Source organism: Ciconia boyciana, chromosome 14, assembly GCF_034638445.1.
Source record: "Ciconia boyciana chromosome 14, ASM3463844v1, whole genome shotgun sequence".
Lineage (NCBI taxonomy): Eukaryota > Metazoa > Chordata > Aves > Ciconiiformes > Ciconiidae > Ciconia > Ciconia boyciana.
The window spans coordinates 13,211,450-13,459,881 of NC_132947.1; the positions used below are offsets into that span (position 1 = coordinate 13,211,450).

The window sequence follows — 248,432 nt, forward strand, 5'->3', positions numbered from 1 at the left end:
TCCCCCAAAACAGGGAATGTATCCTGCAGAGGCTTCAGAATGTATCCTGCAGAAGCTTCAGCATGAGCTGCTTCAGCTCAGATTAGTCAGATGCAACTTACCTGGTCCCATTAATTGCTATTCACCTCTCAGTCAGGTATCTCCAAAATGCACTTGATGCTTTTTTGCTCAACTACAATTTTTTTTTTTTTTTTTCCAAAAATTGTGGCTAGGAAAGGATCCTGTGGATCCGCCTCCCCACTCACCCCTCTGCACTACTTTGGCTAGTCACCATTTGACTTCATGCTCACAGTCAGCATGACAGCATCCCTGTTTCCAAATTCGTCTATACCTGAACTTGTTGGAAGCTGTACAGCATCCCATTTTCTTGAAAATGGGCTTATTATAAAAATAAGCAAAGGATGACCCCGTAAGAAAGGCCCTGTTTTTTAAAACAGTGAAAATGAAAGTTGTTCTTGGTTCCACTGATGAAATCAGTGTGAGCCTGCTCTGATATATTCCCTGTCTGTAAAACGAATATAACATTTGCCACTATCACAGGGAGGTCTGATGACATGCTCATTAGAGTTCCTAGAGCAATTAGAGTTTGGGTGAGAGACTACTATAAGAAAACAAAGAGACATCTCAAGTGGATATGTTTCTGCTGTGCCTCAGAGCAGTTGAAGCAGAGCAACACCCACAGGGGATTCAGACTTGAGCAGCGGGGGGGGAAGGCAACGAGAGAATGCTGCTTTATAAAAAACAACCAACCAAAAAAAAAAAAAAGGGCAGAAAGCAAGTTAGGTCTCTGCTGTTAAAGGGAATGAAAATCCCCTCACCTTTATGATAACAATATGTGCCTTGATATTAGCCCTGGGAATGCCAGTGAAACTAAGGCCATCATTTTCTTATTTTCCAAAACGTTCACATAATTAACACGCTCTCTCTTCCCTCTCACTCTGAAAGAAACACTGGGGTTTCAGGCAGAAACATTTTGTCTAAGGCACTGAAGAGAAGGCACTGCAAGGCAGGTGTCAGTCAACCTTGCTCAGTGTGATTCAAATCCACCCTGGCTTTTTTGCTGCATTAGGCATGGTTTTCACCAGGATCCTTTGCCGCGGTGCTCTATCTGCTGGGGAGAGCTGCGTGTCAGCGGTCCTTTCTAATTGGCCTCGTAACAGAGGCAGAGTGCTCTTACCATAGCATCTCCGCTACCACATGACTATCGAGAACACATGCCTGATTTGATTTTAAATACAAAGCACGTTCCCTTTAATTGAAACTTTGTGCATGAAAAGTTTATTAAGTTAGACAGCGATGCCGCAGAGAAGCAGTGGTAGAAATTGCCCTCAGGCTGATCCTTCCTAGCCTGCCATTAGGTGCTGTTACACTTAATTGTTGGTGAAGGCAACTTAGTGCTTGATCACATTACTTTCACGTTAAACCCTTCCTTTGACACAGGTTCTTTGTTAGAGGCACATCCTTCAAATATACTTGCACAGACAGAAGTATCTTAAAACCAACAGGAGCTTTACAAGTAGAGGAAGTTACCAATGTTGTTACGAGGTCTGCAACTCAGAGGACTGCAAGATTAAAGCCAGGAAAATTCAAACAGTTGTTAATATAATAAGCATATTTTGTATTTTTTTCACAACTTTCACTCTACAGTCTTTAGAAAGACCTCTTCCCTATGCCTAAAAGACTTGGACTAATGACTGACCAAGAGCATCAAGTTCAACGATGAAAGCATCCTTAAAAATTGTAAATTGTTCAGGGACTTTCTAGTGGACGCTGAAAAAGCCATGATTACACAAACACTAATTAAAAAGAATGATATGCTGGCCAAAAAAATGTTCCTGTTTAAAAGATGATTAAAAAAGCAATACTAAAAAGTTAAAAAACAAACTGATAAAAGGAGGCTAATGGGATAAGCAGAATATCAACAGACAATAACTAAGCAATGTATTAAAAAAACCACCAAAACGCCTATATGCAAGCATACATTCATTGCTAAATGCAGACACTAAAACTATACATGAAGATGCTGAAAAGACAAGAATGTTTCACAGATACTCCTCATCCATATTTGAAAAAAGGACACCAATGTATATATGCACTCCCTACATGCTGTAGCTAGATTAGAGAGTTTAACAAAGAGTTGTGCCTCTACTTGGTTTGATCAGGTGACTTATCATCAAGCAACTAAGTTGCCTGCATTATCTTCATCTGTCTGCCAAAGGAAAAAAAAAAGAAAAAAGAAAGAAAAAAGTATTAAATCAACAGGTCAAGATAACAGAGACAACAGAGTTTTAAAGGAACTAGTGGACTGTTAACTTTTTAATACATCATGGCAAACAACCTCGTAAATGCCAAAAGTTGCGGAATTGCCAACATAATTTCAATTTGAAAAGAGTTAGCGATGACTCCAGAGAACTGTGGACCAGCTAGCCTAGTCTTAATAATTGGCAAAATAATAAAAGATTTATTCATGAACTATCAACAAAGAATTGCAGACTAGAACTACAATAGCGGTGTTTCATGGAAAATCAGTTTAAACAAACCACACTTATCTTTTTTGGCAGAATTACAAGTCTGATTGATAGAGGCAGCTGTGATAATAAAGTGGACTTGGACTTCTCCAAGATTTCTGACTCAACTGTACCTAAATTCTTACTTAAAGCCCCATATGCTAGTCACCAAATGGATTAAATAAGCGGTTCACTGACGGTTCTCAAACTGTAGCCATTAACGGAGAGCTACCAGGGAGCACAGCAGTTGCACTGAGATTGGTTTTCAGTCCAGCCCTGTTCAGTATTCTGTAAAAGATCAAGGTGGTAATGAAACTTACTGTCAATAAAGTTAACAGATTATGAAGACTGGAGTAGTGGAAAGTTCTGTTTCTTTGAAGGCTGGCATCAGTAGTGACAAGACAGCTATCATTAAAACAAAGTACGAGTTATTCAGGGCAAAACACTTCTGAAGAAACTTACTGCTCACACAGGCTCACCTCCACACACAGGCATTCAGCCTGCATCCAGGTATTCTTGCAATTAAATCCTATGCCTCTCAGTCCTCGGTTGTGAGTCTCTCTCCAGCCAGGGCAGAGCTGTTGGCACTTCACAGGACTGCCTGGCGTTTTCCAGCAACACTCCCAGTAAATAAGGGCAAAGTGAATTAACACCCGAGAGAAGAATCCCAGCAGACTATCCTAAACTATGAATTATCCTGCTTTTGAGAATTAATGCATTCACTGCTTGCTTATTTAATGCATGCTTGTACAATCCTATGTCCCCTCCCACAGTCTCTGAATAGTATCGGTAATTAGCAAGATGGAAGTAACGCAAAATAAGATTTATTGACAGTCCCTGAAGTTTTAATATTTGGTTAAAATCCACATCTCACAAGTTGAATGAAGCGTCAACAAGGTTGAAAGAGGCATGGATGTGAACAAGTGACTTATGACTGCAACATGGGTAATTAGATTCTGCTTCAAGTTCACATTTTAGCTTTTTGCTTAACATTTTTCCTACGCAACCAAACCAGGCTGAGTGGCCTGAGTCTCCACAGGAGGCAGGTTATAGTCTGGTTGGTATGTCCTGCCAGGTCCTTCGTTTAAACATTTTCTGATCCAATGTAGACAGGAATTAAATACAGCTGCTCTTCTGGTGAGCCTTAGACTCATAAATGAATGTTTAAATGGTCTAATGGAGGACCATATTTAAGATATACCAGGTTAGATGTCCCCACGGCTTTGTGTAGCAGCATGCAGACACTAGCCCCTGGCAGAAAGACAGCCAGCTCAGTTAGGAGTGTGCTGACGCTGCTTTTATACTGCTCCTCCTCCTAGAAAATGGTCTGAGATACTAGTGTAAACTGTAACCTAGATGTACAAGATCAACTTTTTATTCCAATGCACTGAGCACAAGACCAGGAATCTAGTTTCCTTGGCCTATTAAAAAAAAATTAGTTTAGACGTTATGCCACTGCGGCTTTTTGTGATCATTTAAGAATATAACTTAGTATTTCCAAATTTCTGCCCTCAATATTTCCCTCTAGAAAGTAAGAATAATTGCTTTCCTTTTACACAAATCTCATCACTACTGTTGCTGCAACACTTGAAAGACATACGATTGCTCTGCACCGGTGCTGTTCTAGACATACTTTAAGCTGAATAAACTTCCTTGGATTTCATTGCAAGTAAGAAACACTATTGCTCTGCTAACTTCTCGTGCTGTATTCAGTCACAACAATTCACAGCGCTGCTGTAAACAGCAGGTTTTGGTCTTGTATTCCCATAGCAGAACAAAGCAATGGCGTGCACGCTGGCAGCGACCGCAGTCACAAGTTACCAGCGCGTCCACTCTCACTGTAGGGCTCACGCTGGGAGCTGCCCTCACCACATTTACACCAAGTGGGCTATCTCTCCTTGCCTGTTTTATATCACAGGGCTTGGACCAGTCATCCAGCCTTCTTCCTTTTCCTCAAAGTAAAGTCCTTCTAGGTATCAGCCTCACCTCTAATTATAGGCAGTCAAAATTGGAAGTAGCCTTGAGGGGCACTGGAAGGAAACTGCGGGATGTTAGGGAGCTGGGACCAGCAGATGTGCTGTGCTTGAGGCCCACATCTGGGTGGGCATGCTCTGCAAAGGGAAGCAAAGAGCTTCCAGAGTTGGGCTGAACTGCTGCCAGAGGCTGAGGGGAGTTTTCAACAGAAGTGGCTTGCAGATACAGGTTTGAAAGTGATATCTATCAAGAAAAGCCCACTCTAAGACTTCAGACTTGCATGTGCTGATTTACCTTGGACAGAGTAGTGATAAATAAGAAGCAGGTAAATTCATCCGTTTGCTGCACATGGAAAGATTTATACTTTATAATAAGCAATTATTAGAAATAGATAAAATCTGCTGAGGAGGGGCCTCTCTGACAGCATACTGCCTTTCCTCCAAATACCTGTGTGTTGACAGCTTTTATAGCTGATCCTAAAGTCTATGTAGATAAGGCTAACATCTGCTGTAACACAGCACCCAATCCTTTTTGAGCAAGCTATTTAGTTTGCTAACATACTGCAAGGAGTTGCACCAGCAATTTTACTACACAGTTCCTTGGATTATGGGATTTTTATTTTTTTTTTTAGTGCAAAGGCAAAACTGCAAAAGAGTCGGTTTGCAGTTCCACAACTCCTCGTGCAAAGCTTTACATGGCACCATCTTAGCCAAACACAACCCATTTTCCGAAACACGCTCACCTTTTTGACTGATGCAGCTTTGGATTTCCTTATGCCTACACTCTTATGAAGGAGAGGGCAGGTAGGTAAGATGAATTCAAGGAGAAGGAACTGCTGAAACCGTCACTAAGGTCCCCATAAATATTCCCCACGGACCTCATTACACATTTGAGCAAACATTACCTTCACTCACACAGCTAAATTTCCTGTTTGCTTGGCTGATCAATTCCTCATCAAATTTTAATGTGGGGTTCAGGCCGTCTGTGGCGTTTTAATTAGCCCTAAGATTGCACAGCGTTGGAGGCAAAGCTAAGAACCATCGAAGTCCCCTCCACCTAGATGTAAAGGTGGAAGGGGGTTGGGTAAGAGGAGGAAATGAAGAGGCCAAGAATTAGCTCTTGTTACTAGGTTAAGTCTGCTCTCTAGTGGTCACATCACACAGCAAATACAGCCTACAAAAAGCCTACGGAAAACGATATCTTAAACCATAGATGAATTCCTCTCCATCAAATATGAGAAAAAAATATGTAATATATATCATGCTTACCCCTGCTGCTGCAACTTCCAGCATTTCTTTCCCCGTAAAGAGTCGTGTTTTCTTCCCCCCACTCCAGAATTTTGTGTTCTTTTATCGGTGCTCTCAGTTTTGGCACGAGAGGAGAGTGCAATGAACTGCGGCTATTTAAAATCAAACACACTTTGCTCCAATCAGCATGAACGGTTTTGAATGATGGAGAACATACAACCTATACACCCTACTGTCCATAACCGTGAACCACAAATGGCCGCCTTCTGTCCAAGGCATTGTCCCGGAGTATTTTGATCTGCAGTCAGTTGCTGGCAAGCCCGAGAAGTTCTGTGCATTTTGCTCTCATTACATGTAAAGCTTTTCATTTAACTGAGTTTAGCCTGCGTCCTTCTCTCATTTAACTGAGTTTAGCCTGCATCCTTCTCTTTGGCAACAAAGACAGTCACATAATTTTGAATTGCAATACAAGCAGGATAAAGAAACCTAGTATTCCAGCAATATTGCTCCCACCCTCTTAATTCAAAGAAGATATACCAAAGCAACGCTGAAACGTAAACCTTATATCAGCCAGTGGTCTTTCAATCAAGCAGCGCTGCCGTGTTTCACAACTTCCTGAAAAGAACCTGTACCCATTCCCCAAAAAAGCACACGTACAGTGCACCAGGGTTGTGCAAGAGCAGAGCAGTTTTCCCCACAGTACAATTAACAGTTCTAGCGACAGATGCTGCTCTATGGCAATAACCTGCTTCGTCCCAAACCCAGGGACTGGGGCACTTCCAGTCTCAAGTTTGGGTAGCTTGATACTAACAGAATTATCTAGCCAAAGTCCTCTGAAATCTGCCTGATTTTCATCCAGGCTGAAAAAGTTTAAGTTATATTAAAATGCATACAGTTTTATTGGGCGGGGGGGGGGCTTGAAAACTGAAAATGAAACAAATTCCTTATTTCCTTTTGCAGCTTGGGAGTGGTTATTTTAAATATTAGTCTGCATACTGCAAAAGCAATGTATGTATTTAAAACAGCTGCTCATTTCACACAAACAGTAAACTATACCCAATTATGATTTGCTTAAAATCACAAGTTCTTCGAGATTATGTGAATAATATCAGCATCTGCAAGTGCACCGATTTACCACAGAGAGATTGTAGCATATAAAGCTGCTAGTGCTGTAAGAAATAGCCCGTCAGTATCGATTACAGAATAGATATGAAAGTTACCCAGCAAGTGTATGTTTTCAGGCTCAAAGTATGGATTTTAGTTGCATATATCCCTTAATAAATGGCAAGATGTTTGGCTTTATTCAGACAGACAGAAGATTTGCACTACTACATGGAAAAGAGCAGAATAAATAGTTAACCTGAGTCTAACTTCCCTGCTTGAAACCTAGATGCACTTAATTTAGCAAGTACAAAATAATTAGTATTATTAAAATATCACTTAGCAAGTACAGGCAGACTGCTAGTATTTAAAAAGCACATTAGCTGGTTATCATAATCACCATGTCTTACAAGGCCTGGACCAGCTAAAACCCTTTTTGCCTACACCAGGAACTACATGTTAAGAGTCTGCAAAACACACCTCTTTTTCCAGGTGGTGCTGGGGTCTAAACATGAGCAGATTTTTATCCCAAACTTTTGTACAAAACCTCATCAGTTTGGAAAAAAGCAGACTCAAAGGGTAAATATCACTTTATATATGGTTAGAAAAAGTTTGAGGAAGAAACACTGAACCAGAATTCATTTACAAGACAAATAGGTATTTTTATAAGCAAATGCAACAGGAAGGGTTTTCTGCCCCAGTTCTAATTCTTTGCAATGTTTCTGAGACCCTTATTGGTTACAGATTATGTCGAGCACCTTTGTCTTGTTTCTCTTCCAGCTTTCACAGATAACATTCCTCTGTATTTATTTGCATTTTGTTCCTTGCAAATAAAAAGCAGCTATCCCCGGGCTTTAGCCACTTTGTTTAAAAACAAAAAAACCAAAACAACCCACATGCAGTAAATCAATACAACTGTATTAGTTCCAATACTCACGAGTAACCAAGTAAGGTGAATTCCACCGAGTCTACCAATAAACTTCTATCCTCACATCAGCAAGAGTCTTTCATCTCAAAGCATTCTACAAGCCAGACCACGTCTCAGAATCTTTCAAAACCTGCACTTTGCAGGCAAAGGCATTCCTCTCCCACAGCCCTCAGAGAGCAGGATTTGGCCCTTTTATTTGATGCTTTGTTCACACCTCAAATGCCACCATGGCTGCTGTACATCAACACTCAGTAACAGTGTAAGACAAGGATGTTCAAATACGGAATCCCATCGACACTGGAAAGGCAGAATGGTTTGGGGTTTTTTAGTTGGTGGATAAGGGGCAATACCCCATCTTTTGGAAATAATCCCATGGGATGCTTAATGGCTTTTGTCCTATGCCTTTTGCCAGCTATGTGATCAGAAGCAATATGCCACCGATGTCAGGATTTTTAATAGTCATAAATGCAATACAGACAGCATTAGCTGCCGCTATGCTCTATCACTGCAAATACTTAACACCGAGAAGTCATTCCTTTCTCCTGCTCAGACCTCAGGTGCTGACAGAACAACTGAGGTTAGGTTCAGCCCCACAAACCCAGAACAACCATCAGGATAAAGTAGGTGTCCTTTACTGTAAGCAGCTTTCATTTCCAAAGGGTTTCCACTGTCAGGAGTTCTCCCCAAATCAATGTTATCAATCCCACTTTTAATTTTACAAACTTCAAAGGGTTAAGACAGCAAGCACATTTATTGACTAGTGCTTCTTGGTGGGTTCAGTAAAGCATGACTGATTAGAGCCCAGTTCTAAAGAGCCCAGCTTTGTGAGGCTGGAATAAATGGGAGTCTGTCAATAACTCAGATCCAGGCATATTGACATAGTTTACAGCCTCAATAGGCAATTAACACTTTACAGTGGATATTACCCAGTGGCCTCCCCATGTTTTACTGCACATTTTCTGCCGTCAGCTGCAATATTGAAGGTTTGGAATAAAAATGATATTGGACAGACAGCACCTTTGTTCAGCTGCACAGAAATTTCTTTAACATCTGGGAGAGATCACAGTTTCATTCCTCTTTATTCACTTTCTCACACCCCTTGTCTCACTTTCTCTGTCATTTACAGTTTCTAGCCTGCATTGGTGAACTCAAGAAACTCTCTTAACTAAGTAATTAAATCTGTTACATGCCAAAACTCTCTAGGGAAACCCTGAAAGAGTGACAACCCCAGCCTTTTCTCCTACCATGGGAGAGCCTGAGTAAGTTCACAAATTAATGCCTCTTTGGCAGACAAATTATACTGACAAATAACCAAAATTCAGCCAGGAGCATTTAAAGCAGAAATAGCTGAAAAAAGTTACATTCAGCTCACAGTCATCTCTTGTAACCAAGTCCAAGCCCATATCCCACACTGATCAAGACAGAATTGCAATACAGCTTCCTACCAGTTGCACATTCACAGAAAAAGGAGGAAAAAATCCACAAGAAGGTGGATTCTTTCTTAGTTTTCAATCTGTTTAGCCCAGTGAAATACGCTGGCTTAGCATTTTGACACCACTGTCATAGTTGTTTAGTTCAGTCCTTTTGCGCCAGCAGCATCAAAGGACAAAGTCCTGAAAAGCAACTGAGGATCCCATCCCGAGTTCACCAGGGCTGGCAGGCAGAGACATCTGCCCCGGCAGGAGATAGCCGGAGAGGCCAAACAAGAAAGCAGAACCAAAGCAGTTTTACAACAACATTTTGCATGACCAACCCATAAAGAGCTCTTTCCCTTTGTTAGCAATGAAGAAGACCTTACTTACCCCAGAACAAAACGTTTGAGAGAAAACCTTAACGACCCCACAGCGCCCTACTTACAAGCCAGAAGCGAGAGCTGGGAGAGGAAACAGCCATTTACAAAATGGATTCAGCTGCTTCTTGTTGCCCTGTTCCGAGAGGAAGCTGCAAAGCAGCCTGCCAGGAGCAGGCCCTGGACCAGGAGCTCCACCTGGCAGAAATGAGGCATTGGGCAGGAGGGGGTGAGAAAGGGGGTGCTGGGGGGGTCACCCCCTGCAGCTCTCACTGCCCACGAGTCAGGGAGAGGTTCAGAACAGGCAACACCAGCTGCAACTTCGAGCATGTTTCGTGGCTTTGCTGTGTTATTCGGATGGAGATGCAACGCTATTCAACGTGAAGTCTTTCTGCTTTGAATATGAGAATAGCCCTCAAGTTGCTCCTGTGGCCGGCGGTGTTTCTGTGCGTGTTGTCAGGTAGTTAGCTGCCTTTTCCCAGGTGTGCTCATCCACGATGAGATTGCAGGATTCTTTAAGGCTTACGCATGGAGGTGAGAATGAAGAGGAGTTTATTCTTTAAGGCTACAGAAAGTCACAGGCTCTGAATGAAAGAGAAAATGCCTCATCATTGATTCATACAAAGGCTCAAGTGAAATTACACAAAGATGTAACACAAGCCATAGAATTCCCACAGGCACCATTTTCAGCAAGAAAAGGAAATAATTTTCTCTATCTATGTCTTGCAGAGGATTCTCTCTCTTGCCTTCTTTTTTTCTTTTAAGGGAGGAAAACTCTGTAGATCATAGATTACGTGACTGTGAGGGGTGATAGGGAATTGATCTTCATTTATCCTCTGTCCAGTAGCAAAAGACACCAGTGGAATTTTCCAAGAACAGGCAAGATACAAACCCAGTCCTCAATTGCCAATATTTCACTTACCTGAAAAATATGGAAGACTTGTAAACTATTTTAAAATAAGTCATGCATTTTGCTCCTCACTTTTCTGACTAGTGAAATATTACATTGATTTTAACTTGTTTTGGATGGACTGAATTTATCGAATAATTGAAATTGATATCCTGTATTTACATGCATCAGATAGATTGGCAAATGGATTTGCCATCAAAAGCTCCCATTTACTTTTAGACTGGAGAATTTGGAATTATAACCTGTTTAATGGAAACCTCAGACCTCGGACAAGAATAATTAAAGGCAAAGTCACGAGGTTTAAGAGGAGGAATGATACAATTTTCAAGGGTGCCTGAAGTGCCGTGGAGCCTTTAGTCCTGTATCGAAGGCTTCCTACACACTCAGAATCTGCCAGTGATACTTAAATCCAGTGTTGCCCAGCTAAGGCTGGACAAGCTAGGTCCTGAGCCAGGACTAAGCTACAGCCGTGCTAATGAGGTACAGCGTTACACCCATGCACGTCTGCTGTTCCTGGGAGCCGATACCTCTCTATGCCGCTGGTATATTTTGCGTGGCTGTTCCAGCTCACTCCGCAATAGCCCAGGGTCTGAACAGGCTCTGCAATGAATATGTTCAGGTATCAAAAATGTATATCTCACTTTTGAGAACAAACAAACAAAACCCATTGGGCTTGAGTTCTGGAGCCTGTAGTTCTGAAGATTTTACTCCAGGGGTTATTTCAGTGAAGATTTTTTTCTTTTTACCAGAGTAGAAAACCAGATTCATAGACCACTGGTAGAAGGGGAACTTTTTGCGGCCTCGTTAAAGTCACATGTCTCCTGATCGCAATCCCCAGTTTCCTGAAAGAAAACAGATTAAAGAATAGGAGCAGGATTCAGAGATGACGGCTGGATATATGTAATGGCAGGCTTTCCCCTTTGAACTTCTCTTGAGGAATAGAAATAGAAATAGCATAGTAGCTTTCTTCCCTCTCCCTGCCCCTCCATGTATGTGGAACAGAGTAGGTTAGGGACATCGTCTAAGAAATACAAATTAACATGATATCCTCCTTGCTGAGAGAAGTCAGCGGGAACTGTTTCCTCCAGCAAAAAAAGTAAATCTTAAGTCACTTTTCCAAAGGAGGGAAAGATAAATAAGCAGTGTCCCAAAAATGAAACCAACCATTTCTGTCTGCCATTTCTATAAGCTCAAAAGAAAAAGCATCCCTGGCAGACTGTTTGGAGAGATGCAGCTGCAAGTTTGCTAAAGGAGACAACGTACAACCTGTTCCTGAGTTGCTACTTGAAGAAAGCAATCAATTCATTTTACTGATGTACCAAAAAATGAAATACATACATAAGAACAATGTGAGCCATACACAAACAACACTCTTTTTCCCAAGCAGGCACAGTCCTGGAAGTCTTGATTCTGGACTTGAAATTGCAAAAGCACCAAGAGGCAAAGGGCTTGCCAGGAAATAAGATACTGTTCAGCCTAAGTATAGACAGGCAGCTCTGACCTTAAAGAATCAGGGTAGTTAGTGCATATACTTAAAAAAAAAAAAAAAAAGGATACCTAAACATTAACAAAATCGATCCCCAAATGTTGCTGGTTTTTTGCACTGAGCTTATTTCTTCTGTGGTCCCTTTTTCTGGAAACAGGTGATGTCCCCATCCTGTTTTGCCAAGGCAGCCAGCCCGGTCTGGCAGCCTGAGCCATGACCCTTGTGTGGTATTCTGCTGGGCAAGTACATCTGGCAGCTCTTCTGATCTAAGAAGTCCTGTGGTTTCCTTTGTGATGTGGCAAAGCACACGGCCCCCAGTACATCTGTATAATTAATGTGAGGGGAAAATATGAGCAACAACAGGAAAAAAAAAAAAAAAGAGCCCTCAAAGAACAGAAGCTGTTCAGGGTCAGCAGAAGGTCTGATAGCAAAAAGGTGCAGCACAGAGCCATGGGATGGGTTTGCCTCCATACATTGGGGTATTTAGGAGATGAGGAGAGCTCTGATTGCGCCATGTGCCACTGAACAAGTTTTCCCTCTCTTGGAACATCTGTTTTACCAGTTTCTGATAGTTTGCAAGTCCTGCAGGGCAGGGACACTCTCTGTGTTTACATATAAGGTCTCAGCTGGGCCCAATAGCAATATAGAAACAAGAATAAAATAATCATCTGCCTATTGCAACCAACAGGAGTTACCACATTTGCAAGGCTTTTTAACACTATTTGTTGTGTTTTGCCATACTGGGTTTTTTGAACATTTTACTTAGGTAAGTGGCAGGCTGGGATAATGGGGACAAGTGTCCTGTAAAGGACAGCAAGAGGTTCAGCTGCAGCAAGGGCCGTGGCTCTTGAAGAGCAGAGCTGGCAAGCTGCCTTCCTTGCCACATGAAGCACCAAAAGCAAAACTACAGTGATGCTGAGCAAAGAGCACCCGCTCCAAGTGAGGACCCCAGGAGGGAGCGACGACAGCAGGGGACAGGAACTCCAAAAGCCAGTGGGTCATTTCTGAGCCCTGTTCCACTCAGATCTTGGTTCTTTGCAACTGCACTGTTTGAAAAAAGGAGAAACAAAAATAAGTCTTTTTCTCTTAAAGGAGAAAGGGAAATCCTGAAATTCAAAGGAAAGTTCTAATGTGATTTATAGTATTTATAAAAGCCTGTTATCAGGGAAGTGTTGTATTAATTTCTTCCCCCCTATACACACTGAAGGTCATAGGTAGGATATGAATTTCCATGTTTTGTATTATGAACACTCTCCTGTTCAGAACTCCCTTGTGCCACCCTCCTTCGTGGGGATTTCATTTGTGTTTATAAAAGCCTGTCATTCCATTGCATTAATGGATACTTAACATGCTACCAAATATTTTTTGGTAAGCCTTTATTTTAGATTTCCCATGATTATGAATTCATTTTATATTGGAAATAATAGCCCCACTTCTAATGAATTCATCTGGTATTAGCATGCCTCTCGCAAGTGTGTCCATAGGTGCTCAAGTGCAATTTAGCATTAGTTAAATGAGAGTTAATGGACACTAAAAGTGCCACTTATTTTCTAAGTGATCCATTAACACACACACAAAAAAAAGGAAGACAAAAGCCAGCCAGCAGATTCCTTTTTTAAGGTGACTCAGAGATCTGTTCTCCACGTGTAAGATTTGTTTTGATACCAAGGGTGGCTTTTAAAGCACTGGCTGAGTGGATGCATATCGCAGGTGTCAAGAGTGCAAGAAGCTGATGTGAAAAAGGGGAGGAGAGGGTGAAAATTTGTACTGAAGACACAGGGGAAAGGAGACAAGCCCAGGACAGCAGGAAATTATTGCCTGATGCCAGACAGGCAAAGATGATGTGGCCGCTGTTAAGCTAGCAGTTCTGAATGGGTAGTAAACACCAGCAGTTCGTCGGTGACTACTTAGAAAAGGGTCTTATATGAGTTAAGCTAGATTTTACTTTAAGTCCTATTATCATTGGTCAACTGAGATAGTAATAAACCCACTAAGCCTATCTATGTTTTAGTTTCATCTTTCATAAAACTGTCATTAGCAATTTGAAATATCTCAGTATCAAATCAAGATAGTTTTAAGGTTGTTAATAAAACATAATAACTTCAACTAGGTGAGGAAGAAGAAAGGATGCTTTTCCCTAGTATTCAAATTCAGAAAGTGAAGAACACTGAGCCTTGTGAATTGTTTTAACAAGAAATAAATCACTGAAACAAATTTGACCATGGGACACAAGCTTCTTCACTTAGTATTCCATAACTTTGCTTCAGAAGGTGAGACACAAGAAACCCAAATATAGAAGTTCTGCAGCAAGGAAGCTTCAGGTGCTACAGAACTTGCTTTAGTGAGCAACACTGTCAGCTCAACTTAAGGATTGTCCCAGAAAGAAGCATATGCCAAGTACTCATGCAAAATGGCATACATACTTACACTACACATACTAATAAGCCTCTTACAAAAATTACTACACTTACAATTTTTTTTTTTTTTTTTGAAATTAGATGCTAGCATTTTTCCCCCCCAAACTGCAGTTCATCATGTTGAATGCTCTAAAGTTCAAGGAGTTTGTTCACCCCTTAGTAATACAGGCATCCTCCAAGGTCTCAGTCCTGCACCAGGGCTTATAAACTGCAGCACTCATTAAAGCACTAGGAGATGCTAAAGTAAGACTGGAACCCATTTTATGAATTTTGCCTTAAAACCAGAGATGCTCTGCAGCATTATTCCATTTGGATGTGAAAGGCAAACATAGATGCAGACTGACATTATTTCCAAGCAGGGGGAAAAAAACCCCAACATATATATATATATATATCTGGGAAAGGGGATCAGCAAGGGGTGTCGTGGCCAGCCAGGGGGAGCAGAGAGCAGAGGGGACGTGGCTCTCAGCAGGTCGTGGGGAGCAGATGGAAGGGAGATGCAAAGACAGCAGAGAGCTGTGTGAACCAGAGCAAGCCAGAGGCAACGTGGGCCACATATTTTGCTGCCTACTTAATCCTTCCCTCAGCTGGCACCAGCCTCCAAAATGCCTTACTGCAGCTCTGTTCCTCTCTGATGTAGGTAAGCATACAGCTCAACGGAGCGTGCTAAAACAGCTTCATAAACAACCTGAAAAGCAAATAACTGAAAGCATTTTACTTTTAAAAATCTACTTTCATCAGTTTGAGGTAATTAGTTCTGGGAGATGATGATAGAGCGGTGAAAGTTGCTGCAAGTGACAGCAGTGAAACTCCTGACACAGATATGGTACAGATTGCACCACCAAATAACACTTCCCATGTTTCAGAAATCACGTTGTCAACAATGTTTCCAGGCCCTGAAATTAGCTGAAGTAATCAGGAGCTGCTGGCAGTAAGCAGCAGGCAGCTCGTTGGATTGCTTTTCTTCTTCACTGCAAGAATCTCTGATCATAGCTTAAAAAAACCCCCACACGTGTAATAGCTTTCAATTGAGTTTCCCTCTGTCTGTGTCCAAGGGACAGCCTCCCAAAAATGACAGAAAAATCAAGGTCCCTGGGCCTTCTGCAACACTTCCCCAGCACCTTCTCAGCCTCAGAGAGAAGCACAGCCGAGTGGCCATGAATTCGCCCCAGGCTGGCTTTGTTCTAGGCAGAACAGGTCCTCTATTTTTTGGTGTTTTGTCAGAAGTAACAGAAAGGTTAATGCTATAGGAAAATATTTAAATTGGTGGGATTTTTCCCCAAAACATTTTCTCAGATCTTTGTTGCGTAATGGTAGATTAGAAATTAGGCATGTCATTTCTGTCCGAAATGGGCTCATTCTGACTTGGTTCAGGTGGCAGCTCTGAGAACTGGATCCTAGTCAGTTATGACATACCAGAAAAGCAGACTCTTCTGCAAAGATCTCTGAGATATTCACTCGTTGGGGTCAGCTCACCTATCTTGTATACCTGTGTTACCAGGCACCAATCTTCTAGGTATCCCTTTACACCCAAAAAGTAGCATTTGGAGGAATTTCCCCTGTACTGCTCAGCCTTGTACAACTGCACAACAACATGACAGAAGCTGTTGGAGACCGCTACAAGCAGCTGAAATTTCAGTCACCATTAGCAAGTCTTATCTTTGCTTAAATCCTGAATCGCTAACGGTTTAACCCAGCAGTGGGCTTATCTACAAGGCTGATAGAAAGGCAAATGCATCCTTTCTGCTTCTGTGCCCCAGAGAGTGCAGCGCTTCCAGTAGGCAAATGGTTGCTGCCAGCACGCACACAAACCTGCCTTCCCGTTGAAGCTCTAACCACGTAGTGCCGTAGAAGTCCTGCATGAATACCCAAACTGTTGGGTCACTTCCCCAAGCCCAGAGTTTTGACCCTGTAGTATTTCAGAGCAGATTGTTCAAAAGGACTATAGCTGTTTCGAGCATTTTGTTCCCAGGCAGACACAGTACAGGACCCATATGCCAGGAGAGCAGCCTCCATGCAGGACGGGTCAGTCTAGGACACCAGAGGACAAGTCAGGGACCTTGGGCTCCCCGAGCGGCTGAGGGAAGGCTGCCTCTCCACGTGTCTCTGCAGACTCTGGAGAGTTGCTCAAAGCCAACTCCTGACTTCTGCAGAAGGCAGCACAGGATGAAGCCTCTTCTGTTTTACTGTGAAGGTCAGAGGTGCCCTGATGAACAGGAATTTTCCTCCCTCCCTGGCCCTGCACCTGGTTTTCTCCATTTGCCAATTATCAAATGAAGCATGGCCATAAATCATCATCACTTCAGAGGCAAGTCCTCCTGAAATCACAACATCCTAATTCAATGGGAGACTCGCATGTTCTAGGGTTAAACTGCTGCACGCACGCACAAGGGCACATCTTGTTCTCTTTCCTTCTGTTTCCCACCACTTTCGATGTTCTTGCCTGTTTTGCATTATCTTCAGATGACATCTCCAAGGCAGTTACTAGGGATTTTTTTGTTTGTGGGGTTTTTTTACATTCCTTAAAACCCTTGAGGAAGTACCTAAACAGGATTTTCAGATTAACTCCCACACACCATTTCCAAGCCTCTCTTCTTCCTTGAGTGAAGTTAGAAATGGAAAAGACAGTTTAGCACGGTAGACAGGTCAGTGGATAAAAGCCCAGGAGTGACGAGCCACAGCACTAGGGTTGTTAACTAGCATAATGCAAGTATTGAAACTGGTTTAGCCTCCATGGTCTTTACCTTCTGCCCACAAACCTCACTTCAGTTCACTGATTCTGGCTGTATTTAGTCAATGTTAAGTACAATGTACAAGGAGATGGGTCTTTGGTTGAGAAAAACATAATTCTTATTTTGAAGAAGTTAGAATAATCTCAAGCAATCACACACATAGTGAAGTCAACCTATGCTCAGTCTTGGGAGGGAAAAATCATTAGCTATGTAGTCAGTCTGAAATGCCAGGACAACAAAGAATGACACTTGTCAGTCTTATAAAAATTCAGGAAATAAAACTAGGTTTGAAGGAAAGCTTGTTCTCCTAGGTTTTTGTAGCAAGTCTGTAGAGAGGAAATCCTTGGAGGAAAATCTCTAAACCCTGACCCTTATCTAAACCCAACTTTTGAATAGCTAAAGTGTAAAGGTGCTTTTTAATAGTGTAAAGGTGCTTTTTTATTATATTTTGAGTTTCAGAAGAGACAATACAAAAGGTATTTTTGGATAGTCAGTAGAAGAGGTGGAGAAAATCAGTATGAATATGCAAGTATTCAGAGATCGTGAGAGATAAAGTCTACAAATGAACGTCAAACTCTTATTTCACAGCTTGAATTTGCCTTTGTATTTTGACCCTATCAGGATACAGTGAATCATGTTTTCAACCTTGTCTTGGTAACTAAGAAAGAAGAAAAAGATTACTTTTTTGTTTTAAGAAACACAAAGGTTTGCATGCAAGTGGAAGTGAAGGGAAAAAAAAGGCCCCAAAAATACCGATACTCACTTTGTCTTGATGTTACTGAAAAAGAAAAGAAAAAAGCACAGGTTGATGATATAGGGATCACAGCCATTGACTTAACATGTGGCTGCAAATATGAAAGAAATTAGACCATACAAGAAGAGAACTGAGTTCATCAAGTCATTTATAACAGCATGGGCAGAGCAAGAGCGAGTCTAACATCCTCACGAAGAGATGATAATTCAACAGAAATCTTACTTCCAAAGGCCATAATTACAGCCGAGCAGTTTAATGTTGCACCAGGTCTTGATTTAGCCTCCAGGTTTGGTCTTTTGTCCCTGCCCACAGGCTTTGTCTACACAGTTGGCACATGTGGAGGTGTCTCATGTCCTTCTTCTAAGGGTAACAGAAAAATATAGTGGAGCCTCCAGTTCTATTTTTTTTCTTTTTGATGGTGACAGAAGAGCTGCCTTTGAAATTTGTCCCTTTTGTCTTCTTTTTCATATAGCTTGTTTGTGGTTCAATTATTATGACATTCTCCCTGGGGATAGTGATGCTTGGGGAATCTGGTAATACTTAACAAAAAAAAAAAAAAAAAGGATCCTGTCTGCCAAGCAGAAAGTAATTAAGGATCCTGGAATGCACAGAGGGCAATAAAGTTATTGAAGGAACAGTATTCATTAAGCAAGATAAAGCACAGCAGGGCACGCGTTCCTGGCCCTATCTGCTGTGCCCTACACAACATCAGGTATTCAAGGGCTAACACGGCAGTGCTACACGTAGGACAGTGTAAGCAAGGCTGCAAGCCGGGAGCCAGAGGAACAGAGCACTAATGAGTGGAAAGCCCAAACTGCAATATCTCACTGCTCTTCTAAATCAGCCCTTATTTAAATTAAAGTTCAGCAGTCGGCTGAACAAATCATTCCTAACAACATTCTTAGCCTAAACTTGCTCCTCAACATTATTCTAGTACAGTATTTTGCATGTATGAATTCTAGATTGGTTGAAGAATGGCCCTCAGTAAACATTTGTTGCTCTGTGTTAGAGATCTGTTAAATTCTGACTGGCTGATTCAATATTGCCTCCACTTCTGAACAGGTACCTGTACAAAACAGAGCAACAAAACAGAAATAAAATACTCAACTCCAAACTCTGTATTTACAAGTTCAGTTTCTTCAAGCGTACATATAGAAATTCTTTAGTTGGTGCCTTCAGGCAAGCTGTAGTAACACAAACTCTTCAGAAACTCTAGGAAACATTTACTCTATAACATGACAGCTCTAATTCTGGGACATGCCGTATCCCACCCCGGAAGCTGCTGCATTTCATTGCTGAATGAAAAGATCTCGGGCGCATGGTAAAGACTTTCAGAATCAACTGTTTGTATCCAAAACTTTCTCTTACATAACTATGGTTGTCGCTCCAGTATTTAGTTTTCTTACGTTGCCGCAACATAGGAAGTTGTTATTATTCCCACTTTACAGAGACAAAAAAATTTGTCTTGTTCAAAGTCACACAGAAAGTACGTGGTAGGAATGGGAAGCGAAGCCAAGTTTCCCAGCCCACGTCATACCCTAAAATTCCTGACCTCCTTCATCATGACCTAAGAAATTCGGGGATTTTTTTTCCTTTGTTTCTTTTTCTTCCTGTCCTCAGAATGTATCTAGGTTTTATTTTAAACCTTTTCCGTTCAACCCTTAAGGCTAGAAACATGATTTGAACCACAAAGACACATGACCCAGGACCTAACGCTATCTGATAATGTCTCTCAATTCTTGCCAACTGGTTGCAATGCCGTGTTTGTATTCCATGACAATCTAAAATGCTTAGACAACAGGTAATACGCACATAACCAAAAACCCTAGATTAAATTAAAACTATTTAAACATTTGAATAGTTCCACCAAGGCCAATTCAAATATGCAGCACATGTGATACTGTCAGTTTTTAATTATATTCCACAATAACATACCCTAGTTCGCTATTTCTCAAATACATATACTTTAACAGACCATTCACAGGAGCCACTAAGAACACATTTAAAGATAATGACTATTTTGCTGATACAATTAACTACACGATATCAAGGCTTCATTTAGCGAGACACAAAAAGTGTAGCTAGACACTGATCTCAAAGGATACTTGCTCCCGAAGGGTGCAAGGCAGCTTCCAAACACCTCCCATCCAAGCAGCCCTGTCACCGGGCAGCCCCGCACCACCTGCTTCACAGTTTGCCCAACCAGATCCAGCCTGGCCCTGTGCCGTGCAGCTGAAGCCCGGCGTACTCGTGCCAACAGCCGCATCCTCGCAAAATGGCAACGGCACTGGGACTGCGGAGCTGGGCACGCTGACAAAATGCAGGCGGCTTGATTTACATTCATTTGCAGCCTGCTTCAGGGAAAGCCAGGGAGAGGAGGAGCCCGTGGGTGCTGGAGCTGGACCTGGGACGAGACCCATGATGGTTGGGCAATGGGGGTGCAAAGCACAGCCCCACGGCCCCCGTGTTACGCTTGCACTCAATGGTCGGGTGGCACAGTAGATCAGGGAGGAAAGCTTCACGCAATACGGCAACTCACAAATACATAGATCCTCACTGTCTGGCTCAGAGCCCTTTTACCGCTGAAGCTAAAGGGAGTGCATGCCATTAGCATTCCTCAGTATGGCCCAAAATCTCAGTTGTGCGACGTGGGAGCTACTGCCCAGTTGCACGGCTTCCCATTGTCAAGACCGTAGCTACCTGCTTTCTGCAGCTATCCTCTTTCTTCACCCAACCAACCTTAGCAAAGCAATTTGCATTTGGACTTTTTCTACAGGTGGAGATTCAGAGAGCTCCTGCTTTTTCAGAACTGCTTTTCCCTCTTCCCTTGATTCTAACTCTTCTACTCCTGTCTCCTGACTGCCCATCACACTCTGCAGCCCCAAACTTTGCAAGATGTTTCCTGAATTTATATTAATTTTACCCTTCAGTTTTTGTGTGCACAAGAAGTAACTTGAACTCCTCAACTCCTTCTGACAACGCTGCCTTGGGTCAGGCCTCGGGCTGTCTCACCTGAGGTGGGAAGTGGCATTTTTCCACCTATAAATCAAGGATTTCCCGTTTAAAGGACCACTCTGAGTGGCACAACCAATGTAGCTTACCACATGGCAGAGAGATGGAAGTATGAGGAGACGGAGGGAGAAACCCAGTGTTTGGAAGAGTGGCACCTTTGTCTGAGTATATAAATAAAGAAAGAGTTTATCATAATTTATTTATAAAAACTATTTCTAATCTAATTCTTTGCATATTATCTAGGGGCAAGAGAGATGAGACTAAAAAATAGTTCTTAATCAGGAGTTGCCACATGGAGTGGTTTTGATTAATATGCAAAACATAGATTATAAATAGATTTATAAATAAATGATCAACTACGGCGGCTGCTTTATTTATCTATGGACTTGCAGAAGATTTGAAGGCTGAATTCTGATTAAATGAGAATCGCCACTAATGGTGGACTGGCTGGCTCAAAGGGACTGGTAAAGGAAAGTGAGAATATATTTGCATAGCACCTTTGATTCAGAAGAACTCCCAAGTGCTTTGCAGAATTAATATTATATTTTAGGGGTCACTTCATCCATTACTGAAATACAGCCTCTGAGGAGGATGAAAGATAACTTTCTGCATCTATTTCACCTTTCGTCGAAGATCTCAAAGCACTTTGCACACTAATTAAGCCTCCTATTGTATCCATGCAATCCAGTCCTCCTGCAGATTACTAAACCAATGTAACCTAAAGTACTAGGAATAAAACCAAGGAAAATTCATCAACTGTTCCTTTGTATAACTTCATTTCACTTCCAGATCATCAGGTTGAGGTCAGCTGGTACCTCAAAAGGATGTCCTCGCCTGAATGACAGTACAAACCCCAAATAACTGTGTTTGGACAACTTAGAAGTTAGACCCATTGTGTCCAATATCAGACCAGCCCAAACGTCTCATCTAAGAGCACTGTAGCATCCCATTGTAATCAAAGCCTCAGCCCCAAAGTTTGCAGCTCTGACCTAAGAGCCTGCATTTCTTTTCACTGACCCGTCCTGCCATGGAGACGCTCTGGGAGACTGAAGTTCAACACGACACTGGAGGCCAACTCTAAAGACACGACAGTTTGCAGATGCAACAGTTTGCCCATTCCCATCTGTACCAACTCTCTTCACCTGGGCCAGACTTGCCTATATCCATATATCCACTGAAAATGCCTGCGAATTCAGCCTTTTCCATTTACCTTGCCTTTTAAAAATAACAAAGTCAAAGCAGTTTTTTTTCATGTGGCAAAGCTGTCCTGCCAAGTCAGTTTTCACAGCTGAACACTTCCCAAGGTGCCAGTTCTGCAATTCAGGGCCTGGATGTGGTCCCCCGAGCATGATGGATAGCTTTAAAATGAAGGCACTGCGAGAAGTACCAGCTGTCCAGGTGCACATTGGATCAGCATGGCTGAACCACCCCTCCTCCTCCCCTGCCTCCCTCTGAGGAAGGAGCAAGAGCTCATCCTGTGCAGGGGGAAGGCTTTGACAGCAGGAGAGAGGCGTGAGCCCAGCAGACATGAGCAGGGGCACAGCCACACGTAGGTCACACCTCACCCAGATGTGAGCCTGCTTTTACTACGTCCAAAATAATTTGCTGTTACATGGCAGGTTTGGATGACTCCTTTTCCATCCCCTTTTTTTGACCACCTCATTTCTGACTTCTTCATCCCAACAACCAGTAGCTAAAAGAAGAGGCAGAACAATTGCAAAATTAACTTATTTTCTCTGAATAAACCAAGCCAACATCAAGCTCACCCCCCCACACACACACTTCCTCCCAGTGCTCATTCCAGGTTTCCAGCTGTCCCTAGAAAGGGATTTCATTCTAAACCACCCTGTTAATTAACAGTTTCTCTTTTGAGTCCAGGCTATGAAGACCATGTTCAAATGCTCCTTGCACCACAGCGTTGGAGCACGCTCACACTGCATGGGGCCAGCAAGCAGCAGGAGCCAGCTTCAGCCATGGGCTCCTCTGTAGTGCTTGTTATTTGAGGACTAGAGGTCTGGGATGAAATTCAGCCATGCCACACAAGAAGGGCACCAGCATGGCTCCTTGCACATTGCACAGATGCAACCTAAGAGTTCTTCAAAGGAGAAGATATATCTCTATACAAATTTTCTTGTCTTACAGTGCTTTTTGAGACAGCACAGGACATATTCCAGGCGTTCAGGGGAAGCTGATTCTATAAGTGAGATAGCTCAAACTCCATTTAGTAGAAACCATATGCCAATACAGTCCCACTTCCTCTCTCCACCCAGCAGATTAGCAATGTGGACAGTCTATTGACTAAACAGAGCAAATTTTACCACAGCAATAATAGTCTGTCCGGAGAGAATATTACCACTCACTGCCCAATTAGAAGAATGTTGAATGCACGGAAATGCCTTTTGAATAAACACTTGATAACCCTCAATAAAACTGTAAGAGAGAGTTACTGCAGATTTACTACCCAGGAAAGGAAAGCTCTTCACCGTGCAGCCAAGAGCTTATTGCTTCTTATTTAATGCTGATAAATGCAAGAGCTTCACGGTCCCACAGCAACCTGGGTTAAAGCAGCTTAGCAGGAAAATAAAATAGGTACCTTATGATCTGCCCACAGAGAGATGGCAGAGAACCACAAATTTGCCACAGTGACTGCAAGTTGCATGTGCTTGCTCCTAACTGTGTGGCATTTAGTAAGGGGTCCATCCCTCCTTTGGTAAGCCAGCTCCCCCGAGCAGCGGCACACCCACCCCTGGTACGCTGCAGGTCCATACCCCAGCTTGCTGCTCAGTAACTGCCGGTGTGCTCGGGCCCTGCAGTTGCAGCGGTGAGCTTGGGTGGGATTGCTGCCCTTTGGCTTCTGTACATCCCGGCTGTTCTGCAGCAAGCACAGCTGTGACAGACATCTGCAGCGGTGAGAGGACCTCTCTTCTGCTGCCTCACACGGAGAAAGGGAGCGCCGTGAAAAGAGCCAGGTGATCAGCCTTACTGCCTCTACCATGATGATCCTTAGACAGCATTTGGGTTTTCTGAAAAAGCGTGATAGGCGAGGAGGAAGGAACGGGTTGGCTCTATTTACACGAATCCAGGTTTCCCATTAAGGCTGCCCAGCCACCTCGGGCAGCAGCCCTTCCTGCATGAGCACAATGGGGATATTTACAACCCCAGGGAGGATACCACAGCACATTTGTTCCGCAAATGAACATTGACATAAAGGTCTTGCCCTTGCTGATGAGCATTGATGTGTTGTTTTCTGTATTCACAGTTCTTGGTGATAGGGAAGTATTTACAGGGTAATTTTGTTTTCCTCCTTAAGAAGTCTAGTGGGGAACAGTCCAGTGCTTAAAAAATAAAGACCCAAGAAAAATCCTTACTAATTCCCTTATCATCTTTATTCACTTGGACATGTTTCCTCCCTGGCAACCCCGTAGCTGGTGCCTTACCTTCTCAGGAACGCCCAAGGTGCTGGGGATCACAAACCCCTGCGAGCCAAGCAGCCGTGCCACCGCTGTACAGCCAGGCATGGCAGCAGATGTATTCCGGTGCTACACTTCCCGTTCTTCCTTTCCAAGAAAGGATCAGTGAATAGGCCCAGCCCAGGGTAGTCTCCAAGGTCCAGACACTTGTGTATAACGGAGCTTAACTGTCCTTTTCAGCTAATGGCAGCTCTTCCCATTGCATGGCTAATAATGGCTGATGTTTGTTTTATTTTAGCAGCGGCTGCTGCAATCTTGTATTGAGCGAGCCAGCAAACTGGACTTTGGAGACCTTTCCTACTCACGCTATTAATGCTACAACAAGCAATCTTCAGGGTAATGGAGGAGAGCAATCAAAGAAAATTTGACTCTAGGCTCCCACTATTATTTCCTGTCAAAAAAATAATATTAAATGTGATCTACAACTGTAGTAATTAAAGGGATAATGTCCTACTTTATATATTATTGGACCCCTCACACAAGTGGAGTTATCTACCTACAGCTGTTCCAACCACTTTCTGAATGCACAAATGTGATAAATATCACTGAAAGATGAAAAAGCTTAAGCCATTTAAAATGACACTGCACTATTCCTATAGGACAAAAGGTGTATTATTGCTCAAACGAGGGTGCATCAGCACCTTGAAATCTTTCCTCGTTTAAGCCTTAATCACTTTGCATAGCAGAGATGGAACCCTAATGGTTTTCTGTGTGGGGAAACTGAGGCAAAGCTGAGGGAAAGAAAAAGGGTTTTGTCAGGACGGTACAGCGGGTTAGTGACATGCTAGGACAGAAGCAACTTCCCTGAATGAAGACAGATGCAGATTTAGGAAGCTAACGCCCAGGCAGCTTTCAACTGTTGGGATGCAAAGAAGAGAAAAGATCGTTCTAATCCAAAACGTCCCTTAAAGAATAAAAAGCAACACTCAGTTGGTACTGAGGACACTGATGCTGGATTGTCCAAATTTCCTGGTGATTTCTTTCTTCTTCTAGAACAATGGGATGAACCTTGCTTCTTTCTGACATCAATATTAGTGGTACGCTGATCAGCATTGGAGCTAGTAAACCTCCACTCCCTTAGCAATCGACATTTTGGAAAACACTTTCAAAATATGGGTCCAAGTATGTGTAAGAAATGAGAATACTTACATGTAGCCACTTGCACATTCCTAGCAGGCTTCTGCAGTTGTTCACACTAATTTAGTAAGAAAGGAGTATATAAATTAGATACCGAGCTGGTGTGTAATCAGTCTGTGCATGCGATTAAACAACAGTATATCCTTTTACACCACCTCCTGAATCAGTAAATAAAAACCAGTAACAGACTAGTCTCTCTCTGATATCAGATAAATTGTCTTAGATTTGAAAACAGGAACTGTCAAGACGCAGAACTGACAGAAAAGCAAAGACTGTCAGAGAAGGATTTTCTGATACTGACGTTTAAGCTGGAATTGGTTATGAAGGAGGAATAAAAACTATACAAGATACAACCCCCCTATTTTCATAAACAAAAAATCCAAACCCGAAATGCTTCCTGTGCAATGTGCAATTCTTCCCGTGCAATTAGTAATGTAAAGTTACTGCCACCAATTTTAAATCTTTTTCATGAATGCTGAATGTAGTTCATATCTTTTCTTTCACTTCATCAAGTGCAATGAAGTGAATGCTGTAAAACCATCCTGGCTATCGGCCTTTTTTTCCCCATGCAGAATGATATCCAAATGTTTCAATTTTTTTTAATGCTCCATTTCTCTTAATGGCAAATGAGGTTTCAAAATGTAGAGGAAATTTTGAAAATATATCGGTGAAACAACAAATGGGAAAATAAAGGGAGAGAGAAAAATGAAGTGATACCTGCACCACATTATTTAAGTTGTAGGGGAAAATATTGGGAACACAAAGAGAGAAAGCTTTTAAATGCTTACAGTAGTGACTTCTGCTGTTTTGCAGAATTCTCCCTAGAAGAGCAAGGGAAAAAAAATATTAACAGAGATTTAGCATAATTTTGGCTGATAGAAATGCAAACATCTTTATTGCAACTTAAAAAAGTCTAATTTAAAATGTTTAAAATCCAAAATTTGTTAGGATCTACATTTTAAAATTATTTCTGCAGCAAAGTTTGTTTCAGTTTGACTGGAGCCCCAGAAGTTGCAGTGGACTCTTATTCAGCCCTGCACTGCAACACTCTGTCATTTTGCTATCTGTTTATTGACGCTTCTTGCATTTATCATGCTCTCTCAAATGACATCAGATCTCTACCATGTTCAATCATTTCTTTATCCATGTTGCAAAGGATGCAATTTACACTGAGCAAGTTTTTATTTCTCTTATTCACTGAGCAATATTTTTATTTACATTGAGCAAGTATTTTATTTTATTAGCAGAGAACAAGCAAACAAGTACAAGCTCTGCACTCAAGGCAATATTGTTCCTCCAAGGAAACAATAACACTTGTGTGGTTTTTTTTCTTTTTTCCCCCAGAAAAGTTGCATTAGATGCTGCTATATTTGGAAGTACACAGATATTCGCTATTACTGCCAGTCAATGAATACTACAGCTACACAGGGCAAGATATTTTTTAGTGTGAATGTTGAGTAAATGAATTACTCAAACCAGGGACTATCCATGCTTGCCTGAAGTAGCAGGGAAACATTCTAATAAGGCAGGGTCCTCCAGCACAGCTCCTGATCCTGTGCATGATACCTTTGTGAAAAGTGTGCTGCATATGGGAAAGAGGCAGAAAACACCAGTGCAATAAAGACATCCTTGAAAGGAAATGCTGAAGAAAAGCTGACATTGAAGGTGGTCCTTCTCCCTTGAAGAAGCGGAAGACAGACTCCCAGCAAAGTCCTGTCAGCCGTCACCATCCCACTGATGTGCGATGGCCATTAGTTGTGCATCCTGCAAACCTACACCGAGGGAGCTGTTTACACACGTACCATCGGCTCACTAGGAAAAAAAGGCATAACACATGAATCTTCCTCTTACCGGCAAGATCGTCCTGTGAATTTTGACTTTGTTGACTTAATGTCCAATTTGTTGTCCTAAATTTTTATTCATACAGAATTTCTGGTGTGTCTGGGAAGACCAAACCAAGCTCAAGATTTTATAACTCAAATATTTCTCTTTTTGATGTTTCTTTATTGCTTATATTACCATGATCACAATGGTAAGGCAGCTTATTCAACATTTCTATCAAACAAATCAAAACACTTTACAAAGCATCTCAAGGAATAAAGTCTAAGTCTGGGGTGTGCAGCCTCCAGATCTCTGTATGAAGTTACCAGAGTTGAGAGCAATCACAGAAATTGCCACAATGCTTTCTAGAAAGTAGGTTAACATGTAACCTCTATTTCAGGAGTGCATATCTACCCCAGTGCTTACTGAACTCACATGTTTATACAGTGTCTTGGACAAGAGTCAGGGGGTCCGTTCTCTGCAGGACAGACAATTTCAACTGCTCAGAGAGACGGAACAAGGGGAAAAAGCAATAACTATTCTCAATTTACAGCAGTGAGGAAGAGATTCAGTCTTATGTGCAGGTCATTCAGGAAGTCGGTGGCAAAGCTGGGAATGGACTGCCAATTCACAGGTTACAGTGCAAGTGTTAATTGCAAATCTCTGGTTTAGGATCATGTACAGATTTAATTTGATGAGCCAAATTCTGATAGTTTGTTCTTCATTACTGTAGTTCCTGCTCTAAATTACTGGGTGCTAAGACACTCAAGGTAAAACAATATAACAGCAATCATGGGTCGTTGTAAGGTCCCATCTCACAAAGACTATCGAAATTTCAGCCCCACTGCTTCTAGGACTAGGAAGAAATTGCATCTTTAGGAGTCATTTTGAGCTGACACAGTGCACTGAGGTGGCTTTTTCCCTTCGCAGCTTGTGTACAGCAGTTCAGCTCTTTCTGTTTTCCCTACCAGCTGCTCTGCGAACACTACCCCTGTCAGTGGGAAGTTACAAAAAAAATGAATGAAGACTGATGATTAACGAAGAAAGAGGGTGAATATTAATCATGGAGTCAACATTTGATGGGAACATTGATGGAATAGTGGTCCCACTGGAAGTTGTTAGGAGTTGTTTTTTATGCCCCAGGGCAGTAGTTTTAAACCAGGACTCATGATGGAAGAGAGGTTGCTTGTAATGTTTTAAACAGGCCATTGTGGAAAACATACCTTCTCCCTCCCCTCTCCCTGCCCCAACTCCATCCTTTGTTGTACTAAGTTGAGAGCATAGCCCAGGTCTATTGTGCACCCTACATTCCCCCAAAACACCCAAAACTAAAGATCAAACCTTTAAACAGAAGCAAAACAGGAACAGGACATCTCCATTTTTCCTTGCTGATCTGCAAGCGAGCCCTCACCACCCAAGGCCACTCGTGTTAAGTCAAGAAATACTAGTGTTGCTAGTTCTGAGCAACTTTTCCGTTGTTCATATTACACCATATACACTCATATAACACCAGGAGAAGAAGGAGAGTCTGGGACAACACGCTTCCATAGCTAGATAATTCAGGTTTTAATTTTGGCATGTTGCAACCTGACCCAAACCTCTTTGAAGGCAATAGGAGTCACAGCCACATTAGGGAGCAGTGTAGTAAAGCCCTCCTAACCTTGGCTGGAATTTCCTGTATCTCGCAAATTAACAAGTGTACTTGCAATCAATACTGTATATGAAGTGCACAGCTGATACTCTTTTTCTTTGGTATTACACAAAATCATTCATTATACCAGATCATTCATTTTTCTGCTGAAAAAACCTTGCAGATGCCACCTTCAGGCAAGTTTCATCCACATACTAGACTCAACCACTAGAATCCTGAAAGTAACAGACATATGAAATACTGTAAAGGTACTGCAGATTTACTGCACACATCAATTTGAATTGGACAGTCATAGAAAGGACTTGCGAAGTCACTTGAATATGGCTGCAGTCCGACACCGAAGTTAATCTGAGTTGGATGCACACCAACATCGAGCTCTTCCAACAGTCCCGTCATGCACAAGGGGCTTTTGCATATATTTTACAATTTCTACTGCAGTTGTTTCAAAGGGGGTTTATTTGGAGGAGAGGGGGAGATGGCAAAGAAAGAAGGAGTGTATTCAGAGCTGGTATCAATAATGTTGAGGTCAACAGACTTACGATGTTTCTCAGCGACAGCTCTTCAGTTTTCCTATGGTGCTCCCTAATCTAAGCTCTACCAGTCCTCCCAAAGGATGCAGAATCACAGCACATGGCTCTTTCATGAACCTCTACAAATTAATCCATGCCATAGCTCTTGTTGGGAGGACATAACATCCCTGCTTGGCCGCACATCAGCAGTTGTGTATACAGCAAGGTTATTTTTCTAAATAAAGGTCTGGTTTAAAAAATATAAATAGATTTCATAGTTGCAGCAAAAGTTTAAGCAGACAAATGTAGAAGCACAAGGGGTTATGCATGCATTTTTCTGTAGATTTAGGCCAAGGTCTCCCACCATTCAGCAATAATCGATTTCCCAAAAATAAAGTGTGATCCCTCATGGGATGCAGCTTGGCTACCTCTCCACCCATTTGGCCCACAATAGGAAGGTAAAAAGCAAAACTGTTCTTTTAGTTTCAGTTATAGTGAAGACAGAAGTGGGCCGCAGTGCAACAAGTTACAAAGAATCCCGAAGTCACAAAAAACAAAGTCTCCCAAGTGCGCTGATGCCATAAGAAGCTGAACAGCAGAAGTCGTTTAGTCCTCAGTGTTGCATTTTATCCAGAACATTGGGCCTTTAACAGCCCAGAAACCTTCAGGTGTATTTTCGTAGTTAGTTAATGCTGTTCCACAGGCGGGTGATTTGCAGACATGCAGGTTATTTGCTTGGGAGCAGCCTGTGCGTGGACTCTGCTCCATTTTTTGCCTTTCAGTTCCCAGAGCATCACTGACAAAGGGACAGGATGGTCTGCTTGCTTTCACAGCAGCTGCTTGTAGGAAGTGAGCAGTACATGAAGCAGCAGACACAGAGGGGATGGCTCAGGCAGCCTTTATTCCAGCACTCTTGCAAAACTAGGTGCTACCTCGCAAAGGGTACAATGCACTGCAGCTCCCCTAAATAAATAACTTTTTAATGCATCTGTCATTTCAGATGTCAGACCAGAGACAAGGTCAAGCTTGGAGAGAAATCAGCCTGCTCCATCCTTGACCCATCATTCATCACTGCATTTGTCCACAGTCAAACAGCCCAGCTGGTTAACAGGGAAAATACCTTATCTGAGCTCTAAAAGAGTCCCATTTCTGCTATAGAGAACTTTATTAATAATACTCTCCGGAAAGCAGCGGTAGTTCTGATGGACAGCTTTGCAGGGACATTTTTCAATAGAGAAGCTTAAAATCCTATATCTATGCACCCGATCTGCAGGCTGGAGGAGACGAGAGGTTAATTTTGCAGACAGCAAATGGTGACTGTTTGTAAGTTATTAGAGATTCAATGTTATGGGGATAGGAGCCTTGCCTTCACCTTTCCTCATGTATCATGCTGCATGTCATGATAGTCATGCTAGCACTGCCGCACTTCATGCAGGACCCCCCTCAAATCACTGGGCAATAATTAGCATTGGCGACTCTTCGTTCTTAGCACTGCTTTCACAGGATTAGGCATGGTTCTTAAAATACACACCTCCTGAATTCATGCTAATTCACAAGAACTTCAGCTATCTTTACAGGAAAAGGTTCCTAGTTCCTAAGGAAAAAAAACTTTAGAAGGTGAAGCTTTGTCCCTAAGGCAAATAACTATGTGCTTTAAGTCAGTGTTATAAATTGCTGGCATTTCTCTGAGGGTGTGGGATATTGAGGGGCAAGGGGGGAAGGAAGGAATGAGAGAAGAGAAGAACAAAGGAAAAAAGAGTATTTGGTTTTAGTACTTGAAAAACGTAATAGCTCCTGAACAAAGGAACAGCAACAACAATAATAACAAGAAAAAGGAGGCAGAGCAACTCCCCATTTGATGCAGAGCACTACGGTGCTTTTTGTTCTTTGACTTAACACCCCTTAGGCAGAGCCACTCAGCTACAGGAAGAATTGCATCTGGCCCATTGAAGGGGCGACACATTGTTTTCTCTCTTGCAGATATCTGGGGGTTTTCCCTCTCTCTCCACTAAAATCAAGTTAAAGGCAGAGCATCTCTTTCGCTCCCTTAAATGTAGGATAGCCAGTGAAATGTTAGGAAGTGTTGGCCCATCACGCTCACTGGTTAGGCCGTTGCAGCTACTCCGTGATGGCTGCAGCGTGCTCGCTACCTTACTAAACCTTGTAATATTAGTAAATGCAGGACATGGGACCCTTACAGATTTGGTACGGACCCAGACTGACTTCTCAGTTTGAATCCTCTCTGCTGAGACATCTACACCTGCAACATTTTGAGAACTGATAATTTTTAGACCCGCAGACTACAGTTAAGTTTATGGGCTCAGACACACAAGCAAGTTCCCAGTCTAAAAAGTTTCCAAATCCCGCCTAAGCCATGGTAAATGTCCATGTATGAGCACTTAAACCATGACAGCGCAAGAATTTTCTACTTAGTGCAGCTTTCCTTCATTGCAAGCTGAATTTAGTTGTAATATTAACAGATGTAGCCCCGACGAGTGCAGCAGACACAACCCAGCGCTCACGGAACAAAGCACGCTGAGCTGATGTCTGTGTTAATGCTTTCTGTCAGGGGAAAGTAACATGTTAAAGCCATGAATGAAGGTCAGAACAGAGGAGAGGTAAACATTAAGATTACACACACCATGTTACCTCTGACCTTGTTCCTGGCCACGAGGAGAGTCTACCGTGACCCCATTGTCTTTTTGGTCCTTCTGCAACTTGTGATCAGCTGCTGTGTTTCACAGGCACTGTACTGCTATGCACCAGCGGTGAAAGCCGGCTACGGGAAAATTAGTTCCTTAGCTCATCATAGTCTTTTCTCAAAGATTTTACATTCATTTATGCATATCAATTGTATTATCCCAGTATTCCAAGAGCCACTGTATTTCAAGAGACAGCATGACCACGTCTTATAACTACTTAAGCACTCAAATGGTACAAGGAGGTTGCCAAAATCGGCAGTGCTTTCTGCTCTGCCTACTTAAGGAAAAAAAGTCTTAGGCTTGCCAATGTAACATAGTTAGTGAAATTATGGCTGAGATTTTCAGAGACACACACTAGATGCAAAACTCCTTGTGCATGGTGTTGCCCGAGGTGTGTCTGTGTGCCAGTCACCTTTGAAATCCAAGGCTACACACAAAGTACCGCCTCAGTTTAAGGAACGAGTCTCTCTTGCCCTCCAGCATTTGTTACCCCAAATCTTTTAGCATTCCTCAGCTAAGATCACATCATTGCTCTCCCTGTGCCGACTCAGCGGCTCCATTAGCACTCGTTTGTTTGCTCTGAAATGCATTCCTCTGCTTTGTTTCTTCAGACCTAACATTTTTATTTTTTGCCTCTTTTCTCCCTCCACAGGGTGACAGCTATTTTATCACCTACAACAAGAAATGCTGAGCCTGTTGTGCAGGCAAAACATTTGCAAAGGGGCAGGGGGTACACAGAAAGCAGTAGGAAATTGATAAGGGCTGTAAAGTAGCTTTATAAAAATGCCGACAAGCCTGTTCAGGGCACAGAGCACCTGCACCTCTGCCCCCGGCAGCGCTTCCTTCAGATGCTCCTATTGTTTTCATTACTATTTGTGACTCGATCATTAATAAATTACTATTTTTTTTCCTGTTGGCTCCAGCCACCAAGGGAGCCAGCAGGTGCACCACTTTTACAATTAGCCCTTTGTAATGCATGGTTGGCAAGAAAAGTTGTCCACAAGCTGCAGAGTTTACCAACTGGATTTCTGCTTGATGGCCACAGCACTTGGAGCAATTAGAGGAGAATTTGCAGGAAAGCACCTTAATGCATCTGCTCATGTGGCCAAAAACTTTGGCAGAGGGGCTAAATCCCAAACTCTGAGTCCTGCTCATGAAACTGGGTGATACAAGCAGAGGGAGAAGGTGCAGGGCAATCCGCAGGGCCATGAGAGCAAGCTATGTCTTAAAAGCATCATTTCTACCACGTATTATGCTATCCTGCTTTGGTTATCCTGCACTACACCTTTCAGATTAAACAGAAGCCTAACTGAAGTGGGACTGATAAAACTGGGCTGATTTTGGTTTGAGAATGGGCAACAAAATCAGAAAGTTGCTTATCTCTATTTTTCAGTAAATTCAGGTCCACTCACAGGCAGGGCTTTGACTTTCCACAGCAGTGCCGTTATCTGCATTCGTATTGGTAAAATTATGGGTATACTGAATTCCCTTTCTAATACGATATGACTTTCTTAAATACCATCATACCTGCATTATCCTACAGAGGGATGCAGTGTTTGAACAGGAGTTAAGGGGCACAGGCTGTGGCTTGGTGTTGGGTGGGTCAGGTCAGAGACTGTCAGCATCTGGAGCAGAGATGCTTTCATCTCCATTGTGTATTTTTTCCCCCTATAGGAAAAAAAAAAAACCATAAAAGAAAATGCAGAAAGCATAATGATTTGGTAATGCCTAAACAAGGTGAACAAAAAGTGAAAAATTAAAGGAAGAGTATCTTACCACAGATTTCACATCTGGCATACAGTCAGCAAAGCAGAGAAGTTGCATGCCTGTTTGTGACAGTTTTCCTTCAGTCTCTATGAACTCGGGTGTTTCACGCAGTTCTGGTGAAAATGCATGTTGGCATCTCTGAGATAAACCCAGCTGAAACACACAGGTTCTAGAGGAAGAGAAAAGGAAAAAATTAAAGATGACAGGTTATATTGAAAACCACAAAAAACAGAGCTTGCACAGAGCAGACCTGGCTCCATCGACTCTGCTGTCCTGCCTTTGATAGCAGCTACTGCAGGATGCTCTGGAGGAGGATGAACAAGGCCTGCAGCAGGCAAGCCTAGTATAGTCTGCCCCTTCCACTGCTACAGGTCGGGCTCACATCTAGAGACTGATTCAAGCTTTGATTCACAAGATTAAAAATCCTCTCCAAAATTTCTTTCCATGAAAGGCAAAACTTAACGTTATATTAATGGCTTTCAAACAAGCATCTAAGCTCCTTCTGTCTTGCTAATTTGAACTGGACAAGAAAACAACCTTCAAAAAATTTTTAAAAAGCAAACCTATTTTTTTTTTCTCACTTTACATGAAGGCAAAACCAGAAACCTTTCAGAAGAATGTCTTAAGAGATCTGCAGGTCACCATGGATTCATCTCAGCAGCTACCTGAGACAAGAAAGACCTCTCTGCAATTGATTTGAAGCAGAAGTCCAAATCTCTGGCGAGGATCCTATTCACTACATCATCGGGTCATTCATTGTGACCCAACAAGCATTTACTTCTAAAAAGAGTAGAATAACTCTAACAGGAGAGACTGCAGAGTCATGTCAACAGCCTTCATAGCAAGTTTAATGGATGGAGACAACATAAGAGCACTTTGGGAGAGGAATCCCATCTGTGCTTAATCAGCAAACCCATGTCACCTAGTTCACATTTGGTGCAGCTCCTGTTACCTTCCTGAGAAAAAAGCACACGGAGGTGAAAAAAAGCAAACCTTCACATGATCCAGGAGACTTCCAAGAAACAGAGTTTAAGGTAGGACCAGTTAGGAAAGCGTTTTAATAGGAAATCCAATTAACACTTGACTCAAAGCCACAGAATGAGGAATTTCTAACATGGAGTCAAACTGATGCTTTCTGCATAGCTGAGACATGCACACTCTGACAGTGCTACATGCATCATGGTCATGGCCTGTGATATTATTCCAATTTTCCTGTTCCCTAGAAACTCCAGGACAAATCACCAACGAAAGACAAATTTTCTTCCTGCAGGTTTTGGTCTGAGGTCCATGGGACCAAGCTGGCAGTCGACCACCTGCACTAAGGCTCTGCTGCACACAGCTAGGCTCCCTCCACTAAAATGATAACAGTCTGAAATTATTTGCAAAATTCTTTACTTTAAGAAGTTACTTATTTTTAACAACATAGAACCTCATTCAAAATAAAATATGAAAGCTCAAAGCAAATTCTCCTGGCCAGATTTTTGTTATACATGCTCTAAAATAAATAAATAAATAAATAAATAAAAAATTCAAAAGCATTTTTGAAACCAGGGAGAGGAAAACCACAGCGTAGTTAGATACAATTAAATAGGTTACATAAATAAAGGACACAACTGTTAAAAAAAAAACCAACCTGAAAACTTAGAAACTGAAGTATAATGGAATAGTAGTATGAGAAGATGGAGTACAGTTAGAGTACAGTTTAATCTCAGCTTCAAAATCAGTCCTTAATTTAGCCAAAATAGGTCATCTAGCCCTGATCCTGGGAAATTTGATATCTACATGGGTTTGTTGAAGTACACAATTCAAAAAACTAAGAAGAAAATACATCCCCCCATTGCACCTCAAATACGCCGTTTTCCCTATTTAGAAAACACCGATGTTTTCCTTTTTTTCTTCTTCACTTTCAGATGTAACAAGGCCTCCTTTGTATGTTTGCTTTGCCTCGCTGTGAGCATTAGCCGAGCCCCAGAAACGCCTGGTTTGTTAAAGGTGACGTACCAGACGCAAGGGGTGCGTCTCCCCTCTCTAACCCCTGCCCCAGCACAGCAGCGCCCAGCTCGCTGGTGGCAGCAACTCTAATACGTCTTGTTGAGGCCACATATTGTTAAGCCATTAGACTTCTCCTGCAACCAACACACAGAGCCCCTTGGCTCCTTCCTTTTACTTGACCTGAACTATAGGTTCTGCTAGCAGTAAACTCAATCACTGTCCTTTCCAAGTCTGCTATTAAACCTTGGCTCTAACCAGCCAAGAAATTAATCTCTGGTGCCCGACCTCTCTCAGCCCAGCGTGCTCTACAGCAGCTATACACAACCTTTGATCCCCATCTGCATGGCTTCATCCATAAACAAAAGTACCTTGTGGAGTCCAGTGAGCCCAGCCGGTCCCTCACTAACATTGTCTGGAAAAAAAACAGAGCACGAAGCCTTTCAGCTTGGAAGTTTCACATTCTGCTGCCAAATCGTACCCTTGGATTAAAAAAAAACCCAAATTAAACCAGAACCTCATTCTGCAGTCTGCATTTTCTAGGGTCCACATATATATGCACATTGTAATGGGTGAAAAGCGCTGCTTTCTCCAGTTGCCAGATCCCGTTATTGAGTGAGACAATGCCACACATCCCTCTTCTCTGCATATCTGGAATGCATGTCACTCAGGCAGTATTGCTTGTTCCTAGAGAGGGACTAAATCATTACACGTTTGTTAATCCATCATTCATCCTGACAGTCACTGGTGCATGTTGACAGCTACGGGCAGAGGACAGCCACTAAACCCAGGCGAGCTTTACATTCAAATTCTATCTAAAGCACGAGCATTTCAGGCAGGTTAGGTCTGTCCCCAGTAATTTTATTTTACTGATAGTTATAAGGATTGCTGCAATATAAACTGCTCTCTAGAGTGCCGAGGAAGGAATGAGACCTCACTGCACCAAGCACAGTACCAAACAGATAGGAAGAGCATCCATCGTGAAAGAGATGCCCGTATAAATAAGTGGGGCACAAAGGAAGTATTTTTCCCAATTTTACAGGTGAAGATTCAAGGCTGAAAGCAATAAATCAATTTTCTTGAAGGCATGCAGGATATTTACAGGAGAAATAAGAACTGAGCCTCAAATCTTAATCTACTGCCCAATGCCTTTTCTGCCTGGAGAGCCGATGAAGTCCAAGAGAAACCAACCTCTCTGCCCCGCCATAGGGTGGAGCAAAACTGGCTACGTCCTTCTGAAAAACCCTACATTCTTGTGGGCAGAAATTCACCTGTGATAAGCACTAAACTTGAACACAAATGCAGGCTGGTTTAGCACAGCTAACCAGTCACTTTGGGATTGAAACAAGCTAATATTTTTTTCTAAATGCAAACAATAGAAGATCTCCCTCTGTTTTATAACGCTGTCTTTTCTTCTCCATATAAGCTGTTCAGCAGTCACCAATTTACTACTTTGCAATTTTAACAATGATCAGTTTATCTTTTATAATTTTCAGAAGTTCTCTAGAGACTTTTCCCCTCTCACCAGGCATGAACACACAAACACTTGACTTGGCATTTGCCATGAGTAAGGAGACAAAAGCCCCCACTATGGGGGGGAAGAAAAAGTGTTGGGAACCTTGTAAAACATATCTCCTTGGAGAGTCCCACCCCATCTGCTTCTCTCCCCCCGGATTTTCTGCCTCCTAAGTTGTGCTGGAGACTGAATCAACTGCATATATGGTTGTGCTCTGACCCAGAGGGTGCAGGGGTATAGCAGCAGAAACAATAACCAAGTTTTCCTTTTTTTCAAGTCCAGTATCAGTTGTGCATACAAGGCAAAATTAACAATCCTCCTTCTCTCTTTATACTGAAAAATACCAGACGACGAACTCACTGCCTTTTCTCATTGCCCCATCACTGCACAGCAGAGGCTCTCGCAGTGGGGCTGCAGGTCTCCAGCAAAGTCTCAATTGTAGAAACCAGCTCCCAACCTCAAGGGCAGTTGCAAGCCCAGAAGGGAAAACACATATGAGATCACCAGCAAAACTATTTGGGTAGTGCTGCTATTGAGCCCTTGGTTAATTCCTTTTAGAGGTCTTTGTTCAACCGGTCTCCCTTCTTGCAGATCCCAACCAGAAGCACGAGGAGGCATGATCCTTTCCATCATAGAATTGCTGTCCACAACTATTCCTACTCAATAAGCTTTGTCACAGACTCGAGACTATTTTTGGAAGTTTTAAAAATATCTAAGGGGCACCTTTCCTTTTTATTCAGACACAGCATCTTTTTATGTTTAATAGAGAGATTTAAAAAAAAATTATTTCTGCTTAGCATCAACATGCCTTTCTGTTAAAAATAAAACAGCTGAGCTAGCAAGAAGACTTGGGCAGGAGGAAATTCTATTTATAGAAACTTTTACAACAGTTATCACAAGATGATAAGGATTCACTACGAACCACAGACTCCACTGAGGGGTAGCGTGGTGATGAACCAGTCACAGAAGGAGTCAACACAGCAGCGCAGAAGGGACAAAGAGCTCCTAGGGTCATGCATGGATGGGGACACCAATGGGTTTCCTGCAATATGGAGGAGGACACCCTGAAGGAACACACTCAGGAGCACTGCATGCTCTTCTCCAAAGACAGCAAGCCCAGGATCTGCAACAGGCAGTGTAAATACCTGCTGTCCCGAGCCACACCGCCTCTCTTTTGTATTTTAAGCGACAACCAAACAGAGGAGTATCTGCATTGTTTTGCTTGCTGGTGTGGCTGTGACGCGCTAGAATAGTCAAGGTGCAGGAGGGGGACCTTTGGAGTGCTGTGCAGAAAAGTCATCCGCTGTTTCTGTCTATCAGACTGAGCCTTCCTCATTCTGCACTCAAAAATAAAGAATAATCAGCATTTCTGAGTTATCAACAGTGAAACTGATGGGGAAAAAAAGGGAAAGACACCTTTTCCTCTCCATTATAGGACTGCCAAAAATTACAGCCTCAGAGCCATGAACAATAGGAAGGTAGGAGCAGATCTGATTTGAAACAATGGAGCAAATATGATAATAACAGAAGTGAAATAATGACAGGGATGTCAGAGGAGGAGTGAGTCAGACCAACAGGCTTCTCTTCCAAGCCCTGCCACCAGCTTGCTACGTGACCTTGCACAAGTCACTTTATCTGTTTGTGCTGCAAATTTCTCATCTGCAAACCTGTATTTACCTTGCTTGGAAAATGCCCAGGTTTATAGATATAAAACACTGAACATGAGCCAAGTATTGCTGCCACCTTGCTACTCCTGGCTCAATGTAAACATCTCTCTCAAAGAATAATCAACTATCTCTGATAGTCAATGATCAGAAACTCTTCTGGAAGAGACTGGGTCAAATCCTGACTACATAGAGATCCACTTGACTTTAGTGGAAGGGGGATTTTTTACCTTTTGTATCCAAAAAGAAAGCATTTTCATGTCTTGCTGCAGCTGAAATAACATATTTTGAGCTTTCAGAGGAACATAATAGACTTGATGCACTAAACCGATCATTTCTGAAATTTCACCTTAATTCTCAAGTGTCTGTGTGTTCCCGGAGGACCTCACATTACAGACAAGGATGTTACAAAAAGCAGATGGTTTAAGGCATGCCATCCTTTGACAATCAGATAACATACATGTAAGTCTTTTCCTTTTCAGAAAATTCCCTGACAATGAGACAAGCTTACAGGGGCTTATTTGGAAGTAAAGTTGATTTTAAAGTAAAGCTGATCTACATTTTTGTTTCCATACTGTGGCAATAGAGAGAGATGTGAAAAAGAGAAGCAGAGAGGAAGGGGGAGTTAACCAGAGACAAGCATCCAATATAGATTGTCACAGGAATTACTTTCTCGTTTCTGGATTCTTTACAAAGCTTCTCTTCATTGGACTCTTATCACTTGGCAGTTCACCACTGAAGATAGTCAAGGGCGTCTTCTAATGGTCTGTTTTCTCCTCAGGTTTTTGATGACACCTATGTAAGTAAGCCCAAGGAAACTACAGAACCATCTCTTCAAATTCGCTATCAAAACATCCTACCAATAACAACAGAAAATATGTGCATGTGAGGTTGGATTCAAAGCCCATCTCCTTGGCAGGGAAGGCAACGTTTCATCAGTGTGTACTTTACACTGCTTAGAGGGGTCCAGCAATTTTCTGTGTCACAGGTGACCAAAAAAAACCCAACCCACCTTGCCTCACACGTCTCAGAAGGCTGAGCCACCCTCTCACACCCTGAGAGGTCACAGCTCCCAGGCAGGCAGACGTGACCTGTGTGCGCCGCTGCCCGCCAGCGCTGCCTGCTCAGGAGCTTTCTGCGCACTGCGCTACTGCTCTCTACAGAGTTCTCAAAATTGTCCTCCTATATTTCTCTGAAAAATGAACATTCCTTTAAAATATGGTGCCTCTTCTCATGGTACACTGCAATGTGACTCAATGGCACCAGAGCCACAACTCATATTTCCACAGAGTGCCAGCATCTCAGCACCAAAGTGCTCCTGGCGCCGGGCTATCATTTGCACTGTAATTAAATTGAATCCACTCCTTGGCTTGGCTTTATCCCTGAACAATACCAGAGTTTGAGTAATACATTCTCAGGGCACTAATACATCACCCGGGCGAACCCTGTCCATGATGTATTGGCGCAATACATCAGAGTGCACTCCCGCTATAAGGATCTATGGGCATCATACATCATCAAGGTGAGGCTGAGTGGTGATGTATGGCTCAGAAGATGGTACCGTGCAGCAGTGGACTAGGCCAGGACCAAGAGGATAAAGGTTGGCATCACTGTTATCTGATTTCCCAGTGTTATAATGCTGGCACTGAATCAGCCTTCCTGAACCAGCGTCTAACTTTAGCCCCTTATTTATTTATCCCAAGGCATTGTATCACTGAAAGTGCCTCTCCTTGGATGCATCAGTCTCACAAAGGTCCCAGGGGAGGGCTGGTATACAATTAGCGGGAGTATATTCTCAGCTTGATGTGAAGGGTTTTAGCCCATTAACACTAATGGCAGCTGCAGCGCCGAAGCTCTGTATATCACAGGAGACATGTACACATGCACATGCTAAGCTTTGCACGCATCCTACCCGCCCAAGAGGCACCTGCACAGTATTGGGAATAAAACATTTGCAATGCTCAGAAAATTCACTGAAGCAAACAGTAACTTCATTGTTTTCAAATGTTCACCCTCAAAAAAGAAAAAACACGAAATCAAAGCATAAACCTATCCAGTATGTGGAGGCAATTTCCCTGATGAAAGTGGCAGCCTAGAAGTGTGGATCATGACACCATCGTGAAGAAAAGCCACGCATCCCCTTTGCCACCCATAAGACGTGAGCTCTGTAGGGAGCCTTACTGCAAAGCAGCGGTGCTGTAGGACTTGGGGGAACGATCAGTGTGGAGAAACAGGCTAATATCGCTTTCGACAGCTGAGGGAGAGAGGAGGCAAAGAGAAGTATTTGCTGCCTGAGAGTCTTTCCCTTCACCCCTCCCTTTTGCAAATAACAAAGTAAAATTAAAGTATATAGCAATGTAAGGCTCAGTGGAGACACTTGGGGATGTTTGCTCAGGAGGAGACTGACAGAGAATATCCCTAAATGAGCACAAAGGCCAGTTCCTAGGATGCACGCCGTGCATCACTGGAGCCTGCACCTGGGCACTCTGATCCGGCGTTTGGGACAGCAATGTCCTGGGGAGCAAAGGTGCTAAAACCAATCTCTGTGCTCCTTATGGAGTCACTCGGGGTCTCCCATAAAGCAGACTTATTACTCCTGTGAAAGAAATAACAGGTATAATAAAATACATATATGCCGGGCAACACCTCTGCCCAGCCCAGCCAGCCCTGAGGGGCAGCAAGGAGCACCGGGGAGGGCTCCAGGCCAAGTCAGAGCGCGCCCTTCTACCCCTCCAGCTCCTCAGGCAGGATCTGACCTGCAGCACAAACCACCACCACCACCTCTTGAGACTGTCATAAGGAGACCGTCCTCCTTACGGCACGCAGGGAGGAGGCTGGCACTGCCAGTGCTGCCGCAATCTGGGGAAGAGCCAGACAGCCCTGCCCTGTGCACCCAGCTGCCCTGGTCGATGGCATGTGAACCCAAGCTCTGTGGCTTTATTAAGAGGTCAAACCTGGCTGTCCTTAAAAATATAAGCACAGCAATTTCCCTCCAGATGTATCCCCAAACCAAGCAACCAAGATGATAGTTTTCTTAATTAAAAAAAAAAAAAAAATCCTAAGGCATCGATTGAAATAATTTCTCAGACTCTCAATCTAGTCTTTGAAAACAACCTGGAAATGACATTCTCATTAATTACACACCATGTACCTGGAAAATGACAGCACTGCCAAGCTGACAGCAACAAGAAAACAGAAAACAGCTTGGCCAGGTGGATACCAAGCACGCTGTCGTGAAAAAAATACTTGTCTTCATACAGGTGAGGATGGCCAGAGCCCAGTGAGGAGCAGGAGCAACGCTGATGTTAACAGACCATTTCTGCAGTGGAGCCACAGCGAGCAATGGGTAAAGGCACCCTCCCATCACACCTGGCCGACACACAGAGAGAAATTCTAGCCATATTTCCCCTTGTAAAGCCAAGACAAGTTCAGCCTGGACAACTCATTTATCTTTGCTTACTCTTTGAGCTGCTATCAGTGCAGCGTGATTGATTACTGGAGCTGGGAGGCTTCCCCGTCACGACACAGACTAAGAGCAGTCAGAGGTCTTCCCCTTGCTGACTCCTGTGCAAGTCAATAGGAAGCAGATATAAACTGTAAGCACCGAAATAAGTGGGAAAAATGTTTGGTGCGTGCTTCCGCAATTACAGAAGACTTTGCATATTCATATAATGGAGAACACGAAGAGCAGCAAATCCTCTTTAAAACAGGAAAGAAACTGGCTAGGGTAAGTGCTGGAGGGGGAAAACAGGGTAGTAATTTACATGCTAATGTAGGACTTGGAAAACCTGGGTTTACTGGTCTGCAATGAACCCATAAACTTCTACACACCACTGGTGAAACTGGAGAACTGCACTTACCCCAAAACCCAGGAACCACTTACGAGAACTTTAGGAGTCAGGTTAAATCTCGTTGGAACTGGAAAACGTGCTCACTTCATTGAAACTAACTGTGAAGGGCAGGAAAACTCACCATCACCTGAAACAACAACGTGTGTGAACCAGCTTGGAATATGAGCTACCCAGTGGATGGAGCTGGCGAGGCGCTGCTCAAGCACAGGCTACGTCTGCCCGCAAAGAGGAGGAATGAGAAAGAGCGGACGAGAGCAGATAGCCAGCGAGCGGCTAACAAAGCTGGTTGCACAACTGCCGAGCCTGGAGTTCGTGCTGTGCTGGCTGGAAGAGTCAGTGAAAACAAGCAACGAATCTGTTTCTGGTTGTTCAGTTCTCCTGTGTACAAGCAAACAAGACCCTCATGTGTCCTTTAGGAACAACAATAAAAGTTGCATTAAGAAACAAAAGCAACTTGAGAACAGTTTCTCCTGTTCCCTGGAATAATTTATAAACTCTTTTTTTTTTCCTGCTTTCAGAACAGCTCAGAGCAATACCTTACTTAAACCAGATCCATCTTTACCTGAAAGCACAATCCATCGGCAACCTTTGGCTTGCCGAGCCCTGAAAGCATCATCATCGCAGGGAGGGCAGAGCCGGGCTCCTGCCGGCAGAGCCGCTGCTGCTGCGCATGGCAGAGGCCACGAACAGGAGCAAGGGTGCCGATGGATTCGGGCACTCACAAAAACGCATGAACGCAGCACCCGCGCCAGCTGGGACGTGCACGGGTGCAGCAGGCCGGTGCAGAAGCTGACACAAGGAGCTGGCTGCACTTAGTGGCTCCGCTGGTTTTTCTTGGCAGAGATCTGTTGACTTCTGGAATAAGAGAGAATAACCTGGTTTCGTTCAGGAGTTGTTTGGTTTAAGAACGTGCACCTCCGCAGGTCGGAGCTGTGCAGACGGACTGTTTTTGTGAGAGAGCGAGTGAAAAGAGAGCAGAGTTACAGAAAGAAAGTTTATTTTAAAGTATTTCCTACCATCTGGTCAGATTATACTTTTAAAAGTTCAATTATCTTCTGATAAACTTACCAGCCAAATTAGGAAACTAAATACAATTATTAAAGCATAAGAGAACAATTTCAGATTTGCTTCAAGTGCCAATCCAAATTTAACAAGCCCACAGATCCTGACGAATAATTCCAGAAAGATCCTTCAGCTTCATTTCAAACTAGAAGAACAGATGACTGCCTGGGATATGATTTACATTTATTCTCATGTTTTTAATCAAAACTTACACAGTCCTTTTAGCTGGCCAAAACCAGAACTAGGATTTTATAAAAATGTATTCAATTTCTCCACGGAATTGGTGGATTTGAGAGCTCTGTGCTGAGCTATTGAAGTGCTGCACAAACCCTACCTCCAGTGCACAACACAAAGTCTGAAAACCTGGGAAAAAATTCCATGTACCCCAGCATTTTGCAGAGTGATCTTTTATCCAGATGCTCTCCCATCAGCTAGATTAATCTCCTCAAGAACTTTTTTAGGAAAAAAAAAAAATTTTAAAGAAAACTTCTCCTAAACTCTTGGCCAAGAGTTCTGAGTCCTGTGAATTTACACAGCAACCTGCAGCGTTAGCATTCCCCCCACGGATCCGCACCCTGCCATGCGCCCAACGCCCGTCACGTATCACAGAGTGATACTCCTAAACGATCACTAGTGTAACTGATTTCCAACAGTAACAACATATTCATCAGAAGGGACGGGACTCAAAGCTAAAATTATCAAGAGTGAAAACATCAGGAGGCAACAACACCCCCAGTGAAACTCTATGTAAGAGGTGTTTTACCTTATACGTTCTTACATTTTACCTGTTCCTCTATGCAACGTGGGCTCCTGGACAGCACGTGTCAGTGGTGTTAATTAGGAGCAGAGCAATTGCTGACCACCAGTCAAGAAACACTAGTATCTTACCCAGGAGCTGTTCACAAGCTCGGCTTATGGGTTATTAATGCCATTATGTTTAAAGGGCAAAGCCCAGAAGGTGTGAGCATAGCACCGTTGGCTCTGACGACGCTAATGGGGTATACCCAAAACAGCAGAGAGGGCCATACGGCTTTAAGCTGCCTGCATTTATAAATTCTTGAGTCCCATATTCCAAGAAAAGGCAAAACCTTTAAACCTGACAACTCCTGTCCAGCAAGCTACAGAAAAAAAGGTATTTAGAGGAGAATGTGAACTCCAGTTCCTGATGGAAAAACACGCTCCTTTTGCAGTGATTTTGTTGTTGTATTTTTGTACAGGGGTTAAAAAAAGGTTTGATTTTGCAGTTTAGCATGTTGAGGCCTCTCAGTGCTCGCTGTCGGAGGGTGCCGATTACCCAGATTCATTCATCAAAGTGTCACTTTTCTGACAGCCATTAATAAATATACTGCCAGAGCCCCTCACACCTGGCAGCCATGGCACACTGCAACACGCCGCTAACCTAATTTGCTAATTGCTGCTTTCCCCATTAATTTTAGTCCTGTCTTGTTTGGTGTTGACATGGAGGGAAAAAGAAATAAGAGTGGGAAAAAAGCAGGCAAGAAAGAAAGTTATTTTATGATTTCTGTTTATTTGTTCATTTATTCCTCACCCTCCATCACCATTTACTTGGGCATATCAACTTCTGTTAACCTCCTATTTACTTTTGTCCTTTCTGCCAGAGGACTGTGGGCAACCCTAAGTTTGGTGCTGCTGTGTGAAGGGTTAATAATGCTCACACAGTGTTTTTATCCAAACGTGAGCCCAGACTTTCGTGCCACCAGTTCTGCTGGATCCTCCCTGATCCCCCAAAGCCACCCCCACCCAGCCAGTGGCTGCACCCCACCGAGGCCAGGGGTCCTCTGCCTCCCCAGACTTGGGTCTTGGCTTTGCCAGCACTTCACACCTGCCAAAATCCCTGTTCTGTTAATTCAGTTCCTGGCCACTCTCGAACAGAGATCACTCAGTTCCATTAATCATGTGACTTTCTGATAAATATCCTCTTTAAGGCCCAAGCACAGACCAAGTCCTTTGTGACTAAGCTGGACTGAAACGTAGGTCTCCAGCCGAGGTCAATTAAGACGAGGAGTACCAGGCCCATCAAACCTTCAGGCAATGATGAATTGGTGTTGCAGTGCTAGTAAAAGTCTCCCTGCAGGACACTCACCAAGCTGTTGTACTTGGACCACACATTGGGGTCCATATGCTCCAAAGCTTTTCTTTGCCTGATTAGGTCTAGCAATGACTTCCTTCACCCACTGCTCCAGCTGTGGTGGTAGGCTCTGCCTCCTCTTCTCAGGAACACGGCACTAGCGCCCAGGAGCACTGAGGCTCTTTGGGCTCCAGGTAGATGCTTGGCCACAAATGTCTGCCTAAGGAAGCAGAGACACCTGGGTTCTGCAAAGGTTTCCAGATCAATCATCCTTTTCTCTAATTAATGCAAGAAAGGGGCACATCTATCCCAAAAGTAAGACCTGTGTGCATCCTCCTGTCTCCTCAGCGTGCCAGCTTGGGTCCTTCTTTCAAATACCAGCTGCTAGTGCAAGATTCCCGGTCCCTTTGGGTAAGCAGAGCCTCCCACTGCCGAGGCATTCAGACCCCAACCATGCAACGTTTGTGATGAGAGAAACAATCCTCTCTTCGTCCAAGAGCTTTGCCTTTGAGCAGACAGCCAAGACGGCTTCCACTGTCAGCCTCTGCCGAATATAAGAATTTCTGATTTTTCATTAAGACGTGGAAGACAAGAACATGGATGCCAAAGGCAGCCAAATTCCACCTTTACTAGGGACTTGCAGTCTGTCATCCACACACTGAATATCCCAGCCTCAGGAATAATTCAAACACTGGGGACACATTTTAGAAGCGGTTGCAATGAGTTGCTACTAGATATTAGCAAGAAAAGTTTTGCTGCTTCTGAACTTGCAAAACAAATATTTTTCCTTAAAAGAAGCAGAGGGTACAAATAGATTAAAATTGGATCATGTCACCAGAAGGGTCAAAATCAGGAATAATCTAGGTTGTTTCAAAGTGATGAGTATGTAGGAAAACTGCTTCTTTGAATCAGCATTCGTATGACTGCTGCTAGGGGACCAGCTCAGGTCTGGAAGCAGGATTCAACTGAACCTGCTAATTCAGGACATTGGACATTGTTTTTTCCACCTTGGAAACATGTGTGCGTCCATTTAGCTATTCTGACAGTTAAAATTGTGCTGATATTTAGTTTTGCAGTGGCACAGCACTCCTCCCAGCTGGTAGAAGTGTAACCCACAGCTCTCCTTAACCAACTGGTGGGATCTTTTTGTATTTCACCTTTACCCAGAAAAGTTGGGCTGGTTCGTATTCACCTTGAAAGGTCCACCGCAGCGTTGGACTGCTGCTCCACAAGGCCCCAGCTCCCAGGGAGCCCAACGAGACCTGCCACAGGCAGGGCCTTCAACTTCCAAGGGCCTTAGAAGTAAAATATACTATCCTGTTCCAAGTGAAGTTAAAAGGGCCCAGTAAAGAGTAACAGCATTTCAGCTTTTAGCCAAAAGCTTCAATTCATGGTCCTTTAAAGTTAAATTTACTGCCTCCATTTAGCAATGTCCCTGTAAAAATCCCTCCTGGCACAGAAAAACCTCTGTGCAGTTCAGCAGTGCTACAGCAAACAAAGTATTTTATCCTAGGGATCTAGCTATGCATCTATCTGCCTTTATTCAGGTCTTGCTATCTTTTTATTCTCTTCGGTGCTCAACAGCTCCAAGCAATAAGGCAGCACAGGTTATCACGCTCCCCGGTCCTCAAGCCCAGCATCTTCTGCTACTTGCTGAAGAGCCGATCACAAGGAGGAAAACCACCAACACGTCATTTACCCCTGCAACAGGGAAGGATACAGCTTTATACAACTCCACTGGCTCTTTCTCCCAGTGCAGACAGATCAAGAAAAACTAGACAGGGCAGAGCATGAGTAAAATGATCAATGCTCTACCCACTAGTATGATAACTCCTATTTTTCAGAAGTCGAGGTTACCTCAGGGCTTTAACCACTCTGCAGTATCACCCTGCCCTTTAAAGATCCAGTTCATTTTCTTGCACAAGCCTCGACGTGCCCTGACCCATGGCCACTGAGTTTGCTATACATGTTTTCTGCGTGCAGGCAGGACGTTGAAGCCAGGAAGCCTTTCCCAGGGAAAGTTTTGTCAGAGCAGGTACCTTTGCTGTAAAAAGTTTTGTTTGAGAGCATTTTCTGACAAAAGAGAAAATAAAGGAAAACATTTTGTTGAAAAATACCAGGTCGGTTGGAGAGGAAGCCCTTTCATCTTCCATTCTCTGGGTTGGTTTTATTACGCTGCAAAGCCATTTTACTGAATTAGTATCATAATCATGGCAATATAATGGGGGTATCAAACACTGCAGCAGGAGCCAGATCCCTCAGCTGGTACAAACCATCATGGCTCCATTAACTTCGGTGGAGCCAATTTATATCAGCTGAGGATCTGCCCTTTGGTTTTTACTACAGGAAAGCCAGACTACAAATGGGAGAAACCTATATTAAAAACAAATATCTTCAATCACAGCAGCAGGAATGCAAAGAAATATTGGCTGAGTCAACTTTTATAGCAATGTTTTCTTTCTCTCCTGAGTGCTCAATTTTGAACACTCCCCTATAAAATTTTCCAAGCCTGGAGCAACTTTCCTCCTTCCTCCGGTTAAAACCCACCTCACCTGATGGAGGCAACAGGGCTCTGGAGACGCTCGACTTCTTTGCTCACCTCAGGGAGCTGGCAGCATCCCGACATTGAGACAGCTCAAGCCTGCAGCCAGCCAAAGGGACAGTTGTGAAAATGGAGATCAGGCCACAAACATCTGCTCTTCCTGGGAAGCGTGACCCTTCCCACGTGGAGAAGGCTGCTCCACCAGCCCCCTTTGGAAGGCCACCAGGTCCCCTGAATGAAAGCGCACTGAAAAGTTCAGGGCCCCTCAGCAGCCTTGCAGTAAGCACCTTTTGTTCAAAGCCCAGAGCTGTTAATTAAAGACTGGTGATTAATGATTAAGCTCCACGTGGTTCCTATCTCAGGCTTAAAAAGTCCTAGGGATGCTGACTTCGCTGAAGGCTTCAGTGTGAGGTTCTGGGATGTGAGTAGCTATTTATAGAGAAGTCCATCAGAGCTCTGAAAGGAAGTGCTCCTTCCACACAATTAAGAGGAAAAAAATACCATTTCCAAAAAGTATAAAGGTCAAATATTCAGATTAGGTAAACAAGCTCTCTGCCTGTATAAGCTGCAGCCAGAAACGAGAGACTATTTCTGTGTGTGCTTTCCCCAACCGGGTGCATTCAGCTTTGGGACTCAGGTTTCTATAGCAAATATTCTCTCTTAGGGAGTTCAGAATTCATTGTCCATAAAGCTCGCGGATCCTCACGCCATACTGTGTTCATGAATAATGAACACAAAGGGCTTCCACATGCAGGATCTGACTAACTGATCAGGGCGGTGTTTACTCAGTGCCAGAGGTTGCTTTTAAAGGGCTTTCCAGTTGCATTTGCTGTGCAGTACACACTTAACATATACATCTTACCAGTTCAGAAAAGCTGTCCCACCTGGAAAAGCATTTTAAGAATAACACAGAAGGACCCTTTGGTAGTACCAGGCTGGTTTAAGCAGCTCCTCAGTCCCTGAAGCTGGTGCAAGGTGCTTGTCTTTCCTGAATGCTGTAAAATTCATGCTACTCTACAAGTTTCTTTGATATCCTGAAAAAGTTTAAAACAAAGCGAGGGCTGTCCAGGCATATTGCAGAATTGGTCCACTCTGTAGCCAGCTGGATGCATCAATCCTTCCTGAATTATGGTCTGAAAGCTTCAGTGTAGGATCTGGACCTCCCAGCTTCAAACTCGCATATCAGACAATGCCAGAAAAGTAACGTGTGGCTTCTGCCATCCACTGTGAGCAAAACACGGCAGGGCAGCACACAGCCGTGTTCAGACCTGGCCCAGCCACTCGGCACAAGGGAAGGCAGGCTCCAAACTGAGCCTGCCTGAGCGACACAGGCTGGTAAAATTAAAATCAACGGGATCTTTTTTGAGATCTGCACTACTATGGCTGAATGCTGTTTGAACTTTTGAAAACTGTTTGAAGTTTTAATTGTATTAAGACATTGGAAATACAAATATTTTGCTCAGGTCCCCAGATTTGGACATTGCTGACCAATTACAGACCAGGCGCCTCTCCTGATTATAAGCTCTCTGTCTGACCACATTCAATTAGAGAAGGTTGATTTATCCTCTGAATATTAGGGGATAGCCTCTCTTCTTATAAAAATGTATATACACATGTTTTGACAGCTCCACATTTGCTTCAGTCCAGCATCTGATTTACAGCAGTCCACAAAACCATAGAAACAATGGGTGGAAGGGCCCGTTGGAGTTCTCAGATCCTACCTCCTGCTCAGAAGGGGACTATTGCCAGTGCTAGGCCAGGTCAGCCATGGCTGTGGTTCTGCAAACACTCTTTGTCCTGTGCTATATCCATACAAGCAGTTATTTCTTAATCAAAGGCAGTCATGTTGCTCAAGTATGATTTGCCCTTCAGAAACTCATGCTGATTTTTCCGATTGTCATCTTGTCCTTTCAAGCCCGTATTTGAAAATGGGCTGCAAGAAGACATGCTTCATGCCCAGTAGACTGACTGGGCTAACGGTTGCCTGGGTCCTGCTCATTGCCTTTCTAGCAGACTGGAGTAACGTCAGCCTTTTTACAGTTATCAGGGACCTCCCCCAGATCACCGCGATGTTTCATAGACAGCAGCCTCACAATCAGACTGGCTGACTTTTTCATCCCCTTCAGGTGAATTCCATCTGACCCCATAAATTCAAATACATCCAACTTCTCTGAGAAGTCCCTAAATAGTTGTTCCTCCACTGCTGGCTGCCCCTTTCCTTCCCATGTTGATTTTGACAAGAACATCATGTACCTTTTCTTTGGTTCACAACGCTGCTGTAATACATACCCCCGCTGAAACACTATTTTCAAAATTTAAGTTGAAACAAATGAACATCCCCTTAGATAAACGTTGCCAAGTCTGAGTCCCACTGCCACTGTTTTACATTTTCAGGGTTTCCTGTGGAACAAAAATTTTTAATTGTGGTTTTTGGGGGTTCCCCCTCCCTGTCCTTCAATCATACTTGTGGGATGCAAGTTAGACATGTTTATGTTGAAAACTTTGGTAGGAGTTCTCAGAGCCTAATTATTCCCTATCAAAGTATAATAAATCCTATATAGGCTATATATCCTATATATCCTATAGCCTATATATCCTATAGGCTTCAAGAGATTGTAGATTATTATTATCCCTTTTTGACCTTGACAGTTAGCCCAAAAAATTTGGTACTTGCACGTTTTTTCTAGTGTAAAGGAAAAGTAACTGAAGGTGGAGTCAATGAGCAGATCCTGTTTGTTTACAAAGGACATAAAAAGTCCCATTCTTCCTTCCATGGCATACATTGTGAGAAAGGATTGCTCTACAGAACTGCTCACACCATCGCCTTTCTGACCAGCACTCAGCCCAAAAATCTCTCTCTAGGTTTTCTTGAAATTATTTTCACAATGTATTTTGCACTGCTGTCTCTCAGGTTTCATGGTCTTTCTACAAATGTGTTTTACAAAACACTCCAAAGCTTTAGCATATATTGCACATGTGCCTGTTTCATACACAGAAACATGTTTGGGTTTTGGCTGGTGGCTGCTATCACTTAAGCTATGTGGTTTCAAAAATGTCTTCTTACAACTATCCTAGTAAAGGAGTGGCACTTCTACTTAGCCCATAATGTTACACGACTGGAATTCATTATATGGTTTTCTCTGCTTTGTTTTAGCCTGTGAAAGAATGCATTTGCTACACAGTGCCCCAGGCAGTTCATCAGCAACAGGGCTCAAGCCCAGCATGACAGACATTACGGAATCATGGAATATTCAGAGATTATATTAAAGTTACAAACACTATGTGTATATCCTTGAGTGATAGTCCTCCTGGCTCCATGAGTAAAATATAAAGTGCTTCCTGCAAAAAAATGAAGCCATTAGTGGGTAATTAATGCAAGCCTTGAATGCTAAAGTGGTATGAGTAATACGTCTTTTGAAGTTTGGCCGCAAGAGGAGGGGGGGAAAATCTTATGTATCAATTTGACCCGACTCAAAGCTTTAACCAACCAAAGGTCCAAAATGACGTAAAACAAAGGTCCTAGCCTGGAGGAAATGGTCACTTGTGTTTAAGATCTCATAGGCACAAAACTAAGCAGAGGAGCATTCCCTCTCCCTTCCCAGTCTATCAGGGCATATGCAGACCCCAAGGTCCTTGCTGTTTTATGGAAAACAGTAGAATGAAAATACAGTTAAGTTGCTTGTTTTTAAAGGTAGATTTTCCTTCAAGTGCTCCTGTTCCCAACAAATAGCTCCCTACTGCCTGACAACAGGGTGATCCACACCCCTCCATTCTATGGGCCCGCTAAAAACAGGACATCAGCTTTTGTCTATGAAAGGACGGTAGATTTCAGGAGCTTGAGGAAAAAGACCTGGCTCAAAACTACAGTTTTACCTAAATAGGGTGTCTTTAAGTAAGGTCAAAAAGTGCCAAAAGAAAGGTAAAATCACATCTTGAAGAGCAAGTTTCTAATACTTAGAGCTAGAAGACTATCTGCCATTAGTGGTGAGAAGATTCAGAGCTCTTCATAATCCACAAAGCCAGAGAAAGCAAGCATGGGTTACACCACAGCTTTCAAACTGGATATAAAAAAAGGATAAAACTTCAATAGACATAATCTCATGGTCTGTTATTCTGAAGTAAATCCAGCAACTCTTTGGAAATCAGGAGTGGGTTACTCCTGGTTTAACTGAAAGAGAAGTTTTGCCTGATGCTCTTAATAGTTGCAGCAGAACACAAACATCTGGGTCCAATTCCCCACTGATCAGAGCCCTTAGTTACCACAACTGTAAAATACCTATTTCACAAGGAAATTAGAAAGCCAGCATGAAATGCTTTTTTGTGCTGACAAACGCCATTACAATGAAGTATCACCTAGACTCAAGTCTAGCCAATTCCCTTTGTTTCCAATTTTCACACGCACCAAAGACTTATCCTCACTTAAGCAAAACAAGTCGGTAACGTGACAATGGAAGATAAATGTATAATGCATGAACACCAGAGGAAAAGAGTTAGAATGCGATTGCAATACAGTGATAGGTCCATTCCAGAGTGGAATAATTAGCCCTTTAATTAAACTTATCTTGCTGCTAGACAAGAGCAATGCTCAGCAACACCTGGCCTGGAATGTTCCCGTCTCTGCAGGCAGCAGATGGAGTGCACAGACATGATCCACCTCCCTCCTACCAGGTCCACAGTTGCCTGTGCCAGTAATTAAGGTCTGGGACAATATCTGAATTATTGTGAACATCGCCAGACATTTCCTTATCTGATTCGCCCTCAGTAGGTAAAGCTGGACTTTTCTTTTTGCTGATTTTTGCCTCGTCCTTCCCCCCTTTTCTGCCACCCTAATGTTACACTCCTCATCTCATTCCTGTCCAGGGCAACACAGAAATAAACTCAGATTTTGCAAGTATTTCTTAGGGACTTCGACAGGGCTTTGCTGAAACAAATTCATCCAGGTGACAGCCAGTATAGGCCTGAAAGTGTTAGCCTCCAAGTTAACTGCTTCTTTGACCCCTTTTTGGTGCCCTGACAGGGAATTAATTTAGATGTCAGGCCTTAGGGATCCTTTTCACATCCCTCCTGAAATCATTACAATATAATGACAGCACAGGGGCAGGTTAAAAGCCTAGCTGCTCCTGTAACCCTCCTCCGACAGCAGCCTGCTTGGGAAAAACAAAATGTAGGAACAAGTCAAGTACACTTAGCAATGCAAAGTATGTAACTATATTCAGTATCTAGTGACTGTATTTTTTCCATGAATTAGGCTATTTGAACCTAGGTAAACTTTACACATCCTGTTATCCCATAGCAAGTAGCTCCCTAGTGTAACTATGTATCATATGAAAAAGTAACTTCTTTTGTTTATATTAAATCTGCGACCTGATAAATTATTTTGACGTTCTTGTGAGAAACAATTATCTTGTGAGAAACACAGCGATCAACTGTTCCCTACTTACTTTCTCCTCACAGCTCAGGCTTTTATGCACCTCTAACGCAGCAGGGTTTCCTTTTCCAAGCAGAAGAATCCAAAGTTAACATCTCTATACAGAGTGACTAACAATATCATACATTTAATCACCTTTATTGCCCTTTGTTATTCTAAACATGCACTGGAGGTAGGAGGACAAACACTTCACAGACTGTTCAGACTGCATTCAGACTATGGGCACACCAACGATACCTACAGTGAGTTGGTAGGTGAGACGGTTCTATGGCAATGACTCCCAGATCTCTTTCCCCGAGTAGTAATATCTTGCTCAAAGCCCATTAGTGAGCATACAAAGTTAGGATTGATTTTCCCCATCTCCTTTCCTTTGCATTTAACAACATGAAATTTTATCCATTTCATCACCCACTCAATATCAAGAGATTTCCCAAATCTTTGTCCAATGTAATGTAATAGTTAATCTTAGTTCTTTCCATCTTAAGCATTTCACTGAGAGACAGCAGGACTAACCACTGACAAAACAGCTTTCACAAAACAAAACTCTTACCTGGCCAGAAACAGAAAGTCACATTTTAACTTAAAGCCCTCCTTTAATGATTGAATTAAGAGGTGTTGGCCTTGTGTTCACTGTGCTGTAGAGCATACTGAATTGTGGCAACATGTGAATTTTAACTTTAAATCACTTGAATTCTAGGCTATGGCTTACCTTGAACAAGGTAAAACCAATCCACTTTTCTCCCCTTAAAACATGCAACTTGGAAAGGTTTCCTAGTTTGCTTGCAGTGAAAATTTGCATGAAACCATCCAGCAGTTTCAGTTTTGATAGGTAACGTTCTTTATCCGAACCATTTAGTCAAGAACACAATCAGGAGCCAAATAAAAAAGATACATCCAATACTCATGGAATAATAGTTTTTCCTGTCCCGTGTGTCTACAGCATCCATAGTGCTGGGGCTTAGCAAGAAGGAGACAAGTTTAAATGGCACAAGGAAAGCAGCATCTGTGATTTCTATAGTGCCATCGGCACACAGAGGACTCTTAAAATCTTGAAAAGTCAAAGTCTACTGTCCTTAAAATTTGGATTGCAAAGCCAATGAAAAAAAAATAATAATATTCTATAGGATAAAGAAGCTGGGAAAGATAAGGCTTACACTAAGGCATCAGACTTTGTTGAATAATAATAAAACTAGATTCATTAACATGTTCACAAATAAGCATGCCAGATTTCTGGGGTGACATTAATCATGGCTTGCAATTATTCACTTGAAAAATCAGCATGAGAAAATGAAGCATGATGTTTCATCCATTTTAGTACACATTCTTTGTGTGAAAATTCATACCAGAATTTAGTGATAATTATTCTCTTGTAAGGAAAGGTTCTCTCATCCCATGGAGCAACACAGATTTGGAGTCCATTAACACTAACCAAAAGAGAAAAATAATTTTCTCAGGTGAGATGGTCCAATTCCCAGAAAAAACAACTGACAAAAAACACCTACCAAAAAAATAAGTGCATTTTAATAAATTAGAATATTTTTTACTAAACAGAAAAATGAGGATGAGTTTGTAACTGATTCTTTGCAAGGAGCATTTGACTTGGACTAATTTATATTTTTCAGCTGTGAGAGTATCATTGAACATAAGCAAGAGCATAATGGCCAATGAAGTGACCTCTAAGTTAGTTAGTTTTGTCTGTCCATTTGTTATAATATCTTGCTGTGTTACATCCATAATTTAAAAGAAGGAAAAGACAGTTAAGGTAAAAGTAGAGAAGAGATCTGTTGAGATTATCACATTTATTTTTCCGCAGAGACGAGAAGTGAGACTTTATCGTATATTGCATCTAGACAAGAATTGCAGATATAAGGGGGTGGAAGGAGGTAATGAAGCAAGAAGTTAAGGTAAGTTACCGAGCACTATATTAGGCCCTAGTTTCTAACAGACTGCAAAAGCAATAACACAGGAGGAATCTACAACAGCCCTAACGGGAGTAGCATCTAGATCTCAACGGATCTCTTTGGATGAGCAGAGGAGAAATACAGCTTGTGTCTCTGCATAGAAATGCTAAAATATTTGGATTGTGTTTGTTTGTTTGTTTGTTTGTTTTAAAGGATGAAGATGGCAAAGAAGCCCCATGGACCAGAGGGGTGGATTTAGGTGGTATTCTCCTCTACCTTGCAGCTCAGCTCCTTTCCAATTTGCACAGAGCAAACTGATTTGTAGGCAGCCCCGAAGATGGCTGATGCACACAAACTGGGCAGCTGGAGGGATAACTGGCCTCATTTGCATATGCAAAATGGAATCAGAGTTGATTCTTACTAAAATCTGACTTGAGATGTACGTTAAATTCCATTATAATTTTAGGCAGTACCTTAACAGAATCCTTTTAAAGGTGTGTGTCCAGATGAACATAAGCAGACTGAGTCAAATTCTGTGCATCCCACACTGGTGTGGAGGTGGGACTGGAGCATCCCCCACTCTGTTACAGGAGGCTGGAACTATTTGTAGCATCCCATCTCCTTAGCTGCAGTTGATTTTTGTATTAAACTAAATTTACTGATTTGTTACTGGGATAGAGACAGGTGCATTTTAGATAACATTTGTGCACAAGCAACTGCTAGTATTTGCACCCCAAAGCCCATGACCCCCAACATTTTCAATTCTCCAGCAACCTTCACATCTGCAAATGCAGTGTAGCTGGGATCAGAAGCTATTTTTTAAAAGAGAAACATATTTTTTAAAGAGTTAGCCAAAGGCAACTTTATTCACAAATAGGGGGGGAAAACTCAAAATCTAAATCTTTCTTCCAAATATTTTTAACAGTTTGCTTGAACCATGACTCCTGGCAGTAGCGCATGACTTTCCTACTGACCAATGTTCCTCAGGACACAAAGGGAGAGCTAGATCTGTACTCTACGAGTATTACGTCCAAATACCAGTCGTGGTTCTGGGAAGTCAAGAGGAAAAAGCTAAGACTGATCACTAAACAATAAGGAGACCATGGGGTACAGGTGAGAAGATGGTTCTGTCTGACAATAGGACACAGCTCCTACAAGAGGCTTTGCCAGAACACCGTCATTACTGTTACATGGCAGGACCCCACACCCTCCCGAAGAGATGTTGTGTGAGAAGTAAAGGGAACATCTCAGTGCCTGAGCACAGCTGCTCAAAAAGCAGCAGAGGGCCAGCAGCAGCAGCAAAGATACCCCCAGTTGTAGAGAAGTTACAACAGATCTATTCCCAGTTCAGACTTAGCCTCCAATCCTAGTCTCCTTGCAGTGATTTACAAGAACAGCCATGCAAAAAAACACAACAGAAAAGGAGAAAAAGCATACGGGACTAAACATAGAGCTGGTGCAAATATAAGCACAACAGCTTTGATTCTGCAAAGGGTTGCTCATTGACACCAACAACGGGTTTGCCCCTCTCCCTGAAGGTGAAACGGGGGATTGCTCCCTCTATGTGCCATGTCTTGCTACCTGGGCTTTAGCTGTGAGGGCTCTTTGTCTCCTGCAGCTTTCAGCAGGACCCAGCAGCCCAAAGAGACATTCGGCCTATAGCATCCACAATCTGGGCACAATTAGAAACACAAATTGACCATTACGTCCTTTATTAATCTACTCCAATTTTTATGCTGTGAAAACACCTAATTCCACTGCTTTGGCTACTGGCCCCTAACATAACAAGTTACATGGGACTTGTCTCATCAAAATATCATCATGTCTAAATAGAGGATCTGTCTGAACCACAGTGAAAATGAGTAATGATCACAATTATGGGCTGTATAACAGTCCAATAAAATCTAATTAAAATGATCCACATCCCATCTGCCAACAGCACATAAGCAACACCAGCCATGGCAGGGTGGGCAGGGGACGAAAGTAAATAACACTGTCTCAGTTTTTAAAATATCAAATATTTCACAGTGGAAAAGCTATTTATATTTTATAACTAGCTCCAAACTGTGTTATCATCTGTGATGACTGGAGATTCCTCACCCTTAACTTAGGAGAAGTTTTGGGGGCTGCTCCATGGGAGAAAATCCCAGGAAGAAGTTCCCTCAAAGCAAACTTTTCAGAAGAGCCTGTGCAGTTTGAGTCCCTAAGCCTATTTTCAAGCTGATTTAAGAACTGAGTATCCTGGGTTCCAATGACTTTTAATGACATAAGCACATTTGTACAAAAAAAAAGACTTTTGGGCATCATTCCATTGGTTGTTCCTTTCTCAGGACAGCAGCCAAATAAAAATATCATCATGTGGTCTCACTTCCCATGCTTAGGGCATCTCCAAACTTGGACGCTTCTTGAGCTTTCTACAGTCAGCAACAAATACAGTTCAAGTTACTTTCTATCACCCTTTCTGTGACCTATTCTCATTTTTGAGATGGTGAAGCTAATAATTTGCTGTCTGATAACACTGAATGTGAGGTTATCGACAAATTACCAAGAAGCAAAATAGTATCTCACTCTACCTGAAAACAGGAGACATTTGGAATAACGCCATGTTCCCCTCATCTCACTGACCATTTAAGGGAATGAAAAATCAAAGGCAAGATACAAAAGATTAGGAAAAAAGGTGCTGAAGTCTGGTTTGAAGGAAGAGAAAAGAAACAGGTGGTGATGGAAACTAGAATATGTTTTCTCACCTGAAGGTGCCATGAAGTGTACTGCAAAGCCATGCCTGGAAAGAAACTAAGAGGAGAGTAAAGACAGAGCAAGATGAAGACCAGGAAGAGTGCACACATCAGTGTGCTTGAGATGGCTTTACAAATGTTAAAAATTACACTCAAGGCAACAGTCAGTGTCTGAACAGTTTTCTATATTGAAGAGAAGTGAAGTAAAGCTAGAGACAGCCCATCCTAAACTCCAGGCACCACAAGCACATGCTAAGTTGCAGCATGTTTGTCTGGCTGTATATAGCATGAGCTTTGTTACAAGAAACCAACTCTGATTTCAGAGGGAGAGTTCAGCTTTGGATCCAACTTCTAGCTGGAAGCAACCCAGCAAAAGACCCAGGGAACAGCAGCACGTGCACTACTTGAACAGGACATTCACCAATGCACTCTTTAAATTCCCTTTGTGTTCTACAGCTGATAGATGGGTGAAAGGATGAAAACTTCTCAATCATTTCTCCATAACGTGGCTAGTCCTTATGGTTGGATCTCCAGTGTTTTGGCCTTACACGAGATACGGTTCCTGATGGTTTGAGCTACATCCTTGCCCTGTTGCTGGTACCAGCTTCCATCCAAGCATTGCTCACTTGAAATTAAAGCAGTCTGAGCAGTCCTTTCTGCACTTACAAAAAAGGATGCAAAAGAACAGATGTGATCCTCCCTCCCAGTTTAGAAGCTGTGGGACCATTTCTCATAGTTCAGTGGGAACTCAGCCTTCACCCCATCTCTGGTGTTTTCCTTCAGAAGAAGTGCTCCTCATTACTCGTAAAATCTTCTTAAACATATCTTGCTATCTCAGCCTGTTAGCATCTAATTCTTGAACTGCATCCTTGCAAAGCTCCCTGACTCTGCACCTCCCAGGCTGTATCCCTCTTGATGGGCACACATGCCTTCCCCATCCTCTGTTCTTCCTTCACATCAACAAAAAGTGTGGTCTAGCTGCCAAGTCCAAAATACTGATTTTTAATAGAAGTTAAGAATGTTACCTTCTGAAATTTCATCTAGTGATCAACATTTTTATATAACTTTCTGAACATTTCTATGCCAAGGTACCAAAGCCATCCAAAATTTAAGTTTCCTGAACAGGAAGGGACCCACAATGAAAATTAATTTTCTTCTAGCAGAATACACCTGAGAGAGTGTCTATTTTGACATCTTCTGTGATTAGTCGCCATCCATCCACAAGATGATTGTCACAGTTTCAGTCTCAGCTGCCCCAGTACTGCAGACTTTTAATATCTCACTGTTTGTTTATCATATGGCTACGGCCCATTTTCGTACCGTTGGGCCAAGCTAAAGCAGTGCAATTTTGCCATTAAAGGAAGCAGAAGGCTTCACAACTTTGCTTTGACTGTGGTTGCTCAAATCACTCTAACCTTTGACTGAGGAAGAAGTTCAGGAATGCAGAGACACCACAACAGTCTCCAGCATAAGTGTTATGATAAAATGAAAGAGGCAAAATACATATTATACACATCACCTCTGGGAAACAGTAATCACAAAAGTTATTAAACATTCTGTCAAAGGCTCTGCAGACTCCTTTTCTCCTGCCCAGTTTTGTTAGCAATAAAGGCAGGTTGCTAATATTTGTCACTTTCAAACTCATAATTTGCTACTCGAAAGGCAGCGAAGATACATTATATTTTCATAAAAGACTATGAAGTTGTCCAATTTTCTGGAGCTGCAGGAGGACTGAAACCCTGTGCTGTGGCGTAGGTCCTTTCATACATTATGGATATGGTGATTTTACAGTTCAAAGCAACAGTTCTCACCTTTCCCATTGCCTGGCATCATTGGATGATGCTGTAGGAGATGCAGCAGCTTTCGAGATTGACAAACACACACCCTTTATGAGGCCAAGGGACCAATGACAGTCTGGTCGAGGCACCCCAAGTGCTGTCGCTGTATTTAGGGCAGGACCCTCTTGTCCAAGAGTCACTTCTAGTATTTCGGTGGTCTAAAAAAGTATGTTGGAAATCACTGGGATCCGTGTTTTCACTGCTAATTCTGAGTGAGTAACCTACAAGAGAAACGGGTAAATTTTAGAAATCCGCTTGGTATAAATACCCAGCAAGGACATACAGGACTTTGACTTCCAAGGCCACAGCATCCAACTTCGAAGCAAGTTGTTCCACCAGTTATCATACCTGACAGATTAACATCACATCTTTGGATTCCCCCCGTTATAACAGGCTCTAATTAGGCTTTGGTAAGGCTATTCCTACGGGCTTGCTTTTGTGGATTCTCTGGAGTCTAGTAAGGTGCGGTACTCATTAATAGTTTTTTTCTGTAGCTAGAATCCTTTAATACTGGCCACCCTACTTTAATAAAACTTGTAGAAACTTAATCTCTTTCAGACCTACACACAGTATATGCTTAAAACAAGCTAAAAAGAATTGCCAGTTTGCCTGCCTATAATCAAGGTTCAGCCTTTTCCAGTTCTCAAAATGAAATCTTGCCTCTGCACATTCTCTGAAGCCAGCTTTGCCTGACACATTACAGCAGAGAACAGCATTTCATTTTTTCCAAGTTTAATATAGACATAGAGCACTGTTTCTTACTATACAGTTAACTCCTATTGGCTTGGGAAAGGTTTACTTAAATTCTTCTAGGGAAATTAGAGCCCTTAGACACAGAGCTTGCATATCCATATACATGCCAAGAGACATGCCAAGCCTCATCACATCCAGCAAAAGAACTCCCATTTGAAAATTAAAGACAGGTTCCAAAAGCTCTCTCTTCCTGAAGCATAGATTTTGCTACATAGTTAATTTTGCAAGATTTGAAATTTTACTCCATACATCCTCCTTTTTCTAATACATTGAAAATGTCCATTGACAACATTTTTGATGCTCCTTTTCATTTTAAGTTGAATTTATTCCCTGTACTCTTCCCTCCCCCAAAATCTTCAGATTATCTCCAAAACTATACTTCATACACTGGAGAAACATAAAATAATTTGAGATCTTCAGTCTGCTCAAGATAAATATTTAATTAGAACCAAGTTCACTGTAAATGAGCCCAACTATAGACAATAAAAAGAAGCAAACAGCGTATGTGTAGAGTGGGTCACATACCATATATGCGTGAGGGGAGGGAAAGAGGAAGGGGCTATATTTGCAAAACAAGAATCTGCATTTCCAAAGGAGGATGAAGGTCCCCACATTGCCGTATAAAAAGGGCAATGCGTTATGTATCCCTCTACGGGCAAAACTATGGGGGAGCTACCAATGTTTGAAAAAGACTGGAAAGGCTGAGCAGGCAAGGGAGAAGAGAGGTTTATTAAATCAAATGAGATTCAGTCCTAACGTAGCTCACTGCTACAGATCCTGAATCCAATATCCTACATGAGACAGATAATGATATAGTCAGTGGGAGGTCCTTCCAAAGGGGGGGAAAAATACAGCTATATTTTTATTTTATTCTTTTTTTTATCCGTTTCTATCTTGAACCTTTGCAGAAGGGAGGGGAAGTTTGTCTCGTTTCTACTTTTTCCCTGCTTAGAAAAAAGAAAACCAATTTCATTGCATACACATACAAGAGACCAAAGCCAGAAATTCACAAGAAAGTGGCATTCAATCAAGAATTTGAGAATTAGGCTAGGAAGAGTTGGAGATGAAGTGTTCTGGGTTGTGGAGGCTTCTGAATTAATTTGCTGAAACTCGGTATTCAAGCGAAAAGGGCCAACTTCCCAGCTTCTGTAAATGAAACCAAAATAACTGAAGTCAAATTAATTCCACCGATTTACCCCAAAATCCCCTGGCTTATTTCTGGCCCATTCACAACCAGCATTACTGAGTACATCCACTCTGAGCACATACCTTTAAGCAGGAATTACAAATTCCCATTTTGTAAGATTCCCAGTAGCAGAGAGCTGATATTCCTCAGTTCCTAATGAGCAGTGTTAATATTACATAGGAGACTTTTAATAGACATTAAAACAGGGTCTCTCCAATACAGACCCACAGGTACAGCTTCCATCCTCGCTCATTGTGCATAAAGGAAAGGAAAAGTCCGATGGCACGGCTCTGATCGTCAGCGTGAGCTCAGCAACAGAAAGACTCAGTCACCTTGTAGCACAGATCCAGTAGCACAGTAAATATTAACATACGGTATAAATTACATAGCTATTTCCTTGATTTACCCAAGCATGCTAACGTTATGAACTGATACAAGAACAAAGCAGATACATCTAATTCCTGATGCTACTAATCCCAGATGCATTATACAAAAAGACTATAACAGATATACCGTAACCCACAGAAGCCAGCAGAAATCTTCTGAATACCAAAAGTCCAGTAAACAAGTGTTATCTAGCAGGTTATCAGGTAAACCAACCAAAATGCAAGGCTTATATACAAGTTATTCTGTGAGTATCTGAATGCAGGATGGGGCCCATTTAATTCCAAAAAAATGACCCTTTCAGAGATGTTTCACAGAAGTATTCCAGGTGAAGACAGTAAGATTTCTGTAAACTCTGCTAAATGTTTTTCCCTACCCTGCAAACAAGGGGTAAATACTTAGAAAGTACTTTTAGGGTTAGATTTTAGCTTTAGACTTCAGACAGATAAAAGCTCTCTGGCCAGCATAAGCAAGAGGAGCTCTTGAACCTTTTCAAAGGGAAAAAACAAGCCAGAAGTGCCAGGCTACTTTTGCTGACTTTTACAGAGAAGCTGAGGCTTTTCAACCTGCCCCTCTTCATCCTTTCCCCAGTCCCACAGAGATCCTGACTCCGCGGTTAGCTCCGGAGCCCCCCACTACATTGTGCAACTCGTGGTTTAAAACTACTGATGAACTTGCAGAATTTCTGAAACAACCAGAGGAGGAACAAACAGCCGGGTTTTGCTGCGTGGGACCGCAGCTGGGTTGTCATGTCACTCCCTCTTGTGAGCTGACCAAAATGATCTTTTAACTTATGTAATGAGTTATTTCTCTATATGGTTCTGCAAATTAACTAAACCAATGATTTAACAAGTAATTTGCAGGATGTGTGAATATATAAGCATATATTAGGTGCTAAATCTCACAACACCACAGAGAAATTACTCATTTTTAAAAACCCTGTAAGATAAACTATATAACTGTAAAGAAGATTGTCCATATTATATGGCCTGTAGCCAGATGTGATCTGAGACCCCTCATATTGCATTATCGCAGGCTTGTTTTTAATATAACATACTCAATGTTTCCACTAATGTCTGTTTACGTTTTGTGTTCCCAAAAAGCTCTATTAGGATTGCTGTTGTGGTAGGTTATATCAGCACAAACATGTCTGTCCAATGTCACATCAATACTAACAGGACTTTTAATGCTGGCTGCTGTTTTATGGGAATTTTCGGACATTTGGGTATGGAGTATAAATATTTACATGTGACGTGTGTTTGTGAATACGTGTACGTACACAGGACCAGCCAGACCCAGTTAATCAGCCAGTTTGAAAACTTCATTGCTTTCAGATGAAAAAGAAAATTATATTAACATATCAATAGCATATACATGCTGAGAGTGTGATTACCCTTTACATCTTCAGGATATCCAAGCACCCAGACAGGCCCAGCTACATTAACACCCTATCTGAAATATTCTGTCTCGGTATCTCTCATTTCTCTTTTACTCTTTCTTCAGACTTTCTTCCCTCTTATCTGCCTTTCCTCTTTACCCTTTTCCATCCATCTAATTTCTCTTCCATTTCCCTTCTTCATCCGTCTTTCTCCCCTCCCTTTTGTCATTCATCATTCCCTTGTCCTTTTTTTCCCCCTTCCCCCTTTTTCCCCCCTCTTCCTCTCCTGTTCTCCTTCTCCCACCCCCGTTCCTCGCTGCCTGTTTTGCTTGAAGTTTCCACCTTGTGGGTGCGTACTGCTGACTTCACATTTGCTGTGGTGTGAACTTCACATCTGTGAATGGATGACAGGAAAGATTAATAACCCCGCGTTCCCCTTCTCCTTGACTGTGGGCCTATCTAATGAATAAATATATAAATAAATAACAGAGCTTAAAATCACCTAAATAGAGACCCAGAGCCTGGGAGAAAACAATATTTTGCTGAATCTAGTCTTTAAAAAAAAAACCAACAGCAACAAAAAAACCCCACAACCTCTAATGATCTCTAGTTTACATACTCGGCAATTTTTTTCCTAAATACTTTATGGGAAAAAAGAAAAGTTAGAAGCAAAGGAATGAGTCCTTTCTCCAGAGCCAATTAAAGGAAGAGTGATTTAAAAGTAATAATACAGAAGATACAAGAAACGTGGGAAAAAAATTTAGATGCCCCGCAAAAAGCAGAGCTGTCAGATGGTGGTCTCAGCATGAGATCCCTGTCAGTAACAACTCGCACACGGCCGTGTAGAAATTACACTGCAGAGCCATAACACTAAAACAAGGAAGGTATTGCTGGCTAATTCTGGCTTTTCCATGCAAGTGAAAATCTCTGCCTTTGGCTCCAGACCTGATTACACCATCCACAGCAACTTATCCAAATAGGTGCTTCCCATCACAATTTAGGTTTGACTACTTTTTGGCCAATTCCTCATTTGTAAGTTGATCATTTGACTTAATTAAGTCTTAAGTGAAAGCAGAGACAAATAGAGCAAGGAGCTCTACATACAATGCATCTTCAGCATCTTTGGAGAAGGAGGAGGGGAGCTTTGCACCTAACTCATTCTCACTTTAATCCCTTACCTCACTCTCGGTCTAAAGAAGATCTTAACAAGATCTTTTATTTTTGAGGGAAGAGGAGACCCATCAATGGATAGCTATAGGAGGAGACATTTCACCTAGCGAGGCACAGTCTGCCTAGCCTGCGGCTGTAGGTCAGATCTGATGGAGGTCATGACTGCAGCAAGCCTTGGGATCTCAAGTCATTACCCTCAGGAAATCACATGTAAAGCCCCATTACAAGTACTACAGTTTGATCCAAAGGCTTTCAGCAAAAATTGATGCACAAAAACAGGGGAAAGGGGGGGATAAATAATTAAATCAGGAACTCGGCTCCACTTTCTGCTCTTGGGCAAAGGTGTCACCAGCTGTGCTGAGACCTTTGCACAAGCACAAACAGAGGAGTGATCCCTCACTCACTCACATGCTTTATTGCATGTTTGTTAAACGCTAGACAATCTGTCCAAGAGAAAACGTCACGTATCTTCATCACCTGCTGCCTCCAGCCCCAGTGCAGGCCAGGAATGAGCATCTCTTGGCCATAGTTTTTTCCAGAGTAACTTTTTCAGAGCTGTAGGGGAAGGAGACCAGAGATAGGAATCACCATGTTTATATGCAGCCTCAAGAAACAAAAAACCATAGTACAAAAATCCTAACACAGCTCATTTAACCTCTGCTGCTTTTCCAGTCGTGGCCACCTTCACTGCTTTAGAGGAAGAACTCCTTCTACGTTTTCATCCAGCTGGGACAGAGATCTCCAAATCACCCAGTTAAGGCTGCCCTCCGCTGCCACCCCTGGAAGTGACAGCGGCCGAACATGGAGCTGCGTGGACCCAAAGACAAGGTGACAGTAGAGAGAGCTGAAACACGCCATTTCCGATGTCCACTTGTCCCCCAACGCCCGTTTGCTCTGCTGGGGTCTGAGGACAGGACCACAAACCACGCATTCTGCATTCGCAGAGCATGTCCTTCCTGACCCAGAGAGTCCCTTGCAAACCAGGACTAAGATTACCCTTTATTTGACTCCCCATCCTCTGCCACCATCACCTTACCTGCTTTTTGCTGAGCCTCGGCAGCAGCCTCTCCCAGCCCCAGGCGGCAGCAGGTTTCACCAGGCAGCTGCACTCCTTCGCAGAAGCATTTCCTTCTGCTGCTTTCATTTTAACTTTCAGCGATGCTGCCCGCAATGCTGCCCTGAGTAAGGGAAAAAGAAAGCAGCAGGGTGAACTCACTCCTCTCTTGCCCTTCAAAACCTTAAGTTCCCCCCATCCCTCCACCGCGGCAGCTCAGCGTGGAGAAGACTTCTAACCTGCGGGGGTCAAATGGTCTCCTACAGCACGCAAATCCCCAGTTTCCCTGATCTTTCTTTGAAACACCTGAAGCTAAACGTGGCAGCAAGGGCCTGGCCTCAACGACCTTGTTTGGGAAGGCGTGGGGATGCCTGCATGGCAAAACCTGGTTGCTCTTTCTAAGGCCATCTATGCATCTAACTGGGTTATTACAATAGAAGAAGACCTTTTAAATCTTCTTTGAAAAATACCTTCTTAAAAAAAAAATCAGCAAATATAAACAACAAATTATATTTGTAACAAATATAAGCTACTATAAATTGTTTTATTAGGTTAAGGAGGTCTGCAGCTGTGTGTAACATCTGGCCTTTAAAAAATGAAACAAAGAAAAATGGACAGAAAGCACATCCTTGCTAACTCTTGTACATGCGAGTCATTTTACTCATGCAAATTTACCAGATAAGGCCCATAAAATGATGTGGAAAACCCTAGAAAAAAGATAGATATCCTGTTATCTTTTCATAAATATGTATGTCACACACACACGTGCACATTTTTTTAAATGGTAGTTTTAAAATGACTGTTATTAATGAAGAAAAATATTGGGCTTAAACCTGCAGTTTTTATTTAGCAAAACAGCTACTATAATGTACCACAGGATCAGGCCCAGTGCAGTCAATTTTACAATTCTTTTCTTGCATTCCAATTTTAAAATAAAGCAATTTTTCTGCCTGGAAATTTTGCAATATACATGAATAATATACTGCTCTAAAATGATAGTGACCTTCAGGTTTTAAATTTGAAAAGAATTCTAGATGGAAGAAATAAATGCAGTGTAAATAACCACTGGGTAATTAAATTTATTTTTAAATAGCATCAAAGTTCAGAAGAAAGAGAATAACAAAGAATATCTCATATAGACATGCACAAAGGCTGTGTCTGCATAATTAGTTATCTAGCAGTAACCAAAGTCTTTTTTATATGGATTGATTATTTTTGAGATTGCATCTTGCAAATCTGAACTAGAAATGCTTTTTGTGCAGCGTTCAAACATGAAGATGCCTTTGGTAACACTACAGGCTGAGGATCCCAAATAGATATTTAATTTAGATTGAACAGGACACTTATGCCATGGTAAATAAATCAGTTTATTAATGAAAGTCTTTTCATTGATGTTTAATGGCTATCATATCTATGGAATTGCTGTTAATCCAAAATAAATGTGTTTAATAATCAATTGATATTTGTTTATAATGCAATAATTGTCTTATTAAATCAGAATTAAATGCCTATTAGGAAATGTTAACTTAAAGCTTCACTAAGACTTCTGATTAAGGGTATAATTAATAATTCTCTTACTTCTTGAAAAGGAGTAACAAATTAATTGTCAAAATATTGTAATATATGTTGTGAAACCCCATAAATGAGAACTTTGAATTGTTAAGTACAATGAAGAGATAACTGTTCCTGAAAGGAGATTAAAAATTCTACATTATAATTATTATATTTAGTAGGATTTATTTTACTGGGTTTTAATAATTCTAAAGTCTTCCTTTTTAGTCAAATTGTTTGATGACTGGGAGAAGAAAAAGAGAGGAGGGATATCTTAATTTCCTTATTTCCTTACAGCTACTCGCAAAATAGCTGCTCTCGGTTCGACAGACTTTCCTTTCCGAAAGCAATTCTGTACTATTGAAAATTCCAAAGTTCTTTTTCTTTTTGATTGCTTTTAAACGCATGTTTTCTTTTAAAAGATGGGGGGGAAAAAAAAGATTACAGTTAACTCATTGGCTTTAATTGCAAACATATCCCTTCCCATCAGCACGGCACTTGATCAAAATGCCAGAAATAAATGTATTGAGACATCCATCAGTTTCATGTCCCCACTGTCATTTTTTTAAAGAAGTTGCAAAGCGTCTGTTATTCCCATCCTAAGGGCTGGGCTGAGCCGCGCCGGGGTTTCTGCCGCTTTTCAAGGACTGAAGAATTATTTGTTTCGGTGGTGTCAGCCTCGCACCCACCGGGAAATGTCAGCAGCAGATGCAGGAGAACCACGAGCTTCAGCTGCCTGTGCCCAGCAGCAGCAGCTGGGGAACATCAGGCTGGGGAACGGGTTCCTGAGGCACTACAGGGACCGAGGAGAGAGAGAAAGAGGCTCTAAGCCACGCGTAAAAGTCAAATAATAGACGCTTGTGAATCAGAAGTACATTGATAGTCTTAAAGTGGAGTGGTTTAAGCGAGGGAGCTGGGTACCACTGGAGATGCTCTGGGCAGTTCGGGAGTTGCCCCTGCTTCACTCAGTGCATTTGGCCACATCAATGTCTTTTTATAAACAGGTTGCAGTGAGGAGGGTGTAAGAGCAGTTCAGTTCTGTTTAAGGAATAGCGATGTTTCACAAAGGAACCGAAAAGGTTTGAACGAAGTGACACCTTGTTTTTCTTTCGGTCACCACTCAGGAAGCTATAGCCTTGTCCGCTTCTGACAATTATCTCTATTAACAACCCAAAGCACATGCAGACCTTCAAATTGTTCTTTTCCTAACATTTTAAAAAAGAAAAGAAAAAAGGAATTTGATGTGTTTCCAAGTCCTTTCAGACAGCTATTGGAGTTATAAAAAGAAATAATGCCCACAGCTAAGTGCCCAGTAAAAAAATTAAATCCACTATTTCCTTGAGTTCGCAAATCGAACTGAAACAAGCAGTGCTCTCGCTCTCTCCTTTTGCTATTTGTGATGACTTTTAGCACAGGAGTCTCCTGGCACAAATATTTGTAGGAATCACCAGCTTGGGGAATCTGGATTTAGAACACAAAAATCCACATTACATCTGTCTTGTCAAGGCAGAAAAGCACCATGGGGTGATCTAGCCCTTGGTCAGGCTGGAGGAACGGGTCAAAAATTCGCAGAAAAAGGATTAGTCACGAAGTATCCAGCACGTAATGAATAGAGGAACACATACAAAACCAGACTGCTCGGACAGTTTGTAAATAGAAAGGGAATAAATTCTCTTAATGAATTATTCAGGATGCGGTCAGCTCTACCTTGGGCCAAATTTATCTTCCTTGCGAGCAAACGCAACTCCCCGTAAAGTTCACGGCACTTTTAACAGGAGGTTTACTGCGGTGCTCATCGGCACGCTCTCAGTGGGTTACACTGGAGACTAATTTCTCTGGAAGCCTCTGTCAAGTGGTTCAAATTTCTAATAAAAATGTTAACTTCCATAAAGGAGGAAAGTACATTTTCGGTAACTGATATTGCATGTCCCAGCCCAGAAGTGTTTCATAAACCTTCTATAAAATGTTTGCTTGTGTTGGCTAAGTAATTAACAATATTCCAGGAGACCGTCAGCTACCAGAATCTCATTGTCCTCTCTGCATGTGAGCTGGAGTGTATAAATATATAAAAAAATAAATTTCCTGTCACTTGAAGCTGCATGTGTGCACAGCTATTACAACCAAACTCCAGCGAGTCAAAAGAATCACCCCGTCTATGCAATACAACCATAATTAAACACTCAAGCCCTGTCGTAACAGCAGTCAGAGCTGAAAAGATCTGACATCCTTAGCACCAGTTCACCTGGAAAAGCAGCACATTGCAGAAGAGAGCTCACCCCCTTTGAAGAGAAAAAGAAACAGAAAGAAAGACGGAGAGGAAAAGGAGGAGAGAAAGAAAGAAGGAAGAAAAGCTATTATTTTACACAGCAGAATATTGAATTCTTTCATTTCTTTAGAATTTCTATATAATTTAGGATCTAAAATGCTTTCATTTTAATTGAAGAATCCACTCTTCTAATTCAGTGCACTGGTTTAAATTTTACCAGCTAAGCGTTCATTGATTACAAGGAAAGAGGAGCACTTCAAAACATCATTTATTCCCTCACACATGCAGGAAGGCCAGTGCTTAATATTTGCATATAGACCTGGGTAGATTTGAGGGCTTCCTCAACATTTAGAAGAATGATGTGGTCTAACACCGTCTCTGGGATGCCAGCCTCCCAGAAGATCGAAAAATGTTACCCTGTTACAATCGTAAAAATAAAAATAAAAGTTCCGAGCTTAAAAGGGAAAAGTAAATACCTTCAAATAGCAATGATAAATTACATTTTACAATTATACCATCTATAACATTTACCATTTTAAAATTAATGTAAAAATTAAACTGAGTGAAAAATTAAAAAACATAATTTCAAGGTCTCCAAACGGCTTTTACCCGTGAATCAAGCCTAGTTCCCGTGGAAAGCCCCAGAGCTCCATCTTGTGGCTTTTCTGTTCCGAAGAACGGAAAAGAATTAAAAATAAAAGTAATTTTGTTATTAAAGCACTCTAAAATACAATTTCTTTTGCTGGCATCACACATAGAATCAAGGCAAAGAAGAAAGACAGCCAACAAACTATTTTTTGCTCTGTTTTGCTGTGCAATGTCATCTCCTTTTTTGCTTAAGGAAAAATTCTCTGCTTTTTCCTAACCCACAGCCCATTGCAAAACTATTGCCAACAGTAGGACCTAAATTAAATAAATCTGCGGTCTGGAAGAGAAAGTTGCTGGGCTGGAGAAGGGCATAGCATAGAGCAGAGAGGCCACACAGCTCCCAGTTGAAACCAGTTTGCAGTTGTTCGCCGTGATTACTTCTCTCCTCACAAGCGCCCTCCTTAATCCCGAAAGAAAAGGGATATTTGGGCCAGACCTCCTGCATCCTGGGCCCTGCAGTTACTTTCTGCTTTTGTTATTTACCATTTTACGACCTTCGCAGTAGGATGCCGGGGAGTTTCTCAGCCGAATGTTCTTGCCTTGTACGAGAGCTGCGCCCGCCGCGGGGATGGCCCCAGCTCTGCTCGCCCTTCTGCCGCTGACCTGCGGCTTCTGCTGCGCGGACAGTCGTGCGGACAGCCATGTTCTGCTGCCCACAAGAAGCTCAAGGGTGAATTTGTAGGTGCTATGGGGAAGAAGAGAGAGATGATAAAAGATAAATAAAGATTAAGAAGGCACAACTCACCTGATGGAGAAAAGCTTCTAGCTCTGTCATAAAATGGGGCTGTTTCAATACTGCAACGTGCAGTTTTGCTGCATTTGGAGATGCAAGATTCTGCTTAGACCTTACTCAGACACAGATAAAGCAGACAAGTCTGCTCCTGTAGACTTTGTAACATGACTTTTATCATTTTTTTAATCCTGAATCAGTAACAGATAAATCCCAACTTAATTGTTGTTTCCCCACTCTGAAATGGGATCCGCCTTAGGAGGCTATTGATCCGCTTCCCACAGGAAACCATGCTCAAAATTCAGATCTCCACTCTGTGTTCAGTCCAATCAAGGGGCACCCTTGAAGATGTATTTTTGGGAGGTTCATAAATCTTTGAACCTCATTAATTTAAAATCAAGCTAGGGAAAAAAAAAAAAAGTGAGTTCTTGTAGAAACATCTCCATTACGTAACAAAATGGGCAGCACCAGACCTATAACGCACTGTGCATCTTACCAAAATACCCCCCAAGGAGAAGCAAATGGCTCTACCAATTTGCAATGAAATGAAATGTCTGTTGCTTTCAGGTGACTCGTTTGAAAGTGGCCTGGCTGCCACCCACGCTTACGGTCATCAGGCAAGCCATGCAAAGGCAGCCCTGCTCCAGCCACGGCTGATTCACACCCCGGGACGGGGCTGCGGCAGGCGTGGAGGTAGCCCAGGTAATTTGAACCGAGCTAAACAGGGGACTGACAACAGAAGGAAGGAAAGGTAGGAATGAACTGCAAGGAGTCACTCAGCAGTTAATCCTCTCCCCTAACACTTTATTACCTGCACTGGTTATACCAAGACCAAGGAGACCCGGAGAGTTAGCCAGATCTTATATATGGGTCTACTGAATAAGATCAAGGTGCTGGAGAGAAAGAAGCCATCCTGCAAGGTCTGCTGCTGAGCAGCACATATAGACGAGAAGACATTTTCCCTGCTGGCAGGCACGGCGGGAGTTCATTCCCTCCTCACCTCCCTCGTGCAGAGCCCGGCCGCCGCCCGCCCTGGGGAGCCCTTGGCACTGGTGCGGCCGCAGCCCCGCGGAGGGCTGAGCAGGAGCAGGCACACGTCCCTGCTGTCCTTGGGAGGGTTGGAGGTCGGCCTAGGAACAGCTGGCTCACCCACAGCTAAAAATAATCAGTGTCTTCCTATATGTGATAGGAATCTTAGGAAACACATTGTCAAGTTCAAGGAAGGGCTAATGGCCATTTCCCCAAATCCATTTGTCTTCTGGCACTAGGTCGTGCAACCTTTACTCATCCTGGGACTGGACTTTGCTCCTTCAGGACTTCCACGGGGAATAATGTCACTCTCCTGGATTAAAAAGAAAATAACGTATGAAAAGGAGCAGGGAGGAGCAGAAGGACAGGGTGCAGCTCCGGAGATATTAGAGGACCTCTGCAGAATAGCCAAGGCCACATCGCCAGCAACTTGAAGTCCACAATTAAGGAGAATAAAAGCAAAGCCAAGAGAAGGGAGAGTGTAGTACAGATCTAAGGGAAAAAGACAGTAGCTCTCAGAGAGGGATTTTTTTTTTTTTAGAGGAAACATTTCAGAGCTACAAGGGAGAGGAGCTGAGGGGTGAGCAAGCAGCCAGGTGGCCCCGGGATGGCATTTGCCAAGGCTTGGGAGGGTCACAGGAGGGCAGAGGGAGCCCACAGAGGGGCTCAAGGTGGGAGCAGGCGTTACGGCCAGACGTGTCATGGGTGCCCCGGCGGGACAGCGGGAGTGCGGGCAGCTGCTGGGAGGTTTGGTAGTGCTGGGCCGACTTCTCAAGCCAAACTCCCTTATTGCGTATAGGGAAGGACTGCAGCTAGGGGTGTGTTAATAAATAACTCTGAAATTTTCAGCTAACCTTGTGGAGTATGAAAAGAAGACAAAAATCTTATGCTGGACAGATGTAAATTTGGGGTAAAGGTGCAAATAGGATAACTAGACCATGTATATATTCATATCTCTCTTTTTTCCTAGACTAAATTATACAGCGGGCTGTATTTATATTTCAAAATACTTCCCATCGAAAAAAACTTGAGAGGATACAGGAGTTGACTGACGTCTTATTTCTCTGTGTTTGCATTTTTTTGCCATGCAGGGCATAATCTGGTTCTTAGGGAGTTAATGCACCTGCCATTCCAGTGCTGACAAGCAGTTTTTCAGAGGAACATGGAATTTTTTTTATTTATTTATTTATCTAAGGAGCCCTGAAAATTGTACTCGGGAGACTTCTTGAGTACTGCCAATAACTAGCAGGTACCAACACATGTACATTTTTGACTGCACTATGATTGATGGTGCTTATTTGTGGCTTGCTGCCTAAACCTCTCCTTTTCCTTTGCTTTGTGTCTGTCTCACTAGGGCTTTTTTGGGGGGACGGAGGGGGGTTAAATAATAAAGACACTTTAGCCATTTGGGCTGGGGGGGAAGGGGAGAGAAGCGGGGGAGGAATGATTTATCTGGTGCCTCTGTTGTCTGTGAGCTGCTCTATTCCACGGAGAGTTTCAGAGCAGTGAGCGGTCAGTGGAGAGAAATTGAGACCTACGGGCAGGGAGGACGCTGGGCTGATGAACCGGAGCTACAGACACAAACTGGCAAAACCCTGCAGGAGCACGGCTGGGGGAAAACCCACCTTCTGGGTTTGGTCCTGCTTCCAGAGCCCACGCCAAACTTCTTCCCTCTCCAAAGTCAAGAGACCCAGCTAATTCCCACAAGCAAAATGATCAGTCCTCATTTCTCTACCCCTCCTTCCCTATCTTCACCTCCTTGAAGCAGGGAGTCTGGGGATGAGACATCCATATAGGAGACACAAAGCTCTAGAAAACAGCAGAAGGCTGTAAAGTCCACCCACTACAAACTTTCACTTGCCCGGTCAGCCTTTACAAGCCTCCATCCAACAACTGAGCCGATCTTAATAGGCTTACAGTGAACCCAGACAAACCTCTGAGCCGGATGCTATTTCTCCTTCAATTCCACAGATGACTAATTGCTTTTATCACTTTTTCTAAGCTCCTCTACACCTGCACAGCACATTGGGGAGAGGCAGAGGAGTGTTTTCCATTTCCCTCGCACACAGGTTAACCTGTTACTCTTCTTTCAAAGGAAGAAAATTGATCTGATGAAAGCTTAAGCATGAAGTGCCTGGCAACTAGACAGAAATAGCAATAGGTCTACCAGCAGATCATTTTGACTTTGCATAGCTGAATCCAGCCAGAAGTCGCTGCTTTGCTCCGTGCAGCCATATGGGAGCTATTCACGCCAGTGCAGTCGAAGCGGGGCGCGTGGCATAGCCTCTGCGCCAAACGAGACGAGCCACGAACGAAGACCCAAAGCCTCCAGCCTGGAGAAGTTCAAAGCTCTTGACACCTCATCCACAACGTGAGCCTGCAAGGAAATCAAAAGCCAAATGAATTTCAGCCAGATACAGGGGCTCCTATTTCAGGCGCTTTTTACAAAGACATCTCCGTGTGAATGTGCACACGCGGTGCACGTGCACTACACGTTGTGCTGCCAACGCTTGCTGCTGCGTCACTTAAACACGGGGCAGAACAGCAGTACTTGATGCCGTGGTGCTGCCTGCAGCTGGTTCCGTTTTACCCTGAGCAGCGAGTGCCAACAGGGTGGTGTAGCTGGGAGATGCACAAGTGTGTGTCAGCTGAGAGGGCAGCTCACTGCTGCCCGGGGTGTCCGCAGCACGGTAGGAAAAGACGAGATGAATCCCTTGTCTAGGTTACAGCTGAATTCAGCCTTGAGTAACTGCCCTCTCCTTGGGGCTGAAGTAATACCGCAGACCAGGTCCGAAGGGAAAAGATGAAGGAGAGCTGATTTCCCACATCATTGACTTTAAAGGGACACTGTGTTTTCAGGACTGAAATGCAGATACATGTGGAGAAATGGGAAGACATGACTGAGTGTCTCCCAGCAATGAGCTGAGCACTGCCGACTCTGTACAGCGCCATTCCCAAAGCAGAGGAAAACTGCAGAGGAACAGTAGACCACTGGTATGGTCTACTGATATATGGTATGGTCTATGATATACAAGTATTTAAGCCCAGGAAAGACAAGATGTTCTTCCCACACCTTTGTAAGGCAGGAGTGACTCCAGGGCTAGCACAGTGCCTCTAACGCAGGCTCGTGAACAAGCAAAACACCAAGTTACATATCAGAAAAACCTAACCAGAAGGGTGAACTATATATATATATCTCTATAGGCCCACTACCCCTTCTCAGCCTCGTGCTCCACACACCAGCTTCTCAGAAGAAACCAGCATCACCACCCAGAGTCCCCAGAGCTGCTCTGCTCCAGCACAGCAGCGCTGCAGCTCCAGCCGATGGGAGTTGATTAAATCACACCAAACTCTGGCCGTCCACCCAGATAAAGCTGTTACACTCCCTCGGGATAAAGTTATTACCCATCACCCCAGGCTGCCTGCGTTAACACTAGGCATTCACCACGCTGCTGAGGGTTGTACCCACAAACTCTGTTTTACACAGCACGCCGGCACTGGCTCGGGAGGGTGCTGGGCCCCTGCTCCCCACGCAGGTGCCTGACCTTCCCAAACCCACCCAGAAACGGGGCATCCGCCGGGTAAGGGAAGACTTTTGCCCCGCACCCGCCCGAGAGCAGGGGAAGGCAGAGGGCTGCCCAGGCAGGGGGCTGCTGCTGGGCCTCCGCCCCTGCCTGCACCCGCTTGGCCCACGCACCCCAAGAGCTGCGCTGGCGCCTGACGTGGGTGGCTGCAAAATGGTCCAACAGTACCACCTGCAGGGGAGAGGAGAACTTGCAAGAGGTGGCCAGGAGCACTCCAGCGAGTGGGCTCTGGTGGGCTTCAGCTCACACAGCTGAGTTACCAGCTGGCTTTGCTCACTAGAAAACAGGTTAATGAGAAGGACGACTTTTTTTTTTTTTCAGTACAAGACAAGCAATCTTTAAAACTTGCAAAAACATCCCGAGGACAGGAAGCCCAGATGTGCACAGCAGAGCAGCGAGCAGGTTATTGCTAACTGACAGCTCGCACTGCAAACCTGACCCCGGCGTGGCGCAGAACCCGGCACGCTCTTGGGAGACACAGGTGAGAGTAAAGCTGGGCAGGGGTTCAGCGAAAGGAGCTCAGAGCCAGGAGGACTAACTGGGCACGAACACGGGATGGAGAGCCTAGCTCCCCAGCTGACTGCAAGAAAGGAGAGGTTTCAGAAACCAGTGCATGGGTAACACTCAGATATCCACTGTGACCAGTTCATCTGGGCTGCAAACTGGTAGCAAAGGACTCCTAGATTTATTTGCTACCCATTGACATATTTCTTGGTAAAAGATGTCTCCTGGATAGAGAATTTCTTTGTAGTATTGGAACAGCCATAGCAAGCTAGTTCATCACAAACTATGAGATTAATTCCATTAATAAACCATTTCAGAACTGTGAATGAGTTTAAGACATCACACTCTCGTCAACCCAGATTGTGGCAGGGTGACCACAGGTCCCCCAGAAGATGAATCTGTTGCTCATCTGGTTTATTTTCTCCCATGGAATAATACATAAGAGGAAGCAGAAAGTAAGCACAGCCAAACCTGTCGCCAGTAACATCAGCTCACTCACCTACCAAGGGTCCTAACAGGGCAGGATGGGACCCAGCAGGGGTTGCCAGTAACCTCAGAAGACCACATGCAGCACTGACATCCCACTGATGGCACACGTGGTCATGGGCAGGTTTCCAGGCAATCCCCTTTTTAAGGCCATAGACATTCTGCCGGGTCTCTAACAACATCTACAAGTGATCTGGAAAGGCTCCTTCCGGGAGGAGGAAAGCTGTGCTTTGTCAGCTTGTCCATATTTTAGCAAAAGAGACTATCTCCAATTAGCATTTTCATAGCAGGGTCACTTATTGTATTAAAGGTTGTCAGGTGTCCAGGGAGCCCAGGTTATTTATCCTGGATCCTACCTGGGATTTTTGCTATTGGTGCTATTTGGTACACCAAGAAACATCTCCATGAGTCACTGAGAAACAGTTCCGCAACAGATCCATGTGGCAAGTCCTTCAGTCTTTCTGCATCTCAGTTCCTGAGCTGAAAAACAAAATAAACACTTGTTTTCTTTTGCCCTGCTGATTTAAACCATACCGTTTGTCTAGCAGGGACACTATCTCTTGCAGTTCTTGATAACACTGAGTCCTGATCTTAGACGGGGTCTGTGGAGCAGGCTGCATGGACTTAGACAGCAATCAGACTCTAATCGTCACCTCAAGGAGGGTTATATTTTCACCATCCTTTGTGCTAGTATTAGCACACTAAGAGGAGAGTCAGCCCAAACACTACTCTTCTTCTGGTAAACCTGCAAAAGTGGAAAAGGACACACATGCTTAATTTTAAAAGGTGAGAAGAAATAGCCACAGGTACAGTAGCAGTAGCTTGCAGCACATGAAACACTGTTTAGGGACAGGGCAGCTCAAGAAAAAGGGACATGTTTCTTTAGCTGTTAATTTGTGGTGCTTCTCCTAAAACCACCACCACAGTAATCCTGAGTAGCTGCAGCCACAGCATTTACTGCACATTATGGCATCTGCAAAAGTGCTGACAGGGACAGCTGACAACCGCTCTGCAATGTAATTCACACCATAACATCATCTCCCAGGCTCTTGGGTTTCTCATTGAAAAATTATGTGATGCTGTTTTGGAAATCCGGTGACAATTTATTGATACTCAGCCTGCGCCAAATAATGAGGCCTCCAGTAAATTAGCTTAATTTTTAATTTTTTTTTTTTAATCAAGTAAGGTCTGCCTCAACTCTTTCACTCACCATGTTAAAAGTCAATGAATTCTTCAGCTGTAAGAAATGTGTTTGTTTTATCACCTACCTCTGTCTCCCCATGTGAGTAACTCTGTGTAACATTCCTCCGACTCCAGCCTGCTCCCTTTCAGATTTCTGTCCTGAACAGTTTTATTTTCTAAACCCTACACCAAACCATAGCAAAGAAAAAGTCTAACACTAATAAACTCTTTTTAGTTTCTTTCCCAATATAAAATACATCTACAGGTCAGACCATAGCAATGCCCTACCTCTTTACATCAAATATTTTACTTTACCTAGGCTGTAACCTCTTTGAGTCAGGGACCATTCAGTTGCAAACCACAAGCCTTATTCCCAGCTTAAGTTCATAAGCACCACTGATTTCCCAACATCAAGCCCTATATAGGATTTGCCACACCAAATAAGGCTCCTGTATCACTAGATTTTAAATCCAATACAGGTGACAAAAAAATCCACAACACACATAAGGCCTTCAAAGCCTAGGCTCTGCTACTAGCTAGCCACGACTGGATTAGTCCCAGTTGCACCTGGTACCTAGCATCAAGGAGGCAGAGTGAAGCCCAAGTGCTATAAAGCCACCAGACAGCACAGGACACTGGTGCTGCAGGAGCCAGGGACCTCCTTGTCCAGCTGTAAATCCAGTGCTGGGATCGACCCAGCTCCGGTGCATCAAGCCATAAACATGATGATGGTCATAAAGTTATCTAGCTAGCTCCATTTAAAAAATAAAATAATCTGTTACGTTTGTAACCCGAGCACATTTCTCTATGCTGTTTAGATTACAGGGCACAGGAAAACAGTGCACAAGGTCAAATCTTTTTGCCTCTGCCACTGCTTCACACAGTCTCAATATTGAAAAGGCACCATAACCCTCATTTTTTCTCACTTGCCTGGACCATATGTTGAGTTTCAGCACGCAATAAGCCACCAGAAACTTTGTGGATGCTTTGATCTTTGGCTGGATGGTTTGTTCCTGCTGGGCTCCTCTCTCCAAGGTTGTATCTTATGTCTGTAAACTGGAAAGGGTAAGAACAACGCAGAGACCGTCTGCTCTAGGCCTGTTGGGAAGAGCAGGAGTGAGGATGTGTTGGTTGGGATGGTTCAAAATCCGTCCACTGGGTACAAAGCTCAGGCTGAATAACATGTGGGAATGGAGATGGGCCAGAAGGGGAAGGGAAAAGGCGGCTAATCCTGGGATCCAGTGAAACCTGCCCAAACAGTGACCCAACCGGAGTACCTTATCTGTGTGCCTACAAAATGATCAGGAACTGGAACAGAGGGGGTCCTTGCTAGATCCAAACTGGGTCACATTTCCTTTTACTAAACCTCGTGTAAACAGCAAAGGGCGTCCCTCAAGGAGTGCCGTGCCAGAGTTTATGAGAGCGCTCCCCTTTTACTTGTCACAGGAGCCATCTCCTTATGCCCTCTGGGAAATCATGCACCAGAGCCAGGAAACAAAGAAAAATGGATGTTTAATTCATCCACAAATGAACAGGCTTCTCCTCCTTCCCAGCTTTGTACCAAAATCTGCTTCAGTGTCAGACTGGTAGTTTTGATGTAGTTAAGTTCAACTGTTCCTGGTAAATGTACATTTTTAATATCCATAGGAAGGAGGTTATCTTAAAACAGTATTAGATACTATATGTTTAGCTACAACTGCAAGTTTTGTCCGTAAAAGAAGGTTTTGCAAAAGCAGGTGAGGGCATATTTTAAAGCTGGAAATCAAACCTGAATGTATTTTCTAGGAGCACCTTTAAAAAAAGTAAGTGGGAATTACCGTGATCAGTTGAAGTCAACCATAAACCTCTATTCCTACTGCAAAAGGCAGCCCCATCCTCTCACCTCTGCACTCCCCTCACCTCCAGCTCAGCACTTAAGACAAAACCTCACCTTTTTGTGTCCTGGTCAGGTCCACTTCCAGCTTCACCCAAACCCCAGCGGAGCTGGCAGCGCTGGCAGGAGCACGCGGCCCGCAGCGGGGGAGCAGGGAGCACCCCTTTACCCGGTCGTGTCCCTATTACAGAACTGCACTTTTAGGAGGTTTTAAAATCTGTGGCGATTCTGCCTGTGTTCACTTTACAAGAGCACGTGTAATACAAGAACTTTGCAAAGCAGATGAAAATCATGATGAGAAACCAATAAAGAGGGTTTTAGTGTTCTAAACACAAAAACCAGAGGCACGGGCATTTTCCTACAACAGAGCCGGAGCAGAACCTGTGCTTTGCAATCTTTCAGCGCCCGGTAAAACACACTGCCGGGGCACCCGGGGCTCCTCCCAGCCCTTGCTCCTGCGTTACTGAAGTCAAATAGTGCTCTGAGAAAGCGAGTAAGGACTTTGCCCCAACCCACGACCCACCGAGAGCTGCTCTTGGGACAGAGCATGTGCCCGGTGCTGACTTTTGTGGGTTTTTCTCCAATCAGTTCATGTTATTTTGACACAGTTTGCTTTTTGCTGCCGAACATGACAGCTCTGTATATTGACACTGTACAGTATATTTATTCTAGTTTAGCGCAATTGCTGGTCCACAGCATTTAAAGCTACAGTCCGTGTTCAATCTGTATCAGTTTAACATGCCAGCACCATATGGCATTCTATAATCAGCTGCAGCATTGTACTTCAAACCCACTGCTGCATTTATAATATTATTGTATGCTGCACAAACACCAATATTTAGAAAGAAAAATGTCCTTTTTATTGGACTCCTGCTGATACCCCAGCTGTTAGCCAAAGCACGCAAAGAGTTTCTCTTTTTTGCATTCAAAAAAAGAGCCCAAAGCGTTTTTTAAAAATCTTACATCTGAAAGGTACATTTTGTCCTGCCCCAGTAGGTCTGTATGACTGAGTTAAAATGTGGTTTTTTATTAGATGAATTGCATCATTAAATTACATTATAAAAACTAAAAATGCACCATTAATTTTCAAAAACAATAGTAAATACATCTCATTTCTGATACATGATTCTGCATTTAATTTTTGCCCTGGGCCACATTTTTCTAACAGGCTCACTGTCTTCCATTATGCAGACTATACAAATGGAGCTAAATTGCTGAAGTTGGGGGGGATCAGTTCATTGGGGGGAGGGAGATATTGGTCAAATGTCTAATGTGAAAATAAATGAATTTCTAATCGGCTGTTGCAAAAAGAAAAATTACTTTTTGATCTCGGCTCAGCCAAGCAAGAATCTACCTAGCTCGAGTAATAAGATACAATGGCATTGTATAGGATGCAGAGAGAGACAAAAGGCTAGACAGAGAGACAGACAGACACGGCAGTAAATTAGGTTAGTGCGTTCAGTTCTGTATGAGCAGCATTTCTTAATTAAATGGACAGAAGTTCCACCAAACTCGAGCCTCATTGCTGCAGGGTCTTTGCCATTAACGTAGCTGCGGCTCTGAGCATCCATAGATCACTGCTATTTGGAAGGGGAAGTGAGACTTAGAGGGAGCGCATCCGACCGTATGGCAGTGGGTGAGCAAGGGGATGGAAGCAGAAGAGAAACAACGACCTCGAAACTTTTACGTGTGCCATGAATGGGTGAGCCAAACCTTGCAAACTGTCTCAAAAGCCTGGCAAAGGCTAAGGACGTGCCTGCGTGTTCGATGGCTGTAGTCTGCTATAATGCCACGCACATGTCTGTCTGCTGAGAAAGCCGTTTGCCAGCGAGTGCTTGTGCTTTCCAAACCAGCCCACAGCAGAAAGCTATAAACATCTTCTGTTTATAAATGTCCTTCGGAATGGAGGTCTGCACACCAAAACGCACCAAACCAGGGCACGAGCAACTCCCAAAGTCAACTGGATGGCCCCACCAGCTGTCCTGTCCAGGTCGCAGCTCAGCAGGTCGTGTCCCCCATCCCAAAGGGCCACGTCTGCATTGCCAGGGAATGCAGACCAAGCAAAGAGGAGCTGCAGAGCCACGCTCCCAAGGACCCGACATCCCCGCTAGCCACAGCTTAGAGGTTTTCTGCTCCAGATTAGTCCCAGCCTGGTCCCATGGACCAAATGCCCCTTAGTGGCTGCAGTCACATGCTTGAAGAGCATTTTCCATTTCAGTTGGTTTTAAAGGAATTTAGGTCAGACACTGAGACATGAAAGCAAACCAAAATGCAGTAAGTGAAGGCAGCCAAGAGATCTGCTTCAGAAGTGCCTTCCTGATCCAAAGTACACCCCAGCTATAGGTGCACCCAGAAAGCCCCTGCCCCAACATCCCTGAGCAACTGAACACAAAGGATTGATTACTGAGTACAGAGAGACGGAGAACTTAATGTCCTTCAGAAGACAGGTGAGGAAGACTCGGACCCCAGGCTTATACAGCCAAGTCCATCAGAAGTGTTTTATGAGTCATTTTCTTCTGCCACCACCTACCCCTATTAAAAATTACTGTGGTTTTTTATGGTAAGAATGAAACCTACCCAGTAAAATTGACAAAAGCTGTGGTGTTTAGGACTATAACTATAGAATAATATAGCAATATTGTAAGGTAGTTACGGTTCAGTATCATTTTACACATAAAGAGGTTGAATCCTGCTTTTTGTAGGAAAAGCACAGAATAACTGCACAGAATTACAGTGCTCTATATTTAACACTATAGTAAATAGTTTACAATTTGTATTATTAATTGTTTTAATTACAGTAACGATGAGGGGTCAATGCAGAATGAGGCCCTATACAGCAAAAAATCCTTTTTGGTCTCAAGAGGCAGGTCAGGCTGCATGAGAGGAGGGAAGGGAGCACACAGACCAACCACTGATGTAGTCCATGGTGTTTCTAATATTTTGTACTGTTTTTATGGAGCTGGGATAAATAAAAATTTAAGGGAAACCTTCAGGAAGAGAGAATGAGAATCAGAAACAGAAAGAAAAAGAAAATAAAAGGGCATATATGGAAAATACAAAGAGATCTGCTGCTTTTTTTGATCTGAATAGTTAGTTTTAATACAAACAGACTTTAGTGCACAAGTCAGATGTTACTGAGAGCCCTGTCTCCCGGATCAGCCAGATGAGTGATGGTACCTTACCCTCTTAAGTTAACAACCATGCTCCTGCTCTCCATCCCCCTCTATGCCAGGCAGCAGCGTGATGCACCGTTTTTATAATCCGCTAATGGATGAAAAATATTTACCACATTACCCTCGGATAACCTTGTCAAACTGCGACAGGAGCCACTTCGCTCCACACATCCCCGTTTGAAAACTTCTGTGCCAAATTAATTAACATGCAACAATTTTACACAACAAGTCAATGACAGGAGTAGAACAGTGTAGAAATGCGTGCACTCGCCCTGTGCAAATGTTCAAGGTTAAAAGAAAGAAGTCTTTTCCGCACCTGTGTGAGAAATCTTTAAAAAGAAAGAAACAGCAATGTGTCACAACTTCCCAACCCCAGCAGGCTCGGCAGAGCGCAAGGAGGGAAGGACCTGCTGCTGCTCTACGAGCACAGTCCAGAGAAGCTGCCCCTGCGTCTCAGCTCTACTCACTGCTGTAACAGATAAGCTCAGGATTTTAAATCATGAACTACTTACCATAAAATTCAGAGAGAAGTGAAAACCGGTGCCGTTGCCCCAAAATGGTCAACAGCCTCCAACAGCAGGACTCTGAACACAGCCTGCCCTCATCCCACCTGAGCATCTGAAATAGCCAGACCTCCTGCCCCAGGTGGGTTATCAAGTGCCTCTCTGGGTTAAGGCAGAAACCTAATTCAATGCAATCCTGTAGATAAGAAGCCTTCCGATTGAAAGCATTACTTAAATTGATACATTCCTGGAAAAAAATCCCTGTTACAAATTATCAGCGTTTTCCCCAAACTAGTTTTGACTAAAATATTTCTGACTAGCTCTGGGCGTGAGAGAGGCTGATGGGCTGTCAGAGGAGGCAGTGAGCGACTCAACACCTGGGATGAATAAAGCAGGAAGATCTGTAGGCAACTTGGAAATTAGTGGCCAAGGTCGTCTTCTCCCACCCTGACACCCCCATAGGTCACAGCAGCAGGGCTGGGACCCAGGTACACCGATGCTAGTGCAAACCTGATGGCTCCGCTCTCTATAGAGGGGGACACCTTAAACACAACATCTAAGCCAAATGCAGATGAAAAGCAGCTTCTCTGCTTTGGAAAGTGGCTGTCATCTCAACCCTTCTCTGCATACTAGCTGCTCCAGCAAATCAGTCCCCCAAATGCATTATTTAAAATCAATGGCACGTGTTCATAAGTCATTAGTGTGGCAGCATACATACTGCTCCTCTTATTTAGCGAGTGTGGAAGAATATTAAAGAAAAACAATTCCACTTGTAATGCACTATGACCCTAGGCCAGAAAAACACCGTAATAAGATGTGACTGGTTGTAGCACAGCAACTAACTCGCAAGCCATGGTGTCTGGAATTCACTAACACCCCTCGCATCCCTCTGCTAGAAATACTTCTATTGCAAGAATAAAAAACACCCACAACTCTCCTCCAAAATGGCTGGTTTAATACATACAGAATTATTTACATTGTCTCACCAGCTTACAGCCAGCAAACCAGGGAACAGTGGAATGATCTTGTGCAGTAAAAGCACTGGCAAAAACTTAACACTATCTGCACATTCAAGGTAACCAACCAGGGAAGAAACAACTCCATGTAGACCCCAAGATGCATTAGCAGAAGCAGGAACTGAATTTTGTCTTCTTCAGCTAAGGAATCTGTTCTCATTTTGAAGATTTTCCTCAGAACCACAATAGTTGGGAAAAAAAAAAGCGGGGAGGGGAGTGGTGGTTTTAATTTGGGTACATTGCAAAGGCACACAACCGCCCAGTCTGAGCCCTCTCCAGAAGGGTCCACAGAGCAGCTGTTCCCCTCTCCGCAGGCCACAAAACACTCACCCACACCCTTAACAAGCTTAAAGGGCTCCCACACAAAGCCAAAAAGCCACAAACTATCGAGTGCTGCAAAGGGAAGAAGGAGAAAATAGCAGCATCATAAATTGCAGGGACTCTGGCAGGCAAAAAAACCCCAATGGCGCCAGCAAACACCTGCCCCATGCCACTGCAGCTGCATCCCCTAATGTGAACCCTTCCCCATTCCCTACCCAGCAAAGAGTTGAACTTGGAGGATGAAGCAAGATCTATCAGGAAGCATCTCAGATGTTTTCAATACCAGAATTACCAGAATACACTGCCAGGCTCCTATTTCTGTTAGCTCTCACTATCCTAATATCTAGCGCTATATTGCTATTAGCTATTTCAACTAACCCTGACTAATTTTCTACATCTCTCTGTAGAGGAGGCCGAGGGCAGGGAAGAAGAGTCTCATTCAACACTAAAAGTGGGAGATCAAAATGATGAGACGAACCCAGGAGAGCAGAAGTCACTTACTCATTGATGATTCTTCACTCAGTTCCTGCAGCGATGGGAACAAGGTGGATATCCAGAAGTTGACGTCACTTGTCCTGTCCTACAGTCCCTTCTGTAGGCTATCAAGGGTCTTCTGTGAATTAATACAGTCTCTCCCCCAAAACCCTTTCTGGAAAAGGCATCCCGAAGTTTTACCTTTATCTAACTTCCCACCAGAATATATGACCAACTTACACATTTTTGATCTTGATAGTTCTATTCTAGCTTTAGCTTAGTTCTAGCTCTAGCTAGAACATGTTCATAACATCCATTGCTTTACCCTTCCCAAAGCAACACAGAATTTTTTGATCTTTTTGACATACAGGACTTTCCATTCTTGTAACCTTCTTAGACATTTTTCAATGTATTTGCTCCCATTTGGTTTTTCTTTTTTTTTAAACATAGGTAAACCAATATTGCCATTTCCTTTTATCCAAGCTGGCAATAGGGATAATTGGGGCTAGACTCTTGCTGAAACATAAAGCTACTTTTCTTTGCTTGGAGCACACAAACCCTTTCCACAAGCAGCCCACTAGCAGCAAAACCTTCCCTGTAAATCCCCTCTAAGCTGGAACTGATACAGGGCCGGAGCAAAAGCAGACAGAGGTCAACAACGAAGTGCCCGTAGGCCCTGCCAAATGTACTCTCAGCCAGCCCTGAGCAAAGCGGGCTCGCAGCAGCCGAGCACAGCCGTACAGAGCAGCCCCGAGGCAGAGCCTGGTCCCCCGCACCCATCCCAGCTGGGCGCAGAGCATGTCCGCAAAGCAGACCTGACGCTGCTGCCTCTGTACGTCCTCTCCAGGGACCTATTACTGGTGCACGCTCATACAGCCTAAAACCCACCGGGTCACTGGCCTCTTACACAAGGCAGGGCTGCTCACGCAAGTCAATCTTTGCCCATGAAAGGGTTTGCAGAATCAGGCCCTTCCAGCTTGTGTTTGAGCACAGCCCTTCCCAGATTCACTGCATCATCATCGCATTTTAGGATTTTTGTTAATGCAATGCTAACATACATATACAGCTAATTCTACATTCATTTCCTGATCAGCAGCCTCTAGATCACTACATGGATTTTTTTTTTAAAGCAGACTCTCTATTTTTAGAGTGCATATTAATTACCCTTAAACAGGTGCAAAATCAACCTGTTTATTATTGTTTCTTCGAATCCTTAATGGTAGTTGCAAGCAAATAAATCCAGTTAATGCAATAAAAGGATTTATTGTCACCGAAATTTACGCCAACAGTTTAATCATAACACCTTTTCATCTGACAGACTTTCTCGAGAACAATTTGCCCCACAATTTGTCAGCAAGAAAATGGCCTTGTATAAATGCTGGGAGAAAATAAATGCTAATACGTGGCACAGTCTTTCATTCTTCTAATTGCCCAGGGAGTTTAAGGGAGACAGACTTATTTACTTACCGTAGGAAGTGTGCTGTAATAAATTACCACTATTATGGGCCTAAATAAGTCCCTGACTGTGACAGAACCGAAGGTGGAAGGGAAGCGAGGGGAGACGACAGCGCCCTGAAAAGGTACATGCCCGTAAGTGTGTGTGTGAAGGCATGTACATCTGTGTTAGCAATAACAGCACCGAGGTATTAATATGCAGGATCCATATGGGAGCCTTGGAAGACATTCCTTGCATTTTAAAGGACCTCTCCGAGCTCGGTCTCTTCTAAAGAGAGACACGGCAGAGGCTGTAACACGAGCGTCCTCCTCCCTGCCTCGCATGATTGCTGGAGGATGTCTGACCTTCTCCGGCGGCCGGATCCCCGTCCCAGGCCGCGGCAGCAGCACCTTGCCACCCCCCATCACCTGCATTCGTTTTGGCCCAGCCTGGAGCTGAATGCTCTCGGGGACAAGGTGAAACGTCTCCTCTGTTCAAGACCACCTGCACCAGTGCCCCGTTTGCAGCATCGGCCTCCTTCCAGCCGTGGAGGCAGGAGCTGGGGGGCAAAGCGCCAACGGGAAGGGCTCGCCTGGAAGTCAGAGCCTCCAGAGCTGAGCCCAGCACGCGGCCGCTGCGGCCTTTCAGAGATCAGCAGCCTCGTCGTGTGAATCAGGGCACGTGTATGAACTTCTCAGCTATCCAGTTTAAGTGAGCGGCTTGAAAAGTTTATCTGCCTGCCCGTACCCAGCACAGCCATTTGTTAGCTCTTTCAGACGACGCCTGGATACCATAAATAACGGGAGGTGCTATTGGCAAGCCAGCAGAGAGATGAGTGAAGCAGCAGAAAAAAGCCAAGATGAGCCCAGTGTTCCCAGCCCAGACACCTCCTCCTGGGGTCCCTCATTGCATGCCAGTCACAGGCGTGAGCCAAGGACCCCAAGCCTGGCCTTGAAATGAGATTTGCCTATTGCCATAACAACGGGCTGGTGTTACCACAATAAAGACAAGCTTTGGGTATTCCCCCCCCCTTATTATTATTTCTTTATTTTCTCTCCTTTTTTCTTCTTTCCCTTGTAACCCTCTCTACAAAGAGTCCCTCATTTCTCTGAAACAAATTGCCCACAGCTTGCTTTCCCATACATCACAGAGTGAGGACCAGGCCTTATCAACGTTGCTCTGCTTTTCCCATCTATTACCCGGTTTGTTTGCACTTTTATCCCATCGTCCTTGCACAAGGGAGAAAACATCCATCATCCGTACATCTGCCAGCTGCCACGGGGCTGTCAGCACGGTGACAGCCAACATGACAAAACTGTTGTAACGCCGCACCAGCTCTGGGGCTCTGAGTTGAGATTAAACAGCACGGAAGAAAAAATAAAATAAAAATAATAATAATTTAAAAAGTAGATCTAGCTACAGAGAGTAAAAATAAAAAATTAAGAACTGCACTTTGTGCAGAGAGAGGAGGGGAAGGAGGAGAAAGCAGAAAGCAGCAAAGAGTGAGGTGAGGGGGTAGTGGCCTGGGGTTTGCTTTCAAAGAGGAGGTGTTAGAGAGCCGATAGATACAACAGAGAGAAACGGCGATGTGCCTTTGTCATCTGGCTCAGCCGAAGGTCACTGAAGCAAGCGGGGTGCCGCAGCGCTTCGCCCCGTGTCGCCAGGGCCCAGCAGATCCCCGGCAGGAGCGGGCACTGCTCGGCGGGGCAGCGCCGGAGCCTGGCAGCGATCAGACAGCGCAGGCTGGGGCACGGCCCCTCCGCTTACGCCAGCTGCCGCAATGGGCTGGGGGTTTTTCCTGCTGCTTCCTCTTCTCTCCCAAGCACTGTCAATAGAGCTGCGAGCCCCTCTTTCACGGCCACTTTCTTCTTGCAAAAGCCTTCCTTACAATTCCCTTGCAGCTGGTCCGTCAGAGCACACCCCTTCTCAAAAGGTCTGAGCCAGGCAGCAGGGAGGCTGCAAACCAAAGCTCAAGGAGTATTTTTTCAGCAAAGCGTTTGATGCCGCGAGCATGGCTACAGCCCCAGTGACTTGAAGTTGCTTTAGACGGCTAGAGTTAACTCCCTTCCCGTCAGGGAACAAGTCATACTGATGTAAAACCCTTTGGCCCAATACAGCTACACCCCAAATTTCATCACTATTGTCCAGCCATGCCCTATTTTTAAACAAGCACTTCTGAAGGGGACAAGATGTGCTGAACACATCTACTCACTCACTCCTCACTTGATTGTACCTTGTTCTCCTCCCTGCTTTTCTTCACAACCATTCAAATTAAGAAGCGCTCCACATCTGTCGGCCGTTTGGCTGCTATTAGAATAGAAACCAGTTATAAATCCTCAGGATGGAAGATGCACTCATGTTGGAGCCAGGAGAAAAATCACCAGCCATGTGGGCGGATGGTGATCCTCAGGTTGTTCAAGATATCTTCCCCTGAAACACCCAAACAGCGACGTGTCGGAGACACAGAGAAATGCTGCCCTGTTCTGAACAGACAAAATGCACGGCAGCTCCTAAAACCAGGACTGCAAATAGTCAAAGTCAGTTTGCTTCAAACCTATAGGTCTTTTTTTTCAGGTAGTATAAAAATAGAGCTTGAAAACTAGCCCCATGTTTATTTTTTACTGATTTATTCAGAATAGACAGTCTGAAGGTCATAGTCTGGGAACATTAACTTAAATAGAGATTTTTAGCTTGTACTTCAGAAAGTTTCATTTTGCAACCAAAACACCATTTACTCAGGGAAGTATCTTTACTGCTTTCATTTCTTTAGGACTTTTAAGAGGAAAGGGTTGAAGCGGACCTCAACCCACTCTTGATTTTTAGCCAACACACGATGGTTAATGTTACAGCCTCCCAAATTAGCAGCGTGTAAACCCAGCCCCGCTCTGGGAGCAGCACCGGCATACCTTCAGGAAGTTTTTTTTGTCCAAAAATTAGAAGCTGACCTGGTCTTCTGAGACTAGGAAAGGTATGGCCAGATAAGATGAGGGTAGGAATCTTTAAGCTCATGGGCATCACTGGGCAGGTAAACAGGCAGTGATAGTTCACTGCTTCTTGCATAGCCAAAAGTAGGGTATCAGATGAAGAGAGAGGCAAGCAGACAGTCTAAAAGTAGAAAAATGGAGGCTTTTTTTTTTTCCATCACACAACATGTTACAGAGGGGAAGTCATTCCCACGTTATACTGTGGAAGTCATGAGCGTACATATGTTCAACCCAATAAATTCACAGAGGAAAAATCCATCAAGGGCCATTAACAAATGTGTTCCCTTTGGCTCATAAGTTCCTACATAATAGATTGCTGCAAGGATATATCGAGAGAAATATTATATGCATATACAGTTATACTGTTCCACTTCTGGCCACAGTGGACCACAGGTCTGAGGCGGAGCAGCCATTTTAATATTATTTTTCAAATTTCTTCTGTTATCGTTTAGAAAAATTCTTAGGAACAAAAGCAATTCAATTTGGTCTAAAAACAATTTTTCATTCAATTCACAAAACAAATATTTAATCTAAATGTGTTCAGAGTCTTTAAAAATATTAAGATACTATTAAAATAGGAAAAAGGAAAAAGGAGTAGTTCATTCAAGACTGCAAAGTCCACATCAGAACCAGGACGAGAGCTTGACCATCTGCATCTGTTGGATTTACAGTTAAGAAAGTTCTTGTTCAATGTTTCCACCTAAGCAAGACCATCTCATCTACTTCTACTTTTTAATTTTTTTATATTCAGATACACAAAGCGCATCAAGCAATACATCTAGAACACAGACTTTATTTAGAAAATAATTAAATAATCAGCTTTTATCATATCATGACTCAGTTTTGATTTAAGTTTTGGAAACCATAATCCTCTGCTCCTCAGAAAGCCAAAGCCAAGTAACTTGTTTTGTAAGGACAGAGATACCTGCTGATGTCAGGTAGAGCTGGACCGTGGCAGCTTCCCTAGGTCTCTACCTGCTTTCCTAGGGTTGGGCGTTCAAAGCAAGCCGCCCGCAAGCAGGGTGGCCCTGCAGGTCTCTGCCTCCCATTTGCTGTCTGAAATTTTGTGCAACTGGCAGACCCTTCTCAAAAAACAGTCCAGAAGAATTAGCGATGAAAAGCGTTAGCAAAGGCTACGGACAAGAGGGGAGAACTTGGCCAATCCCATTCCCCCATGCCCAGGTGCCACCACTTCCTTGGCATCGCAAGGACCAAGTTCAGCCAAGTGCTGCACGCATTCGGATTAGAGTTAGGGGTTTCTGCCAGGTTCCCACTGGTTTGGGACTACAACTAACTGCAATTTAGCCAAGGCGGTGCCTGCCACAGTGGGTCTGTAGGAAATAAGGATTGTTATGGTTAAGAAAGCATGGAAAAGCTTGTGTGTTCCTTTCCCCAACTACTTTAGTGTTTCTGCTAAATAAAAATCCATTTTTATTCTTAAGGGAGCTGAGTGGAGAGATGTTGTTTTACGTCCTGGTTTTCGCCAGTGATGATGTATGTCCCTTTTACAAACTTATCTCTGAGTTTTTGCTCAGTTTATAAGCTAGGAGCAATCTTTCTTTCCTAAAGCTTCCTTCTCTCACAGTCTGGAGGAACCTTGAGATTTCCTGCCAGTGATTTAAAGGGCTATAATACTCGCAGGCTAGATTTGTTTTAGTGTCCATAAAACTCAAAAATTTCATAAAACAATTGGTGAAAATAAAATTACCAAAAAATGATGTACTGCCAGCAGACTGTATAATAGTTACGGGGGAAATGGAGAATATGATTCACTGGGGTATAAAAATGACAATGTATTTATTGCAGCGCAGTGACAAGAAACTAATTTGTCCCTTTTACTTTTCAGACAGGGCTTGAATTCCGATTTTTCTCCTTTGCCTCCGCTGTGGCAGGGTAGCAATGTGCACGTTGCAACCACTCGGCTGGAGAGACAGCTGTGGCCCAATGCAAGTTACTGTAGCAGTGCAAGAAGAAATAGTAAAAATATTTGCCTGTAATATTTGCTCTCTGTAGACCTAAATACTTGCAAAAGCTACAGAAATATTAACTACAAGCAGACACCTTTGGCTAAAATAAGTAGGCATTCAAATGTTAATCCAGAAATCGGTTTATTTGGGTGGGTGAAAAAGAGTTAACTCTCCCAAACCCATTTTCTTTTCTTCTTGATGTCAAACCCTGCACTTCCATGTCCCAGATGTTTTCCTCCTTAGGTTTCTCCAGAAGCTCATGGGAAAACAAACCGGACTTCAAGGAAACCAAAGGTCTAGAGTAAAGACACAAGCAGTGAGCCAGGGATCTGGCTTGAGGAGACGTGCCTTTCGCTCACCTCCAAGTGTGCAATATTCAGCGCGTTCCCACCCTTCAGCCTTTGGACAGTCTGGCCCTTTTTGTTCCGGCTGCACCCTGTCCGGCTGCTTCAAGAAGCATGGGGAGCTGGAAAACAGAGTTAAAACACAGATTCAGAATTAGATCTGGAAACGGGTGGGGTTTATTTCCTGAAAAATGAAGTTATGTGACTGAAACTATTGCAGCTATAAAGCAATGAAAAGATGCATTTGGTGTTTCCAAAAGGAATTTTTTTTGGGGGGAATAGGTACACAATAAAATTCAAACACTACTACAGAAAATTCAACACCAAAAAATGGCAATCACTGGCACAATCGAGTCAACTGTACAGGGCACGTGAACTTCAAATTCCTTTTTTGGGGGTATTTTGGGGTGCCTCCCTTGCTCAAGTTGTGCTACCTAGTGTAAATAAACTCAAAACATCGGGTCCTGCAGAACAGAAAAGTGCCCTCAAACCTTGGACTGCAGAGAGAGGTTCTCCCCGTCCCACAGTGAGGATTATTTATGTCTAAATATCTGTTTCCTATTGACCATGGAGGTGAACACAATAGTTCTGGTCTATGTCCCTTTGACACATTAGCTCTATATCATAAAGTGCTTCCACTGGCAGTCCCTGCTCTGGAAAGCCCAAAACAGAACAGGATTGATTCCAGGACTGTATAAACTGGGTTTTATGAGGCAAGCAAAGCAGCTAAACACATTGCCCAGGTCATTGTCCTAAAATGCACCATAAAAATGCTCTAAATTCTCTGTGTTTTGGGGATGGAATGAAAAGCTTACTTCTTTTCCAGCTTGCACAGGTCTCTGAAGTTAATAATTTTCTGTAGATTATAAAACCCCAAAATTGGATTTCCACGCAATTTCAATTTGTTTTTTCATTCCGTGCTATTAAATATATTTATTTTTATGAGCCCCCTTACTCTCCTCAGTCCCCAAAAATATAGGACACATCCTGCCATTTGCTCCTGGCCCATAATACCGTAACTCCTCCTGGGCCCTGCCAAAGCCCGCTGAGAGCTCCTGCGTAACCTAAGCGGCGCTGGGCCAGCTCTACGTGGGCTGACTTACAGGCTGACGGGCTGGGGATAACTCCAAACGCGGGATCATAACCTAAGGAAGTACGATAACTGTCCTGCAACAGCACTGCCTGTGGAAAAGGCCAAGCACACCAGCCTATAGAGGTTATTCACATTATTCTTACATATCACACCTTGTTCTTAAACTTTAAGCAGTATTGCATGCTTTTTAATATTATTCCAATTTCCATTTTAAAACACTGAGGACAGGGGAAGGAGTGCATCTTCTGGGACCTCATCAACCAAAGCTAGTGCACTGCACCCACTCACCTTGTCTCCTCAGCTATGTGATTTTGGCTCAGGTCGGTAATTTCAGCATTGCCATGGGCAGCAGAGCACGCCAGCAAACTCCACTGAGGTCAGAGTGGCAGCGAGAGGTGACAGAGCAAGGTGGCAGTCACACCGGCTTGAGAAAATACATTCTGGTGTGCAAAGTTTTAGATTACTCACACCAAGAACCTGGCGTTTGACACTGCAAACCAGCTTCTGCCTCTCTGCTTGTTCGGTCTCAGCAGTTAAGGACTCCACACGTCCTTTCCTCCTCACTATTTCTCCTTAAGTGAGAGATGCCAGATTTTCCTCTTAGAAGATTGCTTAGCAGACATGTTTATTCAGTTATTGTCCTTGAGATTTTATTCATTTATCTGCTAATTTTGATTCTATTTTCCACCAGAGTCCTATAAGAGAAAAAACTTAATTCAGGCTCCTTCCTAGGCTGTAACCTGATCAGAGAGCAGTTCACATTTGACATGGGTTACTATTGCCAAAAGTAACTTATAAACTGGGGGGGGAAGGCCAACGGTATTAGTTTGTGTATTAACTGCCACCCACATTGCTAATTTACACTTGGCCTAAAATCTGGGGACAAAGAGACTCAGATTTTTAAATTAATTAATTCAGCTGCAATACACAGAAGGCAAGAGCCAAAAAGTTGAATATTACCCACAGAAAAAGCTGATATCCTCCCAGGTATTCTGCAAGCACTCCCCAGCAATTACTAAAAGCACCTAAAAGCATCTACTCTGTCTCTAGTAAACCAACCTTCTGGCACTTCTAAATTTTCAATCCTATTAAGGCAAAATCCTTATCCACCTAGCAGAAATACAGGAACTATTTTGTGACTATTTCTAAGCAAAGGAGAGATTTAGTCACACGTTGTTTTGTTTTTCCCACGAAGATGTTAAGACGGTTTTGATTTTGGATTGAGGACTTTTTTTTTTTTTTCTAAATTGCTAAATTACAGCTGAATCCCAATAAAGCTCCTTGTACAAGAGCGTGAAGCATTCAAGCAATTAACATTTTCCTGAGATAAGTGTCTCGAATCTGGAGCATTTTAGAGGTAAATTCACTATTTCTGATCGCTGAAAACAAGTCGGTCTGTGCTAGCATGTAACTTGCTCTTCAGAACAATAAAAATTAAAGTCTAAAGTCATTTTCACAATTCTCAGGGAAATCAGGAGAGCTGGCTTTAAACCTCCAGCTAACAGTGAGTGGCGGAGGAGCCCTGGCAGGGCTGGCAGAGGCAGCAGCCCCGCTCTCCCCGCGCAGCAGCCCCGGCACGCTGCCTGCCCAGCCCTCGCCCCCTTCTCTCCCTTTTCCTGCCGCTTCAGGCTGTGCAGCAGCTTACGGGACATAAGAAACCTTAAAAAGGGGCTGCTTCAAAACTGCCTTTTTTTGCTGTTGTTGTTCTGCTGGCCAAGGAGAAGGCTCGTGGAGAGCCAGATGTTATCAGATCAGTATAGCGAGTAGACATACACAGTTTCTATACCTGGTGAAGGAGCTGGTAATTAATAATATAGCAAGAAAAAGGGTTTCATTGCCAAAAATCACAAGCAGCCCCTGACTCAGAGAGGTCCAGAATGCCTCAAAGTCTACAACTGTTTTTCTGGGGGTTTTAGCATTTCCCTGCACAGATTTTCAAGAATTATTTTCCACTGCAATGGGATTTGGGATGTATTCACACAATCCAGACATGCAAGCAGGTAGCTCACTGCAAAGCAAATCATTGCAGCGAGACACGTGAAGGTGGAAGAACCGAGCACGTACATCCACACGCAGTTACTGAGCTCATCCGACAGCGAGTAACTCACTAAGCCCACGTAACTTGATTGCTGTGACTGATGTGACCAGACAAACTGGTTCAGGCAAGTAACATACCCGTTTCTTACCTCTTACTATCTCATATACACTCTTCACAGGGCCATTTCAAAGAACTAACACAAAAATACAAGCAGCGTGTGATGAGTAGATGGTGGATGCACTCTGCACAGAGGGTTGCAATGATGAAGTCCTCCCCCGTGCTCTCGCACTTGGCTGCCCTTTCTTCCTCTCTCCTCTCCCCTCCAAGAAGTTTCTTTTCAAATGTTATTGTATTTGCACCATTAATGTCACCATCTGAGTTCCCCAACCTGCTTACAATGGCCCTTAGATCACGGATTTATTATCCAAATGCCAAGAGTCTCATTATCACTAATGAACTTTGGGAAGCAGGAGAACTCGTACATGATGGTCTGGGTTTATTTACTCAGCTGGCTTCTTTCAACTACTGAAAAATGTTACCCCTTTAAATCATGTAGCCCCAGATATATCTGCTTAAAGCCTGGTAACTCTGCTGACAAAAGATGTGACCCTTCCCCAAGACAGCTGATGACCTTCAAACATTAAGCAGGATCCATTTTCTTAGACTTTGTCTGAAATTGTTTTCATGTCCAGGAATCTGAGTTATGCCAGTCTAAAGAAAGGAAATCTGTGAATTTTTACACTGGAGATGAATTTCCAAAAAGACCAGGAATACATGCATATGGATGTCAAGATAAGCAAGCCATCCCTTCTGCCATCACCTAATTTTGTTTAAAAAATGATATCTTTTGATCAGCTAACCATTTATCACAGACAAACTACTTCATTAATTTAACCTCTTTCCAGCAGCATATCTCGCTACTCTACAGCTCGTAATTCCACAACACATGAAGCAACTTTCTGATTAAACAGGTAAGTGACACACTGGTTGTGTCACGTAATAAACATTGGCTTTGGTCAAAAACTGTGAACTTAATACTTTGATTCGCACATGCAAACTATTAGTTTGGGATATGGAATACTGCTGCACACAACTTTAAACTTTATAGAAAAAAAAGCTTTCATACCAGCAGGATTTTATAGTCCAAATTTTCATGGGAAGTACTTGACAAAAAGGCGTGAACACAGCTGAAACAAATTCACTTAAGATGTTACACACTTCCTTAAGATTGCACATATGTTTAAGAGTTCTGCTGGGCTAGGAACCAAAAAAAGAGTCACAGAAATCCTTCTTATTCACTCTGAAATTTTGTTTTAGTACCTCTGGCCCATCAACACACAGGCTGAAGTTTCTAACTGAGATCTGCAGCGGTGGAGCTAACGTCCACCGCAAAACTCTCCCCTTCCATTTACATGGTTGGGCAAGGCCCAACAGATGCCTCAAAGGTGGTGCGCAATGTCTCATTTTAACAATATCTCACAAATTCAGCTTGTTTCTCTTCAGAAATCAAACACTGTACTTTAGAGATCAAAAACTGCTTTCAACATACTGTTTTGAAGAGACAACTCAGACAGACAGCTCGGACTCCTGACGTGGTCCGAGAGCAGGGGTGATGCTCGCGGGCGCACGGAGCGGGAGAGCAGGCACTGCAGCTTTCTCAGCGAGTGAAGGAGGACAATGGCATTCCTGTGAACAGAAGTTCACAGAGAAGTTTCTGTGAACAGCTAATTGCACCAATTCCATTTTCTTCATGAGTACATGCACTCCAGCAGGCTACTCTGGAGTGCTAGCTGTGATTGCCTGTACAAAGTGTAATATGTTGGCTTGACCAAAAAAAATAGAAATAAAAATAAATTTATACCATTTTTCATGCCTTTAAAAAAAAAAACCAACCCAAAACAGAGACAGTTAAGACTTTTCAGATAATGACAGTCATTTCCTCCCCTTTTTTGACCCATAAACCATCACCATCATCCAAATTACTCAGTGTCACGTCACCTCTTGCCCATCCCTTTAGAGCCTGAAGTGCATTTCCTTGATTCCAGTTGCAGAAGTTCCTACAGCCACTTCCAGCTTTTCAAAGTGGAAATACATTCACCATGAAAAGCCATTTCCACAGCCCAGCGTTGCGCCGTTTTGGCTTGCATTGAATTTGCAGCAAGTGAAGCAACGCAGGAGGAGAGCAGTTTCAAATATTTTTGTTGTAGTTGACGGCAGCTGCTTGCCAATTCCTTACCTGAGTTTCCAAATGATAAAAATACAAGTGAACATCTCCAGATAGATAGATGTAGATGTATAGGCATGTTTCGTGAGTATAAGTTGTCCACCCCCAAAAAAAAAGCACAAGTAGCTCAAAAAATAATAGGGGTTGTGGGTTTTTTAACTTAAGTTTTTATTTGCCTTCTAGTTCCTGAGTCTTTGCAGTGGAGCCAGATCACATTTTAAAGCCATTCTCTTGAACCACAATTACTAGAAACGCTTTAAACCAAAAGCCAAGATTCTCCTGCAGTCATTTGCCTCCAGGAGCTGGGACTATAAACACAAGACCAAATATCTCAAGACTCAGTAAAAGCACAAGAGCAGGCAACACTGTCTCCGTTTCAAAGCATTAAAAGGTATTAAAAGCTCTGGTCACCAGAAGGTATAAACCAAATACTAAAAGATCTGTGACTAGAGATCCTATTACACAAATTGATTTGTCCAGCTCTAATTTTATAGATAAAGCTCAAAAAATATGTATGCCACGTAAAAGGTTATTGATCAATTCAGGCGGGGCCAGTAACCCTCACATCAATGGGCAGAGGCGGATGCGGTACCGAAAGCTGTGTGCCAACTCGGTGCGAGCTCCAGCGGCTCGGCTTTGCGGATGCAAGATCCAGGCAGGTCCCTTGTTGGACTTTAATGGCCAACTTCAAGAAATCTGTCTGGTTTTCTTCTAACTACTCAACTTCTCTTAGAAGACAAAAAGAAAGGGAGACAGAGAGGGAAAAACAAGGCAGGAGGGGTTAGAACAACATGGGTATCTGAGAAGGGTTTAAAAGCTTCAGTTAAATACGGTGGGAGTTGGCACACTCAGGTTTTATCGTCAATTTTACATTCACATAAAAGTTTACAGCCGCAGATGACCCGGCATGCCGCCGTGTGCCTCGCCGCAGGCATCCTGGTGGTGACCTGCCAGCTGCCCCCGCCCCGCTCCTTCGCCTCCTCGCCTCTCTCCCTAATTGATTATTTATCTAATGCAAGGCTGAAATTAAATCCTCGTGTCATTTTACTGTAAGAGGAGAGCAGGGGGCGGCGGGGATTGGAACGCCTCTAATAAAGTGTGGCTTTCCCCGTTTGGCACCTGCTATAGGACTGATCTCGGAACCCCGACGTGACTGGTAACAGCCCCAGCCCATCGCTTCCCACCGCGATCAGGGATGCGGGGATGGGCTGGGAGGCAGCCATGTGCAGGGGCTGGCCCCGTTCCACCGCCTCGGGATCCTCTCTTGTTACATTTGAGCAAAGTCTGAGAAACAGTAGCGAGACAGGTGAGTTTTGGGAGGTGCTGAAAGCTACCAAGCCCACCCGAGTTACCTGCTTGTGGAAGCAACTGCAGATGAAGGGGGACAACTGCGAGGAGCTGTGTCATACCAGCAGCAAGGGCAGAGCACCCCAGGAATGGGCTTACACAGAAGCAATCAGAAGAAAAGGAACCAAACTTTTTTCTTTTGTTTTTTTCTCTCTCTCTTTTTTTTCTTTTAAACAAACACAGATTCAGGTCAACCAAAGCAATTTGTGAATTCATATTGTTTTCTCTTAATTGTTTCAATCAAAAATCCTACCAATAAATTGGGGGGGGGGGGGGGGGCGGGGGCGGCAAAGTTTCATCTTGACGTTGCAGAACACAATATTTTCGTGCAAAATGACAAAATATTTTGAAGATTACTTTAGATGCTGGGGGGTTAAAATGGTCAAAAATAAACTGTTCTTCTGCCCAGTTTGGCCAAGAATGTTGATTTTTTTTTTTTTTTTGGTCAATCCTAAATCCTTTAACTCCCAAAACTGCCACAGTAAGCTGAAAAATTACTACGCAGTCATTCACACAGCTCTCACCCCTTCCCTGACACCTTGTACACCCAGCTGTAGAAGGAGAGAGCTCTCCTTGCAGCACGCTCTTTGGTCTACTTTGGTCTACTTTGAGGAAAAAACCACGAAAGACTGGAGGGTCCAGGATGAGAGAGGACGACGGAGCACGGTAGCTGGGGCAGGGCGGCACTGAGCCGACATCCACCTCCTGCGGCTGCGGAGCAGGGAGGAGGGTCTGGCCAGGAGCCCTACAGGTCTTTAAAATGAGGTAGATGAAGAAACACATTGCACAAGTCCAGAGGTTTTTCTCCTTTCATCTCATCTCTTCCTGCATTTAAACAGTATGCCACTTAAATTTGTCTAGTAAAGACAGACAGCAAAACAAGCAGAGATAAGAGATGTTCCTACAGAATTTATCATGGATAAATGCAGGGTAAAGTCCTTTTATCTCAGTGTATCAAAGGTGTGTCGGTAAGGTCTAGTCTCTTGTCTTTGGCCTCTAAAAAAAATACAAACCTCCCCTCTCCATGGTCCCAAATCTGCAGTGCTGTACAGAGGTCCCTTCCTCACCTTACACTGATACACAGAAATATTCCATTTAATTACCGGAATACTTGTTAATTTTATAAACTTTAACGCGAAGGCACACCTGGTCCTTGAGCAAAGTCCTTAAGCAACGATGCTCGTGTTTGCGGTGGGGTTAATCTAAGTTGGAACATCAGCATCCCCAGTTCAAAAGGAGCAACGCAGGTTGCAGATTCACAATTATTCCCCAAACATCGTTAAGCTAAATCAGAGATGGAACAAACTGAGTCATGTTGTTAACTGACTAGCCTCTGTTTCCAGCTGGGAGAGGTCGAGACATTATTTGTGAAGCAGCTGCCTTAGGCAAAACTGAGATGGGGCTGAGGATTCAAACCAGCTAATTACAGAAGTTTGGGAAATCAGCTAATACCTTCCAGCGTACGTTACTGCTGTTCTGCTAGTTGTCCTGAGAATCGAAGCAGAGTGAAGTCATTGCCTAGTAAAATCTCGACTGGCTTTTCTTTTACACTGATGATGTACTCAGTAGCATTAATCACATCCTGATTAATGATTGACTTCAAAACAGGACGCTTACTTCACTAGAGGATCTCCAAGAGCCCTGTCACCATTAATGGATTTTACATGATTCTCCACTCCATTTTAAAAAGAGCAAACACAAGGTAGGAGGATGCGAGCGCTGCAGCGCAGTACAAGGCAAAGTGCTGGGAAGGAAAGACAAGAGCCTCGACTCCCAGCTCCGTACTGCACGTCAGAATTTCTGAAGCTCAGCTCGTGGCATTGGGAATAAACAGCCAACCATGCAGCTTGGGTTACCCCCTGTATATGCTCAAAGTGCTGAAAATAAATCTGCAAAATAAAAGCTCCCGCCTGGCGCACCAAAACACAACGGGCATCAAATTGCATTAGAATGTTTATATTGAGGAAAATTGCATCCTGCAAACTTAAATTATCTCTCTCCTCCCTCTCCCCTCCCACCTGCCATGGCCCATTTCCTATTATATTTTTCTAACAAACCAATAGATGCTTGAAATCACGGAAAGCCATAAAGAATTGGAATCAAATTAAGTCTACATTCTAACTGCATTAGGTGCTGTCAAGCATAGTTTACTCACTCTTCACAGTTCTATCTAGAGGCTAAACAATTTTGTACCCTTTCTCTACTAATCAAAACTGATTACTCTGATAATGGACCCCTGACGCTGAACACTTTATGAAGGTAAATTATGCCATATCGAACAGGAAGGGGAATGGAAAAATCACCCAGAGATAAATAGGTCTAAAGATGCATGTATTGATCTCGCACTCATTCTTTCTCTCTCTTTCAATGTCTGCAATGGCTAAAGGTTCAATCAATACTTTCAGTGCTGTAATGCCATCTTTTATAATACCATCATAATTGGCTGTTACCACCACATGCCCTTGGATTGGCTTGTGCTGGGGCCTTTTATAGCCAAGGTCTTTCGTTTCTTCCCTTTCCAGATCTCATAACTGAAGGGGCAGGTTAAACATGGGCCCGGCGTTCTCCAGATCAGGCCCTGCCTGTGGCAGGGCAAAGGGAGGACAGGGGTGCTTGGCCATGAGCTGAAACCACTGGGAAATTCAACCAACAAGCATCTTCCAATTCAGTTACCACGAAACATTCAAGCATGAGCAGATCTTACAGTCGAGCACATTGATTTTTGATTGCAAGAGACACCTTTACTGTTCTGGAGCTTCAAAATTCTTCCTATCCCCAAAAGAAAGGATGGCTTTAGTTTACAAGGCCGTTCTCAGTTAACAGAACAGACTGTTCAAGGGAAAGAAATCCTGACTTGGTGCTTACCCAGCACAAATGTCAATAATTTTGGACTATTCTATCAAAGGACAAAGAACAAAGCTGCTTCTCATCCCCACCCCAGCAAATTCCCAGCACGAGTTTCAATAATTTTGGACTATTCTATCAAAGGGCAAAGAACAAAGCTGCTTCCCATCCCCACCCCAGCAAATTCCCTGCACAGTGCCTCAGTGGCTTCCCCAGGGTGGATTTAGGCTCCTGAGAGATCAGGGTGTTACAGGGAATATGGTGCACACTTCCAGAAGAGAGGGAAGGCAGGAAAAGGTCTTTGAGGGGGTTTGTTTTCACTGTGGAAAACCTGTATTTGATCACGTTGGGTTTTGGCTGTGTTGATTTCCAAACATCCTCTAAAGTGCCTACTTGAGATACCATCAGTACACACAGAAAGCTGGTGTTACTCCTGGGTAGGAACCCCTCTATTTTTGGTCCAGGCCCAGCATCTTCCTTCTCTTACAACTGTTTATTTACTGAAAGGAGATACTTACTGCTTTTGCATAGAAACCAAGAGCATGCTGAACTCATCAGCTGCTATTTTGACCCGCTGCCCTCTCTGGAGCAGAGTAAGAAGTGTTTGATTGTCTTGCAAAGTCCTCACTTTGCTGAACATGGCTCTGCATCAACAGTGGAAGCCTCTGCTATCAGAACAGCCCAAAGATCCCCCACAGCCACAGAGAGCAATATAAGCATGAAATTCTCTATAATGACAGGTTAAGGCATGATATGAGCTCGTGCAGACTTCAAGAAACCTCCTCTCGGGAATCAGTTGGCAAAAAAGTAGACAGAAAAATAAAAACAAAACAAAAAAATCAGCATAGAGCTCTCTGCATAGCTGCATAAAAGCATATGCTCCATGGAATAAAAGTGACTCTTGATAAAATTCCTGCATTGTATCCATAAATATTCCACAGAATTCTTCCATTGCGTCTATAAATATTCCATGTGTATCTCACACCTGCAAAACAAGAAGAGCCAGACAATACATTGTTGAGCTCTCTTGGTTCTAGATGTTTAAGTATCACTCAAAACAAGGGGAAGATTTGTTGCATCAAATACAAGCTCTACTACAGAAGGTACAAGCTGCTCTTCGCTACGTGGCTGTGGCCAAAGAAATCCAACCCGCTTATCGATATGGTGATTTAGACTACTTGTTGCAAGCGTGCAGTGTTTAAAGACATCACAGATGATCTGTGTGAAACACAAATAAAAATGATCAATTAACAAAAGCTTAGTTGAGCTGATACTGGACTGTATCTTCTGTTTTGACACATCCAGATTTCTCATTTATGCATCTCTCCATGTAGTAGGAATTAATACCCCATTCTCCACCCTCACAAAACATTCTGTTCTCTCCCCACCCTTAAATTTCCAGGAGGCTAAAATACTTTGCACTCCACTAAAACAGGATAATTGACTCCAAATTAGACCGTAGAAAAACACAGAGAGGATCTCTCTGGGAGGTCAGCAGCACTATTCTGGGAACTTTTAGGTCAAGAGAAAAAAAACAAGCAAGACTATCAGGAAGCAGGTAAATGCATACACACACATACAAAAAAAAGATGCACCGGGGTCTATTTCCCACCCATCATTACACCCAGCCTAGACAAGACCATGAAATGTCTTAACAAAACCATTGTGCCCAGAGGGGCAACTGTGCTTTGCTGCAGTCACCAACACTCTTGACTGAAGGAAGGCTTGTTATAAAGCTATGTCTGCTGTCCCAATTTTCACAAAGATTTCTGCCCTGAGAAATCTAGAATTGTCTTTGGCTCTAGGAAGAGAAAGAGACTGTTTAATCTGCTTTAATTCATTAAACTAACTCTTATGCAAAGTGGGAGATTTTAGTTATCAAGGATGAGCACTATAGCTTGGATCAAGATCTGAGAAGTCTTTTTTACGTCTCTTCAGGGTGCATCGGGAGATGGCTCGCTTTCAAAACAACTGGCTTGTTGGTGAATATTTAGAAATCAAAACATGAATAACTGGCGCTCACAGATCAAAACAACCTTAAATAACACCACAGTCCCCACCAACCCCTGTCAGTCACCACGGGCTGACACCCACACAGGCATCCGCATGCGAACATCGTGCGCCGGCAGCTGGAGCTGCCCGTGGATGTTCAGCAAGATGAATGTCCTCCTCTCTGAGATGAGATACCTATCCTGCAAATCACTGCTCTCTTCCCCCTGCACCTTCCCTTCCCTCTAACCCTCTTCCATTACTCATCCACTGGAAGAAAATGCAAAGAGTAATAATAATTAGACAAGTACAAATAGCCGGACGGAGCTATGGATGGTGCCTTCCACTAAATAAGGGGCCGTTACCATACCAACGGGCGGGATGAGCGCTGGTCTAACGGCACTCACCGGCGCTCCGGCACTGGCACATCATCCGTTATCCCACTGCTCGGGCTGGCCTTGCCGCCGCACGAGGCGCTGCCCAGGTCCTCGCGCCCCATCAATTTAAGTCAGGAGGAGCCGGTGTTTCTCATGAGGGAGCACTGGGAAAGCCTCTGCGTTAGCAGCAAACTGGGCGGTGGCTCAACTTTGCTTTGGGAGGGGGGACAGGGATGGAGTAAGCAGTTATGGAGAGGGGATGGACTTCAGGTCCAGAAGGGTGCATGCAACACCCACGCTCTCACCTGCTCTTCTCAATGCCTGTAGACAAACTGTCTAATTGGGGTGTCTTGTATAAACAGCCAGAAATTATAGGAACACTGATGAACTGGAAGGGAGAAAGCTGGAGAGGGTTTGATGGCCTTGGTCCTTGCAACAGCAGGAGATCTGCTGGACTACTCATGCGTCCAGTGACACAGGTCCAGCAAGGTGATCTTGCTGAAAGCCCAAAATGCTTGGTTACGTCACAGGACACAGATAAGAGAGCCCACTTACAGAGATCACCAGGCAGGTGAGGCTCTGAGTCCTTGTAAGTGTAAACAGTCTTCTGATACAACGTACTTACAGCAGCAACCCAGCTGCACGAATATGTGGATGCTTGAAAGGAAAGGAAAGCCTCTTTGTTTTAAGAGTAGACATAACAAACACCCTCTGTGATCCTGCTAGCAAAGTTAACAAGTTCAGATATTTTTGGAAAAAGCCTATTGCAGAGGAGTGATGCTCTTTGAAGGTCAGCAGCATGCACCTTCCCACACGTGCGCTGCTGCAGGGTGCTCCTGGCAGATGTTCAATCTCCTTCATAATTTTTCCTGTGTGCCCAAGCATCTCGGCTGATGATTTCCTAGGAAGTAAGAGTATAAAACTTAACGGACTCAGCAGAGCATAAAACCCAATAGGGTGCGCAAGAAATACGTACACCTCGTAGCTGCACACCCAAGATCATTGACCTTTTAAAAATCTTAATCATTGCTCCTAATTTAGGTAATGAAATCTGGTCGAAAGAAAACGTTTGGAAACACCAAAAGGCACAATTGTACCTTTCTGAAGGGACAGAGGTGCAAAGGGTTGCAGCGGGGTTTCCTCCTTTTGCCACCACATGTTCAAACCTTCAACGCTGGAAGAGCTAACAGCAAAAGAAAAAAAACCCAAACCTCTGAAGTACCAGTTATCAGTTTTTCTGTCATGTGACAGGATGGGGAAATGGAGAGAGGAAGAAGTCAATCATTTTTTAAACTGTTGAAAAACTATTTCATGAACAAACAGTTGTTCCATCTCATACTCTGCAAAGGTAATCAATTTTTTCCCCAAAAGTTTTTATTTAAGGTTTTATTATGAGGCTTAGTGATCACACATTGATTCAATTAAATTAATCTATCTTTGCTCACTGATCTGTACTTGCTGCATATAAACTGGTCAATGTCCCAGTCAAAATTTGCAATACATTGCCAATGGTAACCCTATCCATCAAAACAAACACTGTCTTCTGGTTTTAGGGTCTTCAGATATGAATTTAAGGTGCAGTTGTTTCTACTATCATACAGAAACCTGATGAAGCCAGCAACTGCTTTAACCTCTTTTCCCTATAGCTGAGCTACATAAATTCCCTTCTCCTCTGTCAGCTTCCTTTGTGGACTCTCCTCTTCCCCCCAAAAACCTCCTCGGGAGGACCTGTCAGTTCCTGTGCTAAAATTATTCACAGTACACATGCTTTTAGGACACTACATCACCATTACAACAGGGATCTCATGTATACCTTCAGTTAGTAAGTTAGTATTTATTTCATCTTCTTTTCCTTCTTCACTCCACAAGGGAGGTGGGCAAAAGCCAGAGGAAAGACAGGAGCCAGTGGAAGCTATCTTTCAAAAAAAAACCCTAAGAAAAGGGTGGGGTTTTTCCTTTTCTTTCTGAGCCAAAAGAACGAGAAGTCCCATGCAGCTCTGCTTTCCCAGTATTCAGGATCTTTCCAACCACAATAAGGGCAGGCAAAAGAAAGTGCACAAAGATGACAGTTCCTGTGAACAGATAATGATGCAAGTGCTAGGATAATTATAAAATAGCTCAACAAAATAGCCTAAACAGACTCTATCTGCTATTTCTGGCTAGTCCTGGGACATTCCTGTTCCTAGACACACTAAGAACTGGAATTAAAAGGGCATTTTAGCAACAAAGAGGTCAAGCAGATCATTTAGTTCCTGCCTCACACTAAATTCTAAAGTATGTGAAACAACAAAGATTTTGCTAGAAGATACAAATATTCAACAGAAAGAGTTATTCTAATTTGCTGCTTTTTCACGGTACAGATGAACATAGCCATGAATTATTCACTTAAAATCCACATACCTGCAAGGAACTAGCTGGACCTCTGTCTAACCTCATTTCAGCACTTCACTTGCATCCTGCATTTCCCCGCCCACGCTGTTTCTATTGCAAGTTGAAGCAAAAGTCTTCCTCCTATCTATTGCTCCTTCCCTTTACTTGTGGAACTAGTTCCGTACCCAGCTCACTTCAGATATTACCAGAATACAAGCTATTACAAGAATACAAGATACATGATTCTATATTACTGGAATACAAGCAGTGGATGAACTTAATGCTCTACTTGACCCTGCTTTGCAGAAGGTTGGACTAAGACGGTCCCCAGAGCTGCCTTCCAGCCTCAACCCCTCTGGGAGTCTCTGGCCGTAGCAATACAGACATGGATGGACGGTAACGAAGGTAACGCTTTGTCTGCTAAGGTGCAAGACAACGTGACTCTGAGTTGCAGCTAATGGCCCTGGAGAATCGAGACAGCCACCAATCTGAATATTTTAACCACTCTTCAGTTGTGTAGGGAATGCATTGTATTTTATAGCAGCCAAAAGCCTGAAATACCAGAATTCAGGTTTCCTGCTAGATTTTACACTAGCAATTCCACTAAAAAGCCTGCTCTAGAAGAGCCTATAAATCAAACTAAGGAGGTTTGATTTCAGGTGATGCTGTGTGTAGGTCTAATCTGCCGGGGAAAATTATCTAGCACAGCAATTCCCAAATAATTGCTCTAAATTATGTCTTTAATTTCATGACTCTAGAAAAAAAAAAATCACCATGCAGTCTTACTTTTTCAGTTGGGACAAAGGAACAAATATAGGCAATAAAAGTCACTCCTATACCAGGACAAAGCAATTGCAGAGTACTTTATTCTAAAATAGCTGGGTTGATTTCAGATCACAGTAAAGGTCTTACTTAGGTTCTTTATTTTTTTCTTAGCACCTACACCTCTTGACAGACAGAAGTTTCTGCGCTTACTCAGGTTGAAGACCCCCAAAATTTTTTCAGCAGAGGTGTGACCTGAGATGTACCGATGTCAGCCTTTTACAAGGAGCTTATTACAACGAGCTGCCTTCTCTCAGCAACCTTTGTGGGCCGTTCAGCAGCAGCTGTGAGACCCTAGGAGGCTGCCTACAGGCTGGAAATGACTCCTAGAAAGGTATGATGGATTTTCCATTTGAGTTCAGATTAGAGATTTCCCACTAAAATTCATCCAGGAACTTCTCTCATTAAAAAAAAGAGGAGGTGAAAAGACTCTCCTGATCCCTTTAATTCTAAGAAAAGAGGAGAGGGGTTTTGTCTTCTTTTTTACATGTATGCATCATCGAGAACCAAAAATGGAGTTATTCCATTTTCCACTGTAGCCTACCATGCAGCCTTATTCCTCTCTCTACTGTTACCTTTTCCAGACAACACTTTAAAACACATTTACTCTCTTTGCAACTACTTTCCTCTCTCTTTTCACACTGCCCACTCACCATAAAAAGTCATTTTGAAGTGACTGGGATTTGGCTCAGGGGTCTTCACCCCAGGCAAGGCTTGCTCCCTGCCCCGCGGACCTCTGCTTCTGCGAGCACGCTCTCATCCAGCTCTGGGGCAAGTTTTTGCACACGAGGTGGTCAAGGATAGCTGAGGCTTGTGGCTGCCCCAACACATTGGTGCGGCCACAACCCTCAGCTATCCTAAACCTATTTCAAAAAGCAAAAGAAATGAGGGCATCAAATCATCCAGGCACAATTTCAGGCATTTCAAGGGGAAGGAGGCAGGGAATAAACATCTGTTAACTGAATTACTGGTCCCATTTGAAATGTCTGTGTCCTGTGAGAGACCTGCCATTACCTGCATCCCTCAGCCATGTGCAATTAAGGAAACCAAGCAATACAAATAGCCCCATCTTCCCTATGTAAACTGAGTCAAGGCCAGATTTAAGGCTCCAGCTTTGTGGGACATCTCTAGCAGCCGTGCAATGGTATCACTGCAGGAGTTCAGGCAGACAGGCTAAGAGAGGAGCACCCATTTAGTCTTGCAGCCTGAATTTTGGAGCGTGACTCCAGTCTGAGAAGTCTGAGCAGAGCTAGGTCGGCTCCTGCAGGTGTCCCGGCAGAGCTGTCAGCAGCAGCTTGCAGAATTACCGTCCCTCCCCAGCATTACTAGTTCCTCTTTTCTCTCCACTACAAAATCCACTCAGTTTTCAAACCCTCTTTTAATAACATAACAAACCTTCATGCATCTCAGTTCCCTGGCTGTGCCTCTCTCCACAAAGCGGTTTTGTCCCCTTTGCACTTAAAAGACAAAGAAGATGGTTAACAAGAACTTTTGCAGATACATTTTATTTTTATTTTTAAGACCTTCGGAAGCCAACTCATCTGCTCTCATGGGCTTCTTGCTGGTATGTCTCACTTTATTAGTGACTTTGGCCTTGAGTGTCTCAGCTGTTTGATCAATACTGCAGGGGGTCAGTGATATTTTCTCACTTTTAGTGTCTCGCTGCCTTTAACTTTGTCACCTGATGAACAGCACTACCCCTGGAACGCTTATCTCGTATCGATTTTCTCCAGCCTCCTGCTACATTTCCAGCTGTCCCACCATTTCCCCCCCTGTCACCACATGCCCATTTAATGTTAACTTATCCCCTTTCTCCCAGGCTTCTCATTCTTACAGGGTCTTTTGCCCCCCCCTTCCCCCAACAGCAGATTGTCAAAAAAACAATTTCCTTTTTTCACCTGACTCATTGTTATCCTTCAGCCATTTATTGTTTGTCAGCCAGGCACCCGCTGCACCCGTAGCTCCACGCTGGGACGGGCGGAGGAGAGGTGCTAAACTGGAGCAGATGTTCAAAAGCCACCTGCCCCCCGGCCATACCGCCCTACCCAGGATGGATGGGCTCAGATTTACTACGGGAGCGACGCAGCCAGGTAACGGGAACCCTCAGCCCTCCACCGCTGCCACGCATTTCAGCCCAGCCTGGATTTGGAGCAAGCAACAGTCTATTGTAGGCTCCAGAAAGCAGCTTGTCATACTTTGCACCTCTTGATACTAGAGAAGTGACCAACGGCTATCAAAAGCTCCATTTATAATGGAAAGATGGTTTTAATACTGCCAGTCGTAACTCTACCATACCTGATACAGATGGCTTTGCTAGTGGAAACGGCCACAATCGGAGTAGACATCTCATCCCTGGACTTACGCTGGGCTGGGTGGAAGAGCAGAGAAATGAGTGCTGCAGGTTTTACACCAGCAATAAAGAAGAAATGGTTTCTTTGTGGATTTTTCCTGACACCAAAACCTTTTCAAGAGATCCCTCCATGCAAACTCTGTCCCCTAGAGTCACACACCTTCCCACTAGTTGAGCAAAAAGGCTCATAAGCAGAAAGTCTATCTTCCCCACCAACACTAAAACTTTTCCTCCCACCTCAGTAGCTCAGAAAGCAAAACAAATTACGTTCGCGTGGCATGGAAAAATGAACAGTGCTGTCGGCAGCTTCCGAATGTCTGTCTCTAAGATGTCAACGTAAAGACCAAAGGTGTTTTTGGGCAGCCCTGCAAAGCACAGCCCCCCTCAAGGCACAGGGTGTTCAACCACACCATACCTTGCTCTGAAACAGCTGGAGGATGAAGCAGCCTTTCCAGCTGTGTCACTGGCAGTAGGTAGCTGGTTTTAAGACTCACAAGGCGCTGCCCAAGGAGAATCAGCTCATTCCATGCTCAACATCTGAGAAATATCCCCAGGTACAGAAACAGCTGCTCCTCCAACCAGCCTCATTTCCAGAGCTTTGGGGTCTCTACCCCATGTGCTTCACCCAGCGGTTGATGAGGGCAGAGTACTGTTCACAGCTTTAGCTGAGAAGTGTTTTCTAGCAAGAGAATCTTACAAATGTACTTAAATTTAAAATGAACTAAGAGAAAACCAAAATAATTTGTCTGGAATAAAAAATTTAATAGGATCCAAAACAGTATTTTTGATTTTGCATTCCAACAGAAAAATACAAAGTAAAAAGTTGTTTCATCTAATACTTGACATTTAAAATTTAAGTTTATCAAGAAAAAAAAAGACATTAAAAAAAATAATTATTTACACAGTTCTATTTTCAGTCCCATTAGAGCCACATAGGTGGGAGTCCATTGATTTCAGTGGAACAGATCTAACAGGTTTCCATATTGTTTTCCTGTTACCAGCTCTGATCTTTAGCCTTTAGAAGTCCTGATAACAGGGATGCGGAGACGGTGAAAGGCAATTGCTTACCTTGTTCTAATTTTACTGTAGGCCATTGGCTTGAATTGCTCCATTTTTAGGCAAGCAGTATGGTGAACTTTGGGGAAATGACCACACTACCTGTATTAATATAGAAATAGTCCTCTGCAGTACTTACCCCAACAATTTTCTGATTTATACCTTTTTAAATGTTTATTTTCAATAAACACATCACCCTTTAGCAGTTGAATGTGTTCCTATCTAACCTAAGATGAGAGTCTAGTCTTGCAACTATTTACTACAGGGCCTGCTCTCCATGTAACCATCGCAAGTGCCACCGATGATTTGTAAGCGTTCAGAAGATTGGTTCTTTTATCTAATAGGTAACATCATAGGGGGAAAAAAATATAAAAACTTATCAGCAGAAAAAAACACCAACTCCTCCCTTTATCAGGCCTGAGGTCCTGCTTGTTCTAGGAAATTCCTTCTACCTTGGGAGTCAGAGTGAACCAGTTGTCTCTGGTTGACTTCCCGTTGCATTTGGCCCTTTGCTGCTGCAAGCGTTAATGCTGTATGGACTGTTCATTTGGGCAAATGCTGCTGTACTGCTGCGTAGGGCGAAGGGACTTAAAACTGGTTCAAAAGCTGCAAAAGGAAGATGGTGCACTGACTAGTGATTGAGGCCAGATCATCCCCATACCTGGGAATAAACCCAAAGGGAGGATTTATTTGTAGACCATCCAGCTGAACTGTCCCTAAGGAAGCTGGGGGTCGAGGTGAAGGAGGTGATCACCGCTCTGTAGATGAAGCAGCAGGACTTTCCCCAGCACAGCAAACATGCAGGAGGGACAGGGAACAATTTTTAGCATTAAAGGGTTTCACAGAAGCTTGTTTCCCCACCAGGACTAGTGGGAAAGGAATCAGAGGCAAACAACCCTCTGTGCCCAGCAGGAAACCCAGCATCCCAGGGAGTGTAATGGCAAGTGCTGCAGAGTACCTCTCCTCAGTGCAAGGATGGTTTGTAGATCCTGGCCTCCCAACTTTCTTCCGCTGAAGCCACTCAGTCCCAAATGAAGTTATGAACAGGTCTCACCCACTCCTTTGCTCCTGAAGCAGATGAGGACAATACGCGTTTCTAGGGCTGCTGGGCAGCTTGTCCCTCTCCTGCCTGTGAGAAGCTTTCCAAACCCCTTGGTCTTACTGTGCCTTCCTCCAAGCCATCCTAGAAGATGGAGCAATGGGGCTGAAGGGCCACCAGCAACTCTCCAGCCCTGCACATTCCTGCCGAATGCTGAGCATTTCCCTCAAGCAGCTTTACCCGTTTTCCCATTCCTCAGTGAGGTGCAGCACAAACATTGCATGGCCAGCGCTGTGTAGCCCTCTCAGTCTCCCAGCATTAGACTCTCTGATTTAATGTATGTGTGCTCTTTTATTCATCTAACAAGTTTATTCCTTTGTCAGGTGCAGCCTCATATCAGAGGGCTGTGCTGAGACAGATACAGGGGGAATTTATTGCTATAACAGGTTTATTCTTACAACAGCTATTCATTTATGCAGGCTCCCCTCTATTTGGCATCCCTGTGCATAAGTGGAGGCAGGCAGGCAGGCTCCTGTGCGGCAGCCTGCCGAGTGAGCCTGCATTGCCCTCCTGCGGCCGGCCGCTGGATGGGAGAGCCCGTACATTAATCATAGCAGCAGGAGTGTAAAATTCAATTTTACCTCTCCATTCATTCTGAGATGAGTTGAAGGCCGGCCTTGTACATATAAACCACACTTTACTTCATCAGAGCCCCGGTAACAAATGGAGTGTCTTCTTCGGGGAGTTTAACCATCAAAAAACACCGCGCTATTTAATTCCACGCGTGCCTAGGGTCAAAGAAGGAGCTCTTGGCATCAGCAAATGCTTCAGCCCTCAGCTGCGCAGTAAACTATGTTTTAGAGATTGTTCCTCAATATGAAATGATCAGTCCATTTATCTGCTAAAGCAGCCTGTCTCTTTGTTCAGTCTCGCAATATTTTTTCCGCTGACCTGATCTGGACAATAAACCAGAGTCATCTTAAGATATTCACCGTTCAATTTGTTACTTGAGTGCCTCCGCGCCTGGCTGTCCCTGCTGTCAGCATCGCAGACTCCCCAGCCTTCACCATTAACCCGAGAGCCTGTGCTGGACTCCCCTGACCCCAGGTCTGGACCAGCGCAGCGGCATCGCCCGCTCTGCCCGGCTCACGGGGTCGGGCTCGCCGGTTGCAGTAACTGTACGGTCCCAACTAGTGCCATGTCCCAAAGCCCCAGCAAGGTGTTTTGCCCAAAGTCCCTCTCACACTGAATACACGAACAGTACCTGTGCAAGGATGTGGGGCTCTGCTCCCTGGGGAACTGCCTGCAGAGCTCCAGCCACACTCCTCCCCCCAAGCCAACGCGATGCTGGTTACCTTTTACAGGAGGTAGCTGATCTGCACTCAGAGGGTGCAGCGTGCCCCCTTTTTCACCCTCAGACTCTCTCCTGGAGGTGGTGAGTTTTACCACCTTCAACTGGAGAGGGCTTAGAAGCCCCACCATAGTCTCCTAAGTGAATGCATCAAACACTGAGTCGTCAGAGAGTAGGAATTTACCGCTTATCTATTTCATCCTGTAGTTATAATTTTGATTGTTTTGCAGCAGAGTGGAACGCTGAGGTCCCAAGAGCTAAAGCCAGGAACTCAACGTCCTTACAGCTCTTTGCATACTTATTAGCAAGGTCAATGAAATGGTGTAACGATGTCCATCAGCCTCAGAAGGGCATGTAACTCATGTACAGCTATATCACTGCTGGCCATCAGCATCCCACTGGCGTCTGAGTTCTGGGCTTCCAGTTTTGGAACTGGTTCACGTATGTCTACATCACCTTACAGGGAGGCTTTTAGACACTCCGTTCCAGGAGAGTTTTCACAGTACCCCGAAGAGCTGAGCTCCCACCGGGACTACCACCTCAAACTCACTTTTCCCTGGCTATCTCAGGTGGGTTTCCCACTAAGCAAGCTGAATGCCATGAACCTTATCCTTTGGCATCAACAGTCCCTTTGCATTGCATGGAAGATTAGACACCTACACAAGGCTGTGGTGTCCACTGCAGGAGCCAGACGTCCAGAAGTTAGACCTCGCAGATCCCTGACTCACGCCCAGAGCCCTTTCATGCATGTACCTGTAAATAGCTAATGCAAGTTTACACTACAGTGATGGAGGAATTTAATCTTTAAAGATGTTAAAAGAGCTTCCAAACCACTGAACCATACTTGCTACTCAGACAAGAAGCTACCTAGAAAAGCTGCTCCTTATAATCATTAATTTTGATCCACTTGCCATTTTTCATTACGTATTTGCCACGCGTTGCTCCACTTAGGAGTTCCATGTTGCCTATTCAGCATCACGTAAGCTCCAAGATTTTAACAGCAACCTGCTGACAGCAGGAGCTTTCTCAATACTTCCCACCTTGATTGCGTCACACCAACACTTCAGCCAAAACAACGCAGGCACGCAGAACCACCGAGAAATGTCGGAAGTCTCAAGAATGGCACTTCCATTTCATTATAAAGGCCCAGTGAGCTGGAGGGCTGTGAGCGTGCACGTGTGTGTGCGTGGAGCACAGTTTGGAGAGATGAAGCCTAAATGGCTGGGCAGTTGCAGAGGGGGCCATCGACTGAAATTTTTTTTCCAGAAAACTTTTCATTAGAAAGGTTTTGATCTTTTTTCCAAGGAAGATTCTAATTATCCATGCTTTGAAGTTTTACCCTGCTTCTAGTTCTTTTTTTCAAATAGAAAAGGAGGGGGAGCAACCCTCACTTGCAAGTCTGCATCTTTCTGTAGTGGAAAAGCACAGGGAGGAGAGATACGTGGCAAACTACCTTCTGCCACTCGACTATAGTAGAAGGGAGAGACGGAAGGCTTACTTTCTCTAGTAGTTTTCCTCCGGTGACCACAAAGGAGGAATTAAAGGGAGACAAGTGACATAAATAAACCCAAAAATCTAAAAGAGAAATTGAAGGAAAAAAAGTGCAACTCAAATCAAGCACAGCATTTAAAGATCAGTCAGCACTGAGAAATATCAGATGTCAGCAATCTGCTAATTCCAGTTTTAGAAAGAAGAGTTTTCTCTCAGAATGTTTCAGCTAGCTTTGGCGAGAAAACTCCCAACATGCAAAGCCACTTGCCAAAGACATTTTTGCCTTCCAGAAAGCATCATGTTTGTGGGTGTCAATATATCTGACAGACATTACAGACTCCTCCTGCCATAGGAGATAAAATTTCACCCGTATTTACACTTCAGTAAAATTAACTACAAGTGGATTTAGCCAGCGAGAGGCAAAGTCAACAGCAAAATTCAGATGTTCCAGTTCTTTCTGCCTCCAACTAAAAACTCATTCCAGAATAAAATTCTGGAGGGAGGAGGCTGATACACAATGTTTATCCTCTAACTTTTGTAAAAATACACAAACCAGCCCACTCCAAAAAGGTCTATAGTACCCCTGGACTCCTTGAAAGCGTTTCTCCCTGGAGAACCTGCCTTGGGAAGACCTGTGATGGTGACAGGCTGTGCCTGCCTCCAGAGCTCTGCTTGGTGCCGGCAGCGTGGCTTTGCCCTGCTCAAGACTCTGTTAGACTCAGCTCAAGTCTCCTCTCACTGCACCTGATGCAGGAATTCTGGTAAAGCCTAAAATACCTGTCTTGCCAGAAATTATTGCTTGCTTAGGTACAAGGGCTCCTGGAAATCTTCCAAACCCTAATGGAAACTTCACTCAAATGGCTAAGAAATGAGTAGTGGGTTCCCATATATTTCAGCTTTCCTAGTCCCTGGGATGTCCTCCTACAATACATCTTCCCTCTGTATACCACTCCTCACACTGACAAGGACACCCTTAAATAGACTTAAAAGGACTTGGGACAAATGACAAAGGGGCAGGAATTAAGAAGCATCTATAAAAGGCTTTCAGATGGAGAACAGCAGGAGGACATGGGGCAGATCCAGAGCAGCAGGTGTTCTTACCAAGCGTGTACCTGCAGCCCTCTTCTGACCATTGCTCCCTTCATTCTTCATTTAAGGACGAGCGTTTTCCACTTGGACCTCCTCCCTCATCTTAATTAGTCTTCCTTGTGGGACAGCACATCCTCAGGATGCCTCCAAACGGCGCTTAAATTGAAAAGTGCAAAGATGGATAACACCAACGACACACATACCTACCCACACGGTAACCTGCACGGTGTGCATTACACTTGCCACAAATCCTGCTCAGAAAATATCACTGTTCAAAACGTCCCCATTGGTGCTATCCTAGGGGTTCCCGAGAGGCTTGAGTGCTGCAATTTGTCATTTAAAGAATTTGCTAAAAAGTAGCTTTTTCCATAGTTGTTTTGGTGACAGGATGAGAACCAGAATATAATGCGAGTCTGTACAGCTGCACGGAAAATCATCCAACTCATCTGTGTTCTCCAGGCTCAGGGATGTGAACTCTTTACAACTTAATCGTGACCTTGTTGGCACCTTTAGCCAAACGAAGGGGGAACGACAGCCTGTTTGCTCTCACCACAGCAAGACAGATGTGCGCTGCTGCAAACAAGAAGCACGTACACAAGGTCCAATGGCTGGCTCCACTGCTATACAGACTTCAGTGAGCCCTGTTAGCTAGATCCTGTGTCCAAATCCCAGGCTGACTGCCTGTCATGTAGGTGCTCAGACTGACAAACCAGTCGTGAAGGCAGATTTTGCAACAGAGCCAGGAAGGACCACCTCCGGACGCGCGCCAGTGCAGCAGGTCCCACACTTGCAGCTGCAGGAGGAATCACTTTCTGCTTCTCCATCTAGAACAAGAGGCTCCAAGGCTTCTCCAGTCAATCTCTCACCACTGTAACACACCACTTTCTCATCAGTGCCTCTTCCTGCAGTGCAAAGGGTTAAATCAGCATCAGCTGCAATTTCTGAGAAACCAGAGAGATTTTGAGCAAGACAAGGCACCTTGCTCAGCCCTGATGCAGCTCTGAACCCCGCCACAACGTGCCAGGCTGCCCAGCACCCCCTGCCCCGGGAGGTGCAGAGAGCCCTTTTTGGTATCCTGACTACTCTGGCAGCTCCTAATGGCCATCGGTATTTCATACTCTCTCAGCCTGTATTTACACGTCAGAGCGGCTGCTGTGATCAATGCCTCACACAAGCACTACCCCAGCCTGCGCCCGCGCAGCAGCAGAGCCAGCCTGGATGTCCGTGTGCGGGACCCACCTCCCCTGCTAACGGCCATCTCTGAAATTATAGCCAGCCTCTGGCTTCAGCAGAGGAAGGGCATTCCCTTCGGTGACAAGCACCTTTTGGGGCACAGTTTTGCTGATCTTTTATTTTTCTAGATAAAGTGCGTCCCTTGCTTCTCCACTCTTCATCTAAGCCCTGACACGTTCCCATCCCTGCAGTGCCTGAAGGCATCTGCTAAGGTCTGTGTCCTGTTGTCCCAGATACCGAACACCCATGTGCATACCCACACACTTGGAAACAGTCTTCAGCCTCCCAAAACATTGATTGGCAAGGGGAAGAATAGGAAGGAGGAAGGATTAACTCTGCCTTACAGACAGATCCCGCTCTCGGTAGCAGAGCTGAACATGAGCCCGGATCTTTCAGGTCCTAACTCATCTGAAAGGGCTCCTTCCCTGCTCTCGCTTCAGTGGGGCTGTCACACAGCTCATGGGTCACTTACAAAACCCTGGTATCTCACCAGATACCGAAAAGAGAAACAGCAGGAGTTCCATAAAACCTGGCTCACAGAAGATGTTTCCTGGCATCAAAACACACTCTGCCCAACGGGATTATCTTTCTGCCAACATGCATCTGCAATAAACAACTTTGTTCTTGGCCTGAAGGGAGCCAAGAAGCCGTTGCGATTTTTTGTTCTCTGCCCTGCTCTTTCTCATGTAAGTTTTGACATTGCCCAGCAAAGTAGTACGGGATGGAAAGTCTACAGGGAACTGGTGGGTGACCCCCGGTCAGGTCTGAGACCCGCTGACCTTGAAGGGACCCTTGCAGGCAGAGGCTGCACAAGCAAAGCAGGACTCATGCCTCTGCACTGCAGGGAAACCTGCCCGCTTCCAGCTGCAGGGCATCTGTGAGAGGCGATCGGAAACTCTGTGCCGTCCAACACTCACTCCAAGGTTAGGAAACATCCTCCTCTGACTTCGTCCACCTGCAAAGCCTTTCCACCTAAGCCCTCTTCCCCTCCTCCCTCTCCCTTGGACCTGGGAGCCATCACGGAAACAGTGAGGGCATCTGTAGCTGCAACCAGCTGAAAGCATCTCTTGCGCTTACACCGTAAATGGCAATCAGAGGTTTCCTCATGTGGTGCTCCTTGTGCTGCCGTGTACTCCGGGAACTGCCAAGCAGAATTAAAATAAAACTGAAAGACATATTAAATATATATATATATTCATTTTAAATTACTATTATGATTCTAGAAAGGTGGAAAAGGGGAGTTTTTCCAGGCAATTTTTGATCTCTCATAATTGGCAACACAGCGAAATACAACCTCTGCATCTCACAGCCTTGCAAAACTGCAGCCCTGCAAAAGACAATTCTGGAACAGAGCAGGCAGCCAGTTTTGCGTCCTCTGAGAGAAATCACATCTACCATGCTGCCATAAACAGAACGGGGCTTTTTTGCCCTAAACTGCTAATTTTGTTTATTACAATAGTGGCTAGAATCCAACACAGATCAGAAATTTCTTTGTAGTGAATATGACAGCTGCTGCTCTGAAGCATGAACGGGAAGGAGATAAAAGCCAAGCAGGAGGGTGGACTGGATCCACCTACCATCAGGGAAACACACCCCTAAGGACTGCCACACCAGGGCACCTCACAGCCTCCGCCCCGTCTGAGCAGAGCCAGCAGCAGACGCTTGTGGAAAGAAATACGGTGTGTCCCTACCCCATACGTGCGTCCCTTCACACGCTCCACGGGGCTGGCCGCGTTTTGGACACAGATGGGCGTTTGCAAACCACAGGCCATGGACTTCTGGTCCTTGTGCTACTCTGAGCCTTGTTCACGTCTCCAGGGCTCCCCATGTACATCTGTAAGCAGAACTGGCCCCGGTGCATGGGTGGCTTCCCTCCGGGGTTTTCAATTTTACAAAATTCTGCTGGAAGGAGGCACTTTGCCACTTTACCAGTATTTCACAGAGGAAAATCCACAAAGTTAATGCTGACTTTCAACCAAGACAGCTTCACTAATTGAACACTAGAAGAGCATTTCAGTACACCTAACTTACAAAGTTACAAAGTGAGATATGAAAAGAATATCTCTTTGGGTGTGGGGAAAGAAGAAAGGTGTAAGTAACCAAGACGACTTGCAGCCTTAGACTGACACTTTGGTAAACCTCCCGGGAATACCTTTTGTTAATGGGGACCATTGCTCCAGCCTGAGGCTTTGCGCCCACAGGAGGAACTCTGTGGATGTCGAGAGCCCCTCTGCTGGAATTTTGAACTTGAAGGATTCTATTAACTCTTCTTTTCCTTATTGCAAAAGTATTTCTATTAGCCAAGAAGGCTGCAAAATTTAGTTTATTGAAAAACTGAGAGTTGTAGATGGAAGTAGTTATAAAAAAAGTGAAAAAACCCACTCTTAATTTCAACTATGGTTGGTCATCTGGATAAGCTAAGCGTAAAAGCCCATAACAAATGCTGTCAATCTCCTTGCAGCATTAACACGCTCCCACCCAGCACACACTGCCAGACCTCCAGCTATGGTTTACAGTAAAGGTGCCGTTTTTATGACTCTGTGTGTAATTGAAAGAACCACTGTAGGACTTATTGGTTGGGATTTGGGGTTTGGGGGGCATTTTGTTTGTTTTTAAACCAGGGGGGCACACAGCACTCTGGGCTTTTTCACTAATCTCTGCACTTCAAATACTGACTCCATCCCACAGCCACTGATAGCTTTTTCCTTTACCCTTTCTCATCCCACTTATCACTAAACCAATTTAATGTTAAAATTGAAGAATAAGAAAAACTTTTAGGAATTGGCCAATTATTTGTTCCCCAAGATACTGCTGCTCGAAACTGATGCCTGCCATCTACTGGTACCTTTCTCAAAAGGCAGTCAGCTTTAAGCCAAAAAGTGCTTCTCTCTGAGAACGCTTACAGAGGAAGATAAAGTTACTAATTGACAGAAGAAAAAACCCCTACAAGTTCTCTAGGACAAAAGCTCTGCAAGTCTGAGAACAGACCAGAAACTGGATATAAGGACAGTTTTTCCCTATGCCATTTATGCTCATCTTGCAACTTGTTTGTTCTGTATCCCAGTAGAGGAACTTACTCTAAATGCTGAGTTGTGTCATTGACTTTCTTTGCCAATTGTCGATAGTATGGCCACTTGATAGAGAATAATACAAAGTTATGAAATTACAGTAATAAACAGTGGTTCCAAGTTGCTTTCAACGGAATTGCTCAAAAATGATGAACTAGTCCAGTAAGTGACGCTTACCAGAATGATGGGATGACAACAGGTACCGATGCACATTGATGCTCCCAGATGAGGGGGTTCTGAAGGGCTAGTGGGAAAAAAAACAGATACAGCTGATTTTCCTTGGTAAAGAAAGCAGCTGAAACATAAGGAATGATTTTGACAACTACATTTGAGAACAGAACCGCCTTTCAAATCCAAAGATGGTGTATTGTCTAGGCGGTTTTCACCTCCAGCATGGCAAGGTGAGTGGCTGAGCCCAGCCTCATACAGCCTGCATGCACTGAGGTCATCGTGCCTGTGCTCCTGCGTCAGCAGCTGCCTGCCCCACGAACAAGCAGTCCAGTCCTCGACTCCAGGGCTGCTGGTCAGGGGTTTTATCACAAAAGTCACACAAAGGGGACAAGCACAGCAATAGCGACTCAGCTAATTAATTCCCAATCAGCTTCTGGAAGTTTAGTTTCCCACCAACCAAAGCCAGCAGCTCAGCAGCAATCAGAGGAGTAAACAGGCAGAGTCACCATGTGAACTGACGATGAAGAAACCCTGCACCTATTTGCACCTTCCCTGCAGATACCTCTCTGCTTCTCCGGTCTTTTCTCTCCCTCCTTCCCTATGACCAAGGCTCCCAACAGAATCAGAGAAGCCCAGCCCTCCCTCGTAATCAGAAATGTCTTTGCAGACTGGGTCTGGAATTACTGAAACATTTCTAGCATCTTACAGTCCTGTCTTCCCTCATGCAGAAATGCTGCTCCGCACTCTCCCCATGTTAGCATCTCTGTCCTGTTTTTCCATGTGCTGGAACAGGAAACTCTTCACTGTTTGCACTTGCCCATGAGCCAGAACCACCAGACCTAGAAGGAGTCACACAGATAGCTGATTTGGGTAAATTACTTCTTTTTTTGGTTTAAAGACACATGCTACCTGACTTACCACTTTTTCCCGATGCCTGTCTGTAATGTGCTTATTGTAACACATATATAAAATTAACTCAGATTAAAAATGTTACATCACATTACCTTGATGTACCTTTAGAGAACATTGCCATGTGAATGGCTCAATTATATATCCTATTATACAGGCATAGTTATCATAAAGCACTGAGAAGAAATGGCAGTTACCTCCCCCTTATCTATTTCCCTTTTTTATTCTTTTAATTACCGGTCTCTTTCTTCAGATTAACTAGGAAGAGTTGTGACTGTTTTCCCATCAGCTTATCAGAATTATTTTTAATCTACAAGATGAGAAATATATTTCAATTAATATTGCTTTGGCTGAATTTTTATTCCAATTTAGCTTCACCTTATTTTATAACTGACAATACTAAAGTCATGAGTAGAAACACCGAGAGTACTTTCTGATGGACTTCAGGAGTAGAGCTTCTTTTTTTCCCCACAGTAATTTGACATTAATGGATTGTAAACTTACTATTTTTAAAAATATCCATCTCCTTGCCAGTGGTGGCATGACTTCTATTTCAAGCAACAATTCAAGAGCCTAATATTTTAACCTCATTCTCCAAAAGCCACGTTTCAAATCCTTAAACTGTTTCATAAACTCCTTTACAAACATCTTCAAATGACTCCAGCTTCCCCAAAATAGCACACAGACTGTTTATGCAGCAAACAGCCAACAAGGCACAGTTGCCCATCTCCTTAATCAGAGTTATTTAAAGCACAATGCTATGTACAAATCTAGCAGAGAGCTGTAGGCCAAAATTTTACAAAGTAAAGAGATTTTCAGGTCTTTCAAGTTTCGAGTCTCTGTCTTCAAACACCTTCAAAGGGTCCACATTTCTGATGAAAGCAGTGCTTTCTCTCTAAAGGTAACCTTAATCTGGATACTAAAACCACTTATTCTTAGCCTGCATCTCTAGTATAAAGTCTGCCTGTTCTGCACCTCTGGCAATACCTCAATAGTTTTACAAACTACTAAAAACAAGTCTCAGTTTCTGTTTTTGTTTACAAAGACCTATTGCACTCATTCTTAGAAAAGTACAATTGCTTGCAGCATGTTACAAAGCTTTCGCATCACTGGGTTCTTAACTTAGCAGGAGTCACAATCATTCCAAGACAAAATTTTGCAGATGTACAGCTAGGTAAAAGTCCATCTGGAGGAGGGAGTTCTCCAGAACCATCCAAAATTCTCAGAACTGGCAAATGAAGTGGTCATCCACTGACAACCCATCACAATTCCGACCAGCACAGTACAACCACCCAGTATGTTGGGAAATCACCCACTATTCAGGCTGAAGTGATGCATTCTCAAGCTTCCTTGAGTCAATGATTTTATTTTTCTTAAGAATATTTCCAGAGGACAGAGAGACACAGATATTTTACAAGTCTTCATATTCAGCTCTTTCTCCGATCCTTTAATAGAAAAAAAACCCACAAATGGAATCTTTTTAGTAAGTGCCAACACTGCTCTCAGCTCTGGCTAGGAGACAGTCCCTGCCCCAAAGAGCTTCCATTCTAGGAGAGAGAGTAATACAAAGGTGAGGTTCACAGGGAAAACAACAAGGAAGGTGACATGGTTTGTCATGCTGCTGGTGCCATACATGGAGACTGGTACATCTTTTTGTGCTGGCAGTCAGTACGTAGACACTGAATAGACCACATATTGCACATGACAGAACATGTTCTCTCTGCAGGTGTTTGGAAGGGAGAAGGTAAAGAAGCTCTTAAGAAAGTTTTCAAGGCAGTCCTGTGATGAGGAAGGCATTTGTTCTATGTAGAAATTTTTGCCTATTTACACACTTTTTTTAAAGAAAATAAAATCATAGTTAACATGCCAAAAACACATTCATCAAATCAGTTGCCTTACAAAAATAAAATTTTCAAACAATGTGTTTCTAAAATAAATATCAATAGGGTTGGAAAAAAATAAATACATGTATCCAAGCTATCTTGTTAAAGCACAAAAAGGTACAGTTCCTTACTGAAAAGTAGCCATGGAGTCCTGATTAAAGCAGCAACTGTTCAGAGCATCCTTCTCTTATAGTAACACATGAAGAAGAGTCCCAAGCAGCAAAGAACAGATTCTTAATAAAAGAAATATATAGGACTGTGTTCCTTATAGGAAAGTACAGACCATTTTCATCTTTGCTGAATGACAGAGGCTAAAAAACAGTGTTCCATGATACACCCCTGCTGAAATTTTCTGGTATTACCAAGCAGTGAGAGGCTAACATCCTTTCTCTTGCTAGGGAAAACAAAAGTTCTATCTGTGAATTTGATTGTGAATATATGTGTATAGTTCCCTGATTGAGCAAAAAATTAATCCTTCTTAAAAATACTGAGCTACTCTTCCTCCCCCTCCCCAAACAGCAACTCTCATGTACGGAAACAAGACGTTTTAACACAATGCTGCCTACAGAAGGACTGTTACAGCACAGGGAGCCAGGGGCAGCTCGACCTCAGGCAGGAGACTTTTATTGCTTGGGAGCACAAGCTGCACCAGTTTGGAATGGTCCAACATGAAATCAATGTTCCCATGGCAGCCCCTTGCATTTCAAGGGCTAGTTGATTGCCCTGAGCTCCTGCTGTCAGGAGTCAGTCTCAGTTTGGCCGGTAGTAGTCACAGTGCTCTAGGTAATAAGAGGCAGGGTACCCTATTCCCTACTCTCATAAGGCAGCCGTACCACACCAGGAAATCAGTTTCCTTCTTGAAGGTTTCAGTTTTTTGTGGTCCTGTATGTCCTCTTACTTTTTAAATAGTTTTTCTACCTATTTAAAAGGAGCAACATGCCCGGATTAACAACAGTGGTCAAGTAGGCAAAGAATCAAATGTCCACAATGCAAGCTCTACATAGGTTTACAATGTACTGGTCATGCATAAACCCCTACAGATCCTGGCAGGCATTTAAACACCTAAGTTGATGTAAGATCAAGTTGCTAATGAACTGACTGCTGAATGGACTGTAGCCAGCTTGAAATCACTGGTAGGTTCTGCATCTGACGTCACAAGACTTAAGGCATGTCAAATCAGTGGTCATCTACTTTAACCCTTTTCGCTTTCAAGGAAAGATGCTGCAAGAAAAGAAAAGAAAAATTGCTTAGCATATACACAATTAGAAAAATGTTCAACTAGAATGCTTTCAGTCTTTAATCCCAAATTAAATAAATTCGTATATAAATAATCAAAAGACCACCCTTCCCCAAGCTCTGCTTGTTACTGATACAGCTAAAATAAACCTATGAAACCAAAAAAACACATGTATGAAACCAAAAAACCACTCCCAAAGCGATATTCTGGCTTGGTATAAAATATCATCTTCTGGTATTTCTGTACTACCTGCAAGCACAGGAACAATTTCCCATTGGAAGCAAGTTGCCAGCATGTAAAAGTACACAGAAAGGGACATGTACTCCCAACAACATATGTGCATAAACACGAGGAGTACATACATGAAGTACAAGATTTTAACTAATATATTAACACTGTAGTTGCATTGGGCCTTTGAACTTCTATGCTCTTAAAGAAAAAGGCCTACAAAAATGTGGAAAGAAAACATGAAGAAAGTCCTGCAAAATTTGGAATGAGACATAATTGACTGAGACCATGATCAAGCTGTAGAAGAAAATCTTCTCACACAGAATCCTATTCAGTTGTAATTTGTTTTTAACTTGATACAGGAATAAAAATTCTCATATTTCAGGAATCTCTTATTAGCACAAAGATGTATTCTTCAGTAGAAAAAGGTTCTGAATGTCTATAAATTAGCATAAATTTGTGTGTCTTGCAATGGCTTGCTTATTCAAAATTTACACGTATAATTCAAAGCTTTACACAACAGGAATATTTCTAGTTTTAAAACATTTTATAAAGACACTCAAGCCTTTTGGCTGATAATGATAACTGACCAAACTGGAAAAGATACTTTTCCTCAAAACCAGCACTATTCTCCAGAGCTTCCATTTATTTTAGGATGAAAGCACTGCTTAGGTCATGCTGCAAACTTAGTTCACCTCTATCAAATCAAAAGGATGGCAATGGTAAAAATTAGGTTCTGATGTAATTTCATAGAATATCTACGACAAGTAGTAGTACTACCTTGAAAAACATGTTCTCTCAGTCAGGTAGGTAGTACTATTCAAGACAAGCCTTCTTCAATTACAAAAAGCAACCCAAGTTTTGCTTGAATAAGGCATTGAGTCACATTCCCCAACACCACCTACCTAAAGGAAAACCTCACCCCAAAATTGAGCCCATGGAGAGGTCATATCATAATGGGGTGTCGTGTTGTGTATGGCATGTTACGACATGTAAATATGTGAGTCAAAAGGACTAATTATTCCAGGAGCAGATTTGATACACCTGGAACATTGGCTCATCTCCTTTTTACATCATGCTTGCAGAATGTCTAACAGCAGCTAAAGACTCAGGGGTCTACCCTGCATTTCTGCCTTTGTCAAATGCGGTACAGAAAAAAGGCAGAAAATATTCAGCTACTTAGTAAGTGCATTTATAGATGGGAAGCGTCTGGACAACTGAGATGAATTATCCAAGCTCAACATCAAAAAAACCAACCCTCTCAAGTCAATTACATGGACAGATGCCAACACTGCTGTACACCGTAACCACAGAGGTATGTCCTAAGGTGCTGCATGCACCACTGTCTTTTTCTTTTTTCCAAAAACCCCAGGAAGTGAAAGAAAACAAACATCAGATTCTCAGAAAAGTCAAATAGCGTAGCAGATGTATAAATCAGAAACAGCCATTTCTGCAACATGGCTGCTGATATGCACAAACAGACCTCTTGTTTTGCAAAAGTCTGATATGCAAGTGTATTTTTTCACCCAGTATTTTGGAAATACTTCACTAATTCAGAATATAAAGCTCAGTAGTTCTTAATCTCCCACGGGAAATTCACATGCAAGATCAATTTGGCAATCTTGCCTGTACAGTATTTACATGCAATGTGGTATCAACGGCTCCAGCATAACTAACATTTAGATAATACCAATCCAGTTCTCAGAATGACCAGTGAATAAGTCTAGATTGAGGGATTCACATGGGACAGAGTTGATAAAGGATGGTGACAACTATTAAAAGATACTTGTAAAGAAAAGGTATGTATATCACACACAACAGAATTTGCAATAAAGGTTTGCACAACTAGCAGCTGTTCTTTGCCATTTCAAGTTTGAACAGATCAGTGCTGATTTTTTTTGCAGTAAACATAATTAATGCTCAAAAAAAGGCTCCAAATTTACCCAAACATTTGCAAAGCATGCAAAGACTCCTCTAAAATTATTGTGCAAAGTATGACTACTGCCTAGCTACAGCACTGCTCAGAGAAGTGCTACCAAGTGCCTATATTCAAGCGTAAAATGGTTGAAGGCTTCATTTATCAGAGTGATACACTATTTTGTAACTTTGAGATCATGTCTGTTGGCTGCGTAATAGGGAAAAAGCTTTCATGCATCAATTTATTATCCTCTTTATTTTAAAACCACTACAATGAACAAAAACAAATTCATTTTTGTACCATTAAATAGACAACAACAAAACAAACACTTTAAAAAGTTCAGATACAAGAGCTGCTAATACAGCAATGGTACCGTTTGGGCTTTATGCCGATTCCGTACCGTTCCTTGCTGGTAAAAATGAGGTGCCAGTTCCAAGAGCCAGGCAGATTCAACGGCAGTCACATCTCTCATGTAATACTTAGCAGTCTGTATGACTTCATTGTAGACTACCCTAGGAGAAAGGGAAAAACACAACAAAAATTGTTTGCTATAAAGCAACGAGGGAGAGAGATGATTAACAGCATGTTTAGACAGTTTCACATATATGCTGCCAGATATAGTCTTTACAGAGTGACAAGAGAGTCTTTAAGTTATAATACAGCTTCTTACCTCTTCCCCTCTAGTTGTTCAGAGTACTCTACATTAAGACAACCTTTAGACTGCCATTAAAAACACCTTCACATACTACCAGGACATATGGATGCAAGGCATAAAAGAAAGAATATTTCTTATAACAGGGCCAAGGGGGACTCATAACAGATGCTTTGGAAGAAAGAACATTAGTTACTCTGTGATATCATGAGGAAGGGTGTCAAAAGCACCAAAATTCTGGACCCATAACAAGTAGGGCACAAATCACAGCATGACTATCCCTGGTGCCTGTCTGCAGACAAGCAAGATAAGGATTAGAGGAAGCAATCAGCTTTAACTACCACCAGAACATCTCCTGGTAAGAGATTTAGAAACAGCCAGCCATGTGGACTCAATCCCTGCTGCCAGCATGAACAGGTTGCCAGCACGGGCAACCTATTTCTGAAGTCACCCTTCAGTAGGGAAAGCCTTTTTTACCAAGGAAGCACAAACCCATGCACTGAAGGGTTAGTCACCAAAACCATAAGTCATTATCTGCCTTCTATACACAGTAGAGCTGCAAACCCACAAGGTTTGTGGTCTCTCATTAATTGGTATTTTGCTCTCAAAAGCAAAGAGGAAAGAGTCCAAAATTTTCTTCTCTGCCAAATGCAGCCCGAGACATACCAACGAATACAACTAAAGAGAAATCTGAGGAAAACAAACAAGAATGAGAACACATTTTATATACACCTGTAACAGACAGAGAATTGAAGCCCTCAATATAGGATGGGTGTCCACACAGCAGCAGCACTGAAACTAGCGTTGCTGAATAAGTTAAAACTCCTGTCTTATAGCATGACATGAGCCAGCAGTGTCTTTAGGCTGGTGGTGGCAATACCACATGGCCTTGGAAGACAGCTCTCTGCCTGTTCTGCAACACAGGGGTCCAAAAAGAGATTTAAGCCCAGAATCAGTATTCCCAAAAACTCCAGCAATGCTGCCGCCATCAACAGCAAACAGGCTGTGAAGCAAAGAGCAGTCTTAGGGTTTTGCCAGTTAAGACTTCCAGCTAGCTGTCTACAGTTCCGCTTTTCTATATGGAAGTGGAAGTGCCCTGGAAGTGCCCAAGGCTGGGGTGGAAGTTCCACGCTGAGGGCTCACCATCTAAAAGCTGAGACCTGGAGGAGATGTGTGCTGGGGCAAAGAATTCTTCCAGTACTCTCCTACCACTAGACTTTCTTTCCAGATTAATTTCTTCTCAATTTATTCGTCTTACTGTCTGTCACTCTCCCATAACCCAACCTCTTTCAGGTAAGGTAGAAAATTTCAGAAGTGCATCTGCAAAGTATTCTTTTTACTATTTCAAACAAATTGTGTTTTATTTTTAACAGCAGTGACAGGTGGTTAAAAAAAAATGGGCAAAACAGCAGCAAATCGGGCTGGTTTCAGTGGCAAAAATTACTTTAGCTACACGCTGCTCAACTCAGCCCTGAAGAACTGGTAGTTAAACACAAGTGAGCTGGACTCATTATTTTGTGAGCCAATGTAATTGATGGCTAAGTTCCAATCAGTTACTCTTCTGCAAACCCTGCACAACAGGTGTAGGAGCCCAAATTCAAAGATAACAGATGACACTGGCCAACTTTATCCTTCAAAGTCTCAGCAACAGGCAAAGAAGGACAAGAGTCCAAATACTTCAGGTTGATCATGCTGACCTGGTAGTTAGAAACACATTTCTAATTGTTATCTGAGCATCTTTGACACACAAATGGAATTGTAATATCCCAGCTAATATGAAACTACAACCACTTGTTTCCTCAATCTGCTAGACAGGCATTAATTTCTCTCAAACTTTTTGCATCATGCATTTGACGTGTACGCCCTCTCCTAGCAAGCCATTTGCAATTACTGCAGCACAATATTTGACAGGACATTTACTTAATAGGCTTAATAAAAGTAAATTAATCCTAGTTCTATCTAGGTACAGAGACCACTCGGAGAGCAATCTGCAGTGCAAAATATGGTGCCTATTAAAAAAAGGGTCACCTGACTCTGCTTTCCAACTTTTGCAGGGATTTTTGACAGTTAAACGTCACTATTTCCCTGATTTATTTGGATACTGTCTACAAAAAGATGCAAAGGAAACACCAATTGAATTCTCTCTGTGCAAACCATGACCTTCTACATCCATCCCTCCACCGACGGAGAAAAGTCATTCATGAAAATGTCTGGATGCTGAGAATGTCTTGTAAAGATCACAAAGCAAGTGAAAGCAGCTTTAACTTACCAGCGTGGAGGCTTCTCTGCGTACAGCACTGAAGTGGGGTGGATATGAAGTTCATGGTCATCACGGATAGTCCTTGAAAGCAAGATACTATTTCAGACCATGCGTCTATTTATTGCTTAACATTTGGTTCCTTTCATCCCAGTAAGAATGTTTAATAAAAGGCAACAATGAAAGAGCTGGAGCAAATTAAAAACATTTGCATTTAATGAACAGGCTTTCAGATGAAGTCAGGCTTAAATCTTGGCCAAAGGAAGAAATGATAATTTAATGTCCTAAAAGAGTTCTATCTACCTTAAATGAAAAAGTAGTGTTTCAGGCTTTTATTCAGTGCACTGGGAGTACTACAACAGAGACGCTGCACTTACTTGTATTAACACAAGCTAATTACTATTAGTAACAGCTTCCCACTATCAATAACGCTAATAATTTATATTTGCCAAAGAGGAGAGAGAAACACTGAAGCAGTTTGAAGATACAAAACTTCAAATACTAGTAAATCAAACACTACGTGTTTCTTATTGCAGGTGTCTGGAGAAGCATCTGTTTGTTGATTATACTTAGATGTATCCAGTCTAAGGAGCTTTTAAAATAAGCAACAGTTGTGATGAAACTATATATATTTATTTATTTATTTACCTGTAAGCTCCGGTAGAGTGGAATTTAGCTGCATTAGCAAAGAATCCAGAAACTATGCATCTCAAAACGGGATCTGGATCACCTGAAGGAAAGAATTATGTAAAATGAGTCAATGGAATGGCAAAAAATCCCTAAAACACCACTTAATCATCTCAAACAACTTTTCAGACTGCATCAGGCTTTGATAGCACAGGCTTGAAGGCAGACAAACCCTGCAATCTCTTTTGACTTCAATTTCACAGCAAATCAAAATTACTACGTAAAAAACTATTGTTGCCACTGGTGTCTCCATGGAGATAGTTTCACAGTCCTTAGAGCAACCTTGTGTGACAGCTAAGCATCAAAGTCTGATTTTGCAGAGCAGTTAGAGATAAGTGCTGAGAACTAGTCATGGCATACATGCATGCACAGCACTGCTGGAAATCAGATCCCAATGACTGTACATAATTTTGAACATACTAGAAAAATGGCTTTTTGAAAAGTCAAAACAGGGAATGGGGTGACCTATTTATGACTCTTTTGGTAAATCTGTCCATTAAATATATAATCGGTGGTGATAATCTCTTGCTGGAAAACTCAACTAATGAAGACTGGACTAAATGTTAATTGTAAAAATGGGCTAAAATGCTCTTCTACAGTCATTTTTAGGAAAAAAATTTGGTTTTTATTAACATTATTTTTAGGCCAGGGAGAAAATACTTCAAAGGTTACAAGAACAGCAGGAAGCAGACTGGCAGTTTGGAGACTACATTCAATATGTACTGGACAACAGTTTAAAAACAAATTTTCACCTTCACTGGACTTCTTTGGCACTTTAAAGCGGACAAGAAGCTTTTTCAGCTGCTCTCTTACAACAGAAGCTCTAACAAGCCCTTTGTAGTTCAGAAAGTGTTCCTGACACCACTGAGAGCTCTTGCTGTGCTGTACAGTGAGAATAGAAAAAGTTACAATGAATACCATCAGCAAAACAAAAACCAATCTCTTTTGGATCACATAGTCTTGTTCTGTTTTCTTCTGTCTCCTACAACATATTTATTGTAGTTTTCCCTGAAAATTGCCTATTTACATAGCAACTAACAAGGGTACATAACGCTAGTAACTACAAAACATGTTTCAAACAACATCTAAATAGCAGCAGAACGAATGCCATGGGGTATTTTCAAACAGATGTGCTTCATTTCTTCATACGTGGTGAAAAAGAATAGCATCAGTCATTCCATTCTCACGCACAAATGCATCATATCATAAACTAGTCTGTTTTCAATCTCAAAATGTAAACAACCTTCTCTGTAAACTATTTTCACTACTCTTCTCTACGCAAAGAACTTTCCTCCAGAAGCCAGCACTTACTCCAAGAGCCTCTGCATTTAGCTGGTTCTAAGAGAATTAGGCAGATGTAAAATTTAAACAGCAAAATTTCAGTTGGTGCTCGACTGATTGCTTTGGGGTGGGGAGAGAGAAGTCATCTTTTAAACACTTGAGTGGTTATACTGCTTCAACTCAACACTGTTGCAAATATATTATTATAGAAGTGCTTTACACCAGCAAAATATACATCTCCCAAATAGGCATAGCGCTTCAAAACCGTTAAGTAAAACCTCAGCTTACAGAGAAGTATTAAGATTGGTGTTAAACATAAGGTCAATGAAAAAGAGGATATGATCATCAATGAAGTAATTTTTTTAAAAAAGACTGCTAGGTTTAGATGCAGTTTATCATCAGTAAAACTCAGATACACCTATAGAAAAGATGAGAGAATATGAATTTCATTTGGAATTTGGATATCTGTTTTTCCCAGGCCCTTTCAAAAATCCCAGTCTCCTTGAAAATACAGTTGTCTACCCATAAGACTTCCATGCTGTACCCAAACCAAATTCTTTCTATTCTCTGTTCAGAGGAACTACAGAAGGTCTGTGGCAAAATATGACCAGAATATCTTTCAAAGCAGCATTATCACTTAATAGACTTGGTAAGTCCCCAGCTTTGAGGATACTATATCCAGAACTTCCAGAATCACAACTGAGGACCGCAAGTTCTTCCCATTCCTGCAAATCCACATATATTTGAACTGACTTACTTTGACAAAGGCTTCATAAACATTAAGCATAGTGAGATGATCACCTTCTTCCACAGCAAACTTTCTGTGTTGCCTGGCCTGGAGAAAAAGAAATATATTTTTTTATAGGCAGATTGATTTTTGTAAAAATCATGCCCGATACACTCAGTTCCTATTATCTGCATATTTCCTGGTGACTATCAAAACTCTTACCATATAGGGTAGTTCCTCTAGGCAACAGCAATATTTTACTAGTCCACCTATATTCAGGAGCACTTTTAAAACTGAAGTTAGAAAATGAACTGAAAATGAACCCCCAAATTCCAAGAGAGGAATGCATTAAAGTTAGGCTCCTGCTACCTATTAAGAATTTCCTACATCTTAATACTTTCTTTTTTGTTCCTCTTGAAAGGAAGTGGTGTTTGGGGAGGTTTGGTTTTTTGTTTGGGGGTTTCCCCCCCCCCCACAAACCCTTACTTTGACCAATATTGGTTTATAACCCTTCATGTTTCTGGTTCTCTGAAGGAGGCTTTTAACACTAGTAAAGGACTCCAAGGTTCCCACTGTTACTCAGTTTCTTCTTTTACCTATTACCAATAGGTACAGTTCAAGACCTTGCTTCATTTTCATACAAACCTGCAGTCTGTAATGGCTATCAATAAAATACTTGGCAGAAATCCAGAAATGTGGAACTAACAAAAAGAAAATGAGACATGACTGAACTTACAGCCTGAGCTTTTTGATTTGGAGGGATCACAAAGATGTTTTGAATCTGCATCATGGCAGCAATTGTCAAAATCTCCTGGGAGCAGCCAAAATTTCCTGTGGAGTAAGTGGAGAAATGCACTAAAGGAAATACTTCTTCCATTCAACTTATCCCCATACAGAATAAAGAGGAAAAGCAGCAGAATATATTTTTACAGCATATAAAACCAAAATACCTAAACTCCCAGATTTTTTTTAGTATAACAGTGAATGTTTTTAATGCAAAACTTAAAAGACAAATGTGTTAGACTTATTAATTAGTGTGTTAAATGTATTAGACTTATTATTTGAGAGGTCCCTGAGTTTAACCAATTCTTCTCACTAAACACCATACCAAGATGAAGCATACAGTTTGTTTCAAGTTGAGCAAATGTCTAATACTACACTATAATCACTAGAGGCAATATCCTCTACTCAACACAAAATTATGAAAAAAATCTGATTTTTTTTCTCCTACCTGATTCCAGAAGCATCTTTGCAAACATAGGATTCAAAGGAAACTCTGCTATTCTCATTCCAAGAGGCTCTGTTAAACGGCAGTGCATATCCAAACCTACAGCATATTAATAAATGTAGCTGTGATACAGGCAAAAGTAGCACAGAAGGTCTTGTTTAGGAATTTAATGTGTACTAAAGAGCAGAATTAAGAGCTAAAATATAGCAAACACACCTAAGAATTGCTGAAGTTATATTAAACTGAGCTTAAAGGTACTCCTTAATATCCATTTACTCTCCTATGGGTCACTGGTATTTTTTTTTTTTTTTAACATACTTGAACACACGAGTTTCTTCATTTTGACCAAGTTCCATTGCTACTGCCAATAATTTAGAAAACTTGCAGTCAAAGTCAATGCAATGGCCAGAGTGCCTATTAGCTGTTAGACTCAGGCATCTCATTTTTAAGTATTTAGCAACATCTTTATTCGTGGTGATGGGAAGCAGAAGGAGTCCTGATAAGAATTAAAAAAGGGCATAATTATGGAACAGGCATAATTGTAGAAACAGGAAGCACTACTGGAGGGGGGTGGGGTAGCATATAATTTTTCTGAGTCACTTCTGCTTAGGTCACAGAGAAAAATAATTTAACTTAAATATAATCTCAACTAGAGATGAAGATTCTCTACAGTTTAGTCTGCCTCATGCATCAATAACTGTCAGCCATGTTCCAACTGTAACCTTTTTACTAGAGATGGTACAGCAGGTAGGCATGACAGCTTGCTTTTTGATTCCCAGTTATCACTAGGCAATCCTGCAACCAACTATTTTAGTTGTATGGCTTCCTACAGTCAAACACCTGCAGTAAGGTTTACCCATGCAAACCACCAGGTCGTATTCTAATCCAGAGCACTATGCTGAAATCTCAGGGAATGATTTAAATGGAAAAGCATTTCCTTTGCAAGAGGACATGGGAAATAGAATTTAAAAAAAAAAAAAGTAATACAGACACAGGAAACAATAAGAAGAAAAGAGCTTGCTAGCAAAGGCAGCAAAGAGTGAGGATTGAAAGAGAAAAGAAAACTGCAAGTAAGCCAAGTTGTATATAGTCCAACAAGGAGGCAGAGCACAAGAGAAAAGCTACACAAGGAGGGACTAACAAGAGCCCAATAATAGGACTCTGGGGCACTGTAGATTGCATAAATAGCCACAGCAGAGTGGACTGAGGAAACACAACTGTGGCCCACGCATTATATAAACGTATTATTTGTCAAACTGTGTGGTGGCAAAAAACCACAGTTGTATTTCAGCTATGTTTCACAGAGAAAAGCAAAACCACAAATCAAGTCGAGGAATGAGATCTCCTATAACTCATGCCAGCATTCTAAAACCACAGATACCTCTATGAAGGGTTTACCTTCCTTTATTATTTGATATGCTATCGCCTCATTTATTATGACAATGTAGTAATTCACTCACCACACCCCTACGCTGTTCAATAAAACCTCATAGGCATTTCACATAATGTCACAATATTTTCCTCAGAAACAGGTACAAAAAGCAGCTTATGTGAAATTATGAAGTAATGTATTTAAACACAGTCACAGCAACTGCAAAAACTAAGGTATGATAGCTTTCATTTGACCAGTGCAATATGAGAAGTTTAAGTGCTACCACAATTAATAGCTTAGAATACCCGGTCTTTCATCTACAGAAAGATAACTGCGTTCCTAAGCAGGAAAAAGGAGAAATTACCATATTTTTAACTTTCTACAGGTATATCAAGCCAAAATCCTTTGGTTTCTGCTGAATCCTACAAATCTCAATGCAATTTTGCATGGATATACATATAGCTTGTGCACAGATGTCTTTGTAGGAGTAAGCCTGAATATACACAAAAAGCCTGCAATGGATACTAGTTTGGAATAGGTAAAAGTTTCCCTGAAATAATCTTGGAAGCAACCACTGTATCCATATATATATAGGAAACTGGAGATCTTAGGAAAAGATGCTGCAAAGATTTTTACTGAACATGCTCAGGAGAGATTATTCAAGTACTGTGGCACTAAAAAGTTTCAAGTAACAACCACTAGTATGTGATGGGCTAAGGGATTAAAACACTCTATTTTAAACTTAGGTAGGGTGGTTGTTTCTGATAGGTAACAACTTACCAAAAAATCTTCAACAAAATCTTGGATCTGAAATAAAGCTAAAAACAAAGCCACTTTTTACCTGCTTATTTACCTCCTAAATTATGCTTAAAAACAATAAACTCCAACTGACAACTCAGACTTTCAAAGGGGCATCAAAGGAGAAGGCTGAGAAGAGATACTCCTGATGTAATCAGTTTGCATCACTGTAAAAATAATCAGTCTAAAAACAGTGATGTGTTTATTCAACAGAACTATCTCAACCTCAAGAGCGTCTGCTCTGTACAAGTTACTCTGTTGGCACCGCATAGGCACAATAGGGTCCTGACCCTAAACTGCACATTTGCATGCTGTTACAATGCAAATGATGAAATACATGTTCATACTTGCATAAGAGAAATGTAATCCTTACTGCACCTGCAAACGCTTGGGCAGCTTCACCTCTGCAACTTATATAAAATCTCCATAATAAACCACCTAAAACCTTAAACTTCAGTAAAAATTTCAGAGCGAATCCATACATCACACACATGCGCACACACTTCTTTCCATCTTAAACACCAACATCAGCACTTCTCTGCTTTGCTACAAAAGGCAGGCAGCCAAGAGAGTAAGAGCTCTGAACTTTTCTGTGAAGCTACCATGAGCATAACACACTTTTCCCAAAACATCAAACAGCTAATCAGTGAGTTTATTGACCTTTCCTCTCCATTTCCCTAAGGTGGTTTTGGCTGTGAATTCATCCTTGCAACATGCTTCTGAGCCACTGTGAAGGTCCTTGTTCCAAGCCTGAAAAGGTTGCCAAGAACCAAGTGCCTTAAGTGAAACTCTCCTTTGCAAGATGGAACTGAATCAGCACAGAGCAAAATCATGGCCAAGCGGAGAGTTACAGCTCCATGAGAATAAGAAGAGAGCAGACTGCCACAACTTACAACATAGCATTTTTAAGTGATCTAAAAACAGACACAAACCTCTGGAAGCTTCCAAAACTTACACAATCTCCTTTACACTACCCTTTTCCTCATGTTTACATTATGGAGCAAATATTGTTAACTTTGAATTAACTACAAACACTGAGTTGCAGTCAAACAGAGTTTCATTTTGATTACTGGTTCCTGTGTCAAGTTTCTGTTTTATTTAAGTTTGTCGCATTCAAAAAGATTAAATAGCTGTCAAAAAAACCAACAATAGAACAGTTCTTCCTATAAACAAAATTAGACAGCATACATTCCTTTCACCACAACAAAAAGGAACTGAAAACTGTGTATAAAAATACTACTACAGTGTGACTTAAGTGTTATAGGTATCCAACAGTGGCATAATGAATACAATCAAAATGAACACATTTAGAATCACAGAATATCTCAGGTTGGAAGGGACCCACCCATAAGGATCACCAAGTCTAACTCCCTGCTCCTTGCAGAACTACCTAAAACTAAACCATATGACTAAGAGTGTTGTTCAGACTCTCTCCTGAATTTGAGAACAAGCTGTGATTTCGTAATTTAGAGAACATAATAAAAAAAGATATTCTATTAAGTAGCTAAATAATAGAAAAGTACTTTGAATTATACTCTCAGGGTCTGTTAGACTAGCTTTTTCTTCTTTTCATTAGACATTTGTGTGTCTGTTCAGTTGTCCATAACCAGAAAGTTCAATACTAAAACTAGAGCAGACTCTTTGCGAGCTGCATGCAAATGAGCTCCTATGCATTTAAAAGCATGAAAAGCAAGCAGGCTGTGCACTGAAACACAGACACTGAGTGTGAGAAACGCAGTTCCAATTCATCCAGGAGGAAATGTGCTGTCTTTAGGAATGATCACGGGGGTTTTTTAGCATCAGGTATTCATAGCTAATAGAACCAGAACAGTTTGACTTGCTACAGGTTTGAACTTTGTCTCAGCTGCAGGACCAACAACACTAACATCAATAGCACTACACTACATAACATGTAGTCTTTTAGCCATAAGCCATACTACATTCAGAGCAGACACACAGACTAGAACTTATTTTTAAAATTATACCTAGATTAGCTCTTACTAACTTTTGTCAGTCATACCTTCAAAATCATACCAATGAGAAGGTGTAACACTTGCTTTGCTAAGCCATCGGGGGAAGCACACTCTATCACATTTAATTCTAGTGTCCAGTGACTGGCCTCTCCCAAATTCAAGCATCAGATTTTACTTACACTGTTTAGGCAGAGTTCCTGCACACACATCAAGATCAGATAATGAATGTAACATGCTAACAGAAAAATTTAAAATAGATACACTATGCTTTTTAAAGTCTGACCAAGGAATAAACAAAGTAGCAATTATATTAAGCGTGCTAAATTCTAGGTTATTACAAGCAGTCTGATCATGAAAGAGATGTCACATCTTTACTTTCAACTTTTTTTGTTTATACTTGCAAGCGCTACATATGTTTCCACCACTGGCACACAAAATGTACCACAAAATGAAAGATCACTACACTAAGTATCTAACAACTTATCTAATTGGATGCAGGTAAATTTGGTGTCTAACTCGTGTACTGGTCGAATTAGCATCCGAACTCTGTTTGTGTCTTCATACCACTCTGTAGGGACTGAAGAAACACAAACAGAGGATCTGCCTGAGAGAACCAAGCCAACACCCTCATCAGCTCAGAGCCCTGTTCCTAGCAAGGACAAATAGCTAGTTCCTCCCATGAAGGGGCAAGGAAATACATAGAAGATAGCTATAAAATATTAATTTGCCCAATCTAAACAGTTAAATTCTATTTTATACTATATGCAGTAGATTTCTAGTTCCTCCTGGAAAGTTACTGCTGCCTTTTGCTCGCTTACCTGTCTGAAATAACCAGAGGAAAAGAACGTAAATTCAGAGGAGACCGAGGTACACTTTAAAAACACATCAACAAAAAGCTTCCACCAGTCAAGGCTGTGTTTTCTCTTTCTCAAAGCACAGTTCTCAAATGCAAGTTTGATTAATGTCCCTCCAATCACCAAATCCAAATTAACAATTTTTTTCATAACTCCTGTAACATAACTATAAAGTAAAGCATAATATTCTCACCTCCTAAAGCATACAGCAATTCTAAAGCTTGCACCATTGACTGTGCAGGAGGTGGCTGTGAAGAAAAAATGTGCATTGTTTAAAGTTATCATCATAGAACACACGAGTTTTCACAAAAAGTCTTTGATCTTCCTCTTTCACAAAATCCTTAAGTTCTAAATATCTACCTTTCTACTTATGCAAAATGAAGAAAGAGCTCTCAGACTCTTCCTATCACCCTTCCACTGACCACCAGTGCTACAAGTCAAAACCATGTCAACAGGCTCAGCATCTTCACTATGATGCTCTCAAGATCTGAGCCAGAAAAGGCGTACTTGCTTTGTCCAACAGCGATGCCAGAGGTGATCAGAACAATTACTTAACTTTCTCTTCTAATGCTACCATGTTAGTTTTTCACATCAATACAAGAATAGCTAGAAACTTTACAGAAAGCAAATCTAAAAATCGGTACTGCTCTTTTTAACAAGACAGACAAGCACCGGTTTAGTTCTGTAGATATCAACTTTTTTTTCCTTTTTCTTCATAAATTCAGTGCAAAGGGACTACAGTTACAGTTCTGCAGAATCTCAGAGTTTGTCTTTCTAGGCCTTTCTCGACTTGTCAACACTTCTAACAGCAAACTCTAGACTACGAACAGTCGTTGTTTCTAAGTTGTCACACACATTACTTGCACTAGTTGATTCCCAAAAACATACTTTGCTGCCCAATAGTGGGCAATGAGATATGCTTTCCAAATCAACAGGGCAACGGTTACTGGTTAATGGTTCTGTGGGTTACCAACAAGTCATCTAGCGATCTTTCTTCACGCTAAGGAAAGATGACAGACTTTACAGCCTAGGACTCACCGAAAGAAAGGGGAACCTGAGCACATTGTCAATTCCCAAAGCCTTCAGCTGCAGGATGACAGGCGCAAGGTTACTGCGCTGCATCTCGGGAACAGTGGACTTCGGCAGCTTCTCGAAGTCCTCCTCTGTTGCAGGAGAAAACAAACCAATTTGGGACTGAGTTTCAACTTCTATGGTATGCAGTCAACATGATAGAATCATACCCATTTCAAGTTAAAATTATCCAGTATGAATACTTAACAGGTGTTAAAAGAATTCTGACTCAAAGATGATCTTTCTCCAATTACTGTATTTTAAGATACTTTAATTTAAATAGAAAATTCAATGGTTTTGGCTACATTACCAATTCTGTACTTGACCCACCCACATTTCAATTTGAAATGTTGTAAGTTCTTCACAGAAATCTGGAAATGCTTTATTTCTCTTCTGTTTAATATTTTTAATCAGAAAATAAAAGGCAGTGTGCAATACTACAAAAAAGTCTATTTTTTTTTTAAAGAAGGGGGAAGGAAAAGTTCAAAACCAGCATGCTTTCAGTATAAAAATACTATTTTTGGTAACTATTCAAACTAAATGAGGCTTTAAAAAGCATATTTAAAATAATGACTAAGGATTGAAAACAATTTATTTGGCAATGCCTTTTATAAAGCACAAACACTATAAAGTCTAAGTCTAGAAAAATACTTCATGTAAGGGCAAAATTCCTGTACCTTTCATTAACCAACTCTTCTGCAGTAAAGAAAAAGACAGACACACACACACATCCCTACGTTGATCTAAAACTCCAAATCAAGACAAGAAATATATTATTTTTACCTGAATTATTTTAATTTCTAGGCAGAACCCTCCTCTTTAACTGTTCTATCACCAACCTTCACTAAGACAGAGATAGTGTACCTTTTCTCTACTTTTGTCCATTCAGTGCACTTTAAAAGGGACTTTAAAATGTTTCTTAAAGTACCCATTAGGCCATCTCTCAGGCACACAAAAATAAACTTCTGTGTAGTCACGGTTTCTCCAGTAAAATACTTAAAAAGCTGTGTAAGGTTGTATATTATGCAGCAGATGTTCACTCTTGATTCTTCACTGGACACAAAAGTTTAGAGAATAAAACATGACTTTGTTTAACGTGGCAACTGCTGGCAAGCACGCGCACACAATTTTAAAAGATACGCTTGATCTCTCTAAGTCTCAAAGCTCCAGTAAAACTAAGGGGAACCTGAGGCACATAAGCAATGGCAGCGCTCAACTGCAAAGCCTTTTCTCATTAAACAGCTGATAACCGAGACAGTTAGATTGCAGCTTTCTGAACACTGCGAGGGGGCCAACAGATTTATTTGTAACAGTAATTTTTGTGCAGTGCCAGGGATCATTGATTCATGAGATGCATTTGGGGTTGGGACCTATTCCTATGAAAAAGGGACCACAAAAAGAAGTTTTCCCTCAGTTTTCTGAAGGATTTCCAGAGTCCTTTGTTAGACACACAGCCTAAAGAAGACTTTAGTCACAGAAGAGAGCATCATAGGTGAGTATTATAAATTGAAGCAACTGCTCAGAAACCAAAATCATTTAAAAATAAACTTCTTAGTAGACTCGCCACTAAGAGGTGCATTAACATTACAGGTTTGCAATTGCTGACAATCTCATAGTACCTACCCTGCTCAATTTGTGTTTCTGATTCATAAAAGGATTCAGTTTCCAATGCTTAGCACACATGAACAATGTATTTTTAAGTAAGCCAGAGGAATAACAAAGTGAAATTTCTCTCTCTCACTGAAAGAAAAAACACAGTTTTGTTCTCTTTAATCTAACACTAAAACCACCGTAAAACAAAATGGAAGTCACACCAGCAAGTTCACCTTCCCTACACATCAAATTACTGACCTGTATAAAGTCTGTAACATTTTCCAGAGCGGTTCCGTCCTGCACGCCCTGCTCTCTGATTAGCCGAAGCTTTAGATACTGGTACCACCACAAGGCATTCAATGGCTGTTTTGGGGTTATAGGCTCGAAGCTTCACAAAACCACAATCAATTACAAATGTAATTCCATGAACTGTGATGGAGGTCTCAGCAATGTTGGTGGCTACTATCACCTACAGATACAGACACAACGAGGACACTGTGAACTCCCCAATCTCAGTTACGCTATCAAGCCCTAGCATCAGTGCACCAGGACTCAAATACAAGCCACGTGAAAGATCTCAGATATGACAGGTCCAGTAAACACACTCTAGAGTACAAAAGGATACAGTACCTGCAGCAGAAAGAGCTGTCAGCTTGAAATAAGCCCGGTTTTTACAGCTTCACAATCACTTTCTTATTCAAATTTATTCTCTCTTCATAAAAGAACTTGGCAGTGTTCGCAGAGAGAATCATTGTCAGTGTTTGCAGAGAAAAACATTAACTGACTGTAAATCAAGTATTCCTATGTAGCAAACTAAAAATATTTTCTTTCTGCTTCTCAGTTACATTGAACTGTTACTTGTAACACGGGAGTAGGGCAGGGGATAGGAGGGGAACAAAGTTGATTAAGCGCTCTATGTTCAGTATTCCTGCAGAGATAAACTTATATATATGTCCTAAAATATTAAAAAATAATTGTTCGCAGACAACAGAGGGAAATTTAATCTTTATTTCACCCGAAATTAAAAAAAGTTAATATTGGAAGTTAATTGACTAATGTCATATCCTGGAGAGAAAAAGAAGTATTTATACTCAATGTTCTCCAACACCAGATGAACAACTTTACTTGTTAGACTTCGGCAGGCACAAGAATTATAACAAGTCACCCCTGTGTAATTCTATCAGCTTATCTCAGCCCCAACACAGGTTCTGCCTAAGCAGAACTAATATAATTGGTCACTAATCATGACCAATTGTGTACTTCTGTGACATTAAATAGCCAAACAAGACTTGCAGAAATCAAAACAAAGGTTTTTTTCTACTAAAACCAAGCAAGTTTTAACTTGCAACTTTAGGTGAAAATACAGCACTTACCCACTCCATCACTATTTTTTCCATTACTGGTGGAAAACAGCCATAGACACTTAGACCACAAAAAGAAGTAAAAACAGCTAAAAGTAGAGGACTTCAGAGTGTAAGAAGCTGTAACTGGATGTAGATAAATACGAGGTTGTATGAAGACTCTTAAAAATTAGAGAAGTTGATGAGGTAGATAGGAGAGTTAGAACTGACATGTCTAGGACTGATCAAAGATTAAAAGGGAAGCCAAAGAACATGTTCTTGGTTCACAGTTTGAAAACTGACAGGTAGTGTTAGGAGATGCAGAAAGCCTCCCTCGGTAAGTGTTTGCAATAGTCTCATGATGTGAACCTGATATACACAATCTGTGTAATGCAGACACCCTTCTGGGTGGTAGAAATTGAGACATACACAACAGCCTTACCTTCCTGACACTGTGAGAAACTCTCTCAAACACTTTCATTTGCTCAGGAGAAGGCAGCCCAGCATACATGGGGAGAACACGGAGGTGTTTTTTCATTCCAGTGCGAGAAAGGGCCCGAGCCTGTTCTATGAGCATAGAAACAACAGTCTCCACTTCCTCCTAGAGCCAGAGCAAGACAGGACAGAATGAGAGAGATTTCACTTTAATATCACATAGCTGTCACCTATATACAAAAATGCACCAAAATAATATAATTTTAATTGTTCAAACTCCAGGATCTTTTGACTAGCTCCCTCAATTTTGTAATATTCTTGCATAAATTGCTATTCATAATATATATTTATATATTTACGTTCGTTGTTATTTGCGACAACGTCACACCACAAAGACATGAGCAAAATGACAAGGGAAGGACTGAACAAAGCTCAGGAGGAAGCAGGCATATTTTCCTGCGTATCTCAACTTGTGAGAGCAAAATGGGAGGCCAATCTGTTTTGGCAGTGCCGAATGCTGTGGGCCTTGATCAGAATGACACAGTAACAGCATTAACATCTATTGCTCAACATCCCATTTAATCTTAGAGATCAGCTGTGGCATCTCACTCTTAAACACAGACAACAAAATGTTCAGCCATCACCTCATGAGATACCCAATTCACTCTTCCAAAGTTAAATCAATAATGGGGATGAAGAATTTCTTTTGAAAATATGCAAGATGTTATTGAAGCTCTTCAAGGTAGCCCCTCACTGAAAAAATTATAAGCTACCTCCCATTTACTCTTCTCAGCTGCAAAGCGAGCTGACAGGCATAAATAGAGCAGAAGAGACTAATAAATTTTTATCTCATAGTAATTTGTTTTTCTGTCAAAGACTTCAGATGTTAAGCCTAACAAATGTAAATTCCATTTGCCTTAACAATTAATGATGACTCACTGTCAATTTAACAACTTTGTAGGTGTGACTAGCACCAAAAAACCACACACTATTCCACTTGTTAACAAGGCCGAAAGCATACAGCATTAAATGAGAAGAACTATCATCCATCACTAGCTTTGATAAATCCAGGCCATACATTTTCTACAAGTCTTTAGGACTGGCCTAATTCTGCTCCGATCAATGCAGAAATGTTTGTCATCTTTAACAGGATTAAAGTAAGCACAGCTAAAGGAAAGCAGGAGGCTGAGGAGGCTTCGCAAAGCCCACAATACAGTGCTGTAAAGCAAAAAAATTGCTTATGTCTATACCTGACCAGTTAAAAATGCCAGTATATCACCATCATTCTCCATCTGGTGAATTTTCATTGCAGTTTCCACAGTTGATTTTATATAGTCTGGAACAGGACTACGGGGAGAGAAAATAGCAGAGACATTAGCAGAAAAATAGGTACAGACTCCTCACTTCCATAAGGAACAGAGAGCTAGCTTTTGGATACTGTACATCAGGTAAACCACATTTAGTTCATGAGGCATCCTTGGGAATCAGCCTTCAGCAATTAGGTTTTTTTCCCTACACTGCAGTAAGCTTAAAAACATGCCTGCTGCTATAAGCAATATCCAAACATTTCCCAAACTGAATGTTACACCTCCTTACCACTGGTCTGGGAATTTCTGAGCTCTAACCTAGACAAAATGATACCACAGTTGCACACTCTCCTAATCACCACTGACAAGATCAAACAGGAACATACCTCTGTATGTAAAAGATGTCCACTGGAAACGTTCTCCCCTCGACAGTAAGGATCACACTGGTATCTTTGCTGGGGTCACCAGTATCGTTTTGATTAAAGAAATCCCTGAATTTCTACATTAAAATAAAAACAAACACTTTCAGTTTGATACTTCAAAGAATTGAGGGAGAAACCTAAAGACATGAAGAAGTTAAATTACTACTACTTGGATGTTTTCTTCATAAATTTGACAGTGCCACTTTAAAAATTTTAAAGTTTGATTTTGTTGCCTTCTATTCTGTCTGGGGTTAAGGCATTTAGCACAAATACACTGTCTTGCATGTTTATTACTTTGAGAAGCAAAGATCAAAAAGAGGTAATAAAATTAATTAGATCAGCTGATACAGTCGGAAAAAGCAAGATATATCAACTTTTTATTTGATCTATAACAGTAGCAAAGTCAAAGCTAAGAACAACTTAGAAATGATTGGTCCTAAAAGTTTTGGGTAGGGCTTGCATATTCTCAACCATTTTTGGATGAGTCAGTAAATTTCACAGCTCTTACTGAACACCAAGATCTCACTTTGTAAAAGCAGAGTTAGACTGATTTATGTAAGTTTGATTTATGCGTTGCGAGACACCTTCATAAATTTAGATTTATTGCCATGAAGTATTTTAAACACATAACAGCAAAAGAACGAACATTAAGAACCCAAATACTCCATCTCAACCCTTATGACCATTATGGAGAGACAATAAACTTTCTGTATTTAAACAAATGTTTATATAGTCATACTAATCATTTTCCTCCTTTTAACTTATTTTTACACTAACTGTAAGCTATTTGAAACGTGTGATTTCTGGCAGTTAACATTTTGCAAAGGCAAAGTATTGTAATGTTATCTAATATAATGTACAGAATACATAGTAGTGGAAGTACTACCCAAGCACAGCATACTATCAAGATTTATGGCATATGATATTTGCCACTAAAGGAAATCTCAGTACCCCTACATCTTCAGTGCTACATGCAAGCTCTCACCATCACATCTCATGAAGGACACAGTGGAGTTAGGAAAAGTACAGAGAAAAGCAGCAATGGACATGATAAAGGAGATGGAGTAGCTGCCTTATGAGGAGAAACTGAAAAAGCTGGGGCTCTGCTTGGGGAGCAGACACACAGCTGAGGTTTACAGAACCAAAGGTGACAGATAAAGTAAATGTAAAACTCGTTTGGGGATTTTTGATTTTTTTTTTTTTTTTTTAAATCCCACACTACTAGAACTAGGAGGCCCTTGATGAAACTAGCAGGTTTAAAAGAAATTAAATAAAGTACTTCATTTTATAGCAGGTGGCAAACTTCTGAAAATTGCTCTCACATGATGACCTGGAGACTTACAGCTTCATCAAGCAGATTCAAAGACAAATTAACAAACAGCAGGTCCATAAACACATACTAGAAGGAAACAGCAGGAATACACTGTCTAATATCTCTATTACAACCACTGCAGATGCTGAAGCAGCTCAAATGGAATGGACCCACTGCAGGTGGACAGGCTCATATGCTCTCCCTAAACAGCATCTCCTATTGCTGGTGCTGCTACAGACAGAACACTGGGCTGGATCAAACACTGCTCTGATCTAGGAGAGCATTTCTTCTGTTCCTACTCAAAATTAAATTAACGACGTTTTTAGTAAGTTACATAAGTTTCCACAGGCCACAAGTCAATCACAGAACTAGTAAGATCTCACAGAAATTAAATCTACGCATTTATCCCTTATTTTTACCGGTCTATGGTTGTCTCAAATTATTGCTTTCAGCAAAACAGAGCTAAACCAATGTCTCTTACTAGACTAGATTAAGCCAAGAGAACATCTTTTTATACAACAATACCAATAAGAGGAAAAAGGGTATAAATATATGAAAAGCAGATTCATACTTAAATTCACTTCCAAAAAAGTTTGCTTCTACAAAATGAAAACCAAACACAGCAACTTAACTACAGCAGATTTTTTTCCTGTACTCTGTCCTCTCTTCTTCACCACTCAAACAGCAGTAATGCTTCACAAGAAGCAAGCAGCACAGAGGATAAGCTGTATATAAATAGAAGTGGAGCTGCCACTTAAGGTCACTTCATTTCAAACCAAATCTGAGAGCTATACCTCTGCATCCAAGGTGGCTGAAGCCACAATCAGTCGAAGATCCCCACGTTTCTTTTGAACCTAGGATAGAGACCAAGAACATCCAGAATAAAAACTATTTTCCGAGATACAAGGCTAGAACCAAGTTTTAGAGCATCCAAATTACCGGTAACTTTTCTTTAAAAATACTTTGAAACTACAAGACAGCTGATGAAGTGAAGCACCCATATCACCCCATGGATCTAACAACCTGATGACTGTTTGGAGTTTTATATATTCATTTTAAGGGCATTCAGTCTGTAATCATTATAGCTTACTCTTAATTTCTGGTGGGAGTCAGATCTTTAGTAGGTTGAAAGTCAACAACAACCCCCTATCAGATCACTTCACATGATCAGCAGCAGCAGAATGAAGACTACCTTTTTGCTAATATCATCTAAGGAGACATTTCAGCATTGCGGGGAGGAAATAGAGGATCCTGAGTGTCAGATAGTTGGGCATGTACAATAGGCTGTAGGATAAATGAGCAACTAGAAATCTCTCTAATGGGTTTACTAATCAGCCATCAGGATCACAGGTTTAATGAAAAGGATGAAAATGAAAACAGTTACAGAGAACATGAAAAAAAAACCAAACCTTTTTTAGTAAGCCAATAGCAATATCTGTATAAAGAGTCCTCTCGTGGGCTTCATCCAGCATGAGGACACTGTGAATAAAGCAGAAAGATAAGATTTCAGAAATGGCTTGATTGACACTAGAATCAGTGTCTTCCTGTCTTCTAGAAAAATCATTATTTGAAATCTGCTGCTGGACTATTACTGTTTGCATCCACTAAGAAAACTGTGGAAGTTAAAAAAAGCGCAGCGACAAAGTAGGGAGAAAAATGTAGATAACACCACGTGGTACACACATACTGTTCTTTTGGCTAGCTTTTGGAAAGAGGTAGAAGAAAAAAAGGTCTATCTTTACTGTACTGCATACGTTTTCTGGATACTAGAATAGCCTGTGTTTGTTGATTTTTTTTTTAATTTGGTTAGCATCAGAAAAAAAAAGTGAATTTAAAACTAGTAAACGCAACAATTCAGACTCCATGAGGCCCATTTAGCTTTTGTTCCAAAACCACAGCACCAAATCTTGCCAGGTTTGGTGTTGCAATGATCAACTGATTTTCTAACAGTCTTTACAACATAAAGAAGTCAAACTCCTAAAATAATTTTCACATCTTTTGGTATTTAATGTATAATAATCACACCTCAGTCTAAAAAAATGCAGTTGTTTACCAACTTACACTTCAGCAAGCATTCATTCCATGTGTCCTTACCTGTATCTTGTTAATAAAGGATCAGCCATCATCTCCCTCACAAGCATACCATCAGTTAGAAACTAAAAGTGAATGCAAAGAAAAATGTAAAAAAACCCCTATCAGGTAGTCTTGATTACCCGTGTGATTTTTAAAGATGATTTTCTAGGCTTTTGCCTGAATTTTTCCTTGCCTTTAATTTTCTAATGATCTATTAAATTGCTCAATTTTCAGCTATGGAAGCCAAATATGTATTGCTGAGTGCTAACCCAGAGATAAGCAAAGTGGTTGCTTTTTAATCAGTATTTTTTTATAATTAGTTATTTTTGTATTTAAAAAAATAACAGATTGGCAGCACCAGAACATGGCAATAGAAGTTTCTTCACCCTTGTCTGTAACATGGCTAAATCTGCTCTACCAATAACATCCTGTGTGTCAATCCCGTCTTGACCCTCTCAAAGTAGGTTACTTAGTACCTATCACATACTTCTGACCAGAACACAAACCTTAACATTTCAACAAAACACAACATTTTAATTTAATACTTTCTTCCTACTAGCCAGTGGAAATCCAACAGCTTTATGTAGCCATCAAACAGTATTTTGACCTGGGACTCCAGCTATGGCCTTGAACTAGGCAAGAAGTTCAGAAGTTCAAAACCTCCAGATTTCCAACGCCAAATGATTAATCATCACACTCAAAAAAAAAAAAGTCAGCTGCATTTAATGAGCAAACATCTCCATTTCTTTCACTTTAAAAGGGCTACTAGCCTCAAAAAAAAAAAAATCAAAAAGTAAATTGTCTCATTCATCATCATTGCTATTCCAGCATAACTAAAGCAAACTCTCGTCTGTACCAACACAAGCAACATTAATATTGCTCACAGCACTAAAGAACAGCTGCAAAGCTTGCTATTTAATCCACATCAAATTACTCTGTTAGTCTACTCATCTTATGTTTTATCTGCATTTTTAATCAAAAATCTATTTTTAGGGTGGTGAGGATACTTTAGCTGTGATTCACTGCAGCCTTTCACTATGACTTGGAGTGACGTATCAGGTCACACTAGCACTGTACCAATATCTGGCCATACCTACCTTGAAAATCTCCTTTAGTTTTAAAATGGTGGCTGCCAGACTGGCAGAATAGAACATGTACTCATTTTATTGAGATTTGGATAGCCACAGCCATTTCAAGCACACTTTTGGGGTACCCACCTGGTAAACTGAAATGCTATCTATTCTCTTTATTGGGCATCACAAGGTTCTCATTAATTTTGCAAAAACACTTGAAGAGTTCCAGCCAACCCCTTTGGAGTAACCACATATTGTTTATGTTTCACCTTAATTCTTGTAGCCTGTGGATCCGTGCAGTCATCAAACCGAATACAATATCCAACTTCATGTCCCAACACTGCACCTCTTTCATCAGCAACTCGGCCTGCAACCTGAGAAAAGAGATTCTTATAAACAAGAGACAGCTCACAGCACACTTCTTCACTGTATCACTATTTTGTCCATAGAGAATTGGCATCAAAACAGGAACAGAACTACTGCTTTCAAAGAATTCTTTGTTCTCATTCAAACACAAAATTCTGTTCGACATAACAGCGCAAACTGAACATACAAGTGGTAAATACTTTTAAAATGTTTTAGTGTAACTTAATAAATCTGTTTCACACTGCTTCTACTCAGGAAAGCTACAGAGGCACCTTTCTGTGATAAGTACTCTGACAGACCTGCAGCCACTCAACCAGTCACAACGCTGGGGAAGGACCACCTACCAGCAATTGCAGGAGTGCAATTTAAGAACACAGTTGGCATGCAAAAAAGGTATATGGCATGCAGAAAAAAGTTATCAGTTAAGCTGATCTGTCCCTGAACTTACTCAGACTTTTTTTTTTTAAATAAAGATGCTACTGTACTTCTCATAATACAGAATCTTCTATTTAGAAAATAGACAGAGAACTGGCAGAATAATTAAAAGAAGCAACAATTTTTGGAACAGTACTACCCTGGGTCAGCTTTAAGCCAATAGCTCCTTTAGCTAAAAATCTTAAGTTATTCAGACTCATTCTACAGAATATTAGGTGTTATCAGGCCCTGGTTTCAAGCTACAAAGACATTTAATAGCTAAAGACACAATAAAACTCCACAATGCATACATTAGTCCTAGTAGAATTCCAAGAGCAAGCTACTTTCAGTCATTTCAGTGACATTTTAAACCATACCAACAGGCAGTGAATTCATTATTTCACTTGGAATCTTATCACTCCATCACTTTCAGCCCAAGGATTCAGGATAATTGCCAGTCCGGGTAATGCAAGCAGAAGTTCAGGAATTTCTAAACTATGCCTTATGCCTCTGCAACTACCTATCTTTACTTCTGACAACCCCCATACTCTAGATGAGAAAGCAGATAAGCACACCAATTAAAATAAAAGATTGCTTTCAGTTCAACACAAAGCAATAAATCATCAACTATATCTCTTGTCTCCCTGCAACAGCCATACAGTTCAGGCAGTTTGCAACAACATTCTTGAAGAAAAATCCTACTGTGTCTATATGCTAAGCCCTAATTGAGTAATCTTTTTATTTTAGGCTTAAAAATAACGTGTTAAGACATTATTAAGAGAAGTAAATTTGTCGTGAGAAATCATTGCAGTATGCACAACATCTCCTGTAGAACCGTGCACTGTCAGCTGGATGTCCTATCAAGGAGAAAAGGGAGGACACTGCAGGCAGACTGCCCAAAGCACAAGACGCAGATCACTGCTAGAGACTGTTTCCTTAACCATGGTGGATCTGGTCAAAGAACACTGGATGAGATGAAACAGCAAGTTGTACAGCTGCTTGGTCTACTACATTTTTACCAGAGGCATAAGCTGATTTGTTGTAGGTACAGTTTAATACATTATAAAGAACAAGCAAAATGAGGGTTACAAAATGGCACCGCAGTTTTCTGTACAAAAAGAATGCTGCAGCAGAAACTTCAGCCCACCAAGTCAGTGTTTGGCAGCAGTTGTGACGACAAGGAGCACTGGATGCTTTCTGTGCAAACTATAACCAGAGAGTACAAGTTGCTGCCCTCAGCATCCCCTCTTCTTCCTCTCATAGTACACCTAGCTGACGTTATGCTCTCCTACTAGACATACTACATATTTGAAAAGATTTCTCACAATAACATTGTTTCTTCTTTTTCCCCCACACGAAGGGGAAACACAAAAAAACCCACAACAACAACAAAAAAACTCACAGAAAAAAGATTCGAGAAAACTAGGTATGAATTGCCAGAAAGAGGTACACAACCTCCTCTTTCTTCCACGGGCTATGTTACTATACACAGATTTACATCACTACTTTACTTTGTGAAAGAAGCTAAGGGTCACACAAGCACAGTTCTAGTCCAGTGTCAATCATAGTCAGTCAACCCTGCATAGCCCTAGCTTCCGTACACAGTTCTGCTGATACCGCTCAATTTTATTTCAAAGCTTCTACATCTGCAATTCTGGACTTGGAATCTTTGGCAAGACCTACTAATCAGGTTGTATTCAGCATATAGTACCAGCAATTCTGTGAGGAAGATAAGCAGAAATATCTGTTCATTCAGGAGCTCATGCACTTGTGATTCCTGCTATTCAGCAAAACCTGCTACTAAACTGTAGGTTATAAAGACAATAAACCAGGAAAATCTGGACATGGAGAAACTCACTGAAACAGCAGCAATCCGACGAGGCTGCGTCACTCCAACAACTCTTCCTTCGGCTGTCCAGCCAGCTTCTGCTAGGTACTGCAAACAAATATTGAGGATAAGAAACTAATTGGTCATGCTGTGATTACAGCAAGGTGTTAGTTCTCCGCACTATGTGCTTTTTCCTGGTTCTGACTCTAACTGATGCATGACCTTAGGCAAATCAGTTACTTAGAGATTTTGTGCATTATTAATCTCACCATTAAAACTAATACAATACAATACTTACTTCCTGAGCACATAAGCATTCAGAAAGCATCTAAGAGCAGTTCTTTGGGTCTCAAGTATTTTTTAACTACTTCATTTTTTTCTCTTCTTTCCTTTATTTTATAACCCCTTTAAGAAAGAAAGCTAAGCAGCACAAGTCCTGCGCTCACACTGAAGCAGATGACATTCATCATTAGTCTGCAATTTTTTAAGTTAAAATCAAGAACGAACTTTGAAACATTCTCAGGCTTTTTTCATTCCTGCCACAAAAGAGAAAATTTCACAAAACCACAAAAATATACAATATTCCAAAAATTTCCAAAAAGAGGAAAGCTCGTAAGAAAAGTGTACCTTTTGTCCTTCTTAAAAACATGTTCTCAACAAAATTTTAAACATGATTCTGATAGAGTAATAAACACCTACTATAGCACAGTGACTACTACTTGTACCAGCATAGACTTATTTGTTGTGTATGGTCCTTTCCTGTAGTGGAAGAAGGTTTTATATTACAGATATACCAGCTCCTGCTATCTAATATGAAGCCTTATATTTCTCTCCTTTTGGTCCCACACACAAGCACAGGTGAATTCCATCTTCACAGTGCAGTTCTGGGTTGCTGGTTTAACATTTCACATAAAACCCCCTGAAGGAATACCTAATTTTACCACGTTAAACAGACACTTACTTGTGGAATCTGCGTTGATTTCCCACAACCTGTTTCCCCAACAATCACCAGAGTTTGATAGTTCTCCACTAGATAAAGTATGTGATTTCTTAGCTGAAAGAGATGACATTTAAGTGTCAAAAAGAGATATGTACAAAAATAAGAAAATAATTAAAATGACAATATTTACATATCTATCAGACATGGTAAATTCACTTTACATGGAGTTTACTGCCAAAAGCTAAACAGTTCTTTAAAATCTATAAATGACATGCACAACATATAGTAATTAACATAAAACTACAAATCCTGTAAAACCGTCAGTAACAGTTGTCAAATAGGACAATCATTCCCCACAAATAGAGAGAGTGAGGTTGTAAAATTATTGTTTTATGTTGTAAAGTGATTCTATACTGCTCTTTCAAAACAGACATAAAAGCCAGACATCATGTAACACATTTAATATACCAAAAAGAACTTCTGTACCTTGAAAACAGGCAGCTTTTGTCTTTGTTGTTCAATAGAAAGGGAAGCATAAGGATTATAGATGACGGTTATCCCACTACTCTCAGCAGGACTCTGTCTCTCCTCTGAGACACTGACACCAGGACCTTCCGTGCCTAGATGACATAAGTTGATTTTAACTGGAAGAATACACTTCTGCCTAGTGTATCACAATACAACCAAAATAAATATGTTCCTTACAAGGAAGAATCATGGGTAGCAGCATATATCAAAAGACTAACTTTTCTATGAAAATAATCAAAATATTAACTAACAGTAAACACGCACAAATTCTTTCAAATGAAATATGTGTCTCCTGCTGGTTAAAAAAAATAAAAATAATGTTTAAAAGTATTTGAATTTTTATAAGAAGATAAAGGAAGAAAACAGCACATGGGAAAAATACACAGCAAGATCTTGGGAATTTTCTTCTTTTTCTGTGCAACAGTTTAGATATATCTTCAATATCTTTCTCAGAAGTACATCCATGGATTTTAAGCCAGCCAGTCAGACATGTAACAGAACTTCCGTTGACTAACATCAACTGTATAAACATTCAGCCTTGCCTGCTCATGAAATACGCCACTCGCTTCAGATCTGAATTTACCTCAATAACTGAAACTTGATTTATTCCTGCTGCAGGTTACCATAAAACTACTGACAAACAAAAATGCTGAATCATGCAAGTGAACTAGAAGCAAAAACTCATCTCAATAATGGAATGTGTCATCTCCAGCTGCAGATTCAACTGGGTAAGTCTGAGCAAAGAGAAGGATTCCTCTGTTATGTAGGATTTGCTAGTTTGGGCTTTTCCTACTGTTTAAAAACAGTTAGTCCCTACTCAAAACTGCCAAGCAAGTTTTATAGCAAATTGATCCAATTTTAAGAGTGATTAGCAATGATTCCAATAACTACTCACTCCCCAGGACAGATGGGGAAGTTAAGAACCAGGGATGTGAATATTTGGATCTTGGCAAATCAACAAAGTTAACAGATATTGCTTCTCATCCCCCACTCATTTTCTTTCACAGCATTTTATATGCTTTTTTTTTTTAATACACTACTGTCAACATATTACTATATATATACATATTGTATATACACACACATTACAACGTATACACACATATTATTCAAATGATTAAGAAGCTGTTTGCTAAACTAATCTTGACTCTGGAATAGCTTTGCAAACCACAGCATACCACAACGCAGTGACCAATTTAAAAAAAATTACCAAAGGCAGACCCACCAAGCTCCCCTTTGGGACAAGCGAATGGGAAGGTATACAACTGCCCAAAGCCCAGGGGAACGATCACAGAGCCACAGCACGGCGGAGGCTGGGAGGGACCTCTGGAGACCTTCCAGTCCAGCACCCTGCTTACCACTCGGTCACTTCCAGCAGACTGCTCAGGCCCCCGTTCAGTCGGGGTGGAGACCCCACAACCTGCCCAACTGCTTGTTCCAGAATCTGATCACTCCCACAGCAGAAAATCCTTTTCTCATGTTTAAGTGGACTTTCTCATATTTCAGCTTGTGCCCATTGCCTCTTGTTCTGTCAGTAGGCACTACCAAGAAGAGTCTAGCTCTATCTTCTTTACACCCCCCCATAAGGTATTTATATACATCAAAAAGATTATCCTGAGACTCCTATTCTCCAGGCTGCACAGTCCCAGCGCTCTCAGCCTCCCCTCCCATGCCGCACGCTCCAATCTCTCAACCATCCTCGTGGCCCGTCACTTTGTGGACCTGCTTCAGTAAGTCCATGTCTTCCTGGTGCTGGGGAGCCCACAGAGCACCCTGATATGGCCTTCCCAGGGCTGCGGGGAAGGATCACCTCCCTCAAGCTAACAGCAATGCTCCTCCTCACGCAGCCCACCATGCGGGTGACCTTCTTTGCTGCCGAGGCTCATCGACGGCTCACGCTTGCTGCCCACAGGACCCCAAGGTCCCCTCAGCTCTGCTGAGCTGCTCCCCCCGCTGCGTGGCACCTGGGTTTACTCCCCCTCAGGGGCGGGACTTCGCACTCCCCCTTGTTAAACTGGTTGGGGTTCCCCCGTGCGTTTCTCCAGCCAGCCGAGGCCCCCCGAAGGGCAGCACACCCACCCGGCGAACCGCCCACCCCACCCCGACGGGCTGCGGGCGGACTCCGTCCCCTCCCCCGCAACCCCCGGTACCGGGCAGCGCTCGGCTGGAGTCACAGAGGCCTCGCCGCCCCCCAGGCCCCGGCGGCGGAGGGACAGCACGGTTGTCCGCTGCCCTCAGCGTCTGAAATCCGTGCGACTCCCTACAGCCGCCGGGGGCAGCGCGGCGGCTTTCGCCGGGCGGGAGGGAAGCCCGGGGCCCGCTGCAGACAGCCCGGGAAGGAGCTCCCACACGCACCCCCCGCCGCCCCGGGACCGCGGCCCCCCACACCGGCCGCGCCCCCTCACCCGGCTTCCAAAACTTCACCGGTCCCACGGGCGCCGCCATCTTGGGGCGAGAGGGCAAGCGGAAGCGGCGGGGCCCACGTGACGTGCCGCCCGTTGCCATGGTGCCCGGAGCGCGCCCGCCGGCGCCGGGGTCTCTCCCGGGCCTGAGGCGGCCCCGGCGCGGCCGTGCGAGGTGCTTTTGCTGAGGGAAGCCGCCCGCCCTTCGCCGAAGGCAGGCGAAAGGCCCTGTCTTTTACTGGCACCGTAGCTGCGGAGCAAAGCATGAAGTGCTAAAGCCTTGGACATTTCCTTATTTTAACGGCAAAAATGGCTCCCAGTCCATAACGCCGGGTGTAAGATCCTCGCTGTTACTCAGACACGGAGAAGCGACGCTGCTGAGGAAACCCCGTTGATAAATAGTCTTCAAGTGTGACTGAAACCCACCCTTCACCTCCAAGCCAAAAGAGTGAAATACACGTGTCCTGGTTTCAGCTGAGATAGAGTTAATTTTCTTTATAGTGGCTGGTATGAGGCTATGTTTTGGATTTGTGCTGAAAACAGTGTTGATAATACAGAGATGTTTCAGTTGTTGCTGCACTGGTCAAGGACTTTTCAGCTTCCCATGCTCTGCCAGGTGCAGAAGCAGCTGGGAGGGGCCACAGCCAGGACAGTTGATCCAAACTGCCCAAAGGGCTATTCCAGACCATATGGCGTCATGCTCAGTACACAAAGCTGGGGAAGAAGAAGGAAGGGGGGGACATTAGGAGTGATGGTGTTTGTCTCCCCAGGCAACCATTACGCGTGATGGAGCCCTGCTTTCCTGGAGATGGCTGAACACCTGCCTGCCCATGGGAAGGAGTGAATGAATTCCTTGTTTTGCTTTGCTTGCATGCGTGGCTTTTGCTTTACTTTAAACTGTCTTTATCTCAACCCACAATTTTTCTTTACTCTTCCGATTCTCTCCCCCATCCCACCAGGGGGGAGTGAGTGAGTGGCTTCGTGGTGCTTAGTTGCCAGCTGGGGCTAAACCACAACAACGCATAACGCAGCCCTCCAGACACTACTGCTGTTACTAAAATGAAGTGTGTAACCTGGGGGAGAACCTAGGATTGAACGGGATTAACAGACCGCCTCCAAAAAGTCCTTGTCTCATTAAATAAGTAAAGCTATCGCTTCCCTTCTCCACATGAAGGGGGCCTCTGCTCCGTGTGCACCACAGCTGTTGCGCTTTACCCCAGGCAGCTGAAGGACTAGAAAGAAAACAATTACAGTAACAGTTAATAGATCCAGCAGTGCCCTACCACAGGCTCCTGACAGCCCATGAAAGTTATTATTGAATCAAATTTAATGTAGACTTTGAGTTAATTAAGTATAGGCTAGAGTAAAAAAAAAAACAAAAAACCAAAAAAAAAACCCAAACCAAAACAAAAAAACACCAGCTTCTAATAAGTTTAGTAATGCTGGCAAAAATTCATGCTTATGGAAAAAATTTTAATCACATTTTATATTCTTATTAATCACTCTCATTCTTCATTAATAACTTGACATGCTAACAGCACGGTTGTGACTGACAGACTGCACTTCACAGCGCTGTACCTCCATGGTCACGTTATGCTAAGTCTCTAGGTAACCACTTGAAAAAGAGGTTATTCGTTTATAATTAAAGACATTCTTAAAATTCTAGCTATTTATTTCAATGTACTTTTCAGATTAAGTCCACTCTATCAAAAATAAACACAACTCTTATCACAGTATTTTGTATCATCAATATATTCGCAACTGCTGAGAAAAAGTTCTACTAATGGCACTAGTGGAAAGACTTGCTTATTAAAGTAACGAGATGAATAACAAAGTTAAAAACTTAGGTTTGAGAAAACATATACAGATAATCATTGTGAAAATAAGATTGCACAAACAATATTTTGCATAGAGTACAATATTGTATGTTTTTTGTGTTTATAGAAAATATAGTTAAGAATAAAAATACATATTTCAAACTTCTTTACATCTAGATGAAAGTTAAGACTATTAAACTATAAACTACTGAACATTTACAGATTAGGAAGTCAGAACTATCACATTTCCATGATTGTAAGCGCAGAAGAAAAAGTTGCATCCTAATCAGTACACCATTGCATTGTCCATAAAGACTGTTTTTGTAAGCTCCACGTGTCCAATGTAAGGTTATCCTGCTGATGTTTAGCAGACACCCATATGAAATGCCCCAGCTAAGTTTTAAGCTTCCCCTTTGAAGCCCAGAACCCACAAGACACTTCCGCGAGCACATACCCGAGTTCTTTGCAGTAGCAAGAGCCTCAAGAACAACCTGGGAAATGGTGTACCTTTGCTTTTGCCACAGCTGCCATGGGTGGACTAACAGGAGTTTCTGCACTGGCAGGCTGCTGGAACTTCAGTGCCTCAATGTACAATTGTTTGGGAGGATAGTTTATTCATCTGTGGTTTTTTGTTTTTCTCCAGAAATTGATGGATTTAAAAAAAAAATTGAGCTTGCATGAAACGTTACAAATAAATGGTTCTATTTCTGACTGTTCACGTCTGTTTCTGACATGTTATTGCATGGCTGGTGGAAGTAAGGCTTTTGACAAGTAGCAGCAGCTTCACAGATTTCAGATCTACTCAACTTCTCCCATAAGATCAGACAGCAGTAGCAACCATAAAGAAACCAAAAAGTATATATAGTAATGCCAAGAAAATGGTCTCATTTGGCTCTACTACAAACATAGTGAGTTCTTAGGAATACTATCCCTTGCACACATTTATTGCATGATGTCCAACAATCCAAGTATTGTTACAATTATAAAGAAAAGGTCATTTGAAATTCAGTCATTGCAAAAGCCTTGTTCGCCTGACATGTTAGCTCGTTCTGCCTCGCAGCACAGCTTCATGTAAAGAAAATGTAACATTTGAGGACTAGTAGCATGGTACTGATCTACTAGTTTCTAGATTATGGTTACTCCACTTCAGTTCTGCGTCACGAAAGAGTTCATGCAATGCAAGACTAAGCTTAGACTGATGTCAGAGCCATACAGCAGTCCTGCTATTCATCTTTGGAAGACCTTTAAGCAATATTATTTTCTATACCTAGATTCCTTAAAAAAAAAAAAAAAAAAAAGGTTTGAGCTACTGAGCTAAGACACTGCTAACCCATCAGCTTAAAACATGTAAGAATAGGTGGAAAAATGAAAATCTGACAGAATACTAGAAGTGAATAATGGCTTTCCAGGTGTTAAGAGTTTTTTTTAAAAAAAACACATCTGAGCCTAAGACAATACCATAATTGTATCTGTTGATCTGCATTATAGTAGTCTTCAAACGAAACCACAATTCCAGTATCACTTTCTCTCAGTTCGAGGTTGTTTCCCAGCTGCTCTCACAAGCATACTGTAAGACAGTACTGGACATGGGCGGCTGGCCGTGGTTCCTGAGGTTCTGCTTCTCGCTCCGAGTGAATGTGCAATTCATCTCTCTATGATCCAGTGTGGCCACATAACTAGAGAGCCATTCCTCTTAGTCAGTGGCGGAGAGGCATGCATTGCATTATTTGACACGTAGACTGCCTCCCTTGAGGCACGCAGCCAACTTTGCTTCATCTTTAGATTTCCTACAAATGCTCTAAGATACAAAAACTCCATTCTCAGGAAGTTTTCCCTGGTCAGTTCTCTGGAAGCCACTGTTATCCTGACCAGCTGGTCCAACACCTTATTCTTCTTGCAGCTGGATAACTCTTTGAAGTTGATAGGCTTTGACCGTGCATAAAGAATCCGAAATTCCAGGTCAAAGTGTGCCACTGCGGGGCCTGACAGGATCAAAATGTTGCTGCTGTTCAGCTTCCCATCTGTCCACGTAAAACTAGCAAAGGAAGAATGAGAAAATTCTGAGTTCACTGAAAACAAATAGTAAATAAAGTATTAACTGAAAATTCTCTTTCATCACTTTTAGTTAGATTGTTCTTATAATCCAAATGAGGAGCAGTGTGCTCTTTTTAGGACAAACATTACAAATAAACTGTGATAAGGAAAGCAGTTTTGCAACATGGCTGGTTTTCCTTTCCGTGTACAGAAATCATGTAAAGCAACAGAAAGAAGTTGGCACTTGCCTGTATGAGCCCGTCGTCACTCTAATGCCATCAATTAACATGAACTTTTCACGGACTTTTCCAACAATTTTGGCACCCGACCTTGTGCAGTATGTGTTCCCTGTGATATTTCGAATTCTCATAAACTGTTAAAGATACGGCAAGCGTCATGTGGATTTCAAAGTTAAACAATTGTATTCAAAGGAGTAACAGACAACAATAATTATCGCTGATGAACTAGCAAAGGTTGCTGTGCAGTGGCACAAGATTCATCCTCTAGGAACCAAATGATAATTTTGTCCTGTTTTAGTAGGCAAAGAGGTGGCATTAAGGGGCAGACCCATCAACTGATTGTGCAGAGTGTGATTGTAAAAACTCCTGTCGCCAAATCTTGGAGGGACCCGAACCCCACAGACTCCTGAGAACCTGTTTCTCCATCAAAGTCTCAGCGAGCCTGAGCAACTCCAGTCATGCTTTAGGGACTGGACATTCCTCCTGCATTTCCTTGAATACTCAATTAGTATTTGTGCTCAGAAAGCAACCGTAACAGCCACTTATAAAGATTTCAGTTTTTATATTAATTGCCTTCTTATGCAAGAATGGTTAAATCTTCCAAGAAAGAGCTAGAGCTACATAAAACTAATTTTAAGTTGTGGCAGCAGGCAAAATAGTTTCTTCTTTTGATAGCTCAAAGATTACAGTCATAAGAGGACCAACTCTCTATCCCTATAAACATGACAAGGCTCACCTTTTCCTGTTCCAGGTCAACTCCCAGATCCTTGCACATTTTTAGAAAGTGGGAAAATGAAGACTGATCTAGAAGGATATATGCTTTAACTTGCCGCTGGCTACAAGCCTCCAAGAGGTCTTTGAAGATATCGGTATCTGTGAAGGAATCCATAACCAGGGCAATCATCTGCAACAAGTTTCAGAAGAAATCATTAGGCTGTGTTTCCACAGCATCCCAAGGGAGATGGCACATGAGGAATCTGACTTTCAAATTAAATTCACCCCCCTTTTTTTTCCCCTGGTGGTTATGGAACATGGTACAGTCTTCTGTGATACGGTATATTCTTCTGTTGTTCACAGGACTGCTGAAACATTTAACAAACATGTAAGAAAGCAAAGAGAAAGGCAAAAATAATGGATTAGAATGAAGTTCTGTCAAGAGAATGGTATTTTGGTAAAGGTGATTACTGAGCCCAGTACACTGAGGTACAGGAGACACAATATACATCACCCCTTCACTTCATCATATGATCACTTATTCACATCCCTGGACAGTTAAATAGAAAAAAAAAAAGAGTATTGAATTTATGGGCAGAAATTGTTGTTAAAGATTATTTGCCCCAATTTTGTTGCCGCTTGACTGATTTATAGCAGATACCATCATTTAAGGTTTTTATTATTGCATTGCAGAATTTCATTTTTTACTCTAATTTCAGCAGCAGACATCGAAGCTTCTTTTGCCAGGATCTGTATTTTTTTTGGTTCAATAGGCATGAACAACCTAGCCTGGAAGCCTATTCTGGAAAGACACCTTTTCTCTATTTAAAAATCAGAGTTCACCCCTAATTAGCAGCAATGATAGCTCCTGCATCTATTCAGTAGCATGCTGCTCATGGTTTTTCACTAAGGTTGTACTAAAGCTTTCCCTTTTTTACTACATAACTTCACCTTCAAGAAAAAATTACAGACATCTGAGCATTTTCTCCTTTCCCCCCACCTGTAGAGCAGTGCCAAGACCTACAAAGGCAGAGGGAGACTTGACACCTCTCCAAAGACATAAGCAAGCTGATAAAAAAAGTCTTTTGCATGAGGAAAAGAAAGGCATTTTGCTGCCAGTCTTCTTCAGCTACGTCCGTAACTTTGGGTGTAACAGGAGCACCGAGGTGATCGTGGAGATGTTTGGAGGTGCTGAGAATATCTCAGAAGAACCAGAACAGTGGCAAAACCAATGTATTGCCTCGGGTTTCTTCCTCACCCTGAGACAGAGCAAAAAGAGGGGTCTAGTTCTGCGTTAGACAAATTTGGTCTCCAATTCCTAGGCAAGAGGTTTTTTTCCTGAGAACAGATGTCCTGTCCTCAAAAGCATTGCCTGAAGAAAAAGGTGAGTGTATTTCCAAAACTTAAGTTTTCCAGAGTCTTTCACACTTTTCAAATATGAAAAGAAATGAAACAAAAAAAAATTCACTGGTGTCCAACCGCTCTTTACATCTCACCTCTCTATTTAAGATAGAAATGAGGTTTGTCTTCAACTTATTATTCAGATGCTCATGATATTTCAAGCCAAGATCCGATTACTCGGACAAGCTCCTTGAGTAAAGCCTCCCCTGAGAGCCAGCTACCGCCCTCGCAGGTCTGTCCCACGGACGGAACCCCCGAGGTTTGCCGTGCGTCCGCCGTAGGACGTGGAAGCAACAACTACTTAAAAGAGCTGGAACGGGCGCGTTCAGGCCGTGTCGCTCACAGGTGCCAACTCCCTGAGTGCGCTCAGCGAGGCGCGGATAGCACGGGCCCGCTTTTCATCAACATGGGGGAAAAAAGCTTGCAAATAATGAACCTATTACAAAAATAAATACAGAAGCGGGGGGGGGAGCAACAACAAAATAGCATGGTAAGTAAAATCGGGAGTTTATTGAAAAGTAAACGAAGGGGGGAGGACGAGCTGGTTCGGGAGCCGCGCGGGAGCGGCGGGGGGGAGCGGGGTCTCCCCGCGCTGCGGGGCGCGCACCCACCTGCCGGGCGGAGCGGATCTGCCGCCGCACCGCCTCCTTGCAGCCGTAGATGCTCTCCCCGCAGCCGGGCTGGAAGTGCGCCTCCACCCGCGTGAGCCCGCGGAAGGCGCCGCGGGCGAAGCCCGGCCAGCCCAGCTCCAGCGCCGGCGGCTCCAGGTCCGAGCGCTCGGGGAAGTAGGTGAGCGAGGAGGCGTCGAGGGAGGCGCCGAGCGAGGGCTCGCCCGCCGGCTCCGGGGCCGCGGCGGGCGGCAGCGCGCCCCGCGCGATGGCCTGCACCTCGGGCTCCGAGAGGAACGGCGGCAGCTGCTCCCGCCGCAGGAAGGCCCGCAGCGCCTCGGGGCCGCCCGCCACCAGCTCCTCCAGCGCCAGCCGCTGCGCCTCGCTGTACGGCCCGGGCGGCCGCGGCGGCCAGCGCCCGGCGCCCTCCTCCAGGCACTGCGAGGCGTTGGCCATGGCGCGGCCGGCCGGCGCGCTGCTGCCCCGCGCCTTTATAGCGGCTCGGCGGGCGGGCCCCACGCGCGGGACGCCCTTCCACGCCTCCCGCCCGGCCCCGGGGAGCGGGAAGGAGCCGGCGGCGCCGCGCACGGAGGCTGCCCCGCGGGAGAGGAGCCTCCGCTCCGCCCGTCCTCTCCTCTCGCAGCCGCCGGCAGCGGGGAGGAAAGAGGCGCCGGAGCAGCGTCGCCCGCGGGAAAGTCACGGGTGGCAGAGCCGGCCGGCTTCCCCCCGCCCAGGGAGGCACCCGCAGGAAAAGCAAACCTTGCGTTAAGCAGGGAGAGTAAGCACAGCCCTCGACCCGCTCCCCGGCCCCCGATCAAAAGGCTGCTCCTAAGGTTAGAGAGGGCAGACGGCCCTCCCGGGCAGGCGGCCTCGTTACAGGGCGCTCCGCTTGCCCCGAGCGGCGGGAGAGCTCCAGCACCGGGGGAAGCGCTGCATTAGTCACCCGCATTCGAAATGCCAAACCAATAGAAAACAAAGCGTGGCAATGATCCGATGAAAGCTCCCATGGCAAAAGGAGTTTATTTGTAAACTCGTACTCTCACAGGAACAAGAAACAAGGCAGCTGCACAGTATAATAAAGTTAAAAAGCACACAGAACAAACAAGTCGATTTTACATACATTCAAGCACCGCTGAACACGAGCTCTTCAAAATTCAACTGGAGATGGGCTTTGAAGGTGTACTTCACCTCCCTCTCTGCAACCTGCTTTGCCCACGGTGTTCCCACTCCAGGGACCAGGCAAGAAAGTGTCTTACCTTTTTAAACAAGTGCAGACAGAGCTTTTTTTTCCCCCCACCTGCACCTCTTTGTACATCTGCCTTACACCTTCAGGGAGGGAGTGGCTGCTTTGAAATCCAAGCAATAAAAGTAGCTAAGCCTTTTTGTCCATATAGATTTCAGAGATAGAAATGCCAAAGTTAATAAAGTGTTGCTCTCTACACTTAAGCCTTTTTGAGTTTGGGACATTTTTCTGTTTATTCACTCGTCCATTGCTGTTTATGGGAATAGTCAAGACAGCAGCTGAAACGTGCCATCTACTGGCACACGTGCCCATAAATAAGAAGAAAATACATAACCCAGACTCTGGACTTGGCAGAATTCAGTCTGGTTGGTCACTAAAGGACTGGGATGCAGGTCTAAAGAATAACAGTCCAGGTCAGAGCTCAGAGAGAATCCCCCCACTGCTCAGTAAGCGATCCAACAAGCACAGACCTGCGCACACACATGCGCAGAATACTGCTAACAAATATTCAGATAATGTCTCTGCAAAGCAACTTAACCTAAGATCCATTTAATATTGAAAGTAGGGTATTTTCAAAAACTAGAGGGGCACTTCAGCTCCTCAAACTAAGTTAGTAGTGGGTAAAGGACAAACAGAGCAGGAAACACAGAATATTTCAGATAGGATAGTCTAAAGAGAAAAGTGTTTTATTCACTCCTACACTTATTGTACTATAATATTAGCAAACATAACCCATAACATTTCTTAGTGCGTTTGTCAGTTTACTTTTGAACAGGGGCTTTGTCATGTACCCTCAGCGATCATCTCGTCTAAGTTCACTCCAAAGAAGGAAGCTGTTTACAGGTCTCTTAATGGAAGCAAGGTGGTTCAGACATTCCGAGACCAAGCCAGAACTGGAAGCTCATTTTACAGTGTTAAGACTGGAAGTCTTAACGAGTTGCACAGGAGATAAAGTTTTTTGAAGTCATCCCAAAAGAGAAGTCCAACAGGTATGCTGCAGCAAGACACTGAACTCCAGATATCACCTCATCTCCCACTCACAAGCACAAAAAAGCCACTTCAGCAATACATTCCCATTAATAGTCTTACAAGTCCAATATATCTAGTTTTTAGTTCCGAATACTAGAAACATTTACATCATGGCTGTACCTAAAAATGAGTATAGCTATCTTGGAGTGCTAAGTTGCTACTTCCTGGTCTTGGTTTTAAAAAGATGCTCTTCTGAGGATGTGTATATATACACATACACACATTTTTATATATATATATCTACACAAAGGCATGAGAGGATGATCAAACTGAAGAGCTAGTTAGTTCAGACAATTTCAGAAGGCGTAAACAATGGAAAAAGGATACAGTTGAAGGTAAGAACCTGCAACTGCTCCAACAGACCCTTCCAACTTTAGTGGAAGAGTAACATATGTATCTCTGAAGTCAGACTTAGAATAAAATTAGCTTTATGGCTCTCTATAAAAGTTGTTTCCTCTCATGCCAAAGATAAAATAGAAATAAAAGCCCATATTAAAAAGAAAAAAAATTTTAGTATACCTTGATGTAAGCTATATCTCCAAAGCCACTCTGAGCAAAATCAGTCTGACTCAGATTTTTCCCAATTTACATAAATTAAAGCCAGAGCATTAGCAACCCTAGAAAGCAGTAATACGATTACTTTTCAGGTTAAACATCTAGAATTAAAATGAAGTTTCACCACCAATGCATGTAAGAGGAACATGTTAGTAGTTACAGTATAAATAAACCCCTCTTTTTTTATTGCTTAAATTGCATAGTATAAAACAAAGTGCTGGAGAGTGATGTACTAAAAAACTATTAGTGTATTAAAAAAGTAAAAGTGCTGGCAGAAGTGGAAGAATCGGTAGGTACAAAGTGACTGCAATTTGAGACCAGAGCTTTTGTGTTCTGCATTCAGTCCAGTAATCATTTATTCAGAGAAAAGAGTGAAACATCCCGCAGGCTGCGCAGGCTGGCACTGATGTCTCGCCTCTGTTTTAGATTGCATTTTCCAGTGTATTGGGTCATGTAGTTTTCAGGTACACGTCCCCTCCGGGACAGGATATCCACCATGTGGCTAAGCTTCGACCTGATAGTGGAGTAGTGGAACTGCCTCTCTTTATGCAGTTTTTGGAAATATTCTGCCCTGTGGCTGCTACAGTATTCAAAGGACCGGAGAGAAGACAGTGAGGCAGTAGAGCTTGCAAGAGAGCACTGCGATGATGACGAAGACAGCGATCGCAGACTAGAACTTGATACAGCCTTTCCAGACAGGGAAGATCCTTCTTTTGACAGCTTTCTGTGAAGCAGGGGTGTTTCTCTGTACTCATCTTCCTTTGTCTGTGTCACTGCAGTCTTCAGCAAAACTGAAGTCTGAGTGCCCGTCATTCTAGCAGTGACAGAAGTCTGAGTGCCAGTTTCTGCCATTACAGCCCTGGTCTGCGTGGCAGCATTACAGGCGGTCACTACAGGCTTCTCTTCCCATGGGCCAGTTTGAGTCGATGCGCTTTTCTGTCCCACTATGGCCACTTGATCACTGAACCACTCCTCTTCACAGAGGCAAGAATGCCTCAAGTTACAAGGTCTGCCTCCAGAAGTATCTTCAGCCAGATCTAGCTCTTTCAGCAATTTCTTTGGAGTACTAGACAGTCTGGCAAATTCTGCTCTCAAGTTGCCTTCCACAGTATATTCTTCAGGGGACTCTGTTCTGTTCGCCAGGTGATCCAATATCCCACTGTTCCTGCGGCTGGACAACCACTTCGGGCTGATGGGCATCGACTGGGCATAAAGAATCCTGAACTGGAGGTCAAAATGTTCAACCACTTGACCTGACAATAGCAGCAAGTTACTGCTGTTCAGCTTCCCATCGGACCACGTGAAACTATCGGAAACAAACCAAGATTCACAGTTAATTCCCAGTGCATTTCAACACATACAGTTACGGATAGCAAGACTCAGCTTAGAAGCGCTGTGCATAAGGAAGGTATAAAGTCAATAGACTATTCACACTCTCTTCTTCAGGAAGAACTCTATTTAACCATGGCCAAGTGCTTTGCTAGCCACAAGTTGTGTAAACCAGTTTTCCAAAGCCGTTTCCAGTTTTGTGTTAGTCCCACTTAGACTCAGCTAGTCCACTTGCCATTGGCATTCACTAATACCAGGCAAACAGCAAAGTTAATACATCCTTCTTGCAGAAACTCCCCCTTTCTATAGCTTCATCAGGCACCAGCAGACCCCAATACTTGCCTGTAGGAGCCTGTTGTCACTCTAATGCCATCAATTAACATGAACTTCTCATGGACTTTCCCAACAATTTTGGCACCTGACCTCATGTAGTATGTGTTCCCCGTGAGAGTTCGAACTCTCATCAGCTGTTTCAGAAAAGAAGGGAAAAAGTAACATCAGATTTAACTTCCAAAAAGTTTTGATTAGCAATTCTACCTAAAAGCAGCTACGCATACTATGGAAGATAAGAATGAAATGAACTTCCTTACATCGTCTGCACGCGAGTGTTAATAGTTACACAGTGCTAAATTTCTGCTAGATTAGGATAGTCTGTGGAGAGAAGAGCCAGTTCGAATTAATTACTGCCCACGAAGATAGGAGTGTTTCCCTGTCCAGAGAAACTCTCACTGGGGTGAACATAGGCCTGTCCAAGCCAAGCCATAACACAGTCACGTCAGCTTATATTCAGAGGAATAAAGTATATCACCTGGGTCACATCATCCAAACCCTTTTAAAAGAAAGCAACTATGTATTAGGGAAGAAATGAGATGTTACCAGAGCTATACCACCCCTGAGCTTCCTGTGTTTCTGTTTTCCTTAGCCAACAGTTCCTTGAGCCAAAGAATTAAGCTACTTAGATCTTGCAAAATTAAATGCCTGAAAATTGTTGCTTTTTCAGGACAGGGATCACAGTGCACACTTCACCCAGCACACCGGGTTGTTGCATAGCATGGCTGTAGCTCCTACATATGGGTAGCATAGGGTAGGAGTAGATGTGCCTTTTCTGCATGGTTTTCACTGAGTTTGTGAGCAGTTTCACATGTTGGATTCGAGACTGTACTGAAACCACGTGATACTGAGCCTTGATCTTCAGGAGCTGAGAAACGTTTCAGAAAACCCCCTTTTATATCAGTTATTAAACAGACAGGATGCTTTAGTCTTTCAAGAGAATCTGATGTTTCAAGTGTATCCTTGATTTCCATAACTATAAACTGTAGCACACACAAAAAAAATAAACCACACACCCCCACATTTCGCACTTACACTTTCCTGCTCAGGACAAACTCCTAAGTTCTTGCACATTTCCAAGAAATGGGGTAGAAAGTCCTGGTCAAGAAGGATATAGACAGGGACTTTGCGGTTGTTATAGGCATCCTGAAGGTCACCGAAGATATCAATATCTGTGAAGGAATCCATCACAAGGGCAATCACCTGCAAAAAAAGCAACAACACTCATTCAAGAGCTTTATTTGGCCAGATCATTCAAGGCCAGATCACTGCCTCTCCCAGCCATTTTCTCCTGCTGCTGTCATCAAGGCCAGATGCACATTTCTTTGTCCTGCTGCGCAGGCCCTGGCAAGGTATAAGAGATTTCTCTATTCCCACAATGTTTCTGTAAATTCACTGTGCCCTGGAGTGCAAAGTGTAAGCCTGAAGAGGTTTTTCCCTCACATCTGCTGCTGTTTTTATACGCTTTCACAGCCTGCCTTTCTACACAGTCTCCCATAATCTGGCCTTTTGGTAACATTGGGGAAGCTATCGCAGCAGAATCAGGAATCCAGACAAGCCATCTCCACTCCTGTGCTCCCAGTGTGGCATACCTGCTACAGATAGCCACTGCCTGCAGGAGAATTAGCTCGATGGCCTCCTCACTGTCACAGCTTAACATCTCGCAAACCCCAATTGCTTTCTGTGGGTGCGGTCAGAGGGGAATACTGTCCCTCTAAGTTACCAAGAGATATACTAGTTCTGCGACAACGTTTTTCACTATTTCCAGACTTACTAGATGCGTTCTGACTTTCCATCCCATACCTTCACAAGAAATCCTTCCACTCACTCAGCTCAACAGTTCTTTACAAAAGGCAAGTCCTAAGATGAGAAGATTTTCTCTCAACGGGCCAAAGACAAGTCGACAGTCTTATGTTCATGAACAATCCCTCCAGCTAGTTCAGAGCCACACCACACACTGTTTCAGTGCTAGAATTCTCAACCTTCAAAACCAGGAACACACATCTGTGTGGGGACACAAAGGCATCAAGGTTTTGGCTTCATGACTTACTTTTCCATTCTCTAGTAGACCAGCATCAAGGACAACAATTACACAACTGCTGCGGGTACCTGGCACCTGCCCTTATCAGATACATAAGGCATCCACACACCGCTGCGACACCCCCAAGGCGTATACGCATGCCACACAGCTAGCTGCTCTGTGTGTGGCATTGCATGTACTCAGAGGAAAAGTTTCCCAAAAGAACAGGCCAAGCTTTGCATTCCCACCTGCGCCCTGCTCCCTAAGGGACTGGCTCCATACATACGAGTTCTTAGAGGCACGTTTGTATTTCTAGATAAAGTTAGTTTATGCTTGAGCTTTTTGCGTGTCTCCTGTGCTTTTCTCCACCAAATCACTCATCCAAGTGTCAAAGGAAGATAAAGAAAAATAAGATGCTTTTGACAAGACCAGATGGGTAAGGAAATAACCCCTGAAAACGGAACAATTCACACTAAACCCCCTGGAAACAGTGGTGCCTTCAAATGACTACTCAATTAACAGCACACTTGAGTTCTAATCCCAGAATTGGCAGCTGAAAAAGAAATACACTTTTATTTAAAATGAGCAAAAGTACAGTTATGTTTAGAGGAAAGAAAACCCTCTTCTCTACACTCATCCATCCAGGACAGCAGAGGCAAGACAGCAACACCGTCCGCTTTAGCCACTCAAGCTAACCGCATTTGAGTGAGCCGAGAAGAAACTATACGGCATCTGAAGTTTTCCCGTTCCTTGCATTATCCCGAAGAACTCAGCCATGATCGAGCAACACTGCACAGCATTGATATTCATTAAATTATAGGGAGTCAAAATTTCTCTCCATTCTGTGTCCATCAAAATGCTCCCTGGATCAGGCATGTACACGGCAGTGGCAGGAACAGCTTGCCTGGCTCTTGGCTTGGTGCGAGGGAAGGCGTTTGGCAGGATGCTACAAGCAAGAACATTGCAAACTAGTACAGCTTTTTGGAGAAACAGATGTTTTCATGGAGTTTACTCGAGACACCAGACTGGTCTCATCTACCTGAGAAGAATCCTTTGAGAACAGAGCTTTCTCTGTAACCGTTTCTGGCAAGATGCCCATCGTTCATGTCATCCTCACGCACGCCCTAAGCTTCTGCGCTCAGAAGTGGGCAGGGACTAAGCTCAGTTGCTGGTTCAGGGTGTGCCATGTGCAAGCACTGTATGCACGGAGCCAGGGGTTGCTTCACCTGGCCACCCGGAGAGGAAGCTATACATTTAAATTTTAGTTAAGCCAATTGAATGGCTGCTAACGAGAAGGGTGGTTCCCTCCTGGGGATTACAGTTAGAGTCTATAAACTCAGGTAACATAATGACTTACAGACAACAGTTAGAAATTACTACGCTGCCTGATTTTTTTAAAGCCATATTCTGCATCACATCAAAACCATCCACTCCTGTAGGAGGGAAGTCCTGCTAAGAGCAGGTCTGCACATTAGTGAGGAGCAATTAATGGGGAGAAAGAAGTAAAGAAGGGACATAACATCACAGGGTTAATCATAGATATCATTTTTTTATAAGAAAGGATATGACACAAAAAAGGCCTCTGAGGGACAGTAGGAGGTTTCTACAAGCGAATCTGTCTCGCAGAGCACATCAGTAAGGAACCTGGAATAGGAAGCCTTCTGCTTTGAACAAGAGCAAGGTCAGCTCGAAACCCGCAGCGGTGCTGCATGCCGTGCCGGCCCGGGGAACTCTTGACCCACTGCCTCTGGAGCAACGATAGCGGGAAGGCGAGATTTCACGGGCCTAGCGTAGAGACGGGCGCTGCGAGGATGCGTACCAGTCGCTGTGTCTTTACCAGCTCGTCCTCCTCACGAGGCCTTCTCCTCTCGGCAGGGGTTCTGGAGCCCCTCGGCCTCGCTTCGTGCCACGTGAAGGAGACGCTCACTGACACCGTTGCCGATTTTTGCCCCGGTTCGCCGACCCGCTGGAGAAGGGCCGGCGGCAGGGCGCTTTGGGGGGCGCCGCCGGCAGAGCCCGCGCCCCCGGGACCCCCGGGACCCCCGGCCGCGCCGCGCACCCACCTGCCGGGCGGAGCGGATCTGCCGCCGCACCGCCTCCTTGCAGCCGTAGATGCTCTCCCCGCAGCCGGGCTGGAAGTGCGCCTCCACCCGCGTGAGCCCGCGGAAGGCGCCGCGGGCGAAGCCCGGCCAGCCCAGCTCCAGCGCCGGCGGCTCCAGGTCCGAGCGCTCGGGGAAGTAGGTGAGCGAGGAGGCGTCGAGGGAGGCGCCGAGCGAGGGCTCGCCCGCCGGCTCCGGGGCCGCGGCGGGCGGCAGCGCGCCCCGCGCGATGGCCTGCACCTCGGGCTCCGAGAGGAACGGCGGCAGCTGCTCCCGCCGCAGGAAGGCCCGCAGCGCCTCGGGGCCGCCCGCCACCAGCTCCTCCAGCGCCAGCCGCTGCGCCTCGCTGTACGGCCCGGGCGGCCGCGGCGGCCAGCGCCCGGCGCCCTCCTCCAGGCACTGCGAGGCGTTGGCCATGGCGCGGTGCGGCCCGGCCCGGCCGCCCCCGGCAGCGCCTTTATAGCGGCTTTGAATCCAAACAGCGCCGCGCCGCCGCCGCCAGTGGGGGAGCCGCGCCCCGCCCCGCGCCCCGGTTGGCTGCGGCGAAGGCGGCCCGGCCCCGCCGCCCCCTCAGGCTCCCTCATGCCGCGCTCGCTCCAGCCGGGGCGGGCCGCGGGAAGCAGCGGGGCCGGCGCAGCCGTTCCCCGCCGCGCTGGGTGCGGGCGGTCGCGCAGCCCCGTTAGCGCCCGGCCCCGGAGGCCGCACGCCCCGGCGCTCCCCTCCTCGGGCCGCGGGAGCCCCTCTGGCGGAGGCGGCCATTTCTCGCGGCCTGGCCTCCGCACCGAACCCCTTCCCTGCGGCTTCAAGGCCGGACGCAGGCCTGCGCCCCCCGCCTGCCCCCCCCGAGGCCTGGCGGCACAACCGGCCCTGTCCCTCGCCCTCCCACCAGGCAGGGCCGGGAGGGAGAGGGCGCGTTCACCTTGGCCCGAATCAAAGCCCCCCTCGGAAGGGCCTTCGTGATGCACGCTAACAAACACGCGGCCGAACACCTCGAACACCGCAAAAGCCAGGCAAGGCTGTTACGGTGTTGGCCTTCTTGCTTGTCCCCAAAGGGAATTACTGCTACCAGCAGCAAAATAAAAAAGCTCCACCAACCCACTGCCTAGATTCACTCTTCCAGGCAATTCCTGGCAGTACTTACGGTTGTAGGAGAGGCAGAGACATTTAGGCAGAGTCCCAAAATGTAAACCAATTAAATAAAACTCAGTGGCATTTTCTGTATTATTAAAAGAAATTTAATATAATTTTTAAATTAAAAAATTCAATCTCTCCATTAAAGACACTGAGTCAGGTGCTAATACTGTCAGACATACCCTTTTGGCATGAGTTTTACATACAATTTAAGATTTTATGCATTGCTTCAACATGTTAAGAAACCATCTTTTCATACTTACAGTAGCAATAAAGTCAATTCCATACAATATCAAATATCCTTTTTTTAAAAAAAGTTTTAAATATATTAGACTCTGATTGCCAAAATGCCATTTTATACACAAAGCTGCTAATACAATATACAGTTCTTACATTATTTTTTTTCACATAAAATACATTTCATCGAGTTTTATTTGTACATCGTTTACTACTGATCAATGGAATCACAAATTATTGCAGAAGGCTTGCCATCATTTGTTAACATCCTGTCCATGCAGCAGTCACACTGAGCTGTACCAGGGTTACCGACAGCACTGTAGTCCGTTCTCACGCTGCAATCTATAGGCTGAAGACGTAGAGGTGGCAATACTAAGGCTGCATCTGCACTGGTTTAAAACCCGTATCTCCCCTCCAGCTGCGGGCAGAGATAATTGCATTGGTGTAGCTTTGGGAACAGGTATCTCGAGCAGAGTCTCCTCTACTACAGCTTCCGCAGTTGAAATACAGCAAAATATCCTAGGTCATAATCGTGCCACGGCAGATGTTGCCTGAAGAGCCCAGTGGTACTCGAATTGTGTGGGGGAACTGAGAAGTCCATTACCAGTTTGCCAACATGAGAACACCAAAATAAAGCTGAAGAACAACCAGGGACAACAAATTCTGTTGTACAGCCACAGGCAAACCAAAATACAAATGTGAATACTAGCTGTTCTGTAGTAAGAGGCTAGACCTTGCTACTACAAGCGTGTTCTGGACTCTGCCTGTAGAGAACGGCTATAACAAAGTAGGTCAACGTGATTTGTTAAATTAGAATGAAGACCCTGCGCATTTCCTTTCTGTTTATTTAGGAAGAGAGAACCGGTGATCATGAGAGAAATTGAAAGAGCAAATAAAAACTTCAAAATCTGGCATGCTCTGAACTGCTAGCCCCTTGCAAAATAGTCTCCAAGTTAAAGAACAGCACTGTAGAGTCACCTCAACCCTTCCAGAGACTAGTTACCGAGTTACCTTTAGCAAGTATAAGGCACAGAAATAACCAGATGTAGGGAGAACGCCTTCCAGCAGATGGACAGCAGTTCATCTATGGCTCACTGGGGACCAGTGCTATTGCTTTCTTGGTTGAGATACTCCTATTTCATGGTATTGCTGATGTGGTTTCAGGAGAGAAGATTTGGGTAAACAGAGCTCCAAGATTAAAACAGAAGGACACTAAACAGAAGTTGTAATGCCATTTGGGAGCTTGTAAGTGCTTTCAACCCCATGAAATAAGACCCTGCTCAATAAGCTAGAGAATTCACTGCCTCCACTGAGTATTGCACTGATTAATTATTGCTATTGCCCTGCCATGCTCTTCTCCTTCCCTACCAGGAGTTCCTCATCCATGTGGTTCTTCACCCACACCTGCAAGACGGTACAGAATCACATCAGCTAGAGTCAGTTATTCCCCAAATTGGGAGGGTTTTAAGATTCTGGAGCACCACAAAAGTGAGACTAAGTGGGCTAAAATTGCATCACTTGGTACGTGAAATACAGATCCAGGTCTGACGTCAAACAGATCCCAGCAACGGTACTTAAGCCCTTATCTAACATGTCAGTGCTGGGACTTTCTTGGCTGAGCGCAGTAAAGCAGAGACACTATTTTGAGAGACACTTTTTTTCCATCTGAAAAAAGTCTTTCAACATGGAAAGTAAAGCTACTCTCATCAACCAGTTAGTTTGCTAGAAACAGTATGACTTCAGCAGACAGGAAGACTTTGCAAGCAGGAGGGTTAGTCTCACGTGCAGCTCTGCCTACAATAGACCCGTCAATACATCCACGTTCTCAAATCTTTGCGTAGTCTGTATGAACAACTACAACCTTTGGCTTACTGCTAACAAAAGTGGGACTCTACTCTGACCTTGAATCTGTACTTAGATGTTTACTGAGCCTAAAGACACTGAGTATAGCATAAAAAACCCCAAATCTTCCTCTAATAGGCCAAGTGCTAGATATGCCAATCACAGTATGATTTCTAGTTTCTACAGCTTTTTAGCAATATTAAGACCCAATTAAATAGCCAAGTGCCTTCTGCTATGTACCTCAGAGCTTTCCACGGGGATGGCCTTTAAAACACATAGATATAAAAAACCACTATTGTTGTAACACTGCTGAATTTTATAATAAAAAGCCCTATTCCTAGAGGTAGGCACCTACAATGCACATATAAGAGTATCTATGTGTTTATTATTCCCCCGAAAGCCTGTTTGTCTCTACAAAATAGCTTTCCAGAAGCAGGTTAAATATCCACTTTACAAAATTTCTCATCCCAGACCTACACGCAACCACTCTGCATGCAGCATGAACCGCCCGCTCCTTCCCTGAGCGCATTTGCCAGTGCCCCCCAGGCAGTGACCATTATATCCAGGATGTCACCCATACATAAGCACGAGTCCGTTCTAAGTCACTATTCAACAGCCTTCGCAAGTCCCACTCTGGTGCAACTTCAACCCAAAGCCAGTGGTAGATAAATACTTGGCATGGCTGCAACATATCCTGGAACATTTATCGATTACCGACTCTCTCGTCTGAATAAGAACTGATTACATTTGATCAGATGCCACTCGACTTCAGTGAGCACGTTAGCCTACAGTGATAAAGCCAGAAGAGCTGTATTACAGCCAATTTTACAATTACAATACAAAGTCCAATTAGGGGGATGTTTTGTAATCTAGAACTTGTCATATCTTTTGCCTGATAGTAAATCAATTGTTGGTTTGCTCAAGATCCCAGCCAGAGTGATGAGTTCCTGGAGTATTACACACAGAGTGAAATACCAATGGACTAAAAGCCGTTTGTCTAAAATGGACTGGCTTCCTACAGTTTTAATGTATTAACAACTCTCAGTGAAAGCAAGCCTCAAACTACTTAACACTATTGCATTCAACGGTCTCCTCTTCATTCGCTTGGAGTTAGGTAGGATCCAATATACTTGATAGCACAAAATTGCTCTGAGAAGGAAAAGGGCCCAAGTCCCCCTTCCCGGGATGGAAGGCATCACCGGGGCCTGAATTTTGCACCACTTACAACCTAGTGGATTGCGGGACCAAAATTTGTTACACTGAGTCCAGAATTCTCATTAGGATGGCAGTGGAGAGACAACCCCCACCACCATGGGAGAAGAGAGGCGTCTGAAAGATCATCTCTCCCCACTCAGGAATGCCCAGGCTACACCTGGTGTTATCCCAGAAGAATTTCCTCGAGGTAATCAGAAGACCCACTGTTAACCACACACAGGTGCGGTATTGTCCAGTCCAGTTACCAAATCTTCTTCTTTCTACTAGAGAATGACTTTTAAAATCCCTTAAGGTTAAGTCAAGCACAATAGTATTTTCTAGTCTTATATTTAGCATATGCATTTCAATAATGGGGGAAGCCCAACTTCTCTGAATGTTTCAAAACATACAAAGAAATCCCCTGCCTTTAACTGAACTGAGGTTTTAAAAAAGTCAGATCAACTGCTACCATTTTCTAATTTGTTCCTAAAACTGGTGAGAGAAGAGAATTGTATCTTCAGAGTTTGAAAGAACAAATTGTCAGCCTAGTAATAACCTCACAGGTCCAAAAGTGTTTCGTGCACAGCGTGGTTGTGGTGGTGACACACAGCCACCTCTGCTGCCTCGAGGAGCCGAGAACAAGGAGCCCAGAGCCCTGCCTGTATCATAAAATATCCAGCTCCAGCGATGGGCTAGATTTGATGGGGAGCAGAGGGTAGCACTTAACAGTCACTGGCAGCCTAAGTCAACCTTTTATAGGCTAGAAAAAAGGAAAGGCTGTGAGGATTCCCAAAGGGGGTGTGTACGCGTCAAGTGTAATATTGATGGCTAACAGCCACCAGCTAAAAGGAAGATTGGTGGAAGCTGCATTTGCTGTTGCTTGGCTGAAGCACAGCTACGTGAGCTGGATTTAATCCACTGATGGCTTACAGAGACCCAAACAGGCTTATGTTTTCAGAGTTTGGAATTATATTGCCCGAGAAGACACGTATTCATGCAGGCAAATAGTTACAAGTGCAATAGCCCCTCCTTGCAGAAAAAGGGTTGAAGATTTACAGTTACTTCTGTAGATACAACTTGTTAACTCAACTGTGGCCAGTTCCTCAGAGCTGTCTCCCACGAGGCACCCTCCTTCCACCTCCCCCAGGTATGCAAAGCCTTAACTTGCTGAAGAACCAGTGCCAAACCCCCAGGTTATCCCGCGCTGGTGTTTCTCAGGTAGTCTGTCAGAGCTAACGTGAACTACACGAAAACACTGGTGTTGGTGTGCCAACTGCTCTACAGCAGAGAGGCTTTGCCAAGTACTGCGTGGCACTAGGCGACTCTCGTATAAAGAGGCATTTAAGTCCTCTTCTGACAGCTGCTAACCACTGCTGATGACTTCAGCATGGGAGCTGGAAAACAGACAAAAAAAATACCCTGCCCTGCTGCAATGTTCAACTGCCAAAGCAATGATTTAACATTTATTTATCAGCCAAAGACTGCAGGTTAATGCAAGTGTCATAACATCTAGGGAGATCAGAAACGCTTTCATGACGTTTCTAGATTAGTGTCAGCAAGCCTTTCCTCCTCATCCCTCCCGAGCCCTGTTGTTCTGGAAATCCAGAAAAATCAGAACGCAAAGCATACTGCCCCTAGTATCTGTGTTGAGCGTACAGAGTAAATAAACAATCAATAGGAAAGTGAGATCAGCAAAAGTCTTTTCAGTTTAACAAATTAAGAGTCTAAATAGTACAAATAAGGTTTTTAAATTACTTATCCCAATATAGACCTTTGTCAGTATTTTATTGCAGTAAAATTCTATTGCCAGGGCCCCTTATTGCAACATCAGTTTTAAAGCCTATTGAGTAAAGCCTGTTCCAGGAAAAGTTCTGCTTAAAACCTGATGGCAGTCTGCAGTGACGGGTTTACACGAGCAGAACAGGACCCAACCAGTGCACAGTTTCTGATGGTGAGCTGTCGCTGCAAGGAGATCACACCTTGCAAACTTCCTAAGGCAAGCGCAGCCTCTACGCCTGCTTGTTGCTCGGGCCCTGTAAGTGCTGGATCCAGCTGTACGGGAAACAGCTCTGTCCACTCTTGCAAACCCTGTGTGGGGGTTGATCTCCCCTCCAGGATATACGCATCACCCAAGAGTGAAAATTCAGGTCTGAACTGTCACCTTCCAGAAGCTTGGTGACTTACAGCAAGAGGCTCAGATGCAAAGATTTTAATTCAGATCCTTTCTTCGTTCCAAGGCATCTCATGACTTCCCAAGGATGGGGAGGCAGTGCGCCATACCTTCTTCCCCGGGGAGCAAGACTAGGGCGACTCTTTTTACATCATCTGATGCACATCCCTTCCTCTCCTAAGAGCCTTGCTCCACCTGCATTACTCATTCAACTGCAATGGAAGTAATTGGCAGGATAAAGTACAATTCAAGATGAACGAGGCCGTCACAGTCAGGATGTCCATAACCAAATTCTCCCTTTGGAATGCCAACAACCTGGCCGCTGCGATGGATCCAACCAGCCCACCCACATCTTGTTTCCTCTGAGGTGAGAAACAGATGAGACTAGGAAATTCTGCAGCAGCCATGCACCTTCTCTTCCATTTCCTCCATGGGAGCTTTGAATTTCAAGAGGGGTGGATCACCACTGGACACTGTGTAATACACCGAGGTCCCATTGGAGCTGTAGGGAGAAGTCCTGGATCCGATCAGGTGTGACTTGGCCTCACCCCCGTTCTCAGCAACTCCTCCCATGCCACTGCCGAAGTGGGTGCTGAGGAAAGGGTGATTGAGGAGTTTGGCTGCAGCCCGCTGCCGCTTAAGTTCGGAGAGCGTTTGATGGTTATGCTCCTTGTAGGCACCCCAGAACTGCTGTGTGTCAGGGAGCCCGGGGTTGCCGTAGGGCAGCATGTGGCCTGGATTACTGTCAGGGTCAGCGTGCATACTCCAAATGTCCCCGTTGGAAAAGTTGTACTGGTAAGTGCTGGCAGATGCCATGAGTCCATTCTGGAGGGGGATTTCAGAATCACACTGGGTGCTTTTGTTTGCTAACTCCGGAAGGAGGGAAGAGTTCTCCAGCACTGAATTCTGTAACAAGAAGACATGAAAGAAGAGCATCTTCCCCTGTCCCTCACAACACAGCTCATCCCTGAGACAACTTCCTAAGCCTGCTCACACTAAGCCCTTCCACCAGACAGGTACTGCAGCACAAACACTGAATTCACCCACTAACAGGACCCTATAATGCTGTAAGCCCCAACCAGGAACATGGAACGTTAACTCAGAAGGACTCCCTTACAAAAAAAAAAAAAAAAAAAAAAGAAGATAGATAAGCTTATTAATATAACATGACAATAACTGAATTAAAAACAAATAACTGCAAAACAAGATTACAATTGTTTTGTGATTACCAGTTTGTTAGATGTATAAAAAATGCACACGCTATTTTTTCTGAACTTCCTGGTTCACTAGGGCCGTATCTCAAAACTATGCAGCCGTAAATCCAAAACAGTCTTTCCATGTGAGTGGGATATCCCAGTTTATACCGAATGAGAATTTGGTCTTTTGCTTGCATCTGATGGATGAAGTTTACGAATTTTTCAGCCACCTTCCATCCCCGGGCGCCCACTGCTATTGAACCTCTGCTACCAGCCCTCCTTGGTGACTCCCATAATACAGAAGAGATTCCTTACGGGGTCAGTATTCTCCTGGTCAGACCGAGTCTCCCCAATTTCTCCAATGAGACCCGAGTTTCTTCCTTCTTCTGCCGCCCCCAGCTGCTGCCAGACGATGGCTTCCTTCTCGCACTCCTTCCTGTAGAGGTTTGTTCGGTCCGAAAGGCTGGCCCTCCTCACTACCTTCCTGCGGGATAGGGAGAAGGGGCATGGAAGCTGTCAGCAGGACGTGACATTTCCTCTTACCCTGCAGCTCTTCTCACCTCCTCCTCATGCTTCACAGCCTCTCCCACTGGAATGGAACATGAATTGAGCATCCTGGCACCCACACAAAGCAAAGGCACTAGTGTGGATATTAAAGGTGGGAGGAATTTTAAGGAGTTTTAAAGTAGTACTGCAAATCTGCGTTAGATCTCATACAGCTCACCTAATGGATCTACTCTGCAACCAGTGGAGTAAATGTAGAGGGAAAGGGCCCACGGGCTGTTTAGGGAGTTTTGTTGTCTGCAGGACTGCTTTGGTGTCTAGTAAACATCTTATAAAGACCTGTGCAAACTGTCTCTGAACACAGTATCTTGGCCATGAGACATATTATTGAGAAGCTCAAGTTAATCCGTTTGAAGCACTGATTCTCAGACACCAGTATCAGTGGCTTAACAGAGCGAATTCTCACCCCTTGGTTCTCTGCTCAGAGCAGTTCCTGAGCCACAACAGTGCAGAGCCATTTTCCCCCCAAGAAACAACATCTCTTTCTAGTGAAAGAACCACTCTTCAAAGTAGCTCTGCCTTCAGCAACCGAAAGTCAGCTTCTGCCTTTCAGAGCTCGTTCAGAAAGGACAGACGGGTCGTTCTCCGCACGCCGACCGCAGGGTGCTCTGCAACCCCATCTGGGTGGGCAAGCTAACGCAGCAGGGCACCTGCAGAGAACAACGCACTTACCCCCGGCTGCCGGTGCTGGAGGTCCTTCGGCTCAGGGAGGATTTATGCCTCATCTGAGACTTCATGATCACATCGTGTTTGTGTTTCAACTCCAGAAGTAATACTTTGAATTCCTCCTCTTCACACAGATCTATGGCGCACACAAACCAAGCCATTAATCAGACAGTTCAAATGTGGTACCATTAACACCACATTACTAACTGTGCCTTCCTAGCATATACAACTATGTACGCTAGGAGGAAGGAAAGGGAAATTTAAGCAGAATGTGCTCAGGCACATTAACCTCTAAAGAAATTAGGGGAGGCAGAATGGTTTGGACACAGGAGCAGAAAACAGGAGCTGCTGATTGTGACGGGGGCTCAGCTTTGCAATGATCCAGCTATTCAGCTAGGTTTTGTCCCATCTCTGCAGCATGCTGTGCTGTTACCCATGAAAGGGTGAGAGATATATTGACCACTGTATCAATGCTTCAAGATGGGAGGAAAAGAAATTTCTGTAATTACCAGACTGAGCTCCCCTGAATACAGCATTTTTACATGAGCCTCCAAACCGAAGAAGAATATAGACAAAAGCAAAGCAGATCAGGGTAGAAGACAAGAACTTTCAACCTTCAAAACAAGGATGCACAGATTTTTCAATTAAGGTTTTGCCAAAAGAAAATGTGGCACAAGGTTATAATACACATGGTCAGATGCTAGCACTTTGCCATTTTTCCAATCTGTTCCAAGACTTGTGTGTGCTTTCTCTTTCCTCTCCAACCCCTTATAGCGCTTACCACACTTCATTGCATCAAAACAGAGTTAGACACCCAAGTCTTAGGGCTGCACTCAACAGCTGCTCAGATCCAAGACTACAATATAAGAGCAGGAAGACTCCCAAGCACAGGTACAGAGGGATAACATGAGTGGAAACACACAGGAGAAAGACTTAGTGCTTGAGAAATTCCTTCTCCTTTGTTTTTATGAGCAGGAAGAAGCATTTTCAGACGTAACAAAGTAGGCACTGTAGAACTTCAGCTAAAGTAATTCCAACATTGATTCTAAAGACACCTGAAAAATAACATTAATGCTTCTGAAAGCACCATATGAAGACTCCAGCATGCTTAGGGGGAAAAGCTTTTCTTAGCAATCTCTTTTTTTTTTAAGCTTAGTAAACTCACCTATTGGCATCTCATCCAAAGATGTCCTGGCACTCAAACTTGCCCCATGGGACACAAGCAACTCAGCCATCTGCATCTAAAGAAAGGGAAAGAAAGACAAGTTGATAGAGGTATTTTAGGCAATCGCTTTCCTCCTCAAAGCTGAAAAGTTGGAATAAGATAAGAAGCAACGGCATGCATGCTCAACTCGCCTCAAATTATTCTGGTACGTGTGTGATGTTAAATGTTGTCCCTACCATTCAACTGCACAGACATACTCTCCCTGAACGTTCTCAGCAACAGCTTCTTTTTGGAGCCCCAAGGACCTCATCTGACACTGTCCAGCGAGTCCAGCCCTAGTACAGATTTCTCCCGTTTGCAGAGTACTCCACAATTTGTCCAGGCAGAAAGAAATGTCACCCTCATACACGACATTTGCAACAAAATCATTACCTGTCCCCAGAAAGCAGCAGCGTGAAGAGGTTCCCAGCCATCCCAGTCCTTAACATCCAGGCTTGCCCCCTGGTCAAGAAGGACTTCAGCTGCATGCAGATAACCATTGGCTGCAGCTATATGCAGCTAGGAGACAAGGAACAGAGCATGAACCACCTGCAAGGACCACGAATGATTTTATACACCAAGTTTCAGTGGAATTTCTTGGATAACATCTGAGTCTAGACCTGGACAGGCAGCACGTTTCACATTTGGCAGATGCCACCAGGTCAAAAGCAGGTTGTTCCTGTTACTAAAACTTGGTATTACTTGCATATCATTCTGTTTGGAGGGGAAACTGCTTAACAGTTCTTAAAATAACTTACATATATGGGATACAAAAATAATGTTTTCACATTTTAAATCAAGAGCTCTTAAGTGTTTCCCAATCTGTAGGGAAACAGCACCATCAAAAGGCAAGCCTGCAATGCAGAACATCATCTGCTGTAAACTCTGCATTCCTTGAGCCAGAACAATGTCTCCTCTTCCCCACTTAAGTGCTGTGGATGTGATTTTTTTGATCAAATTTTCAGCCTGCTTTAGTCAGGATTCCCTTCGTGCAATTGCACTTCCACTCACGCTATAATTGTTTTCACCATTTGAAAATCAAAAACATTTTCATCCTTGGCTACTTTTAGTTAAGGGAATATGATTTTTCAGATATTGGCTTCCAACTACAACCATCACTTGGGAGACATCAATAATAGTCTCCTTTAGTCCTCCACGAAACTCCGTGTCCCTGAAGATTTTCGTAATTGCAGTCTGCTGTTGCATCTCTGAGCAAAACATTGACCTATGCACTACTCTGAAGGTATGAACTCCACTCAGAGCTCATCCTATTTCAACTGTGCTGAAGAGGAGAATTAAAGCTTTGTTTCAAAAATTTCCATGTGGATTCCACCACACAAAGTTAAACCCTCATCTGGAAATAAATTCTGATGCTTTCTGGCAATTCAATTTATTTCTACATAAATATTATGGCATGGGGTCATACCCTGTAGGGGCCATATGAATTAACAGGGAATCACTTGGGGGTGATATAAAAAGGGAAGCCAAGAGGTCTGCTTAAATTTATGTATATAATCCTTGTGAAAGGGAAAAACGTGTTAAAAAAAATAAGCTGCAATAAAAGCTTCAGTCATCCGAGTCTACCTTGGAGGAAGCCTGCCCTGCCCTTACGCTTCTGGTATATGCTATAGGTGACAATTTAGGTTAAGAAACCTGAATGCACTGCCATGGTCTGGCCATCAAACAAATGACACCAAGTGGCCTGGACATCAGTTATGTCTGGACCCAAGCATCAAATGACCAAGTTTGTATGAAAGTCCCAACACGTATGACAGCATTACTGAACTTTCCCTAAGTTGGGACTGCTGTAAGCAAGGGTTTAAGACACACCTTTGCAGGTGAAAAAGAAGGGAACAGGACTAGGATTGTTCAGCCTTCTCGGTCCCTGTCCACTCAAATCAGATGCCAGCTTGCTTTGTGCTGTACATTTGTCCTGGGTGCTCTCCTCTGCCCAGGGGCAGATGCTACCCTACGTGAATAAACACAGCACTCCATCGACTCTGCTGAGCCAGATGCTATGCAAAGCAGAAAGAAGAGGAGGCAGAAAGTCTCCAGAGTGCCCAACACCAGATCCTGCTCCCATGAAAACCAGAGGACTCTCATGTCTCCTCTGAGGGAGTCAGATCAGACTACGAGACTAGTGAGAAGCAAGAGATTACTGGGAGGTCATTCAGGCCCATTTCCCCGGCGGTCAGCAGAAGTGCTATGTTCTGCAGCTCCTCATTGTGGGATTTCTTGCACCTTTCTTTGGAAGCTGCTGGTACCAGCCACTGTCAGACAGGACCCAGGAGCTCAGCAGCCTTGCTGCAGGACCTGAGCTGCTGGACAGAGCTGACACATGAACAAGGGATTTGCTTCAAAAAGCGGAGGGTTAGACACTAAGTTATGTCAGCTGTACTCATGGACAGAGCCCGTTCCTAAGTGACAATAAACTAAAACAGGGAAGAAGGTCAAAATAGCTTCCTCACTCCTCTCAGTGACTCGTACGTGTTGATTTTGTGTAACTCCTGCCACAGGGCAGGTTTCATAACCTACGGGCTGAAGGAAGGCAAAAGTGAAGCCGCAGCAGTTTCACTCACCAGTGTAGCACCTTGGGCATCAGTCCTGTTCAGGTCTTGTCCAGTTGCAAGTATGTCGTGAATGTCACAGATCATGACCTGCTCTGGAGCAGCCCGCATCTCATTGATCCTTTCCTGTGTAATTCCTGTTAAAATTCCAGTTAGAGAGAGAAGAGTTGGAAAGGGTCTTTGTCTCCACTGGTTGAGTAAAATTAGACTTAATAATTCCTCATTGATATGACCTCACATCCTTTCCAGAGGCTATGTAGCTGAGGGGACTGACAGCTATCCTTCACCCTCATCATTATTTAGGAATCAGAGAAACTAGACAGAGTCAGGTTCCAAGAAATTATGCCAGGCAGCAGCTCTCTACTTTTCTCCAGAGAAAAAACAAGAGCTGAGTAACAAGGTAAGTTTTAGTACTACATTGACCCATTTTTGTATTTTACATGAACTCAGTCTCCTTACCTTGATAGGCCATGCAAGTCTCAATGACATCCAGAGTTGGCTCATCTTCACAGAGGTCATACGGCATGTTGCCATCTGCATTGACTGCCAACAAGTCCGCTCCACTGCAAGGAGAAAGCGGCGTTACACAAGAAAGCACCTCAGACATCCTAGAGCAGACAGTGCCAAAGACTAGGATAAATGCTTAGCAAAAACTAACTGGGGTTTAATAATTGCCCAAATATCACCAAGATTTGTGTGAGATAAGAAAGATTTGAAGCAAAGCCATGGAGCTATGAATGGGGAAGATAAATTCCAGAAGTGGATGAAAGGCAGCACGCTACACCTCCTTCATGGGCTGTGGGGCACATGAGCCACTGAGTAGTTCCTGTCCTCTCCTGATCCTGGCACTGGACAGACTGGCAGCTTCTCAGTGATAGAAGTGATTTATTTGCTGAATTTCTGGATAACAATGCCAAGCAACTAGCAGGTGCTTGTTATCTGGGCATCTGGCAGCCCTTCAATGAAAAGTTCACAAGGACCAGAAAAGTTGGGAAAGACAGGGGCTGAATGGTGGAGGGAGCATTCCATCTAGCCAAGGGCACGTTGGCAAAAAATAGTAATAAAAAAAATATCCTGACAACTGGTAAATTTTTCTTTCTGATTGTCCAAAAGCACTTCTCTAAGTGCTTTAGTGACCTCTGGGAAGTCACTATTTGGAAGTAAAATTGCCAGCTAAACTGATCGCTGTCCCCATATTCCCACATAGTAGAAAATTTCCAGCACCTTCTGAACTGTGCCATTTTAGCTAGCTGTTAAATAGTTTCAGCTGAATTCTGATCTACCTTGATAGTTACCAGCCATAGAAGGGCAGCAGATAGTATCCACTTGCATTTAGATTCCTGTTTCTTTCTTTATTTTTTTTCCCCTCTGCCTGAGCAGAGCAAACTACATTGAAATTCGTATTTGCAAAGTACCAGCATTAGTTTAATCAGCAAATATAAAAGCAAGGAACTGGACATCTTTTGTGGGCTACTTCCTCTGATGGTCTCCAAGGGTTCCAGGTCCCATTACCAGTAACATCACCTTCAAAGGCAGTGTTTAACCAGTCATTTGATATGTGATACCTCCTGTAAAGGACAACTTTCATTGTAGCAAACAAATTAAATCACCCCATTCCTCAAAAGTCCAGGGGAAGAGTGTTTCTGAGCATAGGATCATGACATCAGGCTACTAGAGTCCAAATTTGCTGGCAACTACTCAACACAGGGCAGTCTACGACAACTAGGGCCAGAAACTCCAGCTCCTCACCTTGCCACCCATCCCCATGACACTCCCTTATCTTCAATTAGGAGTCAGGAATGCACTGTGTTGTTGCACATTTGTTTGCTCCATTTTTATGTCCCCCATCCAAAAATTTCCTAACCCAAGTGGGAACATCCTCCAAGGGACGATTATTTGCATCCTCTGCTCCACTCCCTTCATTATACAGCCAAAGAAGAAGGGCCAAATTTTCAATGCTAGTCTCCCAGATGACAGCATCACAAGAAGCAGTCTCCCTCCCCGAGGGAGAAGCAGCAGGCACTGCTGTGCAAGGCAGCACATTAACCCTCCCAGAGCACGCTCTGCTCTCTACATCATCACTCCGGGAAATGGAGGAGAGGGCTCCATACAGAGTCAGGACTATCTGGTGCTCCAGACAGGACTCACAGCAGGAGCTTATTAAATGCTGCACATGGTACAGCTCAAAACACATCTGGCTTCCTCCTCCTTGCTGGCAAGTCTAGAAGAGACTTGAGCTTTAGGGCCTTGGTAAAGCCAAGCGGAAGGTCCAGTGCAAGCACCCTGTGTCACACTGCTGGGGAACAAACGCATGACAAGAAGCTAACTGGTTACTAATTAAGAGCCAGTAAGACAGGTCACAAAGTTCACCCAAGTATTTGAGGTATACAAACATGCTGCTGTCCTCCTACATCAGAGTCTCTTTGACTGTGGCTGGAAGACCTGAAGTCGTGTTTAAGAGCTTGAAGGTGGATCCTGCTGGCTGCACCTATTTTACCCGTCCGGTGAGCATGGTTCAACAAGCACACACAGACATGTACACACCAGAATACAGGCAAAAAGTGGCAAATTTTGGCCCAGTCTCCAGAAGCTTCATGAAACTGAGTCAAGTCACCTAGGGTTCTACTGTGTCTCCTCAGCCTTTCTGCTCTTCCTCCTCCACCCCCTTCTCCCCCAAGCGGGAAAGAGTCCCATGAATAGCCTGAAAGCAGGGAATAATCACCACTGCTGCAACCTCGCAAGGTACTAAGCAGTCTCGGTTTCCATCCACAGAAGCTGTGGGTAGAATCAGATCTGCAGAAAGGGACCAACACAAAAAGCCACCTACTGCTGGATGAGGATCTTCACCAGGTTGATGTGACCACATGTAGCTGCTGCATGCAACGGAGTCCACAGCTCATTGTCCTTCGCGTTGACATTGGCCCCGTGGTTAAGGAGAAGCTTGACTATCTCTTCATAGTTGTCTATGCAGCACTGGTGAGGAAGAGATGCAGACAGACTGTATTTTTTAAACTTTGGGAAGATGAGGGCTCATACCTGCTCAGTTGTACCAGGGTACCTGGACGTGGAGACCTACTTTATCCTGCAGCGTTTGGCAACAAGCATCTCCAACAGAGTTAAACACTAAATTGAGCACAACCAGGTCAGAAAGGCACCATGCAGAACACCTCCACTGGACAGATTGAAGGTCACTGGTGTTTTACAGGGCCTTCTGGTTTGGGGGCAGAACCAGTAGGGAACAATAGCAAATATGAGCACAGCTTCTGTTCCACTGGGTCTTCCATATTCAAGAGCAAACATAGCAGAAATTCAACTAACCAGTATAACCACATACCAAGGGATGAGCTGACAAGCTGACATTCCCTTTTCTTAAAGAAAATCCCACACACTGGCATGCGATGAGTAAAAGCCTTCCCAGCAGCTCACGCTACCTACCACAGTTATCTGAAGAAATGCAAGTTGGATTCCCAGAATTATGAGGTACTTCACAGGGCACCTTTCATCTCCTGAAAAAAAATCAGCATCCTCGATGCACTTACACCACAGTCCCAGAGGCAGTCTGCAAGAAGGGCCTCAACTGCTTTCCTTTGGGGAAGGTGGAATTTGCTCTTTGATCCACCTCATGCTCACTTCTTGACATTAACATGTGTGTGATAAAGACACTAAAATAAGATTCATTCTTGTGCAAGAAGCCTGTTCATGGTCTACGCATTACTGCAGACCCACATGGGCGACTCACAGCTCAGCACTGCAGTATGGGCTTGTAACGGGGCTGAATTACACCCCACAACAAGCATTTTAGCAGCTGAGTGACAAGGACCTTTTATCTATTTCTATTTCTGTTTACTATTTGTATACGGAAGTGAGGTTAAAATCATGCCTGTCGCACAGCCAAGTTATCACAGAAGTGTAACTGCATCCTTCACTGGAAGCCACTGCTAATGGGCAACAGTGTTCACTTCAGAGCTTCTCTCTGTTCAGGGATTCAGTTAATTCTAGTGGGTGCAAAGTTCCCACCTCAACTCCCAAATGCACCTTTACAGTAACTGATCCTTCAGTGGGCAACGTGGGATTCTCCATGGCTTCAGTACCTAGTGGGGAAAGCAATGAGGCTGTCAGCGTTTCTCTATGTGCAGAATAACAACTCTTTGGAGAGGTGGGGGGGGGACCTTTTATTTTTCTAGAGGTCAGTTTGCTTTTTTAAGCAAACATCCATCCAGCTTTAAAGAGAGCAAGCGACCTGCAGAAGAATCCAAAATCCCAAGTCAATGGGAGCATTTACAGCAGGGACTAATGGAGAGAAAACCACAAGTCCCCGTTCCGCCCTCGGAGTGAGTGTGACAACCGTGCCACTGTTTCGCAGCAGTGGAGGCGGCAGCTGCCAGGCACGGCGAGTCCCACGGGCCTTCTGCAGGCTGACTCTCCTGACGCTTTCGCACTGAAAATCAGGACTCACGAGGAGGGGTGGGGACGGGGGCCTTAGGAAGAAGAATAGAAAAACCTTCATGGCATCAATGCGGAGGCTCTGCGGAAGGACACAGACTTACACACCACTATGGCAAGTCTGTATTTTACTGGCAAGCAGCTGCTGCCATCTCATACAGACTTTTGGAAGTCCCTAAGCCTACAGAGAGCAACAGCAGGCTCTCCAAACATCCTGTGTATCATTTATTTAAACCAGTTTCAAAACTCGTGGGTTGCCAAAGTCTCTAAATTTGAGTTAACCTGCTTTAAGAGTTTACAGCGCAGCCCTGCAAAGATTAAAGGGTGGGAGAAACGTTCGCATCTGAAACCCAGCCCCAATCCCTGAGCTCTTATTATCACTGAATGAAGTCTGGGATACAGCAAGAGAAGGGTTTGATCTTAGTTTGCTCCCCAAGAAACAGGATCGCCAGCACATCACAGTGAATTTTCATTGCTTTAACTGAGTAACAAAATGAAATACGAGAGCTTTCTCCGTTCTCCCCGGCAGGTCTGCTCAGAGGGCAGCAGGAAGACGGGACAGCGCAGAGCAGCCGGGAGCTGTGACCTCCTCCCACGCCTCACCTGATGCAGTGCAGTTAATCCATCTTCATTGCACAGGTCCGGGCTGATGTTGCTCTTCAGCAAGTAACACACTGTAAGGGAAGGAGATAGGAGGAAGGGAGTCAGATCAGTAATCCTAACACATCTCTTGCTCTCAGCTAGCCCTGGCCAGTTCAAGACAGAGGCAACCGGCACAGTCAGGGTGTCCCAGCGTGGGCAGAGCTGCAGGAGACCTCTCAGCCAAGAGCCCAACGCTGGTGTGAACCCGCAGTCACCGCAGTGCTGGCGAGTAAATGGCCTTCTTGGTTTTATCCAGCAGAGAGCACCAGCACACAATTTTCCCCCAACTTCCTTCCAAAGGAGACTTTGCTATTACAGCTGTCATTTTCATATGGTTGTGCTGGAAAAACCTACATTTTTGTCTTGTGCTTTGCAACATTGAGTGCAACGTCTGCACACTGCAGCCCAGGAGAGCTCAAAGGCAATCAGTGATTTTTGGGTCCTGAGTTAAAACCGTAAGAGAGATCTCACGGGGCAGGGGGGGGAGGATGAAGTCTTGCCTCAAGAAGTTATCAATCTGGGATGAGAAACCCAGAAAACGTTCAGGGGCCTGCCACATTGAAAATACACCGAGGTTGCTTTGGACACTTCACAGGAGCTGGTGCGTATTTGAAGAAAGCTTTCCAGAGGCTTTATTCTTTTTATTGCTGCTTTGGCGGGAAAGGATAAGATTTATTCCATTAAAATGCAAATTTCTGAAACACATGGAAAGCCATTAGCCCCTAGGTGAAAAATAAAGTTTGCTCTGAGGTACAGATCTTGCTCGGGGTAATAGCAATAAGGCTGGCAGAGGAAGTAAATTAATAGCAGCACCAGGAACTCTTCAAATTCAACACTGCTGACAGATCTTGATGATCTATACCCATCTTCTGTTGTTTACTTGCTCATTCCTTGCTTTTCCTCCAGAGATTTCACTACCTAATGCTTTTCCCACCTCAAATGTCACTGACAGCACAGGCACCAGCCAGAGGTTCATAATCATCTCCCTGGGGCCAGGGTAGCAATAGATATTCAAGTCCCATCATATTTATTGGCAAAGGTGCAACCGTTAAGTGTAACCAGAGCTGCAAAATAAGGAACGGTAACAAAGCTAAAAGGGCAGTAACCATCCTCAGAGCTGGCAATCCCAAAGACTGCAAGGCTGGTCACTCCCAAAGCATCCTGCAGCCTCTGCTTCTGCTGCTTTCGACCGCTGGCTGTCCCACTGTTAGAGGGAGCTCCCTCCCCTCATCAGGGCTGTCCCTGGGGACAGAGCACTTCTGGCATCTGAAGCAGAACATGGAAAACATGTCCACAATGACATCAGTGTTGATTTATGAAGCTTTGTTTAAAAGATCTGGAAAATGCACTCGCAAAAAAGGCAAATCGAAAGCAAAGTGAAATTTTATTTGGAAGCCACCGATCTGACATTATCAAAACGGAAAGCAAAACCAGACGGAAGTGAAATAAAACACTTTATATCACAGGATTGTTTCACCCAACTCAAAATGAATGCTGGAATTTACGTTTGCTGGAAATAATTTCAAGGCATTGCCACCTGCTCGATGAAGCTGATACAAAACAGCAGAATACAACAAAGAACAAAACTCATCCCCCACCGCGGCGAGTCCAAAGAGTCTGAGTTTTTTCCAGCTCAAAGGCCAGTGCAGGAAGCCCACGCCTACACTCAGCTCACACCCCCCGACACTCGCATGCTTGACAGTAATAAGAGCGCTGAACCCCAGCCAGTATATCCAATTTAATGACTGTGCTTCTACTGTTTCTGGCCAGCCCCAAGCTCCTGCTCTCCTAATCCAAGCTGAGTGATAGGCGAGTCATTCACCAGTGGATCTGGTTGTCTCTTATTTACTTTGGATGCTCCGCCATTAGGGTTTTAATTCAATCTCAGTCATTTAAGAGCCATTGTGTACTAATGACATGCAGCTCCATAATCATGTTTTGCCTGATTATGGAGATTTGGACAAATAGATGCTGGCAGATTAACTTTACAAGTGCTGTCCCTCCATGGGAAGAAGCAGTAGCATGAATCCCAGCTTGTTATGGAGTATGGGGTTTTGTGTTGAAGGCTCTGCTATAATGGCTTGACAGAGCTTGTAAGAGTCCTTGAAGGGTTAAGATTCAGAGAAGGATTTATCTTACCCTAAAGGAGCTTTGAATTCTCCATTAACCCTGCAGCAGCCCTCATGTTTGCAGTGCACCTCCCCTTGGCTCCCATCTGCCCTCGGGACCGGCTCACCACAGCCCTCAAAACACGTCCCAGTATCTCCCAACACACCAAAGACTGACAACCACAAGACACCAGAAAAGAACACAGAAAAGTCAGGTAATGAAGCTTGGTATGGATGTGGTACCAATGAGTCCAGGCAAACATGGCTTGAAGAAGAGTTCAAACTCCTTTCCGACAAGTCCTAAGCTGAAGTTTGCATCTCGGGGTTTGGCAGGGGAGCACAGGGCTGGGCAGCAACAAGTCCTGGCTCTTTTCTCTAAAGTCAGAAGGATGTTGCCTTCAGTATTGCTCATGCTCCAGACAACAAATGCCAACAGCTAGGCAGAAGTCTCCAAGAACTGCAATTTCCTCTTACATATGCCCCCTTTTACAAGCGAGAGGATTTACCCAGCGTCCCACTAAGCTCGTAGCAGAATGCAGCCCCGATTCCTACCCACCACCAGCAGCAGCAGGGCATGGGGTGGCAAAGAGCAGCTTCATCACCGCCCACTCCCTGTGGGCAGACCTGCAGAGGGATGTGGAAGGAGGACATGGACATCTTCCCCATGCCCACTACCCAGGAACAGTCCCTCCCACATGGCTGGGAGTCCTCCTTTCTGATAAACTTCAGGAGAAATGTGCATTTGTGGTTTTCCAGTGCCTTAAGAATAGGAAAGGGGGCCGCAACTGCGATGCTTTGCAGTGTTGGAAGCCAGACCCTCAGCTCCAGGGCTGTGGCACTGCCACTGACCCGCTCCGCTGCTTAGTGCACAACATAAGGGACAGGGACCTGAGCAAGCAAAGTGCTTCTCTTCAAGCCTGCCGGTGCCGCATGCCTTGCTGCAAAGCCCAACACCTTCTCCTCCCACCTCCAGGCACGAATGACGCCGTACAGGTAAGAAGCATACACTTCAGCTCACAAGGAGGCAGATTAATCACTTGACGCCAGCTGACCGCCTTCTGTCGGCTCAAACCTCAGCACACCACTCATGAAAGGAAGATCCCCCGCATACGTACAAGGTATAGCATGGAAATGGGTCCTCTGCAAGCCCCTCTGCGAGCTCAGGTTACTCCGAGCCCAACAGAATAGGCTTTTATGGGTCACATCGGCAGGTTCATCAGGCAGCAGCCTCTACTTTAACACTTACGATTAACTTCTTAAAGAGAGCTCAGTGCCTAAAATGCTGAGCTCTTTAAACTCTGTCCTTCTTTGCATGTAGGCGGGGGGCAGGTGGGGAGAAGGGGCTGGATGCGTGGATATACTTTATTACATGTCAAGCACAAGTTGTAGGAAGCAGTTTCAAACGCATAGCAAATGAAGGAATGAAAATGATTACAATAAGAGCTGGGTGAACAAACTGTTGTGAATAATTCATTGCAAATTATATTAACTGAACAATCACTCAAATGTATTTTCCATTATTCTGCTTGCTCTGCCTATAATTGAACCTCTCACATGCCAAGATGGTGTACATTAATCTTCAATTTATATTTTATCATTCACATCTGTGCTCTGTTAAATGGAAAAAGCTCCCACAACAGCTGTGAAAATACATCCTAGGTTTTAAGTCACCCTTCATCACATGTCCTGGGGCAGCCGCAGACAGATTCTCCTCCCTGAACACAACAAACCCACTTCTCAGGAGCTCACGCTCCTCCCAAGCATGTCCAAGCCTTGCTTATTCTCCCCAAAACCTATAAATCAGGGGGAAGACAAAAAAAAACCACTGCAAAGACCCTAAGTAAAATTCAATGCGGGGTAATCAGCTCTCCCACCTGAAGAGATACTACAGCACTATCGGTTTACATCGATGTTACTTCCCACTGAGTTTACACTAGAAACAGCTTTTCCAGAAAAGTTCCTAAGCCAGATGAAGATTTTTCCATGGAGAAAAAATGCCTTTTTCAGTGCAGTTCCCCCTAAGTCAATCAGCTACACCATAAAATTCTGGATACTATTACAGTCCCATCTATACGCAGCATTTGCATACCTCAAGTATTAATAACTCATAAAAGGAAAAGCCAACTGAAACTGATACGGATACCAGGGAGGGAAAAAACCCCACCAAACACCTTCCTGATAGGAGGTCCTGATTCCTCCCAAAAATATACAGTGGCAAACTGTCCATACTGGCAAGCAGGCTTACCTATGTGCTCCAAGTTACATACACACACAGGCCATTCGTTTTTAAAAATCCAAGTTTATCTTGATCCTTTGCACTCAACAATTTATTTTTGAAATATTTAAACTCTTCTAGTTCACTTCCTGGTTCTCCGGCCAGCTTTAAAAGCTACTGTTGCACTGAGGTCTCTAAGGCAGTAGAATAATTCTTGTATGTTTATACCTGATTTCACTGAATAAAATGAAGAGAAGTTTCACTCGGATTAAGATGCATGCTTTTTACACATTGCTAGAAGTCGCCTCCACCCAAATGTAGCTTTAGTCAAAAACCCAGCGTAGCAGAAGAAACTCTTCCCATCATTACTTGTAGTGAGATGCTGGTGGAGTCTGTGCCACATAGGTGTTGGCAAAGGTCTGGAAAGGCTGATCCCCAGCCTGCCAGGCACGGTCCTATGGATGGGCTCAGCTACTTCAAAGCTGCATTTTTACTGCTATGGGTTTGCAGGGATATTTATTACACAGGAGAAACACTGCCAGGAAAACAGCACTGAAGCTATGAGCGCTCTGCCAGCAAAGCATCCAGCTTCCTAACAGAGCGTACTATGATATTCATATTTAAGAGCATATCTAAACCCTGAGCAATAACAGCATGAGCTTACTCAGCCTTATCCTTCACTCCCTGCAATGTATAACTGATAGCCCATCCTGGTCCATTGATAAACTCTGCGGCTCCCTAAAGCTTTTTGAAAGACAAAAAACCCACAGAAAACAAAACCCCCCACTCAGACAGCTTCAAACATTTAGTATGCCTAAAAATAAATACGGCCTAGTTTGCCTGCTGAGCTAGCTACTGAGACATCCCATCATGATTGATCACCAAGCTTTCTCGGGAAGGTTCGAAGCCTGTTAAGACACTTCCCACCTAGTTTATAGCTGGGCACACACATTCCTTCTACAATACCCACAAACTCCGGGAAGTTTGGAAGGAGGCCAGCAGAGCCCCATCTGCTTCGTGCCATATTCACACGGGCAGGGCCATTTCATGCAGCTACACTCAGCCCAGGTGCTGCTTCTCTCAAGGAAAATCTATTTCTGATTTTGATGCTTCTTGCTTAAGAGGCCATACCCTTCCTTAGCCCCTAGGAGCCTGCTTCGCATGGCAGGCTCTTCCTGCAGAGCTTGGGGCCTGGTTCATACACAAGTTTTATTCTGACAGCAAAGTGAGAGTTGTCAACAACTCATATGTTTATTTAATGCATAGGGTCCAATTCTTTCTCCTTCTCTTTGTGTCTACTTCAGTCAATTTTTGCTTTGTGCTTTGACCCCTATCCATTGTAGTATCAGAGCACCAAGAACAACACTATAAGGGGACAGCCGCCTACAGCCGCGTCTTGAATGAATCAGCCACAGCCAGGCACCCAAACCCTACTGCATCCCACATTTTTCTTGTTCTGCATCGACAGGACTTCAAGCTCTGATAATCCACTTAGTGCTAGTGATGCTAAAGCATCTTTCTTTAATAGCTGCCATCCACCTGGGATTACTCAGATAAGTAACAGTGTGCAAGTTACCCATCTGCAACCAGCAATGCTCAAAGGACACAGCAGAAACAAAGCCAAATTAATTTCAGTAGGGAAAATAAAAATTAGAGGATGCTGCCATCTGACAAGCCTTTCTAAGGATGTAGTGTCACGTTCAAAAGCATCCTCATCCTCTCCTGCTCAGACTAACAGTGAAATTGGTCCACGCAGGAGATTCCAAATACATAAAGGAAAACTGAAGTTAGAGATTATTTTCTTAGTTTCCCGTTCCTCATCTCTTATTGGAAGAATAAATAAATCATTTTGGTATGGTTTTTAAACAGATGATGGGCTTTAAAAGGGATGAGTGTTTTATATAACCTTCGGGCTCAGCTGCCTTCAGCAGGATTTCTGTGGGCAGGGAGCCAGGAAAGCAGATTCCCCAATATCATTGCGACAGTGACACCTGGGCTGCTAAAGAGCCTCTCCTCTCTTTAAGAGGCATTTTGGACTATGTATTTGAATGGTGCTGATTTAAAGAGTACTAAAAAAATAAAAAATTTAAGTCCGACTTATAGAGGTGTGGATCAAGGAGACCAAGGGCAAGTTTCCCAAGGATGACTCAGGAGCTGTAGTGATGAGCAGAGCAATGCTGGCTTTTAGGGTGCGATGGTGCTCAGAAGGCACTGACAGCGCGCAGAGGGAATCATCCCGCTGCGGTCGGAGCCGCACAAGCCAGCGGCCTGAGCAGGGAACGGCAACAGAAAGTGAGGGGTGAGGGACAGCCATGTCCTCCAGCAGCGGCTTGATAGGAACCTGCATCCCCCATCTCTTGAGTTCGCACCTGAAACGTTGGGTTTGGTGGGTGCAAGCAGGGAAGCAACACATCTCGGTTCCCTTCTGTGTTTCAGGCAGTTAGACGAAGGGCACCGTTAGATGAGCCAGCAAACGCTCGACCAGGACCTCCTATTCTCCCACTGCTCTGGCTACCTCCAGCTTTCTTCCTACAAAAAGCTCTTCTCGGAAGTCATGACAACACATGCAAATCCATTCAGGCAACACAACATCAAAGCCTTTTATCTGAGTAGCACAGAGGATCCCACTTATATACCTGTTCAGGAAGTACTTTTGATGTATTGGACCAAAATCTATCTACTGAGACGTACAACAGCCATCACCTGTGATGTCTATACTAAGCTTATTAGAAAATAAATCTTTCAGGGTACCAAAAAGGAAATGCAGCAAAAAAAGTAATTGAACACAGCTTAAGAAGTGTCTAGATAAAAGGGAGCAGTGGTGTCAGGAGGTAAACTTTTGCAGCTGTCTGAGTACATGAGGAGCTTCCCCAGTTTCATTAACACAATAACATAACAGGTGATCTGAGGAGCAGAATTGCAATACCCTCCCAAGCTCCACGCAGAGCCAGCCTGACAGTATTTGCAAGACGATACTCTAATATGCTCTGTGTAGCAGGAAATAGTTCATATTGCCATTTGAAAGTGTTATTAGGTTCCAGAGTCAACAGCCTCTGCCCCGGCTCATATTTCAGGCATCCTATGGCCTCAGCTAAGCAGCTGTATGTTGACCTGAACCACATGAATGTTTCTAAGAGTCTCAATTATAAAACAGGAAACTTTCTATTTAGAGTAACGGAAAAGCGGTTTCGGTGGAGGGGTGGGGAAATACATCTCTCTTTTTCAAGCTGCCCTGAATGAATACCAAATGATTCCTCTCAGTGACAGCCTGCTGACTGCAGCCCAGGAGCTCGCCGGCAGACCGGGCTCTTCCCCTTCTCTGCTCCTCACCCTGCCCCACTTCAGAGCCCCTTCTTCTCTGTTGTGCATCTCTAACCTTGCCCTGGTCTTTAGAGAAGCTCCAGCTGCTCTGGCTGTTTCCGTACCTTCTCCACTCTCAGCAGCATCCACTCCAACCTCGATCAGCACGTTTTGTTTTGTTTTTTTTTTTCCCCTCCAACTTTGTCTCCCTTTAGTTTAGGATGAGGACATTGGGGATGAAGGTCTTAAAGAGATACAGGACCAAAGCACATCCTTAGGTCTGCTCCCATGGGTCACTGCATTCATGAAACAGGCTGCCACGTAGCCAGGGTCTAAACGCCTGTATACAGCAGAGGCGCGGTGTGCCGGGACACGCTCTGCAAGGCAGCCCTCTCAAAACCAGCTTTGTGTGACCCAGCAGCAGCCGGCGCCAGCCGCCAGGTCACAGCCAGCCCAGATGTGTCTCACACCATTACCCCACAGAGGAGAGCGCAGAGGGCACACCAGGAGTTAAAGTGTAATCTGCTAAAACATCACCCCCTGCTCAACAGCACCATCTCTTACTGGAAACGCTGCATTGCCACGCAGTGCTGGAAGGGAAATGTCTATAAAAGCAGAAAGTTCTCCCCTTTGGGTTTTACTTTTTGTCAAATAAAGAGATTGTGGTTTCCTTTTAAAAAGCAAACGGTACAGAAAGAAAAGTTTCACACCAGTTTAACAGCAACCTGAACTTTACTAGAGAAGCACCGGATGATCCTTAGCAGCCCTTCTGTTTTTGCAACCTGTAATTATTCAGCAGCAAATTTTACACGATTCAGAGATTTGAATTTCAACAGAGCCATTCGTCCAGAGATCTCCAAAAGGGCTGCTGCCACTAGCAGAGTGAGCTCCAGGCTGTCTCCTGGGATTTTACAATCAGTATTTGCCTCGTTTCACAGATGTGACACCTCAGCCCGAGTTAGACCAAGACTCTGGAGGCTCAGGTTTCTTTGCCAAGGTCACAGTCACAGTCCATGGCACAGCTGTGACAGTGCCCTTGAGTCCCAGTCCCAGCTCTGCCCCTTAAGCACAAGAAAGCTCTCCTTTCCTCTCCGCCATCCCCTCGGTTGTTCAGCTGAGAAGAACTGGGCAAAGCAGCTGAAGTCTCAACGCTAACAGCTTCGACGGCAACCAGACCCCAAGGTGACCCCTGTATTTGACAGAGTTCGGTAATTGCGTCCATGGGTATTTTAAAAAGAGAAACCGAAGCTGTGGCTCAGCAGCAGCTCTCGGCTGGTATGGCTCCCTCGGGAAGGTCTCCACCGCTTGGCTGGGACCTGTTTGCTGACCACATCGAGGGCCCGGGCTGGGCGAGGAGAGCAAGTCCCAAGAGGTGAGGGAGCAAGGTCATCCTAAGAGCTTGCAATGTGGCAGCACGCTTCATTTAATTATGAATCAGGAATTATGCCGTCACCGAGGTGGAGAATGAAGCACATTTGGTCGCCAAGCCTACATTTGACAACCATCCCTGATCTTCACCAGCAACCCGGCCAGGACAACCTCTTTTTTATCTCACCTCTCACAATCTTCAACTACTTTCAATCTTCATTTCAGCACCTATCACACACAGACTAATCACACAGTCTAGAACTTCTTTTTTGTATTAACGAAAAAGCGCATTTAATTTGCTCTCCAGGTCAAACACCTCCGACCCCAAAGCAACCCCCGATGTCAAGCGTCACCCCCGCGCAGCTTCTGCCTCGCAGCGCCTGCGACAGCCCGATGCCGGCACGGGGTGCAGAGGCAGCGGGCAGCTGTCACGGGCCACCAAGCAGCTGCACAAAGTCCCCCAGCTCGCGGCACACCGCCCCTTGGTGGGACCCGGCCTGGAGGCGCGGGTGATCCTTGTACCACCGCATACCAAGCAGGGGCATTTCCAAGAAATACCTGTGCACCCCAGCTCTCCATGCTGCAAATTTATTTTCAACATAACCAAACAGTAGAGAGCCACAGGGACTGCTCTTCCAGCCCTTGGCAACCAACAAATCCTTGTCAGAGAAGTCAAGAGAGTTTATCCACAAACATCATCATCAAAGGTATCCAGCGCTGCATGGAAACCAGTTCATACATTTATGAGTTGAATCAGAAGTCAGCACCTGAGCTTGGCAGAAATGCAGGTTTTTCACAGCTACGGTACTACTTATAATCAATGCGACAGGCCTGACAGAAAGTATATAAAGAAATCGGTGTGACGGCTGCTGTGCACAGAGGACACTGGTCTCCGCAGCCAGGGGCTAAAGCTGGAGAGCATCCACCTCGTGGGCCCTGGGCCTGATCCAGTTGAGGATGGTCTGCTCAATAAAGATCACGGCATAAACTTGCTGCAGGTTGCTAGTTGTGCAATCCAAATTTAAGACTCATTATCTTGAGCATCCAAGTTAAAAAAATAAAAAAAAGAATAGTGGACAAAAAGTTAATTTCCTTAACGTTTCCTAATTTCATTGAAGAAGGTTTGAAATCCTCTTCCATGACTCTTCAGAGATTGCACAAAAGACCTTTAAATTAGGTCAAAAGAAGTGGGCACACAACCTGGGTTGGTCTATAACCCAACTGTCAAGTGCTTTGCATACAGACCACCTTGTTTTAATAGTTATTTCACCTGCCCCATCACACAAAGTTTAAAACTCTCTCAGACTTCTTCTGTCACAAGTTCTGTGTGATTTCTGCTTCCCACCACCTCCAGCAGAAGATGATGAGGGTTCCCAGGCCGGATGATGCAATATAGCTTTGTGGTTGCCATGAGGTTAGCCCATGGGGAAGCAGCGCAAGAGCTTGACAGGTCATTTAGACTTTTCAGAAAGAAAAAAAAGTCCAACTTGTTGCTTTCACTCATCCCTGCCATATCTGCAGACACCAAAGTGCCAGCCTCACGTTAACTCAAAACAAGGCAGCTTTGGCTGCCAGCTCTCCTCTGCTGAGCTTCCTGCACTTTGATGCAGTGAAGAACGAACCTGCGCACGGGGTCAGGAGCACTTTCCCTTTTAGTGAGTGGCTCCTTCACTTTCAAAAGCCATCTCAGTCAGCTTAAAACTTTCATCTGCAGAATACGGCTTGATTTTGGCAAACCCCTTCAGATCAGAGCTGGGCGGAGAGAGAAAACCAGCTCCCTCTCACGAGCTGCCGAGGAGCTGTGTGCGGCAGAGGCACAAGGAGGCTCCCTCATGGGAGGGGAGGTCTGGGGTCCGAACCCACAGGCACAGCTCACCCGGGGATATGAGCTCAGGACTCCCAACACTTACAAGACTGCTCTAACAGCCTTCAAGGTCAGTCCTCTTTTACTTGACATAAAGAGCAAAAGAGCTGAAATTCTGCTCCAGAAAGTGCTTTGCCTTAGTGCTTCAGACCAGGTCGCTGACATTTCATCCTGTTTCTGAGATGAGCACTTCAGTCTCAGCGCATACAGTGATTTTTTTTATTTATTTATTTGCTTTGTATTTACACGCTGAGCTTATTAATACTAACAAAATACATAGTTTAAACGACCAAATTAAAAAATACCTATTTCTTACAGCTCTTATGCAGGTTTAAAGCATCCCATTTATTCAGAGCAGTATCTCTGAACACTGAAGACGTAACTCCTCGATGCTGGGAACAAGGAGTTGCAGGCAACAGCAGGGAGCAGAAAGCGAGCATTATATCCCACTTCTCTCCCTTCATCCCTTTGAGAGGTCTCCTGTCCTGGGATGAAAGACCCCGTCCAACTCTCCACGTTAGTACTGCAAGTCAAATGCCTCCCATACCCTCTTCAGCAAGAGTCAGCTCAGAGGAGTTATAGTTTTCCTTTCTGCGACAGTAGAGAAAAGCCTCAGTTTGCCAAACTACATTGCATTTCCCAAGAAAATGGCAGTTTTCAAAATAATTAACAGTCATTAAAATTCCCCATTAAGTTTTGCCATTAGCAATGGCAGGACCATTCTCCTCTCCACAGTGGTGAAAACTCTGCTTACTTCTGTATTAAAACCAGTTTTGTTAATGAACCATTTTATTCCATCCTGTTTGCTTATAAGAGCGCTCCCTCACCAGCAGATCCCTCACATCAGGGAGTTTTTCATTACATATTTAACACTACAAGAGCCCAAGCGTCATGGGCCACCTTTTAGCTGTCACAATGCAAGAAAGGTGACATCCGTCTTCTGGGCTTGAATGGCAGATTGCCTTGTCAGCTGTAACTCACTGCGTCCCTTACACCTACGCATGAGCAAACGGGGAGAGAGCCTCCCTACACTCCCCTGCCACGCTGCCGGCCATGGCTGCTTCTGTGCAATGGAGAGAGGAGAAAAGACCGCATGATTAAATTACCTAAAAACACACCACGCTTTGAAGACTAAGACAAGAGGAAAGCCAGGCTCCAGCTTTGCGTCATCTCCCATCGATTCCACAGTCTAATATTTTGACTTAAAAATTTATAGTAACAACAAAATGCTTTAGTAGCTAAACCCATCTTAGGAAGTTCATTGAAGTAATTAATGCTTAAGTGTCTGCTTACACTGCTCTGCTGACAGCACTAATTACAGGTTGCAGAGGTGGATCCCAGTGATTGCGCAGGGAACCAGAGTCAGTTCGAGGCTCACACACGGTACTGGGAAGACCCAGTCCCATGCAACCGCTTGGGCCAGATCCAGCACTCGCCTACTTTTTCCTGCTACTAAAACCAAAATTCAGTATCTCCAGCACTGAGCATAACTGAGCAACTTTGGCAGCTTCTGGTGAAAGGACACATTTTTCTGCTGACCAACATCCAGCAGAAGAGGCCTGTAGCATCTTACTCAACACCCTGTTGGAGAGCAAGTCCTTCAAGAACGGGAGCGGGGCTGGTTAGCCAGGGTGACAGGGCCCTTACAGACCATTGTGAGGATAGGCATCAAAGCGCTCTGGTTCCTGGAGACACCACGGACCATTTTATCCCTTGCGAAATGAAATAGGAGGGTTGCACTCTCACTCACTAAACCAGGGGTATAACCTTCCTGACACAGGCAGTCCTGTCCTTCAAACACGGGCAGAGATCCATATGCCGAGTGCGACTTGTGCCAAGAGCACTTGTACCTGTTTGGGGAGATGTAGGAGATCTGATCCTCATTACTAGATCTGTGATCAATTATAAGATCCCTCCTCAACTGTTTTTGGTCCTAACCTTTGTCTGGAAAAAACACAGTCTCAAAAAAATTTGTTTCTTTCCAAGCAGCTGTTGGTAACAAATGCTTCTGAGATGTTTCCCACATTCCACAGACTGAAGCAAATCCCGCTCCAAGCCTCCATTACCACCCCAGTTAGTGCTACAACAGAGAAATCCTGTTTCTTTCTGTACGTCTCATCGTAAAGAATAATTCCCAAGGAAAGGAGCCCACCAGACCAGGAGCATCCAACGAGGTCTGGATCTCACACGAGCAGCTGCAGCCAGTACGGTTGTATAATGGAAGTCTGACCTACAAACCTTGAACCAAATTCTAGCTATTCCCCTTTGAAAAACGAGCGCATGAAGGCTGCACACTTCTTCTGCCCTGGTTGCTGCCAAGTTCTTCGAGCTGTAACCTCTGGCTTGGCTCCACGCCCCAACAGGACCATTACCTTTCCTCCACCCGGCACACCTGGGAAGAAGGGGATCACCAGCAAAAAGCGAGTTAAAATGGGCCCTGCCTGCATAAGTTGCATAATCTGTGCAACCTATTGGCAGGGGCGGGAGCACATTTTGCTGGCCAAGGTCTCCACGCATCACCACGTACTTCCAGTTGAAGGACACAAGAAGGAACAGCAGGCTCTGGTGCTACCTCTTCCACCTAACAGGGCACTAGGAGCACTGAAGCAAGGGACAGTTTCCCAACAAACATGCATCCCTCATAGATCAAACGGCCACAGACGGTGCTCTGGGGACAGAACAACTGCGGGGGCTAAAAGGAGCAAGATGACAATCAGGCTTGGTATGAGGCACAGATAGTTTTCGGGACAGACCGCATTAACTTCTTCACTGCTGAAGCCTTGCTCCCCAGCGGGGCTGTTCCTCAGGAGGGTTGTATCTCTAGACAGACCCAATAAACCAAACTGGTTTGAGGTGTTTTGTGCCTGTAATGCCACAACAGCATCAAAGAGATTAAAAAGGAGAACATGCGCGCCAGGGATTTCTAGTAAATAAAACACCCATAAAAGCGGAGATGAATGCTCAGCACATGCAGGCGAGGTCGTCCCCACCACAGGTGGAGAGGAACAAATCACGGCAGCTGTGATCTGCAGAGTCACCATGGGAAGGGGACAAGACGTAAGGCAAAGCCATCTCCTTCACCCCAGCACCAGCCCACCAGCACCAGTCACGAGAGCCCCGGTCAGACGGGAATTCAGATAGACCCGAGCCCCAGAGCAGCGGGGCAAGATGTGCAAACCCTCCCTTGGATTTCTATCCTGCAGTAAATTCCAAGAGCATTAGAAAGAGGTTCTTCAAGGAACGGTGAGAGGAGCAGGAGCTCTTATAAGGAGGTCCTTACATTGTCAGCAGTTTTGAGATGCTTTGCAACTGTCTGGTCCCTCCCTCCTCCACCCAGAGTATTTAAATCAAGGAGTTTCTTCAGGTAGTGGATTAGATTTGAATGACAAGGTTTCCCCAACTTCTTGGCTGGCAATCCCTTCCTTTCCAATATTCTTGCTGGAAATGAGGAGAAATTTGCTGTTGATGAAGCACATCCCCCAGGACTAAACCAGCAGCGAGAAACAGGGGCCGGGCTACGCTGACCCACTGACGGTCCTCTTTGGCCACAATTCTGAATTAGCCCCCATGTCCGTGTCAGAGAGCACCGTATCTCCCCTCACAGATAACACTTCCCTTTCACAAGAAAAATAGCTTGATAAAAACCACTAAGCCCTGCTCAACTTATCACAAGAGACAAGTGAAACCAGTTTGGAGTCGGGAAAGGGCTACGTGAGCCTCTCTGGAGGATGTCCCTTCACCTCCACCTGCCTTTCCAGGCAGTCAATTCAAGTGCGTTAAAGACAAAAGGAGCACAGGCGAGATATATTTTAGACATCACACGCAACTGCAGTGGAGGATACCTCGCTAAAAACCTGATTTACTTAATGACCATACCAGCAGCTTTGCAAAACCCGGGTGATTTCAGAGGAAGCCGGTGCCTTGCTGCCGCTCTGAGTCACGGGAAGTGCAGCGCCGCAGCCAAGCCCCGGAGCGAGGCAGGAACCCTGAAATTTCCCCCAACTATTCTTATCTTGTCTCACAGTAACTCGAGGCTCATTTTCAAAACCGGGACCTATTCAGAGCGAACAAACAAGCCACCGCATTCACTAAACCCTGCTGCGTCCGGGAAAGTGCTGTAAATCACATGCATAGACAGGGTTTACATGCAGAAGTGACAAGGAACGCGCATCTGCAATGATTTTATGGCACACCAGCACAGATAATGGTTTTATGCTCCTAAAACCAGGTGATTTAAATTCCAGGGTGTCACAGATTTTAATCCTGAGTTAATTTTTCCTCTCTTCTATGCTCTAGCACACATCACCATTACCGAGAGAGCAGAACTCACAAAAATTAAATTTCCTGAAGATAGAGTAGAAGAAAATGATGTTTTCTATGGCAAATCAGTTCAACAGAGGCTCAATAAAACATGATTGATAATTAGTATTTTCTTTTTGACAGCTAGTAGCAATTGTCTTCTCCTTAAATCTACTGCATTTGCCAATTTAAAACTAATCTGTCCAAAAATGAAACAAAACATCTGGCAAAAAATTCCCAGTGAATATTGGCTAAGATTTACAAAGTTACACACCAGAGCATCACCTGCTACAGCGTCAGGCAACTCAACAGTAATTAGGGTAGAGCTGAGATGGCCTTGTGGAAAGAGCATCAGGTGAATAGAAAATGGATGGCAGTAGCTAAATCGGTTTAGGTTTCCCCTAATAGGGGTAGATCAAAAGAAAACTAACCTGATTAGGAGGGAGAGAGACACTGATCTAGATTCACTGAGCAAAGCAGAGCAGCTATAAAGTGACATTTAAGGTTCCTTTCCTTACCAGGGTCGCATAAAGCAGCCAACATGTACCAGCGGATCTGGCCCAGATTTACGGGCTAAGGGTAGACCCTTTTAAATAAGGCCAGCTTCCCTCCCCCCAGCTTACTTTCCCAGTTAAGCAGCTGTCCAAAAAAAATAGGCCATTAAAAAAAGCCCCCCCAAATTTAATTAAATAGAGTTAAGAGATGCTCGTTGCCTGTTGGCAGTGCCATTCTCCCTGCACCGGGCAGCTTGTCCTGATTACGGGCAGGTCGAAGCCTCATTACCAGACCAGGGCTTTTGGCTCAGCCCATTTCAGACAGCGGGAAGGGCCACACAGGAGGGATTTAGTTCAAGCACTGGCTGTGCCCATGCGTGGGTCCCCAGGCATCCCGCTCCAAGGATGCACGCCGGTGTGGTTACGTGGTCCCTGATACAAGCCGGCATTCGGACCGAGGCAGGGCATGGCGGTGCTCCGCCCCAGGGATGCTCGCAGCGCTGAATCCTGTGGGAACACGGTGCCTGCACGCCCCAGGGCACCAGGCCTGCCTTCCCAAGGGACGCCCGATGCAGCTCCCGGTACCTGCACCAGCCGTGGCGTGGCCAGGGCACCTGGGAGCCATCACCTCCCCCAGCAAATCCTCTCCCCCACGAGATTAGCTCGCTGTTATGCACAGCTGCCACCACCGCTTACAAGGGGCTAATTTTAGTTAAATGTGGACACTCACTGACTTGCTGGGGACCTGGGCTCCTGCTCCACCGGTCACTTGTTAACTGCTACCTGAAAACCCTCTGCCATGCACAGCACAGCTAAGGGGCTTCTCACTAACACTGGGGCCAGCCAGCGCAAGCACCTTTGCAGGGAGATGCGCTGTCAGGGTAAAAAGCCCCATGGAGCCCCTTGCGCACCCCATGGGAACGACTCACTGCCCAGGGCTGATGACAGCACAAAATCTCCCCCCACCAGCAGTCTCAGAAAGGCTGTCCCGGCCATGTCCCCGCAAGCTCCTGCCCGTCCCGCTGCTCTCTGGAGCTGTGCGCATCCCAAGGGATGCACAAGCACAGGTACACATTTTCTTTCCAAAGCAAATACCTCCCCCCCCAGCCCGTGACGCTTCTGCTCAGGTTAAATGCCTAAGCCTGCAAAGTCAGCATTTTACACGATCACTCTGTACACCGCAAATTGTGCCAAATCTAATGAGGTTTTTGTTGCTCCAGGAGGGTGTCCCAGAGCCAGGGACAGGCTGCACCGCTCCCCCTCCTCCTGCACTGTGCATTCTGCTCCGGCAAGGAGAACTCCAGCCTTCCCTTCGCCTACCCCACAAGCACTTCCACCAACAAACCCTCTCCAGTCTCAGCTCTGTCACCCTGCTTGCCTTTGCTAACAGCCCTCAGAGCTGTCACGATGAGACAGATCGCTCCGTGCAGAAGCGAGACCCTCCCGTGGCATCAGGAGCATGCAGAGGGCTCCCAGGTCCCGTGCAGGGAGGCACTCCTGGCTCTCCTGCTTCGAAGGCGCTCCTGCTTTCCCGTCCACTGTGGGAGGGCAGCCTCCCACCCAGCAGGCCTGCCACGCTGCAGGCTTCTACCACAGCTGCGGAGAATTCAGAGCTCCCAACAAGAGCAAAGGGATGTCCACAACAAAACAGCCAGTGCCCAATGTCCTCTCTCATATTTTACTGAGAGATAATAAAAGTAGCCAAGGCTTTGCATGAGTGTCACCAAACCTCCACGTTCATGCACAGGTCAGATGCTGTCTGACACCTCCCAAGGAGCTGATATTGAGTTGGACGTTACTAGAATCTAAGACAGAAACTGCTTTGAGACAGGGCAAAACTGCAAGACCAACTTTGCCCACTGCAGTGTGAATAAATATCCTTCTCTTGCCCCCCAGTCCAAAGACCCCATGGTCTGTGGGTGACAAAGCTGTTATTTTTGTCTCCCAGCTACACAGCAACCAGAGTTGGTGTCTTTGCCCCTTGAATCAGCCTGCTGGGTTTTGAAATGCTCTCCAGCATCCCAGCTGTGGCATCTCAGGACCTCCACGCGTGATGCTCCGTGGAGGAGCTCTTTCCAGAGGGCACAGCAGAGACAGGACAGCTGGTGAACGAGGTGCCACAGCAATAAGCAGCATGTGGCGAGGAGGAGCTTTAAATAGATGTGAGCAGCTCAGTGGGTAGGTAAAAAGGATCCCCCATTTCTCTCCTGTTCCACAGCTGGAAAACCCACAGCCCCTTCCTCTGGGAGGGGAAGGAGGAGGGTGGGGAGCCCACGGCACCAGGGCTGGTTTCCAGAACTGGGTACCGGCTGCCACAGGGAACCACTCCTCCCCACAGCAGAGATGCGATGTACCACTGCTGCTGGGAACTCCTGGTGCTGATCGGGGCAATCCCCAAGGGGGACAAAATGCCATGTCAGTATATTTTCATACTGTGGGGTAGGAGCGCTTAACTGGGTGGTCTTCATATCAGCATCCAACAGAAAGTAGCTGAGCATTTTTCAGATGGACTGTATTCTTAAGGAGCACAAATGCATTAGGTGACCAAGCCAAACTGACTTCAGTAGAAGTTAAAATATCCAAGTATCTTTAGAGATCTGTGCCAAAATCCTCAAGGAGTCACCAGAAGCCCCCAGTTAATGGTAGCTGAATGTGCTCCTATCAGAGCTTGGTCCAGGAAGGCTGAATGAGCACCGTGTTTCTGGAAGCTTTCAAACCCAAGAGACTAATACAAGGATCAAGCAAAGCCAGATGGCCAGACCTCTGTCTCGTCACCCTTGCACTGCTCCACACACGGCTCCTTCCACCTCTAGCTCCTTCCAATTCAAGCTGTCAATCCCACTTCACAAGAGGAAGTCAGTCAACAAATATTGCCCTTCAGGTAGAAGACAAGTTTTTGAATGTAAGTGAAGCAAGAAATATTTCCTGTTCCCTTGTTCCCCTTAGGGTAACCGGACAGATCAACACTGCAAATATTTCTGCTACTAAACACATGGGAAATCTCAGAGCACTGAGTGATACAATGCAATGATGACCCAAATCTTGAATCCACGCTACAGATTCGATGCTGACCAGTACTCAAATGACAGTTTTCCTTGCTCAGAAGAGTGATGGAAAATTGCCATAGATGAGAATAATTTGGGTCATGGGGCAGAGCGGCAGCTTGTTCATAGCTATTTCACAGCTGCATGATTAAAGCTATGGAAGAATAAATTTACTATGAAAGCACACAGGGAATCCTGCTTAGATGCCCTTTAAGATGAAATTTTAAACTCACTGGCCCTTCTAATAAAAGCAAAATGGACTTCCAGCATCTCTCCACGACCTGCTGCCACCTACCAACCCAGATCCGTTGTGTTTTTTGCACAGCATCTGGCAGCAGGTTGGAAGTTGACTGGTTACAGCCTAGACTGGAGCTTCATATCACATTCAGGACTTGCATCATTGTTGACCATGTTGATCATGTTTTGACAGCATCAGCTTTAGGAAGAAAGAAAACCCTGTGATCAACTGCCTGACAGCCAGGAGGATGTCACTGCAGATCCACGGGGACTGTCCTCCTTCGCTGGAGCTCTGGCTTTTTCTAGTGCCTGCTATTTCAGGCTACCAAACCCAAATTTTAATTAAAAGAAGAGTCCCATTTAAGTTCCCGAGAAGCCCTGCTCTGGCCTTGCTAATTGAAGACAAACTGACAGGATCTGAAGTGAAAAAATAAACCAGGTCTGAAAAGTTCGAGAGTCACAGAAAGAGTATGAGCTCCTAAGTAGGCTGAAACTCGCTCTCTGCGGGAGCGCCACGTGTCGTCCAGCCCCAGGTTTCTAAGTGAGGTGCTGGTCTCTGTAGAGCTGACAGATGCTCCAGAGGGTTAATCACAGCACCCCAGTTCAGGTCTCACCTGTCTCCGCTGCCAACACTTGAGAATTGAACCCAACATTGGTAGACAGATGCAGAAAGTGCTCTTCTCGCCACGTCCTTAACGCAAGTGAAATGGCTGTCCTTTACTGCAGGGGCACTGCTCCCTCCCCTCTCCAAGAGGCTGAGAGCTGGTATGGATTTCCAGGTGACTTCCTTATCCCAAGCTGCTGGGCAGACCGTAGATGTCCTGCAGCAATGAAACCTCAGTGCAGCAGAGCTGCTCCATTCCTGTGCAAGGACTGCATGCTTTCATTCGAGAATATTCTGCCAGTAAAATGTTGATTTTTTTTTACATCGAGGATGCTTCAGATTGAGTAATTTGAAAGACTTTGTCTGAATACACCAAGCCATCATGTCTCACTATGTTCAAGCCTTATCATTTCAACCAGAACCATGCAAGCATCAGCACTCGATCTCCAACCTTTGCTGCTCTGAAGCAGACCAGAGTGGAAATACTTTGAAGGTGCCAGAATCTCCCCCACCCACTCAAAACGTGGATGCTTCCAGACAGATGTAGGTGTAACACAGGACAAAATACAAGCTGTGTGCAGATAACACTTCTCTACTACAGAAACCATCAGCTGCCAACCAGGTTAAAACAGGGCTGGTGCAACCAATGAGAACGGTGTGAGAGTGACTTTTAGGGTAATTCCTGCTCTAGTCTCCCCTTTTTAGAAGTAGACACTCTAGCAGTAGTCCTTAGGAGAAAAAAAAAAAGTGGGTTTTTTTTTTTTTGTTTCATGGTTCGTTTTGTCTTTTGGTTTTTTTACTAATATGATCTCCCTTGTCACACCAGGTAAAGGCACAGAAATTGAAATGAGACGTTGGAAGTTTCCCATTGCAATTCAGAGCTTGGTGCTCTTACACTCAAGACAGGGACCGCTCCTCTGTGCCACCTTGCAAGCAAAGCCAGGCAGAGCTGAGGAGACCACCAGGAGAAAGGGAATTGAGATCTAGCTTGAAATCCTTGGCCAAACTGACAGATGCTGCAAACTGCTATAAAATGTATACAGAGCATGAGAAACACAACCGAGCAACTAAAGCCAGTTTCCTACATGAGTAACGTTTATAGCCAGTCTGCCTCACGCTATCTAGGGAATCCAGAGGCCAAATTCAGCAATAAGCAGTTGCAAATTGCAGGGACCTCAGTAGAAACTGCATCCGCTTGCTAGTAGCTGCACATGGGCTCTTGTTCCCCGAATTACAAGGAGTGCAGGGTGCTTGATTGCATCTTGGCTCTTGATTACAAAGGCATCAGCAGACAGAATTAAACAGTTTGCTTCCTGGCCTATTTAGCATCCTTTAGGTGACGGGTTAGAGGGTAGGCAAGGCTTAGGAGACATTTTTAACAGTTGTGCCAGAATCTGACTTTTTTTTTTTTTTAAATTTTTTTGTCAAGACATTTGCAGCAGATCATAAGGTTTCCCAAAGATCTGTCCAGGCTCCAGAGGAAAAAAAACAAGCAGCAAAAGTATATGTAAAAGCAGCTCTGCACTAGGTTATAAGGCACTGCCTGAACCAGCTGCCATAGCAACTGCTATTAAAGAAAGAATTAGAGCATTCTTCATGGAAGTAGGAAAACTCACAGTCAATAAGTGTAAGGATGGGATGTAAAGCAAAATAAAGGGGAATAAATATAAGCAAGTGGGAAAAATACACAGAAATGAATGAGAAGCAGGGCTGCTTGCACAGGTACCTGCTCTTGTGTTGCGGAGGTGCCTATAAATACACTAAGATACCTAACTCCAACCTCATTAGCAAGCATTTTAGATACAGTTGATCCTGCCTTGGGGCAGGAGGTGGATTACATGACCTCCCGAGGCCCTCTCAACCTCTATTTTCCATGATTCTAGAAGGAAGAAATCTACACCAGCTGCACTGACCCGAATCCAGAAAAGCAGGAATTTAAATCTGGAGGAAAAAAAAAAATAGATTTAATCCACTTTTCAAGTTCTCCTTGACCAGGAGAAGGGGCAGAAAGCAGAGCCTGCAGCCACAGCTTACAGCCAAGTTCCTCCTGTCTGGAAACTATATACAAGCACTGCGTTGTCAACTGCGTCAGGGTAAAGCAGCCACATGAGGTTTAGCCCTGCAAGAAGGCTTCACCTCCAACAATATTCTTTTCCCCACCAATACTCATTTGCAAAGAAGAAGGGGGATTTGGGTTGAGTTTTTTTTGTTGGTGGGGTTTTTTTGTTGTTTTTTTTTCCCCCTCAAAATACACTTGAAAACACAATGATGCTGCAAAACTCCAGGTACCAGCGAGCTCTTGGGAGTGATCAGGCTAACATCTTACATCCTTTTGGCAGAATTGGATTCGATATCACAACACAGCCCCGCAGCGAGGCAGAGCCTTGGCTATCGGAGGTCATGGCCAAGGTGGGAAGACAGATGATATTTCACTCCAGGTTGCTGCTGCTTATTACGCAGAAGATACCAGAGGTCTCCCACTGAGCTGCTATTTACGCTCTCCGGGTTCTCGTTGTTGGAGGGGGACAAAACACACAGTTAATCGGAGCGTAGGAAACAGCACACACCTGGAAGGCAGCCAGGATTCCTGCAAGAAACCCCATGGCACAGACCCCGGTGCGAGGAGCTGGCTGGGCTGCAGCGTCAGCCCTTCCGCGCCGTTATCCCACTGAGCAGGCAGCCAGGCGTGCTGCTTTTGATCTGACCCATATCCATGGCCATCACTGTACTTCCATGTCTTTGTCCCCCTCGTGCGATGGCAGGCAGTGATCCCCCCAGGGAAATCACAAGGACAACCAACCCGGGAAGTTACTGGCTAGAAAAAGCCACCGATATATCACCAAGTATTATCAGGCTCAGATTGGGAAGTTGTGACTTCGACATTTGGCAGCCTGGTAGATGTCAGAAAATAAGCAGCCATCCAAGGCTGCCTCCACGTCATCGGAAGCAGAGCAGCCAGGGCAGGGAAGGGGAAGGTTAAACGTCAGCAATTTAGCACTTGGTTGTATGCACGAACATCCCCAGGCACCTGGTTGAATTAAGGTCCCATCGATAATCTGCCTTCAGCTGACAAAAGTCCTGACGTTCCCAGCGAAGGCGGCCGCTGCGCCCTGAGCTCTCCCTGCTGTGATTTGGCCGGGCAGAGTTTGCAGAGCAGATGGTGACCTTACATATCCTACCTACTGCACCTTGCATGCACAACCCTAAGAGTTTCAGCCCTTACTCCCCATTCTCCAGATCTCCTTTCGAAAGGGAATACTCCTTACTCACGGTTGCATTAAGAAGCAACCATCGACAATGCTAATAAACCAAAGAAATGCCCAGTTTGCATTTAGGGGTACATGCAACCAAGGAGACACTGGTTCCGAGTTTCCCCTCCAAAACACATTGTAGCTAAATTTTAGAAGCTGATTAAGTGATTTAAGCCACTTCTAGTAAGAAACAAAATCTAGGATTGGCAACAGTCATTGGCCGATCCCTCTTTGATTTGAAACACCTGGAATCCAAACAGACCATCCTTACTGGAGGGACAAGTAGTTTGAATCCAATGTTTGTTCATTATCTTGTAATACTATTACAGGATACCACTGAAAAGATTTCTTCTGTATCGGAAATGGGGGAAGCTGGCACACGCATAAAAGCCAGAAACCGAAATGATGCGAAACCAACCCATTTCCATTACGCAAGCTGAGGACGCATGCTCTGCCACAACAAGGTGCAAGCAGAAAGATGTGCCCACGGAGGTGGGGCTGGGCAGCCGGGCCTGCAAGAGGTTGGGATGGGGGGGTGTTTAAATTTTGACCAAAAAAATTCCACCCAGGATCCCTGCATCACCATTTCTTAGCAAGGACGGTTAGAGCGCATTTGCGTGCGCGTTTTCAGTTCTTGTTTTAGTCAAGGAAAGCAATTGCTCACCGCGCGGGGTGCAGGAGGGAGACTGCTTGTGCTATGAGCCTTGCTGTGAATCGAGAAACTCAAAACATGCAGGATTTCTGGTCTGTAGGTACGGAAAGAGTCTGTTCCCCAACTCGCACGTCTTGAAACAGCAAGCAGCGATGCTCAGCGCATGCAACAGCCAGCACCCCAAGAACAGACACCCCGATCCTTCTGAAAGGGATCAAGAAGAGGCTTGACCCACTGAAACCAAAGCTCCTCCACAACAGCTGGTGTCACATTTTATAAAATACATTCTGAAGTTAAGGCAATATCTCATTTTGTTATTTAAAAAATTAAAGAAAGCATTTCTGATCAAACTTTTTTGTTTAAAGAAAGTGTTTGAAAGAAAATGTTTACGTTTACTCCATATTTGGGGAGGGAGAGGGCCTCATCCCAGGAAAACTTGAGGTGGACTTTCAGCATTAATTTCCAAACAGAAAAGTTGGCATTTCAAGCTCTTATGGAAATGGAAATAATTTCCCCACTTGATTGAAATTCCAGGAAGTCAGAGAAAAAAAAGAGATTATTTACTTGTTATGACAACAGAGGAAGTTGCATATTCAATATTGCTCGTGCTCCCAGATGCCATCTAGTTAGCTGCCACATGCGAGCCACCCCTCATTGGCATCGCATCCAGATTGCATCAGAAAGTTAAATGTGGCCAAATATGTGAATCTGCTTTTGGAAGACATACCAACCGCCATTAACAAAATTAACAAAATCCATCATTGCCAAGAGCTCCCATGCACAGCTTCCCAAAGAGGATGGCTTTCATTTCCACACCTTATGGAACTTATATGGTAACTTATATGGAGTTTAAAACTCAAGAAACGCCTTTATTATTGAACATAAACTTTTAATCTCTGACTCGAGTTGTTCCCTAAATACCCAGATATACACTCAGACTGATGGTGATAAAAGATTTTTTTTTTTCATAGCCCTTCAAAGGGCACAAAACCCAGGAGAAAAATCTCAGACAGATAAATGCACTTGCTCATAGTCATGGACACAAGGAACCCCATGTAAAAAGCTTCAGGAGACTAATAACGTGGGTGGAAAATTAAGGCACCTCATAAAAGGTTTTTAGTAACAAGGGAACAGATCACATCAACTTGGAAAGGTTAAAGAAAGCAATTTATAGACACTAATTAGGGCCTCTCTTTAAAGTGCCTTTGCAAATGACAAGGTTGGTTTTATTCCAGAAAGGTGCAAAGGGAGCGCAGTAGGAGCTGCCTGGGGATGGCTCCTAAAAGGGCTTACCACACACGCCATTACCACACGTTTACAGGAGATTTAAGGGTCGGCATGAAGGGAAACGTGGGGGATGTATGTATATGAATAATATGCCATGTATGTATGCGATACTTATACCCTCCTCCAGGGAAATCTTCTCCACGCCGGCGCAGGACCCAGTGAGCCCCAGGCTTGCTCTGCTAACGGGAACCGGTTTGCTGGATGCGAAGTCCAAGGTCATCAACCCTGAGTTTTCATTCACTTTCTGGCTCACCAGCCGTAAGGACCTGCATGGTTAAACTTCTGCGGAAACGCTGTTTTATGCAACGCTCTGGCTCTGACAAAGTTCTGCTTGCAGGATGAAGCGCCAGAGGTGGGAGTTGAAGGGCTTTGCAGCGATGCTTCCCGCAGCCGCGCTGGGGGGCAGCGGGCACCCGCAGGGAGCAGCTCCCGTCCGAGAGCCGGAGAAACCAGGGCACCTCCAGCGCTGCTGGAAGGTGAATTGCTCCTTCGGGGACTTTATTTCTCCATTGGGTCGCTGAAGGGAACACAGCTCACCCCCCAGCTAACGCAAACACCTCCAGCTTCTGTCATTCAAGCGGGAGCTCCCCCTGCAAACGGGCCGGGTGTGCAAAGGGACTTCCAGGCAGCAAATGCCACGCATCCGTACAGGCAGCCACTTCGTCCACCTCTGGGATCTCCTTTTTCGATTTACAGAACACCAGCTCCCCTTCCCACGCTCTGGGGCTGCTTTTACAGGAGCTCAGCGATGTAGAAAGGCCTGGACACGACAGCCCTGCAGCAGCCGGGGCTGCTTTTGGGGACAAGGTGCTGCCCTGGAGCGACGGAACCAGCCTCCTCCCCACCGTTTCAGTCCATAACCTCGCAGGATGGCCCCAAAGGGCCACAGCCTTCAGCAGCCCTCGCGATTTCTTTGCAGTTAGTACGGTAACTTATAAAGCATCGCTTTAGTGCATTATAAAGCAACTCTCCTTCGCAGCCATTAGACAGCCCAGAGGCTGCATACAACACTGCAGCTCCCCGTAGGCTCTGGACGGACTGAGTGTCCTCCCCTTTGCACTGTCCCCCTGCAACCAGCTCAGATCGTGCCTAGAGCTGGGTGAAGGCTTGAAGATATTTCCACTCAAAACGGTGCTTGTGGGTGATGCCTCTCCACAGCATGCCCTTCCCAGCTGCTCCGCAGGGGAGAGCGGAGCGGGTCCAGTGCGGCAACTGGGAGTGCTCTGCTCTCGCCTCAGAGCTCACCCATGAACTGTCTGTAGATATTTCAGCTTTCCAAAGCGAAGGTCCCGGCCAGCGCACTGCAGCCCAGGGGGACCGCTGCCCTCAGTCTGGGGTCCCTGCCCATCACCTGCTTCTCCCCAGCATGACTGTCTGCCCACATCTGCCACCAGCGCGTTTGTGGTGTGCTCCCTACCCTGGTTCTGTCAGCAGAGATCCAAGGGAGCTTTTAATAGCAGCTTGTTTGTTAAACCTGGGATATTTTGACAGATCTGTTGCCGAAGATGCGAGGAACGAGCAGGCAGGAGCCACCAGCCCTTTGCAGCTCCTGCCCACGCCGGGGCTGACGCTCCCCAGGAGCCTTTGCCTCCAGCCCTGCTTCGCCACCACGCCGAGATACAGCGGTTCTGCAACACGCCCAGGCACCCGTGGACTCATCAGCCATAGACAAACCCGGATTTCTTACAAGGGAAAGAAGTCCTCTCCTCCGAGGCCGTCACATTTGCAGAGCCAGAGAGGTCACAGGCTAGGCGGGAAGCTGGGGCGGCTGGGCCCGGTGGCCATGCCATCGATGGCAGAAGGAAGCGGGGATGAGGGAAGGTGCTGCAGATACCTGCGGGAGCTGAGCAGACACCTGCGGACGCACGGGAGCTGAGCAGAACGAGCGCTGCTCTTTCAGTTACACCTGGGCGAGGCGCAGGCAGAGGACAGTGAAGTCAGCGGCCCAGGTCCTCGGGGACCCGGGGCTGCTCCCTGAAGAGCAGGGCAGGGTTTTGCACCCACTGCCTCCATCCTACAGGGCTCGGCCCACCGCCTCCACCAGGAGGTTACGCCACAGCACAAGACACCTTCCGGACAAAGAGCCAACTCGCTACCCAGCTCCACTTTCTTTTCCCTGATTTCATTGCAGAGCACCTACTACCATCCCCTCTCCCACTTCACGAGGGAGAATGTTAAAAATACATCCAAAAGTACAGAAAATAACAAAGAATGGAAACGGCACACCCGCCCAGAGGTAGCTCGGAGGTGACGTGTGCCAGCTGCACCCCCAGCTCTCTAACCGTCCTCACGCTAACTTCTCAACTTCTTAATCATTTATATTTCACCTCCCCCTCCACTTCCCACATGGAAACAAAAGATGATTCATACACCAAAATAGTCACCCGGGACCTCCAAAAGCCCACAAATTCCCTCACTTTGGCCTAGGGCACTTGATAAGGAATTTTCCCAGTTTGGCATCTGGGTTTGACTCTGTCCCCACCTTTACACTGGTCCCACAGCACAGAGGGGGCACAGCAGGGACAGAACCTGCCCACACACTATTTTTAGGACTTAAATTAATTGACCACAAAACAAATTGAATTTAAAAACTTGAGGCATCTGAAAAATCCAGCTACACAGGGGAAGCCCCTGCGGCACCGGGGACAGTGCCCCTGCCCGCTCCGGCGGGTGGAGAGGCTGATTTTCCACCGAGCAGGGAAGTGCCTTTATCACGTTTGGTGTAACCAGCATCGCATCGGAAAGAGCGACCGATGGTTAAAGCCCGCTACCTGGGCTCGCCTGTGGAAAGAGGTCAACACGATTACAGTACCAAGGGACCTGCAGCAATGGATTTTCCCTTAGAGGAAGAAAAGAGTGAAGCTGTGAGCTGAAAGCTCAACTCCTGCACCCCCGACAGCAAAGTATCCATGTCCACATGTGGCGCAAGACCATTGTCCACCGGACCTCTGACACCAGTACATTAATGCCACTGCCTGAACACACGCCAGCCTGCTCACTGCCACCGGGGTGCACAGCTACCCTCCACCAGTGCCGTGTTTGCAAACACCTCTGCCACTCGTGCATCTCTCACAAAATAAGAAAGTATTTGTAAGGCAGAGAGCAAAGGAGCCTTCCTCCTTCCAAACTGCCCAGATCCAAAGCCAGAAAGTGCAGAAAGCAAAACTACTAGGCTGGGCCTCTCGCAGACCCATTGGCCCCATCACACCCTCCAGCCCAAGCGCTGAGCAGAGGCACCGTCGCCGCACGAAGAGGACGATGAAACGCTCGTTATCCACCCCAACGCTGTGACCTGTCACTTACAGGTGGGCACAAAACCCAAAGCCATACTCTGCCAAGTGTCTGCCAGCACAGGCAGAGGCAATACAAGTCATAAATGTGTCATCTCCGGCAACGCCAACAGACACAATTTCACAGCAGGGCTCTAGTTGGCTTCACTGTCGGGGCTCTCCTAGAAGACTACAACGGCTCAGAGTGAGAAGCACACATTCACTGGAGGAAAGAGCTGGAAGCAACTGTTAAACCTTTAAAGCAAGGAAGAAACAAATAAAAGCCTGCAGTTTCCAGGGCATTATCACAGATCTGCTCTCCCAGAGAGAGGCTATAAATGCACGCAAAACCACAGACACACAGCAGGGCTTGGCAAACGCTTGTAACACGCCGCCCAGGCAGGCATCACTGTCCACCACCAAAGTGCTCCATTTCTAAACAGGCGCAAAACACACACACGAGGACAAGTTACGGTGCACAAAAGGCCTTCTCAGAAACAGGGACATGGCTTTGGGGAGATTCCTCGCAAGACAAGACAAGGTCCTTGCCTTCCACTCACATACCAGGGAAGTATCTACTGCTTCTTGCAAAGATGCTGGAAACTAGGGCAACATTCACTAGCAGAGCTGCAACTCAACTGGCCAGGTTTCCTACGCGTCTCCCTTGTCTCTGCCATGCCAAGGGATCAGGAAGGTCACACCGATTTCGCTACCTGGCAGAGCGGCATCTCCAAACACTGCTCCAGGTCTCCTACAAGATGTGTTTTTACTTCTCTGCAGAGAAATAAGCTCTGGCTCCCCGGAGCTTACAGGTTTTCCCCCGTGCTGTGCTGAGGCTAATGGGGATTGACTTTTAGACATTTGGTTTTTTTCCCCCTCCCTTCAGATTTTGAAGCAAAAGCAAAGCACTTTGATCCACTTTGAAATGGTGCAATTAAACCGATTTCTGAACAATTTACAGTTCTCTTCTACAGGAAACATTAAGCAAAGCCACGCTTTTCAGTATTTTGAAAAGGGAAAAAATTCATACATCCATGTAGCTCTCAATCCATCTCTCTGCAAGCAGGGAAGCTGAAGAGATCTACACTGACACGTAAATCCCTGCGACAGACTTCTATAAAACCACTAAAAGGGCCACACCCAGAAGGCAAAGAAGGGTTTCACACCTTCCGTAAGTAGAAGGTGTGAAAAGGAAAGAGATGAAAGCTGCCCCCCTTTCCCCAAATCTCAGTCATAACTCCTGCCCTATCCTGGCATTCATGCGCCCACGCCTGGTGTCAATCTAGGTTAACGCTGGTGACATTGATCACACAGTGATCCGAGAACCCCATAGCTATATCAGAGATGGCAACACTCTAGAGACCAACACCACATCAAGGGTAGTCCAGTCCACAGATCTCAACACAGCTGCCTCCGCACACCACAGCACTACATGGACCTCGCACGTAGCCAGACAAAGAAATTGCCAGACACAAGTGCTGTACCTTCCTCCAAGTCGTTCCTCAGAGAAGCCTCCAGCAGAGCAACGCTGGCTTCAAAAGACACCTTCTTTCGGTTAACAGCGTTTCTCTTCTTTTCGTGCTTCCGCTTCTTGTGCTGCATCTCCTTCTCATACTGCGCCCATTTCTTCAGCTGCTGAGCCCTCCGCTTCTGGGCTGCCCGCAGCCTCTCCAGCGTGGGCACCTTATCCAGCAGCTGCAGCTCTGTCAGGAGGTCCACGTGGGCATCCATCGCTTCTGCTGAGAGAGGGGGGGTGAAGGATGTCCCAGCGGGGACCGATGTCCCACCGCAGGTCCTCTGGATCGCAGCCACCTGCTGCTATACCAGCATCTTAAGGCCAAGCTGGGAAGGGCCCATCGCAGTGTCTGATGAGAATATGGTGGAAACCTGAAATGAGGAGGAAAGTGTGAGGGATCAAGTCTCATCATCCCGTGGCAGACAAGCAACTAAGACCAGCCTGTTGGAAAACGCGACAGGCAACACCTACCATCTCAAAAGGCAGCTCACTTAATTGTGCTTGAATTGCTTGGTTGTTCTCACTGGCCTTTGTGATTCCACGTTTCACCCACTCCAAACACCCAAGCAAAACCCTCTTGATTAAGCAGTGGTTTTAGTGTGCGATTCATTCACATCTACAGTTCAAGGCAGCTCTCTCTTATGAGCAGAAGAAAGTCTTAATGAGCAAAGATCTTCCATAGTATTTGATATTATTCCCCAGACAACTCAGGAGAGATTCAAGTACTGAGACACATCCTTCCCTCCAGCTGGCCCCTTCCAGCGTGACCATCACCCCTCAATACAGCTGTCCCCAACACCACAGCCCAGACTGCGCTGCGCTGATGCACACCAGCAGCCACCTCCCTGAAGCATTTCGGTCTGAGCAGCAAAACACAGGGCAGAGGGGACCAAGACTGCCATGGCAGAGCCCGGGGCAGCCACAGACACCAGACGAGGCCATCCAGCACAAAAAACCCAGAAGCCAGAGGCTGGAGATGTGTGGGGCTACCCGTCCGGCACCCTGAGGCCAGGCAGGTTTTTCCAGAGGAGCTCTACCCACCAGGAGCATCATCTGCGCTCTGCTACTTCATCCATCGGCCCCTTCTCACCCTAGCCCTAGTCGAGAGCGGACGGATAGGACGTGGCTCCCAGGGAGGTATTACTAACACTTAAACCACCTCAGCTACTTAAAAACATGGGGGTTTGCGTTCATTTCTCTCTTCCTTCAGGTTTTTTCTTCACCACACACTAGCTTGTTCTGGTTTTGCTGTACAGGCTCCACAAGCACAGCAACGAGAGCAGTGAAATCACAGCCCCAGACCCTCGGTGTAACCACGACATCAGAGACCTCTGAGCAGTGCTACCCGCAGAGCGATCACCCGGGGAACCCACGGGCGGCCGCCCAATCCTCTGCTGCACAGGAGGAGGAAACACGTCCCAGATTTAAGGAGCAACAGGGAAAGGTGCATTTGAAATAAAGCCAATGTCACGAGCAAATTGAATGAGTCCTTTCCAAATAGACCCGTGCAAAGCACATCGAACAGCAAGGTAAGCATGCCAAATCGAGGTCAGCTGCAAATAACCATGTATGAGAGGAGAGCTCCTACGGTTTAGCCAGCTTGGAGAAGAAAAAAAAAAAAAGTTGATGGGGAAGAGAGACTGTGGAGAGCTTAAGTATTCACAAGCACCTGAGAAAGCCCCAACCCAACCAAGCCATTCATTGCTCGACAATCCTGCTCCAAAAGAGAGGAAGCGACAGTCTTGTAAGCAATGGATGCAAAGCATCTATGGGAAAAATAGCAGCAGAAGAGAGGTAGCTAGACCCAGGTGAGAGCTGTGGTGAGGATACCAAACCTTACCCCATCCAGCCAAGCCAGGAAAAGACACCGTTCATCCCTCTTCAGAGGGCAAAGCAGCCCAGTCGGGGAGGCATTACCCTGAGGAGCTGCAGGGAAACGTCCATGCCACGCAGCACATCCACCACGTCCCAGTGAATTTCGCAAGGCTGAGACATCCACTCCTTCCAAACACTGCTACAGACCTTCCACAGGGGTTTGACCTTACCTATAAATATCTCGGCAGACTGACAGCGAGGCACGCCATTTCCTCCGTGAGATAATTGGTTTGAGAACTGAAAACAAACTCACTCAGCCAGAGCACACAGGCGGGTCCCAGGCAGTCGCTTTACCCAGTGAACGGCCAACAGAAGGCCAAGGGCAGCTTCGGCAGCACCTGCAAACCTTATTTTGAGGGTTTCAGGATAGATCTGAACAAAAAAACCCTGTTCCATCCCGTAAGAACTTAAGATTGCAAAAAAATGCTCTAGTTCCACATAGGGACAAATCCAAATCCTTGCAAAGTTCTTCATAAGAGAGATACTACCTAGAAATTCAAACACTTGCCTGAGACAGAGAATATCAGCTCATGACTTTAGCATGCCACTGGTAAGCAAGGGAAGCATGCCACGGCTCTGCATGGCACGAGAGCCCCGCACAGCTCTCCCTGAGCCCCGCCTGCAGCCCCCACGAGCTGGGACTCGCCGCGGCCCCCAGAAACCCTGCCCACAAGAGCGGCATAGATGCAGCCCACTTCCCAAAAAGCTTTTATTTTGGGGCAGATGCATTTTCCAAGCACAGGCACTTGGCTGGAAAGCTCTTCACCACCTCTCGTGAACTCGGCTCCTGCCCCTTGCAGGCATTCCTGGGAAGGTATCTTTTTTGGCGATCTCCGCTCCAGTAACACAGGCTGCAGATCTGAAGCCCGTTTACAATACCTCGAAGGAGGGGAGATAAGGGCAGGAAATGCCTCTCAACATACCACACGCGGCACTCCCACCCTGCTCCTTTTCCAGGCCACTTCTGCCATTGTTCGCTGAAAGATGAACAAATATTTTCCAAAACACACCTGAAGTAGAAACAAGGACCTAATTCTGCAGGTTTATTAAAGCAAAGAAACCTTATTTCAGTGTTTCCCTCTTTATCAAAAAAAAGCTGGAAGCTTTTTTGGTGGTATTAGGACTGCACCTTGGAAAGAACATTGATTTATAAGGAGAGGAGAAGCGTGGCTTGCTCTGCTTGCCCGTGTTTCAGCTTTCCTGCATGCACCTTGTCCTTCAGCAGCTCCTCTGCTCCCACAACAGAACAAAAGGGAGATTCGAGTGGCCTACAGAGGGAAATGAAACGGAGAGGGGAGGTCAACACCAAGAGACATCTTCTGGATGCACCAGACACCAGCATCTCCTCAAACCAACCAGCAAATGAATCTCTAAAGGAGCAGAGAGGTCACCCTGAGAAGCCTTCCTGAAGGGGACACAGCTCAACTTCTCCCAGACTTAGGTACAAGTCCCCTAGCACCCTCCATGGACCCCAGAGCCTCAGAAGACAGACTTTGGCTCCATCACTCTGGCTGCCTGTTTTCCGATGACCTAGTTTCTTCCCTGTACCAAAAAAATGGCACATTGACTCCTCATTGCACAAACTCGTCAGTCTAACTATAGCACAGTTGCAGGCCCCAGCATTTGTTTACCTGCAAAGTGACACAGAAGCCGCCTGTGTGGGTGTCTGTGGTTTGCAAGGCATCGCATTTTGGTTTCTGTTTTATTTAAAGGAGAGGAGGGGAAAAAAAAAGTGCCATTCCTCGTGTCTGACCGAGCTGAGTTTCCATGAGCTCAGCAGATCTGCCTGCCGCCATGCCGAGAGCATCCTGCCAGACGCTCGCGGCCCCCAGCCCTGCGGGGACAACGGGCGACTCTTTCAGGGGCCAAAGGGAAGGCGAGACGCTCGCTACTGTATTGCATTTGTGCCACCACCGTTCTCTCGGCACTGCCACAGAGAAAGACCCGCTCCAACCGTGTCAAAGATCTGTCCCTACAAAGGGCATGCAAGTGTTGGCTAACGCAATCGTTTTTTAAAAAAGTTAGCATTTCCTGTACATTTTGTCTCACCTTAGTACAAGATTCGTCTCACTAAGCTCGAAAGGACTTTCAGGGCACTGGTTACTTGCAATACAAGAAGAGACGGTGATTCTGTGATGTGAGAATTTACCGAGTCAGTGGTTGCAACGAGCTGCCTACCCTGTACCACCAACCCTGCCTGGAGGGGTCCTTTGTCCTCTATACACACACTTCTTCCCATCTCACGTTGAGAGGTAGTGGGAAGTAGTGAATTAATTCCTTGCTTTGCTTTGCTTGCGTGCGCAGCTTTTGCTTTACCTATTAAACTGTCTTCATCTCAACCCTCGAGTTTTCTTACTTTTGCTCTTCCGATTCTCTCCCCATCCCACCAGGGGGGAGTGAGCGAGCGGCTGCGTGGTGCTTAGCTGCCGGCTGGGGCTAAACCACGACAGTCCTTTTTGGCGCCCAACGTGGGGCCCGAAGGGTTTGAGATAATAACAGATTAACCAGAGTGTATTAAGGAATTCCTTCACTCCTTCCCATGGGCAGGCAGGTGTTCAGCCATCTCCAGGAAAGCAGGGCTCCATCACGTGTAATGGTTACTTGGGAAGACAAACGCCATCACTCCAAATGTCCCCCCCTTCCTTCTTCTTCCCCAGCTTTGTGTACTGAGCATGACACCATATGGTCTGGAATAGCCCTTTGGTCGGTTTGGATCAACTGTCCTGGCTGTGTCCCCTCCCAGCTTCTTGTGCACCTGGCAGAGCAGGGGAAGCTGAAAAGTCCTTGACCAGTGCAGCAACAACTGAAACATCTCTGTATTATCAACACTGTTTTCAGCACAAATCCAAAACATAGCCCCATACCAGCCACTATAAAGAAAATTAACTCTATCTCAGCTGAAACCAGGACACACTTGCATCCCGCAAAGGAGAAAACCGAGTGCGCTTATTTTCCTGTTCCAGCGCACACTCAGAGCTGCCCCCCTTGACCTTCCTGCAAAGCATTCAACTTGCAGACGCTTTGCCATAACATTGCTGGGGTTGGAGCTGGATCCATTAAAACAGCCACGTTGCCGAGTGGTGCTGGAGAGCCTCCTCTTCTCCCCACCGGACGATGAAGCAGGAGCTTAGACCTGCAAATCCTCCGGCACATCTCCCCAAGGCACTATTTAAAGCACAGCATGACACTGAAGCAGAACACAAACACAAGAGTCCTTCACTTAAGTGTCAATTGACTTCGGTTTTATTCCACTTAAAAAAAATAAACACAAACCATGAGCAACCCTTGAATGGGACACCTTGAAATGAAATAGTTCAGCAACTAGAGAATTCTTCTAAGCCGTGCATCTTTCAAGCAAAGGTAAAGTTCAAGACCCAGCTACGTGAGCAGCCACTTCTGAAGTCAAGGAGATCATTCCCATTCACTGGATTGCTTGTGGGGAGGCACCTGCAGGATGGGGCCCAGCTGATTAGGTGAAGCGTCTGCATTTGCAGCATAAAGTCAAGTCAGTGGCATGAAGCGCGACAGAAATAGCCGTCTCCTCCCCACCCCAAGCTAATCTTCTCTCAGCTGGAACTGGAAACCAAGCACAAAAGCCTATAGCACGGATCTGAGAGCATAAGCAACCTGCAGAGGAGGTGGCTGCCTGATTTATTTATTTCATTAAGAGTCAACTCCTGCACCATGGCAAGGTGAGGCATTGCCAAATTTACCCCTTCCGCTTCCTACGAGGGCCAAGGCCAATCTGTGCTACTCCTGCCCCATGAAATGCTAGATGACCAGCCCATCTCGGCCCTTCTGCAGAACCCATCCTTAGGCAACGAGCACCAATGAGGAATTCACAGGCTTCTCTTTCAGGCATCACCTTCAGGATTGTCACTGCTTGGTGACACAAAGTGGCCACAGACGCATGTTCTGTATTGCTGTTTCTGCTGTTGGCCAGGATCTCCCCAAGGTCTGGAGGAAGCAGCAGAGCAGCTCTTCATCACTTGCTCCCTGATGAGGGGAAGAGCTCACTGGCAGCCCAGCAGCCGTAACACCATCCACAGACAGCCAGAAAGCCACAGAGGGAAGGAGGTGACAGATTGAGGGACAAGCAGGAGCAGCAGGGAAAGGCAGGCACAGGAGTCCAGCTGTCCCCAAGGGAGAACAAAGCAGGGGACACGGGGGGGCTGCCCAAAGTGGGAATGTGCCACGGGGCTGACCAAAGAGCCGAGGTCCATTCCCTCCCTCCCCGCAGCTGAGACCGGGGGTGAGAAGGGCAGCAGCGTCCCCCTCCCGCCCTCTCCAGAGGAACACGCTCCAAGTCATTTCCTAAATCGTGTCACTGCTGAGCACGTAACCGTGCCAGCTCTGCCAAGGCGCTCCCCACCCCACCACCATCACACAAGCTGCTCCCTGCAGCAATCTGCAATTCCTTTAGGAAGATGGGAAAGCAAACCCCTCTTCTGGCCTGCTGATGGGAACAGTGAGCCCTGTTCTGGATCAAGAGCTCCTGGCGTTTGTAGGGTTGTGGGTTTGGTTTTTTTTGTAATTAGTACAGGGTGCATCAAGACCAGAGGATCTTTTGTGCTAAGAGGACCATAGCTTAGAACCAGGGCTTCTTTCCTTATTATAACTGCTTCTCTCACCTCCTGCCTTTTGGAAAAATATTTCCAAAATTTCGAATTTCATTAGAGCATCGTCAACAAGGACACTGCATCAAGCCCTACCGTTATAGCCTTACACACCTATACAGGGGACTCAGCCACTAGGTCTTCCAAATGAAGACACAGAGGGTCAGATACCAACAGCAACCATACGGCAAACCGGGAAGGGGAGTTCAAATCACGAGACACGCCTGCCCCTCCGGGGAATCACAGCCCCAAAACACTTGTTTTCTGCAGTGCTACAGGACAGTCACATTTCCTACAAAGCCCAGGGGAGGAGGAGGAGGGAACACCCACGGTGAAAGGCTGCAGTGGTAAGCAATTCAAAATGCAGCATTTCCAGCCTCCTGAAGGGTTTCCTTTCTTTCCTGAAACTGAAATTTTTATTTCTCCAGTATCACACCCTGCCAGACAGGTTGTACCATCTCCCTGGGCTGGATCTCTGTGCAATGACTGCCATGCAGGCGGGCACTGACCAGCGTCTCCTCCGGGATGTCAGGGCTGATAGCGAAGCTGAAGTCAGAAGCCTGCCGCTGGTAACACACACCCCCCGAACGCAGCCCAAGGCAGCACATTAAACTACAGCTTGACATACACCTAAGCCAGTACTTCCAACACAATATGCAGCAAACCCTTCTCCAGAGGTCAAGAGCATCCAGTGATGAACAGATAAATACAGAACAAGGTCACTTGCCTGACTTCAGGCAGCAAACTCACAGCAAGAGCTACACCACCACCTCCGGATTATTATTTCTAGTCCTGTGCTCCAGCCATGAGGTGCTGCTGAAACCCTACTCATCCCTCGGTGCTACTCTAACAGCTCTAGCTATCGCTTCTGGTAGCAAATTCTTTTTGCACGCACCATGTGATTCTCCCTGCACCGTGCTGCGAGCCCCACAGCACCCGCAGGTTAACCACACGGAGGAGTGAAAATTATGAAAATTGTTGCTGCATGATTTAATTTCACTGGTATCTTAGAAGCAAACAGCTCCTTTCCTCACTCAGGGCTTCTGCAGCATTTTAAGCAGCAGATGCTCAGCACTACCAAATGAACGGTTCCTCCTGAAGGAACGAAGGAGAAAGCGGCAGGAAACATCACTTTAAAAAAAAAAAATATATATATATAATCCAAGACCCCTTAGGGAACACAACTCCTACAGTCTGCCCTGGAGTGCTGGTGAGGAAGAGCAGGTCTTCTGGGTGAGAGATCTCATCAGAAATTGGGAGTTTCGGGAGAGATTCTTGGCTTTGCCACAGGTTTCTTGTATGCAAAGTAAGTAACTTAATCTGTGCCCCAATTACCTTCTTAAAGTGAAGATACTGTTTTACCCATCTGCAGCAAAGGAAGCTTCATCACTGCTTGATGCAAAGGTAAGTTTGGTGCTGAAGGTGCATCAACAAAGGTTATTTTTCTAGCTTAATGGAAAGCTCAAATTTAAAGCTAAATTCTTCCCCAGAGAATTAAAAACATTTTGGTTTGGACACTTTATCTCTAGTTCCAAATAATCTCTCCCTCTTCAATGAGGGGGAATGAAATATGAGCAAGAGGAAAAAAGCAAAACAGCAAGTCAAAAAAATCTCTTTGGAGCCAATGCTGGTAATAGAAAATTTTAAGTGCCTCATTCTTTTCTCCTCCCAACTGTTCCACTCCTAACAATATTGGCAGTTGTTTGAGGAAAGCCCCTCAGTATTTTCACTATATATTTCCTGTAAACACTCAACACAGCACAATATACATTCTTTTTCCTATCAATATTTCAACGTGGGCTTCCTTAAAAAAAGACCTTCTGTGCCAAGCAGTCCTCCCCCGCATCAGCGTGCTTGGAAACGTGCTGCTCTTTCCAGTGGCACCCCAGTGACGAGCAAAACAAATCTGGTGATGGTCCCCAGACGTGTCCATGCCAGCCCCAATTACCAGCCCCAATAAGCTCCTAGCAATAGCTGGGGAGCTGGGTCTTTGGGTTCAGTGGACATGGCCGCAGCCATGGAGGGCTTTGCTATAGTAGGACACAAGCCCAAGCACGGCTTACAGGCATGATTTAGGAGCAAGCCAGAGCATCAGAGCTAGACCAACTCAGCACCTGCTTCCCTCCACGTGGGTCTTGTGCAAAGCTGCTCCTTAAGCCCAATTCCCAGTGCAAGGCAGCAGGACTTGGAGGCGTTTTAGAAAACCTTAATCTAGAAGCTCCATAGAGCAAATGCTCTTTTCTACATCTGCTCCACACAGCTCTCACAGGGCTGCCACTTTTCTGCATTAAACTGTCCTTGCCTGGGTAGATTTTCAAATCCAGAACTTTTATGCGGATAGTTTTTATGTTAACTACAAGTTTGGGGTTTTTCATCCCCTCTCCATTTTTATTCCCTATCATCCTACTTACCACCCAGGCTCCCGCGGCGAGGCAGCCGAGCTCCGCTCTTGCTGGCCTCCCTCCGCCTGACGGGCAGAGCAGGCTCTCCCAGCCCCTGGGGCGAGGCGTAGCTCCGGACCAGGCACTGGGTGCACCTGCGAGGGTGCCTTGGAGCTGCAGAAACTGCTCAGCCCCCTTTTCCTTTCCGAGGGGGAAACCTTGGGTTTGCCTCCTGCTTTCAGGTCAATCAGTGAATCGGTTAAAAAAAAAAAAAAACACCTTGGGCTCTTGGCCATCGGCTTGCCACACAGAGAAGGGAGAGGGATATTTCAGTTAGTTTGAACTTGAAAATCTAACTGTGATTTTGAATTGAGTTAAAAATCAGAAACTAAGTTCGGGCCTCAATTTCAAACTGCACACCAAAACAAGCTGTCCCCTTTTAACCTAGTGCAATAGAGAAAACTATTCAACAGCTGTAAATCTGCAGAGAGCACGCACTCATTGTTCTGATTCATTTTTTTCCTTAGATAGTGTATTGGGTTTGCGTGGCAAGGTTTTGGTAGCAGGGGGGCTACAGGGTGGCTTCTGTGAGAAGCTGCTAGAAGCTTCCCCCATGTCCGATAGAGCCAGTGCCAGCTGGCTCCAAGACGGACCCGCCGCTGGCCAAGGGCGAGTCCATCAGCAACAGTGGTAGCACCTCTGGGATAACGTATTTAAGAAAGGGGGGAAAATATTGCACAACTGCAGCCAGAGAGAGGAGTGAGAACATGCGAGAGGAACAACTCTGCAGACACCAAGGTCAGTGAAGAAGGAGGAGGAGGTGCTCCAGGCACCGGAGCAGAGGTTCCCCTGCAGCCCCTGGTGCAGACCATGGTGAGGCAGGCTGTCCCTGCAGCCCACGGGGGTCCACGGTGGAGCAGATAGCCACTGCAGCCCACGGAGGACCCCACGCCAGAGCAGGTGGATGCCTGAAGGAGGCTGTGACCCCATGGGAAGCCCCCGCTGGAGCAGGCTCCTGGTAGGACCCATGGGGAGAGGAGCCCACGCTGGAGCAGGTTTGCTGGCAGGGCTTGTGACCCCCCACGCTGGAGCAGTCTGTTCCTGAAGGACTGCAACCCACAGAAGGGACCCACGCTGGAGCAGTTTGTGAAGAACAGCAGCCCGTGGGAAGGGCTCACGTTGGAGAAGTTTGTGGAGGACGGTCTCCCGTGGGAGGGACCCCACGCCGGAGCAGGGAAGAGTGTGAGGAGTCCTCCCCCTGCGGAGGAAGGAGCGGCAGAGAGAACGTGCCATGAACTGACCGCAACCCCCATTCCCCGACCCGCTGTGCCGCTTGGGAGGGGAGGAGGGAGAGAAACCGGGAGTAAAGTTAAACCTGGGAAGAAGGGAGGGATGGGGGAAGGTGTTTGTAAGATTCGGTTCTATTTCTCATTATCCTACTCTGATTTGATTGGTAATAAATTAAATTAATTTTTTCCACCAAGTCGAGTGTTTTGCCCATGATGGTAATTGGTGAATGATCTCTCCCTGTCCTTATCTCGACCCACGAGCTTTTCGTTATATTTTCTCTCCCCTGTCCGGCTGAGGAGGGGAGTGACAGCGCGGTTGGCAGGACCCTGGTGTCCAGCCAAGGTCAACCCCCCACGGACAAGGACTGTGTACATCAAACCAGGAGCAAAGCTCTCTCCTCTGCTCCCAGGCTGCACCTGAGACAGGGCAGACACAGGCTCCAGGCAGGACACAGGACTCGAGAAGACGATGCTTGAAGACAAGGAAATTGTATTCCTTCAAGAATTCATTACATACCACTCCCCTCTCCCCTTCGCTCTCCCAAAGAAAAGTATCTGCTAACAAAATTTATCTCTAGCATCAGAGGAGCAGCAGGATCCCTGCCCTTAGGCAAAGAAAGAAAGATCAGAACGGGATTTCTGTGCAAACATAAACCGAATCCCAACTTCCCTCACATGAGAGCAGCCCCATCTTCTGAGCCAGGCAGTTAAATATTGAAGGAAAGGCATGCAGCAGCTCCGATTATGTGGAACAAAAATTAATTGAGGGCATAAGTCTCCGATTCAGCTCTCCATTTATTTTTTCCACAGCACATTATATGTGAGTGTGGGTTGCAATGCAGACACCTGCAGGGAAAGCAGCCCGACCCATCTGTGACAGTGATATTACCTCCTTTTATTTGTTTTTCTGGTTAAAGCTTCTGGTTTTTATCAGCCCTGCAACAGACAGATACGTGGAGTCTTCCAAAACTGCATCCCCCTTCCTGACATTTTAAACTACACATTTAGAGATATGTAATTTGAAAAACGACAACAAATTTTTCCCCAAAACAGGTTTTAAAGAAAGACATGGGAAAAAAACAAAGCTAATTTCCAACCGAATCTCAAAAACACCGTTGCAAGAGCCTACACCCTTCCCTTAAGATACAAATTAAAGCCCTATTCGCCCGCACCCCAGTCTTTTTAACAGAAATCCTTCCATTGTTTAAAGCCACTTACACACATTTTGGCCCATGGGGAAAAAAAAAATCCCGGGAACAGCCCTATCCTGGCACAGCAACAAGCTAGATAAGCGCCTGGATTTTCCATTTACAGCTCCTAGGCACTGCAAGCCGTGCCAACGCGGGATGTTTCAGCAGCAGGGCTTTTGCAGGCTCTCGGCTATCGACAGGCACGTGCCTTTCCCAGGGGATACCCGCTCTCGCTGTCACCGGAGCGCATGGCACAGACGTGACAGCGAGAGCGGGCATCCCGCCTGCCCCCGTGCAGCTACGCAGCCCTGTGGCTGTGCCCTTCTGCAGCAGGCCGGGGACACAGCATCCCCCCAGGGAGTTACCATCCGATGGGACTACGTTCCTCTATTTTTAAATTTTTTCTAGTTTCTTTGCCACCAGAAGAGAGTCCTGCCTTGCTCATCTCTTTCCAAGGCAAAGGTGTGATTCTGCCAGATGTATGGCACCGCGGTGACAATGCCAGCAGCCAACAAAGCAACCACGACAACAATCAGATGGGAGGAAGGGACAACGCATGTTGGGTTCACGCTGCGAGATGATGCTGGTATGCAAGAGAAGTCTTGTCCCAGCACATCCATACTGGAGTTCGCTATACCAACATTGACATTGAGAGATAATAACTACTTCCAAGCTGGACATCTAGACCATAGCACAGCGTGACCCACGCTCAGGTCCAGCGGGAAGCACTAGCTTGTGCAGGAGGTAGGAGAGGTCCCCAGACTGCAAGACCACAGGAGCAAACACCACGGAGCCCGTGAGCACCAGGCATTTTCCCCCGGCCATGGGACAGATGCCATCAGCTGGCACAACCACCACCCGACTCTGAGCACCCAGGTGCCAGAGCCAAACAGCTTGCCACAGCACCAAGAGAAGTTTCGGGAGACTGGTAAGAAGCGCTGCTGTCAGGATGATGTGGTGCTTTGTGGTGGGCTTGGATATGACTGGCAGGATTTGAAAGTGTCTGCTACACACCTGACAAGAGGAATATTGATTTTGTGGGAGATTTAAGACAGGATGCTCTTCCCAACAATCTGATTCATCCTTTTTAAATAGCAGTTGTATTTAATTATTGCTAACAAAATGCTTTCAACTCTAACGCTTATGGACACTGCTGAGCATATCTATAACCACTCCAATAATCCTCAAAAGATCTTAACCAAATAACACAAAAAGGTGCCCTCTGACCCACCCTGCATCAGTCAGGGAGCCTGTACTCAGGATGGTGTTGCCCACCTGCCCCTGCTGTGCAGGGACCAGCGGGGTGCCCACGGGCTCTGCTGGGAGAGTAAAGAGCTGAGACTTTGGGAAAAATGAATTATCCATGCTACAGTGGAGGATGTTTTGCTCCATAGGGCTCGAACATCTGGATTTATCTAAGGCATGGCCCTTGTACCTTGGCGAACTCCGCAATGACTTACTTATTCCACTGCTAAACCACACGTGCCGCCCCCTCCACTCCAAAAAAATTCATCCTCTTGCCCACCTAGCCTTTGCAGGTCAAGGTCAGCCACCAGCATGCAAGAAGGGGGTCCTGAGGCTGCTGACCTGACACTAAGAGACCTACAGCACCGTGGGTCAGGCTTCCCTGCAGCGTGCCGACAAGCAGCATCATATAGTTGCTATAGGGTACCGGTATCAGCCCATTCACAACAATGGCAGCAAAGATCAGCACCACCAGATACTGCAGGGCAATCAAGATGGTTTTCCCTTGAAGCCTGCAGGAATATTCTAAGTGCATCTTCTAGGAAGTTGAACGATAACACTTCAAGAGGACAAAGGCTCCTTAAAATGCAGATCAGCAGAAACCGTGCACGGCAAGCAGGCTGCTGCCGGCGGGGCTTGGCTGAGGAAAAGCATCTCCGCCAGCCGCCCCACCACTGCCTCTCGCTTCCATCCCTGCCCAAGCACAGCTCCAGAGTAACTTGCCTTATCTTAGATGCAAACCATCAGATTGAGACAAAATGTTTTGCTAGCGAAACACTAGCAAAATGTTAGCACAGCTTTCTGCAGTGCCAACATCACCAGTTTGTCTTGAAACAGACACTCAGAGCAGCTTGCCACTGCCTTGCTTGCGAGGCAGATTTTAGGTTCCTAAAGTACCTTATTTTTAGGCGCTGTTATCAACCCGCACGTCACCATACGTGCCCTACTTTCTATGTTTTCTGCATCTACTCTTGGCCACAGTCAGAGATGGTACGTTGACTTGACTTGCTGCTCTGACAATGCAGTTGCTCTGACATTCAGGTTCATCAAATATTTACCACTTCTTAGTTTGAAAATATGATTTTGGATACTTTGCATTAACTCAACTATGAACACGGTACCAGAATTGCTGCTCCTGCTCTCCTCCTCATCACTCTCGTTCTTACTTGGCCTCCGCTATTTCTGGGATTACAAGCACTAGGGCTCTGCTGCCACAGGCCAAGGAGAACCGAGGTCCCTCTCCTCATCCACCCACAAGCACAAGGTTTAGCCATCCTTCTCTGCTGCCTCAATGTGCAGCCATGCCTGGATGTGCAAACAGCCAGGCCTGCTCAGAGGAGAGACTCTTCCCAATGATAGAGAGATTTAAGGGCCAGAACTCAGCTGGGAAGAACGGCTGCTCTTAAGGGCGACTTTCTGGAGGGTTTCCCAGGCAGAGGTACCCACCCTGCCATTCTGTATGCACCTCAACTGAATATTTGTTTGGAGAAGCAGTTTTATTTGGATGGCAGAAAAAAATCAGTGTTCTGGTAGTGAAAGTCAAATTCAGGTAGCAGGGGCATCTTAAAGCCAGAAATCTGATCTGATCCTGCAGATGGTGGAGATGGCCCTTCTGCATCCCGCTGACAGATCTACGGCACAGCTCCCACCAGCTGCTTTGGTGGGTTAAGCAAGTCAGCAAGCAAAGCACACCCAGGACAAAGCCCCTCTTAATTTCACATACCAGATGAACTCTTGCTCAAGACCTCAGTAATAAAAAGCCAAGCCCCACACAAATCCCCAAATCCCAGCTTAGCACCATGAAGTAGAGAAAATGATGGTGGGTATTACTAGACGCTTCACAGCCAGCATGGGGCTCACGTCTTCCTCGGTCTCTCTCCTCTGATGGGTGTTTGACCTTTGAGCTGCTCAGCAAGTAACCAAGCAGAATTTGTGCCTGTGAAACGCTGCCAACACCCAATATTGCCACACGGAGCCACTGTAGAGCAATGCCTCGTACTCGGGGTTTTCCCATACGGATCATTAGAGGTGCCATGACTATACCATAACGTCACATGGAGCAGTTGGGACAAAATTAAGGCATCTGCCACCGATGAGCGAAGCTGTGCATCTCCAGCCTCCCCTCCTAGGCTGTCCCCTCTCTCCTCTTCCAGAAGTACCCAACCTGCAACTCCAGCCCCTTCCAGCTCAAGGGCAAAGCATCAAGACATAGGGAGCTGAGCAGCCCCTCACCTACCGAGCGGAGGCAAGAGCTAACGAGCAAACGCACACAAGGGAGGTCTCTCGGCAACATGGGGTGAGAGAAGAGGAGGGGAAAATTGCTGCCTGCTTGTTTGTGTGCACTTAGGGTGGCATTTCCAACCCTGTAATTGTTGCATAATGAATTTAGCAATGGAGTTCAAGAGTTGTGATTCATTCAGGCCAAAAAAACATGAGTCAGCCCCTAAAGAATCATGAGATGTTAAAATTATATACATTTAACTTCAGCTTGACAAATCCGAAGGAGCAGTGTAACAGCAGAGTGTCTCAGCACAACTCAAAACATCATGCAAATATCCCCACTCCTCCTCCCAGCCAACGCAAGACGAGAGCAGCACGAGAGCAGTGCCTAGGTCAGCCGCTGCAAATAATTTACGCCTGCCACCTATGCTCAGCTCAGGTTATCAGCCCCAGCTCAGAAGAAGGCACCTGATGCTGCCTCTTACTTATCGGTCACACTGACTGACCAAGAAAGGCGATAAGGTCCCATCCAGCCTAAGAAAAGATCTCTGCGCAATCTTGCCGTGGACCTCCGGGGGGGTGAGCACTCGGGGTGTGTGTTCCACTGCGTGCGACCAGCACAGCCGCCGGACAGGCGGTGGGGGGGAGCGCAGAGGGGGCTGCGGGGAGCTGGCAGCCAGGGTGTTACGGCAAACCACAGAGGTGGGGGTGGGAAAGGAGTGCAGATCTCTGCAAGGGATCGAGCAAGAAACGGCAGATTTATTACCGAAAAGGATGCCGAAGTTAAGGAGCGTGTGTGGATTGCCAGGAGGCGATGCAGAGAAGACCTCGGGAAAAATAAGATGTTTTCCCAGCTCTGTTGGGTGATCTTGCTTAAGTCATGCCCTGTATTTTGTGCTTATGGAGCTTGCATGTATGGAAAGAAAAGTTATTTTGAAGCGAGATAGGGTGCAAATTCAAAGCAGAACAACTATTCTGGGTTAACTCCCCAGGTGGCTTCTTATTCTAGAATGGCAGTACCTTTTTCTAGTTTAATTCACTTTAAAAATAGATTAGGCCAATGGTTCTGATCTGCAAGGCCACGGTAGCTGGCCTGCTGCTTTTAGAGCATCCTTAATTAGAGCCTGGATATGGGGACATGGGGGGCTCCAGGATGCAGATGGGATAGTCCAAATCTGGAAACATTATATTAACCTAAACTAGGAAAGAAACAACCTTTCAGGAGGGTCTGCACAGACACGGCTTGGGCAGGACCTGCACACAGCAGCTCTTCCTGCAGCAGGCACGCAGGGACACACCTCGGCGGGGGACAGCCCGTGCAACGCGCTCTGCCAGCCATCAACCAAACAGCACCAGACGAAGCCCACAATCTGCACTTTGCACGCAACCAAAAGCCTTCTTATAAAGCCATTTTTGTTTGAGGTTCATTTGAATTTACCATTTATCAAGCTTCCATTTAGCCTCATTAATCACAGCCTATCAAGCTCTTTCAAATGCAAACATAGAAAAGTACCCAGTAACTGCACTTCTCGGTTTATCCTTCTCCTGCTGGAATTATGGAAGGCTACTAAGCAGGAATGCCAACCCACCTGTCTCCTGCTTTTCAACCACTTCCCATGGGATGAAATCAGCTGACTATTCTGGAAAAAACCACACCGATCTCTTTCCCTGCCAGCTAGCAACGTTCAAGGATAGCAAACAACATGTTGTGCAGGAGAAAGAGCATCCCTGTGGAAGTCGAGGGGAGAGGCAGGTACGTGGCTCCTGGCAGCACCGGTACCTGCACCAGCACGCAGATGCTGTCTCTGGAAGCAGGGACGGCCAAGCCGCCTTTGTCAAAGGCTTTGCATTTCCTCCCCGGGCCTCTAGAGCCAGAGATCTCGCAGCTCACCTAATCCACGTCAAACGATATACCATTTGTTTGCTTTGTATGGGTATTAAGGCTCAGACTTCCCCAAGCTATTCTTTTTTTTCCTTGGTGCCTGCGTGGCTGTTAACCCCAGTATCAACATGCTTCTGTGAGACTTGCAAGGAAAAGGTCCGTTAGGAAGAAACGCGTTACTCCGAAAGTAACACTTGCCCCAGCTAGCAGAGGTGCCAAGGGGTGCCACCAAGTTCAGCCTCAGTCCAGTATTATCAGTTCTCACTGATTAACGCTTTCCCATGAAACGCAGGGTGCAGCGTTCGCCCCTCACCTCCTTTCCCTCCCAAAGTTTGACGGTTTTTGCCACTGCCCTTCATCTGTGCTCTTTGTGCAAGCAAAGTGCAGCACTACCCCCCCAAAGTGGGAACTACCCTGGTTTCAAAGGGGACAGGGCAGGCAGCTGGTGGTTCACATCCACGATTACCAGTCCCTTACGCTGGTGCCAGCAGCAAGGCACGCTGAGCCCGCCACCGAGCAGGACCTGGCGCAGCAGTGGGCTTTGGGCTACTCAGAGCTGGAGCCTGATTTCTGCTGGATACCACAGTTCCCCTGCACCTCCACCCCAGCCAGCAAAGCACCCGGACCCTGCTCTCCTTTCAGGAGTGCCACCTTCAAAAAAAATTTTAAAATATCATCTATTTTTATATATATAAAGAAAAACCACGTGGACAGCAAAAAGTGACAGTCCACAAATGAACATGCCCTAAACAAGACTTTGGTGAGCAGCACAGCTGGTGTCGACCGGCAGCAGCGCAGGCAGAATGGCACTGCCGAGATGAATGAGCAAGGGAGCACGTGGAAAGGAGATGAGGAGAGACAAGTAGACTAATAGAAGACGACAGATTTCTAGTAAGATTGCGATAAGCCTCTAAACTTCCCTAAAGGATGAGCCAGCTGGCAAGGCCATCCTAGGAGGTGGTGTAACTCCACTAACAGCCCTGCAAAAAGCCAACAGCTGACCCCTTTCACACATCCCAGCTCACTCCTGCAGCTCTTTAAGCAAGGAGGGCTGAACGCACCGTGCCTGGATGCTTCTACACCAGCACTCGCCTGCAATTACAGCCCTCCTTGCAGAGAAGCCGCCAGCCCTGAATTATTTTCAACAAGCAAACAAGCAGCGAGGTCGGGCTGACCGTTAGCACCGGCAGAGCACACCGTCCCGCTCTCCCTGGCCCCGACCAGCCGTACAGCACGTTTCGTTGCCCATGCTGGGGCTAATGCTGACCCGTGTTCCCAGCATCGGGCCACGAAGCTGCCCGGCACGTCTGGGGAGAAGCACATCGCTCCTGGAAAGGGCTTTGCCAAAGCAGGGACGGGGACGGCAAGGTGATGAGCGGGGCCCCTGCGTCATGCTTTTGCCTCCTTCCCAAATTCAGCTCTGCTGGGATCCCTGGCAGAGCCGAGTCCTCCAAAAACATTACATCCCGGTGAGCAGTTTCACCCTCTGAGGAGGAAGAGGAGAGGGCTATCCACAGGGGAAGGCAAGCTTGAAATGTTAAGATTTTTACACTTTAAGGGACAATACCTCCAAACCTGCTGGAGATGGAGTGGATACTATGCACAGGTGTGGCTAAAAGAAGGAGTTTACTGTGTCCCCTTTCCAGCGCCTCAACAAAACCCCATAAGTATTTGAAACTGGAGGTACCATCTGGGGCAGCAGAAGGTTTCAGAGTGAAGAACAGCAGCAGCCAGTTTGTTGGATATCAGGCAAGTTTTTCTTCTTAGGCCAATTAGCTGGTGATATAATTTGCCCACTGAGGTCACTGAATCATCATTTAGCAGTTTCAAAGGAGACAAGATGAACTACAGGCCAATTTTCCCCCTCCAGCTCAATGAGCGATTCAAAATGCAGTTAATGATAGTGGTTCATAAATATCTGGCAGAGGATTTGAGAGGGCAATTTATTGCCCAAAAAGAGATTGACCTCTTTCACGCCAAAGAAACGAAGCCTGTGAAGATGTAGGACCCGATTTTGCTGTCTTAATTCACAACCATTCAATACCCGAGAGCTGCCAAACTTGAGTCGGACATAGGTAAAAGCAAAAAGGAGAAGCAGACCCAAAAACAGGTTAAGGAAGGTCACAGTTAAAACCCACTTTGTCACCAATGGGCAAGAGACCTTTTTAAGGATGGGGATAAGAAAGGAGTAACATCCCCAGAAGACTTTTAGCACGAACCCTGCATTTTCATGAGTTTTTGTAAGATAAAAATGAGACATCCCCTCATCCACAAAAGCTTCATTATTTGTCAACCTCAGGCTCCGTAACCAGTAAACACTGGCTGATGTTTTTCTTCTTACTGGATGAAATGTGCCTAGAGGCAACAGGCATTTTATAAATTATTAAACCAAGGGAAAATAAGGTTCCAACAAAGTGGCTGCAGAAGCGACGCAGAAGCACCAAGGAGCCGGTACAATTGGTACCAGCACACTCACACAGAGTCATTTTTCCTGCAACAACGGACTCAACAACAAGATATTGTTAGAAATGGGCAGCCTGGACACGTGGTCTTGATGGCAAAAAGAAGACACGGTATCTCAGTGTTTCATCACATCCTCCACAGATATCTGAAGTTCAACACTTTAAACCTTATTTTTCTTATGAAATAGTCACTTATGTTTTCCAGTCAGAAGGAAAATAAGCACTTTTCTTTTTTAACCTGAGAGATCTCAGGACATGAAGCAAAACCCATAAAAATAATGTAATAAGAGTATTTTCAATATCATCCAGTTTTTGGTCCAACCCATACCGTAGAGATTAAACAAGGAAGGGAAAAACATAAATGAAAAAGTATTCTTTATATTCAGGATTTAATACATTACATCTTTCACAACGAACATGATCCCCCACCAGATTAAATTCAGTTCCAGCCAGAAAAAACCCTTCTGCTCTCTGCCATAGCAGCGCTTGGCCCTTCCATCTGTGCAAAGCACTTAACAGCAATGGCAGGGCTCAGGACAGCGGGTCAAGGAAGGCTGGGTCAAGGTGGAAGCTAGGGCAGCCCAGGCAGCCGCTTCTCCTGAGCTTCCCTGAGCATTTGTTAGGGAACGCAGGAGGGCTTAAACCGAGAGGGGCTCCCCCCCCCCCCAGGTTCGTGAGCCCTCTGCTTTCCTTGACGCTTTGCGAGAAGCCACTTTCTCTGCTGCTCCATTGTAGCTTCAAGCATCCTCCTCCTCCTCGAGCAGTTATCACAGTGCAGACAAGATCTTTTCACGATAAGTACACAAAGATATAAACACGAACTTCTTGGCTTCTCCGAGTCAACTGAAAGTATCTCTACCACCACAGACACCTCAGACCCCGGAGCTGGAGAAGGGGCTGAAGTTCAGGCTGAAGTTCACCTGGTCTGCCAGTATCTGAAGGAGACTCTCTCACTCTCTCTGAGAAAGACCTTCATCTCACACAAGACAGCACTTGCAATCCTGATGCCATTTCAGGAATCACGGTTGCTTATAGTTATGCTACCTCCAGTCTATTTCTTCCACACCCCAATCATGCCAAAAGGGAAATGATCTCTAAATGCAATAACAAAACCCATCCACGAACAAACGCAAGAAATTCCCATCTTCAGCGTCTTGGGTTTTGCACGATGACCCACGGGACAAGCGTGCACTCGAACACTAACGCCAATGGTTCCATGGAGTAAAAACTGCCTTCGGGGGTAACTACGTCCTCCTCCTCAGATGCGTCCAAGAGAAGGTTACCCAAATTCACCGAGGGAGTACCCGGGTGCCTGATGGTACCCGGGGAAGGAAGCGGACTACATTATTTAAGTGACTCTGGCCAGCCCGGTCTAGGACCGCACGGGGCCGGAGTTACCGAAACTCCGCGCCGTGATTGCAGCCGCTGCCCTGGCCGCGGCGGGGACCCCGCTCCGCACCCGCGGAGCGCTCCGCGGCCCCGGCTGCGCCCCGCGGGGAGAGGGCACACCGGCCCGGGGGAAGGAGAGCGGGGAGCCCCGGCGCCGCGCCCGCAGCATCCCGCTCGGCCGCTGCCCCCGCCGGGCCGGGCCGGCCCCGCTCCCGCTCCCCGCGCTGCCGCCGCCCACCCGGCCCCGCGCCCCCGGCCCCGCACTCACCCGCGGCAGCTCCGCGCGGCGCAGCGGGCCCGGCCGCCGCGCTCCGGCCGGCAGGCAGCGGGCAGGCAGCGAGCAGGCAGCGGGCGAGCAGGCAGCGGGCAGGCAGCAGCAGCGGCGCCGCGCAGCCCCGGCCCCCGCCCGGCTCCGGCTCCGGCTCCGGCTGCGGCCGCAGCTCCGCCCCGAGGTGGGGCCGCGGAGGGGGCGCGGCCGCGGAGGGGGCGCGGAGCCGGCGCGCCGCAGCCCGCCCCTCCGCCCGCCCCAGCAGGTGGGAGGCGCGGAGAGGCGCGGAGGAGCATCCCCGGGGTGCTGCGAGAGCGGCTTGTGCGGAGCGTCCTGCCGCCCGTGGGGCGCGGAGGGCCTCTGGGAAGCGAGGGCTTGTCGGCCTTTGGGGCTGGTTGTGTAGCTGGGGGTAGTTAAAACACATGGATGAACAGTTAAAAAAGAGGTCTTCAAGTTCTGGTGGGAGGTTGCAGCCGCGCCTCGGCCTTCCAGGGGCTGCCACGCGTGGCTGCGGGTAAGATTTCCCCTCACTTCTGGCTGGGCGCAAGATGCGGGCGGCTGCTGCCTGCGCTGAAGGGGGAAGGCCTGGGGAGGATATCCGCCTTACAAACCCTTTTGCCCTTTTTTCGGCATAAATAGCCGAGCCCGGCAGCAGGTTCCTGTTTGCCACAGAGCGCGTCGATGCGAGGGACGGGGTCCCAGAGCATTTCTTAGCAGAAACTAAACACCACCCCCAACGCAATGTAGCCTTCGCATCAGGCTTTTAAAGCACGGTGACTGATGCCAAAAACAAATGCCATTCCTGAAGTATGCCTCATGCCCATTTTACAGACAGACAAAGAGAGGCAGATAAGAGTCTTTGCCAGGAGTCAAAGCCGGTCGCCAGAGCTGGGAGAGAAGCCAAGAAGCCTCCTGGGCCAGGGAGCGGCACTGGGAAGCCCACAGTCACCCCTGCACGGGCTGGGAGCGGAGCAGAGAGGATTCCTCATGCTGCTGTCAGATATTCTGTCTAGGATCGGTTGCCTTTTCTGGGGTGAAACAGGTTTCACGTTTGGAGGATTAATCACCATCAGCCCTGTTTCTCCTTGGGAAAGGGCCTCTGCCCAGACCCAACAGATCAACGGGCAGACAGGTCTGACCATCCAGCTATGGGGTTTCATTAAAACGTTCTAGCTCAACAAATGCCTTTTGGTTTGAAATGTGACCCGTTCCTTTGAACAGGACTATGTGTGGGTAAGCGTTTACAGGTAATAAACCTGGATCTTTGCAGTTGTACATGAGTGTGAGAGAGCATCCAGGGTGTGAAAGTCCAGGGAGTTTCCTCTGATGAGCGTCTGGGAGCTCTGTCCAGAATTGACGTATTACTGCTGCAGCATGGCAGAACTGTGTTTAAGAGTCACGAAGTGACACACGGAGACTTGCCTTAACTGTACAAACTTGTCTTATTGCTGTCTTTGTACATGCAAAAATCTGGAAAACAAAGCTGATGAGAAGAAAGTCCTCCTCCTCACTGGATCCACAGAGGTGTAGGTGCAGGATGGGAGGAATGGGAAAATTTTTAGCCAAGTTAAAGGTTAGTTACGGATCTGGGACTAGACTTAGATCCTCACCAGCCAGAGACCTTGGCAGCCCTTGGCTGCGCGGGGTGGAGGAGGCTTTCCAAAGCGCGAGTCTGGCAGCCGGAGCCTTAGCCCAGGGCGCTGGAGAGCCGAGCAGCTTTGGACCAGTCTCTGAAGTCCATAATTCAGTTGTCTGTTTATTTAAAATGTGTTGTAAGCACAGCTGCTTTCTGAGGCACGTATGGTAATGATGGGGGAGTCACATAAATAAACTGGCTCCGTGCCAGACCAGTGAGTCAGCGTAAAGAGCTGAAATGCATCTTAACAGTTAGAGGATCAAAAAAAAAAAAAAAAAAGGAAAAAAGGAGGACTCATTTTCTGTTCAAATTTGGGTATGAGCATTGCTGTTGGGAAGATAAGGACAGATACCACCTCAGTGGGCTCTTGCAGTGCTCAGAGCCCAGGAATGGAGAAGGTGGAGACCTTCAGGGCAGACGGAGGGGTGAGCGCGTCAGTGAGCCCGCAGGCATCCATATCATCCTTGGTTTTGCTGGCAAATCAAAGCTCTTGCTTCAGTTGCCAATACAAAGATTTGGAGCTAGAACAGAAATACAATTTGTTTGTTTTCTAATACAGTCAAAATTCACTGCATCAAGTTTTATTTTTTTGGGGGGTACAAAATAAAAAGATTACAAAGATCTAGGTTAAGAAAAAAGATATTTCAAAAGTAAAGTTTAACAAAAGGCACTACTAAAACATCAGCATTTTCAAAGACCCAGTTCCTAGCGTCTCCTTCCTCATCCAGTGTTCAATCCAATTTCACAAGTAGTTTTGGTCTCTCAAATTCTTTTCTTTAGCAAGTTCACTATTTGCTGGAAAGATTTCACCCAGGTCTAAGAACAGGATTTTTCTCTTGTGCATTTATAATACATAAGTTACTCAGCAGTCAGCCTAGATGCTGGCAACCAACTGGGTCTTCTGGATTAAAAAAAAAGGTAGAACGCTGCAGTGATTGAAGGACACTGAGCAGACCCCGTAACTCGGACGCACAGAAGGAGCTGCCAGTCTTGGGCTGTGCTGGGAGTTTAAAAACGTAGAAGTGATGGGACAGTAAAAATCATGTCCTTGTTCTGCAGGCGTACAGAGCGCATGTGCTTGTGATTGCTGCTTCATCGTACGCTCGCGTGGTGACAGCTTGTCAAAACAGAAACCGGCTGAGCGTAGGTAGGCTGCAGCAGGAGCCAAGTGCCGTAGGATGAGCTGTGCCAGCGGCCCCATGCACGAGCTGAAGGTGCTGCCCAGTTTTTCCTCTCTCCTCTTCAATTTATGCTTCCATCTCTGCAGTTTTAATTCCCTGGCAAAGTTTTCTTTTCATGATCTTTCAAGGTCTCCTGATGTATTTTATTCCAGCTAAGAGTTGCTGTCACTAAGAAGCAAAGCTGATGGCAAGCAAGTAGACCATGTCCATACCTAAATCTACTGCAAATGAGCACGAGCCTCTGCAAAGCAGAGGAGCACCCTACTCTCTGGTGTCTGCACGGCAGAGCACCACTGGGCAATGCTCATGGGCAACATCTGGCAGCACAGGAAGGGCTGGGGAGAAGAAACAAGCCATGAGGCAAGAAGCGAAGGCAGAAGTTGGTCATGGTCAGTGAACATGGGCTGCTTCAAGCACTGGGGCTTGCCCAGTGCAGGAGATAAAGCCAGCTGGGCAGGGGAGGCACGGGAAGCACTGGGAGGGTGCGGGAGATGAGGGTGGGAGAGGTGGAGATGGGGAAACAGAAGGAAATGGGCCATCTCACAGTCTTAATGGTGAGGGCAAGATGTTTCAAACTGAGATAGTGGGAGGAAATCAGTGGTGCAGCACCGGGGAATCATGGGCTGGTGGCAGGGGAGGAGCGATTCAGCTGAGCGGTGTGGGTTGTCTAGAAGGAAGCAATGAGGGGCAAGAAAAGGAAACGATGCTCAAACCAGGGTATTGCCAGTGGTGAAACACTGTCTTAGAGAAAGATACCTGAGCAAAACCACTCACATTAGTTATTCTCTGTAAAAAAACAAACAACAAGCAAACAAGCTACAGATTCAAGAGCTTGGAGAGTGCTGAAGTCATGGGAAGGCTCTCAAATGTCTTACAGAAGGGCACATGGAATAACCAGGGGCTGACTGAAAAAGGAAAAATCGAGGAAGGAAATCAGTAAGAGAAGAGAGGACACAGGAGGACACCAAGGGAAAGCTGAAAGTGGCAGCAGAAATGTAGGACTAATAAAGAGATAGAGGAGTAGATCTGGGATATTCATGCTGATTTCAGTAAAAGGCCATGAGAGGAAATCAAAGATTAGATGAAGAATAAACCAGGAGGCAAAAAGAGAGGGTGCACACATCTGGCTCCAAGCTGGTACAGCAGAAAGAACAAGTGCTGTAGCAAGAGAAGTCAGAAGTAACTCATCTTTCATACTTGAGCATCAAATCAGTAAAAGCCAGCTTTGCAAAGGCTGGCAGGAGGGGCCCCAACTTTGGGGACCATTACTCCATCCGCGCTAGGAAAGCCTATGCCAAACTGGGCATGAGCCAGTAAACCGGCACAATGACTTCCCAACAGTCCCACAAGTTATCCAAGTGCATCCTCATTGCTGCAGAAAAATAAAGACTTGAGATGGCACCAATGGCAGTTTGTACATTGTAAATATACCAAAAGAAGAAAAACCATTAATTGATCAACCCCCAATATTTGTACAACTCATCCTTATCAAGGGCTGGCACTCATTCCTCCTGTTTCCTGTAGGCACAAAGGCCAACTCTCTACAAGCAAAGCGTTCCGCATCAGCTCCAGCAGCAGCACTGACCCAAAGCAATGCTGCAGGGTTAGCATCCAGGACTTCCCCCAGAAGAAGGGCCATTTGCAAACACAAAAGCTGGGAGCAGGTTTGGAGAGTAAACCTCTCCAAATGCATAAAGAGCCAGGACCGGGTTGACCCGTGGAAGATTTCATGCCTTGACAGGAAAGAAATATTCCAGACTGGTAGGCAAAGACCCACAGCTTGCAAGGTTACGAGTTAAAATCCCTGTGGTTAAGAGCTGGCTGTCTGCCCAGTGCCAAGTGTGAAACTGTGCTCCCATTATTAACGGCATGCTCCTCCTCATCCTCCGCCTTCGGCTGAAGGAACGGGCACCTCTCGCCCCACCTTGTCACTGGCGCCTGTGCAGAGAGCTGTCATTAGGGGCCCTTCCAGTGCCCTTGCACCAAGTGAGCACGGCCACAGGGTCACTTGAGTGCTCAGCATGAAAGCCTATGGGGGCTTGCTTTTGGGGGGCTTAGAGGGAAGGGGAGGTTTGCTTTGGTGGTGGTTTCCTCCTCCCAACCCCACACAGACTCTGTGGTGACAAGCCAGAATTACGCTGCAGCGGAGCAGAGCCCACCGGAGCAGCAGCAGACCTTCGGTAACAGTGGCTTTAATCTCACAATTAATCCCTACATCTTTTCTAATGCTTACAGTCCCCTGCTGCGGCCTCCCTCCTGCTGCAGCAGAGCAGGGAAATGTGTGGGGTAGGTGCCATCTCCAGCAGTTTCTGGGGGAAGACCACCTGGACAGCACAGCATTTCTTTCTGCCTGCGGTTTGGGGACTGAAAACCTTTTACGTTATCATAGCTCTGCATCTTCTTTCCTCCAGTTCTCAGACTGCAGTTAATGCCTGTTACTTACCTTCTTCGCAGCAGGTTGGGAAGATTAATTAGAAAGATTGTCTCAAGATGCAAACTTTGCATCTGGCTGGAAATTTTGAAGGTCAGAAATAAGCTGATTTAACCCAGTATCTCTGTGCCCCTGAGAAGCTTTGAGGGGAAGATGTTTTAAGGGCTAAATACAACTTAGAGTCAAGACATAAAAGCATAGCACACTTCTGGTACTGCACAAGCTCCTTAGGGACTTTAAAAGTGACAGCAACTCATGAGGAGAGGAAGCTCAAAAAACACCCTCCAAAAGGACTTTGAATCAGAAGCGAGACCCTCTGGCTACCTGAAAACAGGCATTTCTGGACAGCCCTAGGGTCAGCGCTGAATGTTTTAGAAAGAAAAGATCACATTAGGCAAAGCAAGACACCTAAAACATCTCGGCGCTGGACTTTAATGAAGGATGGTTTAGCTTTTAGATAAAACGATGCTATTTTATTTGCAGCCATGTCCACTCCCTTCCCTTGACTGAAATAAGCCATCACTCCTGATAGTGTCCTTGAATTTCTGTTTCTGGCCTTGAAGAAATCATCCAGCCTATAACTCACTTGTGGAACGGAGGTGCTCCTTCACCTATATTTCACAAAGCTGATAGAAATTTGGAAAATAATTGCTGTGCTCCTGTTCTCCAGCCTGGGAGCTGCACCTAGAGAAAGCAGAGACTTGCACAGAATCCCAGAGTGGAGCTGCGCTAGCAAGTTTGGCACATCAGCAAAGTGGGGTCTACACCATCCTAAGAAACACCTGCAGCACTACACATTCCTCTAACCTCTGGCTTCTGTAGTCGTAAATGCATGGAGACAGTCCAGACCCAAGGATACACCCCTAGATCACAGGAACATAACAGCATTATTAAGTCTGGTGATAAATACAGAGAGCAACGCTGATTTTGAAAGCAAACGTCAATTTTGCAGAGGATTGTGGGGGTTAGAGGAAAGGTCAGAGTACTACCAGAGGAGAAACATGACATTTTCTACCTAACTATCACATACCAGTCCCATTAAAGGGCCTTCCACCTTCTATTGGACACCCGTTGATTGGCAATTAATTCAAATATCTCCTGTGCACAGCACTTGAAACTCATCAGTGCTTTGTCATCATCTGTGAGCTTTCTCCCCAGTTTAAGTAAATGTTGCATGATAATCTGATTTACACTAAGCGCACAGAACATTTAGCCAGAAAATCCTCCATGGCATTCAGGTATTTGACAAGCTGAAGCGTTTAAGGGTGTGCCTGGCATTTCTGTTTAGATATACAACTGTTTAATGTATTTTTGAATCCAATCTCAGAGAGAGACTTGGCCTCAGAGCCCTTTGGAACAGAGAAACTGCAAACAGGTTTCCTGAATCATAACCCCAAGCCCTTGGTTTGGGCAGGCACTTGCAACACGTAACCCTTGAGATGAACCGGCTGTGCTACGTCTTGAAGCCAGCTCAGACCCCCAGTTCTGCTGCCTGAGGAGCTTCATCTTCTGCTTTCCAGATCAGTTTATTCATGGGGAGTTTCTCTCCATCCGCTCCCGTGGCTCTGGTGCTTTCACTCAGGTCCTGCTCCTCTCCTGAGAGCGACCACGCACTTGGTTTCCTGGAGCAGCACCCCAAAGAGCAGCCCATGAACAGCCAGCATCACCCCCCTGGACTCCGAGCAAGTCCCTACATCAGTGTACCAGGTAGCTGTACCTGGCTGGTCTGACTTCAGAGATGGTCTGAGTTCATCAGGGCTTGACCATCTGTGACGCAGAAGAGCACAAGGAGACTTTTAATGCTGGAGCTGCTGCTCAGAGCCCTGGCAGCACATGTGCCTGCCCCGCCGGGAAATGGAGATCCTGGCAGCTCATGCATCTTTAATTATGCTGCTCAGCAGAGTACTCATTTGATAGCTGAAGGCATAAAAGCCTCACCAGGAGCAGGAGTGTTAGAAGCCTTTGTCCATCTTTCAGGGCCAGATCTAGTTTCTACAGTTAATGAAAGTCCCCCCGTTAGTTTTAGCAGGACTGGACTCAGGGCCTGAGCAGCTACATGCGAGGAAAGCTACAGCTTGGACATACAGCTGTGAGAATCAGGGACTGGGTTATAGGGATTTAAACACAGATACTTTGTGTTTAGGACTTTTTCCTCCATAAGAAGGGTGGCTTTACCGGTCAGGTGCCCTGATAGCGATGTTACTGCACAGACGCAAGAGACTGCTGCAGCAGCACTCGGATAACCAGGGTTATGTTCTTGGCAGTATCAGAGTCCGGCCTGTCACACGTCCAGTGTTTCCAAATGAGGATACGATGCCTTTGCTCTTTAAGTCCATAAATGAACATTTAAATAATCAGCAATTAAGAACAGTGAGGATGAAGCAACACCGACACATCAGGAGGCAGCAGAAGCTCAGCCCTTTATCAAAGTTACTTGACATCAGAAATACAGACTCAAGGTTAAGGTATCTAGCCTTAATTGTACATTCAGTATTACACAACTCACACAGCACTAGAAGTAACACCAGGATTTCTTTCCCTCCCGCCCCGAGGCTATTGAGACCTGGTTTAATGATGTATCAGGACGACCTAACAGAGCAGGAGAGCATGCACAGAACAAATCCCGTGCATAAACAGTTATGGGAACGCACAAGTCACTCCTGCCACAAACTTGGGTTTTATTTTACAGCCCCCCAGACTTTTCCCACTTTTACTGAGCTTTTAGCAAAACAGATGAATGTTTTCTTCTTTCTTAGTGCACTCAGCAGTCAGTCCAGGCATGGCTCTGCATCTATTGCAGGTCAAGATTTTTCTAATTGCTTTCATATGTATTCCAGTTAACTAGCTTTGTTAATGCTATAGAATAAATGAAAGACCATCTTTCCAATGAGATCCTAATGAGTAAACAAAAATCAAGACAGCTGTAACAAGAAGAGTGCTGATGACAATGTACACTGTCCTACAGTATTTACAATGAGAAAAATTGTTTCTGATCAATATTAATTGGAAGTTTCCTGCTCTGAGAGCTCGAGTGCTTATTAAGTGTCTGGCTCCCAGTTGTACGAGCTAGTCTGATAACAGACATTTCTTTCCTACAGGGTTTGTCTTTCTAATATGTTTTGACACAAGGACGAACTTACAGGAAAAATAAATACTAAGAAAAAAGGAACAAAGAGCAAGATGATGGCTGTTTCACAGATGGGTTTTGTTCACATACTCCTCCATTTCCTAAGAAATACAACTGTTACTTCCTCGTTCCAATGAGAAGATTTGCTGTCTGATCAGGCAGACCCGAGAGGGCTTCATTTTGAATTTTTACCGACATCCCGTGTCCCCTCTTCCCTGCAGGGCACTCCTGCTGCTTGGTTAACAATAACCGAGTTTAACCATGCAGTTACACAGCTGCTCTAAAGGTGACTGTACGGATGAAAACTCACACCTCTGGGGATGAAGCTATCAAACCTGAGCCTTTGCCACTTACATTACATAAACACCTATTTCAGTCTGAGAGCGTTAGAGGTGTTGACTCATTAGCAAGGACATAAACAGAGAGCTCCCACACTGCTCGAGTTCCCAGGAAAACAGAAGTGTAGAAGGGAAGACAGCATTACAGAAATATAAAAGGACACTGGGTAGAGTTATGACAAAGCACATGAGACACTTCTAAATTTTGATAACTGCTTAGCATTTAATTTCTTTTTTTTTAAATTCCACCCACAGGTGAAGGAATAAAGCCCTGATTTTTTAAATAAGTCCTCTCTTGAACGCTCAGTGCAGAATCCTGGCAGAGTTAATGGTGTAATGACTCAGTGCTGGTTACCAGCAGAACTTGAACTGGGGACTTGCGGCACTAAACACACCCGAAGGGAAGGGGTCAGCTTGCAGCAGTGCCTGGTTGCCTCCAGTGCTCTGCAAGCCTAACTAAACTACTCTACCCTAAACCACTCATTTTCTAAGGGGTTTTGAGAAGGATTATTCTGGAGGAGAAGGAAAGAAAGGGA

General features: G+C 44.6%; 4 protein-coding genes across 5 annotated transcripts; all 4 read right to left on the bottom strand.

Annotated features, from left to right (window-relative positions):
• Positions 1 to 122,739: 122,739 nt before the first annotated feature.
• DHX35 (DEAH-box helicase 35) lies at positions 122,740 to 155,641 on the bottom strand. 2 transcript variants are annotated; one of them, XM_072879241.1, is made up of 22 exons: positions 155,588 to 155,641; positions 153,141 to 153,274; positions 152,676 to 152,768; positions 151,745 to 151,822; positions 149,376 to 149,480; positions 148,055 to 148,116; positions 147,370 to 147,439; positions 146,755 to 146,814; positions 144,613 to 144,725; positions 144,170 to 144,266; positions 142,927 to 143,085; positions 141,403 to 141,613; positions 139,519 to 139,643; positions 138,674 to 138,728; positions 133,487 to 133,582; positions 132,992 to 133,086; positions 132,286 to 132,363; positions 131,000 to 131,129; positions 130,209 to 130,290; positions 129,573 to 129,644; positions 127,052 to 127,163; positions 122,740 to 124,489 (listed from the first exon to the last, which is right to left on the bottom strand). In XM_072879241.1, the coding sequence occupies exons 1-22, from the start codon at positions 155,625 to 155,627 to the stop codon at positions 124,445 to 124,447; spliced, it is 2,112 nt and encodes a 703-aa protein (XP_072735342.1). In that variant the 5' UTR covers positions 155,628 to 155,641; the 3' UTR covers positions 122,740 to 124,444. The 2 variants fall into 2 exon arrangements, with proteins under 2 accessions (XP_072735342.1, XP_072735341.1); XM_072879240.1 differs by having other exon boundaries at positions 127,025 to 127,163.
• Positions 155,642 to 157,092: 1,451 nt separating this feature from the next.
• LOC140659383 (protein FAM83D-B-like) lies at positions 157,093 to 162,938 on the bottom strand. The gene is made up of 4 exons (XM_072878999.1): positions 162,401 to 162,938; positions 160,411 to 160,578; positions 159,684 to 159,808; positions 157,093 to 159,436 (listed from the first exon to the last, which is right to left on the bottom strand). The coding sequence occupies exons 1-4, from the start codon at positions 162,851 to 162,853 to the stop codon at positions 159,046 to 159,048; spliced, it is 1,137 nt and encodes a 378-aa protein (XP_072735100.1). The 5' UTR covers positions 162,854 to 162,938; the 3' UTR covers positions 157,093 to 159,045.
• Positions 162,939 to 163,386: 448 nt separating this feature from the next.
• LOC140659382 (protein FAM83D-like) lies at positions 163,387 to 171,470 on the bottom strand. The gene is made up of 4 exons (XM_072878998.1): positions 170,967 to 171,470; positions 167,919 to 168,086; positions 166,896 to 167,020; positions 163,387 to 166,530 (listed from the first exon to the last, which is right to left on the bottom strand). The coding sequence occupies exons 1-4, from the start codon at positions 171,417 to 171,419 to the stop codon at positions 165,576 to 165,578; spliced, it is 1,701 nt and encodes a 566-aa protein (XP_072735099.1). The 5' UTR covers positions 171,420 to 171,470; the 3' UTR covers positions 163,387 to 165,575.
• Positions 171,471 to 172,281: 811 nt separating this feature from the next.
• PPP1R16B (protein phosphatase 1 regulatory subunit 16B) lies at positions 172,282 to 239,322 on the bottom strand. The gene is made up of 11 exons (XM_072879447.1): positions 239,184 to 239,322; positions 218,335 to 218,737; positions 188,820 to 188,890; positions 186,601 to 186,746; positions 184,233 to 184,336; positions 183,786 to 183,910; positions 181,600 to 181,725; positions 181,168 to 181,243; positions 180,009 to 180,138; positions 179,088 to 179,256; positions 172,282 to 178,482 (listed from the first exon to the last, which is right to left on the bottom strand). The coding sequence occupies exons 2-11, from the start codon at positions 218,579 to 218,581 to the stop codon at positions 177,961 to 177,963; spliced, it is 1,716 nt and encodes a 571-aa protein (XP_072735548.1). The 5' UTR covers positions 218,582 to 218,737; positions 239,184 to 239,322; the 3' UTR covers positions 172,282 to 177,960.
• Positions 239,323 to 248,432: the final 9,110 nt, after the last annotated feature.

Bases quoted from the DNA above. Each gene is read 5' to 3' on its own strand.
- DHX35 (XM_072879240.1), bottom strand. From the start codon at position 155,627: ATGGCGGCGCCCGTGGGACCGGTGAAGTTTTGGAAGCCGG. The intron at 149,481-151,744 runs GTGAGTTTCTCC...CTCTTTTCTCAG, and splicing joins GTCGGATTGCTGCTGTTTCA to GTTGCAGGCCGAGTTGCTGA. The intron at 141,614-142,926 runs GTAAGGCTGTTG...CTGTATCTGTAG, and splicing joins TTTCTCACAGTGTCAGGAAG to GTGATAGTAGCCACCAACAT.
- LOC140659383 (XM_072878999.1), bottom strand. From the start codon at position 162,853: ATGGCCAACGCCTCGCAGTGCCTGGAGGAGGGCGCCGGGCGCTGGCCG. The intron at 160,579-162,400 runs GTGGGTGCGCGC...AACTTGTTGCAG, and splicing joins AGATCCGCTCCGCCCGGCAG to ATGATTGCCCTGGTTATGGA. The intron at 159,437-159,683 runs GCAAGTGCCAAC...TTCCTTTGCTAG, and splicing joins GTGACGACGGGCTCATACAG to TTTTACGTGGACAGATGGGA.
- LOC140659382 (XM_072878998.1), bottom strand. From the start codon at position 171,419: ATGGCCAACGCCTCGCAGTGCCTGGAGGAGGGCGCCGGGCGCTGGCCG. The intron at 168,087-170,966 runs GTGGGTGCGCGG...CTTTTTTTGCAG, and splicing joins AGATCCGCTCCGCCCGGCAG to GTGATTGCCCTTGTGATGGA. The intron at 167,021-167,918 runs GTAAGTGCGAAA...TTTCTGAAACAG, and splicing joins TTTGTCCTGAGCAGGAAAGT to CTGATGAGAGTTCGAACTCT.
- PPP1R16B (XM_072879447.1), bottom strand. From the start codon at position 218,581: ATGGATGCCCACGTGGACCTCCTGACAGAGCTGCAGCTGCTGGATAAG. The intron at 186,747-188,819 runs GTGAGGCGTGGG...CTTCCTCACCAG, and splicing joins GATTAACTGCACTGCATCAG to TGCTGCATAGACAACTATGA. The intron at 183,911-184,232 runs GTAAGGAGACTG...GAATTTTAACAG, and splicing joins GACTTGCATGGCCTATCAAG to GAATTACACAGGAAAGGATC.